At 42.1% G+C, this 242,811-nt stretch overlaps 7 protein-coding genes, 1 long non-coding RNA gene and 1 pseudogene across 14 annotated transcripts; 4 read left to right on the top strand and 5 right to left on the bottom strand.

Annotated features, from left to right (window-relative positions):
• The first annotated feature begins 28,186 nt into the window (after positions 1-28,186).
• LOC135510115 (very long chain fatty acid elongase 6-like) lies at positions 28,187-30,120 on the top strand (annotated as a pseudogene).
• Positions 30,121-38,598: 8,478 nt separating this feature from the next.
• Positions 38,599-46,221, bottom strand: aifm2 (apoptosis inducing factor mitochondria associated 2). Of its 2 annotated transcripts, XM_064932258.1 has the most exons (9): positions 46,140-46,221; positions 44,514-44,695; positions 44,294-44,409; positions 43,952-44,071; positions 41,104-41,196; positions 40,887-40,995; positions 40,400-40,552; positions 39,098-39,298; positions 38,599-38,976 (listed from the first exon to the last, which is right to left on the bottom strand). In XM_064932258.1, exons 2-9 carry the CDS (start codon positions 44,683-44,685, stop codon positions 38,825-38,827), a joined length of 1,116 nt encoding a protein of 371 aa, XP_064788330.1. In that variant the 5' UTR covers positions 44,686-44,695; positions 46,140-46,221; the 3' UTR covers positions 38,599-38,824. The 2 variants fall into 2 exon arrangements, with proteins under 2 accessions (XP_064788330.1, XP_064788331.1); XM_064932259.1 differs by lacking the exon at positions 40,400-40,552.
• An 8,418-nt stretch (positions 46,222-54,639) lies between these two features.
• On the top strand, positions 54,640-97,226 carry ninl (ninein-like). Of its 2 annotated transcripts, XM_064932251.1 has the most exons (28): positions 54,640-54,859; positions 55,901-56,108; positions 56,420-56,516; positions 57,625-57,824; positions 66,499-66,565; positions 66,731-66,921; positions 68,453-68,605; positions 75,001-75,168; positions 78,224-78,360; positions 78,922-79,062; positions 79,205-79,379; positions 79,838-79,948; positions 80,663-80,752; positions 81,563-81,707; positions 82,008-82,076; positions 82,171-82,295; positions 84,324-84,691; positions 87,506-88,933; positions 89,475-89,579; positions 89,729-89,798; positions 89,989-90,273; positions 90,470-90,583; positions 90,702-90,848; positions 90,982-91,131; positions 93,781-93,894; positions 94,199-94,408; positions 96,201-96,314; positions 96,402-97,226. In XM_064932251.1, exons 2-28 carry the CDS (start codon positions 55,926-55,928, stop codon positions 96,591-96,593), a joined length of 5,349 nt encoding a protein of 1,782 aa, XP_064788323.1. In that variant the 5' UTR covers positions 54,640-54,859; positions 55,901-55,925; the 3' UTR covers positions 96,594-97,226. The 2 variants fall into 2 exon arrangements, with proteins under 2 accessions (XP_064788323.1, XP_064788324.1); XM_064932252.1 differs by lacking the exon at positions 87,506-88,933.
• Position 97,227: 1 nt separating this feature from the next.
• gins1 (GINS complex subunit 1 (Psf1 homolog)) lies at positions 97,228-100,085 on the bottom strand. The gene is made up of 7 exons (XM_064932257.1): positions 99,818-100,085; positions 98,797-98,861; positions 98,567-98,665; positions 98,352-98,442; positions 98,148-98,264; positions 97,826-97,900; positions 97,228-97,732 (listed from the first exon to the last, which is right to left on the bottom strand). The coding sequence occupies exons 1-7, from the start codon at positions 99,890-99,892 to the stop codon at positions 97,664-97,666; spliced, it is 591 nt and encodes a 196-aa protein (XP_064788329.1). The 5' UTR covers positions 99,893-100,085; the 3' UTR covers positions 97,228-97,663.
• abhd12 (abhydrolase domain containing 12, lysophospholipase) lies at positions 100,080-129,150 on the top strand. Of its 2 annotated transcripts, XM_064932254.1 has the most exons (15): positions 100,080-100,220; positions 100,852-101,026; positions 113,349-113,399; positions 115,003-115,124; positions 116,028-116,133; positions 122,336-122,455; positions 122,702-122,732; positions 122,909-122,954; positions 123,079-123,208; positions 123,410-123,447; positions 126,456-126,535; positions 126,644-126,726; positions 127,237-127,315; positions 128,116-128,243; positions 128,447-129,150. In XM_064932254.1, exons 1-15 carry the CDS (start codon positions 100,097-100,099, stop codon positions 128,478-128,480), a joined length of 1,347 nt encoding a protein of 448 aa, XP_064788326.1. In that variant the 5' UTR covers positions 100,080-100,096; the 3' UTR covers positions 128,481-129,150. The 2 variants fall into 2 exon arrangements, with proteins under 2 accessions (XP_064788326.1, XP_064788327.1); XM_064932255.1 differs by lacking the exon at positions 113,349-113,399.
• A 2,472-nt stretch (positions 129,151-131,622) lies between these two features.
• On the bottom strand, positions 131,623-168,165 carry pygb (phosphorylase, glycogen; brain). The gene is made up of 20 exons (XM_064932253.1): positions 167,793-168,165; positions 161,523-161,624; positions 159,437-159,515; positions 159,182-159,285; positions 158,971-159,102; positions 158,715-158,826; positions 157,423-157,505; positions 150,242-150,385; positions 149,383-149,475; positions 140,108-140,254; positions 139,624-139,787; positions 139,272-139,386; positions 136,887-136,988; positions 136,574-136,721; positions 135,664-135,722; positions 135,333-135,474; positions 134,285-134,492; positions 133,844-133,978; positions 133,235-133,301; positions 131,623-132,710 (listed from the first exon to the last, which is right to left on the bottom strand). Exons 1-20 carry the CDS (start codon positions 168,033-168,035, stop codon positions 132,546-132,548), a joined length of 2,544 nt encoding a protein of 847 aa, XP_064788325.1. The 5' UTR covers positions 168,036-168,165; the 3' UTR covers positions 131,623-132,545.
• A 3,454-nt stretch (positions 168,166-171,619) lies between these two features.
• LOC135509998 (barrier-to-autointegration factor-like) lies at positions 171,620-172,199 on the top strand. Its single transcript, XM_064930809.1, has 2 exons — positions 171,620-171,745; positions 172,042-172,199. The coding sequence occupies exons 1-2, from the start codon at positions 171,620-171,622 to the stop codon at positions 172,186-172,188; spliced, it is 273 nt and encodes a 90-aa protein (XP_064786881.1). The 3' UTR covers positions 172,189-172,199.
• A 456-nt stretch (positions 172,200-172,655) lies between these two features.
• On the bottom strand, positions 172,656-184,730 carry LOC135510114 (ectonucleoside triphosphate diphosphohydrolase 6-like). The gene is made up of 11 exons (XM_064930898.1): positions 184,724-184,730; positions 184,275-184,310; positions 183,230-183,318; positions 182,563-182,642; positions 177,930-177,994; positions 177,205-177,306; positions 174,398-174,402; positions 173,273-173,411; positions 173,099-173,155; positions 172,843-172,955; positions 172,656-172,739 (listed from the first exon to the last, which is right to left on the bottom strand). Exons 1-11 carry the CDS (start codon positions 184,728-184,730, stop codon positions 172,656-172,658), a joined length of 777 nt encoding a protein of 258 aa, XP_064786970.1.
• Positions 184,731-190,485: 5,755 nt separating this feature from the next.
• Positions 190,486-199,308, bottom strand: LOC135510919 (uncharacterized). Of its 4 annotated transcripts, none has more exons than XR_010451182.1 (5): positions 199,257-199,308; positions 198,329-199,135; positions 197,511-197,764; positions 196,819-196,944; positions 190,486-196,690 (listed from the first exon to the last, which is right to left on the bottom strand). It is a non-coding gene; the product is annotated as an uncharacterized LOC135510919 (long non-coding RNA). The 4 variants fall into 4 exon arrangements; XR_010451184.1 differs by having other exon boundaries at positions 198,329-198,430; positions 198,897-199,301; XR_010451181.1 differs by having other exon boundaries at positions 198,329-199,301.
• Positions 199,309-242,811: the final 43,503 nt, after the last annotated feature.

Genomic DNA, 242,811 nt, shown 5'->3' with positions numbered 1-242,811 from the left:
ACCTCATCCAGGTCTGTTTCCCTATAGCATTTCAGGGGCACCGCATCTAAGTCCGTCTCAGAGTACTTGATGGTTTTCCGGATGATGCCCGTCTTGGGTGAGATGCCAACCACAGCGACTGGGGGCGGAGTCACTATCTCCACCTCCACCTGCTGGACGTTGTGATAGGATAAACTCTGTCCCTCATCGTCCAGCCCCCTCCAGTGATGTGTGGGCTTCAGGGGCAGGGAGGAGGGAGGGGTAGGCTTGGGAGACTCGCTGGAGGTGCCCCTAGGGGGGGCTGTAGAGTAGGATATCGAAAAAGACAAATTGTAAAAGTGTGCATGAATATTGTTTACCAAGATATCTTGCACTTAGTCAAATGGCATGTTCTAAAAACCATGCACAAATAATCATAAATGTATTGTTCTAAAGACCAGAAGTAAATGTTGTATTGTATTCCATTATGATGGTACATTGTATTGAGAGGACTGACTACTCTATGCACTCTAAAACTGCAGCTTCCAGCCATAACGCCAGGTTTGGCAATTTACCTGTTTAACATCAGCTCACTTGCGCTGAGGTGGGAGGGGTGGCAATATTTGAGGTGTGTCCTTAACAGGCGCAAAAGTGACAATTTCATGCAGCACTAATGGGAAGTTTTAAGACCCACAAAAAGCAGGTCTTAGGGATAATGCAGTTGATAATGGCTTGGATTTGGAGGGGGACGAACAGCCTTTCCAGCCTTGACGCACATTACCCATGGAAGGAGAGGTTATGCCTTTTGTGCCAGTGAATCTCGTATTTCAAAACCGTATGATTTCATCCCCCCATTTCGATTAAAAACCAAGCATAGCCTTCCCTCCCCTTAATCAAGGCTAGTTTAGCAGTATCTCATAGGTGCATCTTTTAAATCCTGTCCATTAGCCAAAAGTAGCCCATGAATAAAGAGATTTTAAATGGTCTACTGAGACTTGCTTTGACTTGCTTTTTCAAGTAAAATGTTGTTTGTTTAAAAAAATAAATTGTTTTTTTAATCAAATGAAACGAAAAACAAACTTATTCGAAAGATTCACCGTCTATGGCTATCTGTTATTTCTGGAGAAGTGCAAATATGATCTGTCAGATGGTTCCATGATGTTTATAAAACATGACATTTGCGAGCTGTATAACGGTGAGTGGACATGCCTCCTTTCTCTTTATATTGGATCTTTATCCAGCTTCTGTGAAAAGTTTGGATGTGCGTAAAACTCAACAGTCTATGTTGCCTTGTCTGTATTATAAGCCAACGGGGAGCAAATATTGTGCTTGTAACTGCATTTAGACATTGGCTATTTAAAACAAAATTGTTGCTTCGTTAGCCTAGAGAATTCAATCTTGATTATAGACTACGCTTGGCATGTCCATTCTGCATTTTACAGTAGGCCTAGCCCCTATATTAGTATTAATGCTATAGCCTATGTTTAGCAATGCATTTCCATATTTAAGCAATGAATCTAGAACAACATGGACTGCAAACATGTTCAACATATTTAGCAAATATGGTTCAGGCTATTTAATGAACTAGGATATAATGGAGTAGATGACAACGCAATAGATAAGAGACCAAAAATATACAACTTGAAGCAATCACATATTTATCCATGGAGCACATTCTGATTGGCTAATGAAGGGCCAAGCCCCGACACACCCAGAACTTGTTTATTCATCAAAACACAGCCCTTTCGCGCCACTGCCAGTTACTGCGCCCATAATTCCGGTTGTGAAAATAGCTAAAAGATTTGACACCCCCAAAACTATAATGCTTACCGCCAGCACTGAGATTTACCATTGCGTTAGGTTTGTTAAAATAGAGCCCTCAATATTTTTGTCCCACTAAGTAAAATTACCTGTTCTAAAGACCATTGGAAATGTAATAAAATGACTTGTTCTAAATGTATAGATTGTTATTATAACAGTACAGTTTATTGAAGACATTCACCGTTTTGAGGCCTATAACACACTGTCTGCGTTGAGTACTGTAATTCAATAGTGAATGGTAGAAGATGAGTGATAGAGATGAAGAGAAGGGATAAAGAAAATGTAAATTAAACACAAGGGGATAGATTCTCTAAGGTCTAAATTTAATTAACAGGAAAGTACACATTAAATGAAAGACGTGTGATGCGGAGACGTGTAGACTGAACCAGGGGTCGGCAACAGGCCCTGAGGGGCTAAAACCATCCAGCGAGTGATAATTTGTGGCCCCCCAAAGTATTTAGTAAAAAATGTAAATGTTTTAATGATTTTCATTTTTGATCAAGTTTAATTTAGGAAATCAGTTCCTAAGTATTATCACAAATTTTAAAAATGATATGTGACCGTGTCTTAATATAATCCAGGTATGTAATGATCGTATTTTCAAATACAATCATTTTTTGGTCTCAGTTGTGGTCAATTTGCAGTGTACAAATTAATATAATTATGTTCCAGCCCTCTGACCAAAACAGCCCCTGGCTAAACCTATTTGCCTACCCCTGCTCTAAACTATCAATAAAGTGCTGTAACCTTTTGGGTAAACAAAGAAAATGTTTGTGTTGCAAGAGAAGGAAGCGAGTCAGTCAGAGTTTAAAAAGGACAGCGCTAATGCCAGGCCATGATGGCTCTATAGCCAAATCTAGCCAAAGCTAATTGGATTACAGGAACATTGTGCAGCTAGCTGCTTGTTCACGAGAAGGGGCTGACGAACTAGGAAGTCTAAACTAGAGGAGGAGGAGGAGTAAGACAGTGATTAGAGCTCTTTCAGGACAGGACCGCCCACCTTTAGAATCGTGGCAGTCCTCTGTGGGCTGTCCGAACAGGAACTCCCATTTGGCATGGGCAATCCTCTGGGAGTGCAAGGACGGGCCCAGCACAGAGTAGTGGCTGTCTGACTACAACAGATGAAAGACAGGGAGAATGGTTGAGTAGGTGATAAAGTACAATGTACACTTGTAAACAGTCTTTCTTACACAATCTCTCGCTCGCCCACCTGCATCCCAGAAGCAGTGTCTTCAGTGTCATTGCTCTTCTGGCTGGACTGGCTCGATGTCTCTGGAGAGAGACAGTCCCTCTCTGGCTGACTGTTTTCCTCCAGACTGCCTGTCACTCCACTGGAGCTTTGGGAAGACCCCAGCAATCCGCTATGGTCCTGGGTCTCCCCCCTGTTTACCCCATGTTTATCCCCCAACACAGCTGCTTCATCCCTCCCCTGTTGCATCAGCTCTTCCTTGGTCACCACACACAATCCATCACCATCAGCAGTCTGATCCTCCCTATTGGACTCGTCTTGGTCCGTGACGGACACGTTCTCCCTCCACTGCTGCATCCTGGAGGTCCAGCTGTCTGGTGGCTCCATGTCAAGGCCTATAACCAGGCGCCTGCTGCTCTCCGGGCTGTCCCTTGGATCCCCTCTGTCAAAGAGGGTGTCGTACTGTCTCCTATACAGGCCAGGGGAGCCCCGGTCTCCCATGTACTGTGGGGGTTGGTGGCGGTGCAGGGTGGGGCTGTCTTTCGCCACCAGCTCAGCTCTCTGCAGCCTAGGGTCTATGATAGGGGTCTGGGACGCCACCACTGGGTGCAGCATAGCTGGCATAGTAGGGGGGGAGATGCCCTTCTGCTGTAGGAGGGGGGAGGCTTGCCCCGAGCCTTGGCCTGGTCTGGACTCTCTGGAGTGGCATCCAACACTAGGAGACGCCTTGTCTGTCCACCTGTGGTCCTGGAGGTGGGTGTTACTGTTAACTTCAGGGTGGGGCTGCGCTGGAGAGCCCGTGCCCTGGAGGGTGGTATAGGGTTGAGACGTCCTAGAGAGGTAGCCAGGCCTGGGGCTCTCTGACTTAGCTGAGTCAGTCTGGAACAGGGTGGGGGAGGGAGTCCTCCTGTCCATGAGGATGGTGGGAAGCTTGATAACTTCCTCTGCCAGCTTACGGGCCATGTCAGGGCTAGAGGCCTGGGAGATACTTCTCCTGCTACTGGTCTGGTTCAATCCCTCTCCCAGCTTGCTGCCATTTGACTGATCTGACAGTTTGGAGTTGACTTTGTTGGGTAAGCAGTGGCTATCGCTAGGAGTGTAGCTGCTGGTTTGGCTGCTAGTCCTCTGGTTGCAAGAGGCGGAGGTGCTGGTAGACATGCTTGCTGGTATGTCATGCTGGATCGCAGTGGGCCTCCCTGTAGGTAAAGGTGGGTGGAACTTGGAGGACAAGCTGGGGCTCTCGTCCCCCAGGCCTGGCCTGTGGTTATGGACACCATAGTGGTGGCGAACACTGGAGGGGGACATGGTGTATTTGTAGTAGGACTGCCTGGCTTGAACGAAGAGCTGGTCAGAAGCTGGGCTTCTGGTGAGGCCATTTAAACTGCGGCTCCTGTCTGGGTCTATGAGGTGTGGATTGACGGGCAGTGTTTTGGTACCCTGAGGCAGGACTGAGGGCCCTACCCAGGACTTGCAGCGGAGTTGCTGCTGGTAGTGCCGTGGAAAGCTGGGGCTCTGGTCTGGGCTGTAGGCTGCCAGTCTACGCCTCAGTTCTGGGGAGCCAAATTCCTCCATGGCCCTGTAGGTGGCTTCTCTGGCTACAGTGTCCAGAGTGGATCTGCGGAGACAGGGGGAGCCCTTGGGGGACAGTTTAGGGCTGGAGCTACCGGAGGGCTTCCAGCTGTCTGACCACACAGGGTCACTAAGCCTCTTCCTGAGGCGGGCAGGCAGATACCCCTCCTCCATTCCTCTACTGAAGGGGTTCTCAGGTATACTTTGGCACAAAGCACTGCAGGGGCTGTCCACAGACTTAATGCTGGCTTTCTCTATGTAGCTAAAGCTGACCACAGAGCGTTTGCCCTCATCCCCCACACCAGAGCTATCGTAGAACCTGCACTCACTGGTTGGAGTGGAGGGGGCAGTTATTATCCCAGAGCAGGCAGGGGATAGGGGCACCCTCCCTTGGTAGTGCTCAATGTCTGAGGAGCGGGGGCGCACCAGAGTTCCATGCTGTGGCCCATTGGGTGCAGGCTGGAGAGTGGAGAGCAGTTGACCAGTCCCCTCGTAAGGCAGACTCTGCCTGTGGTGGATGGACGGTCCCGAGTTGTCCGGTAGGTCCAGCTGGAAACTGACAGAGTGTCTAGAGGAGGACTTGGAGGGGGTGAGGCTGGGAGTGCTGCCCCCAACATTATGCACCACTCCAGGGGACATGGAGGTTGGGCTGGGGGTGGAGGTGCAGGTACAGGTGGAGTGGCTGGGGGTGCGCTGGGACTGAGGTAGGATGTCCGGCTCTTGGAGCACTAGTGGGTGAATCCCCTCCACACCACCCCCCAATTCCTTCCCTTCTTCCTCCGGGACAGACCTCACCTCCACATACAGGTGCAGGATCTTGCCAGACTGAGACATGGTCCCCACACTGGCCTCAGTGCAGGCCTCTGTCTCTTTCTTGTTGTTCGTCTCCTAAGCTTCCTTTCTAACCCAAAATGAATCAAAAAAATGGGTCAATTTGGCGAGGGTCAGTAAGCTGGAAGATGATTGGCAGGTCTTGTCGCCATGCTGCTCTGCTCATCTTTTCAGGCTGTCAAAGAGAAAGAGAGAAAGGACACAATAGGAACATGCTCTTTTAAAAAGACAATAAAACAAACTTACACAAAATTAGATCAAAGACTGTTAATGAATTCAGAATCCATCTTTGTAACCTGAGGTGATGCTGTCATGCCATTGTCTACCAGTCACGCCATGACATCACAGTCTAGGGATGCGTTCCCCTGACCCCCTGGGTGGGTGACTGTAAGCGAAACAGATATCGATAAAAGCTTTACTCCCAGTCATTCTGACCGAGGTTCAAGGTTGTGAACTTGTGCATCTGAAATGTAAAACCTATACATTTAGGCCTACTCACAAAACACTATAGTATACTATGGGACTGTACTGTAATAAAGAAATCTACTGAACAAAATACTCAGAGCAAATTTTACATAACATGTAGGTAAGTAAGACTGAGGTCTGAATGAACAGTTCAGAGTGTCTGCTCTTTTTTTAATAACTTGTAGGGAACACAATATACAGCTTATACTCCAAAAAAAAAAGTATCCTGCAGGCTCTAGTTTTGTCTAATCTTGATTATTGTTCAGTCGTGTGGTCAAGTGCTGCAAGGAAAGACCTAGTTAAACTGCAGCTGGTCCAGAACAGAGCGGCACGTCTTGCTGTTCATTGTAATCAGAGGGATGATATAAATACTATGCATGACAGTCTCTCTTGGCTAAGAGTTGAGCAGAGACTGACTGCATCACTTCTTATTTTTAAAAGAAACAAGTGTGTTGAAAATTACAAATAGTTTGCATAGTCAACTTACACACAGCTCTGACACACACACTTACCCCACCAGACATGCCACCAGGGTTCTTTTCACAGTCCCCAAATCCAGAACAAATTCAAGAAAGCGTACAGTATTATATAGGGCCATTATTGCATGGAACTCCCTTCCATCGCATATTGCTCAAATGAACAGCAAACCTGTTTTTTTTTTAAACGATAAAGAAACACCTCACGGCACAAATCCTCTCCCCTACTTGACCTAGAAAGTTGGTGTTGGTATTGATATGTAGGCCTTTTTTAAATTGATGTAGTTTTGTCCTTCCCTATTAACATTCTGTATTATGTCATGTTTCATGTTGTATGGACCCCAGGAAGAGGAGCTGCTGCTTTTGAAACAGCTAATGGGGATCTTAATAAAATAGCAAATATATGGTCTATACTTGCAATGTAGGTCTCTGACTTATGGGTGGCAAAAATTGAGATTTGGGGACAGGAAATGGCAGGGTACTGTACATTACATGCTAATTAAACACTATAGTAATTACTGTAGTGTTTTTAAAACTGTAGTGTTTTTGCTAACATTACTGTTGTATTGACTTTGTTTTTGTAGTATTTTACAGTAGACTATAACATTAACATAAGTACAACACATGATTGAGGTATTTAAAAAAAAAGTTGAAACTTTATTTAACTAGACAAGTCAGCTTGAAGGTCAACGTGAAGGTATACTACAGTGTATAGTATTCTAGAGATCACTACAGAATTCTATAGTAAGTACTATAGTATTCTGTCGTATTTGTTTTGGTGGATATGGACATAGCCAGAAATAGTATCATAAGTGATGACGGTAAACAGTTGGTTATGATGCAGTACAGGTTTTGCTTGGGTGGTTGTATCTTAATAGACTCCATTAATGTGTCTGATTGCTTGTTGGCCACAGGCCTGTTTGTTGGATTAATCAAAGCTGAGCTCTATTTTTCACAGGATCTTTGAACTTGAAGGCTCAGAATGAAGCAGAACAAGCGAGAACAGCAGGCAGACTACTTTTACCCAAAACATACCAAGTGTTTTGTTAACAATCCAAATCTGTAATCTGTCAGGTTCACACTCACCACGTCCTCAATCTAGAATAGCAAGTGTAAAATTCCCTCAGTTTGTTTGAGTACACAGATACCAGAGAGAAGCAACTAATTCTGATATCGAAATGGATATAATATCTGGTGAAATTCTAAAGTGGCTCCAACAGGGTCACTCTCTCAATATTTTCCTTTGTGCACTATATCAGAGGTCATGGGCCCACCTTCTGAGGAACTTGTTCACTCTGTTGTCTCGACCTTAGTCACAGCAGGATAGTCATTACCCTACAAATCATGAGGAGCAGGAAGACCCCAACCATTGCCACTGCTAGCACACTGCTCTAATATTAGTTGCTACCGGATGTTTGGCAGACCAAACTCTTCGGTCCTTTAAAAACCTGCTGTATGGAAAATATGCTATCGTGCTATCATTTGGAAAATAAATCAAATGTGACTCTGGAAGACAACATAATGATGTTTGTTTCCAAATTTGGCCTGTTTATCTAAAGAAGTTAAATCCGCTTCGTGTTTTGCTTCCTTGCAAAGATACTATGTATCGCAATATTGGTATCGTCCTGACCCTAGTTGTCAGTCTGATCCTCACACACCACATGTACAGACACCAGTGATCAGTGTAGCAGGTAGAGAGAAATATCATTTAACCTCTCCCACTGCTTTTCCTTAGAAAGTCTCTCTCCTCCTTTGCTTCATTGACACTATACCAGTAAGACAGTAGTTACCAAGGCCAGACAAAAGGTAACTAAGTCAACTAAGTAATGAATAGGTCTCATTTAGTTTGAAAAGATCATGCTTTTTTTTGGTCTGGAAATCAACAAACAATCATCTCCCATTTCAGCAATACCTAAAAGTATATCTTCCATCTTTATGTGGGCCTTGAAATAGCCAATGATCCAAATAATCTGAGACACTAAACACACATGCATGCACACACACAGCGGGTGATAACTATCTGAGATCCCATGGAAGAAGCAGGGTTGTGCCATGACTTTCCACATGGTACAGAGGGAGGGGGGAGGGGGGGGCAGTCTGTCTCACACATGCCTCACACACACCCACAGCTGCACACTTACACCAGGGGCGTAGGCTCACCCAATCAGGTTGAGCAATTATTTGTTGTTGTTGTTGCTGCTCTTCACTTGTCAGTGTTCCAAATGAGACATTATTTGTATTTTTACTTAAACATGCAAACACCATCAGATATAATAGCAAGCAGTGCACTGGGTTAGTCAGATTTGATTAAATATAACGGAACAGATTAACCGTATTGGCATTCACCGTCACAGGATGGGTTACCAAAAATAACTAACAAAGCAACACCCCCAATAAGCCACAAGTATGACTGCATTGAGGCATGTCACTGTGCTTCTATGGCTATATGAACCATGCCCCTGCCCATTTCATTAGTTCATTTAGCAAACAAGACATCTCATACTACTATGGCCGACAGTGTAAAACACATTTCACTGCACCTAACTTTTTTTTCTGTGCCTTTATCGCAGTAAAGACATCTATATTTTAGCTTGAATTAGCTTTAAAAATGCTACATTTTCTCTCAGCCTCATGGCAGAATGTGTAAAATAGCATGAAATGAGCTATAAAACTGCATTTCCTTCTCTGCCCCATGCAAAATGTGTAGAATTACAGGACATTTTCTTTAAAATAGCAACATTTTTTCAGCCTTGTGGCAAAATGTGTAGAATAACATCAGATTAGCTATAAAACTGCACATTTTTATTTTTGCCACATGGCTAAATGTGTAAAATTCCAGGAAGTTAGCTGCAAGTGTACACATTTTTTTTGTACACAGATGCACATTGACACAAACATACAAACACATGCTCAGAGGTATCCTGTGGTGTCTGTGATATATGCATTTGGTGATTGTGAACCTGTTAAATTGCAGTTATTTGACTGTCTTGCTAATCATAATACCCAGCACCATTTATCCTCATATTTTGTGCCATTGAGGTTCCTGAGCCAATCAAGGTGAGCAAGGTTGTGTGTTAACTATAGAATGAACACATGGAGAGGCGATGAAGAGTCGAGTCACAGGACAAGTTGCAAGTTAACACGATCTGTGAATGCCAAGGTAACGGACAACAACCTGAAATAGACACCTATTTGTTTAATAGAACCACTGGGTCACATACCCACCAACCTGAAAAAGTTAAGTCCAAATAACTTCTGTCTGGCTGGCCCAAGACGTTTTGTTGTTCCTATGCATGTAACAATTAATGCTACTTCCACTACTAAATCTGTAATGTGGTTATTTCTTCATCAAATTACACAAGGTTAACTCACCGTACTTGAGACAGGGGCCAGGGCCCGTGCTTACGTTATTGAATACGTCTGGCAGGAGTCAGACATAGTTAGTTGGGCCCGTATGAAGTGGAATAAATCCAGAGGACAACAACCAGACTGCTGGACATCATTACAGCCAGGAGACGGTACAAACATGTTCATTTCATCGCTTTAAAAAAAAAGTCTGAACCATTTCCTTTCATCCAATTCAAACCCCAATTATCACACATATCCATCTCCCCTGATGACCAGAAAGAAGATTTTTTTTTAAATGACTCCCTCCTAAAAAGGAAAACCTAAAAATAAATCATGTCTGTGTTTTTCACAGACTAGAAACCAAGTTTACAATTTAAAAATACATCTGTCAATTCTGGTCAATTAGAAAACCGTTAACAAAGTATTTCTAAAAAAAGGAGACCAATAGACATTTATATTAATATTGCACGGCCACATGTTGAACAAGGCACACTGATTACAACCTCATAACACTTGAGGATCAACATGTACCCCCCCTCACACTCGCTCATATCAAAAACACACGATGGAACACTCTTACACCCTGATGAGCAGGGTACTTAGGCCTATATTTTCTGTACTCAGACTAATAGGATTCCCCCCCCCCCCCATTTTTGTTCATCCTACAGACACACACTATACACACAGTCCCACACACACACTGTACACATAGCAACTGCTATCCCCCGAGTTGCAGCAGCACGGTCTGGGTCTGCCTCCCTCTTTCTCCTCGTCTCCCTTTCTCCTCTTTGCCACCTCTCGACTCACAGTGGTTGTCCGCTTTGCCAGCTCATCCATACTGGATTTAGGCCTCCCTCCTCCTCCCCCCTCCAGACCTGCCTAAGTCCAATAGGGCGCCATCTTCCACCTCCTGCCACTCATGGTGCTTTGTCCTTCCCTTTAGGAAGAGTGCTCGACCAATCAGATCCCTTGATCCAGTGCTGTCTTAACGGCCCAATGGCTACTGGTGTAAAGTAGTCTGTTTAGCACTAACAGATGGTGAAGGACCATGCAGCTTATAGTTACTGGGGCAGTAACAAGGTCAGAGGGGACTGGGGCCCTCCTCTTATTCAGAGGATAAGAGTCATAGGGGCTAACAGTTGTGAACCTCTGAGGAAAAACAAGAATAAACAAATTTGAGGCATCACCTACACACTCTCACGCTCGGACAGACAGTCAGTTTCTCTTTCCCTCTAATAACACTACTAGTACTCTCTCTAGGTATCAACACTGACAGGCTGTCTGTAGCATGTCTACTGTACCTCACTAGGAGGTTCTGGACTTGGAAATTGTGTGTAATAAATTCTGTCAATCAAGTTTGATGACAGATAAATAGCAGAGCAGAGACCATGTAAGTTATTTTCTCACTGCCTCATAGAAGTGACAGCTTAACAAAATGGCACACCCACTGTATTGTGCCCCCCCCCCTATTTCCTCTGTGGTTTGGCTACAGTTAGGCGTGAATTTCCACAGCTTCCCCAGTCAATCTCCTCCTGGATGGTGTCCGATCCATCCAGACAAGAATGAGGGGAAAGGTCTGTGTCTGCTTTTCCTCCCCGGGATTTGCCTTTCCAGACAGAGAGCTTAACCCGACAACGCGCTCGGAAAACAAGCTTTACAAATGGTGATCTTTAAGTTTCAAGTTAATGTCACGTGGTCAAGTACAGTCAAATGCCTTTCGTCCAAGCTCTAAACCCAATAATGCAGTAATAAAAATAGCATAAGGTAGAACAAAAACACAAAAGAAATTGAAATAAGAACACGAGAAGTAAGCTATATACATGGTCGCTGTAAGCTATATAAATGGTTGCTGTAAATGGTCTTGTGGCTTCGCTGAAGTTAATGAGTGAATGGTTTGACTTCAATGAGCTTATGCTAAGGGGAACCAGAGTCTCCTCAGACCCAAACACAATGTCAGATTTCAAAACAAGGGAGCAGGAATGGAGCCTATAAACAGCGGAGACTAATTCACTTAAGACAGATTCAATTTCATGTCACAAGACTGTCCATAAAATTAAAGACTGTCCTTAAAATGTTTACCCAACAGCAGCTGAGCATATAAGCAGATAACTTCAATGTACAGTATGGAAAAATCAAACCCTTACTCACCAAGATTGTAATCGCCCGCAGTCAATAGTTGAACGCCCTACTCTTAATGACAGTCACATCCACTGACCATGCAGTCAGCTGTGGTTTTATCTGGGGACAGTTTAAAAGCCCCACAATCATAGCTCAGATTCTGAAAAAAAACTCATCACTGAGGGAATGCCCCCGCATTGTCTTTAGTCCAGCTATAGGACATCGGAAATTTGTGGCCCTGAAATCCCACTTTATGCACTGGCAGACACATCGATGTCTCATATCCTTAACCAAGTGCATTACCCAGTCAGATCAATCTTGGCTGGAGAATGGCGCAATGCACTACCTCTGTTGGCACAATCTATTCTCTGGCTGCAGTGGGGAGCCTGGGGAAAATGAGACATTTTTAGAATACATTCTCTAGGTGACAATACAACTTTGAATCCTCCACCAAAATATCATCCAGTTGTTCTTGGATTTCAGCAGAAATGGGGTTCCTACAACACACACTATAATGAAGCAATAGCAGGGGTAAAGAAAACAGGTATGTCATGGACCAATAAGGACTGCTAAAATATCATGGCCTCAGCATTAAAGCTGAGTAGAATTGATGAGGTAAGATGTAGGAAGGACAGAGTGTGTGTGTGTGAGAGAGACCCAGAAGTATCATGCAACAGGCTTACTGACAGAGTAGCACCTGGGACAACCCACTGGGCATAAACTGGTTGACTCAATGTTATTTCAATGTAATTTGTAATCGTAGTGTGATGTGGAATCTATGTAGAAAATACATTGGATTTGAAAAAGTAATCAAAATATGTTGAATTTGTACCTTTAAAAACATCAGATCTTCAACATACTTTTTTTAAGCTTTAGGTTGGGCAGCACCTAATACTGGAGAATTGGTCTATCTACTACTGCTAACCTTTGGTCTCCGATCCAGGGTTTTAACCAAGCCCTGCCATGCTTAGCTATTATATCTGTCACTGACTTTTACCAATGTGCTATCGTGAGAATGATTTTGTAAGTGGAGATCTCTCAACACTAAATAAATTCCCTGTTGCTTTCTAAGTAATTCCATATAGTTGGTTTAACATAGCAAATCAAATGTGAACATACTTTATCACCAATATATCATCAATGCTGCTATTTAGGCCTTTATAGGATTTGTAAAGTCATCAACAGCCAGTGTTTAAATTCAAACCTGTAATCAACTAAAAATAGACAATACAATAAGCCTATGGTTTCAAGCTCTGGTTGATTTAAATTGTAATTATCTTTAGTGATATTGAATTGTGTAGGACTAAATCAAACCAAACTTAATTTAAAGTACATTTAAAGATAGACTAGGACCAAGTCAAATCAAACTTCAATTTTTGGTTGAGAAGTGAATCCAACATATCAATTAATAATTTGTAGACAAACTGGAATCCAAGCCAGACTAAGTCAATGGCACAGATGGAACAATCCAAGCAGAAGATAAATCTCTCTCAAATGTTGATATTTGATAGAGTTGACAAACAAAACCAATACAATATGACTTTTGTACAATAAATAGCCTAAGGTATGTACAGTTGAAGTCAGAAGTTTTACATACAGAGGTTGGAGTCATTAAAACTTGTTTTTCAACCACTCCACACATTTCTTGTTAACAAACTATAGTTTTGGCAAGTCGTTAGGACATCTACTTTGTGCATGACACAAGTCATTTTTCCAACTATTGTTTACAGACAGATTATTTCACTTATTATTCACTGTATCACAATTCCAGTGGGTCAGAGGTCTACATACACTAAGTTGACTGAGCCTTTAAACAGCTTGGAAAAATCCAGAAAGTTATGTCATGGCTTTAGAAGCTTCTGAGTCAATTGGAGGTGTACCTGTGGATGTATTTCAAGGCCTACCTTCAAGCTCAGTGCCTCTTTGCTTGACATCATGGGAAAATCAAAAGAAAATCAGCCAAGACCTCAGGAAAAAAAATTGTAGACTTCCACAAGTCTGGTTCATCCTTGGGAGCAATTTCCAAACGCCTGAAGGTACCACGTTCATCTGTACAAACAATAGTACGCAAGTATAAAACACCATGGGACCACGCAGCCATCATACCGCTCAGGAAGGAGACGCGGTTTGTCTCCTACAGATTAACATACTTTGGTAAGAAAAGTGCAAATCAATCACAGAACAACAGCAAAGGACCTTGTGAAGATGCTGGAGGAAACAGGTAGAAAAGTATCTATATGCACAGTGAAATGAGTCCTATATCGACATAACCTCACCATAATATCGAATAACCATAAAGGTATTAGGCTGCTCAGCAAGGAAGAAGCCACTGCTCAAAAACCGCAGATATATTGATGAAATATCTCAAGACATCAGTCAGGAAGTTAAAGCTTGGACGCAAATGGCTCTTCCAAATGGACGACTCCAAGCATACTTCCAAAATTGTGGCAAAATGGCTTAAGGACAACAAAGTCAAGGTATTGGAGTGGCCATCACAAAGCCCTGACCTAACATTTGTGGGCAGAACTGAAAAAGTGCGTGTGAGCAAGGAGGCCTACAACCCTGACTCAGTAACACCAGCTCTGTCATGGACCAAAATTCATCCAACTTATTGTGGCAATGCTACCAAATACTAATTGAGTGTATGTAAACTTCTGACCCACTGGGAATGTGGTGAAATAAAAAAAGACTGAAATAATTTGCTCTACTATTAGTCTGACATTTCACATTCTTGAAATAAAGTGGTGATCCTAACTGACCTAAGACATGGAATACCTTACTAGGATTACATGTCAGGAATTGTGAAAAACTAAGTTTAAATGTATTTTACTAAGGTGTATGTAAACTTTCGACTTCAAACGTAACATTTAACCTTAAAATGAGTAACACATCCATGGCCACATTGAGGTTACTGTAACTATCCATTTCTTCTTGTGTAATCATATAAAGCATGGTCATTGTGAAGATCTCCAAGACCTGCAATGCTGTAATAACCTGTGCAGAATGTGGAACGGCATTGATCACTTGCACCATGTACTTTTAATGTAATCTCAACTGCAATCCAGGTCATTTGGTTCTGCTATTATATGAAACAGCATCTTTTGTATAAATAAACAAAATATCTGACATTGTATTCCCATTTTAACGTTGTTGTGCTTTAAGATGGTTGAGAGCATAGTGATATAACACATTGAAAATTCAACTAACTTTTGGCTGTCTTTTTGAGTGGGTAAAAATAGGTTGTAATCTCATTGATCAACATCAACTAAATATGACCCAATTATCCATGTTGAAATGACGTGGTGTGCCCAGTCGAAAGGGACTGCAGTCAGTGAAGTGCTGTTTATAGAAACACTGTCATCTGATAGGCTGGAGGAAAGGGAATAGGCCAACTGCCTCTGCACTTCAAAAGGCTTGTCAGACACAGCGATTAGATAGGCTGATATATTCAAATCCATTTTTTGTTTTGTCGTTTGTGGACAGCAATGATACCAGGTTCCAATATAGGCTACTAGTTAAAGGCAACAGCTTGACATGGAAGAATGATTGTAAATGACTGTCTGGTCGACATATCTGAAACTAAGGAAGATTGCTATGTCCAGTCTTGTAATTCCCTATGGTTGTCGAATGCATTTATTGAAATAATACTAGGGTAGGGATCAGGTGTTTGATTACCAAACCTAAGTCTGTATTGCCTAAGACTAGCGCAACAAATAACAGATCACTGGAAAGGTGTCATATTTCAAGATAGGTCTGCAATGGGAATACCGTAATGTAAATAGTTTACAGGTGAGCTCTGGACATTAAAAATCTGTCCCAAACAACTAGTACCTGTCTGATGATCACTCTGCTATGCGACAGACCTGTAAAGTGATGTTGTTTGGTGAACTGAAGCAGATGGAAATTATATGCTTCAACACAAAAGCTATCTTCAAACAGAAAACAATAGGCTATAGCTGGAACAATTCCTGGAGAGATTGTTTCATTCATTAATGAAGAGTAACATTGCCAGCATACAATAACAAGCCGCACTGCAACTTGTCACGGTTCATGAAGGAAGATAGTCACTTACCCCTGCCATTACAAATGCTAATGTTATAAGAAGCTGCAGAATCCTGATAGACCCGCGTAGCCGTGTGTACGTTCGCTGCCGTTTATCACCTGTTTCCGCATTGAGAAGGCTGACGTTTTAACCTTGGTTGAAAAGGAGCTTTCCATTCACTGCTAAATGGTTCTGAAACTGACAGCTCCTCTGATCCACCTTTGCTCCTGACGAGGAGCAACACTCACACGCGCACTTTCTCCTAATGCGAGCGTGCTAGAGCTCTTCTCTCCCAGAGCGCATGCTATTTATGCTTCATTGAAGGAGAGATTACAATACATTTCAAACGGATTTGAAATCTGTATAATCTAACAGACGGACCAGATAGCACCCAAGGCTGTAATACCGTATTGTTTTTTTTAAATAGCATAGTAGGTAAACTATTATAGGAAACAATGTGGACATTAGGCTGCTATCTCTTTACCCAACTTGGCTCCAACTGTTTGCTACAATAAGCTTGCTGTTTCCCAATAGTTTATATAAAATTAAAATAAAAAGGCTATTTGCAAATTACTGGCCAACATCTGGGTCATGGTTGAAATCCAGAGGGATTGTTCCAATATCATTATCCCGAAATGGTTGGATTTAACATGAACTCTTCTTCTCCCAAAGTGGGCATTTGCTCCCAAAAGCACGCCAAAATGTAGGCTGCTCCCTTACGAAAAATGTATCAACCGCTACAAAAATGTCAATGAATTACAATCCATATAATAATTCACATTTCCCATTACTGCAGGATTATTTTCCTGTTCTGGGAGACTGGCCCAAATGAAGATACTACATCTGTTAAAGAAGGCCAAAAGAATGTGTTGGGGATCCTGTGTATAATCCCTATACCAAGGCATGCAGGGGGGTGGTCAGCCCTACATCCTGTAGGACGCCGTGTATGAATTCGTGGCGTCCTATGTAGGGCTATCTGCTGGACGACAGCACATACACACACAACTCTGTCTCTCTAAATTACAATTTATTTAGAAATGTATTACGTTTGTCAAGCTAACTACTGTTTCAGAAATTACATTTCCTCCGGGAAATGTAGACCTTGGTTGAGTTTAGACACAGAAATAGAAAAGGTAGGATAAACAGCAGTATAGAGGGCAGGAGGCATGCTTAAGATTCCACACTCTTCAGGAATGTGGTCCTATGCAGCAGGCACATCAGAAAATAAACACAAAACTATTGGCACAAATCCACACAAAACAGTAAATACATCAGAACGGCTCAACTGACATAGAGACAGAAACAAATACAACAGAGCATGATTTACCTGCAACATGTTGCCATGGCTGCTACCTGGGATGAGTCATCCACAATGTCAACATACTAGTAATAATCTCATGCTAATATTCACAGCTATTGCTCAGCGAATAAACCCTCTATAGCAGTCCAGACATTGCAGAGCCCAAGTGTAATGTAAGCATCCCTCAAGCAATTCCCTGTCATTCGTTCAAAGCTATGATGACGCTGCATTACGTTTTGGAAATGCTATGAGAAACAACATCACTCACTTATTAAATCTCTCTCTGTGACCCCTGTTCTACTGTCTCATCACTACACACTTACCACACGCTTGTTGTTGTTCCTCTGAGTTCGGCTGAAGGAAAATAGCAGTGAATCATGATACACTATATATACAAAAGTATGTGGACACCCCTTCAAATGAGTGGATTTGGTTATTTCAGCAACACCCGTTGCTGACAGGTGTGTAAAATCAAGCACACAGCCATGCAATCTCCATAGACAAACATTGGCAGTAGAATGGCCTTACTGAACAGCTCAGTGACCTTCAACGTGGCACCGTCATAGGGTGCCACATTTCCAACAAGTCAATTTTTCACATTTCTGCCCTGCTACAGCTGCCCCGGTCAACTCTAAGTGCTGTTATTGTGACGTGGAAACGTCTATTAGCATCAACGGCTCAGCTGCGAAGTGGTAGGCCACACAAGCTCACAGAGCGGGAAATCTTTACCCGACAGCATACAATGACTTTGTAGTCAATTCTGTGATTCCAACTTTGTGGCAACAGTTTGGGGAAGGCCCTTTCCTGTTTCAGCATGACAATGCCCCCGAACACAAAGCGAGGTCCATACAGAACTGGTTTGTCGAGATTGGTGTGGAAGAACTTGACATGCATGCAAAGAGCCCTGACCTCAATGCCATCGAACACCTTTGGGATGAATTGGAACGCCGACTGCGAGCCAGGCCTAATCGCCCAACATCAGTGCCAAACCTCACTAATGCTCTTGTGGCTGAATGGAAGCCCGTCCCCGCAGCAATATTCCAACATCTAGTGGAAAGCCTTCCTAGAAGAGTGGAGGCTGTTATAGCAGCAAAGGGGGGACCAAGTCCATATTAATGCCCATGATTTTGGAATGAGATTTTTGGCGAACAGATGTCCACATACTTTTGGTCATGTGGTTTATGAAAAAGTGCAAGGCCACTCATAACTCATGTTTTTCCAAACACACCTTATCATATAAAACCTACTAAGTCCTGTCCAAAGCCTCCCTCCTTTCTCTCTATCCTTCCATCTGTGCAAGAACTGGTGTGTAGTTTGCTGTGGCCTGTCAAAAGTTTAGTGCTTGGAGAGGGAAACCACCCACGTATAGGTCTCCCTGAACAAACCACCTACACATCAGCCCTGTTTGAACAGTGGTAATGTATATGGTGGGTTCTGCTGCACACCGAGGTGATTCTCATCCAGCCCACAAGCCCAGCAGTTTGGCATGTTGCCTAGAAATCCCATTGTAGGGAGCCCATTCCAGCCTTTAAATGTGGACTATTTTTCATCCTCTCTCCTAAAACAGATTTTCTAAATGCTGTATGTATCCAACAACTGTACATGAACCCACAATACCTTCTAATCTTACCACTGTTTCTTCATAAGGATTATTGATGAACCAGTCAAATACCTTGGATGGCAAAAGCTTTATATTCTTCTCCAGAAGATGGCAGCATTTCTCACTTCCATCCCTACCTCTGTCTGTAGCCTGTGTTTTCCTCCTATAAGAGACATTCTCTATCTGAGACAACAACCTGAGGCTGATGAGGTAAATCATTTCCAAGAACTATGCTCTTCTCGAAGAATGTTAATTGATAAAGAGAACCAGGCAAACTACAATGTTTAACTTTGTAGATTTCGATAGATATTTGCTGCATTGTTGGAGCTAGAAACATAAGCATCTCGCCGCACCTGCGATAACGTGCAGAACTGTGGACTCACCAATAAATGTTGATTTGTGTCGTTCTGCAGTGTATCATCGTAGGAAAGTCACAGACACCGTAATAAACTAAAGCTCATTCAAAGGCTATGCCAAAAGGGATGAGTATCTCACAGGAGGGTCAAACTAAAGGATGACATAGAGCAGGCTTTGAAAGATGCTTTGATGCCTGGGGCTTTTTAAAATCATGTACATTATGCCTGGAAGTATTGTCTCCTCACTGGTCTATCCTAAAGGGTTGAAACCTGAGGGTTGCATTAAACTGTTAAACAGTCATTGTATGGGGCTTAGTGATGAGACAGAAAGTGGCAGTCTTCAAAGGTGGCAGTCTCAACATGATCTTATTTGGAGATTTGATTTCTGTTCCTTCCATTAAATATCACTGGGTTAAAGATGTGGTAGTTGATGCAAACAGTCAGCTGAGACCTTGGAGAAAAATACAAACTAAATACATTTAGTATCTTTCCATGAACTGATATGATAAATAATCTAGGCTAAGAGCAAAATCTACATCATGAACCACCTATGCAGACTGAGAACCTCGTTTAACTCATGTTGTACATCTGAGTACTGCATATCTATAAACAAGCTTTACATAGATTTTAATGTTTGGTGTGATTGTAGTCAGTACATCACGGTTTTGTACACTGAAAAACCCTCAACCTAAAGATAAACTCCATGAATCGCTCAGTAACAAAACAGTGTGTGATCTATCTACAGTAACTCACTAGGCAGAGGTTCCCACTCTCTAAGGCTGACAGCACTCTTTGGCTTTGTTGTCTGCAAATTGTGAAGTTGACTCTACAGAACAACAAAAACATTTTTGTGTAAAACATAATTATATAAAGTGCCTTGCGAAAGTATTCGGCCCCCTTGAACTTTGCGACCTTTTGCCACATTTCAGGCTTCAAACATAAAGATATAAAACTGTATTTTTTTGTGAAGAATCAACAACAAGTGGGACACGATCATGAAGTGGAACGACGTTTATTGGATATTTCAAACTTTTTTAACAAATCAAAAACTGAAAAATTGGGCGTGCAAAATTATTCAGCCCCTTTACTTTCAGTGCAGCAAACTCTCTCCAGAAGTTCAGTGAGGATCTCTGAATGATCCAATGTTGACCTAAATGACTAATGATGATAAATACAATCCACCTGTGTGTAATCAAGTCTCCGTATAAATGCACCTGCACTGTGATAGTCTCAGAGGTCCGTTAAAAGCGCAGAGAGCATCATGAAGAACAAGGAACACACCAGGCAGGTCCGAGATACTGTTGTGAAGAAGTTTAAAGCCGGATTTGGATACAAAAAGATTTCCCAAGCTTTAAACATCCCAAGGAGCACTGTGCAAGCGATAATATTGAAATGGAAGGAGAATCAGACCACTGCAAATCTACCAAGACCTGGCCGTCCCTCTAAACTTTCAGCTCATACAAGGAGAAGACTGATCAGAGATGCAGCCAGGAGGCCCATGATCACTCTGGATGAACTGCAGAGATCTACAGCTGAGGTGGGAGACTCTGTCCATAGGACAACAATCAGTCGTATATTGCACAAATCTGGCCTTTATGGAAGAGTGGCAAGAAGAAAGCCATTTCTTAAAGATATCCATAAAAAGTGTAGTTTAAAGTTTGCCACAAGCCACCTGGGAGACACACCAAACATGTGGAAGAAGGTGCTCTGGTCAGATGAAACCAAAATGGAACTTTTTGGCAACAATGCAAAACGTTATGTTTGGCGTAAAAGCAACACAGCTCATCACCCTGAACACACCTATCCCCACTGTCAAACATGGTGGTGGCAGAATCATGGTTTGGGCCTGCTTTTCTTTAGCAGGGACAGGGAAGATGGTTAAAATTGATGGGAAGATGGATGGAGCCAAATACAGGACCATTCTGGAAGAAAACCTGATGGAGTCTGCAAAAGATCTGAGACTGGGGCGGAGATTTGTCTTCCAACAAGACAATGATCCAAAACATAAAGCAAAATCTACAATGGAATGGTTCAAAAATAAACAAATCCAGGTGTTAAAATGGCCAAGTCAAAGTCCAGACCTGAATCCAATCGAGAATCTGTGGAAAGAACTGAAAACTGCTGTTCACAAATGCTCTCCATCCAACCTCACTGAGCTCGAGCTGTTTTGCAAGGAGGAATGGGAAAAAATTTCAGTCTCTCGATGTGCAAAACTGATAGAGACATACCCCAAGCGACTTACAGCTGTACTCGCAGCAAAAGGTGGCGCTACAAAGTATTAACGTAAGGGGGCTGAATAATTTTGCACGCCCAATTTTTCAGTTTTTGATTTGTTAAAAAAGTTTGAAATATCCAATAAATGTCGTTCCACTTCATGATTGTGTCCCACTTGTTGTTGATTCGTCACAAAAAAATACAGTTTTATATCTTTGTTTGAAGCCTGAAATGTGGCAAAAGGTCGCAAAGTTCAAGGGGGCCGAATACTTTCGCAAGGCACTGTAACAAGCAGACTAACACATAGACAGTTTAAAAGAGGTACATCTTATTTTATATATCATCTAGATTATATATTTTTTACTATTGTTATTGCATCTCACAAACAACAAATTGTGTGATGTCTACAAAAGAAAGAACATAACCTTGGGAAAATTTGCCTCCAAATCATTAGCCGTGGATGATGTATTTTTCAAACGAAACTATGAAGCGATGCTCTCCCGCTCTAAAGTGGGACATTGTTACAACGGAATGTAAGACCCTGCAGTCAGTATAGCCTACACCAGGGATCACATATTCAAGCAAGTGAACGCCACACAGAGTAAGGAATCAGAGAGAGTACATTTGGATCAAGTTGACTGCTTCAACAGGGGGTGGTTGTTTTCTCTTCAGCTTGTCATCAGCTAGAGCATCAGATCTCCGACTGGATTCCTTGGAGACTCAGACAAAGTCATAGATAAACACTGGTGAAAAAGACAGACGTCAGTCCCAGACCAAACATGATAACACTGTAGCTGCAACATACCCCAGCTGTTGCTCATGGTGACATACAGAGAACGTTCTACATTAGATTGAAGTCAATATCAACTGATGAAGCAGAACAATACATTTACATACAGTAAAAAGACAGTCAAATGTTATGCATCTACCTATCATGACAAAGCCCTAGAAAAAGAGGCCCAAAATCAAGTTAACTTTTTCAAGTGGCTCAGAGTAAGAAGGGTCTGTCAATATGTTAACTCTGGATTTGATTGAATTGAAATCCTTCTGAGATTTAGGAGCTTTTCCCCACAGTTTGAAGACGTCCTCATCACAAAATATAAAATCTATTTCACAATTCACAAAGTAATAATGTGTAGTTTACAAAGTTACCGGAATAATAACTTATAGACTTTTGAAACGTGTTGGTTCTGTGACTTTTCCTGATGTTAGTCATTTTATGATGACCTCGGTCAAAACAAAATTCACAAAGTAGCAAATCCTCCCACAATAGGACGAGAGAGGGCAGGGCAGTTTCCCACTATTGTCCATGCCTGTATTTAATAAGGTTATATTTGTACATAAATTAAATCAGGTGTGAGCACGACGCTTTTACCAAGGCTCAATCTAACAAACATTAGTTTGGCATCTACTGGGGATTTAGATCCCAGATAATAAATTATACGTAGGCTAGTTCTGTTAAAGCTTTTAGAGAGAGAGCAAGATCGAAAATAAATGAGACTGAATATCAAGTACCATTTTCCGACTATGGTTGCGAACAGCAATTCGATGAGCTATCGAATGGATGCAAGAAAATTGTTGAGTGAGTAAGCTATGTAATCAGATTGTTTGGTTTTCAAAATGATAATGAATTCACCTTGCTCTTGTGGTCAAACAGGACAGCCAGGTAAAGGTGTAGCCCTTCATCACTTCATAAACTGCAGTGTCAAGTCTGTCATGACAATTTCGACATACAGGCTCAGTTCGAGACATAGAACCTAAGACAAATATTATACAATTTATAGGTAACTTCAAATAAAGGAAATACTTGAGTAAATGAGGGATACAAAGTATATTGAAAGCAGTCGCTTCCACACCAATTTGGTCTTGAAGTATTTTGTATTATTCTGTAAGTAAATCCGAGACGCTCCATCAAGTATGATTTTAAGTTTCTTATGGCATGTATTAAGTTGGATGTCCATCCCCTGGTGTGATATTACAATTTGGATATGTTACGAATTGCAATTTGTACAATATATGTTACGGATTCAAATTTGATGTTGCTGATGTTATTTAATGGGCTAATGTTAGCTAGGTTAGGTCGTTAGGGGAACTAGATTAAAGGTCTAGGTGAAGGTTTAGTTTACATTATTAGGGGAAGGGCTAGCTAACATGGTTAGACTACTGAACTAAAATATAAACGCAATATGCAACAATTTCAAAGATTTTATGGAGTTATAGTTCATATAAGAAATTCAATCAATTGAAATAAATTCATTAGGCCCTAATCTGTGGATGTCACATGACTGGGCAGCAATGGGTGGGCCTTTTTATTAAACATTTCGTGTGTGTGTGTGTGTGTGTGTGTGTGTGTGTGTGTGTGTGTGTGTGCGTGTGTGGGGGGGGAGTAGATCAGCTTTAATTATAGGTTCTATCAATTTCATTGTTAGCATACATTCTAATCCCTTATTATAATTGTTTCCATTTTCTCTATACTTCTCGATCTTGGCATAGGAGAAATGCTCACTAACAGGAATGTAAACAAATTTGTGCACAAAATCTGAGAAAATAGCTTTTTGTGTCTGGAATTTCTGGGATTCATTTTAGCTCATGAAACATGGGACCAACCCTTCACGTTGCGTTTTATATTTTTGTTCAGTTTATTTGCAAAGTAGCTAAAAAGTTGTTGCTAATGAACTAAATCCTAAAGTTGTCTGTGGTGAGATTTGAACATGCTAACCTCTGGGTTGCTAGACATTTGCGTTATATGCCCACCCATCCACTGCAACCACCCTCCTTTTGTTTGTGCCTTAAAACTTGTTGAGTGTAGGGTGCAGTATTTTGATTTTTGGATGAAAAACGTACCCAAGTTTAAACTGCCTACCCAAACCGCCTATTACTCAGGCCCATAATCTAGAATATGCATATAATCAGATTAGGATAGAAAACACTCTAAAGTTTCCAAAACTGTCCAAATATTGTCTGTGAGTATAACAGAACTGATATTGCAGGCTTAAAACCTGAGGAAAATTCAACCAGGAAGTGGCCTCTATTTTGAAAGCTCCATGTTCCATTTAATGCCTTCCCTCCATTTAAAGGGATATCAACCATATTCTGTTGTGAACAGTCTTTAGACATAGTTTCAGGCTTTTATTTTGAAAAATGAGCGAGAAAGATCACATCGCGTTAGTGTCTAGCTGGGTGTCTCCAGAATTTTGCTTGCGCAACAGTTTGGAGCAGCCACTGTGTCTCTCTCTCCTATTGACGAAGCTAAAGTCCCGGTTGATATATTATCGATTATATATTGAAAAAACAACCTGAGGATTGATTATAAAAACGTTTGACATGTTTCTGTGGACATTACGGATACTATTTGGAATTTTTGTCTGCTCACGCCTGTGGATTTCTGAACATAACACGCCAAACAAATTGAGGTATTTTTGGATATAAAAATAATCTTTATGGAACAAAAGGAACATTTATTGTGTAACTGGGAGTCTCGTGAGTGCAAACATCCAAAGATCATCAAAGGTAAGCGATTTAATTTATTGCTTTTCTGACTTTTGTGACCATTCTACTTGGCGGCTAGCTGTTTGTAATATTTTGTCTACTGAGAGAGATGTTCTTACATAAACGCTTGGATAGCTTTTGCCGAAAAGCTTTATTGAAATCTGACACGCCAGATGGATTAACAATAAACTAAGCTGTGTTTTGCTATATTGCACTTGTGATTTCATGAAAATTAAATATTTTTTGTAATTTCATTTGAATTTGGCACGCTGCAATCCAGCTGATGTTGACGTAAATGATCCCGCTAACGGGATGGGTGCTAACCTTCTGTCTTATGTAGCATACCAAAAGTAACAATCGTGCTAATTTGTGTCCTGGATTTACATTTACTATGTTACGACTTATCTGAGACCAGGCTGTCCACACCGGTGTGGTGCCTGAGTGAATTAAACGATTAACATCCCATCATTCTTAGGTCATGTATACAAATGCCTAGTTGCCCATTATTTTGGCTACCATGGCTAGAAGAAGAGATAAGTGAATTTGAAAGAGGGGTCTCAAAGGCGCACAGGGAGTTTAGTGTCAATCACCAAATCTCAACCCAATTGAAAATTTATGGGAGATTCTAAAGCTGTGCCTGAGACAGCGTTTAACACCAAATTATGGAATTTCTCATGGAAGAATGGCATCACATCCCGCTAATAGAGTTCCAGACAGAATCTATGCGACAGCGCATTGAAGCTCTTTTGGCACCTTGTGGTTGCCCAGCGCCCTATTAAGAAGCTTTGTTGGTGTTTCCTTTATTTTGGCAGTTATCCGTACTTTAACACATTATTCAAATAGCAGCCTTGTTATTTTCTTGCCTTGACATTTGAAAAGAGAATTTCCACAAATCTAGCAGTGGTTTAGTAAAAAAAAAATTAAAGTAAGCTGGACTGCATGGAGAAAGATTTTAACTTAAATGGGAATCATTATACTTCATTTCAAGCTAGCTATTATCAACATAGCCGTCGCGGGAAGTAGTTTGGGGTGGTATAGTACGTTGTTTTTCTTCATAGTGATGGAAAGTCTACAGGTACAAACTTGTAGGGTTGGCCGTCATTGTAAATGAGAATTTGTTCTTAACTGACTTGCCTAGTTGAATAAAATTAAAATTAAACCTAGATGACCAGCCTTTATACAATACAGTAATGGACATTTACATTAAGTTGTTTGTAAGGATGAGTAAATTAATACTGCACAAAGTGGTTTTCCCTATTTTTATTTATTTACCTTTAACTAGGCAAGTCCGTTAAGAACAAATTCTTATTTTCAATGACGGCCTAGGAACAGTGGGTAAACTGCCTTATTTAGGTGCAGAACGACAGATTTTTACCTGGTCAGCTTGGGGATTCGATCTTGAAACTTTTTGGTGACTGGCCCAATGTTCTAACTACTAGGCTACCTGCCACCCCAGGTTGGTTAGCCTAGTGGTTATTTGTTTTATCAAGAAAAACAATCAATTTGCTGTGGCTGTTTTTTTTTATTTTTAGTCTTTACCCATAACTTTTTTTCTGGATCCATCACAGAAAGGGACAGGGTAACAACTCATACAATTCCAACTACTCAATCCTGCAAGATACTGTTCTTAATTATGCAACCACTTCTTTTGCCGAAGTGGAAATGCTGATATTTTTTGTGTTGCCTTCCTCTACAGACATTTATCGTCCTCTAATACTAGTAAAGGCCAAGTGCACTACTTTTCTGAAAACATTTCTAAAACATTTTATTCAGATTTTACAGGGGATGCTTCAGCACCCTCAGCACCAGTGGTGGGCCGTCAGGGCCAGCAAGGCCTTCTCTGCTGGCCTAAACATCATCAGAATATAATTAAAAAATATATATTTTCCCACAAATATGTATTAAATTATTCCCCAGAGTAAGAGTTACACTCTTCATTTCATAGCATTCCTCTTGGTTGCACTGCTTCCAGCCCCAGGTTGAGATTTGGAGGGCTGGTCTTTATGTTAGATATTTTATCCAATCATATTCAGCCATCATGTGTTGCTAGGGGGTCTAAAATCTGCCCTCAGGCCTTCAGAATCAACAGTGCGGGCGCTTGTAGCTTAAAGTGAATGGAAATTAAAATTTAGTGTCAACCAATCAGCTTTAGAGTTGGCTATTGTACGCCTGCTGGCTGGCTCCAGTGTTACACAGGAGCCAGCTAGCAGGCGTAGTGCCTGCACGTCTTTTGATTGGATTACCAACTAGGAAACTAGGAAACTGAAATTGATCAACGAATTAATTTGCGTACTACTAAACTGTTTTTTCAACCCACAATGGCGGAAGGAGAAGATCTCGATTTGGTCGAGGATATAATTATAACGCCATTCTCAAGACAAACTTTTCAAGAAAAGTTAGACATTGTCAGGAGAGGTAGACGCCGACGCTACAAAGCCGATGCTACAAAGACAGGCTCCGAGAAGCACTGCAAACTGTACTGCTGGGAATGCCTATTTGCAAGTGATCGATTTGGTGTTTGGAGCCACACTGGCTTTGCAAACCTGAGTTGTCTAACCAAGGCAGCAACGAGACACCAAAGTACGGCTGGGCACTTACAAACAATGGTGCTTTTGAAAACTTTTGGGGACACCCGAGTGGATCTACAGCTCAACGAACAAGCACGCAGGGCAACGAAGCTGCACAATGAAAAGGTATTGTACTCTTCCCCTGCAATTCTCAGAATAGAAATGTCAATTTCAAGGTGACGCAACGCCTGGTTATACTGCGTTTCTGTCTAAATGTATAGTGTCTAGAGCCATGGCATCATAATGATGGTAATAAGAGGTGGATTAATTCAGGTGGGACTGTGTAGGACTTCACTGAAGGCCCAGGCCCCAGAACGCTACTGCTCAGCACCCATACTACCCCCGGCTATGAATATCAACCAAAGTGGCTATAGGGTTGAGTGCTTTTTGCCTGGGGTGTATTTATTATGTAAACCATTTACTGTTTAAAAACCAAATGAAACGGGGCGGAACCTACCTAAATTTGTCCAATAGAAACTCTCGTTTGCGTTTGGAGTAAGTTTCTGTTGCAAAACGCTTTGCAATAGAATCGGCATAATGATCACGCTCCCAAAACGACTTGCTCCTGACAAATGCTATGCCACTCCCACAGATGTTAGTTTCTTCTCTGCAATGATTATGGACCGGAGTACCTCCCAATGATTTCTGGAATGCAAACATTTTGACCTGATTGGTTTCAGAAACCAATGGGTTGGGCCAGAGCTAGAACACGCATGGGTAAATTGGCTTTTGGAAAATGTGTCATTGCTTTTTGATACGTCAATTGACTAGATGATCCAATTGCTGATGACTTTGTTTTGTACTACACCACTCATTTTTATGTCACCACAAACAGCTTAAACAATGGCAGTCCCAGACAAACTGAAGTCTTCCGCATACTTGAGTCGTAGGGCTGCTGACTAAAGAAATCTGCCTGACATTTCACTTATCACCATAGCAAGCTGGGTTTGCCATGTTAAATACACAATTATTCATGGTAAATGTATGCAAAAATGGCAGTTCAGCAAAGACCTAGGGTGTGCTCAATTACTGAAATACCTTTGTGCTCATGATGGGCAGGGTTACTCAGCTGCAATCTAAGGAAACTGACAGACATGGTTGATTTTGTTAGTTCTCTCACCAGGAGCACGGCCTTTGTGTACTGTGGCCTGTATGAAGCGCTAGTCTTTGGAGGCCAACTTCTCATGAAGGAAAGGCCTCAACTTCATCTACGTGGGCCACTGGTTTCTGTGGTCACTCAGCCTGGCCATCTTCAGGTGAGTTAAAGCACAGAACACCCACATTTGCCTCGGACTTTTGTATGAATTGAAGATGCACAACAGGGGTCGGCAACATGCTGCTGGTGGCCCAAAACCATTCCACAATAAAAAAAGAAAAATGTAACTGTAAAGCCTGTCAAATCGCCAGGAATTCAGCTAAAAATGTGTTTCACTTCGGAAATATGTTTCTAAGTATTCACATAGAAAGAGTTTTGTCTCAATGTAGGATTTAAAAATAAATAAAAATATACCATTTCTTTTTGGGCTAAGTTGGGTTCAATTTGCAGTGGTCTGTTTGCATACAGTAATCATCTCTGGGGCCTTAATTTTATAATTTTTTAAAGAGAAAGTTAGGTTTACGCTCTAGCACAGGTGGTACATGTCAGCAGTCTGTAATTCTCCATTCAGAGTAATGTGACCGGTACACTGATGTCAGAGGTTAAGCCGGATTGCGGAGGGCTGCCTATTCTCATGAGCCATCCCCTCTGTGTGTTAAACTCATATAACTTTCTGGCTAATGGGATGGTGACCAATATGGGTCAGAGTTCCCAAAACAAAACCTTCCAAAATGTGATGTCTCATCACTGTCTCAAAACGATCTACGCTTGTGTGCAAGGCTGTGATGCAATGCTAATGTAACTTGGATTATATTATTTTGCCACTTGCCCTCTGGTCCAATGCTTAACTCTTTCTCAATTGCAGTATTGTTGGAGCAATTCGAACAGGATGGCACATGCTGTATGTCCTCTCCACCAGTGGTTTCAGATCGTCTATATGTGACTAGAGCTTCTACAGTGGACCAGTGAGTTCTGGGCTTATGCCTTTGTCCTGAGCAATGCCCCGGAACTGGGTAAGAACTGGGGTTGGAACTAGCAAGCACCTGTATGATCTTGACATTTTGTCCACTTGTACCATATCTAATTAATGTATGGCAAACCAAATAACTGGTCTCTTTTGCATAAACCATGCTTTGATATTGATTGAAGATGCTGTATGCAGTAAATGTTTGTCTGCGTGGCTGGGACCATGACTTTGCCAGTCCTGAAGTATGTCCTCTCCGTGGCCTCCACAGGTGATACAGTGTTCAACGTGTTCCCTAAGTTGCTCTTCCTGCTCTGGTACCACCACGTCACTGTGCTGCTCTACTCCTGGTACTCCTACAAGGACCAGGTGGCTGGAGGCGGCTGGTTCATGACCATGAACTACTCTGTTCACGCACTCCTGTACAGCTACTACGCAGTGCGGGCTACCGGGTGCCACGCCCCTTTGCCGTGGTCATCACCACCTTCCAGATCACCCAGATGGCCCTGGGGCTGACGGTCAGTTAGCTGGTCTTCCGCTGGATGCAGGACGGGGACTGCCACTCCCACCTGAACAACATTGAGTTCCCTTGTGTACCTCAGCTACCTGGTCCTCTTCTCCTCCTTCTACCAGACTTACCTGAAAGACAAAGGTGGCAAACACTGGCGAGAGCTCCGAGGGCGACTAAGCTGCATTGCCCTGATAGGGCCATTTTAAGCTTTTTGCAATGATGGCAATGTCTGTCCATTCTCTATACACCTTATGCCATTAGTTTACCAGCAGTGAACTGTTTGCTTTCTTTTTCTGAGCCTGTCACAGCCACACTACATGGTCTGAAGTGTTTACAGAAATTAAGATTGTGCCTCATCACATCCTACAGTCCATGGTGCATTACACGTTATTTGCTCTTTGTATCAGAAGTTTCAATCTATGCATTCCAACAGGCATATACACTGCTCCAAAAATAAAGGGAACACTAAAATAACACATCCTAGATCTGAATGAATGAAATATTCTTATTAAATACTTTTTTCTTTACATAGTTGAATGTGCTGACAACAAAATCACACAAATTATCAATGGAAATCAAATTTATCAACCCATGGAGTTCTGGATTTGGAGTCACACTCAAAATTAAAGTGGAAAACCACACTACAGGCTGTTCCAACTTTGATGTAATGTCCTTAAAACAAGTCAAAATGAGGCTCAGTAGTGTGTGTGTGGCCTCCACGTGCCTGTATGACCTCCCTACAACGACTGGGCATGCTCCTGATGAGGTGGCGGATGCTAGGTTGTTGCCCTCCTATGGCCTCCTCCACGTCTCCTGATGTACTGGCCTGTCTCCTGGTAGCGCCTCCATGCTCTGGACACTACGCTGACAGACACAGCAAACCTTCTTGCCACAGCTCGCATTGATGTGCCATCCTGGATGAGCTGCACTACCTGAGCCACTTGTGTGGGATGTAGACTCCGTCTCATGCTATCACTAGACTGAAAGCACCGCCAGCATTCAAAAGTGACCTAAACATCAGCCAGGAAGCATAGGAACTGAGAAGTGGTCTGTGGTCACCACCTGCAGAACCACTCCTTTATTGGGGGTGTCTTGCTAATTACTTATAATTTCCACCTGTTGTCTATTCCATTTGCACAACAGCATGTGAAATTTAGTGTCAATCAATGTTGCTTCCTAAGTGGACAGTTTGATTACACAGAAGTGTGATTGATTTGGAGTTACATTGTGTTGTTTAGGTGTTCCCTTTATTTTTTTGAGCAGTGTATATGTAATGGCACCTCCTGCGAGGTTCTGTTCAAACTGGTGCGACTGGTTTTCATTTTAGTTCCATGGTGCTTTTCTCAACTTGTCAATGGACCAAATAAGCGGGTGTAAGCTGGTAGGCCCAACTCCAATATTTGGAATTTCTAATGAATTACCTTGGATTAGCCTACACCAGCATCTCACTGAGTGTTTCTTTGGTGTGGGCCTTTGGTTTTTCTGAACTTGTTCCCACAATTCACCCTGTGAGATACATGATTTGAACTGAGGTATAGTTGTGCTCTGACTCAAGGGAATCCCCCTGAGAGCAGCTATTTGTGGTGCTCATAATATGTTTTTATTAATTTGATCATATGATTGCAGCTGAAATAGTGCCAGAAAAGTGAAACTGGTCTCACTCAACAATTGCTTTTGTTTTTTTTGCACCAGAGATGATGCAGGTTAAAAAAACATATATTTTTTAATGGTACTCAGGATCTGAGAACATGTTTCACTTTGTCACTTTCTGATGAGAATGCTGTGTATTGAATGGAATTCCTAACTACAGTCTGTTCTGTTGTGAATGTCAGGTATTGTCTCCCTCTACCTCCATAAAAGACAAATGTGGTGCTTTAAGTAGCCGGACACTGACTTGGTATCTATCGTGAAATGGCTAACTTTATTTGTCTTGCTCTTAATTTAGTTCTGTATGTAACTTAATTTACAAATTCAAGGGGTTGTGCATAAATATATTTACAGGTTAGTCCCTTTTAAAAGCCTAACTGAAGATGTAAAAAAAAAAAAGTCAAATGTGCAGAAATGTATTCGGTTAAGATGTGCCAAATGATGCTGAGCCACCCTGTGTCAAGATGATGGTCCAGTTTCTCATCTGTAGGTCTTGCCAATGTTGCGCAAATGGACTCCAGCCTATGAATTCTACTGTGGTCCTGATCTGAAGTGTCATGACATGTACTAAATGTTGTAATGTTTGCAATCTTGTAGTGGATTATAAAGCTCTTATTTTGGAATCTCTTTATTTGATTATTTGTTATAACCCTGGTAAACAAGCAAGTAGTTGCCAATGGCAGTAGGAGCAGTCCGTGGAAGACTTACCATTTAGGTAGAAGAGGCAACTTCCTCACATCAAAGGGCCTCCTGAGCTGGGCATGAGTTGAGGCCACATTAACTTTTCTGGGGGCTGTGTTAATCAAGCCATACTATTGACTATTCAATTTGAGACACATTTTTAAATGAATCACCCACGGACTGGTTCATATTTAAGACCATTCCACCCTGACTAGAGTTGCCGTACAGCCCATGCATTGTTTCATGTGATATGATTGCAAATGCTACTTTAATTAACTGTAAAGCTGCAGCAAAAATGCTGTGAGGCGCTTTAAGAAGAGCCGGGTTGTAAAAAGAGAATTTTTAATTTCCTGAGAACGCAAGTCCGGTGCCACTGATAAGACTGCCATCGTTGAGGCAGAGCACCTGACTACGAGCCCAGAGACAGGCCCATCGAGCACTCCAATCTCTAGCATTAGCCTAGCCAGCACTTCAAACCGTAACATTACAGCCTCTGCTGCTTTCGGTGGCACATCAGTACTAACTCTGGACGGCTCTGACTTAGAATACGTGGAAGACTACATATACCTAGGTGTCTGGCTAGACTGTAAACTCTCCTTCCAGACTCACATTAAGCATCTCCAATCAAAAATTAAATCTAGAATCGGCTTCCTATTTCGCAAAAAAACTTCCTTCATTCATGCTGCCAAACATTCCCTCATAAAACTGACCATCCTACCGACCCTTGACTTCGGCGATGTCATCTATAAAATAGCCTCCAACGCTCTACTCAGCAAACTGGATGTAGTCTATCACAGTGCCATCTGTTTTGTCACCAAAGCCCCATATACTACCCACCACTGCGACCTGTACGCTCTCGTTGCCAAACCCACTGGCTACAGGTTATCTACAAGTCTCTGCTAGGTAAAGCCCCGCCCTATCTCAGCTCCCTGGTCACCATTGCAGCACACGCTCCAGCAGGTATATCTCACAGGTCACCCCCAAAGCCAATTCCTCATTTGGTCGCCTTTCCTTCCAGTTCTCTGCCGCCACTGACTGGAACGAACTGCAAATATCACTGAAGCTGGAGATTCCCATCTCCCTCACCAGCTTTAAGAACCATCTGTCAGAGCAGCTCACAGATCACTGCACCTGTTCATAGCCCATCTGTATACAGCCCATCTATCTACCTCATCCCCAAACTGTATTTATTTTGCTCCTTTTGCACCACAGTATCTCCACTTGCACATCCATCTTTTGCACATCTACCATTCCAGTGTTTAATTGCCATATTGTAATTACTTCGCCACCATGGCCTATTTGTCTTAACTCCCTTATTTGACCTTATTTGCACTCACTATATATAGACTTTGTTTTCTTTTTTTCTACTGTATTATTGACTGTATGTTTTGTTCATTCCATGTGTAACTCTGTGTAGTTTTATGTGTCGAACTGCTATGCTTTATCTTCGCCAGGTCGCAGTTGCAAATGAGAACTTGTTCTCAACTAGCTTACATGGTTAAATAAAGGTGAAATAAATCAAATAAAATAACGTTACCCGCTAGCAGCAGCGCAGTGGTCGCTGATGTCGTGCGAGAGCTCGGAGAGGAAGATGCAAATTCGGATGCAGAGCCTGATTCAGACTTTGCTCTTCCAGAGTCACAAAGATATCAGCACGTTACCTAATATAGAATGTGTGTTTAAAGTGATGATGCAGCATTGTAGGAAGCGCTGTCTGACAGGTGTGATCTTGTCAAGGGGCCAAATCAGATATTTTATTCCCTAAAAGTGGGGACCCAGTCCCTCCAATTGTGACAAATAAGAACAAGTTATGAACATATCACACGGACATGGTTTCTGTATTCAAGAAGCGCTGATATCACTTTTGGAGAAAACTGGCACTGCTCAAATAAGGTTTTCGTTACTGGAATCATTTCGGAACTAATTTGAAAGCACATGAGCGTTGTACTGAGCATTTAACAAACATGGACAGTTGGCGCCACCTTGCGGAAAGATTGAAAACAGGCACAACCATTGATGCAATCAACTGGATTGGCGGCGAGGTGGATCGCATCCTGACCAAGCCCCTGGGAAGAAGTGCTGGCTTGGTTGCTCCGGTTGTTGCCTACTTCAAAATGTACTAGAGGGTGGGGTTTAAGTCCTTATTTCATCTCCTGGAGTTATTTTCACCTATCGGCTCTTATTTACGTGTGTGTAGATAGATGGATAACTCAGTTCAGTCAAGGTAGAGGGAGAGATGGAGGACTTCCAGCTAGATGGGGAGGTGCTCACATGCATTTCCATCCATCATGACCTCGGTCCATTATCCAGTGAAATGATGCATCAATTCATAACTGGGCTGGACAGTAAGTACACAGTTTCCAATGTATTTATTTTTCTCTCTCTCAAACGGTTGACACCGAGGGACAGCAATCCTCACTAATGATGGTGTGGCATGTAGCCTCGTGGTTAGTGTTGGGCCAGTAACCGAAAGGTTGCTAGATCGAATACCCGAGCTGACAAGGTCAACATCTGTCGTTCTGCCAAAGACAATGCACTGTTCCTAGGCCGTCATTGTAAATAAGAATGAGTTCTTAACTGACTTGTCTAGTTAAAAATGTAAAAAGTATCTACGTTACAATTCCCACTAAGTGGGTTAACCTTATTGGCGCAATGCATAGGGTGTTTGCCTTTGACGCCAGTGACCCAGATTTTCGTACCCGTCCCTCCATTATTATTATTTTAGGACAAAACGTCTACTAAAATCGTGGAAAAACAAGGACTTCATTATTGGCTAGTAAGGATAATAATTGTGGTATATTTGGAAACGTTTTGATAAACAAGCAGGTATGAGTATAGACCTACGATAAATGTTTTGTCAGACTTGTAGTGGTGAAGAACTGTTTACAGAGATGTAATTTCGTAATTACATGTTTCTTTATGCGTGTTCAGGCGATGCGTCGCAACATTCAATGGGCGAACTCTGTCGGTTCATGTAATGTTTTCTAATCTTTGTTGTACAACTAAATGGTAAAATTCGCTGCGTTTCAAACAGTCAGCAATAATCTAATGAAATCAGACCTTGTGAAATTATTCCTAGGCTAAATATAAGTCTTCCACAACCATAAGGCCAACTAATGATATTATTTTATCAAAATAGTTCAATCTGCTTTTGTGCAATCATTGATCTGGTTATCAAGTCGGTCTATGAAATTGCCCTTTGTTACAGATTTTATTCAGAACCATGCATAATGCACATTCACTAATAAATGACTTCTTGTAGGAGGCATTATAGAAAATGAACACAGGTTTCGTAAACAATCTCTCAAACACAAGCCCACATGCTGGTGAGTATTTCAAGTTTAGCCAACTTGGATCTATTTGTTAGCGAACAAGGCAGAACAGTTTCATTGTTATGAACACCCTTCTGTCTGTCTCCAACTATTTGAACAGCGTGCTAGCCTGTCCACTTTGTTCAGATGTTGAAATCAAGTGGCCTACCTTATTTCTCAGAATGAGAACTAGTTGCCAATTCCCTATATCATTGTGTTTTATGCTTATTGCACATTTGTAAAACACAGACTAGATAACTAGTAGAACAGTCTTTGGCTAAAATGCTACTAGCGGTACATGGTAGTACCCCAATGCTGCACACAAACAAACTGAGCATTCTTTCACTAGCACACTGTTTTTTTTTTTTTACCTACAGTGCATTCATAAAGTATTCAGACCTCCTGACCTTTTCCACATTGGAACCACCAAGACTCTACCGAAAGCTGTCCGCCCGGCCAAACTGAGCAATCAGAGGAGAAGGGCATTGGTCAGGGAGGTGACCTAGAACCCTTATGGTCAATCTGACAGAGATCCTCTGTGGAGATGGTTGTCCTTCTGGAAGGTTCTCCCATCTCTGCAGCATACCACCAATCAGGCCTGATTGGTAGTGGCCAGACAGAAGCCACTCCTTAGTAAAAGGCACGACAGCCCGTTTGGAGTTTTCCAAAAGGCACCTAAATACTCTCAGACCATGAGAAACACGATTCTCTGGTCTGATGAAACCAAGATTGAACTCTGGAGGAAACCTGGCACCATCCCTACGGTGACACTCGTCAGGATCGAGGGAATGATGAACGACGCAAAGTACAGAGAGATCCTTGATGAAAACTTGCTCCAGAGTGCTCGAGACCTCAGACTGGGGCAAAGGTTCACCTTCCAACAGGACAACAACCCTAAGAACACAACTAAGACAACCCAGGAGTGGCTTTGGGCCAAGTCTCTGAATGTCCTTGAGTGGTCCAGCCAGAGCCCGGACTTGAACCTGGTCGAACATCTCTGGAGAGACCTGAAAATAGTTGTGCAGCGACACTCCCCATCCAACCTGACAGAGCTTGAGAGGATCTGCAGAGAAGAATGGAAGAAACTCCCCAAGTACAGGTGTGCCAGGCCTGTAGCGTCATACCCAAGAAGACTCGAGGCTGTAATCGCATCAACAAAGTATGTTTAAAAAATAATGGAGGTTGGAATAATACTGTGAAAATGCCCTTTTAGTGTAAGAGCTGCAGAGCGATGCAAAGACCTTTCAGGGGGCACTTTCATAATTCATATCTCAAAATACCAAAACGCCTCTAGCGAAAATATAAGCATTTTTTAGCATATACAGTATAGGCCTATTTATTTATAGTCTGACAACTCACAATAAATTCTCCCACTGCTTAGTAGTTCGCTTCATACATTGAGAGCAATAGTAATGGCATCTTTTTGTAGGCACTATCTCCGCCATGGTTCGTTGGACAAAGCCTATGGGAAAATTGAGTTTTTGTAGGGTTTTTGGATAGACGCCAAACATAAGGTCTGTGGTAAACACAGGATATCTTATGTTTTGTTCTATGAGAATCTTCATCAGCTAACATCACTTTGTGAATTTTGAAGCATTTATGTAATTTATATAGGCACAAAGCACATAATTCATAAATATCATGTTAACTGGTATCTCATAGAACAAAACGTAAGATCTGAGCCTGTGTTATCAGACCTTATTTTCAGCGTTTATCCCAAAACTCTTCTTTCTCCATTAACTTTCCCCATAGGGATGGCTGAACAAACCACAGGTAACTAATTTCCAGGTTTAAGGACTACAAGCTCATGAGCTCTGTTGGCATCTTTATTTGTAGTCAACTTTGTTCTGAGGTCACAGAGACGGATAAACCGTTTAGCAGAGATCTTCTGTGTAGAATGTGATGCAGGAGGGCAAAAAATAAATATTCTAACGATGCACTCATTTACTTTGCTTATGGGGGGGTATCTACAATCTATAAATGTAATTGTATGAATAATTTCTAATCACCTTTATATAAAAAATAAATTATATATACTTTCTTCCCCCCACTACCATCCCTACCCTAATTGGAGTAAACTAATGGATGAGCTTCAATGAGAGCTTCAAGTTCCTTGTTGTCCACATCACCAACGAACGATCATGGTTCAAACACACCAAGACAGTCGTGAAGTGGGCACAACAATGCCTATTCCTCATCAGGAGACTGAAAAGATTTGGCATGGGTCCTCAGATCCTCGAAAAGCTCTACAGCTGCACCATCAAGGTGGTAAATTAATGAATAGACCAATAAGAGTTCCAAACCTCTGCCAATAACAGTTTGTTTTCCCCTCCCACTCAGACCACTCCCAGCAAAATTGTTTTTAGCCAAGAAGCAATTTTGTTGACCATTTTAATTGAAAACAATCACATGAAGGTACTTAATGGTTACCCAGAAATTATGAGATACAAACAGCTGCATTGGACCTTTCATTTTGAGCCTACTCCAAATACGGTAGATTGAATGCTATGTTAAACAACGGCAGTAATGGTTGCTTTGGTTGTCAACTGCCTTGAGGCTATTTTAATCCAGATTGTTGAAATACAGGGATCTACACCCAAGCATACGTCGCCAGTGACTTGCGAAGTTGATTAATTGACAAACAGATTGAACTTAACTAGTTAGCGATTTTAGGCACTGAAAAAATAGCCTATGTAAATAAATCTTAAGCTGCGACACTAACAGCTTGTTGATGAAGTTGTGGACATGTTCTCAGAAACCAGTCCTGAGCGAAGCCAGCTGCAACGGACTCAATACTGTCTGCAGTGCACCGACTAGTTTTTTCATTCACATTTTTTTTTTTTACTTGAATTGCTGGACCTAACACCTACGCTAGATGTACAGTAACTTTCAGGGTATGATAAAACAAACACACCCACATCGCACCCCCAAGGCTCAAATCTGTTTTTTCATAATGAGCAGCAGAAAAAACAAGCGGCGAGTTCAGCTCAGTTGCTCTTGAAATTGTATCAAATTACAGAAATATATTTAACCATAAAATTCAGATTTTTTTTAAATATTTTTAATCAAGACATACATTAACATTCATTGGCAAAAATGGACATTGTACAAAGTTTGCATCACATTGCGTAGAAATATTTTACAAATATATGGTCTCATATCAAGTCATGTCAGAACGCCAAAACTTCTGCAAGCTATCACCTGAGTAAGGCACTCAAGGCAGTGCTGGCACACACATGTCTTCGCTCCACAATGTTCTGTATGGCACACGTTAAGGAGCTTTCTGACCCATTTCCTTCCAGCTTTTCCACAGCAGTAGGTTCTTGCTCTTGACCTGGGTTACAAGGCAACGGGGAAGCCTCAGCCCATTGAACTGGCCCACTCCATCATCATGGCCCATGGCTAACAACATGGTCACACACCCTGTCAGGAAGACATGTGGACATATACCCGTGATAGAATGTTCTATAGTCAGAGATCAAGGTTAAAACTATAACATTGACAGAAGTAGGGTTTACAGGAGAGAGGAGACAGTCTCAATTACCTGGGTGATAAGATTCCAGGTGCTTCCCCATCAGACTGTTGGTGATGTTGGCAACAGCAACCCCAGCGTGGAGACCTGCATGGTACGCCATCTTAGGCTCGTTAACATTAGCACAGTCCCCAACAGCGTACACATTGTCATAGCCCTCCACCTGCAGGTGCACATTCACTTTCAGGGACCCATTCTCTGCTAGGCATCCATCTGAAATATAAACAGAGAAACTTAGTAAATGCATGTAGATCGTGTTTAGACTACTGTACTAACATGCTGACCACACTGCTCGCGTCGTGTGCGTAGCCAGGCACTAAAATAGAGATCTCTTCTATTTGTGACGCACTGCAAATCCCGCCTCTCCCATCTCCAAAATTGTTTTTTTATGAGCATATACCCACATGGGTGATTGAAAGATGAACCGAGGTCCACACTCCAGTCGGTAGTGGTAATGTAGCTTAAAGTTGGTTGCCAACAGTCATATCAAGTCAAAAGAAGAAGTCTGGAGGAGAAATTACAATATATACATTTTTTTACCCTTTTATCTGTGGATTAATTGTCAGAGTAGAGTACCTTGTGCATTTCAGGTAAAATAACAACCCAATGTTTATATCCCAGGACAAATTATCTAGCAACAGCAAGCTAGCTAGCTAGCTAAATTGCCATACATTTATATGGTGTGGGGACAAAAATTAACATGCGTGCGATGGCGCATGCGGTCTGGTCACCTTCCTAATATTGAGTTCTGTAAAGTTGGTTGGATTTCCTTTGGGTATTGGACCATTCTTGATATACTCAGTTTGTGTAAAAAAAAAAAAAAAAAAAAGCAGCATTGCTGTTCTTGACAAACAGTTGTACCTGGCACCTACTACCATACCCTGTTGAAAGGCATTTAAATCTGGTCTTGCTCAATCACCCTCTGAATGGCACACACATCCATGTCTAAATTGTCTCAAGGCTTAAATCCTTCTTTAACCTGTCTCCTCCCCTTCATCTACACTGAAGTGGATTTAATAAGTCATCAATAAGGGACTTTTGCTTTCACCTGGTCAGTCGATGTCATGGAAAGAGCAGATGTGGAATTTAATATGCAAGTTAATCATATGAGGTTTCTCTAACCAGTCATCTTTCACAGGAATTAGGTTATTAATTTAAACTTTTTATATATCCAGCAAAACTGTTTAACAGATTTTGAACTCTCCTGTAGTAGTTTTATCAACAGCGCTTTGAGCAGTACTTCTTGAATTTCTGGGCTGCCTTGGACTCAGATGGCATAATCCCTCCACCTAGTGGACAAGACAGACAACTCACTCAGGGTGGAGCTATAGGCATCAGAGTTAATCTTCATGCCTGTGCAGCAGATGACGAGGTCTGCAGTGATCTCTGTATCCTTGTCTGTCAAGATAACCGTGTTCTTGTTGGTCACATTGAGCTCCAGTACAGACAGGTTAGAAACTTTCTGCCCTAGAGTCAGATGGAAAGGTGAGGCCACAGTGTAAAAGATAATTACATAACAGCAAGTGAATTGCACTGAGATAATAATTATACTAAGTGTTTAGCATGAAACAGATGATCAAAGAAAGGTTCTCTAGGCATTTACTGTTTGTGCCAGTCACAACAGATATCCTAATTCCACATCCAACAATGAGGGGTTGAGGCAATCACCCTCTGCACACACATGAGCTCTCTTGGACATTCTCTGTCTGCTGAACATGCCATAATCAAAACTGCATTTTCACTGACTGGTGATGCTGTGTCACCCAGACTAACATTTCCTCAGCCAGACATAACCTTTTACCCAGTAGCAGCTCCACCCCTTTCTCCAGCAGAACCTCCTTAGCCTGTTGCCTGACACTGGGCAGCAGCTCTGGGTCGGCTAGGCCAACATGGGAATGGATCAGGATCACCTGGAAACATGGGGGTGTTTGAGAATGGAGGGCAAGCTCCATTAGTTGTGCTCCAACCACAAGTCTCTTAAGAGGTATGAATAACAAAGGGATGTAGGATATTATTACCTTCTTGTCTGGATATTCTGTTTTGATCTCTGCAGCCATCTCTACACCAGTGGATCCACCACCTACCACAAGAACTGAACCTGCAGCCTGGACCTGACCAACAGCAGGGAGAAAACAAACCTGTCATTTACTAATATTTTCATAACACATGAACGTGGGTACAACAATTGTCAAATGCATTTCAAAATACACTGAACAAAAATATAAATGCAACATGTAAAGGGTTGGTCCGATGTTTCATGAGCTGAAAAAGATTCCTGAAATCACACAAAATGCTTATTTCCCTCATTTTGTGCACAAATTTGTTTACATCCCCGTTAGTGAGCATTTCTCCTTTGCCAAGATAAACCATCCATCTGACAGGTGTGGCATATCAAGAAGCTGATTAAACAGGTGCACCTTGTGCAGTTGTCACAGATGTTTCAAAGTTGAGGGAGCATGCAATTGGCATGTCCACTAGAGCCATTGCCAGAGAATTGAATGTTAATTTCTCTACCATAAACCACCAACTAGGGCTGTACGATATTGCCTAAGTTTCCTTTTTTTCTACTTATTGGAGATTCACAATATACAGTACCAGTTTTCTACATTGTAGGCTCAATCTGACATGACACTGCCACCAGCAATTCTGTGAGTGATTTCCACAGGAATGTCAGTGTTCTGCCATGGCCAGCGAAGAGCCCGGATCTCCATCCCATTGAGCACATCTGGGACCTGTTGGATCGGAGGGTGAGGGCTAGGGCCATTTCCCCCCCCAGAAATGTCCAGGAACTTGCAGGTGCCTTGGTGGAAGAGTGGGGTAACATCTCACAGCAAGAACTGGAAAATCTGGTGCAGTCCATGAGGAAATGCACTGCAGTACTTAATGCAGATACTGTCTGTTATTTTTGATTTTGACCCCCCCTTTGCTCAGGGACACATTCCATTTATGTTAGTCATGTTTATGGAACTTGTTCAGTTTGTGTCAGTTGTTGAATCTTGTTATGTTCATACAAATATTTTACACATGTTAAGTTTGCTGAAAATAACCGCAGTTGACAGCGAGAGGACGTTTATAATTGAGTTTATAATTGTGTTCATACTTATTTATAAAACACAGACTAGGCAGCTAGTATAAGAGTATTTGGCTCAAATGCCGCTAGTGGTACCCCAATGCCACATGCGACAAACTGAGTGTTAATTTTCCAGAATCAATGTTCATTGATACTCTCGTTTTAGTAGTGTCTGCTCTGCTCACAATTTGAGTAGTAGAGATATAAAAAGGGTATTGTTAGAAAAGTGAACTTCTCTACTACTGAAGCAATAAGGCACAAGGGGGTGTGGTATATGGCCAATAAACTACAGGTAAGGGCTGTTCTTATGCACAACGCAACGCTGACTGCCTGGACAGCCCTTAGCTATGGCATATTGTCCATATATCCCAAACCCCAGAGGTACCTTATGGCCATTATAAACTGGCTACCAACTTAATTAGAGCAGTAAAAATAAATGTTTTGTCATACCCGTGGTACATGGTCTGATATACCATGGCTATCAGCCAATTAGCATTCAGGGCTCGAACCACCAAGTATTTAAATTAAATAATGTCTCAATGTGTTTGTCCATATGACAGATTATGTTGGACCAAACCTTAAACAGCAAGTTGAAACCTCTGTAAGTGAGGAAGATGTGATCTCTCAACTTTGTTGGCGTAAGAGGTAGGGGCTTGGTATGTGTAAACTATAGAGAAAGAGGCGAAGCGAGAGGTTTCAGTCGCTAAAATCTGTCCAAATTAAGTCCAATGGATTTCTATGGGCTTATTTTGGACCTAAGCTTGTTGCCTGCCTTCACGCCTTTGGGACGACGCCCCCCATTGTTAGGGTGGAGACGTGCATCTCTTTATTAGAGGTAGCCTAGTGGTTAGAGCATTGGACTAGTAACTGAAAGGTTGCTAGATCAAATCCCAGAGATGACAAGGTAGAAAACTGTTGTTCTGCCCCTGAACAAGGCAGTTAACCCACTATTCCTAGGCCGTCATTGTAAATAAGAATGTTCTTAACTGACGTGCCTAACTAAATAAAGGTAAAATAAATATACAAGTCTCTGGTGTAAATGTGGAGGTGCACAACACAGAAGAGCGAAAGAGACATGAGAATAAGCAGACGTAAACGCTCATAAAAACAAAAATAAATAGCCTAGATTCGTGCAATACAGGCATTTGGAATATCGAGCAAAAACATGAATTCAACTTATTTTGATGTCGCCCAGCCCTACCTCTGTCATTTTAGACAATTTGCCAGTACATCCAACTGGCGTCACAACCACACACGAAGTGTAACCACACCAGCCCAGGACCTCCACATCCGGCTTCTTCACCTGCAGGGTTGTCCGAGACCAGCCACCCGGACAGCTGATGAAACTGTGGGTTTGCACAATGAAGAATTTCTGCACAAACTGTCAAACAGTCTCGTTGCTCATCCACCGCCATGACCTCATGTTTCAGCATGATAATGTAAGGATCTGTACACAATTCCTGGAAGCTGAAAATTACCCAGTTCTTTCATGGCCTGCATACTCAGACATGTCACCCATTGAGCATGTTTGGATGTTTTTCCTGATCCACACCTCTACCTTTTTTTTGTAAGGTACCTGTGACCAACAGATCTGTATTCCCAGTCATGTGAAATCCATAGATTAGGGCCTGATGAATTCATTTACGTTGACTGATTTCCTCATATGTGAACTAGAACTCTAAAATAGTTTAAAATGTTGCATTTTGCATTTATATTTTGTTCAGTGCAGATCAAACATGAACATTAAGTCTGCACCAACAAACCAGCCCTGGGAATGCACTTCCATGTAAATGTACCTCCTTCACAATGTCCTCATACTTCTGGATGGCTGTCTGATAGGAGGCCACCATGTTGTACTTCCCCGGGAAAGGGCCGTCTGTGCCAGTGCACAGTATAAGGTGTGAGTAATGAACTTCCTGTGGTGTAAGACATCAATGACACAGTCAAATTACAGGAACAAACTGTCACATCTCCAGCCTGTCAGAAGCGGTCTGATTTGGACAGCACACTGCATATGCCCAAGTATGGAGAGTACACCAAGAACACAAAGCAGAGTTAATATTCAGCAGCTAGAGCTGAACTGACAAGAGAAAGCGACATTACATAATAAACCCCAGCATGCCCACAGTCTACTGTACCTTTCCTCCATCCAACGCTACAATCTGTGACACTGGGTCCACCCATACGACTCGCCCCTGAAGGAAATTCTCTCCAAACGTCTTCAAATATGGGATGAAGGTCTGCTGGGCAAAGCCTGTGAGAGAGTAACTAGAAATGTCAAAGGTTCTTTAAGTGGGAATTGTTAGATCAGTGTTTTTCCAGTGACGTTACAATTTCCAATGGGTCAAAGGTTCTCACCACTCTGAACAGAGGCACGGAGGGCAGCCACATTGTGATGAAAGGCGTCACGGAGATCAATGAGGGTGAATGGTATCCCCCTGGATTTGAGCTGCTGTGCGGCGGCGGTGCCACCGAAACCCCCGCCAACCACCACAACATGAACATTGTCTACAGATACCTGGCTGCCCATTGTCTGTAGGCTATGACGATAGGGGTGAAATGGTAATGAAAACTTTAAAACATTTCTGGTATGAAAGAAATGTAAGATCAAGAAATACTCCCTACAAGAGTCAACGTACTCTCAGAAATAACAAATTACACACGAAAACATTCAGAACACCTTCATACTATTGAGTTGCACCCCTCATACACAATCCAATACTCAAAGGCTTAAAAATCTATTTAACCTGTCTCCTCCCCTTCATCTACACTGATTGAAGTGGATTTAACAAGTGACATCAATAAGGGATCATAGCTTTCACCTGGATTCATCTTGTCAGTCAGTGTCATGGACCGAGCAGGTGTTCTTAATGTTTTGTACATTCAGCAAATATGGAGTGAAAATATTGAAAATAAAATGTTGGCCTACACTGATAGGACTGACAACAAAAAACCTTTATAAATAAAATGCAAATCGTAACACATTTATTTGGATAAATCCATAACAATGAGCTATTGATGGCCGACTTTACCTGGCATAGAAAATTAGTTCTCGTCAGGACACTCGTTCAGAGGCGCTAGCCTAACACAAGCACTCCGTTTCGTTAGACCTGTTTTCTATTGATAGTTCTTTGTGTAATGTAATATATAAATATAACAATTATGCTAATGTATGATTTCGATACATGCCCGTCTCATCCCTAAAGATTCATTACTATGGGACAGATGGAGATCGAATTTGAATATTGAAACAAGGTTGCAAATGTCGGAGACAAGGTTTATACAAATCTCTGCCGTTAAACAAAATGTTAGTCTAAAATAAATGTGAGATAATGTCTAGATGCTTTTTAATTGTGGCAAACAAATTCACTGTCTGGGCTAATGAGACAGTGGATTGCGCAGTCAGATGGAACAGAGTAATTAGGCATTTTAAACGTCATATTTAGCTGGTGGTAATTTGTGCAATAGACACCGGATGGCATGCAGTTTAAACCAATCAGCATTAGACCCACCCGTTATATACAAGACAACAATGACTTTGCAGTTTACACAGGAACATTTAATGACAGTCTTCATCCGCTACATTTACATCAGAATATTGTAACATTTTACACCTTGACATATTGTAGCGAGTCAGTGACAGACTTAGCCAAAACAGTTAAATTGCTTAACGTTACCTTTAACAGGCTATGACACACAATTCGTTCGCAATTCAAGAACACGCTCTGTACCTAATACCCTGTGCCTCGGAACCGTGGCAATATATATTTAGAATGAAATATTGATAACTCCCGGAGAAAAATAATTACAAAAATGTCCACTCCGAAATGATTAACTAATGCCGTTATTCAGCGACTCTCTGTCAAATCTAGTTGACATGAGCTACCCTAGTTTTTACTTCTATCAAATACAATATCGGCACCACTCAAACGCAACTTTAATTTACATATTGAAACTATAATTACACGTATAAAATTAACTTACCAAAATGTAGGCTTACAACCGCTTCGTCGTCCTTACTTTCCAGCGTGGTTTCCCGTCTTCTCTCAGTGTTGCCAACGCCTCAGTAAGGAAAGTAGCTATTGGCTGTCCTAAAAGTCGCTACATGACGTCGTCGCCTAATTTGCATAATTGGCCATGTGCATGTAATTGTGATGAATGCTGTAGGAGAGAGGAATAACATCGTGGGAGAGACAAAAAGTGAGTTAAAAACACCTTAAAAATATTTAGAACGACAAATGAACTGTCTTCTGTCATTCCTGTTTTTTTTTATGTCACAATTCCAACCCTCCACCGAGACACACTGGTGGAGTTACTTAGTTTATTATTTTATTTTATTCTTAATTTGGTTTGGTTTTTAACCTTATGGTCCACTTAGGAGCCTACAACAAGTAACAGTAAAACATAACATTTAAATCTACATTAACAATCTAAATGGACCAAAAAGAGACATTTAGAAAAAATTACGGTAATTAGTCTGGCCCTAATTCAGGTTAATTGTTTTTTTTTTCCCCAGACCCCCCTCTACACACACACACACACAGGCTGTGCTGGCTCACAAATAGAGTGGGTCATCGTCATTTTGGTCAAGGGTTTCTATGGCAGGTTCAGCAAGGGAGCTGACTTAAATGAGTAAGCAGTTGATGTGCCAAAAAAGCTGCAACACATTATCAGGCAGCTGGTGCTCATAACAAGCCTCACCAGACAGCTTCAGTCCATATCGATGTACAGGATGGAGTTAAGGGTCTGCAAGGACATCCAATTTCTAAGTTTGCTTTTTACCACACTCATCTGGCTGAATACTCTCTCGACTTCAGCATTCGAGTGTGGCAAGGACAACACAGACGCCATGGCAAGTTATTGAAACGGGTTGATATCAGCTGCATCCTTGAACTTCCAGATCTCACTCCAGAAGCCCAGTGTGTTTTTTTGGATCATTCCATTTACGAAGATGGATGGCACGCCAATCTTGTCTATCTCTGCAGGCGAGTAGCCAAGGAGCTTGGCTATGTTTTCTATTTCTCCAGGGCTCTTATTGTGCTTTAGAGTTTCCTCCACACTGAAAACTGTCATGTACTGTAATGCTTCGATGTTGTCCGGCAGTCTCACCCTCAACTCATTAGTAAGGGAGATGGTGAAGGAAGGCTACACACCGCTTTCGGACATTGTTTTATTCCTCGGGCGGTCGGTGGAGCTCAGCTGCCTTTGACTCAAAAAGGTAACCAATGTACGGTTTGGGACTGATGTATCCATCTATTGGCCCTTTGAGTACATCAACATTTGCCAGTGGATTCAGCACCCTGCTGCTCACAGACATGATCAGGCTAACCAAGCTGTCAAGTTGCTTAAGAGGATCTACTTGCTCTCCCTCAAAAGCCTTGTTGACCAACTCTACCTCACCCAGCACGGACTTCAAAAAAGTCAGATACAATATGTTTTGAGGATCACTGTACATGGAGTATACAACCTCAGCCATGTAGCAGTGTTCACTGGACGTGGTGACTGCGAAATGCAGCCTAAGCTCCTCGTTAAATATAGCGACAAAGTCACTAAATTGGCAACACTGCTCCATATAGCCGTCTACAGTTGTTTTTCTCTCACTGGGGATAGCCTGGGCAGCCGCTAGTGGGCTTTATAGAACCACTGGGATGTTAACAATCACTTTTACATGCGCACACTTCCGAATAGTAGCTCATATCCCGCTTAAGGTCCTATTCGGGAGAAATTGTTTACAAGCACCTTTGATATCCCGCTCACGTGTATCTCTGCACCATGAATAAACAGAATATTCCTCATTTAAATTCATATGGGTTAAATGGAATAGTAATTGAAATATGGACACTGACTGTAGGCCTATAACGCTCTAACATATTAACTCCTGCAGAATTATACATTTCTTGCAGTAAAATTACACAACAAATGATAATTTTGTCTTGGGAACAAGAGTAGAGAAATATTATTGACTTATTTCAGCATCTCTTGAGAAAATGCAAATGCTTGTGTAATGTGTTATCTTTTCAAGCGGACATAATTTCAACCACATAAAATATGCACCCATGACGAACTGAAGTCTTATCAGAAACGTGTTTCATGTTTTCTCGCTTTTCATCTACTTGAAACTGATTACATTTTACACACAACTAATCTTTCCACTGTTTTGGAGTTATTGCGTTTTCTCCCTGGTCCCTAAAAGACAAATTTAGCATGTGTTAAATAGATTACTTATGCATAAATTCTGTCCATGTAAGACATTATTCTGGTGAGATAGTTTATTTAGTCTTCTGGGACAACAAGTTATGACAGAAGAGAAGCTGCATGTATCAAACTATAGCTGACAAACAAATGCCCTACTAAATGTCGGAAATAATAAGCAGAAGGTTGTCTAAATTATGGGTGAAAGTAGCCCGGCTATATGGTCCACTACAGAGTATCAGCAACATAAACTATGATAGAATTATAGTGCATCGAACTGATCAGGAAGCCTACTTTTTATGTGATTTGTATGACAGTCAGATGACATCACACAACACCCTTGATATGCGAAACAGCTTGCAAAGACCAGAAAAACAACAGTTAACAGGATATGTTTACATGCCACAGATAGCCAATATCTAAAATCAGCATATCCCATACATTTTATCCGGGTTTTTCATAATCGGGATAAGTTTTTTTCGGATTATTGTAAACGGGATATGATGTTAATGTGTCAACTCAAAATAAGATTACTTGAGTATCCCGAATAATAACGTCCGTTATCATTACTCAAGTGTTCTGATATTGGTGTGCATGTAAACGTGGATGAGTGTTCATGCCTCAAGCAATGACTATGTAGGCTATAAGGGGCCCAAACCGAAATGCAGGGCAGGAATTTTCAGGTGTGGGTTTCTTGTCGACGATGTGGAAGGAGCAAACGAACAAGGTTGTGGTACTTATGTGAAGCTAGCCACAATAACGTTGAGCCACAATAGTGGAATTTGTGGTTTGCCTTAAAAAATAAAAGTAATTCAGTGAAAGTGATAACTGAAACAAATAGTGAAATTATGCCACCTTTGGACTATACACTAGATAATGCTAAACACTGCAAAACACAGCCTTAACTATGGAACTTGGGTCCTTAAAATGGGGTACCAGGACTTTGTGGAAAATCACCTCACTGTCCAGCCTATTGTACAGAACACAAGTGTGAAGAGTTTACACAAATGTTAGTGTTGTAGCTCTTATTTCGGGACCCTGTCCCCGACCTGCCTTTTGCCTACCCTTTGGACTATAATAAATATCAGAGCTCAAAGCATCTGCCTCCCGTGTCTGCATCTGGGTCTCACCTTGTGTCGTTATACTAATCTGTCAACCTACTGTATTGGACATTCATATTGCAATTTACAGCCTTCCCTGTGGATCTTGGGTCCATGAAATGGGGTATCAAGCTTCTCAGTGAGTATTTGTGTGTACGAGGCTAATATTTGTGAAACATTTTCACAGTTGCGTTCTGTGGGTGTCACTGAGTAGGCTGATACACCATTTAATTGACCAAAGATCCACAGATAACCCTATACATTGCAATATGAATGTTCAACATAGTAGTAGAAACACGTATGCCCCGCCCACCTGAGGATCTGTCTTTTTCAGCCATCTATTTCCTGTGCTTGAGGACTGCAAAATCTACTCAACATTGTCTTTCTGTTGGATCTATGAGAACGCTTTGTAAGGAATTTAACACATATCGACACTTACACCACAGGAAAGATGTATTTGTTTTGTTGGGTGTTTTTTGTGTGCAATTGAAAAGCAATTTGCTACAGTTGAAATGATTTCAAATTAGATGCAAAGAAATTAAAGCAATTTCTGGGAAATCAACACAGATTAGAGTGATATTCTGTCTGATTTTGCAAACAAAGTACAGGTGTAATCTAGATCCAAGTGATTTTTAAACCGAGGGCATCCTGAGGTGCGTTCAGTTTTCTTGAACGTTTACTCCGTTGTGGAACGGTTTGTACAGAATGACGCGTTTCCCCAAAACGTTATTGAACAGACTGAGGTACGTTTGCTCCCATTTGGTGGGTGTGGTGAGGTGTAGCTTGAAGCAATGAGTGATGTATTTAAAGGGCAGAGGCCATGCTGACAGCATTCCTCAACCCAACCCCTCCCTGTTTTTCAACTGGTCGTTCAGTACAGCACCGTTTCAACTAAACATTCCAGAATGTTAAAACATACTGAACACAGCCCTGCTACTTACACACTTGTTGAATTATGCAACAGAATGTGACAACAGGAATTAATGAGGCCGTCTATAGACAGTGCAGGTGAGTGTAAGTAGGTCTAGGTAGAGGAAGTTATTCTATTCCACCCATTTATGTAGATATATTTATATATGCAAATACATATTTGTATTTATGCAAACAAGGCACATATAATATTCTTTATTTTTAACACAAAATATAAAATAAATACCTGATACCATCAAAAAATGCATATATGAGAGCATTTAAAAAAATAAAAAAAGACATTTGACAAATTGAGTACCAGAATTTATCAAAATCCCTGAACACCACATTTTTCAGTGCCTGTAAAATCTTTTATGGGATATAATTTAGTCAATATTTGATGGATTTAAACATTTCAAATAGTTTGGGATATCTTCATAGACTGTCAAAATTTGCACCTTTAGAATTGTTTTTAAACCTTTTAACAATTTTTATGACCTCTTAGTAGGTTTACTGGTGAGCTTAATGTAAACCCTGCAATATGTATGTTAATGCGAACAATAGGCTAAATTGAACCTTTATTTAACTAGGCAAGTTAAACAAATTCTTATTTACAATGACGGCCTACCCAAACCAAACTCGGACGAAGCTAGGCCAATTGTGCGCCACCCTATGGGACTCCCAATCACAGCCGGATGTGACGTAGTCTGGATTTGAACCAGGTACTGCAGTGACACCTCTTACACTGAGATGCAGTGTCTTCGACCCCTGCGTCACTCGGGAGCCCAAAATAAATAAATAAAGACATGATTTCCCACAGTTAAAGTTCTCATATGAGCTACGATGCTAATATTTGTGTAAATTCTTCAGTATTGTCATCTGTGGGTGTCACTGAGTTGGCTGATATTCAATTTTATTGACCCAAGATCCATAGGTAAGGCTGAACAGTGCATGTAAGTATGCCCCCAATGCAATTCTGAAGTCTAATTTACCCACTGTGATTTCAACTGATTTGTACTTTGTTTGTGTACAATTAACAAATTATTGTCTTTTGTTGAATTTATATAACAATATCCAAACCATGTTTAGCATTATCTAGTCCAAATATGGCATGTTTCCACTATTTGTATCCGTTTGCATCACTTTCAATTGGGGGACTTTTATTTGGAAGGCAACCCGCTAATTCCACTCATCGTTATTGTGGCTAGCTTCACACAGGTAACGTCTAACGTAGCCTCGCTTTCGGTACCGCTGAGTGTCAGCCTGCAGTCTCGATTATTCAGAACCAATACTCAGTCTCGCACTGTTAGCCCAAAGAAGAAGTGAGCTTTATGCTGCGTTTATAACCAAGTGGGAATTTACCACCATAGAGTTTGATAGATGACACTAGATGGATACATCTATTTTGGCATGGACATTGCAATTGAGGGCTTCCACAATTTTTAAGCAGTCAAATTGTTGGGCTTTCCTGTGGGTGAATTCCATTCACGTCACCAAATAACAACTGATTAAAACACACTGTTTTGTAATGAAGGTCTACAGTAGCCTCAACGGCACCCTCTATGGTAGCACCATGGTTTTGCCGGAGGACAGCTATTTTCCAGCCTCCTCTGGGCACATTGACTTCAATACAAAACCTAGGACGTTCATAGTTCTCACCCCTTCCATAAACTTACACACTTACACAGTATTTCCGGAGGACGTCTTCCAACCCATCTGAGCTCTTGCAGTATGAACGGACACATTGTCCATCCAATGAACGGATCAGAGAATGAATTTAGTGCTGAAAGCATAAGCTACAGCTAGCTAGCACTGCAGTGCATAAAGTTTGGTAAGGAGCCGACTCAAAGAGAGAGAAAGACAATCGTTTAAAAATGTTGAACAAATGAATTTCTTCAAAAGTTAAGAAGCAGTGAGAGAACTATATTTCACTGTATTTTTTTCTTCTTTTAGTTTACCTTTCACTTACTTAGCTAATGCAGCTAATTTAACCTACTCAACAACCTAACTCAAACATAGAAGAATGTTATCTATGTTAGCTAGCTGTGTTAAGCTATAACACTGCAACTTTTCCAAGTCAAGGTAAACTTTTCGTTTTATAAATGTCTTGCTACCAGGGCCCACCGGTGTAACTGCTAAACTGCTTGTTGTACACTGTACTGGGTGATTGTACACATGGATTGTGGGTTCACTAACACTTTAGTTTTGGTTTGTTGACTATAACGTTAAAATTGTCATGCCTGCTCCCGCTCTTACCCCCTGGTGCTTAAGGGCACCAGGCTGCCCTGCATTACGTACCCCTGCTACCATCATCAGCGAATTATTGGACTCACCTGGACTCAATCACCTGTTTATTACCTCCCCTATATTTGTCAGTTCCCCTGCTCTGTTCCCCGCTGCTGCATTAATTGTCTTACGTCTGTGTTTTACCCAGTTCTGAAGCTGTTCCAGTCCTGTTTTCATATGTTCCAATTAAATGTTGACTCCTCGTACCTGCTTCTCGACTCCAGCTTCGTTCCTTACAAATATGGTGACAACGATTTAAGCTGTGTAGCGGTTCAAAATCAAATAACATTTTATTGGTCACGCATGGCCGTGGGAAGATGTTTTGGGGTGGGGGTACTGTGGGTAGGGTATTTTTGCTCCTCGTTCTGCTGGCGTGTATTTTACTCCGCTCAAACAGGTGTAATGTGGCCCTAGAGCAATAATTTGATGGGGGGGGAATCTAGATGTTTAATTAAATGTTTTATATTTTAAAAAATTGTGATTTATCCGGGGGTGCTGCAGCACCCTCAGCACCCCTACTTCCCATGGCTATGTGGTCGCATACGCATACAGTATTTTGCAGATCTTATCGCAGGTGCAGCAAAATGCTTATCTTTCTAGCTCCAACAGTGCAGTATTACCGGACAATACACACAAAACCAAAACATCTGTTTGCTTAGAGGTTATGGTATGAAGTTTGGTTTGGAAAGTGTTTTTCGCCTGGTTACAGAGAGCTGTTGTGTTGCTCACTGAAGTCCACAAGCGAAGGGGAATGATGAGAGGAGGAAAGCTTGTAGATGAGAGAAGGAATTATACAACAGGCAAAGTGATGATGCTGTATGTGGCAGCTATAAAAGTGAACTGTGTGTGGGGGTGATCAGGGGTCTATTCTTTCCGCCGATTCTGTTGCAAACATTTCTTAAACAGAAGCAAACGAAACGGGGAGGGACCTACCTAGATTTGTCCAATAGAAACTCTTGTTTTAGTTGCAAAGTGGAATGCAACTGTTTGGACTAATGATTATACCTCAGATCCACTAGACGCAGGCAAGAGTGTGCAAGGAGGTATTGAATGTGTCACTGTCTGTCAGCTTGAATACTTCAATTTGTCTCTCAACCTGTGCACCTGCATTATACAGTTTTATTTAGGTTGTAGCAACCTCATGATGGGTGTTGGGCAACTTTGTGTGTCATGTTGTATGTATCATGTAGTAGCCTAAACCAATCAATGTTACATTGAGCTGGATGATTGGAATATGAATGACAGTAATCCAATATCCTGTAATAGAAATAAGGCCATGCTCATTTAATAAATATATATATATATATATGGCAGTTAAATTCAACTACAAAAGATTATTTAAAAAAGCAATCTATTAATATGGTTGTTGAACACTATAATTTGTTTACAAGCCTGATAGTTGTACTTTTAATTTATGGCTTGTTGGCCATCAGCCAATCGGGCGTTTCTAAACTAGTTCAAACCACCTGAATGCATCCAACTGGAATTTAAGACTTCACTAGTAAATTCCCACCTCTCACTTGGAGCTCAAGACTGATTCATTAGTTTCCCACTAGTAATTACCAGTCAGGGGGCCGTTCAAATATATTTTTCCCAGTCCTATATGGTAAACATAGAGAATGATAGAGATATCATATGTATACAGTATGTGTCCCATTATGGTGCATGTGAGTGTAGATTTTTGAAGTAGTCCATTTTCTACTTCTACTACTTCTGTGAAACAAACTGAAAGTGTGCATATTGCAATCTAGAGTGTGTTATTTGAACATGTATAAAGCCAAGGATAGTGATTTCCTGATGCCTACAGTTATGGAATGTTTGCTCACAAGTGTAATTCATTGGCTGATGACCTGGATGGAATCCTGTGATCCTTCCTTCACCCATAGGAAGTTCTACCCAGTTGACTACTTTAAAATGGTGGAGTCCTCAATGGCTATGTCCATTCCAAGACTGGTTTTATCTTTCTGAGTCCTCTATCTAACAATCGGGTGGTAAATTCCTACTTCCCACTTGGTTATGAACTCAGCATTATACCCGCCACGCATTCTTGTGGCCACTTCATAGAGAAGAGCTATGGAGACGTGACCCGTTTTTCCATAAAATAACACCGGGACAGGCAGGCAGACACACATCTTTTCAAAATGAAAAAGCATCCGATGCACATGTTGGACCATCCGTGATTTTTTTTTTTAGAGGCTTCGGTGTACTGTTAAAACGGTAAGGGCAATTTCATTATTGTGCTAGCCTTGTCTTTGTCAGAGGTCGGCTAAAATGGCAATTGTTTACAAACGCTTAGGCTAATGCTACATTGTAACGGTTTTAGTTCCTAGAGTGTGCGAAAGGTTGAGAGTTTGGATACTTTTTAGTCTATTTTTCCTATTTTACCTGACCTTTGGTTTTGCCACAGCTGGTTCCCATGGTGAAGCATAGCAGACTCACTACTTCAAGCCAAGGAGGGAGCCTGCCTAGTATTGATCAATTTGTGATAGAACGAGCAATGAACTGTTCATGTATGACATTAGACTGGCCATATATTTTCTTTGCATGGTGGGCAATTATGGGCAACTGCCTTTTTCATTCTCGAAGAAGATTGGAAAAAGACAAATGCAGCAACGATTGTTATGAATTGGTTTATTCCTACTTCGAGCCTATTCATTGCCAAATGTCACCCCCAATCATTTACAACGTGTGTCAGAATGTATTCAAACGGACATAAATGGACATTTATTGCTGAGTATCATGATTCATTGCTGAATATCTTGATATAAAATTGCTGTTTCTTGGGTTACTAAACCCCAAAGTCCTCGGCCCTATATAGCAAGTAAGATTTGGCAATAGTATGTGTAGGGGGCAAACAAATAGTCCTACCAGTAAAAATGATTTGCCTTTTTGTTGTTTACTTTTTTGTGGGGAGTGGTGGGTAACAATAAAGACAGAATTCCCCCGCCTTACATAACTAATGGCAATCAGCACCAACTGCAGAATTCAGTACAGGACATTGCAACCACTGAGGCAGATGTTTCTGGCCTGTGGCTGTAATCCAAGCTCAAGGGAATCAAATCTAAGCCTAAAAGCAGCAGATATACTATAAAACATTCTACCACTGTACTAGTCTATTGAAATGAATAGATTAGCTTCCCTGGATGTTAGACTAATTGAAGTTGCATTGTGTGTGTTTGTGCAAGAGTGTGGCAGTATGTGGTTGAACTTTTATTGTGCTTACGGTCTTTTCCTGATCGCCATCTTACTTCACTGTAGGTGCAAGCCTACAGTATGTACTGGGATGGATGAGGAAGAGCAGAACCGCTATGTGGCCCAGCTGAAGGAGGAGTTTGACAGCTGTGACACCACAGGTACTGGTTACCTGGACAAGGAAGACTTGTCATCCCTTTGTCACAAGCTGTCCCTGGATGCTCACCTTCCCTTACTGTTGGACACCTTGCTAGGACCACACCACTATGCTCGGGTATGAGACAAGACCACCTTATTATCATCTCTCGCTGTTGTGGATTTGCTTTAAATTTCCCTTACCAGCAGTTCATTAAAACATATGTAAAGCTCTGAAATGCGTTGTTATAGTAAAAGTGTAGTAGTTGTATAATAGCTGTGTTATGACCGCTCTCCATTTTCTAATAGTTATTCGGTAAGCCTGTATGCTCATTTGAAATCTCAAATCGGAAGCCCAATACATGTTTGATCATGTTGCTACCTTATTGACAGAACAGTAGTCATGTCTCACACTGTTGACAATGAACTAATTTTCCTTCTGTTATGCAGGTGAATTTTGAGGAGTTCAAAGAAGGCTTTGTAGCCGTGTTATCAAGCTCTCTGGACTTCAGCACCTCAGAAGAGGAGAGCAGTTACCTGGAGCCAGGTAAAGCACGCATGCTGAGTGGTGAGGAGGGGATTGATGTATGTCTGGTTTTCATTGATTACACGGCTGTGCAAACTGATTGAATCCAATGAAATCAGTTGTTTATATACCCAAGTAGTTTAGATTTCTGTTTACATTTGTTCATGGGCCCTATGTGGGGGATTCGATAAGAATGCTTTATGTAAACAATGTATCCTTGTGGATAACGGCAAACCTTGGGGTCATTTCTTTTATAATTTACATTTTCAATGTTTGACAAAGGCACTGACTGAGGCTGAGACTGGAGCCGTTGTGGTCTACCTAATTTAGTTTGACATCATTAAAAGCACACTAAAAAGCATTACTTAGTCAAGTAGTGTTTTGGTCTATTCTGGTTGTTTGTCTACTGCCCGGGTGGTTGACCATGAGCTCACCGAAATGAGGAAAATACTAGTGGAGACATCAAAGGGATACAGTATATTTTGTATTTTCCCTCCCTAAAGAAATATAGTTTATCATGTTAATCATCTCTGTCCTTATTAGCCCCAGGCTGGATTCTATTCTCTAACAAATACAGATTCAAATATACTACACTTCCTGTACCTTTAACAAATCCTAACTCAGTTGAGATATCATTTATTGTACAGATTTTCACTTTATATGATTTCTGAATAATATTTGACAACTCATTGGTATGTGTTATAGTATTTTGAAATGTGTTTCTTGAGTTGGGGATTGTAGGGGATTGCAGTAGGAGGATCTACGAGGGCAGCAGAGTTCCCTCATTTCTCCTAGAATGTTACAGTATGATGAAGTTTATTGCCAAGTTAGTTTCTGGGGACATGCCCTTTTAAAGAGTGTGTTTAACAATGTTTTTGGCAAATCTCTGGTTATACAATCTCTAATTTAGACCTTCACTATAGACTCTCTCCCTTGTTAATTTGTAACTTAACATTGCCAAGCTTCTGTGAGAATATGTTTGTAGTTGTAATTGTGGGCAGAAAAAATGCCCAGCCGGTCTAAAATATTCCTTTCTATATAAAGGCATTCTACTGTAATATCATAGTAGACACCATTTAACCACTGCACCTCTCTCTGTCCTTCCCCACCTCCTTTCTTTCCTCTCTAGTTGTTCCTGAGGAGGTGAAGCCCAAGTTTGTGAAGGGAACCAAGCGCTACGGCCGGCGGTCTCGTCCTGACAGGCCCGACTCTGAGCTCCCAGCTGAATTGGAGGACTCTCCTCCTTTCAGGACAGAGCAGAAGGAGCTCTCTCCCTCTGGCGTGAGGAGGGCCAAACTCCGACGCTCCACTTCTCTGGAGAGTGTGGAGGTAAGAGACTTGCTCCTAATCCCTCCCTCTCGCCCTCTGTCTGCTGTGTTTACATTGTGGCCGTGCACCATCATTTGAGAGATGCCAAGAAAGATAGCTGACTCTTGAGTTCTCAAGCTTGGGCCAGGGCCTAGAGAAGATCTGACTGTTTGGAGAGAAATTCCCAACTCAGTGCTTCACTCCATTTCTCTCATGTGTACCCAATGAATGGTGCATTGTGCTGGTGCTGGGTGAGGCCTGTCTCAAATATACAGTATATGTTTCTGGCCGACACATTCTTCAGACAGAGTGGGAGAGTAGAATCTCAGGAGTACATGGGTTTTGGGCAGACGGTCCTACTCCACAATCAGGAAGTGGGATTATATGGAATGTGCTACTGGCAGCCCTCATTGGTGGCCCCCGCTCCCACCCCACACCATCCATCCCTCACTGTTTGGCTAAGGATCAAAATGTGTCCCTCTGTTTCTTCCTCTCTCCCTTCTTCCATGGCTTATTCTTTCATTGGTTCCAATAGTTTCATCACATTTTATTACATTGTTTTTAGGTGTGAAATGACAGTAATGAGGCCCAGGAAAAGTCATGGTTGGGGGTTGCTGTGTGCTTATCTCACAACATCATGTCTATTGAAGGCCCATTGTTTTGGCGTCTAAATTGTATAACAGTAGAAGACAAGTGAGGGAAAGGTCATGTTGGTGGGTGACGGGGGGTATCTGTCAGTGTTAAAGATGCAGTGTGAAATCCCTGCTGAGAGTGAAATGTTTGGGGCCCTTTTTCCGTCGGCCACCGTTGTTCGCTGTCTCTCTGTGTGTTTACATAGTTTGTGTGTGTTTTGAGTCTGGATTCAGTAGGTTACTTGAAGTAAGAGTTACATAATGGAGATTATGATTATGAAAATATACATTTCGCACATTTATCTATGAATATTCATACATAAACGACATAATACACAACGAGCAAGGGTTGACTTGTCTGATGCTTTCTGTTAACACAGCTCTCATTTTAGAAACCTATTCTGTTATCCCAGATTTTCTTTCGCATTTGAAATATTTAGATAGTCAATGCAGCGTTACATAAAATATCTCTGATAGCTTGGGAGATTACGTCTTTCCAAAGCCCCTCTCTCCCTCGTCAGGCCATAGTGCCAGATAGATCCCTGTGCCATGTTTCTCATTAAGCTCTCCACCAATAATCTCTTTTAAATAGTTAACATTTCCAGCAGTTTAAGGCAATACGTAAGCAGCTTTAAGCCTTGGTGGATTCCTTGTTACTGGAAGATAGAAAGGGAACTACTGTATGGCACCCCTGTCATATTGTTGGTTACAGGAGATGGGTAACTCATTGGTAACAGGAACATACAGTCTGTGTGAACTATGTGATTGGAGTTGGGTTTGGTGGATTAATTGGGCTGGGGAGTTGATAAATCGTTTACCGCTGTTGGGCTGAAAGGCACATATTTCTTGTGAAAGTATTATGGTGGAATGTCGCCAACAGCTAGCCCTTGTAAGGTAAATAATTGAACCGGTCCTGTTAAATATTTCACACAAGCTCACCCTCCTCTTTACGTCACTTTATATGTCTTATTTAGTTATCATACACAACCTACATTTATGTCTACACATCCTTCTACGATGCAGCGTGCCGTCCGGGTTAAATTCCTGAAGGACCCTTCTCAAGGACATGTTAATATTACTGTTCCATTAGGCCGGCTTGCTTAAATTAGCACCGGTTTCCACTCACCCTTATCTCACCTTCTATTTGTTGAGAATTCTTTATGCTCTCAATTCAGACAGATAATTCCTTTTTGTCTGGTTAAAGCTGGTTGTCAAGAGTCTTCAATCTATTGTTGACTTCCAGACATAAACAATATGATTTCATTCATCCAGCTGAAATGATTGCTTTTGAACGTTTCTTTTTTGATATGTTGAGAGGATTAGTCATGTCTTACCCTTCTCAGCTGTCTTACATCACTTCCCACCATTTTGTGTTGGTACAGAGTTTGATTATATTTATTAAGCCTCGAGCCACTGTAGTAAGGAGCACAATGGTGCTCTCCGACCCCGAAGTGGTGCTGATGACAACAATAATAAATTCACTGACCAAGTGTAGCCCTGCCATGTTTCGGAGAGAACCGAAATGATAAGATAGGGAGAGAGAGGTATAACAAGAATGAGAGAGAGAGTAGCCAACACTGAAACCATCACAGTGTTCCCGTTTGAAAAGCCTTTCATGGATGAGTTACGTAATATTGTTCAATATTTAAAGCTGATGATAATTGACGGTGGCTTGTTGCGTCATGATGAGCGGCCTGTTTCTGATGTAGTGCTGCAGCTTGGGGCCGTGCCAAGATTGATATCTTATAATGGAGCTATGAAATGAATACTCCCATCTTCCACATGGGATTGACTGAGATGATACTGTACATTTCAAAGATTTTGAGGGGGAAAATTCGACCTTTGAACCAAGATGGGTAGCAACCGATTCTCCCACAAATTCTGTTTGTTTTAGGTGTTACCAGGATTAATTTGGTTACATAATTATGGAATTTGGTATTACATAATAAACTGAAGTTATGCATTTCATTCTACAAAGTGCTTTGGAACTTGCCTCTGTATACCACTGGTTGGCGCTAAAACGCAACACACCAAAGATTGGAAAGGGAACATGGCGACAACCATAATGGGTTAGATTACATTATTATTTCACTATGGTTAATAACAAAGGTACTTCACCTTGAATTTATTTTACACACTACATATTTGGCTATACACAACATTTAGGACATTAGTTGAATTGTAATCCTCACAACATTCCCTTGACAAGCTATGTCTGATACAAAATCATGTGAATATTCATCCTTTAAAAAAAGTGAAGATATTGTGTTATAAACCCTGTAAGTGTGCCTCCCAGCCTGAACGAGAGACTGCTATGCGTAAGACGTTACTCAATAATTAACTTAAATAACTAATCCATTACTAACTTCAGTTGAATTTCATCCCTTCAGATAGGCTATTATGTAGACCATAATTAGTAAGAGTCTGCAGCAAGTATACACACACACGTGGAGGAGGTTATAAGCTCCACTGTGTGAGAGCCAACGGCCACATGTGCTGCTGGGGAGTACCAGTCTACTCTTGAGACTGCTGGAATCACAATCTGCTGGTTGTTTTTACTCAGTGTAGCAGAAGTAATGTTGGCATGGTGGAATTCCTTATGGTCAGTTCATTCCCAGCTAGCACATTTGGTTCCTTGGAAGTTGTGGGAACATTATGTTTTTGGTTTCACATTGGTTGTGGAAATGAAGTCATACTTCAAAACTCAATGTTTTTTAAACATTCAAAGAACAGAGGTGAAGTTGTAAATTGTTTATCGTGAGAACGTTTTACTCTAGCTCCTTAAGTTTTTCTGGTAGGTGTTATTAACGCTATGATAATGGAAATTATAGGTTATTTGGAGGTTTTTCAATAACTTCCTTATGACATTCACTGAATATTTCAATAAGAATTTTGATAACACAGCCAGCTTATTTGGGGTTAACATTTTTGAACCCAAAGCACAGATAGGACACATGGAAATTAATTTCATGCAAACACACTTAATCATGCAAACACACTTTATTTTTTGTGACACTGCATCAATGAGATTCAAACCCATAAACCTATAGTCTTCTGTTTCTCTATCCAGGGAATTAGTCCACTGTGCCACCAGGATGGCATGAGCATGCCATGTTTTACGCATACAAAGCTGTTCAAACAAAGCTGTTCAATTTCAAATGAAACAAGCACTCATTAAGATCAGGTGTGGGCGCAGCCAAGACACCTGATCACACTTAACTAGATTGATGGATAGAGAGTTTTGTTGATGCTGAGAATGGAATGTATTGTAGTGATAATGCCAGAGAAGCTGGTGTTTGGAGGATATATTGCCATGGATGTTGTTAAACCGTGCCAATATATCCTCCAAACGCCGGCTTCCAGGGCATTATCACTTTTATACAATGGGTTACCAACATATTCAAATATGATTGACATATTTTCATTAAAATGTTATTTTGATAAATGTATTCATACTATTTCATCCTTCCACAAGATATAGTCTCGACACAAATCTAGGGTTGCTACCCAAGCCGGCTGGTCGTTTGTTCTATTGGTTCGGTTGCCAGAGATGCGACCCAATTGTTCAGTCTTTTTGTTCTGTATCTATGGACACGACCCAGTCGTTCATTCTAAATGTTCCATTGCTATAATGGCTGGCAACATTCTTATCCCTTTCTTGCTAGCTTGCCAAATATGGCTAACTTACAGTCACGTCAAACTGTGCAGCCAGAATAACAATAGTAGCTGCATTTGTTTAAGCTGTTTTCTAGTGACATTTATTTGGATACATCCATAACAATTAGCTAGTGAGGTGCGATTTCGCTAGCCAAATACACAGCTAACACAATGACTTCAAACTGAAGCTGTCTGTCATGTCTCAACTCCCGACAAGTCATTATGGGACAGCTGGAGTTTCAATTTTCAAATTCAATGTTGCAAATGTCGACGAGAAACCCCAAGGTTTTTATACAAATCTCCGCTGTTGAAAACGTATTTTGGTCTAAAGGAAATGTGAGATAATGTCTAGCTGCTTTTTATAGTGGAGATCAAGTTGCCTGGCTGGGCTGATGAGACAGGGGATTGCACAGTCAGATGGAAAAGAGTAAATAGGCATTTTAACGTAGTAGATTTAGCCGGTGGTAACTTGTGGAAAAGACTCCGGCTGGAATACGGTTTTAACCACTCAGCTTTCAGGATTAGACCCACCTGTTGTATATTTGTTTTTAAATAACATTCTTAGAACTAGGCTTGGGTGGTATACTGTATAAACCGTATACCGGGGTATTTGGAAAAAGCCACAGGATTGTTTTTCAATACTGTTAAAACATATATATTTTTTTCAATACATTTGAATATTTGGAGCTACTTTTTAAAGCTGCATTATGCAGAAATCGATAAGCCATTTCTTGGTTTATATTTGAATAGTTTGTGACAAAACAAGCTAGTGTAGAGAATCATTGTACCATTTAAACTGCTGTGAAATATATTTTCCGTAACCAAAAATATTGTATTTTAAGCCTTGAAGCTGGTGTACAAAACCGAAAGTAAAAGACAAACTAAACTTAAGAACGGGAAGCATAGAAATAGCGCTTATAGAACATATATACTGCTTCTTATACTTGCTTTCAATGAGAATGCCAGATCGATAGCACATATTTCTATGTGAATTTTGTTGGGTTGCCCAAAAAGTTACATATTGCAGCTTTAATTGACAGGGTGTATGCCTCCACTACAAGAAATAAATTAGTATTCGCAATGCTCCCTCAAAAATAAGTGGGTATGCAGTGTATACCTGCATATACCCTCCCCTACACCACTTGGAAACATTATGCTGAAGTACTGAAATTCTCACAGAAGAACGCTGTTTCTTAACTTTCTCTGAACTATGTGAGAACATTCCCCAATGTTAAATCAGTTGAACGTTCCTAGAACATGAAATTAAATATAACCATGTTGGAACTTTTAGGAAACTTTCTGTTAAAGCAGGGGTATCAAACTCATTCCACGGAGTGCCGAGTATCTGCAGGTTTTTCCTTTCAATTAAGACCTAGACAACCAGGTGAGAGAATTACTTACTAGTTAGTGACCTTAATTCATCAATCAAGTACAAGGGTGCAACAAAATCCTGCTGACATTCAGCCCTCCGTGGAATGAGTTTGACACGTGTTTAAAGTAATGAAATACTAAGAAAATAATATATTTTTTTGTCAAGATCCTTAAATGTGCTGAGAATGTTCGAAAGCAAAGCAACTCTTGTGGGAAGGTTGTATGCAAAATAACCAAAAGACAACCACGCTCTAAGAAACATATGGTTCTCAGAATGTTATGTTTTAGCTGGGTTTTTCTCTCTGTTATCCTTGCTCATGCTAACAGGCTAGCACTCGCTTTCAGCTTCATCTCTTTTTATTTATTATTTATTTATTACTTCACCTTTATTTAACCAGGTAGGCCAGTTGAGAACAAGTTCTCATTTACAACTGCGACCTGGCCAAGATGAAGAAAAGCAGTGCAACACAGAGTTACACATGGAATAAACAAACATACAGTCAATAACACAATAGAACAGTATATATACAGTGCGCGCAAATTAAGTAAGATTAGGCAGGTAAGGCAATAAATAGGCCATGGTGGCAAAGTAATTACAATATAGCAATTAAACACTGGAATGGTATATGTGCAGAAGGTGAATGTGCAAGTAGAGATACTGGGGTGCAAAGGAGCAAGATAAATAAATAAATACAGTATGGGGATGAGAGTTGGATAGGCTATGTACAGGTGCAATGATCTGTAAGGTGCTCTGACAGCTGATGCTTAATGTTAGTGAGGGAGATATGAGTCTCCAGCTTCAGTGATTTTTTTGCAATACGTTCCAGTCATTGGTAGCAGAGAACTGGAAGGAAAGGCGGCCAAAGGGGGAGTTGGCTTTGGGGATGACAAGTGAAATATACCTGCTGGAGCGTGGGCTACGGGTGGGTGCCGCTATGGTGACCAGTGAGCTGAGATGAGGCGGGGCTTTAACAAGCAAAGACTTATAGATGACCTGGAGCCAGTGGGTTTGGCGACAAATATGTAGCGAGGACCAGCCAACGAGAGCATACAGGTCGCAGTGGTGGGTAGTATATGGGGCTTTGGTGACAAAACGGATGGCACTGTGATAAACTGCATCCAATTTGTTGAGTAGAGTTTTGGAGGCTATTTTGTAAATTACATCGCCGAAGATCGGTAGGATAGTGTCGTAGCAATTTCCTGTATTACCAAATGCGGAGAGTCACAAACCACACACCAGTCAGAGTTATACTTAAACTTCATGTTTTAATAATATGAGCTTCACCATAGCCTTGTGACTTTTAACAATTCACTATCTATAATGAAAAGTTGAGTGTCAACATAATGGCAACTGAGATCTTTTATAGAAAAGATACACCCCTCTCTACTTACATGACGAACCACAGATCATAGAAAAACTTCACAAAGGGCCTTTTACTTGAGAAAGGAGTATCCCATAGCCAGATAGCATTAGCTATAAATTATCGTTCAGTTTGGTCTCTAAAACGAGGTTCTAATCTCGTTCCTGGTACTTCAAAGTACAAAAACATGTCAGTGCTATCTCATAGAGGCCCATCCTCAGTGGAACACTGAGCACACAATAGTTGACAGATTCTATTCTGTTGAATAAAACAACCATTCTAATGCAATACAAAGATTATAATATAATCTTTCAAGCACTATAACATAATCTCGCAATTTTCCACGACAATAGTCAGTTTTACGAGGGTATTTGACAGCATGAGTGAAGGATGCTTTGTTGCGAAATAGGAAGCCGATTCTAGATTTAATTTTGGATTGGAGATGCTTAATGTGAGTCTGGAAGGAGAGTTTACAGTCTAACCAGACACTTCTTGAGCGTGGTTGAAGTGCACCCATGACCAGCACAGAAACCAGATTGCATAGCGGAGAAGGTACGGTGGGATTCTAAATGGTCGGTGATCTGTTTGTTCACTTGACTTTCAAAGACCTTGGAAAGGTAGAGTAGGATAGATCTAGGTAGGTAACAGTTAAGGTCTAGAGTGTCTCCCCCTTTGTAGAGGGGGATGACCGCGTCAGCTTTCCAATCTTTGGGGATCTCAGACGATACGAAAGAGATTGAACAGGCTAGTAATAGGGGTTGCAACAATTGCGGCGGATCATTTTAGAAAGAGAGGGCCCAGATTGTCTAGCCCAGCTGATTTGTAGGGGTCCAGATTTTGCAGCTTTTTCAGAACATCAGCTGTTCAGTTTTTCCTAGCCTCAGTGCAGTGGGCAGCAGGGAGGAGGTGTTCTTATTCTCCATGTACTTTACAGTGTCCCAGAACATTTTGGAGTTTGTGATACAGGAGGAACATTTCTGTTAGGAAAGCAAAGGCTAGCTTTTCAAAGTGCCTGGGTATATTGGTTCCTAACCTCCCTGAAAAGTTGCATATCTCGGGGGCTATTTGATGCTATTGCAGAATGCCACAGGATGTTTTTGTGCAGGTCAAGAGCAGTCAAGTCTGGGATGAACCAAGTCTATATCTGTTCTTAGTTCTACATTTTTTGAATGGAGCATGCTTATGTAATATGGTGAGGAAAGCACCTTTAAAGAATAACTAGGTATCCTTTACTGGCGGAATGAGGTCAATATCCTTCCTGGATACCCGGGCCAGGTCGATTAGAAAGGCCTGCTCGCTGAAGTGTTTTAGGGAGCGTTTGACAGTGATGAGGGGTGGTTGTTTGACCGGTGACCCATTACGGATGCAGGCAATGAGGCAGTGATCGCTGAGATCCTGGTTGAATACAGCAAAGGTGTATTTAGAGGGCACTTAGCAGGCACACTTACACACACGCAAACACACTTCATCTGCTGTACAAACTCTCTCACACACACTTAGTAGTAGGGTAAACTAGCTTTCACAGTGCAGTTCTCACACGTGTCTGACACACTGATTAAACAACATAGCCAGATTATGATACTGTATGTGGATGGGCATATGGGTCAGCATTTTGGCAAGGTAGTTGTTGTTCCAGTTTTGAACACTTGGTGACACTCTTTGTCTGACTTCCAGAGTCTCAAGTCAGATGAGGAAACCGGAAGCCATAAGGACACCATCCATCAAACCTTTGAGGCACAAGGTACTTAAATATTTTTCAAGTTTACTTAATTGTACATTCAGTCTTCAAAACAGGAGTTTTCCTAGTTAGGTCATGTGATCAGGAAAAACTCCAAGCCCTATTCATACAATCTAATGCTATACTCTTTGAGGGACTTTCATCCTAACATCTGTATGTGTGTCTCAGGGCAGCAGAAGCGATGGAAGCGGGACAGTTCGGGGAGCCCACTCCAATCCCCTGGGCCAGGGGCCGAGGTGTCAGACAGCCAGATGAGGGCAGTATGGGAGGAGCTTGGAGTAGGAGGAGGAGGCTTTCTGAGCAGACAGGAACTCTCCCTGGTCTGTGACCACCTTGGCCTGCAGGACCTGAATTCAGAGGTATGGCCAGCCTAAAATTTCAGCAAGGGGCTGTTTTAATTCCCTAATTCCCAGATCTGTGCACTTGCTGACTCCCCGTCAAGGGATCAAAGGCATTGGATTAGTGTAAATATGGGCCAAAGGACTTTCATCAATACCTCTTATACGAGTATACATCAGTCCATTCCTTTTTAATCCATGAGGGGGAGTAGAAAAGTGCACACCTCAGGGAGACGGGCGGGGAATCATCTGACTGATCTGACTGCAGTCAGTGGTTAATTGCCAAAGATGCACTACGTGACCAAAAGTATGTGGACACCTGCTCATCAAACATCTCATTCCAAAATCATGGGCATTATTATGGAGTTGGTCCACCTTTGTTGCTATAACAGCCTCCACTCTTCTGGGAAGGCTTTCCGCTAGATGTTGGAACATTGCTGCGGGGGCTTACATCCATTCAGCCACGAGCATTAGTGAGGTCGGGTAGTGATGTTGGGCGATTAGGCCTGGCTCGCAATTCATCCCAAAGGTGTTCAATGGGGTTGAGGTCAGGGCAATGTGCAGGCCAGTCAAGTTCTTTTACACCGATCTCAACAAACCTTTTCTGTATGGACCTTGCTTTGTGCTCGGGGACATTGTCATGCTGAAACAGGAAAGGGCCTTTCACAAAGATGGAAACACAGAATCGTCGAGAATGTAATTGTATGCTGTACCATTATGATTTCCCTTAACTTGAACTAGCCTGAACCATGAAAAACAGCCCCAGACCATTTTTCTTCCTCCACCAAACTTTACAGTTGGCACTATGCATTGGGGCAGGTAGCGTTCTACTGGCATCTGCCAAACACAGATTTGTCCGTTGAGTCCAATGGCGGTAAGCTTTACACCACTCCAGCCAATGCTTGGCATTTGGCAAGGTGATCTTAGGCTTGTGTGTGGCTTGTGGGAAGCTCCCAACGAGCTTCACAAGTTTCTTTCAGAGGCCGTTTGGAACTCGATAGTGAATGTTGTAACCGAGGACAGACAATTTTTTCGTGCTACGCACTTCAGCACTTGGTGGTCCCGTTCTGTGGACTTTGTGTGCCCTACCACTTCACGACTGGGCCGTTGTTGCTCTTAGACAGTTCCACTTCACAATGACAGCACTTTCAGTTGACCGGGGTGGCTCTAGCAGGGCAGAAATATGACGAACTGACTTGTTGGAAAGGTGGCGTCCTATGACAGTGCCACGTTGAAAGTCACTGAGCTCATCAGTAATGCCATTCTACTGCCAATGTTTGTCTATGGAGACTGCATGGCTGTGGGCTCGATTTTATACACCTGTCCGTAACGGGTGTGGCTGAAACTGCCGATTGCAGTAATTTGAAGCGGTGTCCACATACTTTTGTGTATATATATTGGGTGTTTTATCCTAGATATGAGAAGTTTGAATCTTTCTCTCTGTATCTGGTAGTTTGAATCTTGGTATTTTGAATCTTTCTCTCTGTATCTGGTTTCTGTATTGAATTTGACTTCATGCTTTTAACCCCTGACTCTACGCGTTATCACACAGGAGTTGGACGCCCTCTTCAGGAAGTTGGACACTGACCTGGATGGGAAGGTTAGCCTCAGGAAGTTCCAGAAGGGTCTTTTCAGAGAAAAGAGTGTCCCAGTTCCCACCTCCTCCACCCCCATACGCCCCAACCCCCACCGCTCACTCCAGCAGGTAAGCAGACAGACAGACAGAACAACACCCTTTTTAGGGAACGTGTACATGTTTAACAGTAATTTATTTATATGGAAAACTATGTGAGTGGGTTTGGGTCAGTAGAGTAAATGTATGTAATTAGGCCAGAATAATGATCCGTGGATAATACAAATGACAATACATTGCCACATGGGACCGCCTTCTGTCTCGAACTGAAGGGAGTATTTGATATTCTATTTATAACAAATAAACTGTCACTTTGCATTAAATGTGGGCTGGTTGGTGTTTGAACCTGCAATATGTAACTTTTTGGGGCCTGGACCAAATTCACATATGAATGTAAGTTATAGACCTGTCATTCTCATTGAAAGCAAGTCTAAGAAGCAGTAGATTTGTTCTATTTGCTCTATTTCTGTGCTTCACGTTCTAATGTTTTGTTTTTGTGTCCTTTACTTTTGATTTTGATACTCTGGCCTCAACAGCTGTAAATACAACAGTTTAGATGGTACAATGATTCTAAACACTATACTTGCTTGTTTTGACACATACGCTGAAATTAGGAGAACTATTAGAATTTCAGCAACCAGGATATGGCAGAGTGATTTCGGCATATTGTAGCTTTAAGGACCCAGCTAGCACATTTGGTTCCTTGGAAGTTGTGGGAACTTACGTTTTGGGTTTCCCATTGCTACTGAGAAGAACCATATCTTTCCTGACTGGTAAAGCACAACATTTTTTAACGTTCTGAGACCGGAAGTGATAATTTTGCCTGAAGCTGGTTGATAGATTGCCAAGAGTGTGCAAAGCTGTCATCAAGGCAAAGGGTGGCTACTGAAGAATCTAAAATATTAAGTATATTTTGAATTGTTTACCACTTTTTGGTTACTACATGATTCCATATGTGTTATTTCATAATTTTGATGTCTTAACTATTATTCGGACCTCTTGCAGTCTCTATGGGGGTGCCACAGGGTTCAATTCTCGGGCCGACTCTTTTCTCTGTATATATCAATGTCACTCTTGCTGCGGGTGATTCTCTGATCCACCTCTACACATACGACACCATTCTGTATACTTCTGTCCCTTCTTTGGACACTGTGCTAACAAACCTCCAAACGAGCTTCAACGCCATACAACACTCCTTCCGTGGCCGCCAACTGCTTTTAAATGCTAGTAAAACTAAGTGCATGCTCTTCAACCGATTGCTGCCTGCACCCTCCCGCCCGACTAGCATCACTACTCTGGACGGTTCTGACCTAGAATATGTGGACAACTACAAATACCTAGGTGTCTGGTTAGACTGTAAACTCTCCTTCCAGACTCACATTAAGCATCTCCAATCCAAAATTAACTCAAGAATCAGCTTCCTATTTCGCAGCAATGCTTTCTTCACTCATTCCGAAAAACATACCCTCGTAAAACTGACTATCCTACCGATCCTCGACTTCGGCAATGTCATTAACAAGATAGCTTCCACAACTCTATCATCAAAGCCCAATAAACTACCCACCATTGTGACCTGTATGCTCTCGTTGGCTGGCCCTCACTACATATCCGTTGCCAAACCCACTGGCTCCAGGTCATCTAAGTCTTTGCTAGGTAAATCCCCGCCTTATCTCAGCTCACTGGTCACCTTAGCAACACCCACCCGTAGCATGCGCTACAGCAGGTATATTGCACTGGTCATCCCCTTTGGCTGCCTTTCCTTCCAGTTCTCTACTGCCAATGAAAGGAACGAATTGCAAAAAATCTCTGAAGCTTGAGTCTTATCTCCCTTTCTAACATTAAGCATCAGCTGTCAGAGCAGCATACTGATCACTGTACCTGTACACAGCCAATCTGTAAATAGCACATCCAACTACCTCATCCCCATATTATTACTTACCCTCTTGCTCTTTTGCACCCAAGTATCTCTACTTGCACATCAGCATCTGCACATCTATCACTCCAGTATTAATGCTAAATTGTAATTATTTTTGCCTCTCGGGCCTATTTATTGCCTACCTCCCTACTCTTCTACATTTGCACACACTGTACATAAATAGAAAAATCTTTATTTTCTTTTGTGTTATTGACTGTGTTGCTTTTGTCGCACTGCTTTGCTTTATCTTGGCCAGGTCGCAGTTGTAAATGAGAACTTGTTCTCAACTGGCTTACCTGGTTAAATAAAGATGAAATAAAAATAAGTAAATAAAATTCTACAATGTAGAAAATAGTAAAAAATAAAGAAAAACCCTTGTATGAGTAGGTGTGTCCAAACTTTTGACTGAAATGAGTAAACAGTATGTAAACATTACTAAAGTGACAAGTGTTACATTATTAAAGTGGCCAGTGATTCAATGTCTATGTACATAGGGCAGCAGTCTCTAGGGTGCAGGATTGAGTAACCTGGTGGTAGCTAGTGACAGTGACTAAATTCAGGGCATGGTACTGGGTGGAGTCTGGCTAGTGATGGTTATTTTTCAGTCTGATGGCCTTGTTGGATGCTGTTTTTCAGTCTCGGTCCCAGCTTTGATGCATCTGTACTGACCTCGCCTTCTGGATGATAGCGGGGTGAACAGGCTGTGGCTCGTGTGGTTGATGTCCTTGATAATCTTTTTGGCCTTCCTGTGACATCGGGTGCTGTAGGTGTCCTGGAGGGCAGGCAGTGTGTACCCGGTGATGTGTTGGGCAGAACCTCTGGAGAGCCCTGCTGTTGCGGGCGGTTGCCGTACCAGGTGGTGATACAGCCTGACAGGATTCTTTCAGTGGTGCATCTGTAAAAGTTTGAGGGTTTAGGGGCCAAGTCAAATTTCTTCAGCCTCCTGAGGTTGAAGAGGTGCTGTCTGTGTGGGTGGACCATTTCAGATTGTCAGTGATGCGTACGCCAAGGAACTTGAAACTTTCCACCTTCTCCACTGTGGTCCCGTCAATGTAGATAAGGGGGTGTACCCTCTGCTGTTAACTGAAGTCCACGATCAGCTCCTTTGCTTTGTTGAGGGAGAGGTGATTTTTCTGGCACCACTTCGCCAGGGCCCTCACCTCCTCACCTTGCTACTGTTGTGTCATCTGCAAACTTGATGATTGAGTTGGAGGGGTGCGTTGCCACGCAGTCATGGGTGAACATGGAGTACAGGAGGGGGCTGAGAACGCACTCTAATGGGACCCCTGTGTTGAGGATCAGCATAGTGTCGATCTCTGCGTCGTGGCTGGTTTCCCCTTTTGTAATCCAATTTTGTCATGGGTCCCTGCTACATACAACTCTGCTGTGTCTGTACTGACGTTTTGTCTGTTTGATTGCCTTATGGAGGGGATAACTGCACTGTTTGTATTCAACCATATTCCCAGTCACCTTGCCGTGGTTTAATGCGGTGGTTCACAGTTTCAGTTTTGCGCGAATGTTGCCATCTATCCATTATTTTTGGTTTGGGTAGGTTTTAATAGTCACCGTGTCAGTGTTATTCTTAGAGGCAACCTGGAACATATCCTAGTCTGCGTGCGTGATCAAAACAATCTTGAAGCATGGATTCCGATTGGTCAGACCAGTGTTGAATACACCTCAGCACAGGTACTTCCTGTTTTGAGTTTCTGACTATAGGAAGGAAGGAGCAGAATGGAGTCGTGCTCTGATTTTCAGAAGGGAGGGCGGGGGAGGGCCTTGTAGTCATCCCGGAAGGGAGAGTAACAATAGTTGAGATTTTGAAGCTCAAGTACTACAGGCAATGTGTTGAAAAATCTTCGGTAGTGTTTTCCTCAAATTGGCTTTGTTTGTAGACTCCAGCTAAAATAAATGCGGCCTCAGGATATGTGGTTTCCAGTTTGCACAACTGCAAACTCAAGCAGTAGGTCGTTCAAGGAGTTTGATGCAAATTTGTGATGTCATAAGCCTCCCCCTTGCTTGAGGAACAATAGAGAACAAAATAGGAAAGGCCCATATCCCCCAGCCATTTGTGCTTTGACATGACTTTTCTGGACCACCTATTGAGATGTGCCTTTTAAGTAAATTAGGTATTAAATGAGGTGAAAAGGAGACTGGAGTGCCACTAATGTTCTTACAGTGGAAATTATTATTTGGTGTTAACCTTTTTGAACCCCGAGTACAGATTGGACACACAGAAATTAATTTCCTTAGGCATTAATCATGCAAACACATGTATTTTCTATATTGACACGGCATCATTGAGATTCAAACATATGATCTTCTGTTCTCTATCCATGGAATTAGTCCACTGCGCCACCAGGATGGTGCTAGGATGCCATGTTTTTTAAAACTCATACAAAGCTGTTAATTTTAATCTATTCAAACATACCCCATTTCAACGGAAATGAGCACTAATTAAGATTATGGGTGGCCAATTAGTGGGCCTGAAAATACTTTACAAGATAAATGATAGAGTTTTGTTGACACTGAGAACGGAATGTATACATTTTGAAATAACATTCTTTGGACGTTAATGTTTTCTTGTGTTTTTTTTATGGAAAGTTTTATTAATGTTCGATAATATGACTTTAAATAGAACCATAAGGAAACCTGCAGAAAAGTACTGAAATTCCCACAGAATATTTTCCTAACTTTCAACTATTTGAGAACATTCCCAATGTCAAACCAGTTGGAGAATGTTCCTAGAACATTGAAATTAAATGTACCATATTTGAACTTTTCGGAAACATTCTGTTAAAGTAATGAAAGAATTTTGTCAAATTCCTTAAATGTGCTGAGATTGTTCCAAAGCCAAGCAACTATCCTGCACCATTCCCAGAAAGGTGTGGGAGGGTTGTATGCAAAATAACCATAGGACAATCACACTCTCACCAAGAAACATATGGTTCGGCGAACGTTATGTGCTTGCTCGGGGAGGCTCTTGAAATATTCTGTGGCTCATAGTTTAGTTTAGGATTAAGATAAAGGCATAATACATTTTTCAAAATGTGAGCTATTGATTAGAAATTGTCTCTTCCCTTCAGTATCTGACATAAAAGGCAAACCGTTATACACAGAAACGTTAACCCAATTCTGATATTCTTCTGACCAATCAGATCTGAAAAATGTATAATATATGAAGATCGGATGTGACTGGTCAAAAGACCAATTAGACTGCCACATCCTGCTGCTTCACCTGCGGGATAGTTTGAGACCAACCACCCAGACAGGTGATGAAACTGAGTATTTCTGTCTGTAATAAATCCCTTTTGTGTGGAAAGACTCATTGGATTGGCTGGGCCTGGCTCCCCAGTGGGGTGGCCTATGCCCTCCTACGCCCCTGCCCAGTCATGTGAAATCCATAGATTAGGGCCTAATGAATTTATTTAAATTGACTGATTTCCTTATATGAACTGTAAGAGCCAATTTATGCATTATTCTAAAGTGTTGGAGGTGCCTTATGGATGGTGTGACGCAATTGTGGAGCCCCAGAGGTTACCACAGCGCCGTGTGCCTCTCCAATGTTGTAACAATGCAGAGTGCTCCATATAGCTCTGCATTTACATGATTGGTTAACAGTAGTTGAGGGCGGAAGGTCCTGTAAAACACAAACTCACTTCCTTGACAACTTCCTTCCTAACAGTAAATGCTGTATGGCCAATGCAGGCGTCGTATTGACCATGCAGCGCATTTTTAAAAATTGTTGAAATTGTTACATGTTGCGTTTTATATTTTTGTTCGCTATAGTAGGCTGTCTGACTGTCTCTCTCAGATGACGAATGCTCCAATTTCCTGCAGGTCAATTAAGGCAGCAGCCAATCATAAAATTGACTGTTGGGGACAGAGCTTAGTTTGCCCTTCCTGCGTTCGCTTGCTGAATGACCATTTCCACATGAAGAGAAAGCCAAAGTTTGAAATCATGTATTGCACTTCAAGCCTGATATGTCGCTGTGGTCTGTTAACATGGGCTATGAAAGACAACATCCTTTCTTTCCAAGCTTGGCATGTTGATGCCTCCCATGTGTTAGGAACAACTAGGTACATGAACCAGCACTGAGACAAACGTGTGTTTCTCAGGCTTGCTCAGAACCTAAATACTACTGCTACTCCTCCATGTCCCAAACTGGTGTGGGATGTAAACCATGAGCAAATGGGGAATGGAATGTAGGCTAAGCCATATTAAGTGTTATGACAGTAATATGGTGTTTATTAGTGGCGTGTAAAATAAATGTATTTGTGGTGCTGAAGCTGTTTTGTCTGTGGGAGCCTGGATTACACAATGCACAGTGGAGGTCGGGTTATTCTTAGAGAAAGCGGCATGACCGGAGGAGGTGTTTCTGCTACAATGCCCTTCTTTGTAGAACTTTTTTGTATTTCTATGGCATTTGGGAACTGAGGTGAGGCTACGCAGTGCCACACTGATCTACAGCAGTGTTCCATGGAGGAGGAACTACATTGGGCCATCAGCTAGTCTGTTCCTGTAGCTTTCATGTCTTCCTCTGTTTTCTGCCAGGCCTTTGAGGAGCGGATCGGGCGCTCCACCTCTCCCTCTCTCCTGTCTGCCACCGTGGGCCAGAGGCTGCTGACCAGGCTGGACGATGGGTCGGGCTGCACCAGTCCAGAGAGGGTCATCACCCTCTGGAATGAGGAGGGAATCCGGAACAGCAGGGACATCCTACAGGTCAGTGCCGGACTTGTACCATGACAGGTCAGGCTAGTTGGATCCTGTCACACTATGTGTTTGATGTTAGATAATAAGCAGCCAGTGTGAACATCATGTGATTTTTAGTGGTTTAGCATGCTCTGGGCTTGTGAGCAGAATCTGTGAAAGGTAAGCTTTGTGAGAAAGTTATGAACCAATGTATGTCTTTATCCTATTACTGTACACACTCATTGCTTGTACCAGTTATTTTCAGAAGTAGCCTTGAAATGTTGATTACTCTTCCTTTGCGGCTACTTGAATTGATTTGTTGCTGAAAAGCCTTGGTGTTCAGAGATTGGTACAGGTTATACAATGGGTGGGTCTAATCCTGAATGGTGATTGGTTAAAAGCACATTCCAGCCAGGGTGTCTATTCCACAAGTTTCCACCTGCAAAATCTCTGAGGTTAAAATGCCTATTTACTCTGTTCCATCTGAATGTGCAGTCCACTGTCTCATCAGCCCCACCCAGGCAATTTATAAACTTGATATCCAATATAAAAAAGCATCTAAACATTACCTCACATTTCTTTTAGACTAACATTTAGTTTTCAAAAGCAGAGATTTGTATGAACCTTGCTGTCTGTCTCCCTGACATTTGCAACCTTGTTTCAATATTAAAATTAGATCTCCAGCTGTCCCATAGTAATGAACGTGTTGGGAGTCGGGACGAGACAGACAGGCAGGCAGCGTTTCTCAGCCAGTCGAAATCATGAATCAGCTGGCATAATTTTTTATGGATATATACAAAGAAATGTCAATTGAAAAAAGGTCAAATGAAGTGCAGTCTTTACAGCTTCTATGTTTGAAGTGATTGTGTTAGCTGTGTTCTTGGCTAGCTCTTCTGAACAACCGTGTCCTGACGAGAGAGCACATTTTATTTGCCAGGCGAAATCGCGCCTCATTAGATCATTGTTATGGATGTATCGAAATAAATGGCACTAGAAAACAGCTTCAACAAATGCAAATGCTGCTAATGTTGTTCTTTTTGACGTTTGACGTGACAGTAAGTTAGCCGTAGATGGCTGGCTAGCAAGCAACTGATAAGAACGCTGTCAGCCAATATGGCAATGGAACATTTAGAGCGAACTACTGAGTCGCGTCCATAGATACAGAACAAAAAGACTGAACGACTGGGTCGCATCTCTGGCAACCGATTCAATAGAACGGACTACCAGCCTGCTTGGGTAGCAACCCTAGATTTGTGTTGAGACTATATCTTGTTGAAGGATGAAATAGTATGATTAATTTAATCTAAATAACGTTTTAAGTTAAAGTATGTTAATCGGTATTTGAATGTGTTGGTAACCCGTTGTATAAAAGTGAAAATGCCCTCGAGGCCGGTGTTTTGGAGGATATATTGGCACGGCTTCTCGGGCTTTATCACTTGAATAAAGAAGGCTGCAAGGTTTCCCATTTCATCATTTTGATAAAAACAAGTTGCATAAACTGTATTTCTGACTCCTTTAGGGGCATATCTCCTTCCTGTGTGTAAAATGTGTAATAGGAGTAGAATTGAGATTGTGAGTTCCAGTTACATGTAGCGGATGGTCTTTTGGTTTAGATTACATGCTGTGGTGTAGAACCATAATCTATGGAACACTGCCTACAAAAGGCCCTGGCTTGACACACTCTAGTTACATTATGTGTTACTGAAATAATCCTCTTGTAAATCTGACACATTTTGTTGCATGAGGATGAACTGAACTTTGACCTTTGACCTTTATATTTACCATACACCAGTTGTCAAAACACCTGGGGCCTCATTTATAAATGTTGCGTATGCACAAAATATGCCCAAAAACATGCGTGTGCCAGTTTTCATGCGAAAGTATGCATTTATAAAAACCGAACTTGACGTGAGAATTTGCTTATCCTCCCTCAATCTTTAGACCATGTGTACACACAGTTTCTTGTGGCTGAAGTATTGCATTGCAAGAAGGCAAAAGTAGCCTTGTGCAGGAATACACAACACTTTTTTTCATAACAAAAAACATGTTGATAAAAATAATAATAATGCAATAATTTGCAGTTAGTGAGAATCTATTTCTTTGGTCTTTGCATTCTAAAATCATTAGAAATAGGCCTTTATTTCCTATTATTTATTACATTTCCATGATCAGTGGAGAATAAATTCCTCACCTTTTCTGACTGATGGTTTCGTACTCGCGAAATAGCCTAGAGGCCTACAAAAAGTTAGGATATGCTACCCGTCGTCTCATGTGCATTGTAGAGCATGCTCATGTAGAGCATTGTGCTTGCAACGCCAAGGTTGAGGGTTGTGGGTTCAATTCCCACATGCTCTGGATTAAGAGCGTGTACTAAAATGTAGAAACGTCCCATCTGTCATTTAATTTGACACACTTCACAGTAGTAAATAGATAAGCTATTTCAAGTATTTTGCTCTTTGCGATCCGATGTGCAGTTCGAAGGTAGACCAGACGGTTCACCTTTTCCATTGATGTTTGTAGGCGACATCTGAATACTGTAATTTCACATATCTCAAGTCAACAATATTTCATTTATTAACACAATGCATAAATTATAATCATTGCAGAATACGTTCTAAATCTTTTCTGGCCATGATGAGTGGCCCAGCCGGAACCCGGACTCTGGCTGGGCCAGATGTTTTGCTTTGTCATTATGGGGTAATGTGTGTAGATTGATCAGGGGGGAAAAAACGATTTCATCCATTATAGAATAAGGCTGTAATGTAAAAAAATGCGGAAAAAGTCAGTGGGTCTGCATTATTTTCGAATGCATTGTATAATGCTCGTTCACACGGGCACATATCTGGTTTAAAACATGCATATGTATGGTGTTAGCCAAACGTATACATCTCCATATATTTGTGAGCATGCAATCTTTTCAGAAAAGATAGTGTAAAATATGGTTATAAATTAGGCCCCTGGTCCTGGAGAGCTACAGGTTTGCAGGCTTTTGTTCCAACCCTGCAGTAAAATAAGGACCAGGTTTGATTAGGTGACCACTGCCATAAGTTTGTCAGTTGACCTCATGCTGTTCTATCCCCTCCAGACTTTGGACTTTCCCCTGGAGGAGCGAGTCAGTCTGGCGGAGCTCACCCTGGCCCTGGACAATGAGCTGCTGGTCAGCGGCAACGGCATCCACCAGGCCGCTCTCATCTCTTACAAGAACGAGATCCAGTTCCTCCAGTGAGTCTTTGGTTTGATACTGTATACTTTTGGTACTGCGTGCTTCTATGGACTCTATAGAGGTTATGGTCAAAGACACTTTAATGCATCCTCTGGATTCATTTCCTGTGTGAGCCAATGACCTTAAACTGAGACCAAATCATTTACATCAACTTTTTATTGATTTCATGGTCAATAATTGCTTTAAGGGGAATCATTGGTTCAACTTCACACTAATAGTCACACAAAACCTGTAGCCTACATTTTACAGCATGGATTTTTGGTTGATAGATTATTACTATGTCTCCACCTAGAGGTGAGAGATGTTGATGCTTTCACATTGTTTATTGTAACAATCATTGCCTTGTCGGTTTACTGACCAACTTTGGAACCATAATACTGCATTCTTTCAGTAAGTATTAATTTGCCAATATTAAACTGCTGTGGTCTGCCTTTTTTGATTCTTTGTGTATAATGTACATAGAATAATTGCTGTTAATGTGAGTCCTCCATGATCAGGTCATTCTGGTGAGTGTTGTACTTAGGTCCATGCTCATTGTCTGTCCGCTGTCTGTCCCTCAGGGTCCTAGCAGACCAGGCGTGTCAGGAAAGGGACAAGGTCAAGGCCGACCTGGAGTGGGCCGACAGGAGAAACCTCCAGCTGGTCAGAGAGGTGGATGACAGGCACGCCACTATTGAGTCACTGAATGAAACCAAAATCAAGTAAGACCTTCTCTTCCTTCTCACCTCCATATCATTCTGTATGTTAGACTGATGTGATGGTTGGAAAATCTTGCTTGACTGGTTGTGTATTGTCATGTGTGGGGGATGGAACTTTTTACTTAAACTTCCCTCTGATTGGCAGGGGTCTGGAGCAGGAGTTCCGGTATAGGCTAACGGCCCTGCGCAGTGAATCGGAGCAGGAGAGCGAGGTCTTGCTGCAGCAGGTAGAGCGTGAGCGGGCCAAACTCGAAGACGAAGTGGAGGTCTTACATGCACAGGATGCCAGTCTGCAGGAGGAAATCTGTAATGCCACCCAGGTGACAAGCACTATAGATACACACTGTGAGGTTTTTACAATGATAAAGGAGTACTAGGAATACAGGCGATTGCTTGACCAACTCGCCTAAAAGATTCCTTGAGCTTAACCTCTATTTGATTTTACTTCATAAGAGGCTCCTCGTGCTTTTGAATGCACGTCTTTTGTATGAGTATAAACTGGTTAAGTTTCTGCAAGCAGTTTGTTTTCATCTCCATCCCAGTCTCCTCTCTAGAGACCTCAAAAGAGAGGATTAGATTAGTTCATGTAATTTTGTAATTTTGCCTTCCTGCTTGCAACATCCATGCTCTATACCCACTTGCCCACGGACAACCAACAAATGCCAGACTCCTGCTTAGCTTTGTAACAATCCCCCATCGTTAGTACCCCACAGTGTTGCTGTGGATATCTTAAAGCGGTATCGTATCACTCTCAATAACCCTCCCTCTGGGCTAACAGGAGAACCACCGTTTGGAGGAGGAGGGCAGTGTTTTGAAGGGGAAGCTGTCAGATGCAGAGAACACCATCTCCAAGCTGCAGAGAGACCTGGACCAGCTCCTACTAGACAAGGTGAGAGGGAACTATGTGAGGATGGGCTTGATGTAGGGTGACCGGATTTAAAATTCCCAAATGCGGGACAGTGTAGCCTATACATGAATGTTTTTTTCAGGCAGCACCCCTCAGGGAATGTAAACCGCTTGGAAGGGGAAACTTTTAAAATGGGATTGAGTGAAGTAGCAGAAAATATGTTAAATTGCAACTAATGAGCATGGAGAGTTTTATGAAATTACCTTTCAGTCTAATATGGCTATTTACGTACTTTTGTAGCTCTTCATTAGACGCACGCGTTTTGGAAGTACTGGTAGTTAACTGTCCTCTCTCCAAGTTTATTTGGAATTTAGCCCAAAAAGATTTCACAAATGGGATTGGTTGACAATATGATATTGGCCTACGTCTATCAGCTCTCAACAACAATTGGAGAAATGTTTTAACATCACCAGCACCACATCCTTATGATATATCTTGTCATAAGCACAAGGTGACTTCAGAAAAGACAGGTTGGAATGAATATTCTCATTAACTGAATAGGAAATCTGACTGTTTTAATTTGTTGATCAAAAGCGGGACAAAGGGCCAAAATGCAGGACTGTCCCGCACAATCCGGGACATGTGGTCACCCTAGCGTGATGATGTCCTGCTGTGGCAACTCATCCCTCAGGGAGTGAGGAGTGCGGTTTTGCCAGGAATGAATGATTGAGGGTTTCCGTTTTGTTTGGCTGACAGTTTGGGAGCCTGGATCCGAACAATACAGGACTGCTGAACCAGGAGGAGCGTGTCTCTGAGATCATCAAGGAGTACGAGCTGCAGTGCCGGGTAAGAGTGTGTGTTGGGCCTTCCGAGTGGCGTGGTGGTCTAAGGCATTGCAACACAGTGCTAGCTGTGCCATTAGAGATTCTGGGTTCGAGTCCAGGCTCTGTTGTAGCCGGCCGCGACCGGGAGACCCATGCGGCGGTGCACAATTGGCCCAGTGTCTGGGTTAGGGGAGGATTTGGCCGGTAGGGATGTCCTTGTCCCATCATGCACTAGCGACTCCTGTTAAGTGGGCATTGTGTCAAGAAGCAGTGTGGCTTGGTTGGGTTGTGATTCAGGGGATGCACGCCTCTCCCGAGTCCGTTTGGGAGTTGCAGCGATGAGACAAGACTGTAACTACCAATTGGATACCATGAAATTGGGGAGATAAAGGGGGTCAAAAAAAAGAAAGGCTGTGTGTGTTTAAATAAGCATGCCTTGTGTGTAACCCCCAAGGGCGTTCGACCTTTCACAATTTTCCAAAACATAGTGCAGTAATTAGTTTTACATTCATGATTTATGTCAAACTATTTTTAAAGACTTTTTGTTTACTTGCCCGGACAGAGCCGAAACCTGTTTTGAGTGTGTGAATGACAATCCTCTTGATTTATCCAAACGCCTCCCATTTTGGGAAACTAGAAAGTGAAGGTGAGCGTGTGTTGTTCTAGGTTCATAGAATTTGTGATGCAGTGTGGTTTGAATAGCATGTGCGTGGCAGTGAGGACATTGTGACTAATACTGCTCTATCATTATACTATTTCTGCTGTGCTTTGCTGTGTTTATGTATGTTTGTTGGAAGTATTGCATGTTAAATGACACGTCTTTGTCTCACAGGAGCTGCGGGACCGGAATGACGAGTTGAACTCTGAGGTGGAGATGTTAAAGAGTCAGGGGATGGGGAGGCGACCCAGACGGGCAAGAGACACGTCCACACACGCGTGGTCCAGCCGACGATCACTGACCACTGAGTCTGACTCTGGTAAATCCCACTCATAGCCCTAAGCCATATACTGTGTTCAACCGATTTGTCCCTAGAATTGATACTCGTGCCCTGATTAGAACATATATTTATTTATTTAAACATACAGTATATGGGCCTTGTCCTTGGAGGACTGAAAGGCCCCTCATATCTCTCTTCCCCACCCATGTATGCACATACACACCCTCTTACACACACACACCCTCTCATTTCTCCACTCAGTCCCACTCCAGTTACACTGACAGTTTCACTTTAGCCACTGACCTACTCTCTACAGTAATCATGTCCATTGTGCTTCAGATGACCCTGAGATGAAAATAGGCATATCTCCCATGGCTAGCAAAAAGCTACAAGTGGCCAATAAGAATGGTAAGAATTGGAGATATCAATCATTTTTTCCCTCTCTGTAAAAACCTGTTGGGTTTGACTCGCCACCTTGGTGTTTTTATTTCTGTTCCTTTAGGCCTGGGTTGTCTGGAGAGTCTGCCAGGTCCGGTTGTGAGCATTGAGACAGAGATGGCCATGGAACAGTTTAAGGAGAGGCACAGCCAGGAGGTGCAGGACCTGAAGATTGAGTTAGAGACCAAGGTAGATGGGGCATTATGATATGCATGCTCACACTAGGTTTTAATATTTTCAAGAAACTTCACATTTTCCTTCCTGAGAAAATTGCAAGAAATTACGGGCTTCCCGGTATTCCCGTTCAAACCGGAAGTGCTATTTAAAAGCTATAATACCAGCGGGAAAAAATCTGACATGATTATACCACTATATTGGAGAAATAGACACATGAATCTAACGGTTTCTTGTTGTATTTGTTGTAATTTAATCAACTCAGTTCTCTCGAACTCGCCACACTATTTAATTGATGTAGCCAAGTTAACAGGTCTATGACGCACTGTTGGCCAACTGGTAAAATATTATGAGGTTATTACAGTCTACCGAAAATTACATTTGTTTTAGCCTACCTTTGACTGAAAGATGCAGCTTGGTCATTTTCTCTCCCCTTACAACTGTCTATCGGTGAAATTTGGGAAGGTTGTGGCTGTTTTGACTGTTTTTACAGCCATTTTGTCAGAGCGGACTAGCGAAAGTATTCACCCTCCTTGACATTTTTCCTGTTTCGTTGCATTACAACCTGTAATGTAGCTAACAAACAAACAAAATCATTTTCATAGGCTATAGGCCGTACCTGTTTAACTTTGATTTTCTCCGATGACGTGGTCTCTCATAACGCGCAGTGCTTACATTCTTCCCAGATAGGCGGTTTTTGATCTTCGCCACAGACTGAGAAGACTCTCTTGGTCTCCATGGAGGTGGCCTGGATCGTTGCGAGTGCCTCAAACATGTATTTTGACCCGTCTGTTTCCTCCTTAGAGAGGATTTTCAGTAGGTCGGTTTTGCATTTGGCCTCGTTGGCAATCATTTTTGTCAAACTTTGCCCCACAGACAAAACTAAAAGTGCAACAATTTCAAAGATTTTATTGAGTTACGGTTCATATAAGGAAATCAATCAGTCAATTAAAATAAATAAATTGGGGCCTAATCTATGGATTTCATGACTGGGAATATAGATATCATGATGAAACATGAGGTCTTGTGCAAACCCACAGTTTCATCAGCTGTCCGGGTGGCTGGTCTCAGACGATCCCGCAGGTGAAGAAGCCGGATGTGGAGGTCCTGGGCTGGTGTGGTTACACGTGGTCTGTGGTTGAGGCCTGTTGGACATACTGCCAAATTCTCTAAAACAACGTTAGAGGCGGCTTATAGTAGAGAAACGTTCAATTCTCTGGAAACAGCTCTGGTGGACATTCCTGCAGTCAGCATGCAAATTACATGCTCCCTCAAATCTTGAGACATCTGTGGCCTTGTGTTGTGTGACTTCACATTTTAGTGGCCTTTTTTTGTCCCCAGTACAAGGTGCACCTGTGTACTGATCATGTTCAATCAGCTCCTTGATATGCTACACCTGTCAGGTGGATGGATTATCTTGTCAAAGTAGAAATGCTCACTAACAGGGATGGAACCAAATTTGAGAGAAATAAGCTTTTTGTGTGTATGGAACATTTCTGGGATGTTTTATTTCAGCTCATGAAACATGGGACCAACCCTTTTACATGTTGCGTTTTATATTTTTGTTCAGTGTAATAAAAGCAGATAGGCCAACCAGTAGTGACTTTGTAAGTAAATACGGTAGGCTACAACAACACACCCTGAGCGTTGATTATTGATCATGCAGATAGCAGAGCAGGCCATATGATGACAGATTTAGACTTTGCACATAATTTAACATTTACATTTTATTTCACTCTGTTCATAGAAATAATTTATAATTGACTGGTTTCTCACTATCATTTATCCCGGGAAAAGATGGGTTTGGGCGGGTAATTCCAGTAAAGCTCGGTAACCCGGTTCCCGCCATTAAACTCTAGCTCACACGTTTTTGTATTGTTTTGATTACTGTCTCCTATTTTTGTATGTGAAATTGAAAGGTTCAAAATTGTTGGCAATTTGAGGGACACGAGATGTAAATACTGAACTAACTTCAGAACACGGGAGGCCCATTTTTCTAATTCTGGGATAGCCCTGAACCACCTCATCATCCTCGCCTCACAGGTGAACTTCTACGAGCGCAGCCTGGAGCTGATGCGACGGAACATGGAGGTGGAGAGGAAGGACATCTCTTCGGGCTTCAAGGTGGAGATCAGTGAGCTGGAGGAGCAGAAGGCCCAGGCTGAGGAGCAGGTTAAGAGGCTAAGGGAGGCAGTGGAGAAGCTGCAGACCGAGTTACAGAGCAGCTCCAGGGGCCTGAGAGGACCAGGCTGGGGCGCTAACCAGGAGAGAAGGGCCCAGCGCGAACAGGCTGAGCTGGAGCAGAACTATGCCCGGGAGATCAGTAACCTGGTCCAAAGACTGACCTCTGAGAAAGACCAGCTAGAGGCTGAGCTGAAGCTCAAGATGGACCAAGAGTTGCTGCTCGTAAGGTGAGTGTGGCCAGACTATCCTCCTCCCCAGGGCTGTCTTCTGAAATTCAAACAAATTCATTTCAAGTTCACATTCTTGTGTAGGTTGGCTCCCGGTTTTGCATTCAATTTTATTTAACATTTTTTTTTGTGCCAACTGTAACTTTTGCATGAGTCCCTTTAACTCCATAACATATACACTGGACTGACACAACAATGGTGTGTGAGCTGGGACTGGTGTACGTCGTGTGTATGTATTTACACTTAATGTACAAAACATTATGAACACTCTTACCATTTTCTATTTTTTACTCAACACTTTTTTTTTGGTGAAGGGCTTGTAAGTAAGCATTTCACTGCAAGGTCTACACCTGTTGTATTTGGCGCATGTGACAAATTTGATATGACACACTGAAGACTGACCAGATGAATCCAGGTGAAAGGTGTGATCCCCTATTGATGTCACTTGTTAAATCCACTTCAATCAGTGTAGATGAAGGGGAGAAGACAGGTTAAAGAAAAACTAAGCCTCGAGACAATTGAGACATGGATTGTGTGTGTTTGCCATTCAGAGGATGAATGAGCAATACAAAACATAAAGTACAATTGAATGGGTTATGGTAGTAGGTGCCAGGCACCTGTTTGTGTCAAGAACAGCAACACTGCTGGGCTTTTCAAGCTCAACATTTTCCAGTGTGTACCAAGAATGGTCCACCACACAAAGAACATTCAGCCAATTTGACAAAACTGTGGGAAGCATTGGCGTCAACATGGGTCAGCATCCCTGTGGAATGGTTTTGACACCTTGTAGAGTCAATGCCCCGAATTATTGAAGCTGTTCTGAAGGCAAAAAGGGGGTGCAACTCAAGGTGTTCTTAATGTTTTGTCCACTTATTGTATGCACGTGTGTGTATATACAGTACCAGTCAAACATTTGGACACACCTACTCATTCAAGGGTTTTTCTTTATTGTTACTATTTTCTACATTGTAGAATAATAATGTGATGAAATAACACATGGAATCATGTTGTTAAAAAAAAGTGTGAAACAAATCAAAACATATTTTATATTTCAGATTCTTCAAAGTAGCCACCCTTTGTCTTGATGAAAGCTTTGTAGAAAAATAAAGAAAATCCCTGGAATGAGTAGGTGTGTCCAAACTTTTGACTGGTATTGTATATGTGTGTATATACAGTACCAGTCAAAATTGTGGACACACCTACTCATTCCAGGGTTTTTATTTTTATTTTCTACATTGTAGAAGAATAGTGAAGACATTAAAACTATGAAATAACACATATGGAATCATGTAGTAACCAAAAAAGTATTATTTTATAATTGAGATTCTTCAAAGTAGCCACCCTTTGCCTTGATGACAGCTTTGCACACTCTTGGCATTTTCTCAACCAGCTTCATGAGGTAGTCGCCTGGAATGCATTGCAATTAACAAGTGCGCCTTCTTAAAAGTTAAGTTGTGGAATTTCTTTCTTTCTCTCCCTAAGAAGTGAAAGCGTTTGAACCATTCAGTTGTGTAGTGACAAGGTAGGGGTGGTAAACAGAAGATTTCCCTATTTGGTAAAAGACCAAGTCCATATTATGGCAAGAACAGCTCAAATAAACCAAGAGACATGACAGTCCATCATTACTTTAAGACATAAAAGTCAGTCAATCCGGAACATTTTAAGAACTTTGAACGTTTCTTCAAGTGCAAACCATGAAGCGCTATGATGAAACTGGCTCTCATGAGGACCACCACAGGAAACAGGACCACCACAGGAAAGAAAAACCCAGAGTTACCTCTGCTGCAGAGGATAAGTTCATTAGAGTTACCAGCCTCAGAAATTGCAGCCCTAATAAGTGCTTCACAGAGTTCAAGTAACAGACACATCTCAATATCAACTGTTCAGAGGAGACGACGTGAATCAGGCCTTCACGGTCGAATTTCTGCAAAGAAACCACTACTAAAGGACACCAATCAGAATAAGACACTTCTTGGGCCAAGAAACATGAGCAATGGACATTAGACCAGTGGATATCTGTCCTTTTGGTCTGATGAGTCCAAATTTGAGATTTTTGGTTCCAACCGTTGTGTCTTTGTGAAACGCAGAGTAGGTGAACTGATGATCCCCGCATGTGTGGTTCCCAACGTGAAGCATGGAGGTGTGATGGTGCTTTGCTGGTGACACTGTCAGTGATTTATTTACAATTCAAGGCCCACTTAACCAGCATGACTACCACCGCATTCTGCAGTGATATGCCATCCCATCTGGTTTGCACTTAGTGGGACTATCATTTGTTTTTCAATAGGACAATGACCCAACACACCTCCAGGCTGTTTAAGGGCTATTTGACGAAGAAGGAGAGTTGGTGGAGTGCTGCATCAGATGACCTGGCCTCCACAATCACCTGACTTCAACCCAATTGAGATGGTTTGGGATGAGTTGGACCGCAGAGTGAATAGAAAAGGCACCAACAACTGCTCAGCATATGCGGGAACTCCTTCAAGATCGTTGGAAAAGCATTCCAGGTGAAGCTGGTTGAGAGAATGCCAAGAGTGCAAAGCTGTCTTCAAGGCAATGGGTGGCTATTTGAAGAATCTCAAATATAAAATATATTTTGATTTGTTTAACAGTTTTTTTGGTTACTACATGATTCCATGTTTTATTTCATAGTTTTGATGTCTTCACTATTATTCTACAATGTAGAAAATAGTTTAAAAAAAATACAAATAAAAACTTGAATGAGTATGTATCCAAACTTTTCACTCGTACTGTATATGTGTATGTATCTGTCTCTGTGTGCCTTGGTGAACAGTGTGTGTGCTATGTAATCAGGGAAGAGGCAGAGCAGCAGGTGTCTCAGATGAAGACTCAGCAAGGTGAGGCCCAGCGCAGCTTCACGCACCAGCTACGCTGTGAGCGCCTGCGGCTGGAACTGGAGCAGGAGAGGCACAGGGAGAGACTCCACAGTACAGAGATGGCGGTTGAGGAGCAGGCCAGGATCTGCAGCCGGTCTGCTATGGAGAGGAAGAGGCTGGAGGAAGGGCACCAGGAGGAAGTCCGGCAGCTGAAAGAGCACATAGCCAGTCTGCAGGAGCAGGCAGATCTGACCTCCGATAGGGAGAAGTCACTTATACAGCATTGTCAGTTAGAGGTGAAACTAGAGCACTATCAAACACAGTGCAGTCAGTTAGAGGCTGAACTGGAAGAGACTTGCGATCGGTGCAGTCAACTAGAGGCCTCTGAACAGCATGATGTAGAGGGCGAACTGGGGTTTGTGAAGGATAGAGAGCGAGAGATCCTTAGTGAGGTGTCTCAGCTAAGAGAGGAGCTGCATAGTCTACGGTCTGAATATATGACACTTCTTCAGGACAAGGAAATGATGGCGGAGAACTGTAGCAGTTTGTCCAGCACCTTCCTACAACAGCAAGCTCAGCTGAGGGCCAAAGAGGAAGACACGGATACCCTGAGGGGGGAGTTGGAGAGGGCACGGGAGGCTCTGAGAAATGAAGTTGAACGATGCTCAAGGCAGAATGCAGAGCTGGACTCCCAGAAGATGGACAGAGTGAAGCTGATGGAGGAGCTGAGAAAACACAGAACAACTGTTGACTGTCTACAGTCAGATCTTGACTGTGTCACTGAGGAGTTAAACCAGTGGAAGAGGGCAGAGAAGAGTCTACAGGAAGCATTGAGGCTGGAACAAACCCAGGTCATGGAGATCAAATCCACCCTGGACCTGGAGAGGGAAGAGACGTGCTGTCTGGGCCAGGAGAACGCCCACTACATCCGCCTGGCAGACCAACTCTCCAACCAGATCGTAGAAATGGAAACAGAATCATCCAAACTCCAAGACCACATCCACCAGCTGAAAGCTCAACTGGGTGAAATGTCCAACCTGGTTTCTGATCTCAGGTCCCAGCTAGAGGCCAAATTCACAGAAGTAGACCACCTTGAATCAGATATAAAGCAGACTGCAGGTCTGGTAGAGATAGCGGAAGCCCTGTCCAATAAGCACTATAGGGAAGAGGAGCTGCTGAACACCCAGCTGGAGACCAAGGAGAGAGAGCTGTGCTCCCTCAGAGGAAAGGCTGGCAGCAGCAACACCGTCCAGCTGCAGCAGGCCCTGCTGTCCTCTCAGGCAGAGGTCCACAGGTTGGAGGAGGACTTTGAGTGGGAGAAGGGCAGGATGAAGGAGCAGCTGGTGGAGATGGAGAAGCTGGTCATGGCTCTGGAGATGGTGATGGATCCTACCAGTCCACACAGGTTTGTGACGTGCAGGCCTGTTGCCGGAAATCAAACCAAACCAACCTTCAAATGACTAACCTCCACCTGCCTTGAAACATTCCAATGTGTTTCTGCCCCAAACATGGTGTCTGATATTTGAATGACTAATTGCAACCGATCTGCTCTCATCTGAACGAGATCCCCACCTTTTCTCCTCACAAAACTTCTTCAAGTGTTTAACCTTCTCTACACCTTAACACCTTAATTGTCTGGAATGCATTAACAATTTTCTGCCTCTCTAATGGCATGATTTTCACCGAGGTGCATGATATTAGATTTAATTTGTCTGAATAACAGTATTTTATATCATTGAATATTTGTTTGTCTAAACCAGTGTCCATTTTACTTTCGCCACATAAGTGCATTGATTTCAACCAGAGTTTCATCTGGAACTCAAATGTTTGCTTCAAATTATAAATGCCTCTATCAAATCAATCCCCAGATAAATATTATGTTTAAATATCTTCCAGATTAAAATGCCTTTGAGGAAATACTCATATTTCAACTATTTCAACTCTAGTTCTCAGTTAGATGAGGTCAACTGTGAGAACAGTGCTCTGAAGGACAGACTGGCCATGTTACAGCAGGATGTCCAGAGAATGGAGGAAGAGATCATCAAGAAGAAGTAAGCTGATCCGTCAGTAATGTGTTGCTGTGACATAATGTTAAATTCAGATATGGTTTACAAATGTCTGTTACAGAAGGGGTTGTTATTTAAGCTGTATTCTGTCTTCACAGCTATTAATCATTCCTTTCCGTCTTTGATTTCACCAGAAAGAAACTGGACGAAGTGGAGCAGGAACACGAGAAGAACAGGGAGAAGCAGGAGAGACTTTACAAAGAGGTTGGTTTTCAATCGTTTTCCATTTCACTATAATCACCCTGCATAGTTCAACTGACCCTTTTAGCCTGATTTTTAATAGCCTACATTTGATCACTGGGCACATGATCATTCTCTCAATCACCCGAGGTCACTGCATAGTGATGAGCAATCCCAGTCTGATAAACCCTTCATCCATTCCCTTCCCTCTCAGAACGCCAAGTACCAGGAAGAGGTGCTGGACCTGAGAGCCCACAACCTGCAGCTGAGCAGTCTGAACGCTGAGCTTAGCTCCCAACTCCGTGCCGACCAGGGGGCGGTCCAGATGCTGACGGAGAGGCTGGCGCAGGTGTCCCGGGAGCAGGAGGAGGGGGCGGCCACTGCCAGGCAGCTCCAGGAGACCTCCACCCAGCAGGAGAGGGAGAGACTCCACCTGCAGGCAGCCTGGCGGCATGACAAGGAGCTGCTGGAGAGAGAACTCCACACCATCAAGGAAAAGGTGTGTGTGTGTGTGTGTGTATATATATATATATATAGGGGACTTTTGGGACAGTTGTGGTAGACTTCTCCATTGTCTAGACACTATGTTTTGGTATATGGGAAATTGAAGTTTGTGAGAATTTTCTTGGTCAGCATTTTTAATGAATGGGCCTCATTTATGTATCTTGGTTCTTAAATGTCTTGTTTGCTCTTAGCTCAAGTGTTTATCAGAGGTGGAGTCCTCACTGACCAGCCTGACCCTGAAGCACCAATGGCTGGAGCAGGATAAGGAGAGGCTGCTGAGGGAGGTGGAGGAGAGGACCCAGAAGGTGAGAGAAGGATGTACTTGGCTATTGCAGCAACTCTGTTGGGGGGGGGGGGGGATTAACATCTTCCAAGTCTTTCCTCTGACTGAATATGTATGAATTATGATGTAATTGTTTTCAGGTTGAGAAGCTCCAAGAGTCTCTTCTCTCTGTGGACTCCCAGATGGAGCTGCTTCGCTCCCAGCTCCAGGCAGTGGATCAGGAGAAGACTGGCCAGACCCAGAAAGTAGCCAACCACCAGAGGATGATACAGGATGCCCAGGACAAGGTAGGTGACATACTAACGACAAAAACAATAGAAATGTCTGCTCACTGTTTGCTGGTCCTGAATGTGATCTTTAATGAAGTGTTGTGATACATTAGCACTTTGACTGACTTCATTGTTGTCTGCTGATCATCAGGTAAAGGAGCTGGAGGCCAGCATGGGCAGGCTAAGCAGGGAGAAGGAGCAGCTGCATCTGGCCCAGAAACAACATGAGGAGGAGGCCACTATGGCCCTACAAAAGGAGTGCCAGAGCCTGCGCCTCCAAAACCAGGAGCTGCTCCACAGGGTAGAGCTACGTTACTTGCTCTTAAAGCCATAGCCACGGGATGTAGGGGTGCTGGAGGTGCTGCAGCAGCCCCTTGTAAATTGGAATATATTTTGCCAAAATTACACTGGACAAAAATGTAAACGCAACATGCAAAACTTTCTCTGATTTTTACTGAGTTACAGTTCATATAAGGAAATCAATAAATTGAAATGAATGAATCTATGGATTTCACATGACTGGGAATACAGAGGCCGTCTCTAGCTAACTAATGTAGCTAACTAGCCAGCTAATCTCTGTAGCTAGCCAGCAAGCTAGAAAGCAACGCTATAGGGATGGCAAATGGGTAAGCATAATTTTTTTTTTTTTCTTCTAAATATTAGCTAGCTGGCTAGCATTTATGAGGCCTAGAAACACGTTCCTCACACACTAGGAACGTATTTCCTCCAATTTTTTAATGCAAAGGTGTCTCAGTCCCAAAACACAAGTTTTCTAGAGACTTATGGGAGGAACGTGTGATAACGTCGCCCACTGCATGGCTTTCGGTAGCCTGATTTCATCCAGACTGAAGAGAAATATGCACACAATGCATCCCTGACCACCACCTGAAGTGGTCAGCCACTTCAGACCACAATTGGTCACCCAATCAGACCACAAAAGGACTAGACCATCTTTTCAATGCTATCTTATTCTGATAGCAGAAGTCGCATTTCAGTGTCAAATGTAGACATGAACAGATATGCATCTTTTGGTCACAGATACCTTAAAAAAAATATATGGGGCATGAATCAGAAAACCAGTCCTCTTCAATGGCTGTGTGAAATTGCTAGATATTGGCGGGAACTGGAACATGCTGCCGTACACATCGATCCAGAGCATCCCCCAAACAGCTCAATGGGTGACATGTCTGGCGAGTATGCAGGCCATGGGAGAATTGGGACATTTTGAGCTTCCAGGAATTGTGTATAGATCCTTGCGACATGGGGCCGTGCATTATCATGCTGAAACATGAGGTGACGGCGGTGGATGAATGGTACGACAATAGACCTCAGGATCTCATCACGGTATCTCTGTGCATTCAAACAACCATCGATAAAATTCAATTCTGTTCACCACATTGACGTCAGGAAACGGATCACCCACACGACGCCATACACTCTTTATGCCAGTACAGTTGAAACCGGGATTCATCCGTGAAGAGCACACTTCTCCAGTGTGACAATGGACATCGAAGTTGAGCATTTGCCCACTGAAGTCGGTTATGACGCCGAACTGCTGTCATGTCAAGACCCTGGTGAAGACGACGAGCACGCAGATGAGCTTCCCTGAGACGATGTCAGACAGTTTGTGCAGCAATTCTTCGGTTGTGCAAACCCAGTTTCATCAGCTGTTTGGGTAGCTGGTCTGAGACGATCCCACAAGTGAAGAAGCCGGATTTGGAGGTCCTGGGCTGGCGTGGTTCCCACTTGGTCTTCGTTTGTGAGGCCGGTTGGACGTACAGTCAAATTCTCTAAAACGACGTTGGAGGCAGCTTATGGTAAAGAAATGAACATTCACTGGCAACGGCTCTGGTGGACATTGCTGCAGTCAGCATGCCAATTGCACACACCCTCAAATCTTGAGACATCTGTGGCATTGTGTTGTGTGACAATTGTTATTGTTATTGTCCCCAGTACAAGGTGCACCTGTGTAATGATCATGCTGTTCATTCAACTTCATCCATCCACCTGACCGTTGTGGCATATCTTGGCAAAGGAGAAATGTTCACGAATAGGGATGTAAACCAATTTGTGGACAAAATTTGAACGTTTTTTTGTGTATATGGAACATTTCTGGGATCTTTTATTTCAGCTCGTCAAACATGGAAACAACACTTTACATTTATATTTTTGTTCAGTATGTAGTATTTCTTGTTTGTACATAAATAGATCAAATTCTAAATACTACACCAGATACTATAATTTAGCCATAGAGGATCAATAGCTAGCTTCTTTAAAAAAATAGCTGTGGTGGATTGTTTTTAAGCATAAACGCAGTGCATAGCCAACTACAGCCTGCAACTTGGGCAGTGCGTGGCAAATATGTTTTATTTTATTTATTTTTATTTAACCTGGCAAGTAAGTTATGAACAAATTATTATTTACAATGACAGCCAAACACTGATGACGCTGGCCCAAACCCGGATGACGCTGGCCCAATTGTGCGCCGCCCTATGGGACTCCCAATCACTGCCGGTTGTGATACAGCCTGGATTCAAACCAGGGCGTCGGTAGTGAAACCTCTAGCACTGAGATGCAGTGCCTTAGACTGCTGTGCCACTCGGGAGCCCAATATCAGCTGATTGTTGAGTTGTGGCTTTCAGTGAACAGCAGGTAAAATTGGCCTTCTATTTCAAAATACAATCACTGGAAAACACAGTTTGGAAATCAAATATCTACTGCTAAAAAGAGAAGACTAATCTGCCAAATGACGTAGAATTCCATGAAAATAGGCCCATATTTTTTCAGACCTCTTCAAATAATGAAGCCTTTGGGCTGATCCTTGAATGTGCGCTCTGTTGAGTTAAATCTTACTGTTAGTCTGCAAATGCGGTCACTGATGCTTGCATGCAATGCTTTATTTTCAAGGTGAATTATTTTTTAAGTGGTTGTTGTGCTTTGTTTCCTTCAGGTGTATCAGCTGCAGGGCCAGGATGTGGAGGTTCAGAGTCTGACCGAGGAGTGCCTGACTCTAAAGAACAAACAGACACAGCTGGAGACTGCAAAGGCAGAGGCACAGGATCAGGTGACTACTTCAAACATTTTGGTCAAATAATTGATAAGTATAATTCTAAACTGAATGCAGTTTTGCCAATTGAAACTCAAATTGAGCAACTAACACCATGGTACAAATGTGCACTAATCCAGGCTTGCAGAATTTAATTTCATGAAGATTTCCAAACTCCATTCCTATGCCCTATTGAGTCTCAGCGTGTTTGAGGGGATCAGTTTGAGCAAGAATAGTTTGGGGTGCTAGCCTATTAGTGGCTCACTGTACAGTCTGACTACAATGTAGTTGATTCTCAAACGCACACTGTTTTATGGTGCAGGCACTGATGGTGGACACGGCCTTGACACTAGCCCAGGCCCAGCATGTTCGGGAGCTGCAGCAGTTGAGGGAGCAGGCAGGCCTGGGTTCCAGGGAGCAGCTGGCACACTTTCAAGCCCAGCTGGCAGATGAGAAGCGCAGGGGGAAGAAGCTGCAGCAGACCCTCCGCACACAGGCCCAGCAAGCCAGCACCCAGATGGGCCTGCAGCAGGTAGTGTACTGCGCTACAGGATGCACCCAATCCAGCCACTGGTTACAGTTCAATAGGCATGATTTGCACCCTTTCAGACTTCTCAGAAGAATCAACCATAGTTTAACACAGAACTAAAAGTGATCAATAAATGTACAGTTGAAGTCGGAAGTTTACATACACTTAGGTTGGAATCATTGAAACTCTTTTTTCAACCCCTCCACAAATTTCTTGTGAACAAACTATAGTTTTGGCAAGTTGGTTAGGACATCTACTTTGTGCATGACACAAGTAATTTTTCCAACAATTGTTTACAGACAGATTATTTCACTTATAATTCACTGTATCACAATTCCAGTGGGTCAGAAGTTGACAGAAGTACACTAAGTTGACTGTGCATTTGAACAGCTTGGAAAATTCCAGAAAATGATGTCATGGCTTTAGAAGCTTCTGATAGGCTAATTGACATAATTTGAGTCAATTGGAGGTGTACCTGTGGATGTATTTCAAGGCCTACCTTCAAACTCAGTGCCTCTTTGCTTGACCTCATGGGAAGATCAAAAGAAACCAGCCAAGACCTCAGGAAAATAATTGTAGACCTCCACAAGACTGGTTCATACTTGGGAGCAATTTCCAAACGCCTGAAGGTACCACTTTCATCTGTACAAACAATAGTATGCAAGTATAAACACCATGGGACCACGCAGCTGTTTTACCGCTCAGGAAGGAGACTCGTTCCTTCTCCTAGAGATGAATGTACTTTGGTGCGAAAAGTGCAAATCAATGTCAGAACAACAGCAAAGGACCTTGTGAAGATGCTGTAGGAAATAGGTACAAAAGTATCTATATTCACAGTAAAACGAGTCCTATATCGATATAACCTGAAAGGCCGCTCAGCAAGGAAGAAGCCACTGCTCCAAAACCTCCACAAAAAAGCCAGACTACGGTTTGCAACTGCACATGGGGACAAAGATCATACTTTTTGGAGAAAATGTCCTCTGGTCTGATGAAAAAATAAATGTAACTGTTTCGCCATAAAGACCATCGTTATGTTTTGAGGAAAAAGGGGGAGGCTGGCAAGCCGAAGAACCCCAACCATGAAGCACAGGGCTGGCAGCATCATGTTGTGGGGGTGCTTTACTACAGGAAGGACTGGTGCACTTGACAAAATAGATGGCTTCATGAGGTAGGAAAACTATGTGGATATATTGAAGCAACATCTCAAGACATCAGTCAGGAAGTTAAAGCTTGGTCGCAAATGGGTCTTCCAAATAGACAATGACCACAAGCATACTTCCAAAGTTGTGGCAAAATGGCTTAAGGACAACAAAGTCAAGGTATTGGAGTGGCCATCACAAAGCCCTGACCTCAGTCCTATAGAACATTTGTGGGCAGAACTGAAAAAGCATGTGCGAGCAAGGAGGCCTACAAACCTGACTCAGTTACACACGCTCTGTCAGGAGGAATTGGCCAAAATCCACCCAATTTATTGTGGGAAGCTGGTGGAAGGCTACCCAAAACGTTTGACCAAAGTTAAACAATTTAAAGGCAATGCCCAAATACTAATTGAGTGTATGTAAACTTCTGACCCACTGGGAATGTGATGAAAGAAATAAAAGCTGAAATAATTTGCTTTACTATTATTCTGACATTTCACATTCTTAAAATAAAGTGGTGATCCTAAATTACCTAAAACAAGGGATTTTTACTAGGATTAAATGTCAGGAATTGTGAAAAACGGAGTTTAAATGTAGTTGGTTAAGGTGTATGTAAACTTCCAACTTTTACGTGCTGGCTCTCTGTTTGTGCTCAGGAGCAATATGAGAAGGTAATAGGGAACATGAAGGAGGGGATGGAGGGGGTGGAGACCAAGCTGAGGAGTGTGCGCAAGATGCTACAGGAGAAGGTCAACCAGCTGAAGGAGCAGGTCAGTTTACCATTCATACAAGACAAACGGCAGAGAAACATGCCCTGAAAGGCTGACTGTATTTCATTGTCCCTGTCCCACCCACAGCTGGCGAAGAATGCCAAGTCAGACATCATGCTGAAGGACCTGTATGTGGAGAACTCCCAGCTGATGAAGGCACTGCAGGTCACTGAGCAGCGACAGAAGAGTGCAGAGAAAAATAACTTTGTCTTAGAGGAGAAGATTACAGCCCTCAACAAGCTCCTTCGTAAGATCGCCCCTGCCTCCCTCTCTGCGTAGCAGTTACCTGCTACTCAGAACAACGCTACTCCCCAAAAGACATTGACAACTGTGAAAGACCTCTTAAGTTTCCTTCCCGTAACCTTATTATTGGATGACCATCCCAATGAAACATTGATGCGTAATGTGGCAGGTGGTCCACAATGATTCTGTAAGATCCATAACAAAATCACTGTGTCACAACTCCCTCTTGGGATGGTGGGTTTGATTGCACACAATTAGCACAAGTTATTTGGGTAAGTGGAACAGCACAAGACTTAAGTGTTTTCAGCCACCAGGGTATTATGCATGTACTTTATTTTTTGTGTATATATATTTTTATTGAGGTTAACGCAAGACTCATTTTTTTTGTGAAGGTCAATCAAAGTTCACATGAAGTATTTTATTCGGTCTCTGCAGAGGCAGGCAGTATGTTAGGTTACAGACTATCCTCCAGCATCATGCTGTGTTGGTAGGTCAGAGTCGATTAGATGTATAATGGGACCAATGGTATAACATTCCAGTTTGATCATCAAACACACTCAAGGTACTGAACTTAAAGTTAAGTCTGTCAGACTGTATGAGATGAATGGTACTGTATGCGAAAGGCTGAATCCTAATTTAATCACAAAATGAATCAAAGAAAGGGTTTAGCAACTTTTAATGAAGTGTTCTTTATGGTATTTTAAATTACCAACCAAAAGCACAGTATTTACAAATGTAAAGTTTTGATACACATCTGCACAATGTTCAACCCTCATGCACTGCTGTACAGTCAAACCTTTTAATTCCTAAACTATTTGAGTACTAAAAAATATTGTTGCGACAATGTTTTTTGTCAATCGAACAATGTAAGTAGGTAATTATTGTAAAAACACTAACATGCAAGCTATGGATTTGTTATGCACTACAATCACTCCACAATTAAAGTAAAACAAAACTGACCAAGTAATAAATCACCTACAGATAAGTATTTTTGAATTAATTATTGTTTTAAAGATATTTTTCAAAATAGCATCACCCTATGCATTGTCTCACTTAAATGGATAATCCTCTGCTGAAAAAACGGTAATATAGTTCTGGCATTTGATTCAAGACATGATGTGCTCCAAGACCCCCTGGCGAATTAACTGCTCACACTTCCATCGTGGCAGGAAGTGCTGCGGAGACAGAAGAGTGACTCATGTTCAATTCTTTACACAATGTGCAAGTATAGCGATGGTTTTCACATATAATACTTTCTTTTTTTATACCTGACTGTTTTTCTTCAGAAGAATGATGGTCCCGTCGTCTATTTCAAACTCGCCATGATCTTTTAAACAGCGCACCTATGGAGAGAAATACATGGTGAGAAAAACTAAATGGCAAGAGGGAAAAATCAATAGAACATGACTAATATGTAAAAAATATCTAAATGAAGACCAAAGGAAGGAGCACCTAATAGTCAAGGGTCTATGTGCTGCAGTTTGAATTAATTGATACAGTTGATGACTAACGGCACAAGTGGCGCCTACCAACATTCACTTAGTCTCTGGTCAGGTCCTTGCGGGCATGCAGTTCCCTTGTGTATCTTACCTCAATGTACAAACTCTTTGGAGGCTTCATGTCCTGTGTTATGTCAAGTCCTTCCTCTCCTCCAAGTGACCTCATGAAGGTAGCCAGTGACTTCTTGTACTGGTTAAACCATTCCAACTATTCAAAATTAAACATGGCATTGTAAGAGTCAGATGCCATCACCCTGCCCAATTTGTTTCTTGCCTTTGAAAGATAGAAACATACCTCTTCTGCACACATGTGGAAGCGGATGTTTGTGGGCAACACACTTCCGTACTCCCACCTCAAAGTCCGAATGCGGAGGAGCCTGTCATAGCTGAGGAGAGGTAATTAGCAATGATGTTGTCCTATCCTAAGAAACTAATATGGTCAGTAACTGTCAACAAAAACATTAGTAGTGATGATGAGCTCAAAATCAACTCATCACATCAGGCACTCACAGGTAGGCAGCGATGCAACGTTGGTTTCTCAGCAGACAGCAGTGACGAAACTTGATGGTTGGAATCAGCTCACTTTTCCCCTCAGACTTGGCTTCATTGCTTTGAAGTGTGTGAAATAAAATGTATTTGTTAAAACCCACAAGGTAATTATTTCAGAACTCGATGGGAAAGAGACACATTCAAATATAAGAGAATGTCAATGTGTGACAATGTTTAATGTCTTAACTCACACATCACTTTGATTCTGCTCATATAATGCTTTCATCTCCTCCAGCACCTGACGAATACCATCTTCCTGCAGAGAGCATATATGCAAAGGTGTCAGTTAGTGAGCAGTAATAAAAGTCAAATGACCATGTAGTCAGTGGCATTATAACCAAATTGCTAACAATCAAACTGATCTAAACATCTTCACTTTGTATTCATAATCTGGCTAGGTTGATGTTAGCTATTACTGAGTGAAACGGCATTCTAGTGATGGCTGACTAGGTTGATATTAGCTCTCAAGAACCCAAAGTCAGAAGAGCAGGGCAAGGAATAGGGCTGCACCATATGGGCAAATCATTTACTTGCGATTTGTTTTTTAACCAAATATTGCGATAGAGATTTTACTTGCGATTTAGATCAAAACACTGTACTGTTGAAATCATATAAATAAAAGTAGTATTTAAAACATATGGTTGGTGTTGTTTGGCATGACAACGAATGAAAAAGCCAGGTACGTTGTTGTGACAGAATATGAACAAAGTGTTGGTTAGAGTTTCTCAGGGACCCTGATTACATTATAATTTACATTCATGGCGTAATTTTTTAAGTATATATATTTTTAATTTGACTTTTATTTAACTAGGCAAGTCAGTTAAAAACAAAATCTCATTTTCAATGACGGCCTAGGAACAGTGGGTTAACTGCGTGTTCAGGGGCAGAACGACAGATTTGTACCTTGTCAGCTCGGGGGTTTGAACTTGCAACCTTCCGGTTACTAGTCCAACGCTCTAACCACTAGGCTACCCTATGCAGCCTCTTGCACATGTCCATATAGCAATAGCGATGAAAATGCGATTAATTGTGCAGCCCTAAGGGGGTTGATATAGCTAAGCCATTAATAGTATATGTTATGTGTGGCAGTTGGGACAGTGTTGACTCCTGCATCGCTAGAGTAAACTAACAATCTAACTAGTTAGCAATTCCATCTGCACTAATGGCTACAAATCCAGTATGTCTTTATAACCTGCTGAATGTGCCACTTACATTGAATGCAGGCAGTTGACCATCGCCCATCCGGTGAAGTTCTCTGATTATTTCGATTGCCTTTTCACAAAACATCTCTCTTGGTAAATATTGTTATAAATGAATAGGATACCGTATATCAAGTTAGACTTAACAGTAGGCTAAACCTTACACTCGCATTAAATAAGTGATTATCCTGTAATTATTTCACCGTATCTAGAATGATGTGAATAGTTACTGTCGGACAGCGTCTGAGTTTTCGCGGCAAAATGCTTTGTTATGATCACATAGGCGGAAACTATGGGTACCGATGAAAGACAAACCTTACCAACCCACCACACCTGCTGCTGTCACCGCTGGTGGACAGCACATTACCAGTGTCCTCGCTTGTCATGTTGTCAGTTTAATAAAACAATAATAAAAGGTATTGTATTTTTATCATTTTCATTTTATTAAAACCATAAATAGTAATTGCATTCGAATACAACAACAAACATCACGTTGTGTTGCTTAGCTAGCTAGTGTTTAACGCGAAACCACTTGCTGTCAATTTAGGTTAGCTGGTGGAGATAGTTTAGATGTCACATTTAATATGTTAGCTAGTTCAATGTTGGAATATATGGGGGTTTATTCTGCAATACTATGTAGTTAGTTACTAGCTAGATAACTGAGGTGGTGTGTTTTGAAAAGTTGCTAGCTAGCTTTAAATGGCGAATTAGCTTTGTAGCTACATTTCCTTTAAAAAGATGGCGTACTGGTCTGCTCTGATTGGCTTAAATGGGAACCCAGGGGAAAGGTTGATTTGATCAGCTGGTCTCTGCAGATATCGGACTTCTACAAACAATGTAGCTAGCAAAAGTGCTGATAGTCAGCGGTGCTGGGGGAGAAAACAACGGCACCCTGACCTCATCTTTACCCGGCTTCTTACCGAGAATTCGTTGCCAAACTACATCACCGGCGCTGTCTAGTATTGCTGTCAAATCAAATGCAATAGTGATAGACGGTTTTTCACCTCCTTTGTCGCTTTTCTTTCCCATTGTGCTTTTACATTTCAGTGATGCGAAAGCGAAATAACTCGCTCACCGTGGACCATGACAGCTCTTCCACCAACACATTGCTGGACAGCAGTCCGGATTTAAACTACTGTCACAGGAGAGGGGAAGGGGTTCCTGAGCCTTGTGTACCATCTATCTCGGAAACGGACAAAAAAATGGGCAGACCATTTCGAAGGTAAGAAACGTTTGCACCATGGAAGTCTAATAGGCAACCTACATTTATCCAGCCAGTACACTAATCTCATTACTATTTTGTGTTAGATTGGGGGTTCAATAATACAAATGTGTATTTAACAAACATACTTTAATTCAAGCTTCCACTCCAGGCAGGCTGACATGAGGACATATTCATATTTCAAGATTGTAATCACATTATGCCTGCACCTTTTGATTAGGCTATAGGAGGGACATTTCACTGTGAATACATTTTAAGTTATATGAAGCAGTTCTCCCTCTGCCTCCGGTCACACAGGTTTTACTGGGTAACTTTAGTTGTCTTTTGTTAGGAGTGGAACTGCTTGGGGTGGGTGTGGAACGATGTACATACCGTAGGCACAGAGCTGTTGATATGCTGTTATCTGAGGATGGTGCTTTGAGTTACATCTTAAGACTTATGGGTATGCCCACATTACTTATGTGATTACTGTGTCTTCCAAGTGAAGACTTTATAATCCCCTTATTATACACTACATGACCCAAAAGTTTGTGGACACCTAATCATTGAATATTTCATTGCAAAATCATAGGCATTAATATGGAGTTGATTCCCCCCTTTGCTGCTAGAACAGCCTCTACTCTTCTGGGAAGGCTTTCCACTAGATGTTGGAACATTGCTGCAGGGACTTGCTTCCACTCAGCCGTGAGCATTAGTGAGCACAGGCGATTAGGTCAGGCTCACAGTCGGTGTCCCAATTCCTCCCAAAGGTGTTTGATGGGGTTGAGGTCAGGTCTCCGTGCAGGCCAGTCAAGTTCTTCCACACCAATCTCAACAAACCATTTCTGTATGGACCTCGCTTTGTGCACAGGGGCATCGTCATGCTGAAACAGGAAAGGCACTTCCCCAAACTGTTGCCACAAGGTCGGAAACAAAGAATCGTCTAGAGTGTCTTTGTATGCTGTAGCGTTAGGATTTCCATTCACTTGAACTAAGGGGCCTGAACCATGAAAAACAGCCCCAGACCATTATTCCTCCTCCATACTTTTACAGTTGGCACTATGCATTGGAGCACACAGTTGGCGTTCTACTGGCATCCGTCAAACCCAGATTCGTCCATCGGACTTCCAGATGGTGAAGCATGATTCATCACTCCAGATGGCTGGAGAGCTTTACACCACTCCAGCCGATACTTGGCATTGTGCATGGTGATCTTAGCCTTCTGTGTGGCTGCTTGGCCATGGAAACTATTTCATGAAGCTCCTGACGAAACAGTCCTTATGCTGACGTTGCTTCCAGTGGCGGTTTGGAACTCAATATTGAGTGTTGCAACCGAGGACATACTGTTTTTAAGCGCTTCAGCACTCGGTGGTCCCGTTCTGCGATCTTGTGTGACCTACCACTTCGCTGCAGAGCCGTTGTTGCTCCTAGACGTTTCCACTTCACAATAACAGCACTTAGAGTTGACCGGGGCAGCTTTAGCAGTGCAGAACTTTGACGAACTGACTTGTTGGAAAGGTAACATCTGATGACGGTGCCATATTGAAAGTCACTGGTCTTACTTGAAGAGTTCATTCTACTGTCAATGTTTGTCTATTGAGGTTGCATGTCTGTGTGCTCGATTTTATACACCTGTCAGCATCAGGTGTGCCTGAAATAGCTGACTCCACAAATTTTGAAGGGGTGTCCACATACTTTTGTATATGTAGTGTATAAGGGCTCTTCATGTCAGTGGACTAAATGTCAACCCTATACTTTAAGCCTAGTTATCCAAATGACAGCTGTTGGACTATATCTAGCCTACTGTATCTAATTATTTTCATCAGAAAAGCACAGCAAGATAATATGCTTTTACTTAATCAAACTAATAACAATAAGTAGCCTACACTAACATCCCACACAAATGGGTATAAGTCCCTTCGAGATTTATTCTTGTAGAACATACCTGTTTTATGCATTGTTATTGTGACCTGTTCCTGAAAGAAGTACCACATTTCAGACTGATGGAATTAAAACTTGTAATTGTACTATATTCATTAAATCCATGTTGATGCATCAGTGATCATCAAGCAAATGTGATTGCTATTGCTGCCCTCTTCACATTCCAATACTAATTTTGGGAAGTGTGATAAGTCATTCTAGCCTAGTTTGTGGTTGTTTTTAGCCCGGCGCTCTTATCTTGAAAGACCAGTCTTCAGTTCACTCGAGGGTAGGGGCTGGCTTGAGGTGACTAGAATACTCTGATTAAATATTCAATAGCCTCGGTCTCCTTTCAGAACCTTTGCCTGTCACCAAGGTTAGGTAGAGTGAGGAAGATGAGCTTTGAGGCTTGTTTAGAGCCCTGTCCACTGAGTCTGAATACAGCTCTGTCTCAACAATAAAATAAGCTCTGGCTTGACATTGGTTCTAGTTAAGAAGGCATTGCATTCCATTTGTCTGAGCTAGTCATTGTGGTTTGGTGACTGGTTATTAGAGACCTCATGAAGAGGTATTTTTAGTGCCACGGTTCTCAGTCCTTGAAGCTCATGTAACCACTTGGACTGATGCCAGTTCACATCAGGACAGTGGTCAGGTCCTTAGTCACTATCCTGTTCAGAGAACTGTAATTCAGGCCGGAACTCAACACTGCCATGTTGGAGTGATTCATATTTGAGTTGGCTGGCTATGATGATAAAGATAACAAGCTTGCTGGTTAGAAAACATCCTTCAAGGGCACCTCTTGTGATCACTGAACTCTATACTAACTGGGTGGGAGGACAGAGGACCATATGATTGTGTTCTGGTCATTGGGGCAGGTGTGATGTGAGGTCCTGTTTTTTTAATGATGGTTATAAATATTCTTCTGGATGTGACATCTCCATTGCTCTTCTTCCCCTCTTCCGGAGAATAAATTATATTCACTGATTTTGTTACCTCGGGCAGGGGTGTTGGCCAGTTAACCTTAAGAACGCTATTAAACTGCAAGCTCCAAGGTATCAAAACTAGGCTAGATTAGAACTTGCTCAAATGTTCTGTTTAGGCTACTGCTGCTTCAAACAGTCTTTTCTGGGTGTGAATGTGGGTCCATTGATGGGACATCTAATAGAAATGTGTACAGGACAGGACCATTGCATATAGGCACACTGCTAACTTGCACTGGCATCACTGTTCAAACAATTTTTAGAAGGCCAACTGGAAAGCCAGGGACACGCATTAGTGCAAAGGAAATAAGAACCGAGAGCAGAATGCACAGTTTCCCTTCCCTCCTGCGGGATATGTAGCGTTACACAGCGACTTTCAGTTCCCACTAGGTGCTCTTCTCAACATTCCCCTCTTTTTTACCCACACTGCAGGAATAGGCTTCCCAGGGTCACTGTTTCCTTGGTGTCTCTTGCCTACTTGGTTTATTGAGGTGTCATGTGTTGTACCTGTCAGTCTATTCCCACAGCTGCAATCTGTCAAGATGACTGCACAGTTTTTTTTTTTCCCTCTCAATTTTGTCAGATTTGCAATTGGCAGGACTGCTAGCTACTGCTGCTGCCCTGTCATAGTGCATTAATCTGTTTCCAATAAACACACTGGAATCCGTCAGACCCTGTGACACAAAGGTCTTGCAGATCCACTTCCTGTATTTTGTTTATTTTTGTCTCATTACATTTTTAGCATTACTTTCCTCAACAGAAAGTCCATGAGACATTGTCTGACCTTTTGGCCAAATTTGGCAGCAAATGCCCCATTTCTTAATCAAACTATTAGGCAAAGTTTAGAGATTTATTTACTCTGCGGAAATGAGTGCCAGTTCCTTAGCCTATTTTGCTACAGTGGTCTCTTTTTTCCTTGATGTCTCAGCCAGCCAGTTAGTCTTTCGTGGCCTGGGCAAGATATTGCAGGATGGACTGCACCATACATTTCTTATGTTATTTTTTGCACTGTGTTTCTAGACTGAGAGTGTAAAGGATGTCACGCTGCTTGATTAGGGAGTACCACTTCCTCCCAATTTGGCCCATACCGGGCACGAACTTAGGATCTCTGCCTTGCTAGAACACGTGAACACCCTGAAGCGTCTCACCAGTCAGCGACAAGCTAGCTATTCGCTAGCGTAACTTCAGGCTGAGGAGTAAGTTTCACTCATTCCCATGTGATGCATGATGAACTAGCTGTTCTGTGTGCTACTGCACAACCGTACAGGGCTGTTGGGTGATTCATAACTACAGTATGTGCAGTCACCTTTAGATTCATGAACTGACTGTACTAATGCACATGAATAACTCCTCCCACCACGACTGGCTGACACACATATGTATATATGTATCACACACAGGTGCAAAAAAAGTATTTAGTCAACCACCAATTGTGCAAGTTCTCCCACTTAAAAAGATGAGGCCTGTAATTTTCATCATAGGTACACTTCAACTATGACAGACAAAATGAGAGAGAGAAATCCAGAAAATCACATTATAGGATTTTTAATGACTTTATTTGCAAATTATGGTGGAAAATAAGTATTTGGTCAATAACAAAAGTTTCTCAATACTTTGTCATTGCCAACAAAGGGTATATAACAGAGGTCAAATGTTTTCTGTAAGTCTTCACAAGGTTTTCACACACTTCCTGGTATTTTGGCCCATTCCTCCATGCAGATCTCCTCTAGAGCAGTGATGTTTTGGGGCTGTTGCTGGGCAACATGGATTTTCAACTCCCTCCAAAGATGTTCTATGGGGTTGAGATCTGGAGACTGGCTAGGCAACTCCAGGTCCTTGAAAAGCTTCTTACGAAGCCACTCCTTCGTTGCCAGGGCAGTGTGTTTGGGATCATTGTCATGCTGAAAGACCCAGCCACGTTTCATCTTCAATGCTCTTGCTGATGGAAGGAGGTTTTCACTCAATCTCACAATACATGGCCCCATTCATTCTTTCCTTTACACGGATCAGTCGTCCTGGTCCCTTTGGAGAAAAACAGCTCCAAAATGTTTCCACCCCCATGCTTCACAGTATTTATGGTGTTCTTTGGATGCAACGCAGCGTTCTTTGTCCTCCAAACACGACGAGTTGAGTTTTTACCAAAAAGTTTTATTGTGGTTTCATCTGACCTTATGACATTCTCCCAATCTTCTTCTGGATCATCCAAATGCTCTCTAGCAAACTTCAGATGGGCCTGGACATGTACTGGCTTAAGCAGGGGGACAAGTCTGGCACTGCAGGATTTGAGTCCCTGGCGGCGTAGTGTGTTACTCATGGTAGGCTTTTTTACTTTGGTCCCAGCTCTCTGCAGGTCATTCACTAGGTCCCCCTGTGTGGTTCTGGGATTTTTGCTCACCGTTCTGGTGATCATTTTGACCCCAATGGGTGAGATCTTGCGTGGAGCCCCAGATCGAGGGAGATTATCAGTGGTCTTGTATGTCTTCCATGTCCTAATTATTGCTCCCACAGTTGATTTCTTCAAACCAAGCTGCGTACCTATTGCAGATTCAGTCTTCCCCAGCCTGGTGCAGGTCTACAATTTTGTTTCTGGTTTTCTTTGACAGCTCTTTGGTCTTGGCCATAGTGGAGTTTGGAGTGTGACTGTTTGAGGTTGTGGACAGGTGTCTTTTTTACTGAGTGGAGGACAGAGGAGCCTCTTAAAGAAGAAGTTACAGGTCTGTGAGAGCCAGAAATCTTGCTTGTTTGTAGGTGACCAAATACTTATTTTCCACCATAATTTGCAAATAAATTCATTAAATCCTACAATGTAATTTTCTGGAGAAAAAAAATTCTTATCATTTTGTCTGTCATAATTGAAGTGTACCTATGATGAAAATTACAGGCCTCTCTCATATTTTTAAGTGGGAGAACTTGCACAATTGGTGGCTGACTAAATACTTTTTTGCCCCACTGTATATGTTCCAATATGACCTTCATGCTGCACATGACATCAACCAAGTAATTTCAGGTGCTTTTTGCCAGCAACTTTAATGGGTCTTCCTGGCTTGTAGTTGGTTCATGATGATCTGACTGGAAGGAACTTCGCACACAAGGGTGACGAGTGTGAATGTTCTGTTGCTGTGTCCGTAAATCTCCAAAGGGAAATTGTGCTAAGCACCCAGTATCAAGTTTAGTGAGGAAGAACTAGGTTTAACTAATTTAGTGTTGTTTCCTTCCCCCATAGCATGGTGGCATTAATTCTGCTTAAAACCCAAGTATTGATTAGCTTATAGGGGTGCACATGTACTAACACCCTGTAGTTGCTTCAGATTATGTCCGACTGTGCCTGCCAGACCTCCTAGCTAATAAAATATTGCTTTGTTATGCCCTTCATACCAAACCACAGCATGCAGATTTAGAAAATAAATACGTTTCTGTTATTTATTTTGAAACAGGGCTGTGATTGCTCTGGCTGACTGGCCCTCCCATGAGGGGATTAATTATTTTGGTCTGATTGGCCCTGTCCGAGGCTGTTTAGGCTCAAGCGGCTGGAATCGGCTGTGTCATGGCTGTTATTTTAGGATCCCTCCAGCCCTCTTGACAGCTCTCCCATTGCTAGCAGAGGATTTCTATTTCTCTATGGAATATAGTGTGGGTGTGCTCATCGCAGAGGCTCATTTTTAGAAGCCTCACTGAGAACATGATGGCCAGCTCTCGTGGGCTGAAGTATTCCAACTTGAAGTTCAGCCTCTATGGTGTCAATGACCAAGAAGAATCTGGTTTCAGACACGGAAGCTGTTAACCTTGGAGGTGCTTCTCCTGCAGCTGCTGCTTAATGTACAGCAGTAGTCAAAGGGTTTGAATATATTTATCTGCTGAACCTAGCTCTAGTGTTGTTTTTTTTTGTTATACTGCAACTCATATTCTGCTGTGAGTACCCATCTGAAGTGCATATTATTTTGGTCCTTGGAGATCCCTTTTGGTTATACCTGACCCCTGACTGTCTCATAGTCTTGCTCTGGTCCTAGGGCTCAAGGCTGTTCTTTTTCCGCCCAACCAGACAGGGTGGCATTGACACTGCTCAAAGCCTCTTCTCAAAATCCCATGTCAGTCTGCATTAGTTATCTCCTGCCCTGATTGGCCCTACTTTGGCAGCCATGGCTCTGTCAAGGTCCTGGCTGTTACACTGTCACCTTGGACAGGGATCGGGGGAAGGGAAGTTCTCTACAGGGAGCTGTGGCGAAGCAGCACTGGATGGACTTCAGTCTTCTGGATGAATAGCTGAATGATAGTTAAATTAATTTAAAACCACACTGCCATGGTATTGTTGCCTTGTTTTACATGGATAACATGGCTTTATTGAAGTCCTTATGAATCTGATTAATGAATGGTGCAGCAGGTAGCATAGGTGTTAGCCTATCCCAGCGTTGGGCCAGTAACCGAAAGGTGGCTGGTTCGAATACCCGACAAGGGGAAAATCTGTCTGTGGTCTTGAGCAAAGCACTTAACCTTAATTTGCTCCAAGGGGCCATACTACTATGGCTGCCCCTGTAACAAACACATTTTACTGCACCTATCTGGTGTAAGTGACAATAAAACATATACTCTCTGCCAAGCAGATGACCAATGTGATCTAATGCAATGTAGCTTCATCTCGTCATGTCTACCAGGCTGTAATCAGGTCCATATGGCAGCAGGCCCCTCCGCTGAGCTAAACGCATTAACGCCTGGAGGCCAGCTCGCAGGGCAGGTGTTGTCCTGCTGTCTTGTTGCACCACTGTTGATCAACAGTGCCTCCTGCTGTTATGCCTGCATAGGGTGGAAACAGGCAGATCTGTTTGCGTAACCCTTGACTGAATTGTTCTCTACGTGGCAATTAACCTTCAGCCCACCGATGGTTCAACTGGATGTCTGTCTGCAGTAGGTACCCCATAAGAAAACGCTGGGCCCCACGTGCCTGTGAAATTAGACCACCATCTGTTTGGTTGGCATGACTGGTACACTGCTTGTTCTGAACAAAGCAAGAGTGCTGTCCGCTTGGTCAAAACTGGTCATCCTTGTGCTCCAGTTGGCTGAACATGCATCTGCCACAGTGTTCAAAAAATCTTATTTGCTTCATTATCTGTGGAGGAGGAGGATGATGGGCATTTTCTGTTATATGTACTGGTATGCACACTCAGGCAAGCGTAACATACTATTGTCAAGTACTGACTGGCTATGGTGTATTTATTTGTGCGGAGTCGTCTGCACATGACAAATTAAACCATGCACATGTTAGTCACAAAGCAATGTTGATTTTATTGAGAGGGTGGTGACTGGTTAGGGCTATGCTAGCCTTGGAAGCCCATCCTTCTACTGTACTGTTCCAAAGCCCGGGGAAGATCTCCTTTCAGAAAGAAGATAAAAAGGGGTGGAGTACGGCAGTGTAGATGGGAACTAGTGACGCATTGCCACTTATCAAGATTCGGCATGGATGGAGTTCAAGAGACTTCCAATACAAAACGAATACTACATAGGCTACTAAAACATTGTCTGACTCTGTAGGAAAAGAGAAAAACAAGTAGAAAAAAAAACAACACACAAGGGAATGCCTCTACCACAGAACAGGGAGCCAGATGTTTCACCGGATGTAGAAATCTGAAGCATACGGTTGGAATTTCTACTCCCCACCAAATATGTTGAGGAAGCCCAGTGGCCGGCAGTGGGAGAGTATGGAGCGAGATTGAACTGGGCCGACATTCTGCAGATATTGTGAAAGAAAATCAAGATCTCGATTAGTTTTCTGTTCCCAGAACTACATCTGTTACGAACAGAGTGCACTAAGTTTTTTTTTTTTTTTTTAGACAAATTGTGTTACAAGGAGTGCAACTTGGGACGAATTTAATTATTGCCTACATTCACTTCAGAGGTGTTCCCTAATGTTGGGCATACACTACACAACTTCTAACAACTTTGATGTGCTCACATTTCCCGATTTCCTGGTCCCAAATCTTTAATTGCATCCATCCTCAACCCCAGGATGTGGGTGCTCACATTACACGATGATTCACTAGTTGATCCTGCTCTACGTTTCTGTCGTATGGGGGGTTAAAAAGACATGTTTACACGCAAACAGCGAGCTGCTTTATTAGTGTGCAGAAACATCAAAAAAGAGCAGAGGCGCAGGATATGGACCCGCAAATTGTTGTTGGGCAGACGTGGACTATATGGACTTTGTATTGTACAGAGGGAATTGGAGGTAATAGAAGACTTTTAATATTGAGAAGGCAGCTGCGTTCTCTCTACAGCTCTTCCAATCTTTCATCACCTTGGTCCACACGGTTCATGTTGTTGCTTTTCTCTTCACCATTGTTTTGGTCTCACATGCTGAGTGCTCATTGGCTATTGGCAGCAGTCCTTGCCCAATCGTGTCATAGCAATGCGCATAAAACAAGATGCACAAACCAAATTTCTAACATGTCAGAAGATTTTCGGGACATCTGACTTGAGTCTGGAGAACGGAACAGCCATCATCTGTGCGTCCTTGACCCCCTCAAACTAGTCCAGAAGATTTCACCCCAATCATGTGTCTGGGATGGCAAAACGTGCCGCAATTGTGTAGTGTATGCCCAACATAACGGAAATATGCAAATACATGCTAGAACACGCCAAGGGTCTCGCTAGCTTGTGCTCAGGTCTGCCTACTATGCTTAATATGCTCCCATTGAAATCGAAACAGATGAACTATCTTGTTTTAGTTATACACTGAACAAAAATATAAACTCAACATGTAAAGTGTTGGTCCCATGTTTCATGACCTGAAATAAAAGATCCCAGAAATGTTCCATACGCACAAAGTTTCTCATTTTATGCACAAATTTGTTTACCTCCCTGTTAGTGAGCATTTCTCCTTTGCCAAGTTAATCCATCCACATGACAGGTGTGGCATTTCAAGAAGCTGATTAAACAGCATGATCATTACACAGATACACCTGGTGCTGAGGACAATAAAAGTCCACTCTGAAATGTGCAGTTTTGTCACACAACACAATGCCACAGATATCAAGTTTTGAGGGAGCGTGCAATTGGCAGGCTGACTGCAGGAATGTCCATCAGAGCTGTTTTAGAGTGAGAATTGAATGTTAATTTCTCTACCATAAGCTGCCTCCTCCTTCGGGAATTTGTCAGTATGTCCAACCAGCTTCACGACCACGTTTAACCACGCCAGCCAAGGATCTCCAACTGTCTTCACCTGCGGGATAGTCTGAGACCAGCCTCCCGGACAACTGATGTAACTGGGTTTGCACAACTGAAGAATTTATGCACAAACTGTCAGAAACCGTCTCAGGGAAGCTCATCTATGTGCTTGTCGTCCTCTCCAGGGTCTTGACCTGACAGCAGTTCGGCGTGGTTAACTTCAGTGAGAAATGCTCACTTTCGGTGGCCACTGTCACGCTGAAGTGTGCTCTTTACAGATTAATCCCGGTTGCATCTGTATTGGGCTGATGTTAACATTGTGAACGGAGTGCCCCATGGTGGGGTTATGGTATGGGCAGGCGTAAGCTACAGACAACGAACCCAATTGCATTTTATCGTTGGCAATTTGTGGCCCATTGTCGTGCCATTCATCTGCCGCCATCACCTCATGTTTCAGCATGATAATGCACGGCCCCATGTCGCAAGCGTCTGTACACAATTTCTGGAAGCAGAAAATGGCCCAGTTTTATTTTTTATTTTTTTCTCCATGGCCTGCATACTCACCAGGCATGTCACCCATTGAGCATGTTTGGGATGCTCTCAATCGACGTGTACGACCAAGTGTGTCAGTTCCCGCCAATATCCAGCAACTTCGCACAGCCATTGAAGAGGAGTGGGACAAAATTCCACAGGCCACAATCAACAGCCTGTTTAACTCTATGCGAAGGAGATGTCGTGCTGCATGAGTAAAATGGTGGTCACACCAGATACTGACGGTTTTCTGATCCACGGCCCTAACTTTTTTTTAAAGATATCTGTGGTCAATAGATGCATATGTATTTCCAGTTATGTGAAATCCACAGATTAGGGCCTAATGAATTCATTTCAATTGACTTATTTCCTTATGATCTGTAACTCAGTGAAATCTTTGAAGTTGTTGTGTTTAAAAAATAAATAAAAATTGCGAGCGCTGAAGGCCACCATTTCCATTCAAAACTCGAAATCCAAATCTGAAGTTCGCTGGACTTCCAATTGTTGAGTGAACGAGACGAGGGCTATGCTATTGACCAGTCATAAGATACTGTGCTACCAGGCAACCAGAATAACCATTCCTTTGTAAATAATAAGAATTTAAAAGCACTATGAAATACCTTATGCAGGGCCAGTCAAGCTGTGAAGATGTACTTCTTTGCTGTGCTAACGACAGCCGTAAGTTGGATGGGTGGGACAGAGGTGGAGCTAATACAATGCATCCAAATTAAGGCGTGGATAGTGTTTTTTTTATTTTTATTACTCCAGTGTCGAACTTGACGTCTCCCTCCAGTCTCTCTCGGAGTGGCTTCTTGATAACGCAGCACACAGTATCTAACAGGCTCTCTCAAGCACTCTGCATTATTCATAGGGCCAGAGAGAGCTCTGTGTACACTCTCCAAGGGGTTTACCATGTCTGCACAAACTGCACTTGGTGCATTTGTGTGTGTGTGTGTGTCTGTATTTTGTTAGAGCTGTTAGATTCCATCTCTGGCAAACCTGGTCAGGTAGAGAGGCTTAAAACAACAGCCGATGTAACAAACATCTTACATGTGAATGTAAGTCGGCTATTTAAGAACTAGGCTAGACTAAATGGAGTAGGCCTAGGTTTATTTCTGGCTTTGCTAATCTAAAAATAGAATTCATGAGCATTAGTTAATCTTGTCTATACTACGGAGTCTGTGACTGGATCCTTTCATACATATTCATTAAAGTGCCATTTAGTCCAGGATAAGACTTAATTTAGGTCAGTTGAACTGTCCATATTATATTTTTTGGGGTGAATAATTCATTGTACGCTATTCCCACTGTCATGTCTGTAGTGCCATAAAGCAGCCGTTCCTGTGCCACTGCACTCATACAGTAATTATACAGTATCTCCACTGCTTGCTTTACGTTCATCACACATCCAGTAAGTTAGAGGTTATGACACACCCCCAGTAGTGAATACAGTTCCCCTGGCCCCCCTCCCTGACTGACGCTCCAGCCACATCATCATGACATACAGTATCCGAGTCCCCCGGGTGCACCGGGCCGTAGAGATCCGTTATGCAACACGCCAGCGAGACGGAGGGCAGCAGAGGGTCCGCTCCAGCCCTCCCCTGACCCTTTTGACTTTGAGAGACATGAGCACATCCTTGAATGCATGCGTGTCTCTTGCATATTGTCACACTGGGGGTCATCTCTGTTAATTTCATTGGTGTCTGTGGGGTCCGTTTCACGGATTGGAGGACGTTTGTTTTGTTCCTCTGCTGCAGGGTGTGCTGTTTGGGCCTAGTATCTGTCAGGGACTTCACCCTCCATGTGGGGTAAGTTATGTCATAAGGCATGTCATCAATATTGGAGGAAAAACAAAGTGATTTGTCCATAGCCCTAGAAGGGAAATGGGTGACTTCCTGACTATCAGCAGTCTCTCTGTTATTACAGCAGCTCTCCCAGAGAGAGGATGTAAAAGGATAGTCCTATTAACCTGCTAACTTGCCATAAAGTTACACATTCTGTCCCAAGCAAGACTCTAGGAAATACGGTGTGCTCAGAGAAGAGCTGACACAAATTTAGACGTGATACATCGTGGCGTATTTCATTATGCCGTATGTCATCTTCAGTCTCGCCTCGCTACTGAACGGACAAGTGTAACCGCAAGATGGCATTTATTTTGGAAGATTGCAAAATATGACCTATTAATTCAAGAAAGGATAAATGTTTTAGGTGATCGTAAAACGTGTTGTGTTTTACTTTTTCATCAACTTGTTTCTCTAACTTTATAGCAAGTCGAGCTGGCTTGCACTGCAGGTGCTATATCTAATGACCTCCCCCTAATTATTGTTATAAAACAAACGTCCTTATCACATTTAAACTTAAATGGGAGGCAACAGCCAGTGTGTATTTAACATGACTATTAAAATAGTACTCACTTACAGGAATGGGTAATTGTTTACAAGTTGCTAGCTATCCCATAAAGCCATCACCGAAAACGTGCAGAGATTTGGTAACTTCCTGTTCTTCAACACTGGCTGGACTGAAGACGATGCTTATTCTGGAACATTTGAAAGTATGCGGCGTCCGTCTCGCAATGGAGCCTTCAACCTCAAGGGGGTGTTGCGATTCCACTCCATTGTGGACGCCCCCATTTGAAATGCATGACATACGTCGCAACGTAACATTATTGGTAATGTGAACGAGGCTTGATTCTGACGGCCATGTAGAACTTCCTCATTATAAAGGGTTGCATTGAGCAAGGCGAAGGTGCAGTGTGTTTTACACAGCATTTTCCTGTCTGATATTTTTAACGTCTCTCTGAAATGGCCAGATGTCATGATCTCCACTGCTCCCGGGTCAGAATTTTTCAGTAACCTCAGACTGACGTCTAGCTGGATGAAACCGTTTGGAAGGAAGGGAGGAAAGGTGCAGGTTACAGGCTGTAACGAGGACTTTGTCATGACCCTCTTTGAACCACCTCACCCTCTGATAGAACCAAGCAACATCTGGTTTTACTCTATGAACAGGGAAGAGTTATTTCCTAAACAGTCTGAACTCTGAACCCCCATCCTGATAACACTATGATCTAGGCTGAGTATTTAACTATTTTTGTACTGTACACATCTGTGTACAATTGGAATCGATAGCAGTCTTAACTGTTATTTAACCTTTAACTAGGCAAGTCAGTTAAGAACAAATTCTTATTTACAGGTACTGCCTAGGAACAGTGGGTTAACTGCCTTGTTCAGGGGCAGAACGACCGATTTTTACCTTGTCATTTCGGGGATTCGATCTAGCAACCTTTCGGTTACTGGCCCAACGCTCTAACCACTAGGCTACCTGCCATCTCAAATCTTAATGTTTTCTACTTTAGTTTTTGAAGATCAATGTAAAATGCTGACATTGTCTCTCTCCCCTGCGTGTGTGTTCCAGATATGGCCTAATGGGCAGATTGAAGAGGATCCTCCTGTGGGTGCTGGGAGTCTACATAACCATCCCCTTCCTGGTCAAACTATGCCCCTCAATTCAGGCAAAACTAGTATTTTTAAATTTTGGTGAGTATAGATATAGAAACCAGTAAGGTATGTTTTTTTTGTTTGATCTAGTTGTTTGCATTGATTTAAAAATTGACATTTTATTTTTATAAACATTTTGAGACTAAATAAGCTTGCTTCATCAGTTAGCTCTGGCCTCTGCGTGTTTCATTTGGTAGGTGGATACTTGTAGCTCATTTAGTATGTGTGCATACTGCATACATAAGCAAGGGTGCATGTGCTAATGTGTGCACATGAGAGCCTGCTCATCAGTTGAACCTGAAACCCAACACAGCATGAAACTCCATGCAGAGGCAGTTAAGAGGGTGTATATTCCATCTGCAAGCATGCAATACACAGCCTTCACCACTCCCTCCATCTGATATGCGGTGTGCGTGTGGAACTGTAGTAGTTTCATGCATTATAGGCAGCAATGGGTAGGATTGCACCTAAAACATTGATTCAGTAGTACTGAGTGGTGTGTTGTGACCGTCTGATTCTAGTTACTTGGTTTCAACCAATCAACATCCAGTACTAGAACTATCCATTGTAAAACATGTAACCCCATCAGATTTGAACATGTTTTTCTGTCCCACTCAGTGACATCTGATTTTCTTTTGGGATCTTTTGAATGGTTTGCAGTGCAGCTAAAGACTCAAACGTCTTGTGGATGGCAGACAGTTGGAGGTTTTCTTTGTATTCAGTGAGGAAGTGAAACAGTATATGTCTGTACAGGAAGTGGACATTGACTTGTGACTGTCTTGTGTAACCTTATCGAGTGGAAAGAGGCAGAGCCCTGCTATTTCTAGAGCAGCTGTCCTGTGGATTTTAGCTGAGTGCTGCTGCTTTGTCAGTGATATCTTATTGTCTTAGCACATCTAACACAGCCTCTGTCTACCCTCTACCCAACCCCACCCCCTGCAGTGCGGCTGCCCTATTTCATTGACTTGAAAAGGCCACAAGACCATGGGTTGAACCACACCTATAACTTCTACCTGCAGCCAGAGACTGGTGTCAACATTGGTGTATGGTAAGAAGACATGCTCACACTCACACCAGCTGCTTGGCTAAGACTGTGTGGGATGGATCTCGTACTTTCTCGCTCTCTACTTTCACATATCAAGTCAATGATGACACCGGTGACAATAGGAAAAATAATAATACTCAATGAGTAGTGACCATTAACAGGACACTACAGGCAGAAATGATTTAGGACAATAATGAAATGTTGAGAAAGATACAAGTAGCAATGTTATTGCTCTGGTTGGTTGTTCCACTGACTGTCCCTATGGGTGTGGCAGGAAGCTACATATTTTGCAGCTAATATGGCATAAAGGTTTTTTTGTTCCATTAGATATTGGATTTTCTCCTTGTCTGTTTTCAAACTATTTATTTTAGATTCTAGGAAAGAAAATTGTCCGTATAGTTCCCGCAGTGTAGGAGAAAATGCAGCTCTGTCTTAACCTTTCTGAGGGCAGAGTGTGACGGTCAGGTTCTATTGCCAGGCCGTGCTCACTTAGTCTGTACGTAGTCACGGTGGTAATATAGTCTGCCAACATGTACTGTCTGTTTAGGGCCAAATAGCGTTGACGGTAGATTTTTTTGTGGTGCCTTTCCAATAGGCTTTTTATTTTTGCTTTGTGATTTGGTTGGGACAGGTTTTCTGAGTGCTGTCCTGAGGCTTTGTTGGGTAGGTAGGGGTTAGTGAACTGAGCCAGCTGGCTGAGGACTCATTTCTATGGTCATCTCTTGGCTTTTGAGGGCTTTGTAATGGTAGGAGTGGTGGTCACTTGTTTTTTAAATAATAACATTTGGTGGCTTTTTTCTTGGATATTAATCAGAAGAGGGAATTGGCCTAATTCTGCTCTGCATGCATTTGGAGTTGTTTTCTCTGTTCTCTGAAGATGCTCTTACAGAATTCCTCCTGCTGGGTTTCAGTAGGGGTGTTTGTCCCATTTGTCATTCTTGCTTTGTAAACAGACCCCACACTTCACTGCCATATAGTGCAATTGGTTCTATTATTGATCAGAATATTTTTGACCTCAATCCTAATTGCTATGTCTAATTTACTAGATTGTTCAATGGCATAGAAAGCCCTCCTTTCTTTCAGTTCATTCACGGCCAAGTTGAAGTTCCCTGTGGAGCACATTTTTTGGCCCGTGTGTGTGTTTGAGTGGAGTCTAGTAAAAAGGCATGTTGGTTTCCCTGACATCTGGCCCTTTTCTTGAATATCATAATGTTTGTATTTTTGAGATTGACTCTTAGTGCCCAGGTTTGACAGAACTGTTGCAGATGATCTAATTGTGGCTGTAGCCCCTCTTGTGGGGGGACAGCGGCACCAGGTCATCTGCATACAGGAGACATTTTATTTCTGTGTCATTAGGAGTGAGATCGGGGGCAGTTGATCGCTCAAGCATTTTGATTTAACATGTCAATTAGGGTATGTAAGGTGTAAATATGGTCTGATGTTTGATCATTTGGTAGGAATCCAATTTTGACTTTTGCTCAGGACATTACTGCACTTTCTCAGTGACCACAGTCTGCTGTTCATGATGTCGTCTCTCGATCCCGCTCTCGTCTCTCCAAATGTTATTTGTCACATGCGCAGGAATACAACGGGTATAGATAGACCTTACGTGAAATGCTTACTTTCAAGCCCTTAACCAACAATGCAGTTCAAGACTAGAGTGAAGAAAATATTTTCTAAGTAACACAATAAGATTACATGACAATAACAAGGCTGTATACAGCAGGTACCGGTACCAAGTCAATGTGCAAGGGTACAGGTTAGTCCAGGTAATTTCTCCATATAGGTAGGGGTAAAGTGACTATGCATAGATAATAAACAGCTAGTAGCAGCAGTGTAAAAACCAATGTAAATAGTCTGGGTGGCTTTTTGATTATTTGTTCAGCAGTCTTATGGTTTGGGGGTAGAAGCTGTTAAGGAGCCTTTTGGACCTAGTGCTCCAGTACTGCTTACTGTGCGGTAGCAGAGAGGACAGTCTGACTCTGGTGACTGTAGTCTTCAAACATTTTTTGGCCCTTCCTCTGACACCGCCTAGTAGGTATATAGGTCCTATATGGTAGGGAGCTTGACCCCAGTGACGTTGGGCCGTACGCATTAACCTTTGTATTGCCTTAAGGTTGGTTGGATGCAGAGCAGTTGCCATAACAGGCGGTGATGCAACTGGTCAGGATGCAGCTTTTGGACTTTTTGAGGATCTGGGGACCAATGCCAAATCTTTTCAGTCTCCTAAGGGGAAAAGTTGTTTTTGTGCCCTCTTCATGACTGTCTTGGTGTGCTAGGACTATGTTAGTTTGTTGGTGATGTGGACACTAAGGAACTTGATGCTCTCGACCCGCACGGCTACAGCCCCGTCGATGTTAAACCTCTCTGGGATATGTGGGACGCTAGCGTCAATAGCCAGTGAAATTGCAGGGCGCCAAATTCAAAAATTCCTCAAACATACAAGTATTATACACCATTTTAAAGAAACTTCTCCTTAATCCAGCCACAGTGTCTGATTTCAAAAAGGCTTTATGGCGAAGGCACACCATGCGATTATGTTAGGTCAGCGCCGAGTCGCAGAAAAACATCGCCATTTTCCTAAGTCGCCATTTTCCAAAGAAGGAGAGGTGTCACATAACTCAGAAATAGCGTTATAAATATTCACTTATCTTTGATCTTCATCGGAATGCACTCCCAGAAATCCCAATTCCACAATAAATATTTGTTTTGTTCGTTAAAGTCCATCAATGTCCAAATACCTTCTTTTTGTTCTCGTGTTTAGCCCAGTAATCCAAATGCACAATGCGCGAGTCAGTTTTATTACAGTTCATAGCAACATGTCAAATGATTTGTACAGAATCAATCTTTAGGATGTTTTTATCATAAATCTTCAATAATGTTTCAACCAGACAATTCCTTTGTCTTTAGAAATGAAAAGGAATGCAGCTCGCTCTCACGGCCGCTCATGGCATTCTGCCAGACCTCTTAGTCAAACAGCTCTTATTCCTCCCCCTTCACAGTAGAAGCCTGAAACAAGGTTCTAAAGACTGTTGACATCTAGTAGAAGCCTTAGGGAGTGCAATATGACCCCATAGACACTGTATATTGGATAGGCAAAGACTTGAAAACCTACAAACCTCAGATTTCCCACTTCCTGGTTGGAGTTTTTCCTCAGGTTTTTGCCTGCCATATGAGTTCTGTTATACTCACAGACATCATTCAAACAGTTTTAGAAACTTCAGTGTTTTCTATCCAAATCTACTAATTATATGCATATTCTAACTTTTGTGCCTGAGTAGCAGGCAGTTTACTCTGGGCACCTTATTCATCAAAGCTACTCAATACTGCCCCCCCAGTCCCAAAGAAGTTAATGGGGGCCTGTTCGGCTCACATCGAGGGAGAGGTTGTTGTCCTTGCACCACACTGCCAGGTCTGACCTCCTCCCTATAGGCTCTCATCGTTGTCGGTTTTCAGGCCTACCACTGTTGTCATCAGCAAACTTAATGATGGTGTTGGAGTCGTGGTTGGTCACGCAGTCGTGGGTGAACAAGGAATAAAGGCGGGGACTAAGCACGCATGCCTGAGGGTCCACCATGTTGAGGATCAGCATGGCCAGTCAGGAAGTCCAGGATCCAGTTGCAGAGGGAGGTGTTTTGTCCCAGGGTCCTTAAATAGTGAGATTTGTGGGCACTATGATGATGAACGCTGAGCTCGAGTCAATGAACAGCATTCTCACATAGGTGATCCTTATGTCCAGGTGGGTAAGGGTAATGTGGAGTGTAAGAGACTGCATCATCTTGTGGATATGTTGGGGTGGTATGTGAATTGGAGTGGGTCTAGGGTGTCCTGGAGGATGCTGTTGCTGTGAGCCATGACCAGCCTTTCAAAGGACTTCATGGTTACAGATGTGATTTCTACAGGGCGGTAGTCATTTAGGCAGGTCACCTTCACATTCTTGGGCCCAGGACTATGGTGGTCTGCTTGAAAATGTCAGTGAAGACACTTGCCAGTTGGTCTGCGCATGCTCTGAGTACATGCCCTGGTAGTCCCTGCAACCTTGTAAGTGTTGAACTGTTTCAATGTCTTGCTCACATCAGCTACGGAAAGCGTGATCACACATCCGGATCAGCTGGTGCTCATGCATGCTTCATTGTTGCTTGCCTCGAAGCAAACATGGTAGGCTCGTGTCACTGGGCAGTAGCTGGGTTTCACTTTGTAGTCCATAATAGTTTGCAAGCCATGCCACATCTGACGAGCGTCAGAGGCGGTGTAGTAGGATTCAATCTTAGTCCTGTATTGATGCTTTGCCTTTTTAATGGTTCGTCTGAGGGTTTAGCAGGATTTCTTATAAGGGCCAGGATTAGTATCTCGCTCCTTGACATTGGCAGCTCTAGCCTTTAGCTTGGTGCGGATGTTGCCTGTAATTCATGGCTTCTGGTTGGGATATGTACGTACGGTCACTGTAGGGGCGATGTTTTCGATGCACTTCTTGATTAAGCCGGTGACTGATTGTATACCCCTCAATGCCATTGGATGAATCACGGAACATATTCCAGTCTGTGCTAGCAAAACAGTTCTTTAGTGTAGAATCCACTTCATCTGTCACTGGTACTTTCTGCTTTAGTTTTTGCTTGTAAGCAGGAGTCAGGAGGATAGAGTTATGGTCAGATTTGCCCAATGGAGGATGAGGGAGAGCTTTGTATGCATCTCTGTGTGGAGTAAAGGTGGTCTAGAGTTTTTAAATATGGATATATATTATCTCTCTCTCTCCTCTGGTTGCACATATAACATGCTGGTAGAAATTACGTCAAACAGATTTAAGTTTGCCTGCATTAAAGTCCCTGGCCACTAGGAGCGCCATTTCTTGTTTGCTCATGGTCTTGTACAGCTCGTTGAGTGCGGTCTTGGTGCCAGCATCAGTTTGTGGTGGAAAATAAACGGCTATGAATAATATAGTGTGGTGTGCAGCTTATCAGGAGATACTCTACCTCAGGTGAGAAATACCTTGAGACTTTGTTAATATTAGACATTGCGCACAGGCTGTTGACAAATAGGCACACAACCCCGCCCTACCAGATGTAGCTGCTCTGTCCTGCCGATGCACGGAAAACCCAGCCAGCTCTATTATCTGTCATCATTCAGCCACAACTCGGTGAAACATAAGATATTCGTTTTTCATGTCCAGTTGGTAGGATAGTTTTGACAGTAGAGCATCCAGTTTGTTTTCCAGTGATTGCGCATTGGCCAATAGAACCGATGGTAGTGGTGATTTTCTCCCTTGCCTACGAATCCTCACAATGCACCACAGCCTTCACTCCCTTTATCTCCGTCTTTTCTTTACGTGAATGATGGGGATTTGGGCCTGGTCTCCAGGAAGCAGTATATCCTTTGCGTTGGACTCTTTATCCAGTTCGAGGTGAGTAATCGCTGTTCTGATGTCCAGGCGCTCTTTTCAGTCATAAGAGACGGTAGCAAAATAAGTGAAAAACAATGCGAAAAAACAAACAAAAAAGCACGTAAAACGGCAGCCATGCCCTCCGGCGCCATTTGTATATGCTCTCTGTCTCTCTCTCTCTGTCCCTCTGTCTCTCACTCACACAACCCTCTTGCTGTCTCTCTCTCTCTCTCTCCCTCTGTCTCTCACTCACACAGCCCTCTAGCTGTCCCGCTGTCTCAGGGGTGTAATGAACTCCTCGGCTGGGAAAACTATAACGCACACCACACTGCCTCTTGGGGAAAAGGTGCAGTGTGTTTTTTTGTGTGTCTGAGAATGATACAGAAGAGACTGGACCACAGGGGGGAAGACCACCGCAGTCCCTGTGGATGTTTACCGGCCGGGGGGGTAGGAACTTGAGCAGACTAACTGGGGAACGTTGACTGTGGGAAAGGCATGTTGATCCCAGAGGAGTTTAGCAGTGTGGGTTGTGGTAGATAAAGACTAAAGGCTGAGGTGATGATATGTAAATAGACAAGTCTCTGTTCAGGGCTATTCTCTTAGAACATGGGGTTGTGTGTCCAGTTATGTAAAACATGTAGCCTACTCCAATCTGCTAGTTCTTACAGTATAGTCTTTGTCCCCAGTTAGACTCAAGTACAGATGAGATGCTAGCGTATATTAAACCAGTTTGCCCCACCCCACACCTCTTAGTCTATAGTAGGTGTATATTGTGTACATTGCTTACAGCTTTCTCCTTGTCTATATCACTGCTCCTGTTCTACCTAGGCACACAGTCCCAGACCAGATGTGGAAGGAGGCGCAGGGGAAGGACAGAGAGTGGTATGACAGTACCTTTAAATCCCCCTATCCAGTCATGCTGTACCTTCACGGCAACGCAGGGACAAGGTGATCATACATTTTGATTTAAAAAGCACTTTTAATTGTACTATCTCAGTGCTACTCTGGTCTAGTACCCCCTGGTGTATACCCTTAACTCACATGACAACCTTCCACCTTTTAAATGTGTTTGTCGAAGCTGACTCACAACCTTGGAACTTGTACATATTAACACAATGTGCTCTTTAGAATGGCTGAGATATGTTGCTTTACCTTTCACCTGGTTTATAAACTTGTCCATCCTGTCTGTTTCAGAGGAGGGGACCATAGAGTTCAGCTCTACAAGGTGAGAGGATTTCATTGCAAACACACTAACTTGCTTCGCCTGTATCCCACCCATACTGTATCTAGCTATATTGAGTACTGACCAACAAACAGAATTCAATACATCTTTTGTGAATTGACCTGCTTTCAGTCTGATCTGGAGTTGAGATTTGATGCGTTTCGGCTTCCCCTCCCCAGGTCCTTAGTTTATTAGGCTACCACGTAGTCACATTTGATTATAGAGGTAAGTGGGGTTCTACTTTGAGCTGTTGTTAATTAACTTAGAAATCACAATATCCCTTTTAAAAAGATAATCTGATCTTTGATCACCATTCATCCCTTCTTTCATACTTCTCTGGTTGTTCCAGGTTGGGGTGATTCAGACGGGAGCCCCTCTGAGAGCGGAATGACGTCAGATGCCCTGTTCCTCTACCAGTGGATGAAGGAGAGGGTGGGGAGCAAACCCCTCAATGTCTGGGGCCACTCACTGGGGACAGGGTAGGAACACACATCTCTCTCATCACATTCAGCTCAACATTTCACAAATACATTTTGTGTAAAATTATAAACTGTTGTATGATTATGAACCATATGACCATATACTTATGACCATATACTTTGGGTAAATTTGTTTGTACTGGTAAATCAGTCAATTTACAGAGTGGTAACTTTAAAATATGTATTTTTCACATTGTCCAGGGTGGCCACTAACCTAGTCCGACGTCTGTGTGACAGAGGTAAGCATCTGCTCATTAAGGCTGTGACTTCTGACCTCTCAGGCTAAATACAGTTCATTCGGAAAGTATTCAGACACCTTCCTTTTTTCCACATTGTGTTACGTTACAGCCTTACTCTAAAATGGATGAATTACCTCATCTATACAAAATACCCCATAATGACAAAGCGAAAAAATGTTTTTAGAAGTCTTTGCAAATGTATTCAATAAAAAAACCCCACCTTATTTACATAAGTATTCAGACCCTTTGCTATGAGACTCAAAATTGAGCTGGTGCATCCTGTTTACATTGATGTTTGTAAAACTTGATTGGAGTCCACCTGTGGTAAATTCAATTGGTTGGACGAGGTTGGGAAAGGCACACACCTGTCTATATAAGGTTCCACAGTTGACAGTGCATGTCAGAGCAAAAAGAAAGCCATGAGGTCGACGGAATTGTCCGTAGAGCTCTGAGACGGGATTGTGTCGAGCACAGATCTGGGGAAGGGTACCAAAAATGTCTGCATCATTGAAGGTCCCCAATAACACATTAGCCTCCATCATTCTTAAATGGAAGAAGTTTGAAACCACAAAGACTCTTCCTAGAGCTGGCTGCCTGGCCAAACTGAGCAATCAGGGGAGACTGGTCAGAGAGGTGATGTTCATTCTGACAACTCCGGATTTCCTCTGTTGAGATGGCTGTCCTTCTGGAAGGGTCTCCCATCTCTGCAGCACTCTACCAATCAGGCCTTTATGGTAGAGTGGCTAGACAGAAGCCACTCTTCAGTGAAAGGCTCATGGCAGCCCGCTTGGAGTTTTCCTGGCACCATCCCAATGGTGAAGCATGGTGTTGGTGGTGGCAGCATTATGCCATGGGGATGTTTTTCAGCAGCAGGGACTGGGAGACGAGTCAGGATTGAGGGAAAAATGAATGGAGCAAGTACAGAGTTTCAAGATGAAAACCTGCTCCAGAGTGCTCAGGACCTCAGACTGAGGGGAAGGTTCACCTTCTAACAGGACAATGACCCTATACACGCAACCAAGACAGTGCAGGAGTGGCTTCGGGACAAGTCTCTGAATGTCCTTGAGTAGCCCAGCCAAAGTCCGGATCTGAACCCGATCGAACATCTCTGGAGAGGTCTGAAAATAGTTGTGCAGTGACGCTCCCCATCCAATCTGACAGAGCTTGAGAGGATCTACAGAGAAGAATGGGAGGAACTCTCCAAATATGTGTGCCACGCTTGTAGCGTCATACCCAAGACGACTCGAGGCTGTAATCGCTGACGAAGGTGCTTCACGTGTTGCTGCCATGCTATGTTGTCTTAGGTCTCTCTTTATGTAGTGTTGTCTCTTGTCATGTGTTTTTGTCCTATATTTTATTTGGTATTTTTAATCCCAGCCCCCATCTCTGCAGAAGGCCTTTTGCATTTTGGTAGGACTTCATTGTAAATAAGAATAAGGTCTTAACTGACTTGCCTAGTTAAATAAAATCAATATAAAATAAAGTACTGAGTAAAGGGTCTGAATACTTATGTAAATGTGATATTTCAGTAATTTTTATTTGATACATTTGCAAAACATTTCTATACCAGTTTTTGCTTTGTCATTATGGGGTTTTGTGTACATTGAGGAAAAAATACAATTTAATCAACTTTAGAATAGGGCTGTAACGCAACAAAATGTGTAAAGTCAAGAGGTCTGAATACTTTCCAAATGCACTGTATGTACTCGATTTATGTATACTTTAGTGAATGCAGGTGCTGCGTGTATCACGCAACAAAATGTTTTACATAAACAAGAGTCACACATTTTTAGAGTTTAAATAAAGTGGCCTTAGAATTAATGTGTTATATGGGTTGTTCCATGAAATGAGTGCCTTTTGCACTTTAAGTAGAAATTGTGCACAAATATCTTTTTTTCAGTCTGTTATATTAAATTAAGTGCCCTTTTAAGATGGACCACATTTTAAAATGCAATAAATCAGATTGTGTATGAAATGTTATTAGTGATTCATAAAAAATATAACTACTCCCTCCATTTTAAATAAATAAGAACTTTTCAAGAGACATTGAACATCTAATAGTCAAATCACAGTGTAAAAGCAGGTGAGCTGGTTCTACTCTTTTTTTTTTCTGGTGTTTTGTGGTAGAAAAATGATCAGGTTGAGCTTAACCCGTCAACCCTGCTACCCATAGATGGACAAGCTGGAAATGTTTGAACAATTAAAAAAAAATATATATGTCACGCTTGCATTCAACTACCCCTCCGTGCACACAACAAGCTTCCATTCCCCCTGCCACAAGTGGACTTGAGGCTGATTAAAAGATGAAGACTTCAACACTTACTTTATTTGGCATTTAATAGGCATTTACGCTGTAGTCTTATTTTTTATTTTTTTTAACCTCTTGAAATGGGGGGGGGGGGGGTTATTTAGTTGAACATGTGCTCTTTATTACTGTTAAAATAAGGTAAAATAAAAATTCACCAAGTTAAACTATTCAAAAGTTGTTTATATTGGGTACTTGGAGAGCCTGTTTTGGAGTCCAGGGTGGGATTCTGAAAAGTTTGACAAAATATTTTGACATTTATGTAACGTTAAGTTTGAGGGGCACATGCTTGGGTCGTGGACCTTTACAAGCATTCCTCACCCAATGGCCTGTACAGGTTGAATACTCATACAGTATTATAAGGCTTCATTCCATCAAGTATAGTCGATCACTTATCATAGCAAGTGAGAAACATAATCTTGGTATCGTGTACTACCGGAGGAACTAACTCATTGGCTGTTGACCTTAACACACCAGACACAAGGCTCCTCTTCCAGTGGTAGCTCAAGTGTCCACAGCTTGAATTTTTCACACCCATCTGACTGGGTTACAGGGTCACCGAAAGTGGCTTGTTGTGACTGCTTTATTCAAGAAAGTGAATGTCTGAAGGAAGTGAATTCAAGGCAACTTATGGCTACATCTTGGAAACGTATGGTTATGTTTCATGATTTGGTTTGATTTGAATGACTTTTCTATTTTCTAGGGACGCCCCCAAACTCCTTAGTCTTGGAATCTCCATTCACCAACATCCGAGAGGAGGCCAAGAGCCACCCCTTCTCTATGGCAAGCATTTCCTCTTAATCCCTTGACTACATGTTGAGTCTTATTTAATTGTATTTGATGTAACGTTTTTATTTTATTAGCTACCGTCTGTGTCGTTGCTTCTTGTAGGTCTACCGGTACCTTCCAGGATTTGAATGGTTCTTTTTAGATACCATTTCAGCAAACGACATTCGATTTGCCAGTGACGAAAAGTAGGTTGACCTTGATTCATTCCGGACCATTTAGTTTAACGCTAGATTTAAAGCCGTGTGTCACGTCACTTGTTCCTGCTCATATGTTTTCAAACTGGTGTCTTCATACAAACTGCTTGTTGAGTCAATAAGATCTCTCTGACTCACAACCATTCATCAAGAGCTCAAACCCTTGTATCAAATGTTATATTAACAGAATGCGTGTTTGCATGTTAAAGAGCAGAGGCATAGTCTGAACCTGGCCGACCCAGGCTCTGTCCATGCCTTTTCTCCATGTCCTCTGGAATGTGCTGAGGGGACTAACTCGGAAGGTCAGACTTGTATTATAGGTGGCCTACAGAGGACATTCATCTATGTCAAGACTTCCTTTGTGCAGTACTTTCTCGTGGAGTTGCCAAGCACTAGTATAGTATAAGGGCCATTAACATACGACCAACCATGCATATTCAGACACTCCAAGATCTTCAGAGATTTGACTGTAATTTGAGCTTGTTTCTTCTTTTTTTGTAGTGTGGACCACATATCCTGTCCATTGCTTATCCTTCATGCCGAGGATGACTCAGTCGTGCCCTTCCATCTAGGGAAGAAGGTATCCTTCTTAGTTTGGGCTTCATAAAAGTCAGCCACATCATCGTGACCTCATACCGCCTTCATCTGGTCCTCCTTTTTCAAAGGACACAGGAAGCTATTTGATTTACCAAAAAAAAAAGCTAAGTTAATTTCATAGATTTAATACAGGTCATTAATAATCAGCTGTCTTGAAAACGACTCGCTTGTTGCTGTTCAAATTCCTATCACTTGCTTGAATGAGCTAAAATGTATAGTTTTTTTTAAAAATGATATCTTTAAAATGCCCCAAATTTACTTCCCCAAAGTCAGATGTACTCTTGGATAGCATTTTTATGTCGCTGCGTCCAGTATGAATGTAGTTTTGTGGGCCAATGTGAACCAACTTGAGCACAATGACTGCGTGCTAGCCCTTCCCGTAGACTTCAGTCATTGCGCTAATGCTAGTTGGCAACTTCCTAGTATCCACACATTCATCTGACTCGAGAGAAGCTGATAAAGGACCATTGCCAAAATCCCAAACTATTCTGAGATTTGAGTCGAGCTACTGTATTATAGCAGTGAAGGAACACAGAAATGTATATATATTTTTTTTTACTATTCTCTTTTTAATTAATTGGTCATCTCTTTCATTGGCTTCTAAAAAATAAATATGATCCTCTCAAATGTTCATCACCACTGCAGACCTCTGTAATGCTTTATAGCACAGAGGTCATAGTTCAGAGCAGGGCCAGGTCTATATTGGCTGGGTTTTTTTTAACCTGGACTGAACACAATCCTCCCATAACTCCATTGTGTTTATTTCCTTCCCCCTCCTCCCAGCTGTACAACATTGCTTCCCAGTCCAAGAGCCTGAGTGGACACAAGCTTCAGTTCATCCCCTTTCCTGTCTCTCTGGCCTACAAGCACAAGTTCATCTACAGGAGTCCTGAGCTGCCACACATACTCAGGTACAGCAACTAGACCAGTTGCGCACATATACACTGTGCAAGAAGTGTTTCACTGTTGAAGATTTGTGTCTTGACCTTAAGCCAACTGAGCAGAAATTATTAAATGTAGGCAATTAGTTGTACACTAGGTGTCTACATTCTTGGCTGCCTTTGTACCAAGTTGTGCTAAACGTATTTCTGTTTTGATTTCATTTTTCTTTCAGTGACTTCCTTGGCACGTCTCATCCCCATGCATAACCGACAAGAACATTTCCACCTGTCCATTGTTTCCTCTTTACAACCCCCCCCCCCCCCACGCGCGCGCGCACACACACACACACACACACACAAACTCTTTTACTGTATGCTTTATGGTTGATGTGTACATATCTCATAAAACATTGAAATGTACACGCATGGACTGAAGAAGATGCATCCATTCCTTTATTTAGCATTCCTTTGACACCTAAAATTCCTGCAAGACATAAATGGAACACTGGCAAAGAGTGAGGGATGGACAACTGGCTTGGCTTGTTGTCAAGGTTACACAAACCAAGAGGATGGCTTGAGCACAAAGATGAAATATGCACATATTTTAAGGAGCCAAGACAAACATCATGGAGTGGGAAGAACAGTGGATCGAGCAGGGAAGCAGTGTTTTTAATTGCACAATGTTTGGGGAATAGACATTCATACACAAGGCGAGGAAGGAGAATGTTTTTCATTTTACAACTCATCTGCAGCACAGAGCAAATTCTGTTAATACCAGTCCAGTTTATTTTCCCAATTTTATTTTTGTTACATTACAGATCATGATTTAAAAGTATCTATTTTATTTGACTGATCTCAGATGAGAAGTTTTGGACTCTAGCTTTTCTCTATTTAAGGAAATGTATAACTTGAATTAAATATTATACATTTGACCTAACATTGATATTGGTTTTGAGCTTGTCAGTCTCATTTTTGTCCGCCTTAAAGAGAAGACTAGTCGCTTTATTTTAGAACCCCTTAGGACACTTCAGGGCAAGCTCATGAATTTTAACATTTCAGGGATGAAATTAACTGAAGAGCTAAGGTTGAAGAAATATGATTTCCAATTATAGCGTACCTCAAAGCAGAAATACCATATTAATGATTCGGTGCATAGGAAAGTGTTTACCTAAACTGAGAAGACCTAATGGACATTTTAATTCCAAATCTCTTAGTGCTAAAACACAATCACCCAGCTCGTGGTTATTCCTGTTCAATCTTCGAAAGCGGTGTGTGAGTGACGGTGCATATTCCATTGTTGTGGTCAGAGGAAGACTGAAAAATCTTTATGTTCTCTTTGGCTTGATCGCAATTGACCGGTACCATAATGTAGGATGGAGCCAGGGAGGAGTGTGGCTGGGCAGTACCTGCAGTCTGGGAATGTCAGTGTCAGCCCATCCATCCAATGCACTTAACATTGCTGAGTAAATTACCCCAATGTTACTTTTTGCACATCAGTGTTTACTAGTTGATGCGGACTTTTTTTCTTCAATTAGGGCTACCCCACACTGGTAATGCTTGTTTGTAATTCATTGACCAAAGTACACGTTACTGTTATTTTCTATTGGCTGTTCTACACTTTTTCAAATTGTAACATTGTTATTTAATGAATGGTAAGTGACCAGTTCTCTCTTCTGATGGTCACTTTCCCCTCTGGATTTGATGTTGAAATGTAACAGTTTTCACCAGCTATTTCTCAGTCTCTGCACTAAAGCAACATGATGTCTACCAGGTCATCCAAAACAAGTTATTTATTGTGGGGAATTCAATGCATCAGGTTAGGAAGTGCCCTCAGATGGTCAGGTTACGGTCTGTACTTAAGTTCTTTTAATCACACAATGTAAGAGGGTAAAGGTCAGCGGACACTGGATGAATGTCCTCTTCAATTTAGAAATAAGATGTATTTATATGTGCATGTACAAGTGGATGAGTTGTTAGGTGGAGAGACTGTAGGCATTTCCCAGTTAAGGGTGAACATGTATAATTCTCAGACAACTTTATGCTGCAACGCGATCTGATGAGAAATTAAAACAATTTTGTACAGATATGTACATTTCCAACGGAGGGCATCTTTTGAATCACCTACTCAAGTGGAGCCATTGTGGAGGAAGGACATAGTTGAATTAGCAGGGAAGACTGTTGCCATAAGCAGACTTCACCTCCAATCTTGATTAACCAAACCAGGGTCTTTGAGTCAACTTCTCTAAGCCATTTTAATACACTGATATGTAACAAGTGAAGTTTGCTTGTATTGCTTCTTGTCCGTGAAGGGGCCTTAGCATATTGTGCTTGTCATTGAACCTTTTCCAGTATCGTACATTGTGTCTGCTGCCCTTTTGCAATATCTCATTCTTGCTGTGTGTAGAAACGAGTGACTCAGTAAGACATGTGGGCTGGTAGATTGAATATACCTCAAGAGTCGGGCTAAGAGTAACAACTGTTGACAACTCATGTTGGAGCCTGCAGTCAACATTTGTCTATAGTTAAATCTTGATTTTCTTGCTATGTACTATACCAGACAAAGAGTTATGTACATATGCTTGTTAATTAATGGAATAAACTTAATTGAATTAACAAGTTTACTTTGAACATTAATTCCTTCCTTGGACTCATGACCTTGACAATTTGAATGTCAAAGCTAAAATCCTAAATTGCTACATCCATGATTTGACAGATTAATGATCTACTCAAATCGGTATAGAACTTACACCTCATGAGCTTAGTTCAACTGTCATACCCCATCAGATCATAACATTGAGGTGAATCAAGCTTAATACTGTGTTTACATAGGTTTGCCTCAACATGGTTAAAACTATCATTTTGATATCGTGGATGGTCAGTTCTTGAATCCATAGCTCAGCTAATGAATTTGAGTGGTTACATTTCTCTAGGCCCATGCCTGAGCTTTTTACAGAAACAACAGGCAGGGTGACACTTTTTCAATGAAGGATTCTAGCTTTAAATACATTTTGAGGATGGTATTGGGAGCTGAGCATCTGGATCAAGTGGCAATGCCAGATGGGCTGCATTTACATAGGCAGCCCAACAATTTTTTTCCACTAATTGGTATTTTGGCCAGTCACAGATTTTTGTATCGGAGCACATCAGTCAAGACCAATTAGTGAGAAAAAAAGATCAGAATTGGGCTGCCTGTGTAGATGCAGTCTTTGAAAACATGCTGTAGTGGTGTTAGTCCCCACAAATCAGAAGCAGGCTTGGGAGTAAGAACACTCCTGTTGGACCAGTTTGAGAAGCAAGCCAGATGCAGAGGGGTGGAGAGACATGGCAGACCACAAACAGGCTGCCACTGCAGTTTGACTATTTACCTGAGGATCCCTATACTCAAATGTAGAATGATATTCTCACACTATAAATCACAAAAACATTTAATAATATGAACGTGATACAGTACTTATTGAAGGATGAAAAAAAGACAACTGTTTAAAAAAGGTAGTTACTAAGAAACAGCATATGCTTTTTGTTTGAAGTACATTTAAGTGATGCTACTGAAATATAGATTATACTCATACAGTAGCCATCTCAATTCAGAAGTCACGCCAAGGCCATTTGTGGTGACAGCTGCACCATAATCTCTGAAGTGTGAGTGTTCTAACAGGCCACTGAGCATGGTTTTCCTAATAAGGGTCATAGTGAAGCATCAGAACTGTTTGGCCAAGCTGTATACTACACATTTTCAAATCAAATACAGTAGAATTGTACAAAACTTTCCATTAGACCAATGGCATGGTACAACTTTAATCCAGGCACTTGCTTCTAGATAACATTGTTTCTTTCTCTCTTATGAATGCTGTGGTCCAAAATTGGTACATTAATGACCAGGCACTTACTTTACATATAGAGGAAAATCACAGTACACATTCTATAACTCTGAAATGTAATGCTTTGTCAGTGATGGTTAAAACAAAATCCCCATTACAAGTCTTAGTAGCAAACAAAATGTGTTATTTTTGGTTGACTATTCCGAGGCAGTAATAGACCAATCATATTCAGCAGTGTAAACTGTATGGTCATTACTGATCAACTAGGATTGGCATCTACAGTATACGTGCACATGGTGGAGTCAAAGACTAGCAGGAGTAATAGTAAGCAGAGGCTAGATTCAAACACACTTCCTTTGGCTGTTTAGACGTTGCACATGCGATCTGCCTCCGACTCGAACCCCATCTCTGCAATGTGGTAATGGGTGGGCCATGAGTCAAGCCTGATGAGACCTACAGCGAGGAGAAGTAACACAAGCACTTCTCTCCTAACTGGAGAGTGAAGACGAGCTCCTCATTTGCGGGATTCAACAGGGGGCTCGTTGGGGGGTGGGATCTTCACATCGGAGGGCTCCACGCCCCAGATATCCCGGGCGTACTCACTGATGGTTCGGTCGCTGGAGAACTTGCCAGAACCCGCGATGTTTCGAATCACTGTTCTTGTCCACTCTTTAGGGTTCTGAAAAGAAAACAATTGGGAAGCTCAATCAAAATGTCGGCCACAAACGACTGCCTTCTTGTTTTGTCTAGTATGATTACGGCGAGTACACAGACAATTGTAGGTCTACACGATTGTAACAGATGTGGTAATTCAGCAATCACATGGGGAACTGGTAATAGAAGCAGCTAATGGGGGTGCTGGGGTTTGCTGTAAATTGTTGCACTTTGTGACAACCCAACCGTCGAGTGCAACAGGAGCCCCAGCTGTTAATGAGACTAAAGACATGAGACGGTAACACAACACCAGGACTGGGCTGCTGACAGGTAAACGTGACATGCTGACTGCCCTGACCTCCCAATGGTAGAGAGAGAGATGGCTTTGCAGTTTGTGTTGGTATGAAGGTAGACAGAGCCATATCAGACAGCACCCCCTGGTGGACTTACTAAAACTGTCAACGTAAGGGCCAGACATAACAGGCTCAAATAGACAGAAGTGTGCAAGAACTGTTCTTCAAGGTATGAAATCCATTACACATTGCCCACCTTGTAAAGCTCATTGACTCGATCTTGGCAAGTGATGTAGGCCTCATAGTCAGCAAACACTTTGAACCTGAGGTGAGGAAGCGATGCAGAGTGACAAATTAGTTCTTAGGTTTTCAAAACGTAGAGATAGCACATCCATTTCAGATAATAAAACAGTGATCAAGTACCCTATTGTAGGGATCGTCAACTAGATTCAGCGGATGGACAAGGTTTTTCTTGAGCGCATTGTCAGGAGGCCGGAACATAATTACAAATCATTTACAAATTGAACTTGAACAAAAAGCAAAAAGCCCAACTTATATAATATTTGACTAAAACAATAATTTCAAACCTTGCTTACATTTGTACACGATCACATATCCCTCTCTATTTTGCGTGGGAGTACTTTGGAACAGATTTACAAAATTAAATCACTTGGAGTGAATTTTCTGGTGTTTTTACAGTCTTATGTCCAACAATTAATACATGTTTAGCTCAGAAAACTTGGGGGGGACCAAACAAAAATGGGCTAACAGCAACAAGCAAGGTCAGTTCATCCTTGCATTCTGAAGAGCTGACAATATGCTAACAACACTGCTATGTCAACAACACTGCTGTTATTCTGCTTACCTGTCGTGGTTCATCAGCATGTTCACCACATCCTTGAAGAGCTCATGCTCTTTGGGACTGAAGTAGCCAGTCTGGATCTGATCTATCACCTGCCTCAGCTCTGATAGACGCTCGTAGTACTCCCTGGCATTGTACCTGGGCAGATAACCTTGCAACCTTCAAACAATGTATCCTTATGATGGCTAAACATTACAGGGTAAATATTTGCCTTGTTATCTTGAATGTTAAAATGACAGTTCAGCAAAATTACATATTGGGTTTTGGTACCAAAACTGATTTGTCACTTTGTAATTTGGGTGAAATATCCCTATAATATGAACAGGGAAATGTCTACCGTCCAGTTTATAAGAGCACACATTTGCCGTTGCTCTGCGTCGCTTTTTTCCAAGTCTATGACAAGTCCCATTCATTCTGACACCAATCCAGTCAGCTCTTTCTCACCCCGTTTTGTCCATGGCATCCACATCCTCTACCCTCATGCCGAAGATGAAGAGGTTCTCCTCTCCGGCCTCCTCAGCCATCTCTACGTTGGCGCCGTCCATGGTGCCGATGGTGAGCGCTCCGTTCAGCATGAACTTCATGTTGCCAGTGCCAGAGGCCTCTGTTCCCGCTGTGGAGATCTGTTCTGATAAGTCGGCTGCAGGGATCACTGGAACATACAGCAGGGAGAGGGAAGGGCTTAACAACAAACATACTAGGTATATCCTACCCAGCAGTGGTGTAAAGTACTGAAGAAAAAATACTTTAAAGTACTACATAAATCGTTTTTTGGGGGTATTTATATTTTTGACAACTTTTACTTCGCTACATTCCTAAACAAAATAATGTATTTTACACACAAAAGTACTCGTTAGTATTTGAATGCTTAGCAGGACAGGAAAATGGTCCAATTCACACACATCAGAGAACATCTCTGGCCATCTCTACTGCCTCTTATCTGGTGGACTCACTAAACACAAATCCTTAATTTATAAATTATGTCTGAGTGTTGTTGGATTGTGCCCCTAGCTATTCATAAATTAAAACAAAAAAAAAGGTGCTGTCTGGTTTGCTTAATTTAAGGAAGATGAAATGATTTATACTGTCACTTTTGATACTTAAGTATATTTAAAACCAATTACTTTTAGACTTCCACTTAAGTGGTATTTTACTGGGTGATTTTTATTTGAGTCATTTTCTATTAAGGCATCTACTTTTACTCAAGTATGACAATTGGGTACTTTTTCCACCACTGCTACCCAGTAACATGTAGACATACTGTAGAACAACATTAAAACGTTGACGTAAAAACAACTGTTCAAACCATAGCGCCATACAAACAGGATTCGGGTTCCATTCCCTCTCTTTCCTTCAATGATAGCAGACAGGACTAGATAGGATTGAACCCTATTCCTCACACCCATCAAGTCCTTCCATATTGATGGTCATAAAGGTGAGGACATGAGGAAAGGAAGCCATCTGTGAATCCTTGGACGAACCATTCTCTCACCTTTCTCTGCTAGGGAGACCCTGTAGTTCTCGAGGTAGATGACCTTTAACCTGTCCCCCACCACCGGGTCGTTGTTGATCACCTGGCCCACTGCCGTGATCAACTTGATGATCATTTTGGCCATGTGGTAGCCAGGTGCAGCCTGGGTAGAGAGAGGACAGCGTCAACAGTTGGATATTGATGAGGAAAAAAAAATGTCTGAATGACTAACTCATCTTACATCGAATATAAAGTATCACAAACAAGTCAACAGATCAGTTATAACATTTCATTTTCAAAATACTATTTCCATGGTGACTGTGTCATATACCTCAGATGTCTAGCTACATACCTTTCCTCCAATTATCACAGTCCTGGGAACAAAGTGTTTAGAGGGGTCCTTTTTAATCCCTGTAGAGAAATATTATAATTTATTCCATTTCCCTCAGCTCAGTTAACTGGGATCCCAAGTGGCGCAACAGTTTAAGACACTGCATCTCAGTGCTAGAGGCATCACTACAGACCCTGGTTCGATTACAGGCTGTATTACAACCAGCCTTGATTAGGAGTCCCATAAGGGGGGAGCACAATTGGCCCAGCATTGTCCGAGTTAGGGTTTGGCCTGGGTAGGCCGTCATTGTAAATAAGAATCGTTCTTTTAACTGACTTGCCTAGCTTAATAAAGGTTAAATAAAATTAAAAACGGTTCCACAGCCAGAGGGCAGTGTACACCTACTACTGGTATCTCTCCAAATTGCCCAGAACCAAAATGACAGTGTGTCACTAGAGATTACTATACAAACAGTAGTGGGCTTTCATTGCCACAATGATGTTCTTATGAACAGATTTGTGTCTAACGATTTACTCAATAGAAGTTCCCTGAATTAAATTTGTTTACATTTTTTTTATTTAACTAGGCAAGTCAGTTAAGAACAAATTCTTATTTACAATGGACGGCCTACCCCAGCCAAACCTTCCCCTAACCCGCATGACACTGGGCCAATTCCGCGCGGCCCTATGGGACTCCCGGCCATGGCCGGTTGTGAAACAGCCCGGGATCGAACCAGGCTCTGTAGTGACGCCTCCAGACCGAGCTGCGCCACTCAGGAGCCTTAAATCATTGGGGATTTAAAACACTGAGACCTTTGGGTTGCTGAAAGTGCTGGCTGTGCAACCAGTCTCCACTGTGCAGTTGTTTGAAGTATGAGATTTCTGTTGGCACTAACATGACCCCATATTATGAGGTGTGGAGGAGCTCTTACGGTTGTAGAAGGTGATGATGTGGAGGACGTTGAGCAGTTGTCTCTTGTACTCATGGATTCTCTTCACATGGATGTCAAAGATGGACTCAGGATTGATCTTCACCTCATACTCCTTCTCCAGGTAGGCTGCAAACTTTTGCTTGTTCTCCTATAATAACACAGAGGGGGATTTAAAGGTGGAGAAATACTTCAAAAGGGGTTTCCCAAGACTGGCCAAGACACCAGATTGTATCAACTCTATATTCTTGTGTTTTTGGGAGAAAGAAAATAATGGGTTGAGATGTTAAGAGCCTGGAACTGAATGAGCAGCTACCTGTTTTACATTGGCGATGTCACAAATGAAAGCATCTTCATCAATGAAGTCCAGTAGTTTCCTCAGCTGGAAGAGGTCTGTCAAGAAGTCGTCTCCAATTTTCTACAGTCAAAACAAACAGCATGAAAGCATAAATAGTTACCAAATCAAAGCAAATTTTATTTGTCACATACACATGGTTAGCAGATGTTAATGCGAGTGTAGCGAAATGCTTGTGCTTCTAGTTCCGACAATGCAGTAATAACCAACAAGTAATCTAACTAACAATTCCTAAACTACTGTCTTATACACAGTGTAAGGGGATAAGAATATGTACATAAGGATATATGAATGAGTGATGGTACAGAGCAGCATAGGCAAGATACAGTAGATGGTATCGAGTACAGTATATACATATGAGATGAGTATGTAAACAAAGTGGCATAGTTAAAGTGGCTAGTGATACATGTATTACATAAGGATGCAGTCGATGATATAGAGTACAGTATATACGTATGCATATGAGATGAATATGTAGGCCAAGTAACATTATATAAGGTAGCATTGTTTAAAGTGGCTAGTGATATATTTACATCATTTCCCATCAATTCCCATTATTAAAGTGGCTGGAGTTGAGTCAGTGTCAGTGTGTTGGCAGCAGCCACTCAATGTTAGTGGTGGCTGTTTAACAGTCTGATGGCCTTGAGATAGAAGCTGTTTTTCAGTCTCTCGGTCCCAGCTTTGATGCACCTGTACTGACCTCGCCTTCTGGATGATAGCGGGGTGAACAGGCAGTGGCTCGGGTGGTTGATGTCCTTGATGATCTTTATGGCCTTCCTGTAACATCGGGTGGTGTAGGTGTCCTGGAGGGCAGGTAGTTTGCCCCCGGTGATGCGTTGTGCAGACCTCACTACCCTCTGGAGAGCCTTACGGTTGAGGGCGGAGCAGTTGCCGTACCAGGCGGTGATACAGCCCGCCAGGATGCTCTCGATTGTGCATCTGTAGAAGTTTGTGAGTGCTTTTGGTGACAAGCCGAATTTCTTCAGCCTCCTGAGGTTGAAGAGGCGCTGCTGCGCCTTCTTCACGATGCTGTCTGTGTGAGTGGACCAATTCAGTTTGTCTGTGATGTGTATGCCGAGGAACTTAAAACTTGCTACCCTCTCCACTACTGTTCCATCGATGTGGATAGGGGGTGTTCCCTCTGCTGTTTCCTGAAGTCCACAATCATCTCCTTAGTTTTGTTGACGTTGAGTGTGAGGTTATTTTCCTGACACCACACTCCGAGGGCCCTCACCTCCTCCCTGTAGGCCGTCTCGTCGTTGTTGGTAATCAAGCCTACCACTGTTGTGTCGTCCGCAAACTTGATGATTGAGTTGGAGGCGTGCGTGGCCACGCAGTCGTGGGTGAACAGGGAGTACAGGAGAGGGCTCAGAACGCACCCTTGTGGGGCCCCAGTGTTGAGGATCAGCGGGGAGGAGATGTTGTTACCTACCCTCACCACCTGGGGGCGGCCCGTCAGGAAGTCCAGTACCCAGTTCCACAGGGCGGGGTCGAGACCCAGGGTCTCGAGCTTGATGGCGAGCTTGGAGGGTATTATGGTGTTGAATGCCGAGCTGTAGTCGATGAACAGCATTCTCACATAGGTATTCCTCTTGTCCAGATGGGTTAGGGCAGTGTGCAGTGTGGTTGAGATTGCATCGTCTGTGGACCTATTTGGGCGGTAAGCAAATTGGAGTGGGTCTAGGGTGTCAGGTAGGGTGGAGGTGATATGGTCCTTGACTAGTCTCTCAAAGCACTTCATGATGACGGAAGTGAGTGCTACGGGGCGGTAGTCGTTTAGCTCAGTTACCTTAGCTTTCTTGGGAACAGGAACAATGGTGGCCCTCTTGAAGCATGTGGGAACAGCAGACTGGTATAGGGATTGATTGAATATGTCCGTAAACACACCAGCCAGCTGGTCTGCGCATGCTCTGAGGGCGCGGCTGGGGATGCCGTCTGGGCCTGCAGCCTTGTGAGGGTTAACACGTTTAAATGTTTTACTCACCTCGGCTGCAGTGAAGGAGAGACCGCATGTTTCCGTTGCAGGCCGTGTCAGTGGCACTGTATTGTCCTCAAAGTGGGCAAAAAAGTTATTTAGTCTGCCTGGGAGCAAGACATCCTGGTCCGTGACTGGGCTACCATAGTCATATAATTGAATTTGAGCATGTGGACACAGTGTGCAGAGACTTTTGTGGTCTTGAATAACCACATACTGATCAGTGTCAACACAACAAAGGGTAGACATTAGTAATTGGGTGTGCAGGACTACTAACCCACAATGAGGTTCATTCCCCAGCAGGAAGCACAAAAAAACAAAAAAAGACACTCGGAGGTACTCTGTACTCTAGCTCTGTAAAAATATGTTACCTCAGCGATGAGGTCAGCAAGGCCTGGGTTACACAGCAGCAGCCAGCGGCGAGGAGTGATACCATTGGTCTTGTTCTGGAACTTCTCTGGCTCCACCTCATAGAAGTCCTTGAAACTGAGGACAGAGAGACATACAACAACAATATATCAGGCACACAACAAGTTAGTTGATCAGTGGATGTCTTTCTGACAGACTCGTTCAACGCAACAGGAATGTCAACATCGCTGGAAAGCTAATAAAACAATACTCCAGGTTTGCCTGGAAATTGTTTCATGTAAAGCTGCCACCATCACCACCTATTTCGGTAAGACTTATTCAATAATCAAACGTGAATTCAGGTCAAACACTAACACAGTGTTCTTGACGATTTCAGAGTGGATCCGGGCGACCCCGTTGACAGCGTGGGAGCCCACCACACACAAGTGGGCCATGTTGATCCTCTTGGGGTCTCCCTCCTCGATCAGGGACATCCTCCTCAGGCGGTCATTGTCCCCTGGGAACATGGCAGCGATTCTCTGAGAGGGCACAGAGAATCAACTCATTAGTACGCATACATATAGTCCCAACTTGCATTTGTGTGCTGCTGATTACTAATATAAAAGTTAGTTACACTGAGCTCAGATCTGTGGAAAGAAACAAGACAGCACTCAAAAAGGATGGGAGGAGGGGAATCCTTCAGAGCACAGAAAAAGATCCACACTCTGGATAAGCTTGTTCATGCACCCAGTATCAAAAGCACGTACCAAGTCGAGATGAATGATAATATCTCCCATTTCAGAGCAGCAGAAATCAGCCTCCTTTGTCCCGAGACAGTGAGTGGACACAGAGGGCTTACTTGGAGGTGGAGGTGGTTGATCTCATAGATGATCTGCAGGTGGCGAGGCAGCAGCTTCTCAAACAGGTTGATGGGCCAGCGCTCCAGGGCCTCAGGCAGGACGGTGTGGTTGGTGTAGGCACAGGTCTGACGCGTCACCTCCCAAGCCTGGAACACACAGGGGACGGAGTAAGGAGAGAAGAGAAAAGGCATCACAGGTCAACAAGGTCTATACAATAAAAGTGCTTCCGAATCAGTTCAATCACAAAACATGTTTGTTGATTTGATTAGGATAAATAACTAATACTGTACATATACAGGTACAATGGAAATTGCATGTACTGTACAATGTAACAGATGTATATCAATCAATGGTGATTCCTAGCCAACTGTATTATTTCTTCAAGTAGAAGGAAGTTTTCCCTGAGGAGGGAAGCATTGCCCAATACACAGGCTCCACCCAAGCTCAACACACTGGATCAGTTCAGTTACGGCGTCACGATGACTTGGCAAAACCACCCTGCTCAAACAATGCTGCCCCAAAACAGCTCTGGTTTCCAGTTCAACCAGAGTTCATACTGGGACACAGTCCCACACCGAAGAAGTCCTACCATCTACACAGCCATCTCACTTGGTACGGTTTGTCTGACTGTCATAGTGAGTGCCAGGCCTGGCTAGGTTTTAATATTTTCCCAGTACTTTACAACTGATCCATCCTGAGAATAAAATCCCTTTTCTCACAGGTAACTCGGTATTTCCCGCCAAAACCTGAAGTGTCCTTCAAAAGCATATAAATAGGCCTATGTCTGGATTTGATTAGAGCTTTGATCAAGCCTGATGCTACCTGAACCTGATGACCCTTTCATTAAATACATTCTATGAGCCCTACATTAAAAATACATTTTAAAATCCCAAGCGATTGTGCCGTTATCCAATACATATATGATATATAGGCTACTGCACATTCCGTACGACAGAAAAACATGAAAGCCCATAGATGTAGATAGCTATATGCTCTCTTGGGTAAATAAACCATGGCGTGTATTCATGGGTGCCAAGGGAAGCCAGGCTTCCCCCCCCAAAAAAAACGGAGAGAGACTCGTTTATATTTAGTCTCTCTGTGTTTCATAATTTTCCTTCAACTCGCAAATGGCTGAATGTATCTCACCGGAGAAAGCATCCGAGTGAGTTAAACAGCGCCCCTCTGTCTGTAGGTTTCCATCTGATGCTGTCTGGTCTAAATATTTATGACATTGTTGAGGCCCGTATCATTGAATGCAAATGCAATAGAAGCCAGCGAGGATTTTCTCCTCCCTTGATAAAAACCCCCCCACACAAAAATAGCCAATCAGCATTGCGCTAAACCGAGTAAACTCAACTGTGAATGGTCCTGACGCACCAAAAAATAAATCCATTTTAAAAAAGTGTCAAGGGAAGACAGTTTGAATTTGGTGTCATTCCTTTCAAATCACATTGAGAGCATACGTCATTGACAGAAACAACTTGAATTGTTGCATCTTGTTGTGTTGTTGTCCTCCAGGGGCTAGCTAGCTTGCTGAAATTGGCCCTTTCCTAAATTAGCCATGGATGGGTATAGGGATTCTGATCCAATCATTAATTCATATTTTGTTCCCCTCGCCTGAGAGGATGGAAGTTCAATATGTAGAAGGCTAATGTTAACTAGCTAGGGGTGCCCATGACAAGAAGTTAGGCTAGTGAGCAAGCATTTTAGCCAGGTAGCCTAGGACAACAGAAAATAAAAGCATGTACTGACAGAGTGATGGACTGTTTTGTCAACATGAAAGAGATGGTGGCATTGGCATTTCTCTACAAGTAGGCCGAGTCAACATGTTTTTTCTACTTGCACAAATGTGTACGCACACACAGTCACTTGCACAGAAATCAGAACCATTGATAGACACATATTTATCCTACATTGATAGGACTACATTGTTTTTGGTATCTTCTAGTTGTCACTTTTAGTTGTCACTAAGCAGAGGTGATCTGATTATGTTGAAATGGTGCTGGATTAATGGAGGCAGCTCCTGTTTTCCTTGTGACTTGGGGTGACTCTCTGTGGTTCTAAATCAATAGTTGCTTCGTGGTCCGAAAATATCGGAAACAAACTTGCTTGACCGTGCTGAAGGTAATGTAAATGCTTGTTACATGCAATATGGTGGCTCTCCGGTTTCGTGATGAAACAAAAATGTGTGGTGTAACTGATTCTGCCACTGTCTTCTTATTGCCTTGGCACTTCTGAAAGAGATAGATATAGATCTATATCTATAGATATACACTGCTCAAAAAAATAAAAGGGAACACTTAAACAACACAATGTAACTCCAAGTCAATCACACTTCTGTGAAATCAAACTGTCCACTTACGAAGCAACACTGATTGACAATAAATTTCACATGCTGCTGTGCAAAAGCAATAGACAACAGGTGGAAATTATAGACAATTAGCAAGACATCCCCAATAAAGGAGTGGTTCTGCAGGTGATAACCACAGACCACTTCTCAGTTCCTATGCTTCCTGGCTGATGTTTTGGTCACTTTTGAATGCTGGCGGTGCTTTCACTCTAGTGGTAGCATGAGATGGAGTCTACAACCCACACAAGTGGCTCAGGTAGTGCAGCTCATCCAGGATGACACATCAATGCGAGCTGTGGCAAGAAGGTTCTGTGTGTCTGTCAGCGTAGTGTCAAGAGCATGGAGGCGCTACCAGGAGACAGGCCAGTACATCAGGAGACGTGGAGGAGGCCGTAGGAGGGCAACAACCCAGCAGCAGGACCGCTACCTCCGCCTTTGTGCAAGGAGGAGCAGGTGGAGCACTGCCAGAGCCCTGCAAAATGACCTCCTGCAGGCCACAAATGTGCATGTGTCTGCTCAAACGGTCAGAAACAGACTTCATGAGGGTGGTATGAGGGCCCGACGTCCACAGGTGGGGGTTGTGCTTACAGCCCAACACCGTGCAGGACGTTTGGCATTTGCCAGAGGACACCAAGATTGGCAAATTCGCCACTGGCGCCCTGTGCTCTTCACATATGAAAGCAGGTTCACACTGAGCATGTGACAGATGTGACAGTCTGGAGACGCCGTGGAGAACGTTCTGCTGCCTGCAACATCCTCCAGCATGACCGGTTTGGCGGTGGGTCAGTCATGGTGTGGGGTGGCATTTCTTTGGGGGGCCGCACAGCCCTCCATGTGCTCACCAGAGGTAGTCTGACTGCCATTAAGTATCGAGATGAGATCCTCAGACCCCTTGTGAGCCCATATGCTGGTGCGGTTGGGCCTGGGTTCCTCCTAATGCAAGACAATGCTAGACCTCATGTGGCTGGAGTGTGTCAGCAGTTCCTGCAAGAGGAAGGCATTGATGCTATGGATTGGCCCGCCCATTCCCCAGACCTGAATCCAATTGAGCACATCTGGGACATCATGTCTCGCTCCATCCACCAACGCCACGTTGCACCACAGACTGTCCAGGAGTTGGCGGATGCTTTAGTCCATGTCTGGGAGGAGATCCCTCAGGAGACCATCCGCCACCTCATCAGGAGCATGCCCAGGCGTTGTAGGGAGGTCATATAGGCACGTGGAGGCCACACACACTACTGAGCCTCATTTTGACTTGTTTTAAGGACATCACATCAAAGTTGTATCAGCCTGTAGTGTGGTTTTCCACTTTAATTTTGAGTGTGACTCCAAAATCAGACCTCCATGGGTTGATAAATTTGATTTCCATTGATCATTTTTGTGTAATTTTGTTGTCAGCACATTCAATTATGTAAAGAAAAAAGTATTTAATAAGAATATTTCATTCATTCAGATCTAGGATGTGTTATATATATATATATATACATACATATACATATACATATACATATATATACACACACACACACCTCACAGTTGCAGTGCATATGTCCCAACAGGTTGTAGAGCGAACAACGCAATTATCACGAGACATAGGTTGTAATACGGCTTTTCTTTCCTGGCTTTGCCAGGGATTTTACCCACGCACCCCTACTGTAAATAAATTAAACAAGCGCCTGTATTACTGTTTTGTATTATATTACTGGAATGACACACCTCATTCAAACCATGATAAAGCTGCTAAAACATGCTATTCTGGTGCAGCACATGCGGCCTACAAAGTCACAAGTATAGGCTAACAAATCGGAATTTGAAATATAAATAGGGCCTATTTGTATAATTAGTAGGCTGCCATATTCCTTTCATAATATTTCCACTAATGTTATTAGCCTACCTCCTCTTTCTCTGTATTGTTGCTTCTTTCCTTCCTCGCTTTTAACAGTTAAATATGTTTAATTGTCCTCATCGTCATCATTCGAATGGCATCCTTGAGTAATGTAAGACCTGAAGTAGATGCAGACGGCGTCCACCTCCCTTCACGAAGATTGAACGGTTATAGGTTTGAATAAATAACTGCTATAGCCTACAGACATCGTGCGTTTGCTTTTCTTTCAAACTACCGGTGAGTTCTACTGTGTGCTGTATTTAACATTCAGCAAAACAAGGGCTTGCGTCTCTCTACTAAGAGTCTATTGGTATAAGAAATGCAACAACAAAAAATGTCCAGAAAGCTATTCTGGTCTAGCTCTCCCTACATGGGACTTAATAACTTCTTGGTGACAGGGGGGGCATTATAGAGTAGCTTGGATGAATAAGGTGCCCAGAGTAAACTGCCTGCCACTCTGTCCCAGATGCTAATATATGCATATTATTAGTAGTATTGGATAGAAAACCCTCTGGAGTTTCTAAAACTGTTTGAATGATGTCTGTGAGTATAACATAAATCATATGGCAGGCAAAAACCTGAGAAAAGTCCAACCAGGAAGTGGGAAATCTGAGGTTTGTAGTTTTTCAACTCTTTGCCATTCCAATATACAGTGTACATGGGGTCATATTGCACTTCCTAAGGCTTCCACTAGATGTCAACAGTCTTTAGAACTTTGTTTGAGGCTTCTTCTGTGAAGTGATGGCGAATGAGAGGGGATTGAGCCAGGTGTCTGGCAGAGTGCCACATGCTCGTGAGGCACGGTCACGAGAGTCAGCTCTCGTTCCATTGCTTTTCTAGACAAGGGATCTCTCCGGTTGGAACATTATTTAGGATTTATGATAAAAACATCCTAAAGATTGATTCTATACTTATATTACAGGTCGTAGAAACTTGTCAAACTAACTTTTTGAAATTTTCGGCCGACGTTCGGCTGGACCCGAACGAGTTTGGATTTGTTTACCAAACGCCCTAACAAAAGAAGCTAGTTGGACATAAATTATGAACTTTATCGAACAAATCAAACATTTATTGTGGAACTGGGATTCCTGGGAGTGCATTCTGATGAAGATCATCAAATGTAAGTGAATATTTATAATGCTATTTCTGACTAACGTTGACTACACAATATGGAGGATATCTTTTTGGCTGCTTTGTTGTCTGAACGCTGTACTCAGATTATTGCATGGTTTGCTTTTTCCGTAATGTGTTTTTTAAAATCTGACACAGCGGTTGCATTAAGGAGAAGTATATCTCCAATTCCATGTATAACACTTGTATTTTCATCAACATTTATGATGAGTATTTCTGTAAATTGATGTGGCTCTCTCCACAATCACTGCATGTTTCAGAACAACTGAACGTAATGAGCCAATGTAAAATGAGAATTTTGGATATAAATATGCACTTTAGCGAACAAAACATACATGTATTGTGTAACATGAAGTCCTATGAGTGTCATCTGATGAAGATCAAAGGTTTGTGATTAATTTTCCCTCTATTTGTGCTTTTTGTGACTCCTCTCTTTGGCTGGAAAAATGGCTGTGTTTTTCTGTGACTTGGTGGTGACCTAACAATCGTTTGTGGTGCTTTCACTGTAAAGCCTTTTTGAAATCAGACACTATGGAATGGATTAACCTCTTACACCTATGGTGGCGCTATTTCATTTTTGGAAGAAAAACGTTCCCGTTTTAAACAAGATATTTTGTCACAAAAAGATGCTCGACTATGCATATAATTGCTACTGTTCGAAAGAAAACACTGACGTGTCCAGAAATACAAATATCTTCTCTGTGCGTGCCCTTTAACTTGAGCTTCAGGCAAAACCAAGATGACTTGGCATCCAGGAAATGACAAGGATTTTTGAGGCTCTGTCTTTCATGATCTCCTTATATGGCTGTGAACGCAAGAGGAATGAGTCTGCCCTTTCTGTCGTTTCCCCAAGGTGTCTGCAGCATTGTGACGTATTTGTAGGCAGATCATTGGAAGATTGACCATAAGAGACCACATTTACCACGTGTCCGCCCGGTGTCCTGCGCCGAAATTGGTGCGCAAAAGTCACCTGCCAGTATTTTTCCATGGGGCACAGAGAGAAAGCAAGCTTCCACGAACTGCATGTCAATGAAGAGATATGTGAAAAAACACCTTGAGGATTGATTCCAAACAACGTTTGCCATGTTTCGGTCGATATTATGTAGTTAATCCGGAAAAAGTTTCACGTTGTAGGTGACTGCATTTTCGGTTCGTTTCGGTAGCCAGGCGCAATGTAGAAAACGGAACGATTTCTCCTACACACAGACGCTTTCAGGAAACACTGCGCATCTGGTATGTGGCTGGGAGTCTCCTCATTGAAAACATCAGAAGCTCTTCAAAGGTAAATGATTTTATTTATTTGGTTATCTGGCTTTTGTGAAAATGTTGCGTGCTACATGCTACACAAAATGCTATGCTAGCTTAGCATACTCTTACACAAATTAGTCAATTTCTATGGTTCAAAAGCATATTTTGAAAATCTGAGATGACAGTGTTGTTAAGAAAAGGCTAAGCTTGAGAGCAAACGCATTATTTTAATTTTATTTGCGATTTTCAGAAATCGTTAACGTTGCGTTATGCTAATGAGCCTGAGGCTTAGTCACAATCCCGGATCCGGGATGGGGAGTTTCAAGAGGTTAAGGAGAATGTTATCTTTAAAATGGTGTAAAATACTTGTATGGTTGAGGAATTTTATTTATGACATTTTTGTCATTTTGAATTTGGCGCCCTGCACTTTCACTGGCTGTTGGCGAGGTGGGACGCTACCGTCCCACATATCCCAGAGATTAACGGAGAGTGGCCAGCAGTGCACAGGTGCGTACGTATTCTGCAAAAGAAAGAGGCTATAAATTAGAAGCTTAATAAGGCTAATACTGCACTGAATTAATTACCTGAAACAGATAGGCGAGGACATACAGTTGAAGTCGGACGTTTACATACACCTTTGCCAAATACATTTAAACTCAGTTTCACAATTTCTGACATTTAATCCTAGTAAAAAAAATGTCCCGTCTTATGATCACCACTTTATTTTAAGAATGTGAAATGTCAGAATAATAGTAGAATAAATTATTTATTTCAGCTTTTATTTCTGTCATCACATTCCCAGTGGGTCAGAAGCTTACATACACTCAATTCGTATTTGGTAGCATTGCCTTTCAATTGTTTAACTTGAATCAAACATTTTGGGTAGCCTTCCACAAGCTTCCCACAATAAGTTGGGTGAATTTTGGCCCATTCCTCCTGACAGAGCTGGTGTAGTGGAGTCAGGTTTGTAGGCCTCCTTGCTCACACACACTTTTTCAGTTCTGTCCACAGATTTCTATAGGATTGAGGTCAGGGATTTGTGATGGCCATTTCAATACCTTGACTTTGTTGTCCTTAAGCCATTTTGCCACAACTTTGGAAGTATGCTTGGGGTCATTGTCCATTTGGAAGAACCATTTGAAACCAAGCATTAACTTCCTGACTGATGTCTTGAGCTGTTGCTTCAATATGTCCACATAACTTCATGAGAAAAGAAAATGTATCTATTTTGTGAAGGGCACCAGTCCCTCCTGCAGCAAAGCACCCCCACCCCTGTGCTTCACGGTTGGGATGGTGTTCTTCAGCTTGCAAGCATCCCCCTTTTTCCTCCAAACATAACAATGGTCATTATGGCCAAACAGTTCTATTTTTGTTTCATCAGACCAGAGGACATTTCTCCAAAAAGTACGATATTTGTCCCCATGTGCAGTTGCAAACCGTAGTCTGGCTTTATGGCGGTTTTGGAGCCGTGGCTTCTTCCTTGCTGATGTCGATATAGGACTCGTTTTACTGTGGATTTAGATACTTTTGTAACGGTTTCCTCCAGCATCTTCACAAGGTCCTTTGCTGTTGTTCTGGGATTGATTTGCACTGGTGTTTATACTTGCATACTATTGTTTGTACAGATGAACATGGTACCTTCAGGTGTTTGGAAATTGCTCCCATAAACCAGACTTGTGGAGGTTTACAATTTCTTTTCTGGGGTCTTGGATGATTTCTTTTGTATTTACCACTATGTCAAGCAATGAGGCAATGAATTTGAAGGTAGGCCTTTAAATGCATCCACAGGTACACCTCCAATTGACTCAAATGATGTCAATTAGCCTATCAGAAGCCATGACATCTCTTTCTGGAATTTTCCAAGCTGTTTAAAGCCACAGTCAACTTAGTGTATGTAAACTTCTGACCCACTGGAATTGTGATCCAGTGAATTAGAAGCCAAATAATCTGTCTGTAAACAATTGGTGGAAAAATTACTTGTGTTATGCACAAAGTAGATGTCCTAACGGACTTGCCAAAACTATAGATTTGTTGCCAATAAATTTGTGGAGTCATTGAAAAACGAGTTTTAATGACTCCAACCTAAGTGTATGTAAACTTCCGACTTCAAATGTATATGTCTCAATCTTCAACAGGTCTATCTATTTTGGATGCCATTTCAGATGGAATTGATGGAGAGAGAGAAAGACTGCTCACGCAACAATTCGAGTGATAGTCTTTTTTTTAACTGCTGCTGCAATTAAAAACAATATACATCTTTACAACAAACAAATAAGGGGACCCCTGAAAGGAGATGTGTAAATTAGGCATTCAGTCCTTATATTACTGTATCATAGGCTATGCTGCAGCAGATGTAGACCTACCTGTCGCAAGAAAAAACCATGATGATAGGTCTATATGCATTGTGAAGTGCACTACATACGGAGATGGGCTGTCAACATGAATGTTGATGATTGATCAGGCAGACCACAGAAGCAAGTTTAAGACAATGCATATAATTTAACAGTTCCATTTTACATCATGCTGTTGATATAAATAAATGTATTAAAAATCACTGGTTTCCCTCAGTTATTTATCCCGGGTAAAGAGAGTGGTTTTTGGAGGCAAATCTCGGTTACTGAGTTCCCGCCATTCAACCCTAGCCTGGGAGAATACGTTACCTTGTCCCAGTCCAACTTCTCCACATCCACTAGGATCCTCATCAGCTCAGGGATGGCCAAGGCAGGGTGGGTGTCATTCAGCTGGATGGCCACCTACCAGTGGATGGAGAGAGTGTCAGTCATGGCCATGGTTTAGGCCTCACTCCCCGCTAACTGAGAGATCTACTGCAGCCCTCATCCTCCACAACACTCGTTCTGCCAATCACATTCTGTTAAAGGTCCTCAAAGCACACACATCCCTGGGTCACTCGTCTTTTCAGGTCGCTGCTGCTAGCAACTGGAAGGAGCTGCAAAAAAACTCAAACTGGACCATTTTATCTCCATCTCTTCATTCAAAGACTCAATCATGGACACACTTACTGACAGTTGTGGCTACTTTGCGTGATGTATTGTTGTCTCTACCTTCTTGCCCTATGTGCTGTTGTCTGTAGCCATAATGTTTGTACCATGTTTTGTGCTGCCATGTTGTGTTGCTACCATGTTGTCATGTTGTGTTGCTACCATGCTGTGTTTTCATGTGTCGCTGCCAAGCTATGCTGTTGTCTTAGGCCCCTCTTTATGTAGTGTTGCAGTGTCTCTTCTCGTGAGGTGTTTGTCATATATATATTTTTTTTAAATTCCATCCAGCCCGTCCCCGCAGGAAGCCTTTTGGTAGGCCGTCATCGTAAATAATACTTTGTTCTTAACTGACGTGCCTAGTTAAATAAAGTTTAAATAAAATAAAAATTGGTTGTACTAATTGTAAAATGTGTAATATTAAAGGTTGCGTATGGGATTTGAGGAACAGTAATAAGGTTGGGTTTATCAAAGAAAAAAAAACAATTGACAGCTCAAAATTGGATATAGTGAAATACAAGACCTTCTCTGGGAAGGTCTCAAAGGAGGTCCTGACAGGGTCTCTGCAGCCAAACTTGGAAGACTTGAAGCGGCGGATGATGTCCTGCAGTGTGGCGGCCACCACAAAGTACTCTTGCTTCAGACGCAGCTCCTTGCCCTCAAAGAACTGAGCACACACACTTTAGAATGATTACACAGTCTATTCTCAAAGCAATCACTCAAGGGCAAGTTGACCCCATGTGGTGAATACCTAGCATCAGTTTAGCGTCGGACATAGATTTGCAGACGTTATCGCAGGTGCAGTGAAATGTTTGTGAATAAATAGTATATCCAATGCATTTGGAAGGTATTCAGACCCCTTCACTTTTCCCACATTTTGTTACGTTACAGCAGTCTTCTTAAATTGATTAAATAGTTGTCCCCCCCCCTCAATACTGCATAATGATAAACCAAAAATAGATTTAGACATGTTTGCAAATGCATAAAAAACAAAACTGAAATATCACTTTTACATAAGTATTCAGACCCTTTAATCAGTACTTTATTGAAGCAGATTTGGCAGCGATTACAGCCTCAAGGCTTCTTGGTTATGCCAAGCTACAAGCTTGGCATACCTGTATTTGGCAAGTTTCTCCCATTCTTCTCTGCAGATCCTCTCAAGCTGTCAGGTTGGATGGGGTGCGTCGCTGCACAGCTATTTTTCATGTCTCTCCAGAGATGTTAGACCGGTATCAAGTCTTGGCTCTGGCTGGGCCCCTCAAGGATTGTCAGAGACTTGTCCCGAAGCCACACCTGCGTTGTCTTGGCTGTGTACTTAGGGCCGTTGTCCTGTTGGAAGGTGAACCTTCGCCCCCAGTCTGAGGTCCTCTGGAGCAGGTTTTCGTCAAGGATCGCTCTGTACTTTGCTCCGTTCATCTTTGCCTCGATTCGGACTAGTCTCCCAGTCCCTGCCGCTGAAAAACATACCCATGGCATGATGCTCCCATGCTTCACCGTAGCAATCAGAATGACCAGGTGATGAGGGTGCCTGGTTTCCTCGAGACGTGACGCTTGGTATTCAGGGCAAATAGTTCAATCTTGGTTTCATCAGACCAGAGAATCTTGGTCTGAAAATCCTTTAGGTGCCTTTTGGCAAACTCCAAGCGGGCTGTCGTGTGCCTTTTACTGAGAAGTAGATTCCTGTCTGGCCACTCTACCATAAAGGCCTGATTGGTAGAGTGCTGCAGAGATGGAAGAACATTCCAAAAGGACAACCATCTCCACAGAGGAACACTAGAGCCCTGTCAAAGTGACCATTGGGTTCTTGGTCACCTTCCTGACCAAGGCCCTTCTTCCCCAATTGCTCAGTTTGACTGGTCGCCAGCTCTAGGAAGAGTCTTGGTGGTTCCAAAATTATTCCATTTAAGAATGAAAGCCACTGTCTTCTTGGGGACCTTCAATGCTGCAGACATTTTTTGGTACCCTTCCCCAGATCTGTGACTCGACACAATCCTTTTTCGGAGTTCTACGGACAATTCCTTCGTACTCTGGGAATATGGCTGAATATAAACCGTGTAGTTATTCCCTCTGCAAGGCAATCAAACAAGCAAAATGCCGGTACAGGGACAAAGTGGAGTTGCAATTCAATGGCTCAGACACGAGACACGGCTGGAGACACGGGTCTACAGTAAATCACAAAAAGACTACAACAAGAAAACCAGCCACGTCACGGAAACCGACATCACGCTTCCAGACAAACTAAACACCTTCTTTGCACGCTTTGAGGATAATACCGTCATGGCTCGCTAACAAGGACTGCACCCCCCCCTCCTCCGAGGCCTACGCGAGTAAAGATTTAAACGTGTTAACACTAGCAAGACTGCTGGCCCAGACGACATCCCTAGCCGCATCCTCAGAGAATGTGCAGAACAGCTGGCTGGTGTGTTTCCAGACATATTCAATCGCTTCCTATCCCAATCTGCTGTCCCCACATGCTTCAAGAAAGCAACAATGACTGAACTAAATGACTACAGCCCCGTAGCACTCACTTCTGTCATCATGAAGTGCTTTGAGAGACAAGTCAAGGATTATATCACCTCCACCTTACCGGTCACCCTAGACCCACTTCAGTTTGCGTACCACCCCAACAGGTACACAGACGATGCAATCGCCATCACACTACACTATCCCATCTGGACAAGAGGAATACCTATGTAAGAATGCTGTTCATTGACTACAGCTCAGCCTTCAACACCATAGTACCCTCCAAGCTCATCAAGCTGGAGGGCCTGGGTCTCAACCACAAACTGTGCAATTTTGTCCTGGTCTTTGATGGGCCGCCCGCAGGTGGTGAAGGTAGGAAACAACATCACTCCGCTGACCCTCAACACTGGGGTCCCACTAGGGTGCGTGCTCAGCCCGCTCCTGTAATACCTGTTCATCCACGTTATTTTAAGAAGCAAGGAAAGGGAATTAGAAGAGGGGGAGAAGTGCACTAGGTACTTTTTTAAGAAAATAGTTAGTAAGGGTAGGATTATGACAGGATTGAGAAACAAGGACGGGGTTTTAAAAACAGACACAGAGGGAATAAAGGAAGTGGTCGAAGACTTTTATGGGGAACTGTTTGGGGTAAAAGATGTGTGCGAGGAAACAATGGGGGACCTTTTAACATACATTGACAAGACCCTACCCAACACGGACGACCTGAAAAAAGACCTGACGAGGACAGAAATCGACCAAGGACTGAAGCATTTTAAGAGGGGTAAATCACCGGGGGAGGACGGCCTCCCTTTGGAGTTTTATCTGACCTTTTGGGATGTTTTAGCCAACGAACTTCTGACTGTTTTTACTGACTTTGAACACCTCGACAGACTACCCGACAGTTTTAGAGTGGGGATCGTGACGCTTTTACACAAGAAAAACGACAGGACGGACCTGAAGAACTGGAGACCGATTACCCTTTTAAACTTTGATTGTAAACTTTTTACCAAGGTTTTAACACTCAGAATGTCTTCTGTTTTAGGGGAGGTGATCCACCCGGACCAAACCTGTGCCGTGCCCGGAAGGAAGATCACGGACAGCCTGATACTGATCCGAGATGCCATCTGTTATGCGAGAGACAGAAACATGCGGCTTGTAGTCCTAAATTTAGATTTTGAAAAAGCCTTTGATCGGGTCTCGCACCAGTACCTCTTTAAGGTACTGCAAAAAATGGGTTTCCCTGACAGGTTTTTAGCTTGGGTGGGACTGCTGTACGGGGACATCACCAGCAAAATCCTTGTAAATGGGCATCTGTCAAAAGCAGTGGGAGTACACTGCGGCGTCCGTCAGGGCTGTCCTTTATCTCCTCTTCTGTTCGTGGCCTGTATTGAACCACTGGCACAGGTCTTGAGAAGGGACCAAGGGATCAGTGGGGTGGGTATCCCGGGGATGACCGCCAAGTGCGTCTTTTACATGGACGACGTCAACATTTTATGTACCGACCTTTTATCCGTCGACAGGAATCTGGACAGGACTGACTGGTATGGACGAGCCTCTGGGGCGAGACTGAACAGAGACAAGACAGAGGCCCAGTTCTTCGGACCATGGGCAGACCCAGACTTGACCAGACTACCTCTGACAGTCAAACGGACGGACATAAGGGTACTGGGGGTAAAGTTTGACCGGGGGGGAGGAGGGAGCGGTAACTGGAGTGGAATCCTGGGGACAGTAAGACAGAGACTGGGTTTTTGGGGACTGCGACAGCTGACTCCAGGGCAAGGTTTTAATCATTAAAGCTGTGATTTTACCTGTGCTTTTACTAATCAGTTCTGTTTTTATCCCCCTCGAAGGAGCATTTTAGACCTGGAGCGGATGCTTTTCTACTTCCTGTGGGGAGGCAAGTGGGAGAGGCTGAGGAGGGAGGTGGTCAAGAGGCCCAGGTCCAAGGGGGGGAAAGGCTTGCCTGACCTCTACTTGTTCCTGGGCAGCCGCTACACAGCGTTACATCTGACTCTTGCCACCTCCCCGGTCAACAACAAGACTCAGGCCCTCGCACGGTTCTGGCTGGGATCTTACCTCAGGACTCTGAGGCTGATCCCAGTCGACCTGCGAGCCCCAGTCTCTTTCCTGCTACCCCCCCCCCCTACGTCCAGCTCCAGAAGTTTTTAAGACATTTTGAACTGGAAAAAGAAACAGTCACGGTTTTAACAAAACACCGCTCTCTTCTCTCTCTTGTGCAGGATCGGGAACCAGTATGTCCAGTGCGCGGGCTCGCGATAGGTGAGCCCACAACGGTTTGGCGCAACGTGGCCCACCCTGCTCTCCTGAATCGGCATCGGGACCTGTCCTGGATGGTCGCCCACGAGATCCTCCCGGTCAGGGCCGTTATGCACTCACGGGGCATGGCGAGGATATCCGCGTGCCCCCGACCAGACTGCGGCCAAGAAGAGTCGGTGAGGCACATGCTCTGGGAGTGCAGAGCCGCCAGGGACCTGTGGAAGGAAGCAGGCCCCCTGATCACCTCGTGTCTGCCAGCAGGGGAGGACCTAACACCTCAGCTCGTGCTGTATGGGGTGGGCCGAAGGCCCATTCCATCGAAGACCTTCACCAAGCTCTGGTCCACCCTCACGTGCCTGAAGGAAGCACTGTGGTCCTCCCGTAACCTGCTGGTAGCGAAAAATGTAGAGACCACCCCCCAGGCAGTGGCCATGGTAGCCACGGAAGCCCTGGGGTGGTACGGAAGAAGGGGGGCCTCGACCCCAAGCGAAGGGTCCCCCACAACACCCTAGGTCCCGGCGGCCACGGCCTGACAGCGCTGCGGCGCCTAGGGCGATGCGCCTAGGGGAGGGATCCCCTCTGGGCCCCGAAGGACGGGACGATGATCCATTCAGAAGAGCAGGATGAGGTGAGCTTGATAAAGACTCACCCCGCTCCTGTACAAGGGACTGAAGACAGCCTTTAACAAAGTGGCTTTTTAACATGTTTTTCATGTCTTAAAAATGTTTTACCTTTGTTAGATCATTTGTACACATTTTAAATGGCTTTTACAGATTTGATGTTTTTACAAGGAAAGTACTTTTATTCATAGTTGTTTTCATTGGTTTTAACAACATGTACTTTTTAACAAATTTAAATGTAACCTTCAAATGCTGTGTTTTATGCTTTGTTGCCGTTTTTATGTGTATAAATTATGTAAAAAATGTATGAGCTGTTTTTAAAGGAATTGTACTAATAAAACTTTTCCAAAAGAAAAACCTGTTCATCCACGACTGCGTGGCCATGCATGCCTCCAACTCAATCATCACGTTTGCAGACGACACAACAGTAGTAGGCTTGATTACCAATAATGACGAGACGGCCTACAGGGAGGTGGTGAGGGCCCTCGGAGCGTTGTCAGGAAAAACAACCTCTCACTCAGCATCAACAAAACAAAGGAGATGATCGTGGACTTCAGGAAAGAGCAGAGGGAGCACCCCCGAGCCACATCGGCAAAGTGAAATGGTCCACACACACGCAACAGCGCCTCTTCAACCTCAGGAGGCTGAAAGTTTGGGCTTGTCATCCAAAACCCTGACAAACTTCTAGATGCACAATCGAGATCATCCTGTCGGGCTGTATCACAGCCTGGTACGGCAACAGCACCACCCTCACCTGAAAGGCTCTCCAGAGCGTGTTGCGGTCAGCACAACACATCACTGGGGACAAACTATCTGCCCTCCGTGACACCTACAGCACCCAAAGTCACAGGAAGGCCAAATAGATAATCAAGGACAACAACCACCCGAGCCACTGCCTGTTCACACCGCTACCATCCAGAAGACGAGGTCAGTACAGCTGCATCAAAGCTGGGACCGAGAGACTGAAAAACAGCAATCACTAACTCAGAGGCTGCTGCCTACATTGAGAAGCAATCACTGGCCACTTCAATAAATGGATCACTAGTCACTTTAAACAATGCCACTTTAATAATGTTTACATATCTTACATTAGTCATATCATATGTATATACTGTATTTTATACCATCTATTGCACCTTGCTTATGCCGCTCGGCCATCGCTCATCCATATATTTATATGTACATATTTTCATTGACCCCTTTAGATGTGTGTGTATTAGGTAGTTGGGGAATTGTTAGATTACTTGTTAGATATTACTGCACTGTCGGAACTAGAAGCACAAGCATTTCACTGCACTCGCATTAATATCTGCTATCCATGTGTATGTGATCAATAAAATTTGACTTGCTTGGTTTTTGCTCTGAGGGGACCTTATATAAACAGGTGTGAGCCCCTTTCCAAATCATGTCCAATCAATTGAATTCACCACAGGTGGACTCCAATCAAGTTGTAGAAACAGAAACAGGATGCACCTGAGCTCAATTTTGAGTATCATAGCAAAAGGTCTGAATAAAAGTTATAATATATATATTATATATATAATATATATTATATATATATATATATTATATATTAATATATAATATATATATATAAATATATAATATTATATATATATATATATAATATTATATATATATAATATATATATATTATATATATATATATAATATATATATATATAATATATATATATATTATATATATATAAATAAATAAATAAATAAATATACACACTTTTTTATGTGCACAAAAAAATCTAAAAACCTGTTTTTGCTTTGTCATTATGGAGTATTGTGTGTAGTTGCTGAGGATTCTTTACAATTTAATCCATTTTAAAAACAAGGCTGTAACGTGACAAAAGTGAAGGGGTCTGCATTGTATCACACGACCATGTCAGATACAGCAGGAGTATGTATGAGAGGCGCGGGTTGATCCAACTTTTACCAAATGCTGCTTTTATTTAACCAAGGGATAAACTGGGGCAGGCATAGACCTCTGCTCCACCCATACTAACTATGCTACACATATCTACATGCATCTTGAGTAATACCATTCTCAGTAGATGTTGAGCAACCTTGCGGTTTCCTCATCCTAACTTGAACAGCTGACGTGCTTCGCGTTACACATCGGAGTCTGCAGCACTGAGGAGATTGTGCTGAATGCTGTACTAAGACACCGCCACAACACATCCCTTATGACCTTATTAGGTCATGGCTGGAGAGAACGCACCACCCCCATGTGGCCTAGTGAATGCCTTTTTCTCACACACTATTGCTGGTCATTTTCACTTTGAGCACTTGCAGAATGTCATCTCTACTCCATAAGGGTTAGATAGATACTCACATTGTCGTTGGGATAGAGGACGCGTGAGATGTTCTCAGCCAGGTTGCGGTCTAACACAGCTTCAATGTAGTCACCAACATTGACTGCACAAGAGAGAGGGGACCATTTAAAATGATACATCAGCAACCTGTCAAGGTTGAGGACAGTCTCTTCTTCAAAGGCTTTAGGCAGCTTGGCTGTTGTGGGTCCTGCTGTGGCTGAGCAGTATAGGTACACAGTATAAAACAGCATAGATGATCTACGCCTCACTTTGAAAAAAGGGTTTATAACTGATCCTAATGCAATTGAGTAGTGGTTGAAAGAAAGGTCACGAGTGATGTGACTTGTAGGTTTGTCCCTTGCTGTAACCACTCGTCGATTACATGAGCCCAGTTGTTTCTCATGGCTACACATGCTTGCATGGTAAACATTAACTCAACCAAACCTGCCTCTCATGCTCGTCTAAATACAGCTTGGTAGACCACACACACACTTCACTTCACTAGGAGAATGGCACACCATCTTAGTATTATGTAATGTCACAGCATTTGAAATGGGATCCCGTGTTGAATTTATTTTGGCTGAGCGTGGCCAACTTCATTAAGGATTTTCTGCACAACAGTAGAGAGTTCCTGGAAACAATCAGCGTAGAAATCACCCTAAGCTCCATGTCCTAAGAGGGTCGTATCCATGGGTAATGTTGGCAGGCTGCCCTCTTCCCTCCCCCACCAATGGGGCAATGGCATTGTGTTGGTACAGGGAGCAACACTTTGTATTCCAAACAGCTTCTTTTTTAAGGTAACCATCTCACCCCCATTGCCACTCTTTGCATCAATAGCCATTAATCTTGGCCTGATGTTATATTAGCATAATTTCCCTGGCTCTCTGTCCACATGCCATATAAGAGGAGAAACCAAGAACCCAGAATAAGAACTACTGCAGGCCAGATGGCTTTGTAAGTAATAAATATTATACAAAGAAAAATCTGGATGTATTTTCCATAAATAGATCCTTAGAAACTCAAAAGAAATGTCTGTGCAAAACTGGACTCACAGTTCAAGGCTGGGCTCAAGGTCTACATTCCACAGTTCTCTAGAGATGAATTAGCTCCCATAGACAGCAATATAACTTCCATTATCAATTGTGACTAGTGTGTTCTTAACATAGGCCTAGCAAGGGGTCTTTCAGGCACCTGAGGGTATCAGCTACAGTTGGATTAAAGTTTCGTGTCGTGTTACCAACCTCTATTGACAACAGGCTATATATCTTAACAGCTAAACAGATCTATGCTAAAAATGGGCATGGAGACGTACATTCCTGCAGGTTGAAGTCAATGGGTGCCTTGGCAGACCACAGTCTCATGGTGTTAACTGTGTTGTTCTTGAATCCAGGCACAGGAGTGTCATAAGGCATAGCCAGGACAACCTAGGGAACAAAGAAAAAAAAAAGAGTATTAGGAGAAATTAAATGGAAAACAGAGAATTTAGAAGAGAAATGCCGATCGATTCAAATGTTTTGTCTGGGATCACATGGTGTATGTGTACACGTGTGTCTGGTGCACAGACTCACCTGGGTGTCCACCCACTTTACACCCTCTGCTGTTTGCTCCACTCGGCCATAGAAATGCACAGGGAGCATGTACTCTGGACGAGCCTTCTCCCACGGGTTCCCATACCGCAGCCAATCATCAGCCTCCTCCACCTGAGAGGGAACAAAAATATGTACGGATGCAATATCACAATAACCGCTAAATGTGACCAAGAATGCCATGCTCCATTACCTGCCAGCCATTGGAGATCTTCTGGTTAAAGATGCCAAACTCATAGCGGATACCATAGCCATAGGCTGCCAGGCCTAGAGAGGCCATGGAGTCCAGGAAACAAGCTGAAATGGAAGAACGTGTGACGGTCCATTTCTTATGGTATGCTCTACTTACATTTGCCTGCGTTGGGTGAGATGTTCAAGTTCACACAGATCATGTTCGAATGTCTGAGTGTCACAAGGCATTTGTGACAAAGAGTGTTTGAAGCCTTACCTGCAAGGCGGCCCAGTCCCCCATTCCCCAAGCCAGCATCCTCCTCGATCTCCTCCAGCTCCTCTATGTCCAAGCCCAGCTGGTCAACAGAGAACTCATTAGAAACATCTCCTATACAGCCCCAGGCATACATCAGCATCAGGTGCCAATAGAGTTTGACATGAACTTGAGTAACCCTTGTCTGCATTGTAGAAACTTCAAGCACAAGTAGTCCTAATAAGCCTACTGTTAAGGTTTGAATTTAAGCAATACAGACACAGCAGTATGTAGCCTACTTGCAGGTTAGTTGGTATGTGGTTCTTTATTTTTTATCATACACTTGTAACATCATGTTCCTTGTAGATTGTGTTCCGATGAAGAACAATGAGGAAATAAAACAAATATAGGCCTACATTTCTCTACTGAGTGAGAACCGACTGCTGTTGACTCTCCCAATGTAGGCCTCCTCGTCTACACAACGTGGCCAACAGACCTCACACTTGCAGGCTGTGACGCCTTGTTTTTCATAGGGAGATTCTCTTTTAACTTAGTGCAAACAAAAGGGTGCACTGTCCTGAACAAGAAGATTGTTAAAAGCTACAGATATTGTACATTAGGTCTAAATCTCATGTTGCTTTTGAGGAGACCACATTGGCTAGGTCTACTAAACAGATATTACACTGAGAAACTATACGAGAGGCATGGTAGCCTCTGCCCCAGTATCTGTCAGTTAGAGATGTCAACCATGAGTCTGGCGGGTCTCATCTCGATCGCCCAAGGAGGCTCCAATTCAAACTCACAGACAGCTCTGCAAGCGTTATGTCAAAATGTGTTAGTTATTCACCAAATATGGATTTTTGCTGAGCAACTATCTTAAATGTACTCCCGTTACGGCCAGTATGTACTTCCAAAAAAAGGTCTATATAAAAATATAAAAGCAACCAGGAAAAGAAATCATCATCTTCGGCACTTCCAATGTATAGAGCTGTTGTAGACTTCCAACCTGCACTGTAATGACGGATTTAAATTGGAGGTGTCGAATGGGCATGTTTTTGGTTGCATGTACATATTTATTTAGACCTTTTTTGGAAGTACATACTGGCCGTAACAGGGGTAAATGTATTAGTTATTACCAAATATGGATTTTCACTGAGCAACTAACTCATTTTAACATTATAACGCTTTACAGAGCTGTCTAATGTGAGTTTGAATCGGAGCTTCCAGGGCTTTAGAGTGGAGACAAGTCATACTCATTGTTGACATCTCTAATGTTCAGATACTGGGGCAGGCAGCCTCAGTAAACAGTCTGTACTGATAGTCTCTAAAACATCACTGGCAAAGGCACCTTAATCATGAGAAATAGGGTTACAGATACTAGCATTAAAGACATGCTCTGGAACTTTGGCGACTAAGTATTTTATAAACCTCCCGTTTTGGGATGGATGTGTCAATGTGTAGTTCAAACATGTATAATCTATGAGTAGAATTACTGTCTCACTTTAATTGGCCACGAAATCCCTAGTTTGAAAGCAACTGTTTTTCTAGAAGCTGTGCTGCATCATTTTCCCATAATGTTCCCCCACGTAGGCCAGCGCCCTAGCAATTTGAGATCTAGCCAATGAGCTTCAGCCCGTCAACATTTGAGTGACAGCTAGCAAGATGTACAAACAGCAAAACAAGAGCTTGCATTGACGTGGTACACAATTTCAGGGAACACTTTTTGGCTGTAGAGCGCTACTTTCAGAACTAGTGACTAAAAAGCATTCAAAAATATTGAAGAAACTCTTTAAATCCCCATTGAAAGATAAAAGAAAGGGAGGCCTTATAAAACATGTATTGGACAAATGGCAATATGACCCCCCCCCCCCCCTTCGAGTCAGAACACAGTGAGCTTCAGTGCTGGAGCTGGACTGTGACACTGGTGATGAAAGCATTGTACCTGGGAGAGACACTAATAAGCCCATCACACAAAGTCAGGTCTGATTTTGGACTAGGGATGGATACGTGGGGAGTTTGAGGCCCACATCTTCATCCTGACTGTATGGCAGGAGGTACAGTTTTTATTTGATTTTTTAAAGACACTGGCAGTGCAGGTGTATGGTTTTACCTGGTAGATGGCTTCATCGCAGGCATTCTGCAGGCCCAGGTTGATCATGGTGTTCTGAAGGGTTCGACCCATGTAAAACTCCAATGATAGATAGTGAATCCTCTGAAGATGACAGATGGGTTTCAGCATTTCAGAGATATGTAGACAGTCAAAGAAACGGTCTGGAAAAAATGATATACTGTAGGCACAATGACTCAAACACTTTGTAGCAAAACAGATGTGTGACCGGTCATTCAGTGGCGCTAATCAACTTGAGATCATCAGAAGCTGAAGAATCTGTGCTACAGACTTGAGCAAAGTTGGGTCAGCATGACATCATAAATCACTAACACGCAGTACTGCAGACCCTCTGCTCAGCACTTGGTCACTTGTAGCCTAACGCATCTCAGATTATTCACTGCTACGACTATTCCCCCTCAGTCCTCCACCACCCTCACCACCCCCCAGAGAGGAAGCAATACCATCAAGTCATTGGTACTGTTGAAATTCAGAACCCATGCAAAGCTATGCTAAGGAACGTGTCAGCTTGATTGTTGCCAGAGCAGGAGGGAAAAAAGTATTTCTCAGATGAGGGACTGTTTAGTTCCACACAATGGATGGCATGGGGATATACTGTTTGCAAGAATTTAGCTCTGAACAACACACGGTTGAAAAGCCAACAGGTTTTTCTGTTATTCATTCAAAGCCATCACCCTGTCCATAAGGTCTGGAACTGGTCATTGTCTCAGATCACGTGCATTGGTAGAATCATTTGTTAGAGAGAACGTTACATTATGCTGCTGGGATCTTTAGGTTTGGCTGGAGCTCAGTGCTTTGTCACCACTGCAGCTGGTAATTTACTGATTGTACTGCATTGATTGCTCACTCTGAATTCAAATAATTCCCTTTCCAAGTAGAAAGGAAGCCTATGGCAGACAGACCATGTTTAGCCTGATGAAAAGTGAATGTAGAGAAATGTATACATTTTCAGGCCCATTACACTGTGATGCAGGTTATGCAATATCTGGCATGTTTCCAGCATGTTCATGCACAGATATGTAAAAATGCTTACTTACTACCCAACAACGCAGAGAGAAAAAAATGTGATAGAATAGTAAAACAATAACATGAGGAATAAATACACAATGAGTAAAGATAACTAGACTATATTTCACTGACGCTTCAGTGCTGCCAAAATACGCTTGTCTAAACGCAAGTACGCAAGTACATTTGGAATCTAACTTTCTTATAATGAAAAAATACTTTTTCAAATACTAAAGATACACTTTTACTGTACGCAGTTTAGGAAAGTTGCACTCAGCTGTATTTGAGAAACACAGGAAAAGTGGAATGGTCCAATGTAAATGCCTGCGCAAGGTGGGAGGATGTGTCGCTTCGCACAGTAAGTGTATATTTTGTATTTTAAATTTAAAAAATTCTCGCTATGAAAGTTAGGTTCCAAAAGTTTTCCAACCTCGTATCGCTGGTGAGGCGTATTTGCGTTAAGATTGAGCGTCGGGATTAAACAGAGCATCGGGAGTGTACTTCGCGAGGGAGCAGGCTGTGATCAGTACCATCTCCTGAGAACCTAAGGGGGGCCGGCTGTAAACTGGGTATACCACACTTGGGTTCTTGAGAGCTATGCTATTGGTAGCCGAATGCCTGAAAGTAGATATTCACCGGTGTGTTAAATTACTACTCAGCCTGGTCTCAGACTAGACGTAACATAGTAAAATGTCAAACCGAGCCACTCAAATTGGTAGGATATGTAATGTTTGATTTGGTTACATAAGACAGGTGGCTACGGGCCTCCCGGGTGGCGCAGTGGTTCGCGCCCAGGCTCTGTCATAACCAGCCGCGACCGGGAGGTCCGTGGGGCGAAGCACAATTGGCCTAGCGTCGTCCGGGTTAGGGAGGGCTAGGTCGGTAGGGATGTCCTTGTCTCATCGCGCACTAGCAACTTCTGTGGCGGGCCGGGCGCAGTGCGCGCTAACCAAGGTTGCCAGGTGTTTCCTCTGACACATTGGTGCAGCTGGCTTCCGGGTTGGATGGCGCTGTGTTAAGAAGTAGTGTGGCTTGGTTGGGTTGTGTTTTATTTTATTTTTTTATTTTTTTATTTCACCTTTATTTAACCAGGTAGGCTAGTTGAGAACAAGTTCTCATTTGCAACTGCGACCTGGCCAAGATAAAGCATAGCAGTGTGGACAGACAACACAGAGTTACACATGGAGTAAACAATAAACAAGTCAATAACACAGTAGAAAAAAAGGGGAGTCTATATACATTGTGTGCAAAAGGCATGAGGAGGTAGGCGAATAATTACAATTTTGCAGATTAACACTGGAGTGATAAATGATCAGATGGTCATGTACAGGTAGAGATATTGGTGTGCAAAAGAGCAGAAAAGTAAATAAATAAAAACAGTATGGGGATGAGGTAGGTGAAAATGGGTGGGCTATTTACCAATAGACTATGTACAGCTGCAGCGATCGGTTAGCTGCTCAGATAGCAGATGTTTGAAGTTGGTGAGGGAGATAAAAGTCTCCAACTTCAGGGATTTTTGCAATTCGTTCCAGTCACAGGCAGCAGAGTACTGGAACGAAAGGCGGCCAAATGAGGTGTTGGCTTTAGGGATGATCAGTGAGATACACCTGCTGGAGCACGTGCTACGGATGGGTGTTGCCATCGTGACCAGTGAACTGAGATAAGGCGGACCTTTACCTAGCATGGACTTGTAGATGACCTGGAGCCAGTGGGTCTGGCGACGAATATGTAGCGAGGGCCAGCCGACTAGAGCATACAAGTCGCAGTGGTGGGTGGTATTAGGTGCTTTAGTGACAAAACGGATGGCACTGTGGTAAACTGCATCCAGTTTGCTGAGAAGAGTGTTGGAAGCAATTTTGTAGATGACATCGCCGAAGTCGAGGATCGGTAGGATAGTCAGTTTTACTAGGGTAAGTTTGGCGGCATGAGTGAAGGAGGCTTTGTTGCGGAATAGAAAGCCGACTCTTGATTTGATTTTCGATTGGAGATGTTTGATATGAGTCTGGAAGGAGAGTTTACAGTCTAGCCAGACACCTAGGTACTTATAGATGTCCACATATTCAAGGTCGGAACCATCCAGGGTGGTGATACTCGTCAGGCATGCGGGTGCAGGCAGCGATTGGTTGAAAAGCATGCATTTGTTTTTACTAGCGTTTATGAGCAGTTGGAGGCCACGGAAGGAGTGTTGTATGGCATTGAAGCTCGTTTGGAGGTTAGATAGCACAGTGTCCAAGGACGGGCCGGAAGTACATAGAATGGTGTCGTCTGCGTAGAGGTGGATCAGGGAATCGCCCGCAGCAAGAGCAACATCATTGATATATACAGAGAAAAGAGTCGGCCCGAGAATTGAACCCTGTGGCACCCCCATAGAGACTACCAGAGGACCGGACAGCATGCCCTCCGATTTGACACACTGAACTCTGTCTGCAAAGTAATTGGTGAACCAGGCAAGGCAGTCATCCGAAAAACCGAGGCTACTGAGTCTGCCGATAAGAATATGGTGATTGACAGAGTTGAAAGCCTTGGCAAGGTCGATGAAGACGGCTGCACAGTACTGTATTTTATCGATGGCGGTTATGATATCGTTTAGTACCGAGTGTGGCTGAGGTGCACCCGTGACCGGCTCGGAAACCAGATTGCACAGCAGAGAAGGTACGGTGGGATTCGAGATGGTCAGTGACCTGTTTGTTGACTTGGCTTTCGAAGACCTTAGATAGGCAGGGCAGGATGGATATAGGTCTGTAACAGTTTGGGTCCAGGGTGTCTCCCCCTTTGAAGAGGGGGATGACTGCGGCAGCTTTCCAATCCTTGGGGATCTCAGACGATATGAAAGAGAGGTTGAACAGGCTGGTAATAGGGGTTGTGACAATGGCGGCGGATAGTTTCAGAAATAGAGGGTCCAGATTGTCAAGCCCAGCTGATATGTAAGGGTCCAGGTTTTGCAGCTCTTTCAGAACATCTGCTATCTGGATTTGGGTAAAGGATAACCTGGAGGGGCTTGGGCGAGGAGCTGCGGGGGGGGGTGGAGCTGTTGGCCAAGGTTGGAGTAGCCAGGCGGAAGGCATGGCCAGCCGTTGAGAAATGCTTGTTGAAGTTTTCGATAATCATGGATTTAATCGGTGGTGACCGTGTTACCTAGCCTCAGTGCAGTGGGCAGCTGAGAGGAGGTGCTCTTGTTCTCCATGGACTTCACAGTGTCCCAGAACTTGTTGGAGTTGGAGCTACAGGATGCAAACTTCTGCCTGAAGAAGCTGGCCTTAGCTTTCCTGACTGACTGCGAGTATTGGTTCCTGACTTCCCTGAACAGTTGCATATCGCGGGGACTATTCGATGCTATTGCAGTCCGCCACAGGATGTTTTTGTGCTGGTCGAGGGCAGTCAGGTCTGGAGTGAACCAAGGGCTGTATCTGTTCGTAGTTCTGCATTTTTTGAACGGAGCATGCTTATCTAAAATGGTGAGGAAGTTACTTTTAAAGAATGACCAGGCATCCTTAACTGACGGGATGAGATCAATGTCCTTCCAGGATACCCGGGCCAGGTCAATTAGAAAGGCCTGCTCACAGAAGTGTTTTAGGGAGCGTTTGACAGTAATGAGGGGTGGTCGTTTGACTGCGGCTCCGTAGCGGATACGGGCAATGAGGCAGTGATCGCTGAGATCCTGGTTGAAGACGGCGGAGGTGTATTTGGAGGGCCAGTTGGTCAGGATGATGTCTATGAGGGTGCCCTTGTTTACAGAGTTAGGGTTGTACCTGGTGGGTTCCTTGATGATTTGTGTGAGATTGAGGGCATCTAGCTTAGATTGTAGGACTGCCGGGGTGTTAAGCATATCCCAGTTTAGGTCACCTAACAGAACAAACTCTGAAGCTAGATGGGGGGCGATCAATTCACAAATGGTGTCCAGGGCATAGCTGGGAGCTGAGGGGGGTCGGTAGCAGGCGACAACAGTGAGAGACTTATTTCTGGAGAGAGTAATTTTCAAAATTAGTAGTTCAAACTGTTTGGGTATGGACCTGGAAAGTATGACATTACTTTGCAGGCTAACTCCTCCCCCTTTGGCAGTTCTATCTTGACGGAAGATGTTATAGTTGGGTATGGAAATCTGAGTTTTTGGTGGCCTTCCTGAGCCCGGACTCAGACACGGCAAGGACATCAGGGTTAGCAGAGTGTGCTAAAGCAGTGAGTAAAACAAACTTAGGGAGGAGGCTTCTGATGTTGACATGCATGAAACCAAGGCTTTTTCGATCACAGAAGTCAACAAATGAGGGTGTCTGGGGACATGCAGGACCTGGGTTTACCTCCACATCACCCGCGGAACAGAGAAGGAGTAGTATGAGGGTGCGACTAAAGGCTATCAAAACTGGTCGCCTAGAGCATTAGGGACAGAGAATAAGAGGAGCAGGTTTCTGGGCATGGTAGAATATATTCAGGGCATAATGCGCAGACGTGTATCGGAGGACGCATGACTTTCAACCTTCGTCTCTCCAGAGCCCGTACGGGAGTTGTAGCGATGAGACAAGATAGTAGCTTCTACCACGAAATTGGGGAGAAAAAGGGGTAAAAATTCACACACACACACACACACAAAAAAAAGACAGATTGCAAAAACAATCTGTGCGAGTTTGAATGGACAACTTGAGCATTTTAGTAAACTTTCAACTACTTACTACCTTTTAGAGCTACTTTGCAACTGTTAGTTAAAAAAAATTCAAACCCCCCTAACCCCTCACCCCTTTAGCTAACCCAACTCCTAAACTGAACCCTTAGCCTAGCTAGCTAGCCAGCTAACTAACGTTAGCCACCATGCTAGAATTCATAACATTCTATATTTTCCAAATTCGTAACATATCATATATACGAAATGGGAGATGGACATTCACAAATTAATACATACAATATGAAGAGTAACGTACACTAAATGAAGTGTCTCGGATTTACGTACAGAATATTATGAAATGCTCTGAGACCAGGTTGCAGCCACCACTAGGAAGCTGATACAATTTTGAACAAAATAATGATTTTTCATACAGTCTATGGAAACAACTCATTGCAGTAAATTGGGTATCCTCTTCTACACATACAGGCCATCTGTGAATAATCAAATATAAACGTGCATGAAGAGCAGACCAATAATACAAATAACCACTGATTTCAAAATGCAACTGGACACATTCCATGTGCATCAAAGTAACAAGGAAACCGAATCCCATACACTTCCTGTATACTTTCGGGAGATGTTTTCGCGTTTACCTTTGGATCTTTTTCATAATAATATTGCTGAGTGCGGATCCATCTCCCAACGAGGTGGTCCCTGACTGTGTGAGCCAGGGCGAAGTAGTAATCCCGAGGGGTGGCTACATTGCGATCTTTGACAAGAGTGAAGTGAAGATGCCTGTTGAAACTTTTCTTGATTTCTACGACATCGCCCAACCCTGCAATGCCACGCACGCTGATCTGTTTTCTCTTTTCATGATCACTCAGTGGGCTGCTCATAGCTTCAGATAAACTCTACCCGAATTTGTGCAAGGTTTGAATTGATTAGAAGTTGAGTTGAGAAGATCCGCGCCTGATAGCCCTTGGTGGCAGACAGTTGGTTCCCAGAAGAAAAAAAACTTCCTCGAAACACACCCCTTAATTCTATCAGTTTGGATTGATGGGAGGGGAGTGTGTTCGCACTTGTCTCTTATTGGTCAATCTGTGCGAAAAAGAAAACGTCTTGACGTCAGATCTAGAGCAAGCGTCGCGTCGATGTCGACGTCGTAATGTTCTGTAATAGTATAGTCACAGAAAGAAGTGGGAATTATAAATAATGTTTGGTATAATCTAGCTACTTGCACTTGTTATGATTGTTATTTTATATCTCAATGGTTATGCTACTGATTTATGGTATGTCGGGGCCATTTAGCTATAAGATCGGGACTGATGGCCTGTTTCCGTTTCGTTGTGGCTAGATCGTCTTACAGCGCCATCTAGTGATAGTGTCGGGGACAACAGTTGTTGACGACGAGCATTGTAGATAAACCTAACCACAGTGTGTCTTTGGCCTAAACATTTTCCAATAGTCAACGCGTCCATGCGGGTAGTTGAAGCTAAGCGCTTCCCAAAAGGAAATTCAAATATATTGCCGAAATTATATAGCCTAATTAGCCTTCTCCTGTCTATACAGAAATACGTTGACTAATTCAAATAGGCTAGCCTACTAAAGCATGATTTGGCTAGAGGATCTTTAACCTCTTTAAAAAATACAATGTGGATTGTTTTAAATTGCATTACCTACAGTTGGAAAGAAACGCAGCGCTCACTGCAAATACCAAATAGATGATTGTTGACTTGCGACTGTCAGTGAAATGTAGTGTATTGCTGTAAAGAGAAGGCAATGAAACGACTGTAATCTCTCTTTTAGTTGCAAAAAAAATGCAGCTTCATTGTGAGAACAACAGTATAGCATATTGGCATCAGCAGGGGGGGCATAGGCATCCCCGGCAAGCGCACTGTGCATAGCCAATTCAATCATTATCAAAGTTGTGCCTCTCCTTCTCATAGACCTATAGATAATGTCGTTTTTATTGATATGTTTGTCAGTGTCCGCAGAGTAGTCTACCCTGAATATGTTTAATTAAACAATATTCTGTTAATGTCTCCAGTCATATAAAGTGTAGTAGAATTGCCTGAAATGCGTTTATAAAAGACACAATGTTTACCATACAAAGAAGAAACGTAGCTTGTATAGCCTATAGCCTAGGCTCATTCTACGCTACACGCCAGGGTTCTCTAACTGGTGGCTGCGTGCCGAATTTGACTCGCTGGTGATTTTATTTAGCACCCCAAGTTTTCTGAGCAAAAAAAATATATATAATATTTTAATTAACTCAGCAAGAAAAGAAAATTCCCTTTTTCAGGACCCTGTCTTTCAAAGATAATTCGTAAAAATCCTAACAACTTCACAGATCTTAATCGTAAAGGGTTTAAACACTGATTGCCTGTATCTAGCATATCTAGGGTGTAAATCAGTACTTCAACAGTTGCAAACGAGAGTTTCTATTGGACAAATTCAGGTATTTTATCCCCGTTACGTTTTCTTCCGTTTCAGAAATGCTTTTCAACAGAATCGGCAGAATGAATACACCCTGATCACACAAACATAGTTCACTTTCATAGCAGCCACGTTGTATTAATTCTAGCCTCTATGCACTCTCCTCCTCTTTTCCCTTCGCCTGTGGACTTCAATGAACAACACATCAGCTGTATGTGACCAGGCAAAAAAAAACTTTCCAAGCCAATCCATGTCATAACCGCTACACACAGCCTACATCGTTGTCCCCATATTAGCTAACATAACATCTTAATCAACATAGCTAATAGAGCAAATTCGTTAGTAAACCCGCTACAGTCATGCAGTAACCTTACAGCTTATAGTCAGTGAGCAGTTAGACCGATGGGACCCGGTGGCAATAAATTAATAAAACCAAAAGCTTTGACTTGGAAGAGTTCCAGTGTTGTGTTGGATAGTTGTAGCCAGCTAGCTAACATAGCATCCCTCTGTTTGAGCCAGGTGTTTGAGTAGCTAATCTAGCCAGCCTCATTTGCTAGCTAAGTAAGTGAAACTGAAAGTGAACAAAATTACATCCTTCTCACTTCTCCTTCATTGTTGAAGAAATTAATTTGTTAAACTGTCTTTCTCCCTCTTTGAGTCACCACATTTTATGCAGAACTAACTATCTGTAGCATATGCTTTCAGTACCAGATTCTGATCCTTTGATTTGGTGGACAACATGTCAGTTCATGCTGCAAGAGGTCTGATAGGTTGGAGGACGTCCTCCGGAAGTTGTCATAATTGCTGTGTAAGTCTATGGAATGGGGTGAGAACCAAGAGCCTCCTAGGTTTTGTATTGAAGTCAATGTACTGGCATGAGGAAAAAGGAAGATAGCTGTCCTCCGGCTACACCATGGTGCTACCCTACAGAGTGCTGTTGAGGCTACTGTAGACCTTCATTGCAAAACACTATGTTTTAATCAATTAGTTTGTGACATGAATATATTTAGTATAGTTTAATCTAAAAAGAATAACTTTTTCAATGTTTTCCTTTAAAAAAATATGAAATTCACTGAGGATGTTCCTCCCCTTCCTCCTCTGAGGAGCCTCCACTGATAAATATATATATTTAATCTATATATGTTTTAAATGTTTTATTGTTGGACATAAAATACTGTAAAATCTGTTCCAAAGTATTCCCACGCATAATAGAGATATACAGTATGTGATCGTATACAAATGTAAGCATGTAAAACATTCTGTTTTAGTCCGTTTGGGTTTTTTTGCTGTCAATTTGCAGTTGACAAATATTTGTAATTATGTTCAGGCCTCCTGACAATCCGCTCAAGTAAAAATCTGTGCTCGGCTGAATCTACTTGATGATCCCTGCTATATGCACTCAGCCATGCATTGAACGGTCTGTTTGCGAACAGTGATCGAGTTATATTATAGCCTAAATTTTGACTATCCAATCTACTCATCACATTATGAATATAATGGTTTCTTACATAAGTCTGCAAATGTGATGATGCATGGAATGCTTTATTATAAAGGTGAATGTTTATGGTCAAAACAAGATTCCGCAAACTTGAAATTTATGCGCCGTCTATGCCATTTCCTAACATTAACCTCATTATCCTTCCCTGCTACGTTATTTCACCTAACCCGCTGTTAGTTATCCTAACCTGCTATATAAACAGACCATCAATCCCCACCTACCATGAGTAGCCTATCGTCAGTCTCATTTAATTATCTACAGGTGTTTTAGTGCGTACATTCGCGCACTTTTATAGCACGTGATCCGTCAAATCATAAACGCACGGTAACAATTAGTGAAGGCCAGTGTGTCCAGTGTTTCGGGTAAGGACGTGAAATACAATAGTGTAAGTTATTTCAACATATGTCTCTTGAAATATTAACTGGAAGCTGTAGGTACCTTATGGCTCACCGACACGCCTAGAGCGAATGTTATTAGAGTGAGTTAGCACAGACAGCATAGTTGTTTGACTACTAGACCATCATTGCGCAGCTGTCTCTTGCAGAAATGTCGACCACTTCTCAGAAGCACAGGGACTTCGTTGCAGAACCCATGGGCGATAAACCGGTGACTGCACTGTCGGGAATTGGCGAGGTCTTGGGAAAAAAACTGGAGGAGCAAGGTTTTGACAGAGTAAAGTCGTTCGTTTTTTACAGCGCTTCACATGCTATGCATTCTAGACTAGATTTTTTTTTTTAATTACCTCTTAGAATGTTAACGTTAGGTCAAGTATTGTGGAGCTCCTGCACCTTAAGTTGTCAAGGCGTTGGCTTCGTGGCAAATGGCGACTGGTAAATGGTCCCCAGGACAAGGCTTGTTTTGATGATTTTCCCACCATGGACAGTAGCACCACAGTACTGACCTGCACTTAAGGGCAGGCCCACTGCAACAAAATAATATGTAGGATAACCGCTGCATCTCCTTCTTAGGCCTTTGTGGTTCTGGGTCAGTACCTGCTGCTGCGGAAGGATGGGGAGCTGTTCACTGAGTGGCTGAAAGACACCAGCGGAGCCAACACCAGGAACGCTACATCCTGCTCCCAGTGCCTGAGAGAGTGGTGTGATGCATTCCTATGAGTCCCTAATGTAACATTTTAAAGATTAGAACATTCATCTGTTTATAGTGGAAATGTCAGTGGCTTGGTTTGTCTGAGCAGAATAATTTAATAAAGATGTGGAATCTAAATTTTCTTTTATTCAAAATACATATGCCTTCATTAACCCTGTTGATTCTGAATTGTACACAGAAAATGACATTTTAGCACAATGTTATATTCAAATACCAAATATTTAACTGGTCATGCTCTTTTAAACTACAGCAGTAGCATGTGCTTTATTACACAAACAACATTCATTAAGCATAAACAAACCACGCCTGCAAAAATAAAGTCAAACATCCAAAGGCAACTGGTAAAATAAACTAAAATTCGGGAAACTTTGTACTTTTTCTCTGTGCAATCACTTTGGGAAAACAGGCCTGAGTACTTTGCAGCACAGAAACACTGGCATATCATTGCAGCAACAAGTGAGGTGAAACTGGCAGCTCACTGACTGTGGAGGGACTCTATGTAGTAGAAAGTAGCCCCCAGAGCCCAACTAGTCTCCACTTCATCAATCTTCCTCGCCAGCTGAAAGCACACAATCACTTCCTTGACCATCAGCTGCAGACCCATGGAAATGTATTGATTTCGATTGAATGATAAATGCCATTTCTTTGCATTTGGTTCTCACCTTAAATACTTTTTCTTTGGGAAAACCAAGCTCTTGCAGCATCCGAGAGATGTAGGTTAGATCCAGACAAAGGAAAGTATTCTCTCTGGGAATAACTGTCATTCCGTTGCACACTGGGAGAAAATGGTGATTTCTTGCAAGTATTCACTAAATTCCAATAATTAAAGCGTTGATTAAAAGGGATAAGTCAAGTTCATAGTTCAGTAGCAGCGAACCACATACAGTACACAACTGCAGCATGAGGGCGCTGTCTTACCACTTTTAGCAGCATCCATGTAATCGGTGACTTTTATAGTCCCTCCTGTTTTCTCATCTGAGTGAAAGGGGAGATTAGAATAGAACATTAAATTACTATATGAAGATATCATTAAACAAAGCAGCATATTCTTTTAAACCAACTGAAGTGGCAAAAGGTCGGTAAGGTTCCTACCAATAGCGCCCAGATCCACAGCTCTGCCATAGTAGTATGAAAAGGCATAGAATTCAATATCTTTGGCGTCCTCTGCCTTCTTCACCTTCTGAAACAGCAACTTCTCCACTTTCCTAAGGCAGGACTCAAATGGGCTCTCCTGAAACAGAAACAAAACTTAATACACAAACAAATGGTCAGGTTAGGCATTGTCTATAGAAGGCAATGAATTGTTTATTAAAAGGTACAACATGCAGAAATCGATCCACCGTTTCCTGTTTGCTAAAATTCTAATAGTTCGCCTAATTTCAGTTAGTGACAAAACAAGCAATTGTGTAGAGGATAGAAAGTCATTGTACCACCTAAACCGCTGTGAAATATATTTTCAATATTAACCAAAAGCATAGTATTTTCAGCTGGTGTACGAAACTAAAAGTCCAAATCAAATCATATTGTATTAATCACATGCGGCAAATACAACAGGTGTAGACCTTACAGTGAAATGCTTACTTAAAACCCCCTAACCAACATTGCAAATTCAAAAAAAAATACGGATGAGAATAAGAGATATACGTAACAAGTAATTAAAGAGCAGCAGTAAAATAACAACAGTGAGACTATTTGTATTTTTTATTTTACCTTTATTTAACTAGGCAAGTCAGTTAAGAAAAAAATTATTATTTTCAATGACGGCCTAGGAACAGTTGGTTAACTGCGTTGTTCGGGGGCAGAACAGATTTTGACCTTGTCAGCTCGGGATTTGATCTTGCAACCTTTTGGTTACTAGTACAACGCTCTAACCACTAGTCTACCCGCCAATATACAGGGGGTACCGATACAGTCAATGTGCGGGGGCACCGGTTAGTTGAGGTAGTATGTACATGTAGGTAGAGTAATTAAAGTGACTATGCATAGATGACAACAGAGTGTAGCAGTGGTGTAAAGAGGGGGAGAGGGGCAATGCAAATAGTCTGGGTAGCCATTTGACTAGATGTTCAGGAGTCTTATGGCTTGTGGATAGAAGCTGTTTAGAATCCTCTTGGACCTAGACTTGGCTCTCCAGTACCGCTTGCCGTGCGGTAGCAGAGAGAACAGTCTATGACTAGGGGAGCTGGAGTCGTTGACAATTTAGGGCCTTCCTCTGACACCGCCTGGTATAGAGGTCCTGGATGGCAGGAAGCTTGGCTCTGGTAATGTACTTGGCCATTTGCACTACCCTCTGTAGTGCCTTGCGGTCAGAGGCCGAGCAGTGATGCAACCTGTCAGGATGCTCTCGATGGTGCAGCTGTAGAACATTTGGAGGATCTGAGGACCCATGCCAAATATTTTCAGTCTCCTGAGGGGGAAAAGGTTTTGTCATGCCTACTTCACGACTGTCTTGGTGTGCTTGGATCGTGTTAATTTATTGGTGATGTGGACACCAAGGAACTTGAAGCTCTCAACCTGCTCCACTGCAGCCCCGTCGATGAGAATGAGGGCGTTCTTGGTCCTCTTTTTCCTGTAGTCCACAATCATCTCCTTTGTCTTGATAACATTGAGGGAGAGGTTGTTGTCCTGGCACCACACGGCCAGGTCTCTGACCTCCTCCTTATAGGCTGTATCATCGTTGATCAGCCCTACCACTGTCATGTCATCTGCAAATTGAATGATGGTGTTGGAGTCATGCCGTGCAGTCATGGCCGTGCAGTCATGAGTGAACAGGGAGGACAGGAGGGGACTGAGCACGCACCTCTGAGGGGCCCCTGTGTTGAGGATCAGCGTGGTGGATGTGTTGTTACCTACCCTTACCACCTGGGGGCGACCGGTCAGGATGTCCAGGATCCAGTTGCAGAAGGAGGTGTTTAGTCCCAGGGTCCTTACCTTATTGATGAGCTTTGAGGGCACTATGGTGTTGAACGTGGAGTGCAATAAAGATTGCATCATCTGTGGATCTGTTGGGTCGGTATGCAAATTGGAGTGGGTCTAGGATTTCTGGGATGATGGTGTTGATGTGAGCCATGACCAGCCTTTCAAAGCACTTTATGGTTACAGACGTGAGTGCTACGGGTCGGTAGTCATTTAGGCAGGTTACCTTAGTATTCTTGGGCACAGGCACTATGGTGGTCTGCTTAAAACATGTTGGTATTACAGACTCGGACAGAGAGAGGTTGAAAATGTCAGTGAAGACACTTGCCAGTTGATAATCCGTCTGGCCCTGCGACCTTGTGAATGTCGACCTGTTTAAAGGTCTTGCTCACGTCGGCTGCAGGAGAGCATGATCACACAGTCTTCCAGAACAGCTGGTGCTCTCATGCATGTTTCAGTGTTATTTGTCTCGAAGCGAGCATAGAAGAGGTTTAGCTCGTCTAGTAGGCTCGTGTCACTGGGCAGCTCTCGGCTGCGCTTCCCTTGTAGTCTGTAATGGTTTGCAAGCCCTGTCACATCCGACGAGCGTCAGAGCCGGTATAGTACGATTCGATCTTAGTCCTGTATTGACGCATTGCCTGTTTGATGGTTCGTCGGAGAGCATAACAGGATTTCTTATAAGCTCCCGGGTTAGAGTCCCGCTTCGTGAAAGCGGCAGCTCTAGCCTTTAGCTCAGTGTGGATGCTCCCTGTAATCCATGGCTTCTGGTTGGGATATGTACGTATGGTCACTATGGGGACGACGTCATCTATGCACTTATTGATGAAGCCAAAGACTGAAGTTGTGTACTCCTCAATGCCATCGGAGGAATCCCGGAGCATATTCCAGTCCTGTAGCTTAGAATCTGCTTCATCTGACCACTTTTTTATTGATCTAGTCACTGATGCTTCCTGCTTTAATTTTTGCTTGTAAGCAGGAATCAGGAGGATAGAATTATGGTTAGATTTGCCAAATGGAGGGCAAGGGAGAGCTTTGTATGCATCTCTATGTGTGGAGTATAGGTGGTCCAGAGTTCTTTTTCCTCTGGTTGCACATTTAACATGCTGATAGACATTTGGTCAAACGGATTTAAGTTTCCCTGCATTAAAGTCCCCGGATACTAGGAGCGCCGCCTCTAGGTGAGCGTTTTTTTGTTTGCTTTTGGCGGAATACAGCTCATTCAATGCTGTCTTAGTGCCAGCCTCTGATTGTGGTGGTATGTAAAGAGCTATGAAGAATACAGATGAAAACTCTCTCGGTAGGTAGTGTGGTCTACAGCTTATCATGAGATACTCTACCTCAGGCAAGCAATAGCTCGAGACTTCCTTAGATATCATGCACCGGCTGTTATTTACAAAAATACATAGCCTGCCGCCCCTTGTCTTACCAGACGCCGCTGTTCTATCCTGCTGGTACATCGTATAACCAGCCAGCTGTTACAGTTTTTAGTGTCGCGTTGGTAGTTAAATCTTCCGCGTAACTCGTTGATTTTATTCTCCAAGGATTGCATGTTTGCTAGCAGAATGGAGGGAAGTGGGGGTTTATTCGATCGCCTACGAATTCCCGCCCTTCGGCCCCTCTTTCTCCGCCTCCTCTTCATGCAGATCATGGGGATTGGGGCCTGTTCCCGAGGAAGCAGTATATCCTTTGCGTCGGGCTCGTCAGTGTCGTGAAAGGATAAAAATAATTCTGCTAGTCCGTGGGGAGTAATCGCAGTCCTGATGTCTAAAAGTTATTTTCAGTCATCAGACGGTAGCAGCAACATTATGTACAAAATAAGTAAACAAATAAGTTACAAACAACGCAAATAAATTAATAAAAAACAAATCAGCAGGGGGCACTTAAAACCTCTGCCTTCTCCGGCGCCATCTTAAAAGACGCAAAAACAAAACTTAAGAATGGGAATCATAGAAATATCGCACATAGAACAGATCTACCACTTCTTAGAGTTGCTTTCAATGAGAATGACGGATCTATGTCTCACATTTCTATGTGAATTTGACAATTGGTATTTAGCATTAGTAATATTATTGTTAAGTTAGTTATTAATCTATTTTTACTGTACCTGCTTTCTTGTCCCTTCACAGTATACAGAACTTCTGTATGTTCCCATTGGCCAGAGTAGTCTGGGGCCAAGCAGGGACTTACTAGCTCGGTGCTGCTGCCCTCTACTGTTTAAAATAGAACAGAGAACGCACTGAGAATTATTTGGACCTGACCAACAAACTGTAGATCATGTTTTGGTACACATGTAGGATATATCTCAATATAGATATATGGAAGCTATGGCTGGAGAAGGCTACATCTTTTTTAAGAGCTCTTATAAAAAAATAAACAATGAACTAATGTGGTGTTGCCGTTTGGCCAACAATTTCCAATATAAGTCAAATGCTGTAAGGGGACACAGCATCTGAAATTGCTGTGCTCCAACATAGGTTTTATGGCTATTGGCCATTGGCCAACATCTGTTGGCACACTAAAAAGCAACCCTATAACCAAAAAAAGCATTGAGGGAACATTGAGAATAAATAGATTATACAACAAACAAATGAATCAACAAAGAAATCTGATTAAAATTCAAATGTCTAAAATGCAAATCCCCATGGAGAACTACATCCGGGGCATTCGACTGATGGCAGTTCTTAAAGCCAGGCATCAACTAAATCACAGCAACAGCTGGCATGCAAGGAATTAATCTTGGTCCATGTTATTAAAAGATTAGATAATGGCTTATTTATCGGGACGGGGAGGGTCTTTAAAGGCAACGATGAAAGCAAATTGAAAAACCACATACAAGGCTGTCCCTCGATTCCTTCCAAGACAGCTAGTCTTGCCGACATCAAGCCTAGACCAAGGTAGCTGTGCAAGACAGAAAGCAGAATCAGTGTGTGAGACACATAAATAAGATTGAGAGAGGTGTGTGTCAGAGTTTGTATAGTCATAGTTTGAACAATGATTGTGCACTGTGCAACATGCAACCAAACTTAGCAGGGTCATACACACTAACCTGAGGACAGAAAGAATACTACCGTTTCTATGCACCTCTCTGAACAACATCGCCGAAGGTTGATTTTCAGGAAAGCCAAATACTAAACAATATGTGGTTCGTTGCTCCAGAGCCTTTCCGTTCACCTTCCCACTCCTGGGCCAGACTACACTCAATCATATGACCCACTGAAGAGATGAGTCTTCAGTAAAGAGACTTAAAGGTTGAGACCGAGTTTGCGTCTCTGACATGGGTAGGCAGACCGTTCCATAAAAATGGAGCTCTATAGGAGAAAGCCCTGCCTCCAGCTGTTTGCTTATAAATTCTAGGGACAATTAGGAGGCCTGCGTCTTGTGACCGTAGCGTACGTGTAGGTATGTACGGCAGGACCAAATCAAAGAGATAGGTAGGAGCAAGCCCATGTAATGCTTTGTAGGTTAGCAGTAAAACCTTGAAATCAGCCCTTGCTTTTACAGGAAGCCAGTGTAGGGAGGCTAGCACTGGAGTAATATGAACAAATGTTTTGGTTTTTGGTTCTACTTGTATGCTTGTATGCTCAGTCAGATTATATGCAATGCAGGACACGCTAGATAATATCTAGTAATATCGTCAACCATGTGTAGTTAACTAGGGATTATGATTGATTGTTTTTTTATAAGATAAGTTTAATGCTAGCTAGCAACTTACCTTGGCTTACTGCATTCGCGTAACAGACAGTCTCCTTGTGGAGTGCAACGAGAGAGAGGCAGGTCGTTATTGCGTTGGACGAGTTAACTGTAAGGTCGCAAGATTGGAGCTGACAAGGTGAAAATCTGTTGTTCTGCACCTGAACGAGGCAGTTAACCCACCGTTCCTAGGCCGTCATTGAAAAGAAGAATGTGTTCTTAACTGACTTGCTGAGTTAAATTAAATCGGTCGACCTCCAATATATACACTGCTCAAAAAAATAAAGGGAACACTTAAGCAACACAATGTAACTCCAAGTCAATCACACTTCTGTGAAATCAAACTGTCCACTTAGGAAGCAACACTTATTGACAATAAATGTCACATGCTGTTGTGCAAATGGAATAGAAAACAGGTGGAAATTATAGGCAATTAGCAAGACACCCCCAAAGAAGGAGTGGTTCTGCAGGTGGTGACAACAGACCACTTCTCAGTTCCTATGCTACCTGGCTGATGTTTTGGTCACTTTTGAATGCTGGCGGTGCTTTCACTCTAGAGGTAGCATGAGACGGAGTCTACATCCCACACAAGTGGTGCAGCTCATCCAGGATGGAACATCAATGCGAGCTGTGGCAAGAAGGTTTGCTGTGTCTGTCAGCGTAGTGTCCAGAGCATGGAGGCGCTACCAGGAGACAGGCCAGTATATCAGGAGACGTGGAGGAGGCCGTAGGTGGGCAACAACCCAGCAGCAGGACCGCTACCTCCGCCTTTGTGCAAGGAGGAGCACTGCCAGAGCCTTGCAAAATGACCTCCAGCAGGCCACAAATGTGCATGTGTCTGCTCAAATGGTCAGAAACAGACTCCATAAGGGTGGTATGAGGGCCCGACGTCCACAGGTGGGTATTTGTGCTTACAGACCAACACCATGCAGGATGTTTGGCATTTTCCAGAGAACACCAAGATTGGCAAATTCGCCACTGGCGCCCTGTGTGCTCTTCACAGATGAAAGCAGGTTAACACTGAGCACGTGACAGAGTCTGGAGACGCCGTGGAGAACGTTCTGCTGCCTGCAACATCCTCCAGCATGACCGGTTTGGCGGTGGGTCAGTCATGGTGTGGGGTGGCATTTCTTTGGGGGGGGGCCGCACAGCCCTCCATGTGCTCGCCAAGGTAGCCTGACTGCAATTAGGTACCGAGATGAGATCCTCAGACCCCTTGTGAGACCATATGCTGGTGCGGTTGACCTGGGTTCCTCCAAATGCAAGACAATGCTAGACCTCATGTGGCTGGAGTGTGTCAGCAGTTCCTGCAAGAGGAAGTGTGTATACACTGCTCAAAAAAATAAAGGGAACACTAAAATAACACATCCTAGATCTGAATGAATGAAATATTCTTATTAAATACTTTTTTCTTTACATAGTTGAATGTGCTGACAACAGAATCACACAAAAATTATCAATGGAAATCACATTTATCAACCCATGGAGGTCTGGATTTGGAGTCACACTCAAAATTAAAGTGGAAAACCACACTACAGGCTGATCCAAATTTGATGTAATGTCCTTAAAACAAGTCAAAATGAGGCTCAGTAGTGTGTGTGGCCTCCATGTGCCTGTATGACCTCCCTACAACACTTGGGCATGCTCCTGGTGAGGTGGTTGATGGTCTCCTGAGGGATCTCCTCCCAGACCTGGACTAAAGCATCCGCCAACTCCTGGACAGTCTGTGGTGCAACGTGGCGTTGGTGGATGGAGCGAGACATGATGTCCCAGATGTGCTCAATTGGATTCAGGTCTGGGGAACGGGCGGGCCAGTCCATAGCATCAATGCCTTCCTCTTGCAGGAACTGCTGACACACTCCAGCCACATGAGGTCTAGCATTGTCTGGGAAGACTGAATCTGCAATAGGTAAGCAGCTTGGTTTGAAGAAATCAACTGTGGGTGCAATTATTAGGAAATGGAAGACATACAAGACCACTGATAATCTCCCTCGATCTGGGGCTCCACGCAAGATCTCACCCCGTGGGGTCAAAATGATCACAAGAACAGTGAGCAAAAATCCCAGAACCACACGGGGGGACCTAGTGAATGACCTGCAGAGAGCTGGGACCAAAGTAACAAAGCCTACCATCAGCAAGGGCATTGAAGGTGAAACGTGGCTGGGTCTTTCAGCATGACAATGATCCCAAACACACCGCCCGGGCAACGAAGTGGAAACTTCGTAAGAAGCATTTCAAGGTCCTGGAGTAGCCTAGCCAGTCTCCAGATCTCAACCCCATAGAAACTCTTTGGAGGGAGTTGAAAGTCCGTGTTGCCCAGCAACAGCCCCAAAACATCACTGCTCTAGAGGAGATCTGCATGGAGGAATGGGCCAAAATACCAGCAACAGCGTGTGAAAACCTTGTGAAGACTTACAGAAAACGTTTGACCTCTGTCATTGCCATCAAAGGGTATATAGTATTGAGATAAACTTTTGTTATTGACCAAATACTTATTTTCCACCATAATTTGCAAATAAATAAATTAAAAATAATACAATGAGATTTTCTGGATTTTTTTCTCTCATTTTGTCTGTCATAGTTGAAGTGTACCTATGATGAAAATTACAGGCCTCATCTTTTTAAGTGGGAGAACTTGCACAGTAGGTGGCTGACTAAATACTTTTTTGCCCGACTATGTATGTATGTATGTATGCATGTATGTATGTATGTATGTATGTATGTATGTATGTATGTATGTATGTATGTATATATATATATACACACATACACACACACACACACACACACACACACACCAAAAAAAACGTATTATTTTCTTAATCTTTTATTTTAATTGTATTTATTATTTTTTTATTTATTATATATTTTAACTTTTTTTTCTTCTTTTTTTTTAAAGCCTGTCAAAACTGTGAATGTGGAATGTGTTTTGTTGGTTGATTGAAAAATAAGAAAACTTAATAAAACTTTAAATTGAAAAAAAGACCAAATCCATATTATGGCAAGAACAGCTCAAATAAGCAAAGAAGGTCAGTCAATATGGAACATTTCAAGAACTTTTAAAGTTTCTTCAAGTGCAGTGATGAAGCTATGATGAAACTGGCTCTCATGAGGACCGCCACATGAAAGGAAGACCCAGACTTACCTCTACTGCAGAGGATAAGTTCATTAGAGTTACCAGCCTCAGAAACTGCAGGCCAAATAAATACTTCAGAGTTCAAGTACCAGACACGGTTCAGAGGAGACTGTGTAAATCAGGCCTTTGTGGTCAAATTGCTGCAAAGAAACCACTAATTTAGGCTATTTTAAGAAAGGTTTGAATCCTAAGCAACCTGTCTACACATTGTTTGAAGTACAATAGATCATCATAGCTACTGTAGTAGATCAAAGCTGTGTGCTGGAAAACCTTGGTAGAGCATGGGTGAAGTAGGAATTGTGGTGCCCATGTGAATTTCCTTTATTTTTCAGCTTCAGACCAATGCCTACTTCTCACTTAAAACATGTTATTTATTTTTTTAAACAGCAATAAGTTCCCCCCCAATTAAATCATGTTAGAGGACAAAATAGACCAGTTTGTTGTGACATGGTAGTGACCAGTTTGCATTTGGATGCACCACACTGCAGGTTTGACAAAGACGGAATCCACTGGGCACAGACGTCAATTCAACGTCTATTCCACATTGGTTCAACGTAATATCATGACCAGCGTGTACCCAGTGGGAAGAGGGCTTCCCAAAGAGCACAACCATCGGTCTAAACACCGTGCATGGTAGTACCTGTGTGAGTAGAGTGTGTGGGTGCTGTTGAACATCTGAAATGATGTCATGTAATCGATGGGTGAGGCCCGGATGGTCTTCTGGAGAGAAAAAATGATGCAAAACATAAATGATCATTGTGTGGCTGTATACATTTGAAAGCAAAACATTATTTCTAGATGTAAACGTCAGAATCAAACATGTTTTCTTATATTAACCTTGGCAATTCCTGGTTGACCAGCTAGCTTATACAACATATCACACTGTGCTGTTAGACATCAAAACCGACAAAAAGGATCTACTCAATAAGGAGAAAAAAACTGCCGCAATCTGCAAACCAATTTCATCCCTAAAGCGTGAATGGCTTGCCGGGAGAGTTTAAACTCTTTGAAAAGCAGTGTAATGACATGGTAAATTGGTCCTCAATCCCTCGTGTACAAGACCTGACCTAGTTAAGGAACAAGAAACCCCCCTCCCCTCCCATCCAACCTAATGCCCAACGTTTATTTACCAGCCCTTTAGGATTAGTGGGGCATTTGCAGATTAAGCCCTAAAATGAGAGACCATCCTGGTAGTTTGTGTTGCTTTAGAGAAGAGATCTGGCTTCATTGTGTATGTGTGTGAAAGAGAGAGAGAGACCGACTGTGGGCATGAGCGTCCGCTATCAAACAGAGATGCCTTATTGTACCTCATCCTGAGGGGAGAAGGTGATCTGAGTGGACCCCCCTCCCAAATCCAGCATCTCCACAGTGGGTGTGTCAGAGCCGTGGAGACCCTCTGCAGAGAGAGCAAGAGAGGGGTTGGGGTGGGGGGGCAGTACCAGTTTGGTCACCAAAGAGGAACTGGGGATGCAGCGCTAGGCTAATCCAATAACAGGTAATCAAAATGTCTTGTCCAGAATATTAATCTATATTGCTGGTGTTCTGTTTATGTACCAGAATTAAGCCTGTTCTGAACATTGCGTTTGGGGCCAGGGCCCCGGAGGGTAAGGGTGGTAGGGTCAGTACAGGATGCCTTTAGTTCAATCCGTCACGCCAAGTAAACACTGACCCCGCCACACCTTACCACGCCATAACTCACCACGCCACACCTTAGTGACTCAGATATTGACCATATTTGGGTAGAGATGGTCACGTCTCCAATGGAATTAATTTTCTCTTACATATAGTACTCCTAATCTTGGATCTTAATCTATATCGATCCTTACCAATGCTACTTATGACAGTAGTAACTGACAGTAATCAAAGTTTGAAACTAGCTCACCTATGAGGAAGTTTTTATTTTTTAAATTTTACCCCTTTTTCTCCCCAATTTCGTGGTATCCAATTGTTGTAGTAGCTACTATCTTGTCTCATCGGTACAACTCCCGTACGGGTTCGTAAGAGACGAAGGTTGAAAGACATGCGTCCTCCGATACCCAACCAGCCGCACTGCTTCTTCTGCAAACCAATTCTTAACACAGCGCACATCCAACCCGGAAGCCAGCCGCACCAATGTGCCGCAGGAAACACCGTGTACCTGGCAACCTTGGTTAGCGTGCACTGCGCCCGTCCCGCCACAGGAGTATCTGGTGCGCGATGAGACAAATGAGACAAGGACATCCCTACCGACCAAGCCCTCCCTAACCCGGACGACGCTAGGCCAATTGTGGGCACGAACCCAGAGTCTCTGATGGCACAGCTGGCGCTGCAGTACAGCGCCCTTAACCACTGTGCCACCCGGGAGGCCCTCACCTATGAGGAAGTTGACTGTGATCCAAGCGGAGATCCCTTTGAGGAGAAAATGAGATGGTGATTTACCTCATCCCCCTTAAATCAATCCTTCATAATACATGTATAACATGTATACATAGTTTGTATTGAAATCATTTAAACACGTATTAAAGTTGATCATGGAACAGTGCTCAAGGTTAACTATTTAGGTCAAAAGAGATCACACTGTTTGATGCCATAATATATGTACTCTACCGGTCAAAAGTTTTAGAACACCTACACATTCAAGGGTTTTTCTTTATTTTTACTATTTTCTACATTGTAGAATAATAGTGAAGAAATCAAAACTATGAAATAACACATATGGAATCATGTAGTAACCAAAACAGTGTTAAACCAATCAAAATAGGTTTTAGATTTGAGATCCTTCAAATAGCCACCTTTTGCCTTGATGACAGTTTTGCACACACTTGGCATTCTCTCAACCAGCTTCATGAGGTAGTCACCTGGAATGCATTTCAATTAACAGGTGTGCCTTGTGAATTTGTGGAATTTATTTCCTTCTTAATGCATTTGAGCCAATTATTTGTGTTGTGACAAGGTGAGCGGGTATACAGAAGATAGCCCTAATTGGTAAAAGACCAAGTCCATATTATGTCAAGAACAGCTCAAATGAGCAAAGAGAAACAACAGTCCATCATGACTAAGACAACATGGAAAATTAAGAACTTTTAAAAGTTTCTTCAAGTGCAGTCGCAAAAACCATCAAGCGCTATGATGAAACTGGCACTCATGAGGACCGCCACAGGAATGGAAGACCCAGAGTTACCTCTGCTGCAGAGCCTCAGAAATTTCAGCCCAGATAAATGCATCACAGAGTTCAAGTAACAGACACTGTTCAGAGTAGACTGTGTGAATCAGGCCTTTGTGGTCGAATTGCTGCAAAGCAACCACTACTAAAGGATACCAATAAGGAGAAGAGACTTACTTGGTCCAAGAAACACGAGCAATGGACATTAGACCGGTGGAAACTTGCCATTTGGTCTGGAGTCCAAATTGGAGATTTTTGGTTCCAACAGCCATGTCTTTGTGAGACACGGTGTGGGTGAACGAATGATCTCTGCATGTGTATTTCCAACCATAATGCATGGAGGAGGAGGTGTTATGGTGTGGGGGTGCTTTGCTGGTGACACTGTATGTGATTTATTTAGAATTCAAGGCACACTTAACCAGCATGGATACCACAGCATTCTGCAGCAATACGCCATCCCATCTGGTTTGGGCTTAGTTGTTTTTCAACAGGATAATGACCCAACACACCTCCTGGCTGTGCAAGGGCTATTTTACCAAGAAGGAGAGTGATGGAGTGCTGCATCAGATGACCTGGCCTTCACAATCCCCGACCTCAACCAAATTGAGTTTGGGATGAGTCGGACCACAGAGGGAAGGAAAAGCAACCAACAAGTGCTCAGCATATGTGGGAAGTCCTTCAAGACTGTTTGCAAAGCATTCCAGGTGAAGTTGGTTGAGAGAATGCCAAGAGCTGGGCTAAGCTGTCATCAAGACAAAGGGTGGCTATTTGAAGAATCTCAAATATAAAATATATTTGGATATGTTTAACACTTTTTGTTTACTACATGATTCCATATGTGTTATTTCATAGTTGATATCTACACTATTATTTTACAATGTAGAAAATAGTAAAAATAAAGAAAAACCCTTGAGTGAATAGGTGTTCTAAACCTTTTGACCGGTTGTGTATATTGCACATTGTTTGCACTTTGAGTATGACTCCATTGTGTGCATCAGTGCATTTAACAACACAAATGACCCTTTCCAAGTTTATGGACTTTTACAGTAGGATGTTAAAAAGCAATTTACATTTACAAACAAACTTCAAAACAGAGTGATGTGCTATAAGTCAAAACCACCATACGTTGTCACTTAGATGAAGTGAACAAAGTGCATGGTAGCTGTCCTGCATCCCTCAATTTCTACTTAGTTTTTGCATTAACAAGTCTGTTCAAATCAGAGAAGTCTGCGTAATCTCAGTTAGGCTAAGCGTCTGGGGCAAGAGTGGCAAAATCTAACTGATAAGGCGGCGAAATCCGTTTATGGATCGAGTGGGAGTTTAGCATTTCAGCTCAGCAATGACGCCAGGGGAATGTGTCCATTAGGCACAAAAACGTGAACTTCAAAGTTAATTCAGTAAATCATAAAATGCATTTTTCCAAGGGTCAGGTCACCTCCACTGTAACAAGCTGATAGACTTGGGGAAAGAAGAAAAAATATTCAGCCTCAGAAATGAATGGCGGATAATCGGTTTGCAGAGATTAAACGGAACATTATCCTACAGTCCCCTAATTGCTTGTATGAACTACTTTAAAAGGATTGGATTAAAATATTTTGTGTATTGCTTGTGCCCATATCAAACACGCCTTTCAACAAAAACACCAAGGTATATATTATTTCTATATAACAACCGTATTAAAGCATCAATGCCCACGATATTGGCAGAGAATTGAAGGGTCAGTGCCGGGGAAAAGGACCAGAACTTAATAGCCACAGTGGCCCTGTCTGCCACCAAACAGCTGGATGTTGATCAAACAAGCCAGTAATGGACCAGAGAGGGCCTGGCCTCTATCATCTGGCCGTCCCACTGGACAGATGGGAATAGTGGCTGTGTGGTTCGAAAGGTCAAAGAGGGTCCCAGTCCAGGCCCAACTCCATTAGTTGTGAATGTATTACTGTAGTTCTGCACTCAAGTCAAAGTTTTGCTATTATTAGTCATGGAGGTTAAAGCATAGATTGACATGAAGTTAGCGAATTATGGAAAAACAAGTTAAGTCCCTCGGTACAGTGCCTTGCGAAAGTATTTGGCCCCCTTGAACTTTGCGACCTTTTGCCACATTTCAGGCTTCAAACATAAAGATATAAAACTGTATTTTTTTGTGAAGAATCAACAACAAGTGGGACACAATCATGAAGTGGAACGACATTTATTGGATATTTCAAACTTTTTTAACAAATCAAAAACTGAAAGATTGGGCGTGCAAGATTATTCAGCCCCTTTACTTTCAGTGCAGCAAACTCTCTCCAGAAGTTCAGTGAGGATCTCTGAATGATCCAATGTTGACCTAAATGACTAATGATGATAAATACAATCCACCTGTGTGTAATCAAGTCTCCGTATAAATGCACCTGCACTGTGATAGTCTCAGAGGTCCGTTAAAAGCGCAGAGAGCATCATGAAGAACAAGGAACACACCAGGCAGGTCCGAGATACTGTTGTGAAGAAGTTTAAAGCTGGATTTGGATACAAAAAGATTTCCCAAGCTTTAAACATCCCAAGGAGCACTGTGCACGCGATAATATTGAAATGGAAGGAGTATCAGACCACTGCAAATCTACCAAGACTTGGCCGTCCCTCTAAACTTTCAGCTCATACATGGAGAAGACTGATCATAGATGCAGCCAAGAGGCCCATGATCACTCTGGATGAACTGCAGAGATCTACAGCTGAGGTGGGAGACTCTTTCCATAGGACAACAATCAGTCGTATATTGCACAAATCTGGCCTTTATGGAAGAGTGGCAAGAAGAAAGCCATTTCTTAAAGATATCCATAAAAAGTGTTGTTTAAAAGTTTGCCACAAGCCACCTGGGAGACACACCAAACATGTGGAAGAAGGTGCTCTGGTCTGATGAAACCAAAATTGAACATTTTGGCAACAATGCAAAACGTTATGTTTGGCGTAAAAGCAACACAGCTCATCAGCCTGAACACACCATCCCCACTGTCAAACATGGTGGTGGCAGCATCATGGTTTAGGCCTGCTTTTCTTCAGCAGGGACAGGGAAGATGGTTACAATTGATGGGAAGATGGATGGAGCCAAATACAGGACCATTCTGGAAGAAAAGAGACCTGAAACTGGGACGGAGATTTGTCTTCCAACAAGACAATGATCCAAAACATAAAGCAAAATCTACAATGGAATGGTTTAAAAATAAACATATCCAGGTGTTAGAATGGCCAAGTCAAAGTCCAGACCTGAATCCAATCGAGAATCTGTGGAAAGAACTGAAAACTGCTGTTCACAAATGCTCTCCATCCAACCTCACTGAGCTCGAGCTGTTTTGCAAGGAGGAATGGGAAAAAATTTCAGTCTCTCGATGTGCAAAACTGATAGAGACATACCCCAAGCGACTTACAGCTGTAATCGCAGAAAAAGGTGGCGCTACAATGTATTAACTTAAGGGGGCTGAATAATTTTGCACGCCCAATTTTTCAGTTTTTGATTTGTTAAAAAAGTTTGAAATATCCAATAAATGTCGTTCCACTTCATGATTGTGTCCCACTTGTTGATTCTTCACAAAAAAATACAGTTTTATATCTTTATGTTTGAAGCCTGAAATGTGGCAAAAGGTCGCAAAGTTCAAGGGGGCCGAATACTTTCGCAAGGCACTGTATGTATTGGTAAAATCAGGGTCAGGTGAAACTGAGTGACTTCTCTATCTCTCTCAGACCCAATGCAACACTAACCACATTTACATAAGAGTAAAGTCATACTTTATAAAAAAAAAAAAACAACAGTTGTGATGGAAACAAGAAGTCTTGGTACAATTTAATAAGTGCAGAAAGACCATTTGTTCATTCGACATGGTGGGATCTTTTTGTGTCTGTAAAATAAATTACGTGAGGTAGAGATGCCTTTATGTGCAAATATTGATATAAACCATCATATTGAAGTAAATTTGGAGTCACATGATGATGGTGTGTGGTCCTCGACTCGAGATACCATGCAGTTTTAGGCGACAGATTAAATAAATTATGAACTTCACAGGGTGGTTAAAATGCATGATGAGCTTAATGCCCCTTTCCAATACATATCGAGGATCTTATTCTTTTGATATGATGATCGATGCTTGCAGTTTGACAAAAATATTCTCGCTCTTTCCATAATAACATCATCATATAGACTAGCCACACTAGAGCTGAGCAACTAACTAAAATCTTTATCGGTTTTTAAACAACTAATAGACTCAGTTGGAACTGTGAGCTCAATGCACACATTGTGCAGTTTCTCTAGAGATAAATCAGATCAAGCCCAAACTGTGCGATGTAGTAAAGAGTTGTAGTTTCAAACAGGCCATGGTTCTACATAGTGTAGCGCAGAAAAATTTGTAATAAACTACAACGACCATAATCCATTGTGCATCTACTTGTCCGGTCTGTGTTTCTTTTACACCTGCTTCATGAAACAGACAAACAACGCATGATCGAGAGATAGACAGCAGTTGCGTCGCAAAGCATCTCTAACTGAAAATACATCATCTGCGTGATTGATAATTGGTATTCAGCAGTCATAAAACTATGCCTTATTTACTTTGAAGAACTAATAAAATTGTGATTTTATCAGACAGCAGCTATATAGAGATGACTTAGAATGAAATAATAAAGTCATCAAATAAAATAAATGTAGTAAGTTTTTTAAAATTAAAACAAAAAGTAAGTTTGAATGACAATGAGGGGCAGTATTTTTATAGCTAATGCCGGTTTGCCTGAGGCTGATGCCTGTAGGTGTTTCTACACATGCATATACACACTTCATTCAAATGCCCACATGTGCACATACACACACACGTAAAATACTGTAATACATGCACTCAAACATATTTAGTTGGCCTTGCTGTTATGATTTTTGTTGTCCTTGATGTCTTTAGTTTTTTGCATTGTTGTTTTGTTTTCCTTTGTCTTTCTTTTAGTTTTGTTGGTGCATTGGGGGGGGGGTCTTGGGGGTGGGGAATGGAATATGAATTTATTTAAAAATATATATAATTCTGTAGGGGGAGAGGGTCTTGGATGCTTGAGGGGCAGCTCTTGGGGAACTGTGGGAGGGGTGTTGGGAGTGCTGGTGGCCTGGCGGTTGGGAGCTTGGGCCGGTGACTGATGGATCGCTAGTTCGGGTCCCCGTTTTTGACCTTGTGGGAGATCTGCCGACGTGCCCTTGAGCAGGGCGTTGACCGTGGTTGTTTCTGTGTGTCGCTCTGTATGGGAGTCTTGTTAGATGACTAATGTGATGTAGTTGTTGAGCGGCGTCACTGCGAGTATATTGCATGTTTTAAAGAACAAGAAATACACAACTGAAATATTTGATTAAAGAAATGTGAATAAATTATGGTTAATAGTAATAAGAAGTCATGTGCAGTCACAACCATCATGGAACTTTTATGAATTCATTTATTCGGTGTTGTTACATCATTCAACCCACATAATAAGTGCATTTTAATGTAATTATTTTTTATTCTTTACAGAAACCGAAATCCGTGATTATTTTATAATTGAACCAGAACTCAAAAAGCACTAACCTGCACTGTATCTGCATGCTGTTGGCTAGAGAGCACGTGTCAAGACCAGAGTAGGCACATTTGTTATTTAACTCAACAGTTAGTTTTGTTACAATCAGTAGAGTTGAAAATGCAATAGTAACACATTGAGATCTTTATTCGGTACACGAAAACACATTGAGTGCACTACGTCACGCACTGATTTTTATTTGCAACAAGTCAGTTTGGTGGAAACACCACTGGTGGAAAAATGGACATCTTTTCTTTATGCAGATTTTATTATATTTGATTTATTCGCATGAAAATCTGTTGCCACTTGGATGGAAACCAAGTTAGTGGTGCAGAAAAATCCTACTCAAGGATCCAGTCCTATGATAACTGTTCACCAATTTCTGCTCACTTAAAAAGGCTTTATTTTCTTTTGATGCCAATTCATCATGCAAGATTAAAGAAAAAACTAGAAAGGTTTGTTTCATGTACAGTTACAAGATGACATAACCTGGGTTGTTCTGAACAGAATGAGCCTGTCTATTGTGACAAATTTGCAGCAGAACTTCTTTCTGAGCATACCAAAATGATACATCTCTCTGAATTGCCCTGTGAAAGCCTAACACTAAGATCGTATATTATAACTTAGCTAGTCATGTTTGCAAATGAACAAGTTTTCAAATGTTGCCCACCTGACCCAGATTGTGATTTTTAACAGAATGTTTTTGGATTGTGTAAACAATAATTGTGTGATGGCGGGGATTCAGGGTTGTGTTCCAAACAAAACTACATGTGTGCTTGCTTTAGTTCCTCAACAGCAGAGCAAGGAGAGCTAAAAAAGAAAAGAAAAAAGAAGCACCCTATAGTTGAAGACCCTTCGAGTTAAAAGTGCATTTAAATTACTTAAGAGCTGTGCACACTTTGGAGAGGTGTGTATCCTCTCACTCAAACCAGTCATTTGTCTGTTGCACCTACCCCACATTTTTCAGTAATATTCTTATGTTACTGAATGTATCCAGAGTATTTTCAGATTTCATTAACAAAAGCGGCAAAAAGTACAGTAAATGTAGAATGCAAATAAAATCAAAAATGTGATGTTTGGATTTAGTCTGGTTTCAGGTGAATTGTTGTGTCCTCAATTTGGGTCTAATAATTACCCATAATCTCCAAACTGTTTCCTTTTAATTGCTACCATGCCTATGCATATGCATTTCATATTTGGGTCTTTCTATAAATGCAGGTACCAGTGAGCATTTCTTGTAGTGGACAACTGTTTGGAGCTGTTACAAAGTCATTCATAATAATTTACCTTATTTCTTCTTCACATGAACACATTAAAGATAAACACTGAACAAAAATATAAATGCAACATGTAAAGTTTGGTCCCAAGTTTCATGAGCTGAAATAGAACATTTAAAAATAACTCAAATATTGTGCAAAAATTACATCCCTGTTAGTGAGCCTTTCTCATTGCCAAGGTAGGCCACACCAGTAAGGTAGATGGATTATCAAGAAGCTGATTAAACAGAATCATTACACAGGTGTGCCTTGTGCTGGGGACAATAAAAGGCCACTAAAATGAGCAGTTGTCTCACAACACAATGCCACAGATGTCTCAAGTTGAGGGAGCGTGCAGGAATGTTTACCAGACCTGTTGCCAAAGTATTGAATGTTCATATCTCTACCATAAACCACCTCCAATGTTGTTTTAGACAATTTGGCAGTACGTTCAACCGCAGATGATGTGTATGTTGTCGTGTGGGCGGGTGGTTTGCTGATGTCAATGTTGTCAGAGTGTCCCATGGTGGGTTGGGGTTATGGTATTGGTATAAGCTATGGACAACGAACACAATTGCATTTTATCGATTGCAATTTGAAGGGACAGAGATACCGTGACAAGATCCTGAGGCATATTGTCATGCCATTCATTCACCACCATCACCTCACGTTTCAGCATGATAATGCACGGCCCAATGTCGCAAGGATCTATACACAATTCCTGGAAGCTGAAAATGTCCCAGTTCTTCCATGGCCTGCATAATCACCAGACATGTCACCCATTGAGCATGTTTGGGATGCTCCCTATGTTATGGTGTGCACACATATCCCAAATGGATATGGATGGATTGAAAATCAAACGCTTCTAACATAAAGCATAACTTTAACATGTTGAATCAAGACAAATCGATACGGTCATTAACAGGGTTCTTCAAAAACTCTGCATAATAGTTGTTTGAGGCGCATATGATCTCCGGCTGTTTAGTTATGTGGGGAAATTGTCGATTTTGGAAAGGATTTTCTGAATGACAATCATCAGTGATAGAGCTGGAGTGATACTGCCTGGGTAAGGGGGTGGGCTCTAGACCATCCTATCAGCCAATCGGGGCTGTGTATGTAAATATCTTTGTTTCCCAACGCCCACACGATCAGACTGAGCATTTGAAGGGCCAAAGGAGGCTCAGGGAAATAAATTACAAATTAGTTATTTTCATTAAATAAACAGTGATTTAGACATACAGTGATTTAAAAATAAAATTACAACTGCATGGGGGCTTTAATAGCAGTCAAGGACCTGCTTCCCCTGTCCTTGCATTTCCTTGATCTCTTTCTCAAAAATAATTTTATGAGAAGGTCAGAGGTCCTTCCCCTCTCACCTTATCCAATGGGTTTCCCCCATTCCTCGCCTTCTCAAAGCACATTGGGGGAGAGGAATGGAAGTTCCTCCCCTCAGGCAACAATGCACGTTCAAGAAGAGGCAAGGAGTGGAGAAAACAAGGACAGAGGAAGCAAGAATGTCTTAAGAGACACACACACACAATGCTGGAAGAGTTTACTGAATAATGATTGTATTATATCAACTATTAAAACATAAATGCTGTTGATCTTTTTCATGGTGGTTTCATGGTGATTTGGGGCGGCAGGGTAGCCTAGTGGTTAGTGTTGGACTAGTAACCGGAAGATTGCAAGTTCAAACCCCCGAGCTGACACGGTACAAATCTGTCGTTCTGCCCCTGAACAGGCAGTTAACCCACTGTTCCTAGGCCATCATTGAAAATAAGAATTTGTTCTTAACTGACTTGCCTACTTAAATAAAAGGTTAAAAAAAAAATCTTCAGCTATGTTTAGCATGGCTATAAATCATGGAGAAGTTGACTAAAGCACAAAAAGACCTGGCAACGACACATGAGAAATAAACATGCTGTGTCCATGTTTCTTGTGACATTTAGAATGACATGTAGAGGTTTTATTGCTGCAAGGTGGATTTTTTAATTTTTTTAATTTTACCTTTATTTAACCAGGCAAGTCTGTGTTCTTAACTTTCTTATTTTCAATGATTTCATTGTGCCTACCTAGACAGTTTCATTGTGCCTACCTAGACTTTTATTCTTGTAACTACACGTGAAGCTGCAAGAAAATCATGTTAAAATGTCTATCAAATCATTTAGAAATGTTGACCCTGATGTCACACATTGGCCCCTTTGTTTATAGAAAGACCCATTTCTTCGGTAATAAACATTTAAATCTAGCCCTATCCATAAAGGCCAATTTCCATAAGTGTAGCGTTGAAGACATGCTCTGGAACTTTGGTGACTAGTAAGTATTCTTTAAACCTCCCACTTTGGGCTGCATGTGTCAATGTGTAGTTCATACCATGCGTAATCTATGAGCAGAATTACTGTCTTACCTCAATTAGCGACAAATCCCTAGTTTGAAAAGACACTATTTACCGGAAGCTGTGTGGTGCCATTTTCCCCACATTTTCCTCCACATGGGCCACCCCACTAGCAATTAGAGTTCCAGCCAATGAGCTTTAGCCCCTCGCCCTTTGAGTGACAAACAGCAAGATGCACACCCAGCAGAGCGAGAGAGCAATGATGTACATTTACATTTACATTTAAGTCATTTAGCAGACGCTCTTATCCAGAGCGACTTACAAATTGGTGAATTCACCTTCTGACATCCAGTGGAAACAGCCACTTTACAATAGTGCATCTAAATCATTTAATGTAGTGCCCAAAGCTGCAAATATGTGACATAGTAAATAAATTAACAGTCATAACCGTGGAAGGGGGGGGGGGGGGACAAACAGCTGACTGAAGACAGGACGCCTGGGCATTCTTTCCGTTTCTGCAGGAAAAAGGTGCTGAAATACATGCTAACACGTGCCACTACAACGTGCTGAAACCACAGATAGGAGCCAGATGTCTCTCAGGATGTATAAAATCAGAAGCATCCATTTAGATAATTTGTTGTATATTACTTCTGAGGCACAGCTGGGAACATAATAATTTGCTTATTGTTTTTACTGGACTGATTGACTGACCATCAGATGCAGTCTGAGGGGAGGGAGATTGCCGCAATCAGGCTGCCTCTCACCCTAATCAGTGTCCCGCCGCCCTCCCTCCTTCCGCTGAGAAAAAGGGAAAGTATTCCAGCTCACAGCGAAACTCAAGTCGCACTGCATTATTTGCCTCATGCACCAATTCATGTCGTTACTCCTATTACCAAAAAAAATGTGAATTATTCCTTGATATTAAAAAAAGACAAGCGGCTAAATAAAAAAAGCTTATCGGAAACACTTTGCGATACTCATTCATTGCAGCTATCATGCTGGTTGTAGGGAGAAGTACAGTACCAGTCAAAGCAGAAACGGGTTTAGATGTGCAAATGTATCAAAAATGTAAAAAAACGGAAATATCACATTTCCATAAGTAATCAGACCCTTTACTCAGTACTTGTTGAGGCCCCTTTGGCAGTGACTACTACCTCGAATCTTCTTGGGTATGATGCTACAAGCTTGGCACACCTGTATTTGGAGAGTTTCTCCCATTCTTCTCTGCAGATCCTCTCAAGCTCTGTAAGGTTGGATGGGGAGCGTAGCCACTCCTGCGTTGTCTTGGCTGTGTGCTTAGGGTTGTTGTCCTGTTGGAAGGTGAACCATCGCCCCAGTCTGAAGTGCTGAGCACTCTGGAGCAGGTTTTCATCAAGGATCTCTCTGTACTTTCTCTGTTCATTTTACCCTCAATCCTGACAAGTCTCCCAGTCCCGGCAGCTGAAAAACATCCCCAAAGCATGATGCTGCCACCACCATGCTTCACCGTAGGGAGGTACCAGGTTTACTCCAGATGTGACTATTGGCATTCAGGTCAAATAGTTCAATCTTGGTTTCATCAGACCAAAGAATCTTGTTTCTCATGGTCTGAGTCCTTAAGGTGCCTTTTGGCAAACTCCAAGCAAGCTGTCATGTGCCTTTTACTGAGTCGTAGCTTCGTCTGGCCTCTCTAACATTAAGTCCTGAGAGCTGCAGAGATTGGTGGTGGAGTGCTGCAGAGATTGTTGTCCTTCTGGAAGGTTCTCCCATCTCCACAGAGTAACTCTGGAGTTGTCAGAGTGACCATTGGGTTCTTGGTCACCTCCCTGACCAAGACCCTTCTCCCTCGATTGTGCCGTTTGACTTGGTGGCCAGCTCTAGGAAGTCTTGGCAGTCCCAAACTTCTTCCATTTAAGAATGAGGGAGGCCACTGTGTTATTGGGAACTTCAATGTTGCAGAAATGTTTTGTTACCCTTCCCCCAGATCTGTGCCTCGACACATTCCTGTCTCGGAGCTCTACAGACAATTCCTTCGACCTCATGGCTTGGTTTTTGCTCCGACATGCACTGTCAACTGTGGAACCTTATATAGACCGGTGTGTGCTTTTCCAAATCATGTCCAATTAATTGAATTTACCACACGTGGACTCTAATCAAGTTGTAGAAACATCAAGGATGATCAATGAAAACAGGATGCACCTGTGCTCAATTTTAAGTCTCATAGCAAAGGGTCTGTATACTTATGTAAATAAGGTATATCTGTTTAGTTTTTTTCACATTTGCAAAAAATTAGAAACCCGTTTTCAATTTGTTATTATGGGGTATTGTGCGTAGATTGAGGAAAGATGTTCATTTAATCCATTTTAGAATAAGGCTGTAACGTAACAAAATGTGGAAAAAGGGGTCTGAAAACTTTCCGATTGCAATGTACATGAAGTTGATTCCCTTTTCTGGATCATCAGCATATGCAGATAGACCTGGTTTTATTGCTCTGTCAATTTAGGAGCCTCTGTGGGAGAAAAAAAGACAAAAACAAAAGAGTTGTATAAAGCCCACTGCAGAAATCTACTTATTAAATTCACAATTTAAAGGGAATTGTAGGGTGATAATGTAGATTTAACTAATGCTAATAGTTACCAAAGGCAGAGATCCATGGCAAGATGCGTGCTATTATACAGTAGCCTACTGCCTTAACAAGTGACTTGTTCCATCTTGTCAGAATTCATACATTTCTTCTGTGATGCTTATGACCTACTGATGTCTCTGCAAAACGATTAAGGCTATTTCAACAAACAGCAGGTGCTTGGAAACCATTAGAATAACAATCATAGATTTAATAATATCGCCAAAACAGCACTTATGTGATTTATCTTAATGTTGAAATAATGCGCTAACTAAGCCATTTGGCAAAGCTTTACAGAAACTTTTTTTATTTTTAGGATTCCTGATAGGAGGCATCGTAAGCCTAATATGAGGCTCTAAATGGAGTAATGAATTTGTGCATTTTGTAATGGCAACATCACATAATACAAATTAAGCCTGAAAGCCTTCTCACATGAATTCAAATCTGTAATTAACACTTTTTGCTGCCTCACATGGCTGACAAATGCTAAAAACAATGCAAAAAGCTACATTTAATTGATTCCGTTTGGTAAACTACATTTGCGGATGCAGCTTATTCTATGTACATGCACCCAAACAAGTCCATGAATGGATGGAATAGAGCCTATATACATTTTCAGGTTGAGAGGTATGGAAGTAAACGTTCTACATTATTTTCTACCTCTCCCAGGCAAGGGGTGTAATATTTGTTATCACATGTACCGTACCATTGTCCTCTAGTTGAAACTTGAAGACATGGATCCTTGTCCCTGTGCTCCCAGCATCAAACAACGCCATACTGGAAACGTCCGCTGACCACTTCTGAGGAGGTTGGTCTGTTTGGGCTGCCCGACAAGCCCAATCTGGGGTGGAAGTGAGGTGGTATTTTAGAGATGGCTGGTAACCTCATGGTGACTGGTGTATGTAAGGCACATTCTGCAGTTCCATACAAAACTAAAGGCTGTCATTTCTGATGTTTCTCCTATAAATGAAACAGACATACAGCAGTTAGCCATCTGATAGAAAGCTGTTCAATAATTGACATCAAGGTTTAGCTAGCCTAGGCCACCTGTACTCATAATTTTAAGATTTTCAATTCTATCAGTAGAATGTAGAAACTGTTCCAACTAGTACTAGCTAGCTACATAACTACATATCACCAGCCTCCTCCTTGCTTGAGGAACAAGAGGTGCAAAAGACAACAAATGAGGAAAGCCTGCCCCATCCACTTGTGCAATGTCATGACTTACCTGTGCCTTTTGTTAAGTATATCAGGTGTTAAAGCGACACTCCAGTATCCTCCTCATATCATATAACACTCGATTTACATAACAAAAAGGCACATTGTAATAGGTGATCCAGGTATGTCATGACATAACACAAGTGTGTGTGTGGGTTCTTCGGCACAACGCATCACGGCATGCCTGGACACAGCCCTTAGCCGTGGTTTGTTGGCCATATACCACAAACCACTGAGGTGCCTTATTGCTATTATAAACTGTTTACCAACGTAATTTGGGCAGTAAAAATATATGTTCTGTCATACCAGTGGTATACGGCTGTCAGCCAATCAGCATTCAGGGCTCGAACCACACAGTTTATAAAGGTAATTAGCACAGGTGGTCGCGTTGTCTTCCGTAAAAAAGCGCTGTAACATGGAGACATTGCCGTGTGAGAACATCTTATCAATGTTTGAATTAATATAACGTTTTGAATATGTTTCCTCACTGATATGAAAGATAAGGTCCTTATGCTTCCATGTTAGTGTTCAGACAAAGCGTCGGGAATTTTAACAAAAACTTCCTACGTGCCATACAGAAGATGCCTTTGTCCAACAATGACACACAATGTGTAATGGAACAGAGAGTCATTATCAAAGGCTAAGTTTCTCTTGACCCGTGACTTCTGTAAGACAAGGGGGTGGGTTTCTCACTTTTGCATTGCTAGTATGAATTCGTATGTACCTATAATAGTGGCAGGCTAACTGTCACTGTATTTTAGGGCTGTGAGAGATGTCAGAAAATGTATTCGCAGCTAACAAGCTACTGTAACTGGCGTGGTCCCTGGCTTGCTGATTTTGAAGACAACATACAAAACAAAAGATGGATACATACCTATGCGTGGATCATAAGTAGTTACTTACTCTGATTCCAGTTGCATGTTCGATATTCCTATTTCGGACGATGGCATGACTAATACTCACGATGGCAAATAATTAGCTTGGTGCACGAAACTCAACCAGAGAATTTTGAGGAGAAGGGGAAACTCCATTGGAATTTTATGAAGTGTACGTTGCTCATGCGTCGTCAATGGGCCGCGCGATGCATTCCGGTAAATTATGGGACAAGGAGATCTATCAAAAAAAACTTAGCATGAATTTAGTTAACATAACTACACCATTAAACATTTTCCCGGATGTGGAAGAATTAATTTCTCTAATATTGTATCGCTTTTGGAATCGTGACATTACGTACTTTTGAGGAAAGTAGGCAGGTTTCTTGACTCATACCCTGCCTTTGAGAAGGATTGCTTGACGATTCATTTAGCAACCGCGTGACGCAGCATGAGAACGTGAATGCAATTGGTCGACAGTCTGCTGTGTGAGGCGTAGTAAGTTCCTCCACTGCCCTATCCTTTGTTTTTTTTACTGTTATAAAACCACGCCAAATATATTTAAACTGTTGCACGTTGTGAAATACTCATACAATGATGCTGGACTGTTGCACGTCTGAATATTAATACGCTTTCCTTTCTATGCTTTGCAAAATGTGCTTCCATGCTGGCCAGATATGAACAGATTTGTCTATGTACGCAGTTCATTTACTCTCAAAAAGAGCAACTTACATTGTATTCAAAATGCATTAGTATGTTTCACCCATTGTAACAAAAGCTACATTTTCAAATCAAGTAGAAGTTGTTGTCCCTGAAGCCAGGAGAGCATTGACGCTCATATGAAAATTGTTGCGTCAACTAGAACCATACCTAGCATGATAAATTAATCACTTATATAAAATCAACCTAAAAACAATAGCTAGTATGTTAACAAAATCAATTTCACACATCATGGACACACTGGCTTAAATATGTATAAAAACTCCAAGGTTAAATTTGTTTTGAAAACTATGTGCCATCTTAAAAGGTTGTCCTCCACCTTGTTCATACTGCCACCGTTTTGCCCAAAAGTAAAGTTTGAAAAAGCAGAAGACAGAAAAACATCAGGCACACTTAATTTGTCTCACCGGAAAGCAGTTTGCACCTTAGGGCCAATGGAATGGATTTTTTTTTAAACAAGAAGAGAACAGGTTCTGCCCTATTCTTTCTCTAATATCGCCCCATTCTTTCTCTAATATCGCTGCCTCAAACCAACCCCCGATACCGCGTTCAAAACAACCTTGAAATCTCCGATTTGAATGCGTTCAAGGCAACTGGGAACCCCAGTTGTACTGAAAACACAAGAGTGTCTGTTTAATTATGTCAGTGTGTGGTGATGATGTGGGAAGAAAAAAACAAAGAGATCCCTGGTGTTTTTAACGGCGGACTCTGAAAAAAACGAGATCAAATCATGACATAAGTGATCTTCATGTCGAAAAGACGGAGTTCTATAAAGATGCCAGAATTTCAGTTACTTGGATAACTGTTCAAAAAGATTTTTCCCTGTCGGAACTCGTTTTTTTCTCAGAGTTCGCAGTTCTTTTGAACACAGAGTAGTCAGATTTGAGTTTCAATTTGTTTTGAACGCTGCATATCTTCTCTCGTTTTGGTAGCTTCAATTTTATTCGTTTTGTAACTGTAATATTGATAAGATTCCTACAAAATGATTTGCAGACAAGTGTTCTTAGCGTGGTAACTAAAATTAAACAAATTCTCGCAGAGGTATTTCATTTAGAACAATAAGTATATTTCTTATAGAAATAAGTCTTTGTTTTTTAAGAACTGATTTGATTATAATGATATCTTACAGGTAAAACAAATGTATAATGCATAAGGGTTGTTACTCAATCACTAAGAATTTGTATCTCTTTACAAAATCCCTGTTAGCTAGAACAGTTCGCCATAGTCAGGGGCTCCCGAGTGGCGGCACTGCATCTCAGTGCTAGAGGCGTCACTACTACAGACCCTGGATTGATTTCAGGCTGTATCACAACCGGCCTTAATTAGGAGTCCCATAAACGCACAATTGGCCCAGTGTCATCTGGTTTAGGGTTTGGCCGGGGTAGGCCTTCATTGTAAATAAGAATTGTTCCTTATAAAAAGTTTAAATAAATAGTCTTTGATCCTATTCCTTCCGGAACTCCCATGCTGTTTAAAAGTGTAACCAGCCCTCACCTTCTTGAGACCCTTGCTTAGTCCAGTTGAGTCTCTCCAGTAGGAAAAATTTGTTTTTCCTTGCTCCCTCAGAACAATAACATATCTATAGGTTCTTTATTTCAAAGGGATGTCATATCTATTCCTTAGTCCCAATTTACTAGACTACTTTTGTCTGTTGGAAAAAGGTTTGGTCATTAGCACACAAATACTTGCTTGTTAATAAGATGGTCAAACAGGTCTCTTTCAGAATTATCCATAAGTATAACCCTGCGAAAAATTACTTGAAGAAACTGAAGAAAAAAAACACATTCACATTACCCAGCGCTCCCAAGTGACGCAGCGGTCTAAGGCACTGCATCTCAGTGCTTGAGGCATCACTACAGACACTCTGGTTTGATTCCAGGCTGTTTCACAACCGGCTGGGAGTCCCATAGGGTGGCGCACAATTGGCCCAACGTCTTCCGTGTTTGGCTGGTGTTGGCCGTCATTGTAAATAAGAATTTGTAATTAACTGACTTGCCTACTGAGCATCCAGAAACAGTTTGGCATTTATTTTGGCATTGCAATAAAAAAGGCACATTTTTCAATATACTGTTGAAGATAATCTACTTTACGGGCATATCAAAGTTCCAGAATGAGATCTCTGCTAGTTTTAAAGTTAGTGCCCATATGATACAGAGAAATTGGCATAGTAGGCAATATAACCAATCACAGCTCTCCTTTTACTTGTATCATTGCACATCCTGCAAATCACCAGCAGAGGGCAGCCATTTTGAATCCATTTTCACATTCACTCTGTTTCTAATGCTTTCAAATTGGATCATAACTCTAAAAGTAGCAGAGATCCCACTCCGGAACTTTGATATGCCCGTAGAGCAGTGTTTCCCACTCAGTCCTCGGGACCCCAAGGGGTGCACGTTTTGGTTTGTGCCCTTGCACTACACAGCTGATTCAAATAATAAACTAAGCAGCAGCATCATCATTTGAATCAGCTGTGTAGTGTTAGGGCAAAAAAATAAACATGCACCCCTTGGGGTCCAGAGGATTGAGTTTATGCTCTTTCTTCTGGAATTATACTCAACAATATATTGACAAAATTGCCCAAATCAAACATTTTATGTTTTCAATATTCATGTTTATATTTTTCAACATTGTTAATAAATGTAAGTTAAAAAAACATTTAAATCAAAGTAATACTAATTTGTTTTTACCCAATATACCAAAATTAATAATCTAAAAATAATTATATGAAGACACAGGGTGTTACTAAAATCTGTAATAAGGGATCTTAACTCAACTGGACAGTTCAAAAGCCTAACATTTTTCCTTTACCCAACGTTTCCCACCCTTTTTTCAAAGAGAGATACAGAAGCCAATTACATTCTCATTGTCCTTGTTGACAATATGGCACCAGCTGGTCTGCCTCTGGCAAGCTCGTGTCAGAAGCACTTCACCTCCCTCTCCAACAATCAATAGTTTTGTTAACGTTTACTAGCCTGTGGCAATAGGCCCCTCTTGCTACTCTCTATTCATTACCTCAATTAACGATCATTAGTCTTGATATATGGGCCAATCTGTTTTCTTTTGGTGTGCTTTTCCATGCACACACACACACACACATGCAACGCTCTTAACGTACCCGCCCACACACCCACCCACACGTCTCACTCACAAAGGAGTGTGAGTGCGCTAGTGTACACACACTCATACACATATAAGTAAATAAATTACTGACATTTAGGGGTCTTGGGAATATGAAAGGAGGTTGGTGATGGTTTTGTAGATATTCAATTAGAGGCCCTTATGCAAATTGTCTGCAGATGCAGAGGACGCTTTGAAAAGACCATATGCCCAGTTGTGTGTGTGTGTGTGTGTATCTAGGTCACAAGGTTCTGAAGGACCGACTGACCCAGAGGCCTTTCTCTGTTATCAAAGATCAATAAGGGCTGAATGGGGGTTAATGTGAGCAACCCTACCATCAAACTGTTGCACACTTGCTGCTATTGAAGGAGGGACTGGGCCCCTCTCTCTCTCCAAATGGATACACACATGAGTAGATCTATTGTATTTCTACCAGTCATTACATATGCCCATCAACAGTTTCTGCACAAAAGACCACACCCCCTGGATCCCCTGAATCAGCGACCTACTGCGCGCATTGTTTAACACAATTAATTTGTTAAGTGGCGGTTTGCAGGCTGCTTCAAGCTCAATTTGTCATAGCTATTCAAAGGATATAAAATGGTGCATAAGATTAAAATTCATTGTGTTGCATGATGTCAGGATTTATGCCAACTGATATTCAACTTTTACATTAGAAGAAAATTATAAAAAAAACAACAACAAAAATATTTTTATCTGTCTCTCCTGCAGGATGTTTTTTGAGCTTTCTCCAGTGTAAAGCATTTATACTCTCCATGAGGTAGAGAAATAGCAGTTTCATCACTTTGTGGTCCATATACAGTACCATTCAAAAGTTTGGGCACACCTACTCATTCAAGGGTTTTTCTTTATTTTTACTATTTTCCACATTGTATAATAATATTGAAGACATCAAAGCTATGAAATAACACATATTGAATCATGTAGTAATCACAAATGAAAATACATTTGAGATTCTTCAAAGTAGCCACCCATTGCCTTGATGACAGCTTTGCGCACTCTTGGCATTCTCTCAACCAGCTTCACCTGGAATGTTTTTCCAGTAGTCTTGAAGGAGTTTCCACATATGCTGAGCACTTGTTGGCTGCTTGTCCTTCACTCTGTGTTCCAACTCATTCCAAATAATCTCAATTGGGTTGAAGTCGGGTGATTGTGGAGGCCCTCCATCAACTCTCCTTCTTGGTCAAATATCAACCTGGAGGTGTGTTGGGTCATTGTCCTGTTGAAAACAAATGATAGTTCCACTAAGTTCAAATCAGATGGGCTAGTGTATCGCTGCAGAATACTGTGGTAGCCATGCTAGTTAAGTGTGCCTTGAATTCTAAATAAATCACTGAGTGTCACCAGCAAAGTACCATCACACCTCCTCTTCCATGCTTCACGGTGGGAACCACACATGTGGAGATCCTCCGTTCACCTACTCTGCATCTCACAAAGACACAGCGGTTGGAACCAAAAATCAGAAATTTGGACGCATCAGACCAAAAGACAGATTTCCACCAGTCTAATGTCAATTGCTCATGTTTCTTGGCCCAAGAAAGTCTCATCTTATTATTGGTTTCTTTAGTAGTGGTTTCTTTGTCGCAATTTGACCATGAAGGCCTGATTTACGCAGTCTCCACTGAACAGTTGATGTTGAGACTTGTCGGTGAAGCATTTATTTGGCCTGCAATTTCTGAGGCTGGTAATCCTAATGAACTTTTCATCTGCAGCAGAGATAACTCTGTCTTCCTCTCCTCTGGCGGTCCTCACGAGAGCCAGTTTCATCATAGCACTTGATGGTTTTTGCGACTGCACTTGAAGAAACTTTCAAAGTTCTTGAAATTTTCTGGATTGACTGACCTTCATGTCTTAATGTAACGATGGACTCATAATGTATGGACTGATGGACTGCTTATTTGAGCTGTTCTTGCCATAATATGGACTTGGTCTTTTACCTAATAGGGCTATATTTTGTATACCAACCCCACCTTGTCACAACACAACTGAAGCTCAAATGCATTATGAAGGAAAGAAATTCCACAAAGTAACTTTTAACAAGGCACACCTGTTAATTGAAATGCATTCCAGGTGACTACCTCATGAAGCTGGTTGAGAGAATGCCAAGAGTGAGCAAAGCTGTCATCGAGGCAAAGGGTGGCTACTTTGAAGAATCTCAAATATAACATATATTTGTATTTGTCTAACATGATCCCATATGTGTTATTTCATAGTTCTGATGTCTTCACAATTATTCTACAATGTAGAAAATAGTAAATACTGCTAGCTTGTTCAGCCCCTGTCTGCTAACTGTTAGCTTGTTAGCACAGGCCTGCTAACTATCTGAATCGCCGCGTCCCCAGCCAGCCAGCCCAACCACTCACTGGACCTATATTTACTTTCAATCTCTTTTCGATTTTTAATTCGATTATACATCCTGGTAACCTGCCTCACCCAATGTGATACGGAATCAATATTATTTTTAATTTTTAGAACACATTCAAGAACCTCCAGAAGCTAACCAGCTAACTAGCTACAAGCTATTTAGTCATTGTTAGCCACTGCTAGCGGCTTTTACCTTCTGCACAGCCAGCCAGTTTTTTTTTTACCTGGATAATACTCGCCAGTCTAGCTTCCCTGCCCCATCCACCGCTGCCCCCTGGACACTGATCACTTGGCTACATAGCTGATGCATGCTGGACTGTCCATTAATCACGGTACTCCATTCTGCTTGTTTATGTTTTATCTGTCGGCCCCAGCCGCACTCAGGCTCTGTGTGTAGTTAATCCAACCCTCTCTGCCTAGTCAACGCCATTTTACCTGCTGTTGTTGTGCTAGCTGATTAGCTGTTGTTGTCTCACCTACTGTTTTAGCTAGCTCTCCCAATTCAACACCTGTGATTACTGTGTGCCTCGCTGTATGTCTCTCTCAAATGTCAATATGCCTTGTATATTGTTGTTCAGGTTAGTTATCATTGTTTTAGTTTACAATGGAGCCCCTAGTTCCACTCTTCATACCCATGATACCTCCTTTGTCCCACCTCCCACACATGCGGTGACCTCACCCATTACAACCAGCATGTCCAGAGATACAACCTCTCTCATCATCATCCAGTGCCTGGGCTTACCTCCACTGTAACCGCACCCAACCATACCCCTGTCTGCGCATTATGCCCGGAATATATTCTACCATGCCCAGAAATCTGCTCCTTTTATTCTTTGTCTCCAACGCTCTAGGCGACCAGTTTTGATAGCCTTTAGCCACACCCTCATACTACTCCTCCTCTGTTCCGCGGGTGATGTGGAGGCCCTGCATGTCCCCAGGCACCCTCATTTGTTGACTTCTGTGATCGAAAAAGCCTTGGTTTCATGTATGTCAACATCAGAAGCCTCCTCCCTAAGTTTGTTTTACTCACTGCTTTAGCACACTCTGCTAACCTTGATGTCCTTGCCGTGTCTGAATCCTGGCTCAGGAAGGCCACCAAAAATTCTGAGATTTCCATACCCAACTATAACATTTTCCGTCAAGATAGAACTGCCAAAGGGGGAGGAGTTGCAGTCTACTGCAGAGATAGCCTGCAAAGTAATGTCATACTTTCCAGGTCCATACCCAAACAGTTCGAACTACTAATCTTAAAAATTACTCTCTCCAGAAAAAAGTCTCTCACTGTTGCCGCCTGCTACCGACCCCCCTCAGCTCCCAGCTGTGCCCTGGACACCATTTGTGAATTGATCGCCCCCCATCTAGCTTCAGAGTTTGTTCTGTTAGGTGACCTAAACTGGGATATGCTTAACACCCCGGCAGTCCTACAATCTAAGCTAGATGCCCTCAATCTCACACAAATCATCAAGGAACCCACCAGGTACAACCCAAAATCTGTAAACAAGGGCACCCTCATAGACGTCATCCTGACCAACTGGCCCTCCAAATACACCTCCGCCATCTTCAACCAGGATCTCAGCGATCACTGCCTCATTGCCTGTATCCGCTACGGAGCCGCAGTCAAACGACCACCCCTCATCACTGTCAAACGCTCCCTAAAACACTTCTGTGAGCAGGCCTTTCTAATCGACCTGGCCCGGGAATCCTGGAAGGACATTGACCTCATCCCGTCAGTTAAGGATGCCTGGTCATTCTTTAAAAGTAACTTCCTCACCATTTTAGATAAGCATGCTCCGTTCAAAAAATGCAGAACTAAGAACAGATATAGCCCTTGGCTCACTCCAGACCTGACTGCCCTCGACCAGCACAAAAACATCCTGTGGCGGACTGCAATAGCACCGAATAGTCCCCGCGATATGCAACTGTTCAGGGAAGTCAGGAACCAATACACGCAGTCAGTCAGGAAAGCAAAGGCCAGCTTCTTCAGGCAGAAATTTGCATCCTGTAGCTCCAAATCCAAAAAGTTCTGGGACACTGTGAAGTCCATGGAGAACAAGAGCACCTCCTCCCAGCTGCCCACTGCACTGAGGCTAGGTAACACGGTCACCACCGATAAATCCATGATTATCGAAAACTTCAACAAGCATTTCTCAACGGCTGGCCATGCCTTCCGCCTGGCTACTCCAACCTCGGCCAACAGCTCCGTCCCCCCCGCAGCTACTCGCCCAAGCCTCTCCAGGTTCTCCTTTACCCAAATCCAGAGAGCAGATGTTCTGAAAGAGCTGCCAAACCTGGACCCCGTACAAATCAGCTGGGATTGACAATCTGGACCCTCTATTTCTGAAACTATCCACCGCCATTGTCGCAACCCCTATTACCAGCCTGTTCAACCTCTCTTTCATATCGTCTGAGATCCCCAAGGATTGGAAAGCTGCCGCAGTCATCCCCCTCTTCAAAGGGGGAGACACCCTGGACCCAAACTGTTACAGACCTATATCCATCCTGCCCTGCCTATCTAAGGTCTTCGAAAGCCAAGTCAACAAACAGGCGATTCCCTGATCCACCTCTACGCATACGACACCATTCTATATACTTCCGGCCCGTCCTTGGACACTGTGCTATCTAACCTCCAAACGAGCTTCAATGCCATACAACACTCCTTCCGTGGCCTCCAACTGCTCTTAAACGCTAGTAAAACCAAATGCATGCTTTTCAACCGTTTGCTGCCTGCACCCGCACGCCTGACTAGTATCACCACCCTGGATGGTTCCGACGTTGAATATGTGGACATCTATAAGTACCTAGGTGTCTGGCTAGACTGTAAACTCTCCTTCCAGACTCATATCAAACATCTCCAATCGAAAATCAAATCTAGAGTTGGCTTTCTATTCCGCAACAAAGCTTCCTTCACTCACGCCGCCAAACTTACCCTAGTAAAACTGACTATCCTATCGATCCTCGACTTCGGCGACGTCATCTACAAAATAGCTTCCAACACTCTACTCAGCAAACTAGATGCAGTTTATCACAGTGCCATCCGTTTTGTCACTAAAGCACCTTATACCACCCACCACTGCGATCTGTATGCTCTAGTCGGCTGGCCCTCGCTACATATTCGTCGCCAGACCCACTGGTTCCAGGTCATCTACAAGTCCATGCTAGGTAAAGCTCCGTCTTATCTCAGTTCACTGGTCACGATGGCAACACCCAACCGTAGCACGCGCTCCAGCAGGTGTATCTCCCTGATCATCCCTAAAGCCAACACCTCATTTGGCCGCCTTTCGTTCCAGTTCTCTGCTGCCTGTGACTGGAACTAATTGCAAAAATCACTGAAGTTGGAGACTTTTATCTCTCTCACCAACTTCAAACATCTGCTATCTGAGCAGCTAACCGATCGCTGCAGCTGTACATAGTCTATCGGTAAATAACCCACCCAATTTTACCTACCTCATCCCCATACTGTTTTTATTTATTTACTTTTCTGCTCTTTTGTACACCAATATCTCTACCTGTACATGACCATCTGATCATTTATCACTCCAGTGTTAATCTGCAAAATTGTAATTATTTGCCTACCTCCTCATGCCTTTTGCACACAATGTATATAAACTCTCTTTTTTATACTGTGTTATTGACTTGTTTATTGTTTACTCCATGTGTAACTCTGTGTTGTCTGTTCACACTGCTATGCTTTATCTTGGCCAGGTCGCAGTTGCAAATGAGAACTTGTTCTCAACTAGCCTACCTGGTTAAATAAAGGTGAAATAAAATTTTAAAAAAGAAAAATACAAAGAAAAAAATAAAGAAAAACCTTGGAATGAGTAGGTGTGTCCAAACCTTTTGACTGGTACTGTATGTAATTTAATCTTTAAACCCCTAATAGCATTTTGTCAGTCAGTGGGTCAGACAACATGCTTAATGGTTCTGCAATCGTTGTCCTCATACGAGCAAACATTTTAATAATAATGATAATAACAACAAAAGTATGTTGAGTGTATCCTAATCGGCCCAGAGATTTACATACAAATGACATTTAGAACAATAACGTCAGATCGTTAAGGAGCACTTCCAATGGAAAGATGATGAATCCAACTAAGTTGTTAAGCGAGACAGAACTGTCTATGTGATGAGGAAAGAGCCCCTCTGACCTGCTTCTGCTCACATCATGGTTTTGATCTTGGATTCTCAAGGAAGGCCTTTGTCCCCTTAGTTCTATATGGTATCTTTTAACCACTTGTGAACAACTACTACTACCACTACTAGGCCTACTACCGCTACTACTACTACTAACACTACTACCACTACCACTACTACTACTACTACTACTACTACTACTACCACTACTACTACTACTACCACTACTAGGCCTACTACCACTACTACTACTACTACTACTACTACTACTGCTACTACTAACACTACCACTACTACCACTACTACTACTACTATTAACACTACTACTACCACTACTACTACTACTACTACTACCACTACTACTACTACTACTACTACTACTACTACCACTACTACTACTACTACTACTATTACCACTACCACTACTACCACTACCACTACTACCACTACTACTACTACCACTACCACTACTACTACTACCACTACCACTACTACCACTACTACCACTACTACTACTACTACCACTACTACCACTTCTACTACTAGTACTACCACTACCACTACTACTACTACCACCACTACCACTACTACCACTACCACTACTACTACTACCACCACTACCACTACTACTACTACATTGCTACTAAATTGCTTACAAGTTATTGTGATCAGTAGCAGCATGAATATAAGTAAAAAGTAATGGTAGTGTTTTCTCGAGGTTCTACATAACGAGTAGTTGTTAGAGTAGTAGTACTAGTAACACTAGAATAGACTATAGTAGTAGTTGTAGTAGTAGAGTATACACAGTGCAAAGCATGTGTATATTTCTATATTTTAAGGATGGTCCACTTGATCTTTAGAGGGCTGATTTCTACGAATTTCACTCTTTCCTTTCAAATTCCAAATACAGTAAAACCAATAAGCTCAACACAGAGGATGATTGAGAGAAATATTGTCAAATAAATATCTCAATGCACAGACTTCGCTTCCCTCCATTGTGGATAGAAATGGGTTAGCCAAATTCCCCTCTTTTCACAATTATAGCATCATAGTCTCTTCTATGAAACACTTGAGCCCCAGTACATCAAAACAGCAGGTTGACACTGCTTTGTGTGTTTACTGTTAAAACTAGGATGACTCAATACTAGATATTATGTTATCAGAGAGACCTCCAGTGTATAGCCTATTTGACCATTTATGTTCCTCTAATGGCTTGTTTTCCATGCACATAGTTAAGCCCGGCGAGCAGTACACCCTGAAATAATAAGAAAACCCCTTATTAATCTCCTTATAAAGTACCAAACAGTTGTCTAATCCAGCTCTTATTGGTTATTCTAAATACACATAACCTCAGCAAAATCCACGACCTGCTGTATTTCATGGGGACAGAGCACCATTGGATGAGATTACATTTAATCGACTTTGAGAGAATGAGTCATTCCTTATTACCATAGTGGTTTTTCAACTAACATAACAGGACTTTCCTAGAAAATCCCATTGAACACACATTTTAATTTCATTTCTTCAGCTCAATCATGTTGAAGGCAACGTAAATAATCCAATGAGATTAATCAGTATACTACTTATTTTTGCAGAGTTTGGTTCAAGAAAGGCTGGAGTACAGTCTTTCAGTCTTGGGTTTGAGATTGTTGAATAAAACGGCTTTTCTGAATATTATGATCCCAATTACTGAAGAGGATGAAAGATAATAGTACATAACAATACATCATTCTTGCATAGTCAAAATGTCCACGTCTTGGGTCAGTGGTATGTGAGCAAAGGACTTTATGAAACAACCAATGAAATACATAAGGACATGCATAAGAGACAAATATTTACTTGGAAAAATTAAAGGTGGCTCAGACCAGATGTCCATGCTGTTCATCTCGTAATCCATGGAGAACCCTGATTTAAAATATGAAAAGTGAAATATTCTATTAATTGTTATTCTAATATACTGTACTTACACTGAATTATATGCCTATAAATCCTTCAAGTTATTTCCTAATAATCCTCCTTATAGTATCACGTGGCCTAGATATATAGCAAGTGGTTGTCAACCGAATACTCACATATACACCTCCCTCTTGGTTTTTTAATTGCTTTTACCAATATAAATAATGGTTGATTGTTTGAAGTGTGATACTATAATCCAAACTGTAAAATCAGAGACAATACAAAATATCCAAATGCGCTCATATTCATAAATGGGAATTTACTGCATAATCATAATGATTGGCAGACACTAGTGTCCCTCAATTTCTTATGCTCATTAACCTAACCTAGCTTATTTTGCCGTGGCAGGTAGCCTAGCAGTTTAGATCGTTGGGCCAGTAACCGAAAGGTCGCTGGTTCGAATCCCTGAGCCGACTAGCTGAAAAATCTGTCAATGTTCCCTTGAGCAAGGCACTTAACCCTAATTTCTTAACCCTAATTGTGCTAACTGAGCTAAATGGTGCAGGTGCAAACTTCTGTGATTTTCAGTTTGTAAGTAAAAACCAATTCAAAGCTTGAACAGAAAGTGTTCGAAAGCATCAACCATGTCAGCAAACCTTGAAATTATATACAAAAGTAACCATACACCTCCACTATTTTTCAACCCATGTAGGCACAGGACCTTAGTTGCCCTTTGTGGAGGCTATTGCTATTATAGTCCGGTCCCAAGTATATCATTTATAGCCGATTGCATTATGCAGTTTCAATTCCATTTTCTAGCGCAGGTCCTTTATAGATGGAAAATTAAAGGGATACTTGGGTAATACCACTTTAATTCATTATATAATGAATTCAGGGGGTGTAGGCAGGGGAACTATAATAATGTTGGGATAATTTAATGCAATTTTCAATATTTGATGTGTTCTGAATTGTCAGGCTAATCTGCAGACATTGTTTAATACATTAAAAAATGAAAGAATCCAAACTATGGCTAATCCCTCTGCCAATGTCCTGTTGGGGAGCAGTTGGGGATGATATATTTAGAATTCACCAAGAGACTTTCAATTAGGGAAAATTAAATTAACCTAACCTAGCTTATTTTACCGTGGCAGGTAGCCTAGCAGTTAAGAGCGTTGGGCCAGTAACCGAAAGGTTGCTGGTTCAGATCCCTGAGCCGACTAGCTGAAAAATCTGTCAATGTTCTTAAGGCACTTAACCCTAACTTCTCCTGTAAGTCGCTCTCCAACAGATGCCACAATCTCAGTTGCATTTCACACTGCTCTCTCTCACCTGGACAATAGGGTGAATAAATGTGAGAATTCAGTTCACAGACTATAGCTCAGCATTCCACACCATAGTCCCATCCAAGCTCATCACCAAGCTAGGGACCCTGAAATTTAATCCCTCCCTCTGCAACTGAATCCTGGACTTCCTGACGGACCGGCCCCAGGTGGTGAGGGTAGGCAACAACACCTTCGCTATGCTGACCCTCAAAACGGGGGCCCCCCAGGATTGTGTGCTTAGTCCCCTCCTGTACTCCCTGTTCATCCACAGCCTCAATTCGTTGGGGCATGGACTCTACAAGGTGGCGAAGCATTTGACATGGATGCTGACCCATGTTGACTACAATGCTTCCCACAGTTCTGCCAAGTTGGCTGGATGTCCTATGGGTGTTAGACCATTCTTGATATACACATGGGAATCTGTTTAATGGGAAAACACAGCTCAACGGCACTTCAATCTTTTGTCTTGGCACACATACACAATCCATATTTCAGTTGTCTCAAGGCTTAAAAATCCTTCTTTAACCTGCCTCCTCTCCTTCATCTACATTGATTGAAGTGGATTTAACAAGTGACATCAATAAGGGATCATAGCTTTCACCTGGATTCACCTGGTCATGTCGTCAACGAAAGAGCATGTGTCCTTAATGTTTTGTACACTCAGTGTATACACGCCATATACACAACCACTCACACACACTACGTTTACACTCCCACACAAAACCTGCACGCACACATTCACATACACTACATACACACATAACACGCATTACACAAGGCTCAGTGTTTTTATCCATGCGAGGGAGGGTGCTAGAGTATTAAAAACAGGGGTGCGAATAATTTTGACCCTTGTCTTTTTAAGATTTGTTTTTATTACTTGATGAACAAGATCTCTTTCTCTGAGCAATTGTATCAGTATAAAATAATATCATTTAAAACCAATTTGGAGCATGCAATATACACTGAGTGAACAAAACATTAGGTACACTTTCCAACCCGTAGCACTCACATCTGTAGCCGTGAAATGCTTTGAAAGGCTGGTCATGGCTCACATCAACACCATTATATTCCAATTTGCATACCGCACAGATCCACAGATGATGCAATCTCTATTGCACTCCACACTGCCCTTTCCCACCTGGACAAAAGGAACACCTATGAGAGAATGCTTTACATTGACTACAGCTCAGCGTTCAACACCATAGTGTCCTCAAACCTCACCACTAAGCTAAGGACCCTGGGACTAAACAGCTCCCTCTGCAACTGGATCCTAGACTTCCTGATGGGTGTCGTGGAAATTCAGTTTTGAGAGAGACTTGGTCATTTCGTCAAACAATCTTCTTTATTTAATATTGATTAATTATTGCAATAATGAGACCGTCAGCCCACCAGTCTGGACTGACTGTTAGTCTGAGAGTCTAGCCTTTACAGATGATGCAAAGTTTTTATATAGCTAATACCAAGATTGCTTAGTTAGTCATTTCTAACCTTCCCATAAGACATGTTGGTTATCTACACAGGATGGTATTTTACTTAATTTCCCAAATGCCAGGAAGATGAGACAATGAGGCATTGTTCTCAACTCTTCCAGGCTCTCTCTATCTCGAGTCACACACACCACATCTTGTCTATAGAATGTCAGCTTCAAGCTATCTCTAGTAGAACCCATGTCCTCAACACCCAGACTAGCTGCAGGGTGCTAGAGTGAAGACCATAAAACACAGCATTAGCAGGATAGAAATATCTTACTGTTTGTTAAGGAAATAATTGTTACATATCCAACAAACAAGGTGAATACATAATTTTCCCCTCACACGGGCCAACCCCAGGTGGTAAGGGTAGGTAACAACACATCTGCCACGCTGATCCCTCAACACGATCAAGACAAAGGAGATGATTGTGGACTACAGGAAAAGGTTGAGAGTTTCAAGTTCCTTGGCATCCACATCAACAACAAATTAACATGGTCCAAGCACTCCAAGACAGTCGCGAAGAGGGCACGACAAAACCTATTCCCCCTCAAGAGACAAAAAAATATTTGGCATGGGTCCTCAAATCCTCAAAAGATTTTACAACTGCTCCATTGAGAGCATCCTGACGGGTTGCATCACTGCCTGGTATGGCAACTGCTCGGTCTTCGACCGCAAGGCACGTACGGCCAAGTACATTACCAGGGCCAAGCTTCCTGCCATCCAGGACCTCTATACCAGTGTCAGAGGAAGGACTTAAAAATCGTCAAAGACTCCAGCCACCCTAGTCATAGACTGTTCTCTCTGCTACCACATGGCAAGCGGTTCCGGAGCGCCAAGTCTAGGTCCAAGAGGCTTCTAAACAGCTTCTACCCCCAAGCCATAATCATTTGTTTTTCTTATCTCTTTCTTTTTTCTTTAATTTTGTAGGTATTTTCTTTAAACTGCATCGTTGGTTAAGGGCTTGTAAGTAAGCATTGTTGTATTCGGCGCATGTGACAAATAAAATGTGATTTGATTTGAAATATTGAGTTGCACCCTCCTTTGCCCTCAGATCAGCCTCAATTCGTCAGTTATGCTATAAAGTAATATAAGATATCACTTACACTGTGACCCAGGCAGATTGCGTTACTATAATATACAATTGTTGGTGAAATCTTAGATAAATGTATATTCTGGTTTCTTTCCCAGAGTGTTTTGTTGATTTATTGAGCACCATTAAACCATTACTATAATATTCCATACATGCAGGTTGGGTAGGTTACTTTCTAAATGTAATCTGTAACAGTTACTAGTGACCTGCCCAAAATTGTAATTAGTACCTTAACTTTTGGATTACTCAAACTCAGTAAGGTAATCTGATTACTTTTAGTTATTTTCCCCTTGAGAGACATTTATACTAACATTTAAATAACCAATTGAATGACATCTATGACAGGATAAATCCATGTTAGAGTTTATATAGCTGACCATAAATGGATGTTGCATTTTACTTTATGGGTTGGTTATATAGGCTTCTTCTAACCCATTGCTTTTAACTACAGATAATAATATGATTAGGCTATATCTTTACATTAAAAACCAAAGCCTGTCAGATGTCCAGGCATTCCAATTCATTTAATACCCCATGATCTTCAAGAATAGGACTTGGAAATATGGAAATATAGATTATCAATGTTGTTTGACCTGAGCATAACCCAAAACAAAGGATTTATTATCTTATCTTGTTGTCATGGAGGATTGACTGGGCTCATTGATTTTAAAAATAAATGCTGGTGTCATGGAATGACATGCTTTGATCACTACCAAAAAGTGCTATTTGCATATGAAAATTATTGCCACATGCTGCATTTGCTATAGACCTATTGTGTACATTTTTGTTGGTAACACTTTAATATCTAGATAATTTGCGGCTGTTTAAGTCTATCAATGGTGTCCATTACACCTATGAAATTTGCAGCACAAATTAGATTGAGCAATAAAAGCCCCACTCGTGGTCTTCTTAAATTAAACTTGTTTTTGACAGTTTGGAGCACATTTAGAAGGGAGGAACACCCTCAAACTTTTATTCCATAGGCAGGGATCGGTGCTAGACTGAGGTAAAGACAGATTCAGGTTGGATATTCAACAGATATTCACCTGTGGTTTTCCTTATGTCCACCAACAGCAGTTAGGGACCGTCAACATAGTGACAAATAAAAAAAAATCAAATTTCAATAGCTCTTTAACCATTACTCCTAAAACTTTCAAAACAGATTCTAGCTAACTCGATGACAGAGACACATATTGCTCGCACATTATTTGTCGATTTACATCTTGTGCTATTTAAAATGATTTATTTAAATGTTTGAAATTCAATAGCACCTTGGTCATGTGACCCACACACCTCAAACAAGGTGTATAATGTACACTATTCGGGCCTACACATTGCACACCTTTTTGTTTGTCTATTTGCATCTCATAAGATTTTACGAGAATTTGACAGTTTCAAATTTCAATAGCTCCTTAGTCATATGACCTACAACCCTCAAACTACTTTTAGAAGATCCACGGAGTAGCCTTATATGTAGCACAACCTTTTGTTTGTCCATTTTAATCTCATATATTGCACACACTTTTGTTCATCCATTTTCATCTCAGGTGATTTTACATGAATTTGTCTATGTTTTCATTGTTGTGAATTTCAATGGCTCTCTGGTCATGTGACCTACAACCCTCAAACTGCTGTCTGAATGTACACTGACAAGCCTGATATATTTCACACCATTTTGTTTGTACATTTTCATCTCACACAATTTTACATACATTTTTACAATTTCAATAGCTCCTTGGTCATGTGACTTACTGGACTCAAACAAGGTTCAGAATGTCCACTGACTACCCTTCTATATTGCACGCCCTTTAGTTTGTCCATTTTTATCTCACACAAATTTACTTGACTTTTTCACATTTTCAAATTTCAATAGCTCCTTGGTCATGTGACCTACTGACCTCAAACAAACTTCAGAATGTTGATGGACTAGCCTTATACAGTGGCAAGAAAAGTATGTGAACCCTTTGGAAATACCAGGATTTCTGCATAAATTGGTTTAAAAAAAATGTGATCTGATCTTCATCTAGGTCACAACAATAGACAAACACAGTCTGCTTAAACTAATAACACACAAACAATTATATGTTTTAATTTCTTTATTGAACACACCATGTAAACATTCACAATGCAGGGTGGGAAAAGTATGTGAATCCTTGTATTTAAGAACTGGTTGATCCTTCTTTGGCAGCAATAACCTCAACCAAACATTTTTTGTAGTTGCAGATCAGAACTGCACAACGGTCAGGAGGAATTCTCTTTACAAAACTGTTTCAGTTCAGCAATATTCTTGGGATGTCTGGTGTGAACTGCTCTCTTGAGGTCATGCCACAGTATCTCAATCAGGTTGAGGTCAGGACTCTGACTGGGCCACTCCAGAGGGCGTATGTTCTGAATGGCTTCTGTTGAAGCCATTCTGTTGTTGATTTACTTCTGTGTTTTCGGTTGTTGTCCTGTTGCATCATTCATTTTTCCGTCGATGATGGCAAGCTGTCCAGGCACTGAGGCCGCAAAGCAGCCCCAAACCATGATGCTCCCTCCACCATACTTTACAGTTGGGATGAGGTTTTGATGTTGATGTGCTGTGCTGTGCTTTTTTTTCTCCACACATAGTGTTGTGTGTTCCTTCCACACAACTGTAGTTTCATCTGTCCACCGAATATTTTGCAATTTGCCAGGGCACTTTTGCAAACTTCAGACATGCAGCAATGTTTTTTTGGACAGCAGTGGCTTCTTCCATGGTGTCCTCCCATGAACACCATTCTTGTTTAGTGTTTTATGTATCGTAGACTCGTCAACAGAGATGTTAGCAAGTTCTAGAGATTTCTGGAAGTCTTTGACACTAGGATTTTTCTTAACCTCATTGAGCATTCTGCGCTGTGATCTTGTAGTCATCTTTGCAGGGTGGACTCTCCTAGGGAGAGTAGCAACAGTGCTGAACTTTCTCCATTTATAGACAATTTGTCTTGTCGTGGACTGATGAACATCAAGGCTTTTAGAGATACTCTTATAACCCTTTCCAACTTTTTGCAAGTCAACAATTCTTTACCTAAATCAAATCAAATTTTATTTGTCACATACACATGGTTAGCAGATGTTAATGCGAGTGTAGCGAAATGCTTGTGCTTCTAGTTCCAACAATGCAGTAATAACCAACAAGTAATCTAACTAACAATTCCTAAACTACTGTCTTATACACAGTGTAAGGGGATAAAAAATATGTACATAAGGATATATGAATGAGTGATGGTACAGAGCAGCATAGGCAAGATACAGTAGATGGTATCGAGTACAGTATATACATATGAGATGAGTATGTAAACAAAGTGGCATAGTTAAAGTGGCTAGTGATACATGTATGTATTACATAAGGATGCAGTCGATGATATAGAGTACAGTATATGCGTATGCATATGAGATGAATAACGTAGGGTAAGTAACATTATATAAGGTAGCATTGTTTAAAGTGGCTAGTGATATATTTACATCATTTCCCATCAATTCCCATTATTAAAGTGGCTGGAGTTGAGTCAGTGTCAGTTTGTTGGCAGCAGCCACTCAATGTTAGTGGTGGCTGTTTAACAGTCTGATGGCCTTGAGATAGAAGCTGTTTTTCAGTCTCTCGGTCCCAGCTTTGATGCACCTGTACTGACCTCGCCTTCTGGATGATAGCGGGGTGAACAGGCAGTCGCTCGGGTGGTTGATGTCCTTGATGATCTTTATGGCCTTCCTGTAACATCGGGTGGTGTAGGTGTCCTGGAGGGCAGGTAGTTTGCCCCCGGTGATGCGTTGTGCAGACCTCACTACCCTCTGGAGAGCCTTACGGTTGAGGGCGGAGCAGTTGCCATACCAGGCGATGATACAGCCCGCCAGGATGCTCTCGATTGTGCATCTGTAGAAGTTTGTGAGTGCTTTTGGTGACAAGCCGAATTTCTTCAGCCTCCTGAGGTTGAAGAGGCGCTGCTGCGCCTTCTTCACGATGCTGTCTGTGTGAGTGGACCAATTCAGTTTGTCTGTGATGTGTATGCCGAGGAACTTAAAACTTGCTACCCTCTCCACTACTGTTCCATCGATGTGGATAGGGGGGTGTTCCCTCTGCTGTTTCCTGAAGTCCACAATCATCTCCTTAGTTTTGTTGACGTTGAGTGTGAGGTTATTTTCCTGACACCACACTCCGAGGGCCCTCACCTCCTCCCTGTAGGCCGTCTCGTCGTTGTTGGTAATCAAGCCTACCACTGTTGTGTCGTCCGCAACCATGATGATTGAGTTGGAGGCGTGCGTGGCCACGCAGTCGTGGGTGAACACGGAGTACAGGAGACGGCTCAGAACGCACCCTTGTGGGGCCCCAGTGTTGAGGATCAGCGGGGAGGAGATGTTGTTACCTACCCTCACCACCTGGGGGCGGCCCGTCAGGAAGTCCAGTACCCAGTTGCACAGGGCGGGGTCGAGACCCTTACCTCTTCTGAGATCTCTTTTGTTTCGAGGCATGATTCACATCAGGCAATGCTTCTTGTGAAAAGTAAACTCAAATTTTGTGATTTTTTTTATAGGGCAAGGCAGCGCTAACCAACATCTCCAATCTTGTCTCATTGATTGGACTCCAGGTTAGCTGACTCCTGACTCCAATTAGCTTTTGGAGAAGTCATTAGCCTAGGGGTTCACATACTTTTTCCAACCTACACTGTGAATGTTTAAATGATGTATACAGTATAGACAAGAAATATACAATAATTTGGGTATTATTAGTTTAAGCACATTGTTTGTCTATTGTTGTGACTTAGATGAAGATCAGATCAAATTTGATGACCAATTATTGCAGAAATCCAGGTAATTCCAAAGAGTTCACACACTTGTTCTTGCCACTGTGTATTGCACACCCTTTAGTTGGTCCATTTTATCTCACACAGTTTTACATTAATTTTATTTTATTTTAATTTTACCTGGTCATGTGACCTACCACCCTAAAACATGCTTTAGATTGTCCACTCACTATGCCTTCATATTGTACACCCTGATGTTTGTCTACTTTCATCTCATGCTATTAGACTTCAATCTAAAGCCTGAGACCCAGTAGGTGTGGACATTGCTGCACAGTGGACACCCACACTCAGAGGTCATTTGGGTAAAAAGAGAGTATCTGACTGACAGAGTAGTTAACAGTGATTACTATTATCTGTCTGAACCCCTTGTACCCTCAAACCCTTTCAGGACATTACAATCTCACCATGCAGGATATTCCATGGTCCCTAGACTCCTTTCTAACAGTTCTCAAGCTTCAATAGGATTGTCAAATAGGATGGTCAAATACTGTGTAGCTGTTGAAATTCAGAATTAATGTTATAATTTTTTGTAAGTCTTATGGTCGGGCATAAAATGTTATCTCCAGTTTCTTGCTTTCTCAGGTCCTGTTGAGTGGAGGGCATTGATGCCTTTTCAGTCTAGCTCCAGTCAGGTGTCATTATGTTATAAGCACCACACCACCACCCTCCCGTTTCATAACACCCTCTCACCTTCTACCATTTGTCTACACATTCAAGAACCATGAGAGCCCTCTAGCTGTAGACGCCCCCAGATCCATGACAACTGAGACTCCCAATCCACAGCCTTCTTCCCAGAGACACCGTCACGTCTATTAACCTGACAGGAAGGATGGGTAAAGACTCACATGTGTCCGCACAATACAAAAGGAATATCGGGGCCAGGTTGTCTGAGACCCCTGCAGAGATAATATGTACTGTATTGTAACACTACCTTCAGGATCACTTTGTTCTGTATGCAAAAGTGCTGACATGCCCTTTGTTTCTTTGATGGCTGATATTAAAGATTGCCACGTTTTCTTACCAGATCAGATATACTTCGGTAGAGGGTATATGCTCTGCCAATTTGTCTGTCCATTTAGGAATGTTGTGTGTATTTGTGCAACAAAATCCAGAACTCATACTGAAGCTTTTCCCCAAAACACCTTTCTTTCTTCTCTATTAATCATAGGTCCTTATGTTTGGTTCAACAGGTCTCATTCTTCACCAGTGGTATATTTATTTCAAATGAGTGCTCATGTAAGCAGGCCACTAGTACATCAAAGACCAATAGTTATTTTCATGGAGGACAACCTGCAGATTTCTTACATCCAATTTCTTGAATAAACCTGTAAACTTCCACAATCTGAGTATTTGCGGTAATCTTTTGTCATAAATGATTAATTATTCTATATCACAAAATTCTTATAAAAGTTAGAACTACACAAGTAACAATGACATAGCAGGCTCATCTTCACCTGTAACTACATTCAACTTTTGCAAGGTAATAATAAGGAATACACTAATAAATAGTGTGACTATCTTAGAGGGAATCATTTTGTCTTTGAAGAAAACTAGAATTCCTGAAATGTTTTATGAGTAATTTATAATGTCTATATGACTATGTTTTTTTCCCCCTTGGGTAAGCTGAGATGCACATTTGCCCAGGCCAGTAAGCAAATGGTCAGCTGGAGACAGCAAGTCTGTTTGCCTCCAGAGAGATAACAGTTGCTATTGCTAAATGATACAGGCACCATCATGGAAACAATCTGGCAGTGTTTATTGTCAACGAACAAAGCAACACAGGTTCTGCTATTATGAATAGTCATTAACAATATGCTTGAACCAAATGCTTTTACCCAGTCGGGCTGGAGACCTTGCTTTTCCATGTTAATGTAAACAACTATCTGTCACATGGCCCACAGAAACTATATAGTCTGAAGCTTCAATGTAGCTTGTTGCGTTTTTGTCCTTGCTATTATGAAATATCAAAGACTAAACTTTAAATGTGACTCTGGAAAGTCATTTCAAGTCGTAAAGCCTTGTTTTCCCTGGTACATAAACGTATACTACTGTCACGACTTCCGCCGAAGTCGGCTCCTCTCCTTGTTCGGGCGGCGTTCGGCGGCCGACGTCACCGGCTTTCTAGCCATCGCTGTTCCATTTTTCATTGATCCATTTGTTTTGTCTTGTTCCCTGCACACCTAGTTTCATTCCCCAATCACACTGCATGTATTTATTCCTCTGTTCCCCCTCATGTCTTTGTGTGAAATTGTTTGTGTTACGTGTTAATTGTTGACGTGCCAGACTGGTTTGCGTATACCGTGATGTTCACAAAGATGTATATTGTTAAACATACATTATTGTGACTGCTTTGCGCGTTTTGCACTTTTGCCTATGGGCTGGAGGTTTTGACACAGTTGCGTCCGTCTGTTGGTTTCTCCTGCCTCAATAAAGTGTGCGCCTGTTCACAACTTTCTGCTCTCCTGCACCTGACTCCGCTACCAGTACGCACACACCTGACAACTAACTAGTTCTGTTTAATTTGACTTTGCTACATAAAAACCTTACTGGCCGTGCAGTTCACTCTCCATCCCTGCTTTGGACAATTAATAACATGACTCTCGTACTTTGCCCTTTTCCTTTATGGTTGATATTAACCGAGGGGATATTTGTTTCTCCTATTGTGTACTGCTGATAAATACTGTGGCAAAATAAAGACTTAAGGAAAGGGAAAATAATCACTCAGAACTACCAATTATTATAGGTAAACATTAAAGAAAAGGGTAAACACAACACTGGACTGAACCCACTAATTGTCAAACTAATATTAATGTACATCAATATAGAAGATACATAACTAGAGGTTATGCAATATGGGTATATATCCACTACACACTTCTTAGGTGTGTAATTGACATGACCAAGGAGCTATTGAAATTCCAAACTATGAAAAATGTATGTAACACCGCGTTAGATTACAGTACACAAACAAGTGTGCAATATATACAGCTTGTCCGTGGACATTCTGAAATTTGTTTGAGGTCAGTAGGTCACATGACCAAGGAGCAATTGAAATTCTAAAATTAGAAAAATTCATGTAAAAACATGTGAGATGAAAATGGACAAACTAAAGAGTGTGCAATGTGTAGGCCCACTGATTGTACATTCTGAACCTTGTTTGAGTTCAGTAGGTCACATGACCAAGGAGCTCTTGAAATTCGAATGTAAAAGAAAGTTTGTACTTTGTCTACGCTCCCTAACTAATTCAACTAGGAATACGGAATGCTGCTCACATTTCCACATATTAGCTTTGGAAAGCGAATTAATGTACAAATCGTGAAAATAAGACCTGTGCAATGTTTTGCGCAATTTTTCAAACATCATGACACATCAAGTCCACTGGTCGCAAAAACAATGATTGGTGGACAACTTGAACTTCTTAAATTCAACCATTATTGGGATAAAATACACATATACACTTGTGAAAAGTCATCCACAACAACCACAATCCGTAAGGCTGTCACAAACCTCGCCGAAGATGGTGCCTCTTCCTCTTCGGGCGGTGCTCGGCGGTCGTCTTCGCCGGCCTATTAGCTGCGGTCGGTTTGTTTTGATTATTGGGTAATTGGGTACACCTGTTTTGTGTTAGGGTTTGTTTGTAGGCTATTTAAGGGCACTCGGCCTGCTGGGTATTTGTGCGGGCTTGTTTCTTGTTACTCTGTTTGGATCTTGTTAATTTTGTTCGTGTCTTTATTCTCCGGACTATTTTGTCCTGTTGTTTGGACTGAGACCTTGTACACGCCCTGTGTGTTGGCGTGACCGTTTTTGTTACGCCGGTGAAATAAATTGACAAGCGACTGAACCCTGCTCTCTGCGCCTGATTCCACCCACCACTCCTAGTTTATCGTAACAAAGGCACAAATAGCTAAATGAGAGAGGAGCAGTGTGATTCACATCAATGGGCTATGTAGATATCAATAAGTGATATCCATATCACCAGTAGGCTAGGCCTAATACACCACTGCTGTCGTACTTAACTCCGAACATTTATTCAAACTTGATAGTCTTTGGATGCAGACAGTAGACGCACCATTAGAAGACATAGCTTGGGCTGTACACTTTAAAGGGCGTAGCATGCATTTGACAGTACCTTACAGTAAAATTCTGTATTTCATATTACAGTTCACATACTGTAATATATAAATACGGTATCAAAGCAAGTATTGTGTATGACACAGAGTACATTATGCCACCTTAAAATGGACTCTATTATACTATAAAAAATAAAAATGCTCCCATAATCGTAATGAATGATTTGATGAATGAAATTCATTGAGGGGCGGGGGTTGTATTTCACAATATTTAATGTAATTACAAGGGATTTGTGCAAGCAAGTTGGGTGCTAGGTAAAGTGTTTACACATTACAGCATATTATTAATGAGTATTTGGTGGCACATCTCGAGGCCTTAAACAACAGCTTCCAAACTGGCAGCAACTACAAGGCAAAACAGACCAAAAGGACATGACAAAATGCTCAACCATTTAAGGTTTAAGAATTTCTGCTTCTCCAATCTGTTCTTTACACAAGGTAAACTGATGGGGCACTATAAACACATGAGAGTTCAATTAGTACAGCATTCTCACTCACGGGTGCAACAAATGCAGGTTCTTTCAAGGCAAGCCTCAAAATAGGTTAATGAGCCAGACACTACAATACCATGCAACCACTAATGGTCATAAGGTTTTTAGCGTTCCAAAGATACGGTACGGGGCTGTAATCTGTGGGGTTGAATTACAGTACCATTATTTCCTTGCCCACAACATTTTCCCACAATGCATCATCATTTACAGTATGTTGCAGGAAAATGTTTCAGAGTACTTTACTGTTCTCAAATGACCATGTTAATTACAGTTTTCCGTAATGAGCCTACAAAAGATTATTCCTGTTCTTTTCACGTGATCCATCAAACGCATTTGGTGTGTTGTCATAGTTGTCTCTGGCTTGTGGTCAGACTCGTTTAGGCTGAACAAACTTAAATGTGTGCCTTTTTTCAATGCTGATTTGAATGTCATTCAGAAAACAGAAAGAATTTCTGAATGTGGAAGTAATCCTAGAAGTAATCAGCTAGTTTTTGCAAAAGTATCTGTAATCTGGTTACAATATGTTTGCCTCTAACATAACGCATTAGTTAGGTCTACAGTTTTTTTTTTATCAAGTTACATGTAAAGGATTACATCTTATCCGTTACTTCCCAACCCTGCATACATGGTTATACACTGAAAATACCAAACACTAAGAACGCCGGGGCACAGCCTCTACAAGGTGTCAAAAGCATTCCACTTTTGATGCTTGACACAATGCTTCCCATTGTGTCAAGTTGGCTGGATGTCCTTTGGGTGGTGAACCCATTACAAACGGGAAAATGTTGAGCATGACAAACCGAGCAGCGTTGCAGTCCTTGACACAAACCGATTCACCTGGCACCTACTACCATACCCTGTTCAAAGACACTTAAATATTTTGTGTTGCCCATTCAACCTCTGAATGGCAGGCATACACTATCCGTGCTTCAATTGTCTCAAGGCTTAAAAATCTTTCTTTAATTAACCTGTCTCCTCACCTTCATTTACACTGATTTGAAGTGGAATTAAGAAGTGACATCAATAAGGGATCAATGCTTTCACCTGGATTCACCTGGTCAGTGTGTCATGGAAAGAGCAGTAGTTGTTAATGTTTTGTATACTCAGTGTATAAGCAGGAACATTATGAGCATTCATTAAAAAAAATGTTTTATTGGGCTCTGAGACTGTAGACCCAAATCCTTTTCACATGCTCTTTTAGGCTTATATGAAATTCAGAAAATACAATTGGTAAAATAAGCTGCAGCAATCAAAACTCCCCCAGTTTAATCATAAAGTAGATATTGCAAGAATACATATTTCCACATAGCATATATCCTATGCAAACAATTGCAACAACTTACAGGAGATGAGTTTTTATAAAGACAGTAACAGCTTTGTGACCTTGAATATCAGAACGATACCAGAAAATACATTTCACTGATAAATCTTTTTCAATCAGATTTGTGAGAAGTGGTTGAAAAGCTGATTTAAGGAACTGTAAAACATAACTTTCCCCAGGAAAAGTCTTAAATGATTTGTGTTGCCTAAAGGTCAAGGGTCAAAGTTGTCACCCCAAGTGTCGATTAGCATGGGACACCCCTCTTCCCCAATAAGCAAGGGCCTTGATTCAACTTAAAGTCGAGCCCCTTTAAATGCCAGTCAAGACTGCCCCCCACTTAAATTAGAGTTGTTTAATTTGACTGATAACCTGTTAATTTTATTGTTTTCTGCTTACATTACATGATTACAGCAATGACCCAGGAAATCAAATCACTTAAAGCATTATACAGAATGATTTATTGAGGCCAGGCCAGGCACTCACCCTCCTTTAGTCAAATGACTGTTGATATTTGCTTTTAATTTAAGCAATTCCAATCCAGTACAAGACTCATTAACGTGCCAGTAGATTAACTAATTTGAAGCAGAGGTTATCCTCCCCTTAATGCCTTTTTTCATGAAGGATAATCCGAGTTAACTTGGATTTGGGACCTACAATGAGATAAGCAGCAAATATTAAGTGATGGCCAAATAGATAAGATGCCTCCTGATGCAACCTGTGGTGTTGGTCCTGGCTTTTGTTGTCTGATCTCACAGTGGATGATTGTTTTTGTAATTTATGGTAATTCCACTGGAGGCATTAAATGTGCTTAATTTGTCATGTGTGTTACTGTCAGTCATTGTAGCTCACAGCTCTGAGGTGACACTGTATTTAGGAAAAACAATTATTTTTGAGGTCCCCATTTATGTCACATACACTCTTAGAAAAAAGGGTTCCAAAATAGTTCCTTTATGGTTCCAGGTAGAACCCTTTTAGGTTCCAGGTAGAACCCGTTTTGGTTCTAGGTAGAGCTCTTTTGGGTTCCATGTCAATCCCTCTGTGGAAAGGGTTCTACATGGAACCCAAAAGGGTTCTAACTAGAACTAAAATGGATCTACCTGGAACCAAAAGGGGTTCTTCAAAGGGTTCTCTTATGAGGACAGCTGAAGAACCATTTTTGGTTCTAGATGCACCTTTTTTTTCTAAGAGTGTACTAATGTGTAGGCTGTATCTTTTGTGTGTGCCTGCATGCTAAATTTACCATCAACCATGGGGAAATGCATGGACATGACCAATTCAACTTTCACAGTGTAAAATGGTGTGAAAGAAATTCACAATGAATTGTCTTGTGTGCAGACGTTCACAATGTGGTGTCTGTGTGGTCTTTTCACTGCTGTAGCTTCATTGATAATATATTCATTACTAAAACACACCGAGTCACTAGGGAATGACCCTAATAAAGAATAAATTATCCTATCAAGGATACAACCAATTCTGACCAGGCATCTGGCAGGGCACCGGGAGGATGTCAAGGAGCATATGCGTTACATTAGGGAGCAACTGATTCACCTCGGGGAGGGATTGGGGGTCGTAGATCCAACCAGGCTACTTCTGTTGCCCCTGTCAGAGGACTACATGCCCCACTGCACAGCCACATAGGCTACCCTCTTTGGAGGCTCACAACAGAGACACTCTGGAACACAGGCCAATGCTACTCTGAGCATGGATGGTCGAAGATGGCGATGCACTCTGACATCTCTGTCAGACAATCCAGTTCAGCCACGGACAGTGTAATGTGTATATGGAGAAAACATTTAAGAAACAACAAGAAGAAGGATACAACATTATTTATATGATGACATGATGATACTGTACAGTCAAATGTAGTCTGGAGAAAATTAAATGAGAATGGCAACTGTATTGACAGTAGTGTTTGCCAGTGCAAACAATATAATTCATAAATGTCCATAACATGTCCTCTGCAATCTCTATTCTATGCAGCATTCATTTTTTGACCAATTTTAGCATACAGTAGTTCACAAAAAAAATGTCATGTCCATTCATTGGCCACCAGGCATCTACCAATCATCTCATAGTTTTGTTACATATTTCACTGACTTTTAGGAAACACTGACCTGAACGCCCACATGGAGGTTAAATTCATTGTCATTAATTGTGAATTAATGTTTGCATTTTAAACCGATTTTCTTCTTATTTTACTTTTCCCCTTTTTTCTAATCTGTTCTTAGCCTCATTTGTTCTAATCCTGCCACACAGTTGGTGGGGCAGGACGAAGCGGGCACACTTCTGTAAGACAGAAGCAAACGTTAATGGGAGGCATTACTGCCCTGGACACTTTCCACACATCACCCAGTAACCCCCCGCCCCTGCTTGCCTGATCCCCCTTGATTCCCTCCCTCTGGTCTGTACCAAGCCAAGGCATGACGAATGGCTCACGAACTGCCGATAGTACCCAGCAAGGATTATCTTCAGTGTATTAAAAGGTGTAAATGAGCTATATTCAAGCCTAATGTATTTGACATACTTTTACTACATCAGACATAGCTTAATTATGTTGTTTATATAGTCATGATTGTTAAATAGACAATAATAATAATAACAGTTGAAGTCGGAAGTTTACATACACTTAGGTTGCAGTCATTAAAACTCGTTTTTCAACCACTCCACACATTTCTTGTTAACAAACTATAGTTTTGGCAAGTCGTTTAGAACATCTACTTTGTGCATGACACAAGTAATTTTTCCAACAATTGTTTACAGACATATTAATTCACTGTATCACAATTCCAGTGGGTCAGAAGTTTACATACACTAAGTTGACTGTGCCTTTAAACAGCTTGGAAAATTCCAGAAAATGATGTCATGGCTTCAGAAGCTCCTGATTGAAATAATTTGAGTCCATTGGAGGTGTACCTGTGGATGTATTTCAAGGCCTACCTTCAAACTCAGTGCCACTTTGCTTGATGTCATGGGAAAATCTAAAGAAATCAGCCTTGACCTCAGAAAATAAATTGTAGACCTCCACAAGTCTGGTTCATCCTTGGGAGCAATTTCCAAATGACTGAAGGTACCATGTTTATCTGTACAAACTATAGTATGCAAGTATAAACACCATGGGACCACGCAGCCGTCATATCACTCAGGTAGGAGACGCATTCTGTCTCCTAGAGATTAACATACTTTGGTGAGAAAAGTGCAAATCAATCCCAGAACAACAGCAAAGGACCTTGTGAAGATGCTGGAGGAAACAGGTACAAAGGTGTCTATATTCACAGTAAAACGAGTCCTTTATCGACATAACCTGAAAAGCCACTCAGCAAGGAAGAAGCCACTGTTCCAAAACCGCCTTATAAAGCCAGACTACGGTTTGCAACTGCACATGGGGATCGTACTTTTTGGAGAAATGTCCTCTGGTCTGATGAAACAAAAATAGAACTGTTTGGCCATAATGACCATTGTTATGTTTGAAGAAAAAAGTTGGAGGCTTGCAAGCCAAAGAACACCATCCCGACCGTGAAGCACAGGGCTGGCAGCATCATGTTGTGAGGGTGCTTTGTTGCAGGAGGGACTGGTGCACTTCACAAAATAGATGGCATCATGAGGAAAAAATATTATGTGGATATATTAAAGCAGCATCTCAAGACATCTGTCAGGAAGTTGAAGCTTGGTCGCAAATGAGTCTTCCAAATGGACAATCACCCCAAGCATACTTCCAAAGTTGTGGCAAAATGGCTTAATTAACTTCTTAGGGCTATGCCCCTTTTTCTCCACTTCCTGTCTGAATAATGTGCCCAAAGTAAACTGCCTGTAGCTCAGGCCCTGAAGCCAGGATATGCATATAATTGGTTCCATTGGAAAGAAAACACTTTGAAGTTTGTGAAATGTTAAAATAATGTAGGAGAATTTAACACAATAGATGTGGTAGAAGAAAATTCAAAGAAAAACCAACAGAATTTTCTTTTTGAGAGAGACCATCCTCTTAGAAATGTAAGAGAAATGTCATATTGAGAATTTGCTCCCTGGGTGTCAGCAGGGTGTCAACAGTCTATGTTCAAAACTTCAAAAACAAATATAACAAAATAAGAAATATCAGTTTTAGCAGAAGGACACAGTCTTGGAAATTCATGTTTGCTCATGCCATGAAGACATTACGCACCTGCTAAAATCGGTTTCCTATTGAACATACTACTTTCCCTAAGAAATATTATAGTTTGACTACATTTTATGGTATCTGAGGAGTAAATATACATGTATTTTGACTTGTTGAAAGGTTTAGGGGTAGATTTTTGGATTCCTTTCTCTGTAAGTTGAAAGAGTGAATTACTCAAATTGATGGCGCCAACTAAACTGACTTTTTGGGATGTAAAGAAGGATTTTATCTAACAAAACAATACTACATTTTATAGCTGGGACCATTTGGATGACAAATCAGTTTGGAAAATTTTCAAACAAGTAAGTTAAAGGGCCTCCCGGGTGGCACAGTGGTTAAGAGCGCTGTACTGCGGTGCCAGCTGTGCCATCAGAGACCCTGGGTTCACGCCCAGGCTCTGTCGTAACCGGCCGCGACCGGGAGGTCCGTGGGGCGACGCACAATTGGCCTAGCGTCGTCCAAGTTAGGGAGCGCTTGGCCAGTAGGGATGTCCTTGTCTCAGGCCGGTGGCAGTCCTGTGGCAGGCCGGGCACAGTGCGCACTAACCAAGGTTGCCAGGGGCACAGTGTTTCTTCCAACACATTGGTGCAGCTGGCTTCCAGGTTGGATGCACGCTGTGTTAAGAAGCAGTGCAGCTTGGCTTGGTTGGGTTGTGTATCGGAGGACATATGACCTTCAACCTTCGTCTCTCCCACGCCCGTACAGGAGTTGTAGCGATGAGACAAGATAGTAGCTACTAAAACAATTGGATACCACAAAATAGGGGAGAAAAAGGGGTAAAATTCAGCAACAACAAAAAGTAAGATAATATGTGAATTTATGAAACCTGTGCCGGTGGATAATTATGTGGGGCGCCGTCCTCAAACAATCACATGGCATGTTTTCACTGTAATAGTTACTGTAAATTGGATAGTGCAGTTAGATTAACAAGAATTTAAGCTTTCAGCCAAAATGTTTAAAATCCACAATATTTATGATTATTTGAATTGCGTGCCCTCCAGTTTCACCAGAAGTTGTCACAAAGCCCTGACCTCAAATTTGTTGGCAGAACTGAAAAAGAAATGTGATGTGCGAGCAAGGAGGCCTACAAACCTAACTCGGTTACACCAGCTCTGTCAGGAGGAATGGGCCAAAATTCACACAACTTATTGTGGGAAGGTTGTGGAAGGCTACCCAAAACATTTGACCCAAGTTAAAAAAAAATGTAAAGGCCATGCTACCAAATACTAATTGAGTGAATGTAAACTTCTGACCCACTGGGAATGTGATGAAAGAAATAAAAGCTGAAATAAATAATTTATTCTGACATTTCGCATTCTTAAAATAAAGTGGTGATCCTAACTGACCAAAGACATGGAATTTTTACTAGAATTCAATATCAGGAATTGTTAAACTGAGTTTAAATGTATTTGGTTACGGTGTATGTAAACTTCCGACTTCAACCTTATATGACATTTAGTAGATGCTTTATTATTGCAAAATATTAAAACAAATTCAGGCCTGCTACTTTTCAGTGTCACACCCTGATCACTTTCACCTGTCCTCGTTATTGTCTCCGTCCCCTCTAGGTGTCGCTTGTTTTTCACAGTGTATTTATCCATGTGTTTCCTGTCTCTCTGTGCCAGTTCATCTTTTCCCGTACTCCTGCTTTGCTATTCTCTTTTTCCTAGTCCTCCCGGTTTTGACCCTTGCCTGTTCTAGACTCTGTACCCGCCTGCCTGACCATTCTGCCTGCCTTGACCACTAGCCTTTCTACCACTCTGTACCTCCTGGACTCTGATCTGGTTTTGACCGTTTGCCTGTCCACAACTATTCTCTTGCCTATTCCTTTTGGATTATTAAACATTGTATGACTCCAACCATCTGCCTCCTGTGTCTGCATCTGGGTCTCACCTTATGTCATGATATTCAGAACTCCCCTTGAGTTTGCATTGTTTCATGGTTCCCTGGAGACTAACCCAGGTCCCTTGGCCTGGGTAAGTCTGTCTATGTGGGGACTACTGCCTCCCCACTGTCCCCACATATACCTCTCATCTGTCTTGCATCTGTTGCCACGTTGGGAATGTCTGATGGGCACGGGTCTTCATTTACTAAGGAGGAGGAAGAAGAGGAGGAATAGCTAAGTGTGGTCAATGTTTTTAATCATCAAATGATAACACAAGACATCTGTTTCCAAGGCCACTGCGGCACTGGCCTGGCGTCACGTCGATGAGTATGCCAGGCTACCGTATTGCTTTATTCCTCTGTTCCTGCGTATTCACAGCTTAATCCCAATACATAACTCCCCTCCCCCCTGCATGCACACTCTTGAATAATCTTGTGTAAATACTGCTGTAGATACAGGTATTATCCCAAAAATATATGACTGGTGCAATCTGTTGAGAAAATAAATCCCCCAACCTCACAATGAATTTGTTCAGTTTTGGATAAAAGAGAGGTAGATTTTTTTTATCATGGCGTTAAGAATAAAGACACATGGCTTAGTCTTTGCATGCAAATAGATGCGGAACATGATGCGGAACAAAACCCACATTTTTGTCATTGCCAGAGAATGGAATATTAGATACTAATAACTAGGTAATCCATCAGAATAATTGTACTTTTCTATTCTTCCCTCTCAACATGGACCATATGCCTGATTCTGTACCATATGTGATCTTTTCTACCAGAAAAAAAGTGCAATAGCATTTTTTTAAATTAATCAGCAGATTTTCATACCACAGTTATTGTTTAAATCAAGGGCAGATTTTGTTTTAATTTTCTTTGTATCACTCTTAAGGTTTCTCCATAACACTTTCAACCAGTCTTCACCCAGTTATAGCTGGACTCTCGTCCCTTGAGTTTAGAGAGGATTTCTTTCAAAGCAGGTGGACATATCTCTAACCTTATGACCACCTGATGTTTCAATAGTTTGTAGAAAGACGATTACTTGTATCAATCTTGGTTTGAATGATTACTTATAAGGCTCAATCTGTAGTTTAAACAACAACAACGTGATCACCCTGCCACTGGTGAAGAATGGGTCTGGAAAAATGTAACCACTCTCAAATTCATACACAGGGCTAATAATGCAAGGACTATCCATCCATAAGATGAAAATGATAGTTTTAACCATGTGTTGAGGCTATAGGCCCTACAGTGTTAATTTGATTACAATTACATTGTTTTCTATGCTAAATTCTGGCAATTTACAAAAAAGTTCCGCCTTAGATTTAAAAAACAAATTAAGAGATATAGAGAATGCTACAAACGTATTGTGCTGTATTTAAACTAATGACAGGAACAGTGAGGGAAGTTGGTCATAGGAGCAGAACCTTGGACACTCTAGACTGCCACTTAATGATTGGTTCTTTTTTTTGTGTCCAGAAAGCATCGTTGACAGCGGTTGACTGTCAGTCTGGCCCAACATTCCCTAGCTGAGGCCCATTAATGAGTCTCTCCATAATTGACTTGATGATTTCGGTGTCTAATTAGCACACTTTGAGAAGGTGGGGAGAGAGGGAAGAGGGAACGAAGGAGAGATGGAGAGCGATCACCCTGGAATGGACTGAGTCAAACAGACAGGCTTTTGGCTGAGAAGATAATGGCAGCGTTGTGAGACTTGCTAACTGAAAGACTTTATTTTTGGGGGGGGCGAAGGCCGGGGAGTCCGTTGGCTTCAGGCAGCCTATTGCGACCCATACAGACAGGCCCAATGAGGCGACTATCCGGAAAATAGGGGTTCTCTACCATGTCCCCCTGCCTAGCCCCTTCTCTGAGATGGAACATCGGAGGGTCCAGCGCTCTATATAGATAATGTTTTAGATAATGTTTTTACTGTAAAGGAAAAAGGTAGAGGCCATTCATTTCATAAAGTTCATAGATAACGAATAAGAAAATAAAAAAATGAAAATAAAGCAATAGTTGAAAGGGACAGTTCTTTAAGTGTCCATTTAGAATGAGCATTTTGAATAGTTCATTCACATTGAGACTGGGAGCTGTCGGACCACTCACACCATATCACGCGTTATCTATTCCAGCACGGAACCCCATCCAGCTAGCATCTCTAAGCTTGCCACTCGCTGTAAAGCTTAAAAGAACAGGACAACAAGGAGGAATCAAGACATGCTGTTTTGATTTTGAACATTCCTTTTGTGGACTAAAGATCCGTTCAACTGAATACCCAACTCAAGGGTCCACTCAAAATGGCTAACTCCAATGAATGAGTAAGTTTTTTGAAAATTAGCTTTAAATGGCGGCTGATATTTTGATTACCTAAAAGGTCTTGACATTTCCTGTGACCGTCCAGATAATCAAATGAATACCTCCAGTCACAGCTCAGCCGTAAGCTCGCTCCGTAGACCACCATTGGATCTCTTCACCATTCAGCTGAATACCAAACTCAAGGATCCACTTAAAATGGCTAACCTCCAGTCTTTTGAGTGTGTTTTTTTAATGAGCATTTAATGGCTGGCATGGAGATTTTTGAGGTAGTAGAGAAAGCGGTAGTGGAGTACCAGGAGGAGATTTCCTGATCCAAAGAGGAGAATAACTGGCAACGGAGACTGCTGCTTTATTGGAAATAAAGCTATGTATAGAAGACTCCCTCTGGTTCTCTCTTGCTGTCTCTGAGGAGGAGGTTACCCCTGAGCAGTAGCACTATGATCAGGACTGGAGCCCCAGTCTGGTGCAGGAGGACTCAGAGCCCACACAGATTAAGGAAGAACAGGAGGAACTCATGACCTGTCAGGAGGAAGAACAGCTTAATGGGCTCGTTGACACCAAGACTCCATATTCACTACTCCCTTTGTGAAAAGTGAATGTGATCAGGAGAACCCACTTCAGTCCTTGACTCTTCCCCAAACCCAGACTGTGGAGAACAGAGAGGGTTTTTCGAGTGACTCTTAACCATTTAATTCTCAAAGCTTTTGACACTGTGACCCACCTAAAGGGTCTCCACATTTCCTGTGGCCAATATTCCCGCCAATTTTTTTCATCACTGAGCAGATTTCAGGTCTGCTGAGCGCAACTTCCGGTGTGCATTTACTGTGAACACAGAGGTTGTACCTGCTTTAAGTTAGCTTTGACAGTGGTCAAGTAGGCTACTGTGGCTGATCATAATATAGGCCTACCAGAGTGGCCTACCATCAAAAACAATGGAGAAAATGCATCCCATTATTCAAGCCTGTCTCAAAATACAACTCTGCCATTTTAAGACAAAAAAAGCTCTTTAACTGACTCGCTTTTCAAAGATTTTTAGAAATGCACACGTTTTGTGCTCTTGTAGGAAGCAATCACTCCCCCATTGCTGACTACAAATGATCTATAACTGGGCTAATAACTCACTAGCTAGCAAAGGATATGAACAAATGTACAAATGTGCACACGTCACTACATGTAGCTCTCGCTTTGACCTCAAAACAAGCCCATCTACTTACTACCGCTTATGCTGTAACAACAGTCCAGTTCAAAGTGAATGGCACAGATCCATATATGGCAATACACTACTTGCATATAGGCCTTCTGCAGCACTGATTGTTTACGGTGCACTGGTCTGTGCACTGGTGCACTGGTTCCTTTCAATGCAATAGCATCCTACTCTGATGCGTTCTACCTACAACAAAATCTCTTGTATAGTTTGTTTTGTATCGGTATGTTGCATTGGAAGTGGCTAATATTGCATTGATTCGATCACAATTCCCACAGTAAAGGGAAATTTTCATAGTGGTAACAAACGGGGAAAACTCTAGAAAGTTGAGTGAAGTTTAATCTCATGATTCTCTGCACGGGCTGATATTTCTTCTGCGAGGCAGACCCAGGGAGCTGTGCACTAGCGCAACGTAGAGGGAACATTGTCTGTGACCCTCCTGATAATCAAAACAATGCCTCCAGTAACAGGTCTGCCGTAAGCAGCGACCCAATAGGACTTGACATCAACCCACCACTCGATCTTGACCGACCCACCATTGGATCCCAACACACGATTGGATCCCAACACACCATTGAGGGAACCAGCACTAAACCCAGGCCCACGTCTAAAAAACCTCACAGCTGCCTTGACTGTGGCGAATGCTGGCCAGCTGATGATGCACTCGAGGATTCACTAAGAGGACAAACCATTTCAAATGTGGTGACCGTGGCAAAAGATTCAATTGCAAGAAGACCCAGAACAGGCATATACTGACTCACACAGGAGATACAACTATTGAACTGTGCTGACTATGGAAATAGCTTCAAGAGGAAGGGACACATAACTGAACATAATGACTCACACAGTGACTCACACAGCATTATTTTACTAGAACTGTTCTGACTGTGGGAAAAGCATCCGACTCAAATTAAACCAGAACAGTCATGTACTGTTTATCCATAAAGAAAGAAAACATGCCTGAAAATGGAAAGAAGAAAGAAAATTAAGACACAGAGATCATCTGTCAAGAGATGGGAACAAAAAGGCAGGATGTCAACACTGTTAGGAAAGAAAAGCAAGAATTCTTGCTGTGAGTTTCAGATAAATTTGTGTATTATGAATTTACTTTTGTAAAACATTCTATGTATATGCAGTTTATTTATATTTTTTATACTGATGTAATTATCAAACTGTACCAAGTATTTTAGGAAAACCATGAACCATTGTTTGAAGTCCAAGGAAATGTTGGATCCAGCTGGTCGGAAAATAGAATTTTAGGGCCCTATTCAATCAAACTTTTGTGATTTCAGTCAATTGCAACAAAGGACTGCACCTTTTGGATCCATACACTCAAAACGTTTACAAATTCATATTAATTCAAACATGGTCGAAGAATGTTACTTTGTATTAATCCCAGAAATGTACTTGCTTATGAATTATATTTTCAGTGATAAACCACTTTTCTTAACGTAAAGTGCATATGAAAAGTATTATAGAATGCTGTTCCATTTCAAAGGCAGCCTTCATGCAAATATCATTTTTCTTTTCTTACCTGACCTCATTCTAATGTTATGAACGACAGTTGTTGTAGTACTGTCGGTTTGGATGTGGCCATACATTTCCTTATTGTTTCCTCAAATGTCACTTCTATGTCCTTAAATAGCATTTTGCATAGATAATTGTTGTTCAGTCACTTTTAGAGTAAAATGGAGGTTAAGAGATTGCAAATTAGTGTATGTGTGTGCTGTGTAGTTTATTTGTCAGATTGGCACTCGTACCAATTATGATTTGTGTGCCCACATGGCTCCCCAAAAGCGTGACTGGACACGTGCGGTTGCTGCCTGGTGTTTAAGAAATGGCCCAGACATGGTGTCAGTATACCGTTAAACTTTAATCATTAGCCATTACCGCTAATGCCAGTAGACAGTATGATTGTATTGTATTGTATTGTGTTTGTGAGAAATATCCTGAGTATGTCATGTCTGGCTTGGCCTCACTTTAAGGGTGAGATTAGGAATATATAATGAGGGGAAACGCCCATTGGAAGACTGCACCCAGACTTCCAGACTACTAGAGGTCATTATATACCCTTGTCTAATTGACAAAACTTTAATCCCAGTCGAGGAGTTGTTTACATCACAGAATTAGGTTAATCTATCCTGGGCTATTTGCATAAATGTGATTTTTTTTATAATTACTGGGCCAAGTCCGACTGTGGTGGGTTGATTTGCGGGTGGATGACGTGTGGCCAGACTGTTGTCTCCTGTGCCGTTGTCTCAGATAAACAATGGACCTGCAAAACAATTAACAACACAACCAAGAAGGCCTGTTGACCAGCATCCTTTGTGTTGGTGACCTTGGGCATTATCACTGCCTGGGAGGAGAATTATTGGGCTGCAATTACTGCTATCACTTACAATGCCCATTAGACTAAATTATTTCAGTCATATGCAGTACGGTCATTGGGTAGCAAAGTAGAATTAATGTGAGGAAATAACTGTATGTTAATTGTTTGATTGATTTAAATAAAAGGGTTTTATGATAATGTGTGAAAATATTGTGCTGGAAACATTGTTGTACTGTTTTGTTGTTATTTCTTCAAATCCATTAGTGCTTGTCATTGTTTTCAATTAACATTGTCGATTCATGTTTTTCAATCATTCTCTTAACCATGTAACCACTACAATATGGGTGTTTTATTATCTGTACGAATACAATTAGCAAGGTTGGTGAAAATCTTATGTCATTTGTCATACTGTAGATATTGTGTGCCTTCTTCCACCTTAGCAACTATCTCCAACGATTTGAACTACACCACACAATAAGATGACAGGAGCTAGTCTGAATATATATTGCACAAAACACATTTGATTAGCATTTCCAATCACACTTGCTTATGCTTTAATACAAATTTACCATTAAACAAAATTAAGCTTTTTGTCTTTTTTGTTTTTTACAGATGCACTGAACTGATTTCTTTTTTCCTCTATTGATGTTCTGAAGTGTGTAAACTATGTCATCAATCAGCCTCACTGTCTTGTTCCCAGGTGGGTACTTAAAGGACAATGTCTCCATTTTCATTCAGCTTCCCAACGCTTTAACTTGACACCCCGTCCTGATTAACAATTCTGCAGCCCCCAGCTGAAAGACTATATACTTAGGATGTACTGTTGTCAGTAACAAACAGAAAGGTCCGCACACTCTTTAAGCTCCCAATTCACTGCTTTATTAAATACGTTTCGATCTTCGTCATTTCGGATTGAAACGTAGTCAATAAAGCGTTGAATTGGGAGCCTCAAGGGTGTGTGGGCCTTTTGGTGTACTGTTGTTGTTGTCATTTGTATCAGGATAAGTAAGGTATGACCCAGATGCAGACCGTGTCGAAGTAAAAATGTTTATTACAGCAACAGGGGCAAAGGTACAGGACGGCAGGCAGGCTCAGGGGCAGGCAGAGTGGTCAGGCGGGTGGGCTCAGGACAGGCAAGGGTCAAAAACCAGGAGGATGAGAAAAGAGCGACTGGGGAAAAGCAGGTGCTGATACAAAAACGCTGGTTGACTTGACAAACAAGTCGAACTGGCAACAGACAAACAGAGAACACAGGTATAAATACACAGGGGATAATGGGGAGGATTGGTGACACCTGGAGGGGGGTGAAGACAATCACAAAGACAGGTAAAACAGATCAGAGTATGACAATTTGTCTTCTTTCTTAGCATTAATAAGAATATATAGCCCTTACTGTAGATTAGAGTTTGTTATTCAGAGATGGGAAATAAAACTGTTGTTAAAATGAACATTTAGTCGTTTATTTGTAGTTAAGAGCCTTTAATAGCCTTTAATAAAGTGATTGCCTTCATGTCTGATATAAAATCAGAATGGAAAATAAAAAGCAATCATTGAGGGTTGCATTTTTAATAATAGAGAAAAATACCTTAATTTATATGTCACGGTGAGAGCAGGAAGACAACAGAAACAATGTAATGTTGCTCTAACGCCACCATCACACACGCTGTGACCTTTTGAGGATGGCCTCCCCTTATTGGTGATAATTACAGAAAGGAGCTGGTTTTAACAGATGCAATGCACCGCCCCCTTTTCAATCCAACATGAAGCCATCCAATGGAATTAAAGTGCCTATAGAAAGTCTACAACCCCTTGAAAATGTTTTACTTTTTTACCTGTTGCATTAAAACGTGGGAATGAAATAGATTTAGTTGTCATTTTTTAAATTGGTCTACAGAACATAATCCATAATGTCAACTTGAAAAGAGAATTCTACGAATCTAATAACTACAACATAGTCGTAGAATACGCATTCATCTTCTTTGTCAAGGCAAGCCTAAATTAGTTCAGAAGTCAAGTTTGGTTTAACAGTTCACATAAGTTATATTGACTCACACTGTGAAATAATAGGGGTTGACATTCTTTTTTTGTTATGACTACTCCTAACTCTGTCTCCCATGCAGACAACATTCTATAAGGTTGCTTAGTCAAGTATTGACTTTCAAGCAGAGATTCAACCTCAAAGACAAAGACCAGGGAGCTTCTCAAAAGTCTCATAAAGAAGGGCAGTTTGGTAACAATAACAAATCAGACATTGAATATATCTTTAAGCATGGTTAAGTGAATAATTATGCTGTGCATGATGTATTAAACCACCCAGACACACCAAAGATGCAGTCTTCCTTCTGAACAGAGCTGCATGACAGGAAGGAAACTGCTTAGGGATGTCACCATGAGGCCATTGGTGATTCTAAAACAGCTACAGAGTTCAAATGTTGTGATGGGAGAAAAGTGGGGACGGATCAACAACATTGTAGTGACTCCACAATAATGAACAAAATGACAGAGTGAAAAAAATAATACAAATATACGGCATATTCCAAAACATGCATATACAGTTGAAGTCGGAGGTTTACATACATTACATCATTAAAACTTATTTTTCAACCACTCCACAAATTTCTTGTTAACAAACTATAGCTTTGGCAAGTCAGTTAGTACACAAGTAATTTTTCCAAAAATTGTATACAATTCCCGTGGATCAGAAGTTTACATACACTAAGTTGACTGTGCCTTTAAACAGCTTGGGAAATTCCAGAAAATGATGTCATGACTTTAGAAGCTTCTTATAGGCTAATTGACATCATTTGAGACAGATAGAGGTGTAACTGTGGATGTATTTCAAGGCCTACCTTCAAACTCAGTGCCTCTTTGCTTGATATCATGGGAAAATCAAAAGAAATCAGCCAAGACCTCAGAAGAAAATTGTAGACCTCCACAAGTCTGGTTCATCCTTGGGAGCAATTTCCAAACGCCTGAAGGTACCATGTTCATCTGTAAAAAACAATAGTACGCAAGTATAAACACCATGGGACCACGCAGCCGTCATACCGCTCAGGAAGGAGACGCGTTCTGTGTCCTAGAGATGAACGTACTTTGGTGCGAAAGTGCAAATCAATCCCAGAACAACAGCAAAGGACCTTGTGAAGATGCTGGAGGAAACAGGTACAAAGGTATCTACAGTGCCTTGCGAAAGTATTCGGCCCCCTTGAACTTTGCGACCTTTTGCCACATTTCAGGCTTCAAACATAAAGATATAAAACTGTATTTTTTTGTGAAGAATCAACAACAAGGGGGACACAATCATGAAGTGGAACGACTTTTATTGGATATTTCAAACTTTTTTAACAAATCAAAAACTGCAAAATTATTCAGCCCCTTTACTTTCAGTGCAGCAAACTCTCTCCAGAAGTTCAGTGAGGATCTCTGAATGATCCAATGTTGACCTAAATGACTAATGATGATAAATACAGGTGTTCTTCGGCTTGCAAGCCTCCCCCTTTTTCCTCCAAACATAACGATGGTCATTATGGCCAAACAGTTCTATTTTTGTTTCATCAGACCAGAAGACATTTCTCCCAAAACTATCTTTGTCCCCATGGGGGTGGCAGCATCATGTTGTGGGGGTGCTTTCCGACTTCAACTGTATATGCAACAAGGCACTAAAGTAGTACTGAAAAAAAACAAGGCGAAGGAATACGCTTTTTGGCCTAAATGCAAAGCCTTATGTTTGGGGCAAATCCAAAACAACACATTACTGAGTAACTGCTTCCTTATTTTCAAGCATGGTGGTGGCTGCATCATGGTATGGGTATGCTTGACATCAGCTAAGACTGGGGAGTTTTTCAGGATGAAAAGATACAGGATAGAGCTAAGCGCAGGCAAAAACCCAGAGGAAAACCTGCTTCAGTCTACTTTACACCAGACACTGGGAGAGGAATTCACCTTTCAGCTGGACAATAACCTACAACACAAAGCCAAATCTACATTGGAGTTGCTTACCAAGAAGACAGTGAATATTTCTGAGTGGCCACGTTACAGTTTTGACTTAAATCTGCTTGAAAATCTATGGCAAGATCTGAAAATGATTGCCTAGCAATGATTAACAACCAATTTGACAGAGGTTGAAGAATTTAGAAAAAGATAATGGGTAAGTGTTGCACAATCCAGGAGTGGAAGGGTCGTAGAGATTTACCCAAGAAGACGCACAGCTGTAATCACTGTCAAAGGTGTTTCTAACATGTATTGACTCAGGGGGGTGAATTATTATCTAATCAAGGTATATTAGTGTTATATATTTCATCAATCTTTAAAAAAATGTTTTGGGGATGTGGGTACGCAAACCAACAAGCAACTGCAGCCCCTCATGATGAGTTCAGATTATTTGTGATTGCTAAACCTCTTGATTTACAAAGCTTCAACATCGGTTTTGATTGTATGATTTGTGCTAGGTTTACTGCTCATCCAAAATCTACAAAAGTGTGTGTGTGTGTGTGTGTGTGTGTGTGTGTGTGTGTGTGTGTGTGTGTGTGTGTGTGTGTGTGTGTGTGTGTGTGTGTGTGTGTGTGTGTGTGTGTGTGTGTGTGTGTGTGTGTGTGTGTGTGTGTGTGTGTGTGTGTGGCAAGATGGAGGTCGTAAAAGCCGATGCTCACTTAAGCAACCTATTTCCAACATGGATTGTAATTATATCAAGAAGAGGATTAATTGATTTGAGGGGATGAATAATATGTCCAGATTAAGGTTTTAGATTCTTAGCCCTTCAGAGCTTGTATCCTGATCCAGATTTCTGCTGGTTTATCTCATTGTTTCATATCTTAACATTCTAAGGGTTTCTCGGTTTTTGGTTTTGTAATTAATTGCATGTGTTCTGTAAGCACAGCAACGTTTAATTCCATTGGATGGCTTGATGATGGATTGAAAAGGGGTCCGTGCTTGCATCTGTTAAAACCAGCTCCTGTCTGTAATCATCACCAATAACAGGTGGCCATCCTCAAAAGGTCATGTGTGGCCACATTACTCTATTTCTTTTTCTGTTTTGTACTTTTTCCCCTTTTTTCTCCCCAGCTGGTAGTTACGGTCTTGTGCCATCAGGCGAAGACAGGCGAAGGCCGGGAGCCACGCGTCCTCTGAAACACAACCCTC

This window comes from Oncorhynchus masou, chromosome 23 (assembly GCF_036934945.1).
Source record: "Oncorhynchus masou masou isolate Uvic2021 chromosome 23, UVic_Omas_1.1, whole genome shotgun sequence".
Classification (NCBI taxonomy): Eukaryota; Metazoa; Chordata; class Actinopteri; order Salmoniformes; family Salmonidae; genus Oncorhynchus; species Oncorhynchus masou.
The sequence above is the reverse complement of the archived record's forward strand: the minus strand, read 5'-3'. Positions and strand labels throughout refer to the sequence as shown.

What these genes read in the sequence shown, in the direction of transcription:
- abhd12 (XM_064932254.1), top strand. Translation starts at nt 100,097, where the DNA reads ATGGGTACCGATGAAAGACAAACCTTACCAACCCACCACACCTGCTGC. An exon ending in TAATAAAACAATAATAAAAG is followed by an intron (nt 100,221 to 100,851) that starts GTATTGTATTTT and finishes TTTACATTTCAG; the next exon opens with TGATGCGAAAGCGAAATAAC. An exon ending in CCTTCCATCTAGGGAAGAAG is followed by an intron (nt 127,316 to 128,115) that starts GTATCCTTCTTA and finishes CCCTCCTCCCAG; the next exon opens with CTGTACAACATTGCTTCCCA.
- ninl (XM_064932251.1), top strand. Translation starts at nt 55,926, where the DNA reads ATGGATGAGGAAGAGCAGAACCGCTATGTGGCCCAGCTGAAGGAGGAG. An exon ending in TCCACACCATCAAGGAAAAG is followed by an intron (nt 90,274 to 90,469) that starts GTGTGTGTGTGT and finishes GTTTGCTCTTAG; the next exon opens with CTCAAGTGTTTATCAGAGGT. An exon ending in TCAACCAGCTGAAGGAGCAG is followed by an intron (nt 96,315 to 96,401) that starts GTCAGTTTACCA and finishes TCCCACCCACAG; the next exon opens with CTGGCGAAGAATGCCAAGTC.
- LOC135509998 (XM_064930809.1), top strand. Translation starts at nt 171,620, where the DNA reads ATGTCGACCACTTCTCAGAAGCACAGGGACTTCGTTGCAGAACCCATG. An exon ending in AGGAGCAAGGTTTTGACAGA is followed by an intron (nt 171,746 to 172,041) that starts GTAAAGTCGTTC and finishes TCTCCTTCTTAG; the next exon opens with GCCTTTGTGGTTCTGGGTCA.
- aifm2 (XM_064932258.1), bottom strand. Translation starts at nt 44,685, where the DNA reads ATGGGCAGCCAGGTATCTGTAGACAATGTTCATGTTGTGGTGGTTGGC. An exon ending in CAGAATATCCAGACAAGAAG is followed by an intron (nt 40,996 to 41,103) that starts GTAATAATATCC and finishes CCATGTTTCCAG; the next exon opens with GTGATCCTGATCCATTCCCA. An exon ending in CCTGGAATCTTATCACCCAG is followed by an intron (nt 38,977 to 39,097) that starts GTAATTGAGACT and finishes TCTTCCTGACAG; the next exon opens with GGTGTGTGACCATGTTGTTA.
- LOC135510114 (XM_064930898.1), bottom strand. An exon ending in AGGAATCGAGGGACAGCCTT is followed by an intron (nt 177,307 to 177,929) that starts GTATGTGGTTTT and finishes TATTTTAAACAG; the next exon opens with TAGAGGGCAGCAGCACCGAG. An exon ending in CCAAAGAAAAAGTATTTAAG is followed by an intron (nt 172,740 to 172,842) that starts GTGAGAACCAAA and finishes GTGTGCTTTCAG; the next exon opens with CTGGCGAGGAAGATTGATGA.
- pygb (XM_064932253.1), bottom strand. Translation starts at nt 168,035, where the DNA reads ATGAGCAGCCCACTGAGTGATCATGAAAAGAGAAAACAGATCAGCGTG. An exon ending in GGGACTGGGCCGCCTTGCAG is followed by an intron (nt 159,286 to 159,436) that starts GTAAGGCTTCAA and finishes CTTCCATTTCAG; the next exon opens with CTTGTTTCCTGGACTCCATG. An exon ending in AGAAGTTGGACTGGGACAAG is followed by an intron (nt 140,255 to 149,382) that starts GTAACGTATTCT and finishes TGTGTGTTCCAG; the next exon opens with GCTTGGGAGGTGACGCGTCA.
- gins1 (XM_064932257.1), bottom strand. Translation starts at nt 99,892, where the DNA reads ATGTTTTGTGAAAAGGCAATCGAAATAATCAGAGAACTTCACCGGATG. An exon ending in GTCAACTGCCTGCATTCAAT is followed by an intron (nt 98,862 to 99,817) that starts GTAAGTGGCACA and finishes TGCTCTCTGCAG; the next exon opens with GAAGATGGTATTCGTCAGGT. An exon ending in CGTTGCATCGCTGCCTACCT is followed by an intron (nt 98,443 to 98,566) that starts GTGAGTGCCTGA and finishes ACCTCTCCTCAG; the next exon opens with CTATGACAGGCTCCTCCGCA.